Source organism: Carcharhinus amblyrhynchos, chromosome 9, assembly GCF_965287045.1.
Source record: "Carcharhinus amblyrhynchos chromosome 9, sCarAmb.v2.hapA, whole genome shotgun sequence".
NCBI classification, from domain to species: Eukaryota; Metazoa; Chordata; class Chondrichthyes; order Carcharhiniformes; family Carcharhinidae; genus Carcharhinus; species Carcharhinus amblyrhynchos.
The window spans coordinates 63,804,377-64,092,734 of NC_137332.1; the positions used below are offsets into that span (position 1 = coordinate 63,804,377).

Here is a 288,358-nt window from a genome sequence, read left to right on the forward strand (position 1 = left end):
AAGAAACCCACACAGACATGGGGAGAATGTGCAAATTCCACACAGACAGTGACCAAAGCTGGGAATTGAACTGCGGCCTCTGGCGCTGTGAGGCAGCAGTGCTAACCACTATACCACCATGCTGCCCCATTTGTTGCCCATCCCTAGTTGCTCTTGAATTGAAAATTGCTAGGCCAATGCAGAGGGCAGGTAAGAGTAATCCACATTGCTAAGGATCTGGAATCACTTGCAAGTCAGACCAGGTAAGGATAACCGATTTCCTTCCCTGAAGGACATTAGTGAACCAGATGGGTCTTTACAACAATTGAAGATGGTTTTCATGGCCACGATTACTGAGACTGAGACAATGTTATGTATCAAATTATTATAATCAAATTACTATATACCAAATTTATTCATTGATTTTAAATTCCACCTGCTGCCTTGGGGTTTGAACCAATTTCTCTTGGCCATTAACCTGGGCCTCTGGATTACTAGTCCAGTGAATACATCCCTGAATATGATGAAGTTAAGTAAAATGAAGCATAATTAACACCATTTACTCAAGTTCCCAGAAAAGATCAATTTCCCCAGGTTACGTAAAGATTGGATTTGCGTGTTTAGAAAGAAAATACATCTTCTTGTATTAGAAAAATACAAATTAACTTTGTAGAACAGTCCATGACTGAAAAAAAATCAGAGAAAAATATAGTAATCTCCCTTTCCAACATATCATGCAATGGTCAAGCAAAGCACAACTTAACCAGTTGAAAGTCACATCATGGAAAACAATTTTTAAAAGGTACTATTATGTTATTGATTCTTATTATACTTACATACAAACTTATTTACACTTCCTTTAATAACTCTGGCTTGGTTACATTAATGGTGCAATTAATATGAGCGTTCATTTCCAATTGAAGTAACGGACATTTATACAACGTAAGCATCGCACAAAGCTTGTTGAGGTATCGAACTTGAGTCTGTGCTGTTTTATTCAAGTAATACATTTTCCTTGCCAGTTTATAGACCCACATCTCCTCCCTTTAACATATTTTCTAGCTGGGTTAGAGGCCAGTTGCTATCCAGCAGCTCATTCTCCTGGCTATTAATCATGAAAGGGTCCTCACGGACAAGTGCTGACAAGCTGGTTGGCAGTGAGGCACCACTGGAGCTAATCCTATACTTAAATGCCGGTATGTGATCACTGGATAGCAGTCAGGAGCAAGAACCCTCTCTGATTTTCCCCTTGTTAACTGAGATATTGAAGCCAACATACAAACACCCATCTATCAGCTATGACTCAGTGTTGGGTCAGGATGGTATGGATTCAGGTCCCAGTTCAGAGGTTCAAATGCAAAAATCAATACTGATACATCAGTGCAGTACTGAGAGAGTGCTACACTGTCAACATTGTCTATCAGACGAGATGTTAAAGTGAAGCCTCAGCTGCCCTCTCAAGTGGACTGAAAAGATTCCCACAGAACTATTCACAGAGTAAGGGAGTTCTCCTATGCCCTGTCCAACAGTTATCTCTCAGCCAGATAAATTATCTGGTCATTACCACCTTGGTGTTTTAGGACTTTGCTGTGTTGTTTACATTACCCAAGTGACAACACTTAGACATTGGGACATTATGAAACTGAATGACACTATGGAATAACAAGTCATTTTTGCTCTGCTCCTCTCTCCACCCTGCCTTAAATCAGTTAGCGGAACTCAGCACAGATCTTGAAGCTTTCTTAAAACTTCTGGTGTGCATGGATCAGCTGGATAAAAACTCCTTCTGGCAGGCATCAAATCAATTCTGAGGCGAGTTTAACTTCCTTTCCCTCAAACAAGTGCAAGAAACTTTGACTTTTATCACATGATGAATTGTATTGTAAATACACATTGCCTGTTCTTGATTTGATTTATTGTCACATGTATTAACATACAGTGAGAAGTATTGTTTCTTGTGCACTATACAAACAAAGCATTCTGTTCATGGAGAAGGAAAGAGATTGCAGAATGTAGTGTTGCAGTCATAGCTAGGGTGTAGAGAAAGGTCAACTTAATGCAAGGTAGGCCCATTCAAAAGTCTGATGGCAGCAGGAAAGAAGCTGTTCTTGAGTCAATTGGTACGTAATCTCAGACTTTTGTATCTTCTTCCCAATGGAAGAAGATGGAAGAGTGCACGTCCTGGATGCATGGGGTCTTTGATTATGCTGACTGCTTTCCGCAGCAGAGGGAAGTGTAGACAGTGTCAATGGATGGGAGGCTGGTTTGAGAGATGGACTGGGCTTCCTTCATGACCCTTTGTAGTTTATTGCAGATTTGGACAGGAGTCATACCAAGCTGTGATACAATCAGAAAGAATGCTTTCTATGGTGCATCTGTAAAGATTGGTGAGAGTCGTAGCAAACATGGCAAATTTCCTTAGTCTTCTGAGAAAGTAATGTTGGTGGGCTTTCTTAACAATAGTGTTGCATGGGGGGGGCCAGGACAGATTGTTGGTGATCTGGACACCCAAAAATTTTAAGCTCTTGACCATTTCTACTTCATCCCCTTTGATGTAGACAGGGGCATGTCCTCCGCTATGCTTCCTGAAGTCAATAGCTATCTCTTTCATTTTGTTGACATTGAGGGAGAGATTATTGTTGCTGCACCAATTCACCAGATTCTGTATCTCTTTCCTATACTCCATCTCATCATTATTTAGATCTGACCCAATGTGGTGATGTCATCAGCAAACTTGAAAATCGAGTTGGAGGGGAATTTGGCTGCACAGTCATTGGAGTAAGGGGCTGAGGACACAACCTTGTGGGGCACTGGTGTTGAGGATGACCATGGAGAAGGCATTATTGCCTATCCTTACTGACTGCAATCTGTGGGTTAGGAAGCTCAGAATCCAATCGCAGAGGGAGGAGTCGAGCCCCGGGTCACGAAGTTTAAAGATGAACTTTGTAGGAATAATGGTGTTGAAGGCTGAGCTGTAGTTTGTAAATAGGAGTCTGGCAGAGGTGTCTTTGTTATTTAGGCGTTCCAGGGTTGAGTGTAGGGCTAGGGAGATGATGTCTGCACTGGACCTTTTGCGGCGGGAGACAAACTGTAGTGGATCCAGGCCATCTGGGAATATCAGTATGTGAAAAAATTGTTCATTACATAACAGAATAAAACTTGATTGTTCATTGCATGGGTAACTATTTCTTCTGCTGCATTTTCACCAACGTATTCTTCTGTTCAGTAAAATTATCAGTAAACATAGATTTTTAACCGAGTGAAAACTCAATATTTAGACATGTGACAATTGCTTCATTTATAGGCATATCCTACCCAAAAAATTCAATATTAACAACACTGACTTTCTATAAAATTCAAGACAGCATGAGGTAAGCAAGATGATTCAGTCAATTAAACCCATTCCTTCCACATCATATTTCCAATCTATCATATGGTGGAGGCCACCCCGCCTTATTTGTGTTCATCTCCTTTGGTCTGTTGAGTGTAAATACTCCATGCAGTGAACTTTACAGCACCAATTTGAGATGAGGTCTAACAGCAAGTCGGAATTTGTTTTTTTTAAATTTGCTCCCAGCAATTATAAAGCCAACGGTTTCTGGGCCACTTTGTGAGGAGCCTCCAAAGGTCCCATTTAGGACGTCTGGTTATTCTGCTCAAAGCCTGGTACACAACCATCCCATTTGAAACTGGTAATTGCAATCCAAAGCTTACAGTGTCGGACCCTTGTCTGCACATCACAAGGGGACCACACCTATTTCAGGCCTGCCTTGAAACTGCATTAGGCTTTAAGGCCAAAATGGGCCCCAGACCTTTCCCCAACCTGGTTTTTAATTGTCAGCTATCTGTTTTTCCAAGTGACAATTGGGCAAAGTGCGATTGAAAAACACCACTGCCACGTCATGGAATGAAATAAAAAATATTAATATTCCTGCTCAGTTGGCTTTTTACTTCCATGTTATTTCACCCCATCTTGACATTTGACCTCAAGTGTGCACCCCTCAGAGAGTTCCATGTGCTCCCAGTGTCAGTGCCCGGAATGCATACAATTCCTTCTGGTGGGGCTTTTAAGCGATTTTCACAACTAATTTAGCACCAGGCAATCTGAGGCATTCCGTTTTTCGCATAAATACATTTAATCTTTGCTTTAATTGGTTGTTGGCCTAGCATTTTAACAGACGTTCCAGCTCTAAAATTAATATTTCCAATAACTTATTCTGCATGATAACAAATTTTCATTCTAAACACAAACATACTCACAACGATAAAGGAAAATCTGTCATTTTTCTAAGGAGGAAGCAGTTGAAATAAATACTGTCTTGTTCTGGCATTATATAAGGAATGTAAGAGAGGGGGAATCATTACTATGCAAATGTACGATGCTGAAAAGAAAGAGAGACTAAAAGGTCATCGGAACTGCAGTGCAATGACAGACAAGAAGAGCTGAGGCTGTTGGAAAAATATGAAAACAGAATAAATGAAAACTCAGCAAAACTGGATTAAAGCGAAGGGAAAAGGGTAAAGCCACGTTTCATTTCTATCGATAGTAATTCTTGTTTGGTTTGTTATGTCAAAATTGTAAGTGCTATCATCCTTCTGAAACAGATTGACAAATGGGATTTTTCTCAATCCTCTGGAACAAAAAAAGCTTTCTTTCTCCCAATTGAAAAAGTAAGGATTGTTGAACAACAAATTTGCCTTCATTTCCTATGCCTACGTCTGTAGTAATCTGCACTTTAAAGACAAATTTATACATAATGCTGATAATATTGATGATGTTAAGACTGCAGTTATTGTTTAAAGCTAAAGCTATCATGTACAGTGCTAACTCATGTTCCTTTATAGCTGAGGATTATATTCAACTGCTCATTGCAGTGAATGCAAAGAAAAGGTTATCTGCAGAAAGCATCAACCTCATTGCCCAATTGCAAGGAGTACTGAACGACTGATAAATCAGTGGCCTGCAGGTTCAGAAAGGTGTAAAGATACAGGACTAGGCAAGATGCTGTACAAATTCATTGTACCCTTGAGGGAGTTTAAACTGCAAAGAAATGGAGATGCGGTCATCAAGAATGATATTTATGAACCCGTAACAACAGCAGCCACCAAGGGTAAAAATCAGAAAAATACTGCAGATGTTGGAATCTGAAACAAGAACAGAGATGCTGGAAAAACTCAGCAGGTCTGTCAGCATCTGTAGGGAGAGAAAGCAGAGTTAACGATTCAAGCCCATATGGCTCTTCATCAGAACTAAAAAGAGAGGGAGGAATGTGTTAGATATTAAACTGTAGCTGTAAGAGATTGCAACAAGACGTAGCAACCTTCAGAACAAAAGATAAATGGCCTGGTATTGGAAGGGGCAGGGCAACAGAGGGTTTTTGCATTGAGGCAGTAACAATTTAGCACATTTTACAAATCAATGCTAATACTTTCTAAACCTATCTAATAACCTCCACACTTGTCTATAAGAACTATGGTGATCTGGTGACCGAGCCAATGGGCATCACAAGTCAGTGTCCGGAACATGACATTTGACTCACTGATTCCCAACTCTTCTTGATGGCGGGTTAGATCCATTATTCCTGGCCAAATATTCTATTTGATGCATATCAGCGAGTCAGCATCTGGTGATAAGCACCGACTCTCAGCGGCTATCCTTTCCCCGGTTCTTTTTGTGTTGAAAATGCAGCAAACAGATAACCTAGCTGAAATCGCGGAGCCAGGCAGCCTGATAGGATGCCTCCTTGTGAAGACAAAATGTTTCACCTCAGAGGAAATCTAACTTTGACCCCCTTCTCCTACAGAAAACGCATTGCTTGTCAGCTGAACAACGCGGAATGATGTTGATATTAGTGGTCACGTGGGAGTTCACAACCCCTTCACCTCGAGTCCCAGTTGATGGAGAATGTGTCATGGAATGCAACTTCTTGAGTAAAGGGAAAGAAGCAAGGCAGCTCTGCAAAAAAAAACACCCATTCTTTTACTGCAATGCTTGTGCATAATACTTTCTGGATGATGCTAAGAATATCAACACTATGGCACAACTGGAAAGTTGATTTCTCATCTTCCTCTTAACTTATCTATACAGTATTGTTCGAGCGTTTTAAGGCTCACTATATTTTAAATTATGCTTACAGTTACAATAGAAGACTCATTGGAGATGGCATTAATAATTTAGGATGCCAGTTACGCTGACTTAATTTTAATACTGAATACTGGGATGGTAAACTCAGTGAGAATAGGAGGAAGGATTGATTATTTAGTTAAGCAAAATGTCCATGGACTATGATCTTTAACTATGTCATGTTGCATGGCTAACAGGACAAACTGCCATAAGAAAAATGATTGCCACCAATTTTGCTTGGAGAAAATATAGATTTAAACATGCTATGTAGTTAATAGATTACATTTAAATTGTTGATTGCTCTGAAAGAGAAATAATCTAAGATTTGAAAGGTAGAATCAGATAACGCAGTGTTCCGACCATTGTTCTCATCAGTTGCTGTGTTACAGCTGCAATGTGAGCTTACAGGTCAAGGCAGTGACCCAAAAACTGCTGCTGCTTGTAGACTTGGGCGCTGCTTGCTGAACCAAATGATGCCTGAAGTGTACTGAGGGCTTCTTATACCCAACAGGCGGATGCAAACATTGACACAACTGATCAATCACAAGACACTACTGATCACTGAAGCCGCAGAGAACATTTCTGGCTCACTACATCAAGTAGTGAGCTGGTTATATCAGAACGGCTAAATTCTCACAAGGTTTCTCACAAAGTTGTCGACAATGCATGTGCACATCGTCAGAGCACAGGATGCAAGGAAACAGCAGACAACATGTCAGATTGCTAAACTGCTGCCATATTGGTGGTGTCAGTTCAATACAGTCAGAAAAATGAGACAACTTGCCACAGTCTGAACATCAAAGCTTTTGCAAAAAGTTTGCACTTTTGAAACTTTCCAGAAAAATCTATTTGGTTTCAGCAGAGGCATAACTTTTTATTTTATTTTGAAACCAGCAATCAGAACAATGCTGACAAACAGTTACACCATTCTAAGTTCTCTTTTCCAGCAGGGTTATTGCAAAGATGCAAATTTCCAAGAATGGTTCAAAAATCTTAATCCGTGCTTGGAATTAGATAATGAACTAGAAGAATAACATGTGAGAAGCTCATTATTGTCCTGTGATGTACCAAGATTAATTTACAGCCTGGAAACCGTCTCTGAGTGAAAATTCTTCATATATATCACGTGAGTGGTGCTATTTGTCTCATCAATGTTTCAACCCAACAATGAAATTGTGCATCGACCATTCTTACCCTTACCGTTTTCCATTAGAGATTGAAATTTTATTTCCAAAGAAGACTTTCAAATCAACACAAAAGCTGCAAATGTTAAAAAATCTAAAATACAAGAAGTCTGGGGGAATCAGCCAGTATCTGTATGGAGAAATACAAGTCATGACATTTTAGGCGAATATTTTTCAGTATCCTGAATTTGATGCCTAATTTTTTTAATGGATCATAGCAGTAATATCATATTTTAGTGGATTATAGGAGTAATCTGATAACCCTGCAAATGTTATTTGAAAGAGGACTAGATATAATCATAGAACCATTGAACCCTACAGTGCAGAAAGAGGCCCTTCAGCCCATCGAGTCTGCAGCGAACACAATCCCACCCAGGCCCTACCCCCATGTCCCACTAATCCCTCTAACCTATGCACCCCTAGACACTAAGGGGCAATTTCTTAGCGTGGCCAATCAACCTAACCCGCACATCTTTGGACTGTGGAAGGAAACCAGAGTTCCTGGAGGAAACCCACACAGACATGAGGAGAATGTGCAAACTCCACACAGACAGTGCCCCGAGCTGGGAATCGGACTCAAGACCCTGGAGCTGTGAAGCAGCAGTGCTAACCACTGTGCTAAAGTGCAGTGGAATGGAAATATACGTGGAATGGAAAATATTTCAGGGCTATTGTGAAGAAAACAATAAATATGTCAAATTTGATAGCATGCTCAAAGAGCCAAGCCAGACAAAATAGGCTGAATGGCCTCCTGTTTCATTAAGAATTTGGTTTGTGCTTTTTCCATTCTCTAAAAATAGCACAGATCTGGGGGGAAAAAACATGAATTTATTCAAGGTTGTGTGCCTCAGTTTCCCAGGTAAACAAGGAATCACAGTACATTTGTAACATCTGATGTGAGTGGAGATTTATTTTCACCAAGTGGGGTTAACCCCAGGAGTTAAAAAAACTTGAACTAAATAATTTAGCTTTGGAGTTAAGATCCTGAAAGCACATAGTTTGCTGCTTGCTCCAAGAGCATGTGTTGCCACTTTCCGAATAAAGCATTGCAAGGTGATCCGAATATTACAGATACATTCCTCGTATTGTGTTTAAGTTTATTTATTAGTCATCAGTAGGCTTACATCAACATTGCAATGAAGTTACTGTGCCCCAGTCACCACACTTGTTTGTGGTGTGAGAGGTTGGAAATTCATACTGACAACAAATTATAAAAGCTCAGGGAGCATAAGGGCTGTGAAGTTGGGGGGGGGTGGGCGCGTTGGTGGAGACGGGGGTTGGGCAGTGGTAATGCAGAGATGAAAGGAAGAGGACATTCAGCAGTGCTAAGGAAGCAGATGAGATCCCGAGGCTGTGTGAAATGTGCAATATTATTGGTCCATACTGTGCTACCTTGGGAAGAGTGGCGGTAAACAGCAAATATTCTCCAAACGTCAAAAGTCGGAATGTTGAAAGTCACTCCAGCCAATGGTACAATCTCATTAGCACAGAGCATGTGTTTAACACACAATGCAAAAAGCATCCCTTGGCACCATTTTAAAACACATATAATGCCTTAATGTGTTACCCAGCTGCTCCAGCTGAATCTTCATCTTGTAAACATGGTGGGAAAAAATGTGCTCAAAATTTGAAAGCAAATAAATAACAGGAGATAGAAATCAGAAAAACACCCATCTGCACTATGTTGCCGAGCGCAACTGTTTATTAAACAAAGAATAAGGTGCCTGGTTCTAATTAGCAGGAGGGTGTGAAAGCATTCCTCTTGTTCTCAGCAAATACTGCACCCAAACGTCCCTTGCCTCAACACAAACCTACAGCTGGATTCCTTTACATCTGAAATGCACCTTCCTCTGAGTTTCAAGACATGCCGGATAATGTATTTCATTTCAAGCTCTTTGCTGCAGCTGTTTAGATGGCGGGGGACGGGGTGGGGGGGGCAGGGGTCATCGTGTCATCACTGACCACCAGTCTATCTTAAACCGCACATTAAAGCATTTACACAAGATGTGATACATCTGTTTCCATTGCAATCCCCTCCCCAAGACCCTCTCTCTCTTCCATTCAGACACTCCCATAAACCTATTTTTTGATCAAGCTTTCAGTCACTTGTCCTCAAACCTCCTTTTGTTGCTTGGTGCACAACATGTGGCTAACTCTAATGTCCTCTGAACAAGTGATTAGCTAAAAAAAATACTGCCTTGCCAGAGCTGCCAAGCACCCTCCACTCTGGATCCAAGGAACAAAACTAGTAGGAATCAAAGCAGGAGCTAATTAATTGAGTAAACTTCCTGTTTTTTTTAATACAAATAACTAAACATAATGCCTGTTGTTTTGCACAGCATATGCACAGAGAAATCTAAAGTGTAATGTTTATGCATAGTCTGCTGTCAATTTACTGGAATGACCCTCTTTTCATCCTGTGCTGTGTGGACTGAAACTAATTGTTTAGTTAAAAGGTTCTTTTTGAAGTATTAACTATCTGCTGTACTCTGGGAATTTGTATGTCAAAAGAAAAATTGGCATCCAGTAAAACAGACCAAAAGACAAAGTATAGGAAAGGATGCATTGATCATGAAAACCAAAGTGCCCTTTATACATGTCAAAAACGACTGGCATTATATTGTGCCTTTAATCCAAAGCCCTTCACAGGTTACCAAAGAAAATTGAATGAAAATCATCCATGAGCTTGACTGCTCATTTTCTCATGTTAGCCCATAAATGACAAGATTTAATGAACTCATGTGTCACAATTTGCCACACGAGGATCTGAACTTATGACACCTACAGTGCTGAGTGCAGTACCATAATCATCCATACGATCCATTTCAGAACTGAGGTGCAGCCTGCCTCACATTCAACTTTTAGTAGAAAGTCTTCATGTATAACAAAAGTAAGCCCCAGTAACTAAAGCAGAGATCTCTCAAACACCAATGAAGTTGTTCATAAAAATTGCAAAGGGTATGTGTCCACCAGGAACTTTGGGAAATCATGGTCTCTCAAACCAAAAAGAACCAATTTGACTATATTTCCTTACATGGATTTTACTTGCACGTGACCTTCAGCAGGTTCAATATGACAACATTGTCATTCTTCCTTTGGTTTGCGCTTTATCCCCATCCAAGCTGCAACCTTTGTTTTATCCTGGTCTGTTATGAATATTACCTTAGTCACATACCTGACGAAGAAGAAGTCCAGTATCTGCAGAGAAACTGGTGGCGTGTGAACAATTGACAACATTATTGTGAAAATCGGCCACGGATACCAGGGATTTAAGATACAAATTTGCAAAATTTAGCAGTCAGTGACAACATCTTGCCATTCACCTCCTGTTATTTTTAAAGACCTTTCAGGATTGGCATATTCATTGTTCAATAAGCTCGCCACAGAAAGCTCATGGTAAGTACGAAGAAAATGCACCTTTAGCAATGTGATCATTGTCAATCGCTACTAATCAACTCCTGGGCCCAGAAAGGGAATAATTTAAACTTTGTTGTCATATTCCTTCAGGTGGTGAAATGTTGTTGGAGAATTGGAAACTGCCTAGTTTTTTTTCCTTACGTTAAACCATCTGTCTCTTTCATCCCCTCTCTTAATCCAATCTTTTTCTCTTTCTTTATTTCTTTTTTTCTAAGAATTACCTCTGGTTCACCTTCCTCTCACACATTCCTCGGTTTATTTTGCAACAGGACAGAATCTAACATTGTATATTTTTGTAAGATACATCCTCATGGCTGTTTCACAATTTTAAAACTTGCAGCTGGTAAAGACCATGAAGATGGCTGACCTTAGGTCTGATTGTTACTGTTGGTGACTCACCAGAACAAAAGAAACCATGTCACAGTGTCGGAATTGTCACACCTCATTATTTCTGTGGAACTACTAAAGGACCATCTGGGACCGCTCACACCAACCTAAAAGAGAAAGCCATTTGTAGAATAGAATCATTGGATTCTACTGACCACAATCCCACCCAGGCCCTATCCCCATAACCCCATGCATTTACCCTAGATAGTCCTTCTAACACTAAGCTGCAATTTAGCATGGCCAATCCATCTAACTCACACATCTTTGGACCGTGGGAGGAAGCCAGAGCACCCGGAGGAAACACAAGCAGATAAGGGGAAAATGTGCCAACTCCACACAGACCTGAGGCCCTGAATCGAACCCAGGTCCGTGACGGTGTGAGGTAGCAGTGCTAACCACCCTATGATAACAAATAGTGAACACTTGGATTTGATTTATTTTTGTCACATGTATTAACATACAGTGAAAAGTATTGTTTCTTGCATGCTATGCAGACAAAACATACCGTTCATAGAGAAGGGAACAAGAGAGTGTAGAATATATAGTGTTACAGTCATAGCTAGGGTGAAAAGTAATATCTACTTAATGCAAGGTAAGAGAGCCTCCTAAAACAACAGCCATGCAAACATTTCATAATAGCAAGTTTGTTAATGGTCTTAAAGACCAAGCTGAATTTCCGACGCTGGATAAACATCCTTTGTTCAGGACTTTGTGGGGAGGGAAGGTCACACGACCTAAGACTCTGGCTTGTTGAACATGTTAATATTGTCTTCCTGAGCTGCAAGCAGTCTGCTGAATTGGCAGGCCCCACAGGAACAGCTCTGGGCAGGCTGAACAACTGGCCCCATCTACCTTAGCTCTGCTGAAAGTTCCATATTATCATCCATAAACTCATTTATCTCAGCAATCCTATTTCATCTTGTGATGTCAACATCCCTGGAAAAACAAATTTTACACTGCCTGTTTTTAGCCCACTGACCTCTGTGAAACAATTTCTCATAGGACAGTGCTCCTGGGCTCAGGAACTCACGTAAACCAATATTCACTTTCCCTGTGGTTTTATATTATAAACATTCTTTTCTTTAATCCTCTTCTTATTGTGGATGGATGGTCTGTTCTCCAGTTGGTTCTTCAGTGTATTGGTCCAGAAAACCATCTCTTATATACTCTAGGAATTCCTAGAGATTGGCCCAGTCTATATGCAGATTACAGTCACCCTCAATTACAGATATTCCTTTCTTGCACGCACCTCCAATTTCATGTTTAATGTCATTCCTAACATCAACTTTAAAAGTGGCAAGCAGGGCCCGGATGCAGAAGTCTCACCCCCATTTCCAATGGATCTAATTTTGCTAGCAGAGGAAAATATTTGTGACTGAGTGGGAAACCCAAACTCAGCAGCACCTTTCAAGCACAATACTGAGTTCAAACAGGCCCCATTTCATCTGGTCTAAGAATTTTAACCTGAAATATAGGAGTTATGAATTGTTGGAATTGACATAAATATTCTTGAAGGCTGGATAAGGTCTATTTAGATGTCATATTCTGAAGTTTTTGTTAAAATCTCCTACTCTTCAAACATGAAAAGAGCCGGCTGAATCTGTCAGAGTTAAAAGAAAAATCATCAGCTAGACCACTTTGATTAACAGGCCATCTGGAATACATTAAGAAAGCATTACCAGTGGTCCATGCAGTTTTAATCATCTTTGTTAAACAATCCCAATAGATGTTATTATGTCATTGTAAATGTTTGGCTGAGCCTCAAATGCTCCAATTATCCCAGCAAGTAGTTTGCAGTTTGATTAGCAGTTTAAAGAGGGTATCAGAGGATTAGTCACCTTTACTGTGGGAATTCAATGGAAATTAGTTTTTTTGTAATCATAGATTATCTACTTCAGAAGATTTAAAAGTTTTGACTGAGTTTCATAAATGGGAACAGTTTTCATTATCAATTGTGTATGAGTGAGAGCTGTATCAGATTGTTAGAAATGTATTTTTGTTCTCATGTCCTTGTGACTTCTGAGGTCTACCCATACTATGTGATTGACTATGGAGCTAGCATGGGACTATGAGGCATGCATGGGGAGAGGATGGGTGATATGGTTTGGCACGCGGGATATGAGCAGTTATTGGGGATTAGTAGGAGTGAGGCGTCATCAGTTAAAGTGCCTAATTGGTTCTAAAAGAATTGGGACAAAGGCTCAGAGAATCGAGACGGGCCTTCTAACTAATCTGCGTTGTTACTCACTCACCCCTTTGGCAGTCTAGGATCTGCTTCCAAGGTCAACAGGCTCAACTCTATCCCACTCCAGTCTCCCAGAGTGAAAATTGGTTTTAACGGGGTCCTTTTAAAGTGAGACAGGTCTGCCAAGTTGGGAAATTTTCCGACTCAAGTTTTCTGTCTTGGTACTAAAAATCTGACCCAGGACATCTCAGCACCATCTGCGACACATTCGTTGGGCTACAGATATTGGACTAATCAGACCCATGGAAAGCCTGGAATAAGGAGGCAAAACATCTCTCTGCTCAATAATTTATGTATTAAATATCATTTAGTGCAGGTAAGTGAAGCACATTTTAAAAGGTTACATTTACATTTTTATTCAGCATTTAATACCGCAAATGCATTTTTGAAATGTTAAGAAGGATCATTTGTTTTCCAAAGGGTTTTCCATTCTATTCTCTTTAACAGTGCCGTCGCTTAACAAGTTTCTAAAATAAGGGTGGTACAGCCCTACTTTACATTTAAAAATCTGTCCATTATCATTACTCATTTTAAATTATAATTGTGCCATTTTATGGTCCCACAAACACCTATTATCATCAATTAAAATGTAAATAAATACAGACTGAGAGTCTAAAATAGGCTCCTAAAGCTCTTTGAACACTTTACTCAATTCAGATGTTCAGGCCTAAAAGCTGAGGTTTGAAATCCCTAGTGAATGTCTTACTTTGGAACAGTAACTTTAAAAAATTGCATGAAACAACATGTGGTTAGTAAATGATTGAGCTCAGCACCAGTCCTGCTGAATAGAATAGTTTCTGAAATATTAGGACTGGCCCAGGGGAATAGATACAAACAGGCTCATACGCTTAAAATCAACAAAACAGCTCATGGTTTTTTCCAACAGAGAAATTACATTGTGACAGCATCTGTGAAAACCATTCACAATCAACAGCTCTTTTAAAGTGACGGCTATATGAAATCTAGAAGGAACTGTCAATGCAAATTTTTGTGGAAAAGTCTTAGCAGTCAGTGAGTTAAGGGAAGGATACAAGTTTGCCTCTCAGCCTCAAGAAATTTTAACAAACTGCATGTAAGAACAGAGCCTCGCAACATAATGCATGATATGCTAATACACCTCTCCAAATAGCGGCAGGAGTCGTGTTCTGTTAATAATTTTTCAAAAATCATTTCATAAAGTTCCTTGCACAGTTGAGTGTGTAAGATGCGCATTGATGAAGGATGATGTTTCTCTTCCCACATCTCTTGTTGCACAAGGCAGACTTCCATTTGCCTCCATAGCCAGTTTTTCCCGGAACAGTTCACTGGCTTAAAGTTTGAGGGACGCAACGCCACATCAAGCGTGGGTGACCAGGAGTCTCCCCTGCTCTTACTGCCCGCCGTCAACATGGTGGAAGGGTTTGCAGGTTAATATTCAAGCTGTTGGCTATGTTACTAACACACTTTCTTTGGCCACCAAGTCATGGGGTAGGAATCGAACCTGGAGATTTGGCTCAGCAGCAGGGATATTACCCACTGTGCTACAAGAGCTCCAAATTGATTAAGGTACTAACCCATAAACATTCAAATAATGCTGATTCAATGGATGATTGGTTTATTGATTAAAGCAACAGTGATGATAAAGTTGCCCTCAGAACGTCTAAACTATAGAGAGGCAAACAAAAAGGTCTTTGCCCTTCCATTAAATACAACTTTTGCTGGAACATGTACACCAATCAGGCTCAACAATGATGCCCTCCATGGTTGATGGGCTTAGAAACATGCACCACTTAATCCCACAGAAAACAAATAACTACTTAGACTAGGGGGTACCTGGTATCCTTGAGATAAGTAACGACACCTTCAGGAGAGGAAATTGAGGGAGAACGGAAGAGATTCCACACTTCATTTGTTACCCCAGCAAGCTTTTGCTGCCGTTTCGCTCTCGAACAATGCAGTTTAGTACACTTAAGAATTAAAAAAGACAAAATCATTCAAACATCATTTTCAATGCTTCACAGCTGAAAAAAAGGTCACTGTTAGAGCTGTGTTGCGTATGTGAGTAGGCCACAAAGGAAAACACACTTATGATATCAAGATCAGTCCTCATCCTCAAAACATGGTCGATTAAAGTCTGGAAACGCAGGAGTTCTTGGAGTATTTTTAAATAATTCAATGGCATTCAGAATCCATTCTTGCCAGCGAGAGAAGGTCGAGCCAAGCAGTCCAAATACACCTGCAACTCCTACTCTCAACCACTTTAGTCAAGAGCGGCTGAACACTGGTGGATGGCATGGTTAACTATTACAGATGCTACCCTGAATAGTAATTGTGGAGACTTCTTTTTCTTGTATTTTTCAACATTTTTAGAATTGGGGAACAATGATTTCTCAGAATATTTTTCAAAACAAATGCACTGAGCTGGATCAACCTCCACAATGTAAAAAGACACACATGATCCTTCATTAGCTGTACCCTGCAGGAAAGAGTCTTGAGATGATGCCCTCGGAATTGGGCGAATGTCTCTGTATATTATGAAGAAATGTCAGATGTTGACATGGTTTATCTCCTGCTTTTAATACCATGTTAAATATGTCATCGTAGTGCAGTGTGTCACTGGAAGTCATTGTAGGGTGACCTACAGGAACTGTCACTGGTGCTGCAGGAGATACTTTCACATAGCAAGGATCTGACATTCCCAAGTAACACACAGGAAGAGTGACATTTGATGATGAACATTTTAGTACAACTCAGCTTTTGATAACCATAAAGACCTGGTATGATTCAAATAACATATAGTATATAACTTTGTTAAAAAAAGACAATATGACTGTAAGGATAACCTTAGACATAAATCACTTGCTATAAATTACTGTAGCTTTACAGTGATTATTATTAGACCACTTCAACGCCTGACTTTTCCCAAAGCAGTCCAGCATTCCCATTATTTGCAATTCCTATCAGCCCACTGTGCCGACTATTTACCTGACTCTAAATTCCACCGGAATATGCTCATATAATGAAGATCACATTTACATCGAAGAGTCTGGGACACCAGCAGTCCCCTGGGGCGATTCATTAATACATTCTCCATGGGTTTTTTTTTCAACAGTTAATCCAAAGCCAAATTTGAACATTTGGCACGTAGAAACAGAAATTGCTTTGGCTGCTTGGACTAGTAAGGGTATTTTTTAAAAAATGTTAGGAGGAGTTTTGAAGAAAATTATTCTCCAAAATTCACTCTGTGTTTGCATAGGAACATGCCCCAAATAAAATTTCTTTTCAGGAAATAATAGGACTCTAAGGGCATTTACATATATGGATTAAATGTCAAGAGTAAAATGCAGCATCTTAATTCATGGTGAGACATCACAACAGAACGGATGAAATCATGCCCTCACTGTTCTTGTTTGCTGAGTATTAACATTTGAGCAAGAGAAATTAATGATTCCAAAAATATCATATCGGCTTTCCGGAAGTGAGAACTAAATGCAAACAACGAATCCTTGCTGTATGGCTAAAACAGATTAAAAACAGATACAATTGGGTAACCATTTTAATCCTCAGAAAACTGCACTGATGTTACAGCATCAAACCAGACATTTGCCGTTTATCCCACAATGGGAGTAAAATTCAATTTGTGCAGGGGCATTTACTTAGGAGTACCGGACATTTTGTCCATTACATACCCCATTCGATCTTCCTTTCTACTCAAGTACCACTGCCTTGGAAAAGCAGCCAGCATAATCAAGGACCCCATGCACCCCAGACATACTCTCTTCCACCTTCTTCCGTCAGGAAAAAGATACAAAATTCTGAGATCACATACCAGCCGACTCAAAAACAGCTTCTTCCCTGCTGCTATCAGGCTTTTGAATGGACCTCCTAAAGGGGATCTTTCTCTACACCTTAGCTATGACTGCAATACCATACTCTGTACCCTCTCCTTTCCTTCTCCCCTATGTACTCTTTGAACAGTATGCTTTGTTTAGCACACAAGAAACAATGCTTTTCACTGTGTCCCAACGCATGTGACAAAAGTAAATCAAATCGAGTTGATAGTTCTAGCTTCACAACTCTTGCTACAGTGTAATTGAAAGTCAATCTACCGATGTAACCCTTCATTTTTGTACCCCAAAATCTTATTCCCTCAAATCCATGTGGTAGAATATGAATGGCCTTTTGGTTTGAATTTTGTTACCAGGTCATTTTAAATGGACTGTAGAACGTTCACACAAATATTTCCTGATTGCAGTGGAAATCTGAAGCCAATATGGAATTATATTGATCTTTAACATGTAGCAGTTAAACCCATTTGCACTTCATTATCACTGCAAGTTTCCAGTAATAAGCACAAGCGTCGGTACAGAATGTTCTACTTTGTCAAAAGCCATTACCTTATTGAAGTGCCAGCATACTTCACAAAGATTATGCCTTCTCTTCCAAAGTGCCATATGTTTGCATATTATTAAACTAGAATTTTTTTGCAAGAATTTTCTTTCAGCGTTTAAGGTGCATTTACTTGTTGGTAAATACTTGCACTTGACATTACAAAGACATGCCAGGTGTTGTATTGTTTCAGATTTCTTCCAAAGAAATTAAAGATGTTCTTTATTTATAGGGAATGCACAATTATCCAAAGCCAAGCAATTTATCAACTGAATAGTTCTACTTTTTAGGCACTAATTATTGCATCCTTGCATTTACCATTCAAAGCAAATACACTTATCATACTTAAATATCGCCTAGATGTTTCTTTGTAAGGAAGCAATGGAGAAGGAGGTCTGGCCAGATTTATAAGAACATAAGAACATAAGAAATAGGAGCAGGAGTAGGCCATCTAGCCCTTCGAGCCTGCCCCGCCATTCAATAAGATCATGGCTGATCTGTCGTGGCTCAGTTCCACTTTCCCGCCCTCTCCCCATAACCCTTAATCCCCTCTCTTATCAAGAACCCATCAACCTGCTTCTTAAAAATATTTAGCGAGGCAGCCTCCACCACTTCAACGGGCAGAGAATTCCAGAGATTCACCACCCTTTGAGTGAAGAAGTTCCTCCTCAACTCCGTTCTAAACCGCCTCCCCTTTATCTTGAGGCTGTGCCCCCTAGTCCTACTGTCTTTTTTGAGCGGGAAGAGTCTCTCCACCTCTATCCTATCCATCCCATTCATCATCTTATACGTCTCAATGAGATCTCCCCTCATTCTTCTAAACTCTAACGAGTACAAGCCTAGTTTATTCAGCCTCTCCTCATAGCTCAATCCCCTCAACTCCGGTATCAGCCTAGTAAACCTCCTCTGCACTCCCTCCAGGGCCAAAATATCCTTGCGCAGGTGCGGCGCCCAAAACTGCACACAGTACTCCAGCTGCGGCCTCACCAATGCCCTATACAGCTGCAGCAAGACCTCCCTACTTTTATATTCAATCCCCCTCGCTATGAAGGCCAGCATCCCATTCGCCTTCCTGACCACCTGCTGCACCTGCAAGCTGGGTTTTTGCGACTCATGCACAAGGACCCCGAGGTCCCTCTGCACTGTCGCCTGCTGCAGTTTTTCGCCACGTAAGTAATAGTCCTTCCTACCATTCTTCCTACCAAAGTGGACCACCTCACACTTGCCAACATTAAATTCCATTTGCCATTTCCTGGCCCATTCGCCCAGCCTATCTAGATCCTTCTGCAGACTCTCCACACCCTCCGCACAATTTGCCTTTCCCCCAATCTTGGTGTCATCAGCAAATTTCGACACCCTGCACTCGGTTCCCTCCTCCAGATCATCTATATAAATGGTAAATAGCTGAGGCCCCAGCACCGACCCCTGGGGCACCCCACTAGTCACCAACCGCCAATCCGAATAGCACCCATTGACCCCCACTCTCTGCCTCCTATTTGACAACCAATCCTCTATCCACGCTAACACCCTACTCCCAACTCCATGTCCCCTGACCTTCTGCAATAACCTCTTGTGAGGTACCTTGTCAAACGCCTTCTGAAAATCCAGAAAGACCACATCCACCGGCTCTCCTCTATCCACTGCCCTAGACACATCCTCATAGAACTCCAGTAAATTTGTCAGACACGACTTCCCTTTAATGAAACCGTGTTGCGTCTGCCCTATCAAGCAATTCCCTTCAAGATGCCTCGCAATTTCCTCCTTAATGACGGATTCCAACATTTTACCTACCACAGACGTTAAACTAACCGGCCTTTAATTCCCCGCCTTTTGCTTTATCATGGGGATGTCCGATATTGATTGGGTTTATAACAAGCTGAATATTTATTGCCACCCATTTCTCACCAAAATTTCAATCCCTGCCTGACTGATGGGCTATGCACATCAGTAAGTTTATTTATTAGTGTCATAAGTAAGTTAATATTATCACTGCAACGAAATAACAATCTGCTAGTCACCACATTCTGGTGTCTGTTTGGGTTCACTGAGGGAGAGTTCATAATGGTCAATGCACTTAATCAGCACGTCTTTCGGAATGTGGGAGGAAACCAGAGCACCCGGAGGTAACCAACGCAGACACAGGGTGAATGTGCAGGCTCTGCACAGACAGTGACACAAGCCGGGAACCGAAACTGGATCCCTGTGAGGTAGCAATATTAATCACTGTGCCACCGTGCCGTGCCAATAAAGGGGAAAACAAAATTTTCTGGACTCAACATGTTTTCCTCAAAACAATCTGTAGGCAATGTTTTGCCAGCGTAATAGTATTTCTGGGAATACCAAAAGGAAAGTGCAGAACAAGAAGGCAAGAGGATCGTGGAGATTGAAGCATGACTGAGGCATTATTATGTCTGAAACCAAAGTAAACTGGAGTGAGAAAGTCAATTCTAGATAGTGAATGAATGTAAAAGGAAAGTTGTTTCCATTGAAAATCTCCTCAAAGTACTTTGAATTATTCAAAATATTATAATCCATAATATTAAACAAAAACTTCCACTTTCTACAGATTGGAAATCTGTCTTTAGGATATATACCAGATCTTGAAAGAAAAGTGGGTTTAGACTCCTAGTCGGGTTGTCTGGTGATAGAAGTGGCCCGCCATTTCCAGTCCCACAAAGTCAATGGCCATATTGGCTTGCTTGCACACCACACCGCTATGGGGCAGGGGTGATAGGGTCACCTTCAGCGGGACCAGAAAATCCAGCCAGCAGGATAGGCTGGAAATCCCGGCCTCTGGGAAGTCTTCATCTACCTGTTTGACTGTCCATAAAAGATTGTATCACATTTTCAAAATGAGTGTGTGGATTTCCCTGCATCTCCATTTACACTTCAACCAATACCAACGTAACTCGTCTTCATCTCATGGCTGTAAGTTTGAACTTTTGGATGCCTGGACATATAAAAGGTGCTGCATAATTCTGAGTTATAAAATATAAAGCACAAAAATTAGCTTGTCTGATAAGCCAAATGGTCAGCCTGCTTACTGGAAATAATGAACTTAGTTATATGTTTAGATTAACAACAGGCTTCTTTCTCTTGCAAACCCTGAAATGGTCACTCCTCCAATAAACTGGAAAGCTCCATTGCCAAGTAGGCACCTGTTTCCACACTCTGCTAGGTTTCTTGTCTCCTACAAAGACAAATAAATTCCTTATATTCCTTTAGGGATTTGGCTGATACTCTAGATGTAGCTCTGATCTACAAAAAAGAAACCAAACAAGATATGTCAGAGATGTATGAGCAAGTGTTTTACTGATACATTTTTTAAAAATCCAGTAAAAGGCTTGAGGCAATGGAGGTCTAAAGGAACAGAAAAGTATGCATGATTGGAAAAGAGAACTGTGATTTCTCTCACCAGTCCCAGCCTCTAAGAAGTATCATGTTCTTTTACATGTAATACCTTATTTCTCAGGAGGTTTGCAGCTTTGGATGCTGAGTTTCACTCTGGTCCCCTAAGAGCTGTCCGCACAATGTTTCTTCACTTTCTGTGGACAAGGATAGTTTCAAGGTTGCTTCTTGGATAATGTTTACTGACATATATGATGATGTTTCCCCTTTCACTCAAGGGAACTTTGACTTTCAAGAAAACTCTTGACTCTGTCCATTTGATCTTTCCTTTCCAACAGTGAAAATTCTGACAGTGTCAGACCTTGCAGACACAAGATTAGTCACATGGTGTTGTACGTGCATACCACAAAGTGTCTGATATGACAGAGGACTGGTGGCTGGGGAGGATTGACATGAGACACTTGTGGCCCGATAACTTCAGTCTCCACAGGACAGAGCTTCCCTGCAATCGGAGTTATTTCATTTACATTGTTTGTTTTGACACTTCTCTACTGGGAATGTAAACTTTTCAGAAACTCTATTGCTTTCTTCACTTTTTTCCTGTGTTCTGCTCATCATTAACAATATAATTTTCCTCTTTGGTGGTGACTGTGTATTTGGTAAAACTGATTTTCCAAGTGCCCGATTTCCCAGGAAGTCTCTCCAGATTGATTCCAGAAGAAGGTTCATTCTTTTACTACTGGTTCCATTTATGGTAACAAATTACTCTTTGATAATAAACAATTCTCTGACTGTTGCACTTGTCATATGATGGAACCCAATTTCTCTTCCCTGAGCTGCTTAACATTTGCTCAGAAGCTCTTCCTTAGCTGCACAGTTTCTCACTTACAAATGATTTGTTCTTCAGCTTTATCTAAACCTTTCTCTCAAATATAGCTTTATGAAAATTGTACTCTTCCTTTCATGCAGCTGGTATGTAAAACTCAAGGAATGTTTGATGGACTTATAACTCCAATTCCTTTTATACTTCACCTTGTTTATCCATTATCTAACCTCATTTCTTCTATTCTGAATATTTCTGATATTCTGAGCCTGCACAGTCTGTCCTTACCAAAAGATATTAGCCACAATGCTCATATTGTCAATTGACAAGGTTCAGCTCCTCTTCTCCCACCTCTGTCTGCATGCCTCATTCCTGACTTCTCTGCTGCTGCTTCCAAATTTGACCCCCTCTGCTGTCCAGAGCATTTGTGAACTCTTCCTTTCAGTCTCTTCCCACACTTGGACTTCTAAAAAAAAAACTGCCCGATGTTTGGCTGCCTCAATCCTGTGCTCATATTATTCTTCTTTCTGAACTTGCAGCTCTCTTCTTTACTGTTGCCAGCTCAGCTGCCAAAGGGGATGCTGTTGTTGGGTAAGGAACACAGCTTCACTTGGTTGAGGTCAATCATCTGAATTTCCAACTCCAATCTCCTCTTAAATCGGAACTTTACAACTGAGTACCAATCCATCACTTCCCAGATGGTTACACTTCTTCTCGAATTTCCCTGCAATGTTTTCAGCCTCACATTTCCCTGCCCGAGATAAAACATTTCTTTGTCGTTCCGAAGATAAAAAAAAGTTGATGTCCAATTTGGCCAAATGTCTTTGGGAAGCACTCGTTTCACAACAGACTCCCCAGTGAAACAACTCATGAATGGACAAGGTTCTTGTCAGTAAATGAAACGATGAGCTCTTTACAAAAGAATATGGCCACGATTTTGTATCTGCATTCACCCCAAACATAAATGGCAATGCGGACGCAATGTATCAAAAAAGTCTGAAAAAAAGATAATTTTGCTGGCGAGCCCTCGGTTTCTGACTTTTCCCACTCCTCGCCAGTGATAAGAACAAGGTTCCCATCCAAAAAAGTCAGGAACCTCATTTCAATAAGTTAACATCTCATTAAAAGGACTTCCTTCTCGTCCCCCCACATTAGGAATTCCACCCCCCCCTCCCAACCCCCTTGTGGGGGTGACGTCATGTTAACAAGGTTTTTTTTATTCATTTGTGAGACATGGGCATCACTGGCTGGCCAGCATTTATTGCCTATCCCCAGTGCCCTTAAAAAGGTGGTGGTGAGCTGTCTTCTTGAATAGCTCCAGTCCTTGTCCCGTGGGTTGACCCATAATGCCATTAGGGAGGGAATTCCAGGATTTTGACCCAGCGACTGTGAAGGAACAGCAATGTATTTCCAAGTCAGGATGGTGAGTGACCTGGAGAGGAACTTACAGGTGGTGGCATTTCCATGGATCTGCTGCTCTTGTCCTTCGAAATAGAAGTGGTGGTGGGTTTGGAAGGTGCTGTCTAAGGACGCTTGGTGAATTGCTGCAGTGCATCTTGTAGATAGCACGCACTGCTGCTACCAAGCATTGATGGTGGAGGGAGTGGATGTTTGTGAATTTGGTGCCAATCAAGTGGAATGCTTTGTCCTGGATGGTGTCAAGCTTCTTGAGTGTTGTTGGAGCTGCACCCATCCAGGCAAGTGGGGAGTATTCCATCACACTCCTGACTTGTGCCTTGTAGGTGGTGGATAGGCTTTGGGGAGTCAGGAGGTGAGTTACTCGAGGCAGTATTCCTAGCCTATTTGAAATAGATTTTGTAAAACGTGAACCAGGTGAAGGGAACCTGCTGAGATGCACAGATAGGTATGGATTTCCCATTTCAAAATGAATCAGAGAGATAGTGCAGGAATGATTGAATTGCAGGTTTGTGTTTAGCGTATCTGATAAACATACGATCCAGTGTGATGCAAAGTTACACAAATTTATGGTTGTGGCAAGTTGAAATTAATCAACTGCAGAAGCGGACAGATAAACTTGCTGCTCTTGGCCTTTGACATTCACTTGATTAATATGAAGACTGCCTCAAATTGTTAGGGTTAGAGCTTCCATAACTGAGGAATTGCACATCTGATCCCTTCTCTTATTTGTAACGTAGTTTAGTATAGATCGTTATAATGGTGGGTGGACATCTGACTGATCAGCCTCTTCTGTAAAATTAAGTTGTGCCTTCACACGAAAAGCTAATCCCAAAAATCCAAAAAAAGGCTAAATCTCACTGTTAATTTTTGTATCGTTGGCTGTCAGTGATTACCACTCTAATTTGTAGTGATTAAGCCTTTGCTGTGAATGTTACCATTCTATTCACCACACACTTCCCAAATCTTCCAACATATTTTTTCTCCTTCCAGCAACAACTAAGTGGAATGAAATAAAGTACCCCATATAGATAACAAATACAGTAACTGGAAGCCTTTGTAAACCTCAAGATACTGTCTCATAATTGCACCCAGATTTCCACGATTATCCATTTTTGTTGAACATGTCACATTTCAGTGCTTGGCTCTGACTCACTCCAAAGCAACCCCTCAAGTGCCAAAACGCTTTCTTCCTAAATTGTTACTGCCTAATCCCATCAAAGCCAGATTAAAGGTGACACTAAGAAGAGCAGGCCCAGTGTTATAAAAGCACCAGTTTATGTGCTTAAATTATCACAGCAGTGACTATCATTGTCTAGTTAAATATTCAAGCTGGTGCTGCGATGAAAAGTCATTTCTGTCATCAGCTGTCCATGAAAGAAACTGCACGCCTTAAATTAACTGTCCCCCTGTGTTGTAGACACAATCTATTCAATACAGCACAGCACAATATTTGCATGCAGTAAGGCAGCATAAGCTACAAGACTGATGATGACAACAAAAGTCATATGTTTGGGCACAATGAACTCTCGTTAGACAATATCAAACATATGAACCTAATCATTAACAAAGAATCTATCAGCAGTAATGAACCAAAAGGCAGGCATATTTCAATGATTCTACTGGGTTATATGTAATCCGCCTTACCCTGTGCCAAATTTATCAATGTAGTAATGCTCAGTATATCATCTTCTGGATCATTGTAAGCTAATTGATTGCAGACTGTTAGAGAATAGATTTTTACAGTGGAAATTTCATTGCAATATTTCTAATAAAAAGTAAACACAACATTTGATACTTCCCACTAGATTTTAATAGTATGTACACAGCCATTTACCATGAAGAAAAACATATCATGCACTTCTAAAGTGTTTGCAAAGCAATAAGCTTCAAATGAATCAGTGATGAAATACTATACTTTCTGAGTATCATTTGGAACAAATGAGTATCAGAAGAAGAAAAAAAACTGAATGTACTTAACAATCAATATCATTTTCAGATTAAGGTGGGCTCAGTTCCAACTATACTAATTTCAGAAAAGGTTGCAAATAGATTAAATAGATGAGGGTTATATATATATGTGTGTGTGATCTATGTATAAATATGTATTTGTATATTTTTTGTATCAAAGCTATCTTCAAAATGCTTTTCTGTGCACTCATTCAATAATCTGATAAAAGCATCTCCTACCATTGGTTTAAATTCACCCAAGTCTATGACACTATGATTGTTCTATGGCAAACCCAGTTCATGGTCTGTCTATTAATATTCATGTTAAATAGTTAGACTAGAGGAACAATTTGGACAAGGCTAATTGCATTTTGAATGCACTTTAAGGTTGGTGGATACAAGTGGACTCGTGCTCAGGCTTACCTGCAAACATTTGCAGAGAAATTGTCATTTTTGAAACGTTGACAAAGGTCCCTTCACTCACCCCATGGGTAAGAGTTTAATTCCTTCAAAACCCATCCACATGTACAGCATTATCAGATCCCATACATTTGGCTTTTGTTCTAGCTCTTGTGAAAGAGGGCTACTGAATAGCTTTCCTTGAAGAAATATTGGCCAGGATACGGGCCTGCTCATACAGAATTGTACGCAGGTTCTTCCACGCTGTGCTTGAACTCTCAGCCTTTAGCGGTTAAAGATGAGTGTAAACCCCACTAAGCCAACAAACTTTCTGTACCTCATTTTCACACCTTCTTTCTGCAAGGTATGTTTATCACATCTTGATCTCTCTAGTACACATTATGCTGAATAAAAATATATACAACATGCATTTGCATCATCAAAACTTGTAAGCTATGTTAGATAAAGAATTGCCAGCTGTTTTTCTCCTATGGATCATGAAATATTAAATGTGCTATATTAATTGCTGACACTGCCTTGACAGAGCAAGCAACAGCATATTTCTGTCTGATTAAACTTGTTCAAGTGAATTAAGAGATCTTTCTGCCTCTCAAAACAAGATTACCAATTTCATCACAAGTCTGGGGGAAAATGAGCATCTGTGTATTTTCTGAAACAGATAGGCCAAATTTTAAAATATTCACAGGGTACTTACTCATTTGCAACATGCTACTTATTTTTAACCTTGGTTTTATTATTTGTTGGTGCAAACTTCACCTCTGACAGTTTTACGAGCAAAGCACAAATTTGAATAGTTGGGGGAGACATTTTGAAATGTGGTCCCATGAAATAAAATGCAACATGTTGGCATGCTAGGGAGACCAGCAATTGCATCCAAATAAGGAGAGAGAGTCTGATATCATGGGTGTACAGGATTAAAAATGTCAAGACTGAATCGCAAAGTTTAATCAAAAAGTGAGATAAACAGTTTTACATAATGTTATATTTGGACTGCAACCTTTTAAAAACTGAAGGTGCCAGGGTGTTTTAAGAGAGTACATTATACATGCTTCAGGTCTAATACATGATTTTTGCTGGCACTTCAAAGACACTTGATTGATGGCTACTTTAGTTACAATTTTAGCACATCTCAGGAACAATGCTTTTAATATTTTGTTACCAAAGATAGCAAATTTTGATACCAAAGAAAGCAACATTGAAGTTAGGTAGGGCAACTCCAACTTTATTTCGAAAAAAGGTTTTAGGGAAGAATCAATACTATCTTCGATTATAGAAGAGTGATTTTTCTGCACAACTGCTGCGATAGATTCATTCCAAAAATCACTCGGTACTTCAGGCAAAGTCCCTGGCTAAGTATTTAGTGCTTTATACAGCCTGGGCTGCAAACTAGAATCATCGAATCATAGAATCCTACAGTGCAGAAGGAGGCCATTCAGCCCATGAAGTCTGCACTGACCACAATCCCACCAGGATTACCCCAGCTAGTTCCCATGACACTAGGGGGCAATTTAGCATGGCCAATCCACCTTTGGACTAATGACAAATATTCAGCCACATATCCATATCATGTCAACTAATGTAACAAATCACGTCACCTCATCATACATGTCAATTGCACGCTCATGGGTCACTAATGTCTCAGATCTCAGCGTACACAGAATTTTCCCAATTTTATCCAGGATCATAAGACACTATTTCCAATCCTGAATGCAGTATTTTAATAACTCAGATTGTACCATTTTTCTCAGATTTCAAAACGGCCCCGTCATGCTCCAACTCAAACACAAAATCCACAAAAAGTGGGGATGAAGGGGAAGAAAACGGGAACACTGCTTACATCTCACCCACTCCACCCCAATATCTGTACCTAACTTAAATAATAAACATTCTTTTAACCTATAACTGATTTAAAACTACAATCAAATGGCAAACACCCATAACAATATTAGAGGCGGCACGGTGGCACAACGATTAGCGCTGCTGCCTCACAATGCCGGGAACCTGGGTTCAATTTCGGCCTCAGTTGATTGTCTGTGTGGAGTTTGCACACTCTCCCCATGTCTGCTTGGGTTTCCTCCAGGTGCTTCGGTTTCCTCCCATACTCCAAAGATGAGGTAGAATTAGGTAGTGCAGTTTAGGTAGAATTGTTTGCCAATACAATGAAAAAGAATCGCGTGATCTTTGAAATGTCTGCAAGAGAAGAGTGACTGAAGGATTTTACAATGGTTGCATGTGTGAAAAATAAAATGGAGAAGGCCTAGGTGTTGACTGATGCTGTTACAGTGAACCGGCACAGTCCTGTGCTAACAATGATAACAAAAGTGTTAATGGAAATCTGACTTTAGCAGTTTAGATTAGGTCATTGAAATTCTTTCTGCACTTCTTCTGGGTTAAATAGATTGAACTGCAGAAAGTTACAAGTTCAGCCACAATGGACCATTCTTAAAGTTTATTTATTAGTGTCACATGCAGGCTTACGTTAATGCTGCAATGAAGTCACTGTGAAAATTCCCTAGTTGCCACATGTTGGCGCCTGTTTGGGTACACTGAGGGGGAATTTAGCATGGCCAATGCACATAGCCAGCACATCTTTCAGGTCTGTGGGAGGAAACCGGAACACCACGAGGAATACACGCACACATGAGGAGAACGTGCAGACTCCGCATGGTGACTCAAGCCAGGAAACAAACCTAGTCCCTGGCATTGTGAGTGAGCAGTGCTAACCGCTGTGCAACACCACACAGCCCCATGTAACCGTTTAACCTGATGAAGACAGGAGAATCTTTCTTCTCAAAATATTGGCAGTTTCCCAGTTGACGTATTTTTTCCATTGCAGCCCAGAAGCCGTCTTTTTAACTGAGCTTTACAAAGAGTACTGCACCTCCCCTTTGATAAAAATAATGGTATTTCATTCAATTTTGCTGCCCAAATTATAGTGAGGTTCACACCAACAAATTCATTAAAGGTGCAGGCAACAGCAAAAAACCATCTGTGGGCGAGCTGATAAGACACTTCACAAGATTCCCTTCAATATCTTGCCAGTCAAATTCACAAACCATGGAATCTAAAAAGGGTTTGTACACCATGCCAGTGACATTTGGTGAATGACAGCCATTTTATGGAAGTTTGGGAGCAGATTACAATGATACAGCATGGTGGCACAGTGGTTAGCACTGTTGCCTCACAGATCCAGAAACCCAGGTTCAATTCCAGCCTTGGTCACTGTCTGCATAGAGTTTGCACATTCTCCCCATGTCTGCATGGGTTTTCTCCCATAGTCCAGAGACGTGCAGGTTATAAGAACATAAGAACATAAGAAATAGAAGCAGGAGTAGGCCATCTAGCCCCTCAAGCCTGCCCCGCCATTCAAAAGATCATGGCTAATCTGTCGTGTCTCAGTTCCACATTCCTGCCCTCTCCCCATAACCCTTAATCCCCTCGCTTATCAAAAACCCATCAACCGGCGTCTTAAAAATATTTAGCGAGGTAGCCTCCACCACCTCAATGGGCAGAGAATTCCAGAGATTCACCACCCTTTGAGTGAAGAAGTTCCTCCTCAACTCCGTTGTAAACCGCCCCCCCTTTATCTTGAGGCTGTGCCCTCTAGTCCTACTGTCCTTTCTGAGCGGGAAGAGCTTCTCCACCTCCATCCTATCCATCCCATTCATCATCTTATATGTCTCAATGAGATCTCCTCTCATTCTTCTAAACTCCAACGAGTACAAGCCTAGTTTATTCAGCCTCTCCTCATAGTTCAACCCCCTCAACTCCGGCATCAGCCTAGTAAACCTCCTCTGCACTCCCTCCAAGGCCAAAATATCCTTGCGTAAGTGCGGCGACCAAAACTGCACACAGTACATGAGGGCATGATTTAAGGGTGAGGGGGGAGAGGTATAATTTGGAAGTGAGAGGAAGGTTCTTTACGCAGAGAGTTGTGGGGGCATGGAACGCGCTACCGATTAGGGTGGTGGAGGCAGGAACGTTGGACTCATTTAAGGTTCAGTTAGATAGACACATGAGTGAAACGAGGATGGAGGGTTACGGTAGGGGCTATTAAATAAGGTTAGAACCTCAGGAGACACCGGAAAAGCAGGCATGTAAGATTAACGTTTTTGTCTTTTTATTCCGCAGGTGTTGGTCCACCTCATGTCAAACGAGGGGCATGCACACGGTGGGTCGTGTGTGGGCTGCTGTTGGAAGTTCCGGGAGTGGCCTAGCACTTCGAGTCGGTGTGTGTGTTTGATCCTGGACCGGTAGACGGGTGCCACAACAGCTCGGTGACTAGCACTGCTAGCTGTGCAGATACATGGATTTGGGCCTGTGTCTGTGGGAGTTTGCGCATTGTCCCTGTGGTTGCGTGGGTTTCCTCCCACACCCCGAAGATGTGCTCTTAGGTTGATTGGTTTTACCAAATTGACACTATTCTCCCCTGAATCTGGCTAAGTCAGGGGTTCTATTTGTAGATACGCAGGGTAGAATAGGTGTAGGGTGATGCGGCGGTGCGGGCTCGTTGGGCCGAAGGGCCTGTTTCCCGTGCTGGGTTGTTCTTTGTTCTTTGTTCTTTGTACTCCTGCTGCGGCCTCACCAATGCTCTATACAGCTGCAGCAAGACCTCCCTACTTTTATATTCAATCCCCCTCGCTATGAAGGCCAGCATCCCATTCGCCTTCCTGACCACCTGCTGCACCTGCAGGCTGGGTTTTTGCAACTCATGCACAAGGACCCCGAGGTCCCTCTGCACCGTCGCATGCTGCAGTTTTTCGCCATGTAAGTAATAGTCCTTCCTACCATTATTCCTACCAAAGTGGACCACCTCGCACTTGCCAACATTAAATTCCATTTGCCAGTTCCTGGCCCATTCGCCCAGCCTATCTAGATCCTTCTGCAGACTCTCCACACCCTCCGCACAATTTGCCATTCCACCAATCTTGGTATCATCAGCAAATTTCAACACCATACATTCAGTTCCCTCCTCCAGATCATCTATATAAATGGTAAATAGCTGAGGCCCAGCACCGACCCCTGGGGCACTCCACTAGTCACCAACCGCCAATCCGAATAGCATCCATTGACCCCCACTCTCTGCCTCCTATTTGACAGCCAATCCTCTATCCACACTAACACCCTACCCCCAACTCCATGCCCCCTGACCTTCTGTAATAACCTCTTGTGCGGCACCTTATCAAATGCCTTCTGAAAATCAAGAAACACCACATCCACCGGCTCTCCTCTATCCACCGCCCTAGACACATCCTCATAGAACTCCAATAAATTTGTCAGACACAACTTCCCCTTAACGAAACCGTGCTGCGTCTGCTCTATCAAACAATTCTCCTCAAGATGCCTTGCTATTTTCTCCTTGATCACGGATTCTAACATTTTACCTACAACAGACGTTAAACTAACCGGCCTATAATTCCCTGCCTTTTGCCTGCCACCCTTCTTAAACAACGGCGTAACATTAGCCATTTTCCAATCTTCCGGCACTTCCCCGGAATCCAGCGAGGTTTGGAAAATAACCACCAAGGCATCCACTATCACCTCCGCCATTTCTTTCAGAACCCTTGGATGCATTCCATCCGGTCCTGGGGACTTGTCCACAATCAGTCCCTCCAGTCTGTCGAGCACTGCCTCTCTAGTAACAATAATGTCATTCAGGCCCTCCACTCCTACCATCTTTCCATCGCTAACACCCGGCAAATTATCCACGTCCTCCTCCGTGAAGACCGAAACAAAAAAGTTATTCAAGACCTCAGCCATTTCCCCATCCCCTACCACTAAGTCCCCCCTCTCATCCTGTAAGGGACCAACGTTCACCCTAGCCAGCCTCTTCCTTTTTATATATTTATAAAAACTCTTGCTATCCTTTTTTATATTAAGCGCTAGCCCAGCTTCATAGTTTGTCCTACCCTTCTTTATCATCTTCTTTGTCATTCTTTGTTGACATTTAAACCTCTCCCAATCCTCTTCTCACCCACTACTCTTAGCTACTCTAAACACATCCGCTTTTAATTTAACACTTTCCCTTACCTCCTTCGTTATCCATGGCTGAGTATCTCTCCTCCTACGATCCTTTTTAACCATCGGAATAAATTTCTGCTGAGCACCAAGAAAGATCTCCTTAAAGATCCTCCACTGTTCCTCAGCAGACCTACCTTCCAACGCGCTCCCCCAATCAACATTCGCCAATTCCTCTCTCATTCTACCGTACTCCCCTCTGTTCAAACAAAGGACACATGTCCGGGAACCCACTTTCTCCTCCTAAATTGACCCTAATGCTTGGAGGATTAGCAGGGTAAACGTGTGTTGTTACAGGAATAGGGCCTGGGTAGGATTGTGGTCGGTACAGGCTCAGAGGACAGAACAGCTTCCTTCTGCACTGCAGAATTCTCTGAACATATCTCATAAGATGACATTGCTCTACATGTTAAGAGTAGCAATAATTATTGTAGATGATCTGACCTCAGATTGCCCATGAGCAATTATTCAGGAGGTCAGCTATTTAGCATTGCACACATTTCTGGACTTACTGACAAACAAACTTGAGGATTCCTCCAATTGGCTGGGCTTGTAAGGAAAATCTTTAAGGATCTGCTTCTCTGGGCATGTGAATAATGTGCTATTGAAATTCCTGATGAGACTTCTAATCAGGAAAATACATTTTGATTCATTTCTTCTGAAACCTTTCTTTGTTTTATAGGCTTGGATGCCCAGATGCACGAAATATCCCAGCTTGCCTTGAGAAAAATGGTGAGATCTTCATTTTGGGAGAAAGGGCTGGTGTAGGATTGACTGGGTCTCTCCAGCCCCAGGCACAGACTGGAGCTGAATGCTGAGACAAATTGGTTCAAAAACATGGGTTCCCTAGGGCTTTGTTCCAACTGCGTTGTTAAATATTAGGCCCTCCGGCTCTTAGCCTTTGCACCTTCTCACCCCATTCGTGCCATCTCATGTTAACTCTTATCCCCCACCCAGCTCCAATGGCCCATCATTTTCTCCATGCCAAGTGCCCCCCCAACTCTCGCACCCCCATCCTTTGCTTTTGTATCCTCCATGCCAACTCACCCAGTGTCCACCATGAGCACCATTCAGGAGCCATGCTGAAGTTTAAAAAATTAAAGTTCTCTAATACAGACCTCTCAATGTAAAAAGAACACATCCAAAAAGACCCGTTCAATATATTGAAATCCCTTCAAGTGCTTGATCCTTTATAAAACCAAATATTTGTATTCTTAACTCCACACCCAAAGATAATTAATCTTATAATCACCTCTCGGAGGTGCAATCAAACTGTGAACCTGCTGTCTCTCCACCACCACATTGTGAAAAGGTCAGGTTGTGGAAGTAGAGATGTAGTAATAAAGTGGTAATGATAGCATATAAAGTATGCAATTGAAACACTGATTGAAACTGCAAGTACAGATTATTTTCAACTCATGGACAGGTTTTTTTTAAATTCAAAGAGCATGGGGTTTACATGGCTTGACTGTTTCACAGACCTTATGCTCCCTCTTTGAGCATTTACAGCTACTCTAGAAAATTATAACTCAGACATCACAGAATAAGCCCTTGCTTCAGCAAACATGGGGTCTGTTTGAACTCAGCACTGCCATAGTGCCAGGTGGGCACTGCCGGTGAGCCAGGGGCACTGCATGAAAGCTGCCTTGATGGGGCATGTCAGGGGACAGGCAGATGGATTAATTGGAAGGGCCCCAAAGCTGGAAACCCATGTCGGGGAATGACTGAGGGAACATGTCACCGATGGGGGAGGGTGGTTGGGGTCTCTCCCAGTGTATTCTGAGATTGAGGCCGCTTGCGAAACAGCACCCGTGCGCTCAGAAGCCAGGTTCACTGACATGTTTAGGCCTTGCCCCCACCCCTCCCCTCCCAGCACCGGCACAAAACTCCCAACTTTCCAAAAAGTGACTGAATGTGGGAGGATCGTGGTCCAGGGTGTGCATAAGACACTGGCACAAATTACTCCATTATTCTCACCATTATGACTTCTTGAGAGAATTCCATCCATGACTGCCCTTGGAACTCAGCCAAATTGAACACACTTCCAATATCCTGACCACTTTACTGTCTTCAGCTTGGCCTCTTCCTGTGTAAGTCCAGAGGATGGAAATCTGTCCACTCACATCCTCCAACATTATTGTTGAGAGCCCTGAACACCTTTTCACAAAAGACAGCATTTTATATGTACTTCTTTCAACTTACTGGGTGCCATCAACTGCTCATGATGTAGCCTCCTCTTAATGAAGAAAGCATCCGTGAACACCCAAAGTAAGTGCTGCGCACCTTCAGTGTTTTGTATTACTGAGCCATCTCATTATAATTTTGGTACTGGGCTTCTTGTCCATTTGTCAGCTTCAACTTCAGTATTTGAAGGGACATTGCAAACCTCCAAGCTGAGGGTTCAGGACAGAATAGAGAAAAACTGTTCCCATTGATGGAAGGATCAAAAAACCAGAGGACACAGATTTAAGGGGATTGGTAAAAGACGCAACAGCAACATGATAAAAAAAATGATTGAGTACTGTGTAGGTAAGAATGCTCAAAATTATTATAGAATCATAGAATCCCTACAGTGCAGAAGGAGGCCATTTGGCCCATCAAGTCTGCACTGACAACAATCCCCCCACCAGGCCCAATTCCTGTAATTCCATGTATTGACCCTGCTCATCCCCTGTTTCAAAGGGTCAATTTAGCATGGCCAACTTAAGCCGCACATCTTTAGACTGTGGGAGGAAGCCAGAGCTCCCAGGGGAAACCCACGCAGACACAGTGAGGATGTGCAAACTCCATACAGACAGTCATCCAAGGCCAGAATTGAACCCAGGTCCCTGGCATTGTGAGGCAGTAGTGTTAACCATTGTGCCACTGTGCTGCCCATAAAAATCAATGTCAGGAGAGGAATACTTATGCAAGTAATCATATTTCATGAGTTAAATTAATGTAAGTGAGTGGTGTGCACCGTGTGGCTCCTTGATATTTAATTCCATCACCAGGTATGTCTTGGTGAAAGCTGCAAATGTTGGCCACCATCTGATGGAAGATCCTAAGCATCACATCATGCTGGAGTTCCTTCTTGCCAAAGAAGTTACTCTCTACCTGTAGATTCTGTAAGCCAGGTATAGCTTCATGCAAGCTGAACATCCTTGCTCATTCTCTTTGACCTGTGGAGCTGAAGATTGTTGCTGCTCATCTTTGCTGTTGACTACTGCGGTCATCAACAGAGGTCCGAAGTGACACAGTAAAGACCACCCAGACATCTCAGATCTAAAGTCCGATTGCCCTTCAAACTTGTGTGCAAAATAACCTTGCAAGTCACGAAATCATGCAATGGTCAGAGCAGAGGTGGCGGCTATTTGGCACACTACAGCCATTCTAACTCCCTGCCAGACTCACTCTCAGCACTTTCCTTGCAGCCATCCAATTCTTCCCTCTTCAGACATTTATCCAGTTCCCTTCTGAAAGGAATGTTTGAATTTGCCTTCATCATGATCTCAAGCAGTGCCACTAAACCAGTCGCATTAATAGGCAGCGCGGGACCTGGATTTGATTCCTGACTTGGGTCATTTCTCGTGTGGAGTTTGCACATTCTCCCGTGGGTTTCTAGTGGGTGCTCCGGTTTCCTCTCAGAATCCAAAGATGCGCAGGTTAGGTGGATTGGCTATGCGAAATTGCCCCTTAGTGTCAGGAGGACGAGCGAGGGTTAATACATGGGTTTATGGGAATAGAGCCTGGGTGATATAGTGGTTGGTACAAACTCAATGGGCCAGATGACCGCCTATGATAGGTCTATGATCCTATGAAGTTACCCTCGTGGTATTTTATCATCACCCTTGAAGGAACAGAAGCAGCTATTTGAGTGGGCAGGGTTGTGGGGAGCAGGTGGTTCGGTAATGAAATGTCCTGGAATACACAACCAGAGCTGGAAAACCTTGCACCAATCAGCTTTTCTTTGCCTCAAGCTGTTGGATTCTGATCCATGTTGCCAACTATTCTGGTTTCTATTGAAGACCCAACTTATCTCTTGCCACATCAGTTGTTATTCATGCATTCCCCGAGTCTCTTGTACATCTTCAGTCTCTTACACTAAGTTTCTTGCTTTTGTCTGTTTCAGCTATTTAACCAGATCCTACTATCAATTTAAGCACTTTACCACTCAGTCAACCTAGAACTTGTGTATTTACTTTTCCCTATTTTTATTCAATGCTGGAAATGTGAATTTGTGCAATGCATCATGTAGATTGTACACATTGCTGGAACTGTTTGTCAATGGTGGTGGGGACAGCAATCAAGCAGACTTTGTCCTGGATGGTGTCAAGATATGCAATGGTCACTCCTCCCACTATTGTCAAGGACAGATCTGTGACAGGTAGATTAGTGAGGATGACATCAAGTTCGTTTGTCTCTCCTGTTGATTCCCTCATTGACTATCTAAGACTTGGTCTAGCACTTTGTGCTTTTTAGCTCTTAGGCTCGGTCTGCAACAGTGCGACCAAGCTACTCTTGGTGCTTGACATTGAAGTCCCCCACCCAAAGTATATTCTGTGCCTATGCCACCTCAGTGCTTCCTCCAAATAGTGTTCAACATGGAGAAGTACTGTTTCACCAATTGGTGAGGGGAGGGGGGGGTGGCAGGGTTGGCAGGCAGGGGTACAGTAGTTGGTACCTAGCAAGAGGTTGCCATTTGACCTAATGCTATCAGACTTCACGGAACCCAGATGTTGATGACTCGCAGGGCAATTCCTTCCCATGTGCATACCACTACGTCGCCATCTCTGGTGGGTCTGTCCTGTCAGTGTGGATGGTGATGATCTGGACATTGTCTATGAAGTGCGATTCTGAGAATATTGGTATCGTTACAATTCTAGCTTGTTATTATTGCTCAATATGGGGGCAGAGTTGAAGAGGTAAGGCCCAAGAACTACCTCAGGCGGTACCGGGATGGAACACACGTTTTTCAGAATCATATTCTAGCTATCTAATCTAATCAATGTCCAATGATTGTCGCTGATATGAAATGCACAGGTGATGTTCATCTCCTAAGACGAGGACAAATAGATGCTACACACTCTGGACCCTCAACATCACCGTGAGTTCTCAACATCAGCCTCATCAATATAAAGAAGAACAGAGTTGAAAATGGAAGAACTAAAAACTCGGGTGGGAGAGTTAAGTGTGGGTAGGAAATACCTGATGGTCACTTTATAGTAGCTTTAATGGGAGCAAGTGATTTTGCCATTTGCACTCCAGAGTATATGATACAAGCATGTAAAGGAAAAAACAGAATATCTCTGACAATCATCTATTGCAATGACTTGCTGCTTCCAAACCTTTACTTTCTGCAGTTATATTTTAACAATCATGGAATCATAGACACTTAGAACACAGAAAGCCAACCTGCCATTACACTTGTGTTGGCTCTTTCAAACAGCAGTCATGCTTAATCCCACATCCTTGCCTCGTTTGTAAAATTCCTCATTCTCACTTTCAAAATTATTTGAGAGATCAGCTTGCAGTAACTTTTCAGGTACAGCATTCCAAGGACTCCCAGTTGAAAAAAAACTCATCATCCCCCTGCCTCCCGCTCTTTTGCTAATGATTTCATTGACAACCTCCAGTTATTGACACAGTCACCAGGGAGGATAATTTTCCTCTTTACCCCATAAGATCAAATCATTTTGGAAACCTCTACTGGGCTGCCTTTTAACCATATTGGCTCCCAGGAGGACAGTCAGAACTTCTCCAAACTCTTGCCATAACTGAAATTCAGCCCCTGTAACATTCTGGTAAACCTCCCCACACTTCTGAATACCACTACCTCTTTGCTAAAGTATGATTCCTACGACTGCTAACAATATGCTAGCTGAGAGCTAAACAGTGACTTCTACAGGTTCTAGTATGACCTTGTTTCTTTTTTATTCCTCTATTTCTCATCCCAAGTGATCCATATGCGTTTTTATGCATAAGAATTTGCCCTGCCACCTTCAAAGATTTGTTGAATGAACATCAAGACATCCCTGTTCCTGTACACTTTTCTAAATGGTACTTTTGGTGTACTGTCCTTCCATGCTAGTCCTCTCCAAGTTCATTACTTTACATTTCTCCATATTTCCAAGCTTCATCCCAATTCGCTATCCTGGAGCCTATAATTTTGTTCATCATTATCAATTACTTTGATAAGTTTTGTATCATCTGCAAATTTTATATTGCTCCCCCACCAAAGTTTAGGTCATGTGCAATTTTTACGTGTAGTACGAGATCCAAAACTGAGCCTTGGTGAATGTCAAATCACCTCCCAGTCTGAAAAACATCCAACACCAATCTCTGTATCATGTCACAGAACGCATTTTGTACCCATACTGTAGCACTATTTGCCCTTAATTCCACTGACTTCTACCTTAAGGGCTTGTGTGGCACATGGTCAGATGCTTTCTGAAAAATCTTGTTTAAATCTTCTGCACTACTTTGAGCATCATCTCTATAAACTCGTCTTGATATTTTTAATAAAGGAAACTGCCTCTGCAGTCTTGCTGTAATTACACACTCCTGCCAACAAAGACACCATTGTGATTCAGTCCAGTTCCCCAATTCCTCAGACTGTGCCACAAGAAAACTATGATGCACAAATCAACTTGCCTCCTTTCATTCTATACTTGCGATTTAATTGTAAATAAAGTATTATGCAAAAACAAAGGCAGGAGTTTTAAACTGCAGCCTGAGGTACATCTCTTGTTCAATGGTCTTGAGCTCCATTTCATTTGAAAATGCCACATCATTTTCCAGTATGAGAGCTATGTGTTTACCTCGATTAACAATCTATAGCACCTGTTCAGTATCATCTTCTGGGAATTGGTTGGCCTATTGGCACAGACTAATCCCCACTCCCTACAGATTTCGAGTTCTATTTTGCCTAGCTGCAGGTGTGCACAAGATTGCTCAGATTCATTAGTTCAATGTTGCCTGGCTTCAAGATTTACGCAAGCCGAACTTACAGCCATTTGATCCCAACATCCTCAACACTGAGTACAAATAAATTCACTTCCATTGGATTTCTTTCATTCCGGTTCACATGAATGCAGGATAACTGCCTCCAAACAGCAGCCCCCAAAATTGCTCTTCATTTTACAGAAAAGCTATCCGTGATAGTGGCCAACAAGAGATTCAAAACTGTCTTTAAACAGAGGTTTCAAATCCTGTGCAGGGGTCCATTGCATGATTATTGTTATTCAGGAATCCTGAAAGCTGGTTGGCATATGTGAAAGACTGATGCATTTGTAGAAAATGGGGAACCACGGAGTTAAGTATTCAATGAGAGAGAGAGAGAGAGAGAAGATAGAATTAATTTTGTAATGGACAGGAGAGGACACAAATTTATGTATTTGTTACAGGTTAATTTATGCACGCAGAGCAGGTATGAGCACAGATTATATATTTTAAAAATTCACATGATATTAGCATTGCCCATCCCTAATTGCCCTTGAGGTAGTGATGCTGAACTATCTTCATGAACTGCTGTTCCCCAGTACTGCTGGGTCAGGAGTACTAGGATTTTGATAATTGTATAGGGTTACTGGGGTAGACGCAATAAGAAGTCTCTCAACACCAGGTTTAAGTCCAACCAATTTATTTGATAGTAATCTCAAGCTTTCGGAAACAGTGTTCCTTCATCAGGTGTGTGAAAGGTTCTGATCAGAGAAAGGCATATAAAGACACACACAGTTTACAGAATACCGATTAGAATGCAAGCCTTTGAAGCTAACCTGCTGTTCAGGTCTTAAAGATGCAAACAATGTGAGTGGAGATAGCATTAGCACAGGTTAGAGAGATGTGTATTGTCTCCAGACAGGACAGTGAGTGAGATTTTACAAGCCCAGGCAAGTCATGGGGATTACAGATAGTGCAACATGAACCCAAGATCCTGGTTGAGGTTCATGTGTGCAGAACTTGGCTATCAGTTTCTGCTCAGCGACTCTGCACTGTCGTGTGTCGTGAAGGCCACCTTGGAGAATGCTTGACTGAAGATCAGAGACCGAATGCCGGTGACTGTTGAAGTGTTCACCAACAGGGAGGAAACAGTCTTGCCACACAACCCTGCCACAGCAACCTCTGCAAGACATGCCGGATCATCGACATGAAATCATCATTTCACGTGAGAATACCATCCACCAGGTACACAGTTCATACTCTTGCAACTCAGCCAATGTTGTCTACCTAATACGCTGCAGGAAAGGATGTCCCAAAGCATGGTACATTGGGGGGACCATGCAGACACTACGACAATGGATGAATGAACATCACTTGACAATCACCAGGCAAGACTGTTCCCCCCTGTTGGCGAACACTTCAGCGGTCACGGGCATTCGGTCTCTGATCTTCGGGTAAGCGTTCTCCAAGGCGGCTTTCAGGACACTTAACAGTGCCGAGACACTGAGTAGAGACTGATAGCCAAGCTCTACACACGAATACAGCCTCAACTGGAATGTGGGGTTCACGTCGCACTATCTGTAACCCCCAGGTTATTCTGTAACTTGAATAGCAGGTTAGCTGCAAAGACTTGCATTCTATTCAGTATTCTGTAAACTGTGTGAGACTTTATACGCCTTTCTCTGATCAGAACCTTCCATACACATGATGAAGGAGCACTGTTTCCAAAAGCTTATGGGATTACTATCAAATAAACTGGTTGGACTTAAACCTGGTGTTGCGAGACTTCTTACTGTATTTACCCCAGTCCAATGCCAGCATCTCTACATTGTTACAGAGGGTCATCCTGGTCAGACTTTTGAAGAGTCTATGCAGAGTCAATGGGCTGAATGGCCTCTTTCTGTGACAAAGGAACAACAATCTATTTCCAAGGTAAGATGGTGTGCCTTAAGAGAAACTTGCAGGTGTCGGTGTTTCCATGCATCTGCTGCCATGGTTCTTCTAGGCAGTGATACTACAGGTTTGTATGTAACTAGGGCAGAGACATTGACCACAATGAGCTGTTGTGAAGTAGAAAAGTGGACATACAAGATGGCAGTGGCATGAGCAGAGAGGTTCCACAGCATAACTACATTACTACAGACAACTGATTTCAGAGCTTTTCCATTTTCAATGTTTATACATGCAATGTTAGGTGTAGTTTTATTTATCCAAAACTGGGGCAGGAGGGGGAGCATGTTTCATGTTGTTTCCTTAAGTATCATTGATTTTTATTGACAGCACAGAAAGCCGTAGATAATGTAGTTCCAGGTATAAGTGGAAGAGATAGATCTCACCTTGTGTACTATCACACTCTGGCCAATGCAAAGATGCATTTTATTGTATTCATCTACAACAATGGCAGTTGTAAGCAATGAAGTAAAAACTGGATCTTTTTGGGAGGTAGAACACGAACAGAATGAAAAAAGGTAAATGGAAATGAGAAAGTTTCAGTTAAGACAATTTGGGATTATTTGCATTCTTAATGCTAGAAGAAAAATGTCTAAACTAGGTATGAAAAAAATCTAACTGATTAGTAACTTGAGCTTACTTGTGGACAGATAAGGAATTCTTACACAAGTAAATATGATTTTGTAACTATATAAATTATAGGCATGGTTTATACGATGAAAGCCTCTTCCTGAGTTCTGAAGAATATCAGACTCCAAACACTCATCTGTTAAAGTTAAACATAGTTAAAGAAAATTGGAGTCGCTTGATTTTACATTGCAGCTTCTCATCTCAAGTCATTTGAATGACCTAAAGGCTGAAAGTCCTCAGGTCCCAATTATTTAAATATTTAAATTATAGGCAAACACTGGGTCTTTTGGGAGGTAAAAATGAACACAAAGATGAATGCAATATAAAACAAGAGACTGCAGAGATTGCTTAGATTTTGCAATGGCCCCAGTAGATTGTTCAATTCAGTATTTTCCATTCTTATTCCAGAAAGGAGTGAGCCAGAAAGCTGAAAATTATTGGCTAGTTAGCCTAACATGTGTCAGAGGGAAATGGCTACAATCCATGATGAAGGCCATTACAGCAAGATACTTCCAAAACAATAAAATCAGGCAGAGTCAAGTTGGTTTAGGGAAGGGGAAATTTGTTTAACTAATTTGTTAACAGTTCTTTGACGAATTAAATAACAAGGTGTATAAAAGGGAACCTGTAGATGTGGTTTACTTGGATTGCAAAAAGGCCATAGAACCGCAGAATTGTTGCAGTTCAGAAAGAGGCCAATTAGCCCATTGAGTCTGAGGCTCTTCAAAAGAGCATCTCACCCAGGCCCGACCCTCTGCCCTACCCCTGTAACCCCACACAATTATCATGGCCAACCCACCTAACCTATACATCTTTGGACTGTGGGCGGAAACCAGAGCACCCAGAGGAAAACCACACTGACATGGGGAGAATGTGCAAATTTAATGCAGTTACCAGAGGCCAGAATTGAAAACTGGGTGCCTGGCGCTGAGAGGCAGCAGTGCTAACCACTCTGGCACCATGCTGCTCCACACCAGTTTTCTCCAGATTTGCAGCCCCACCAGTGATCTCATGCATGGAGACTGCAGGCTAAGATCCCACCACAGGAAAGCATATGGAAGGCATTTGATAAGGTGCCACATCAAGGTTACTTCACAAGAGCTCATGCTGTAGGGGCTACCATAGATAAAGGACTGGTTAGCTGACAGGAAGGGCTAAATGGGTCCTTCTTCGGGTTGGCAAATTGTAACTGGTGGACTGTCATAGGAATCAGTGCTGGGGCCTCAACTATTTACTATCTACATCAATGGCGGATTGAATGTATGGTAGCTAAATTTGCTGATGACATCAAGATAGGCAGAAGATAAGAGGAGGTAAAGAGTCTGCAAAAGGATGTAGATAGGCTGTGAATGGGCAAAAATTTGGCAGATGGAGCATGATGTGGGAAAATGTGAACTTGGGCAGGAAAATATTCTATTTAGATGGAGGGGGATTGCAAAACTCAGTGGCACAGGGGATCTGGGTGTCCTTGTATCTGCGTATTAAACTTATGTGATTCATCGACAACAAATGATTGGGGGGGCGGGGGGGGGGGGGGGGGGGAGGCAATTATACCAGATTGCCAAGTGTCAGTTCTTGCTCTCCAGGTCCATTGACCACTTTTCCCTCCAGATTTTGAGGCACAGTCTGAAAACAAAAGGAGTGGGTGTGCTATACTGTCGCTCTGGTGGGTTGAGGACTCAGTTGGCTGCACTGTGGATTTGCCATCTTTAAAGGGTGCCCTTATCAGAACAAAGCTTCCCCATGCCCAAATCACCAGCAGCATCCCACCCCCACCATGATCATCACTAGCATTCACATCCTCAGTCATCCCCACAGCCTACCCATGTCCCTCATCCCCATGGGTTATACTGACCAATGAGCCCCAGACGGATCCCCTCGACAAACCTATTGAAAACTTAGCTGACATGACATGACATCATATTGGTGAGGTATCAATATTGTGCATGGGGCAGGGAATTTGGCAAGGGGATTGGATAATATTTCAATTGATTTAAAATGAGATTCATACTTAATATGGCATGAACCTGATCACTTTGCAGGCGAGATACAGGGAAAACCAAAAATTGTGATCTCATTGATGAGATCCGCAATTTCTGGTTTCCTCCAGACTGTGTCTCTGCCAACAATCCTGCACACAGAGCTCAAAATCCCATCGTAGGAAAGCAAATAGGATTTTTATACTTATTGCAAAGGGAATTGAATATAAAAAATAAGGAAGTTTTACAAGCTGTACAGGGCTTTGGTGAAATCATATCTGGAGTAGTGTATACAGTTTTGGTCTCCTTATTTGAGCAGCAACATAATTCCAATTGAAGCAGTTCAAAGGAGGTTTACAAGATTAGTTCCTGGGACAAAGAGCTTATTTGGTGAAGAAAATTGAACAAGTTGGTACTATACCTAGGAGTATACTGGGGAGTTTAGAATGAGGCGCAATTTTACTGAAACATGCAAGATCCTGAGAGGACATGTTAGGATGGACACCAGGAACCTCCTGTGAGGGAAATGAAAACTGGGGGCACAGTTCAACAGTAAGATGGGCCTCCCTTTTAAGGCAGAAAAAAAAATCAATTTTCCTCATCTCTAAAAGTCATTAGTTTGTGGAATTCTCTAACCCAGAAGACAGTGGAGATTGATTCATTGAAATAATTTAAGGATGCATTATAGATTTTTGATAGGCAAGCAAATCATGGGTTGTGTGTGTGTGTTGGGGTGTGTGTTGGGGGAGCAGACAGAATGCAGCTGAGACCACCATCAGTTCAACCTTCATCTTATTGGATGGTGGAGCAGGTCTGAAAGGTGAACTGACCAACTCCGGCTCCTATCCAATACCCCTACAATTGGGCACTGAGTCAAGAAAAAGATCTGAAAATTTCTAGAAAGGATTTTACATGAGAGGTGAAGACAGAAGGAATTCCGGAGTGTGTGTGACCAAGATGACGACTGTGAAGGGAGATAGACTGCACAGGACACGAGAGTCAGAGGAAATGAGGATTCTCAGAGGTATTTGTGGGACTGCACCAATTTGCAGATATTAGGAGATGCAAGATTAGCAAGCATTTTGTATTTGGGGATGGAAATATAAATGAGAGGCATTGATGAACTGACAGCAAATGTAGGTGTGCAAGGACAGAGATGGTAAGTGATCAGGAATTGATGCTGAATAACCAAAGGGCAGAATAAATTGAAGTTTATGAACTTTAGAGAATGGAAGATTAGCTAGAACAGCATTAAAAGGATCACATCTGCAGATAACAAAGGCATGGATGGTGAGGATGGGGTGTGACCAAACATTGTAAAGCAGTGATAGCTACTTACCATGACAAACTTGTTAGTAATGGACTCGTGGACCAGAAAAGGACCAGGCAGGCAGTGTTTTTTTTGCTGTTGAGGAATGTCAACCACCTCCAAACACCAACCTTATCTCAGAGCCAACATAAAATTCACCAATCAAGTTCTTGCTCCCAACTACCATGAGGTAGCACACATGGTCAGGTTCATACAGTAGCCAATGTAAACTCGCCCAATTATGTGCTGAACTTCTATGTAGTGGCACAATCAGATAGCCACTCTGTTGGTAGTTTTCATACCTCAAAATCCTTTCAAAGGCCAGCATCTTTCTGAGGCCTTCTGTCAAGGTTTGCAGAGTCAGATGCAAAGAGGCCCCTCCCCCTTTATGTCACTAGCTGTAATAAACAAAGTTTAAAGGTTCAGCTATTTTCAAACCAGACAGAAATTAGGTTCTTAAGGTAAGAGGGCTGTGGCAAGGGGTGGGAGTCAGTTGGGTACCCTGACGTGTTGAAGGTGGCCAATTGGAGTGATCAAGGCAGCACAGTGGTTAGCACTGCTGCCTCAGTGCCAGAGACCTGGGCTCGACTCTGGCCTTGGATGACTGTGTGGAGTTTGTATGTTCTCCGTGGGTCTGTGGGGTTTCCACACACAGTCCAAAGATGTTGCAAGTTAGGTGGACTGGCTGTGCTAAATTGCCCCTTCATGGCGGGGGGAATTAGCACTAACTATGTGGGGTTATGGAACAGGGCCTGAGTAGGATTGTCGTCAGTGCAGGCTCAATGGGCCAAATGGCCTTCTTTTGCATTGTAGGTATTCTATGATTGATTCAATAGCCACCCAAATGCTATTAGTGGTTTCAATTTTTGGGGGCAACTATGGCTGTTTAATGGTTGGAATCATCACGTCTTCAATTTCAATTGCATTTTCAGATCATTTCCAGTGCAGGACGATTGCCCATTGGACTTAACCAGGAGGGAAAAAAACAGTACAATGGAGCAATAGGGACACTGATCCACAATGGGGTTCGTGCACACTGCATCCACCCCTACTATATTGATAAGAAGCCTAAAGGTACAATGCAACAGGCTTTAACCATGAGAGGTTTTGTTTTAAAAAGCATTAAATTTGCCTTAAAACATGCAGCCCAGAATTTGTACAAATCCAAGCCTTTTTTTTGCAATACACACCCATCTCCTGAACTGCCAGAAAAATTGAATGTGAAACTGTTAATGCAAAATATTCTCAAATATCTTGCTCTACATTGAAATTAATTTAATCTACACGCTAAAGCAAAGGATTTCCACTTACCAAGCAGAAGGCATTAACTGCTTGAGGGATCACAGACAACATTTTCACAAGGTAATTACAAAGATTGGATTCGGCCCATCTTAATTCATCCAACCTGAAGCACCAACGATTCCATATTGCACATCTGAATGCTTCATTAATTCCAGGGATTCCTCACCATCGCCATTCTACGAGTTCCCATTTCATGCACTGATCATTTTTTGTGTGAAGCATTTCTTAACATCAGTTTTAAAATTATACTAATTTGAATTTTTATCCCTCGTTCTACATCAAAGTGAGTGTTCCACATTTACCTTTTCTATACCCTTCCCATCAAATATATAGTGGTTACTTGTTGCAGGAAATTGGGGACATTCTAATCAATGCTGAGCACTCTATGCATAAGCAGCATCCCTCCATCTGGAAGGTAAATAAAGAATCTGCATTCAATATTGCACTTTCCACAATTTAAAGGATGTCCCAAAGAGTTTTAAAGCCAATGAACTTTTTTTTTAAAAAAAAGTGTCATTACCATTTTAATGTAGGAAGCATGGTAGTCAATTTGCACACAGCAAAATTCCACAATGTTATAGAGACTTCTTCAAAAAATTGGTTTTGATCAAAGGGTGAACATTGGTCAGGAGAATTTCTTGCTTTGCGTTGAAATAAGCCATGGGATCTTCAATGGCTGTAAAAAGTCTGACAACACCAGGTTTTAGTCCAACCGATTTATTTGATATTAGTCACAAGCTTTCAAGGTTTCCCTCTTTGTCAGGTGAATGGCTACAGAGGGTAGACAGGACCCAGGCTCAATATTTCATCTAAAAGACAGCATCTTCAACAGTGCAACAACCCTCAGTAATGCACTGGAGTGCCAGCCGAGATTTTGAGCTCAAATCCGTATTCTAACTTGTATTAAGGCACATGACTCTTAATTTCATGCCTTGCACCAGTAACAAATCGTCATATCATGTGATACTTGGGGAACTATTACTAGCTGTTAAAATGGGACAGTCAGTGTTTTGGGGTTACAATGCCAAGCAGCTATACTGAATTCTCATTACTGACATCATCCACAAGTGACACTCTTCTGTTCTCAGAGGACAGAGATGTTTTCCTCCCTGCAAATTAGATCATGGTGTTCTGCTGCAAAATCAAAATAAGAATTTGCAAAACCCTTCTCATGGTGATGAAACTTCCCAACCCTTGGAAAAATTAACAGTAGGCAGAAAACTCTCAATTTCCAACTTTTTTTTATTGAGTGGGTGAAATGACAAAACCGCAAGGCTAAGTGCTTTTCTTGTGGCTAAAATGTGCATTTTGGAATTCGATGATTCAGTTGCGTCATTTGCAAAAATAATCAGCCTGGCGAAATAATGCCCAAATGTAGACTATAAATTGCAATTTTAAAAATGAAGCATTGACACATTGAAACAAAAAAAATCAAATATTGAACAAAGTGATAAATATATTTTAGGATGCATGTGCATGGGTTGTATATGTGCAGCCAGAAACAAAAAAAATCATTTTTAGCCTGACATTTCTTTGAATATTGTTTAAGTGTAATTAAACTATGCAACCACAAGGTGGCATAATGATAGTAGAATAACTACAGGAAGCATTGGGAACTCTTGAAGAACTGTTTGGATTTAACAAAGCAAAAATAAAATTCTTATAATTAACGTTTCCAGCATTCAGACTGTAAAATTGCTGAAACTTCGAACGCTTTCTGTGAACCCTCGATTTTAGGCCATATCATCTGACATGGAAATTTGACAAAATAATCAAATGCATTTAATAAGTGTGTGCAGGAATATTATACAAGTGTTGTTTCTGAAGAATTGTATAAAATTTGTTAGTCTATCCAAAAAAATCATTAACAAAGGCATTGCTGAAAAAGTCTTACTACTTTTGAGAACAACGTCCACTGAGGTGCAAATTCACAATCTGTATGACACAAACTAATAAGCTCATATGAAAAACGTTTGTGTGTTTATTACACCTCAGCCAACAGTGGACTGTGCTCGCCAGATGCAAGAAAGCACAACTTTATAGTTAGTACACTGAAAAGGAGGGGAACTGTTCGCATGTTGACAGGTGACTCTTCAACACACAGACACACTGTCTCCTCACTAAGGTTTATTACCATGTACCCACTGTCAAACTGTGCTTTTCTGCTTGCAGAGCTCATTATTTTAATCAGCATTTCTGAAGTAATAAAATACAAGATCAAGCAGCTTTAACAAAACTCTTAAGGTGCATCACTTTGTACTTACACATTTCTCACAAAAAGTTTTGCTCATATGCAAGAACAATCTTGAAATAGTATACTTATGCAAATATGAAAATGCAAAGTAGTCATTTTAATAATATGTATGTATTTACATTTTACATCACAGCAAACCACATATCATGTTGAAATTTAAGTCCTAAATAATATGAACAATTCTACAGATTTTCATCATTAGGGAAGTTTTTGAAAAGAAAACTCAAAGTTTATGGATCACTATCTTGCACATATTGATTTGCAAAGGGATGAATTCTGCTCCCCGCAGACACAAATAAAGAGGCCAACACAGAACATGTCAGAAATGGAGGACAGATATCTATTCATGTTTTGAATGCAAATAATCACAAAGCAAGTATTACAATTTAAAACCTAGATTCACGTAACTATAATACAAATCTGGAAGCTAGCTTTTTAGACATCAATTCAATTCCATTATAAACATTTGAAATATTATGGAGATGGGTTTTTGTGCTAATAAATTTGAAGCAATTCAGAAGCTAACTCGAACATAATCATCATGGTAACAGAATAACTGCGTATTTAAAAGCAAAATCAGTTTGGTAACATGGCAGCACGTACATTAAAAAGTATATTGTGACAATAAAAACGTGAAATTAAGAAATGGCAATTTTTAAAAAACTACAAGTCTTTATAAAATGACCAATAGCTATTTCATAGTTTGAGAAATTATCCATCAGCAATTCAAGAATAAGTACAACACTCAAGTTTGATAGCCATGTCATCTGCCCCAGCCATTTAATACACTTTATTAACCTGATCAACAATTATAATCAGAAATTTGACTTAGCAGACATTTGTTGTAAAAGATGCATTAAGGCAGATTTCAGAATAGCATGTAAATATTCACTCCAAATATAAAATTTTAAACAAAACATGTTATTAACAGAAACATCAGGTTTTTATGTCATTGCATTTACAAATATGTGCATGTGTGCGTCTGTGGGGGAAAAAAATCGTAACATATCTACTGCATTTTTGTTCAATTATATCAAAGAAATGGTTACATTCAAGAGTGCTCATGTCAGAAATACAAAAGCAGATTGATTTTCTGGAAATAAACTATTTGTAAATTTATTAGCATGTAGCATTTGTCATATTTTGTGTTGAATTAGGATAAATTAAAACAAAAATTTATCTTCAGATCTATCCCATAGTTTTGCAATAAAGTGGCTTTGTCATCAGCGAACTCATTACACAAAACATTTAATTAAAAAAAAATTTTTGAAGAATGAATGTGCTAGGGAAGCTGTGGGGATTTGTGCAGTGGCATCCTTAGTGCATATTCTTTATCAATATACAGTTAATTACAATTAAGTAGAAACATTTTAGCATTTCTGTAAAATATAAAAGCACATTTTTATAGTACTTTGACTTTCTCCACAAAACAGATGCACAAGGATTTACAAATCTAAACACAATTTAATTCCTGGCTGTATTTACAACACAATCCAGGCTGAAAATTAGGACAGACTTGTTTTAAAAACAGCTTTTCTTTTTTAAACAAGTTAATTTGCAATAGTGAAAATTATAAATGTTAATGATAATTCATAAGAATGGTCAGTAATAATTTAAAGATACAGAGATTCTATGACCAAATAAGCAACAATTAAATTAATGCCACAAATGTACAGAGACAATCGGGCAAATGTAACTAACGCATTTTCAATTTTTTAATGATACAGTAACAGATTATACTGTTAATTAGTGTGATATCACTTTATTCTACCCAACACAGCATTGTTTTTGGCTGACATCTTAAAATCCCTTCATGGGAATAAGGAATAAAATTCAAATCTCCTTTTGCTCAAAACGTGGAATAGCCATCTCTGAAGCCTGGGAAGAGGATGTGGTATCAGTTATGACTCCGTATAAAATTTCTTTACAAAGCGAAAAAATGAGAAGAAATTAAAATATGCAGTTGCTAGATACACGTTCTACTCATCTTGTATTTCAAATTCACATTGGATCATTTATAAATAAAGGTATTTTTTTCCATGTTAAGAAAAGGGAATTCCATCCTGGACAAGACACCAAAATCAACTTACTCTTGTGCTTCCTCACCACCACGTAGTTTTTCAGGATGACAAATGCTCTATTTTAGAGTGCAGCTAAAAACAATTTAAATTGCTGAAAAACCACCCACTTCACTTAGAAACACCTTTCTAAATCAATTGTAAAATAGTCAAGAATCTGTGTAATAGAAAATTTCACAAATAATTTTCTTTGCCCTATCCGCTTTTTTTTTGTCTCATGTACATAGATATGCGAGTACGGTTCCACAAGCTCTGGCAACTTTCCAGTATCTGACTTAAGCAACCACTCTTCACGTATGCACCCGGACAGTATCTTCAGCTGGGATCACTGCAATCCTCGATCTGGAACAGGAACAGGAACCTCAACTAACATTTCCTCTTTAATTCAAAGACGTCCAGGTCCGTTATAAAACCTCCCAAAAGCTATCTGAGTCAAGATCAGATAATTCAGCACAGCCCCTTGAATCTGAGATCTTATCAGCCTGCAATGATTATCACACCTGGTATCACAATTTAGGGAATAGCTTTTTTAACTGACAACTGTCACTCTTCAGCTGTCGCATGTTTGTACTCTCAACATATCCTGCATTCCCAATTCCCTTTCCGTATTCTATTCAATAAAAATGTGGACATTTACTTGACATATTATCAATAAATCACATTTACTAATTGTCTAACACTGTAGAACTAATCTAAATGCTTTGTGAAAATAGCCTTGTGAGGTTTGTAGAAATAGTTCTTTAAACTTTAATGTGTTTTAGGTGCACTAAAGCCACTAGAAATAACTTAGTTTAATAAACTGAGAACAGCCTTGGGAAATGTGGTGGTACTGCATGTTGGAACATCACAAAACTAGAAATAGGCAAGTTATTTCCCCCTTCTCTGCTGAGTTACAAATTTCAACTATGCTGCTTTGGGGATAAAGAAAATCAGAGACAGACCTGGGTGTGATTGTCCAGTCCCGTCATGAGTGAGGCAGAAAATTTGATGGAGCAGCCCAAGATCTATTGACATTGAACTGGAATTTCCGTCATTCCCAAGCCACTCTAGCACATCTATGGGCAAGCCGACACAGAATTGCAATAGTCAAGGATCTTATCTATAGTTTCTGGTGAATTAGGGCTGGGGAAAAATGAGGAAACTCATAATCAAAGCTTAAACAAAAAAAATGGCCAAACTTCATGGTAACAAAGCATTATTCTGGTTTTCTATGCATCTTTAATTCACCAGGCAAAGAGAGAGATGGTTGAACAGTAATTGTTCATAATAGTAATATAACATCAATGGGTAGCTAAAATTACAATATTAAATCTTTTTTTGTCACAAAAACAACAAAGGCACCTTTTAAAAGCCATAAATGTCACTGAACATTTAATAATATTTTGGTTAGCATTGTTGTGACTTACAAGGAACATTCAAGCAATTTAGAATTTGGTCCAAACAAACCAAATGTTGATTTGCATAACATACCAATACTTGGTGCAAATTCATACAATGTCACCAAGCAGTTATGGGGTCAACAGAAAATATCACAAAGCCACAAGATAGATGTAATAAATGCTATAAATAAGAGCATGACTTATGTAACAAGGCACAGTAATGTCTGGTCCAATAGGCCTACAGGAAACAGATTTGCATATGATTGTAAAAAACTGCAGGCATGCCAATTTTATTTTTAAAATATCAAGTGTAAGGACAGAAATGGAAACAATTTATGAAGTAAAACACAGAAGGCCATTGAGACGATGTAATTACTAAAACAAATGCAGTTCAGCATACAGAACCATGTCATTAAGAACTCATTTCTTTCGGGTATGTGTAACTTTCCTTCCAATTATGCCACTGAATTCTGTACAACTATCCTTCGACACAGAATAACAAAGAGTAATGATAGAATATAGAAACACTGAATTATGTTCATATCTTCTGGTTTTTCTTCTTCCTGATGCATGATTTGCTTTAGCTTGCTGAAGAAAGTGCATGCATGCGCTTAGCTACTTCATACACATAGGCAATATCTGGTCTCTTCTCTGGATCTGGGTTGATGCAGATATTTACTAGTTGTCGAAGCTAGAAAACAAAGCAGTTTGTTCAGTCTAGAGGAAAAGAACCATTGTCAAGAACAAGGAGGTGATGGAATTGGCTTAGCAATGTAGTACATACTGATAGGACTGCATGTCATTTCCTCAGTCTGAAAGTAGTACAACTAGCATAACTCACAAAATACAATGCAAAATACATAACTCACAAAATACTGTTTCCAATCAACCACTATCCACATACATGAATGGTAATGGTCATCAGATCCAGATGGAAATGGTAAACAACTAGGTCACTGGTAAACAATGAACAAGCTTTTTGCTGCTTAATTAGACGTCAAGTTTAAATAAGTTGGATATAATAGAACCTTTGACTGTGATGTGCATAATTCTGACTTAAACACCCATTTCCATTGTGTTTAATTGCAAATGTATTACACAGTGACAAAAATGGCCTGTTCACCTCAATACTTCACTAAAACAAAGCAATTTTTGAAGTCTGCACATGTGCAGTTAAATGCAGGAATCCAGAAGTTTCTGTTTTTAATTCTATGTTTTCCCACTGTGCACTGGTCAAATCCAAATAGCAATCAGGTAGAAATCACCAAACAGATAAAAATTTGTAATCTGCACTATTTGTTTCTCTGTAAGGACCTCTGAAGTTGCATCATTTTGAATGAGGTGTACTGGCGTTTCAGCAGTGTGCCAGGAACTAATTACTGCTGAACTGTCTTACCTTCCCTGAAAAACTGTATACTTGTAGAATGCCTTTTTTAAAAAACTGATAATTCAGCTACCTTAATTCCATGCTTATGTTCCAAACCATTTATTTTGCTCTGACATCTTTTAAAAATTAGAAGTGAAAAATTCAGTGCATTTCATTTCCCAGTTTACAGCCTGAGAATACTTCAATGTGACCTTGTGGTGAAGGATCCTCTTGGGGAGAGTGATCATTGTATGGTGGAGTTTCTGGTGCAGATGGAGGAGGAGAAAGTGGGTTCCCGGACACGCGTCCTTTGTTTGAATAGAGGGGAGTACGGTAGGATGAGAGAAGAATTGGCGAATGTGGACTGGGGGAGCGCGTTGGAAGGTAGGTCTGCTGAGGAGCAGTGGAGGATCTTTAAGGAGATCTTTCTTGGTGCTCAGCGGAAATTTATTCCGATGGTCAAAAAGGACTGTAGGAGGAGAGGTAATAAGCCGTGGATAACGAAGGAGGTGAAGGAAAGTGTTAAATTAAAAGCGGAGGCGTTTAGAGTAGCTAAGAGTAGTGGGCGAGAAGAAGATTGGGAGAGGTTTAAATGTCAACAAAGATTGACAAAGAAGTTGATAAAGAAGGGTAGGAGAAACTATGAAGCTGGGCTAGCGCTTAATATAAAAAAGGATAGCAAGAGTTTTTATAAATATATAAAAAGGAAGAGGCTGGCTAGGGTGAATGTTGGTCCTTTAGAGGATGAGAAAGGGGACCTAGTGGTAGGGGATGGGGATATGGCTAAGGTATTGAATAACTTTTTTGTTTCTGTCTTCACGGAGGAGGACGTGAATAATTTGCCGGGTGTTAGCGATGGAAAGGTGGTAGGACTGGAGGGTCTTAATGACATTACTGTTACTAGAGAGGCGGTGATCGACAGGCTGGAGGGGCTGATTGTGGACAAGTCCCCAGAACCGGATGGAATGCATCCGAGGGTTCTGAAAGAAATGGCAGAGGTGATAGTGGATGCCTTGGTGGTTATTTTCCAGACGTCGCTGGATTCCGGGGAAGTGCCGGATGATTGGAAAACGGCTAATGTTACGCCGTTGTTTAAGAAGGGTGCCAGGCAAAAGGCGGGGAATTATAGGCCGGTTAGTTTAACGTCTGTGGTAGGTAAAATGTTAGAATCTGTCATTAAGGAGGAAATTGCGAGGCATCTTGAAGGGAATTGCTTGATAGAGCAGACGCAGCACGGTTTCATTAAAGGGAAGTCGTGTCTGACAAATTTACTGGAGTTCTATGAGGATGTGTCTAGGGCGGTGGATAGAGGAGAGCCGGTGGATGTGGTCTTTCTAGATTTTCAGAAGGCGTTTGACAAAGTGCCTCACAAGAGGTTATTGCAGAAGGTCGAGGGACATGGAGTTGGGGGTAGGGTGTTAGCGTGGATAGAGGATTGGTTGTCAAATAGGAGGCAGAGAGTGGGGGTCAACGGGTGCTATTCGGATTGGCGGATGGTGACTAGTGGAGTGCCCCAGGGGTCGGTGCTGGGGCCTCAGCTATTTACCATTTATATAGATGATCTGGAGGAGGGAACCGAGTGTAGGGTGTCGAAATTTGCTGATGACACCAAGATTGGGGGAACGGCAAATTGTGCAGAGGGTGTGGAGAGTCTGCAGAAGGATCTAGATAGGCTGGGCGAATAGGCCAGGAAATGGCAAATGGAATTTAATGTTGGCAAGTGTGAGGTGGTCCACTTTGGTAGGAAGAATGGTAGGAAGGACTATTACTTACGGGGTGAAAAACTGCAGCAGGCGACGGTGCAGAGGGACCTCGGGGTCCTTGTGCATGAGTCGCAAAAACCCAGCTTGCAGGTGCAGCAGGTGGTCAGGAAGGCGAATGGGATGCTGGCCTTCATAGCGAGGGGGATTGAATATAAAAGTAGGGAGGTCTTGCTGCGGCTATACAGGGCATTGGTGAGGCCGCAGCTGGAGTACTGTGTGCAGTTTTGGGCGCCGCACCTGCGCAAAGATATTTTGGCCTTGGAGGGAGTGCAGAGGAGGTTTACTAGGCTGATACCGGAGTTGAGGGGGTTGAGCTATGAGGAGAGGCTGAATAAACTGGGCTTGTACTCAGAGTTTAGAAGAATGAGGGGAGATCTCATTGAGACGTATAAGATGATGAATGGGATGGATAAGATAGAGGTGGAAAGACTCTTCCCGCTCAAAAAAGACAGTAAGACTAGGGGGCACAGCCTCAAGATAAAAGGGGGGCGGTTTAGAACGGAGTTGAGGAGGAACTTCTTCACTCAAAGGGTGGTGAATCTCTGGAATTCTCTGCCCGTTGAAGTGGTGGAGGCTGCCTCGCTAAATATTTTTAAGACACGGGTTGATGGGTTTTTGATAGGAGAGGGAATTAAGGGTTATGGGGAGAGGGTGGCAAAGTGGAACTGAGCAGCGACAGATCAGCCATGATCTTATTGAATGGCGGGGCAGGCTCGAAGGGCTGGATGGCCTACTCCTGCTCCTATTTCTTATGTTCTTATTTCTTGCTTACCCTGCTTGATGACATCACTGTTGTTGGATGCCTGGCAATCCCCTGGACTTAGTGCTGGATGCAACTGACATCAAGAAGGGGAAATCCACACCAGAGATCACTTTTTTTTGGGCAGTTTTTTTCAGGGTCAGTGGTGAGTGTTATTGCTTGACCACCAACCGCGAAATCGAGACCATTAGTCACTGGCAGGAAAAGTTTCAAATCTAAGCCATCCATTAGATATCATATGCTCAGCACACCCTGTATCCAATGTCGTCTACCTTCTTCTTGGACTACGTGAGCAATTTGTTCAAACATTTTTTGTGTACAATCCTATTCCAATTCTTTTTATGCAATCATTCTTGGAGGAGTCTGAATCTCTGGTGTAATTTACTCTGGCATCAAGCTCATACAAAAAAAGAGGTGAGCTGGGAATTAACACAAGGGACCAAGTCAATCCTCCAAAACATGTTATATCTAGCTTGTTGATATACATGAAACAAAAAAAAGCATAATTTCATCTGAAATGAAATTGTCGCAATGTTAGTGAATCACAGCTACTATTACAGTGATCACTGGAGCTCTGCATCACCAGCAATATAGTAACTACACTTCACTGCCATTTAGCTCCTGAAAGAGTGTTGCATGTTTTGAAAAGAACTCATGATGACAAGGAATTAATACTGACCATAACATTATAAATGCCATCTTCTAGGTCTGGATAACACTGCACATAAACTAGGATTTTCATGACTACAAGTTGTTTCAATGCCATCAAAGGTTCATTTGAATCTTAAACATTTCTCTTATTCTATTGTAGTATAATCACCCTAAGGAATTTCCTGAATTTTGTTTCACAGATATTGGAATTTAAAATGTGCATTTCCAAAAGTTGCACGCAGTGTTTGGTATTCATGCCACCATGGGAACTACACAGCAAATAAAGTTGATGGAAATGGTACTACAATCCATACTGCTGGCATTTAAAAAAAATGTCAAGTGTCAAACTAAGAAATAAAATGTTGAGAGAAATGATCAAATTCAACATTTTCTATAAACTAAAACATCTAGTTAGAATTCATCATAGACTGAACTGAAACTCTATAGAGGGGTAAATGCTTGTTGCATTATACAAGTTTTATTTCTCATTCAGAGAGAACCATTCTCTACACTGTTATAGAAAACGGTTTCATAACGCAAAGCATGAATGCCTCCCCGCGAAATAGTTCGTGTTTCTATAAGCAAGTTAGAGTCAAAGTCACAATTCAAAATGTGAATTCTTTTTAGGGACGTCGGCATTTGTTGTCCATTCTCAGTGGTCCTTGAACTGAGTTAGACCATTTCAGAGAGCAGTTAAGAGTCAAGCACATTGCTGTGGCTATGGAGTCACATGTAAGCCAGGTCAGATTAGCATGGTAGATTGCCTCCCCTAAAGGACATCAGCAAGCTAGTTGAATTTTTTTTTACAACAATGTCAGTTACCATCGTCACTATGTTGAGACTAACTTTGTATTTCAAATTTATTAATTGAATTTAAATTTCACCAGCTGCCATGGTGTCCGCAAAGCATTAGCCTAGGCCTCTGGATCCACTGACATTGCCACTCCACCATCATCACTCCCATCTTTTTATAATAAATATATTTCACTGGAAGGCATTCTGTGTTCTATTTATAATTGCTGTGGCTTTTGAAAAAATGTGCACTTTATGTATAAACATTTGGCCATGTCATTCTAGTTCAAATGTATTTTTTTCCACTTTCCAAAGGGCGCTAGTGACAAAATAATACCCAAGAAGTCAGCAGCTTAATTATTCTAAGCAGCATCAGATGGCTCACAGAAATGCACTCAACATTTAGATTTGATTCCAAAGGTTCAGTATGCATGGATAATGGACAATGCCAAAAAAATTACTGCAGGTGCATTTAATAGAAGAATTGTTTGCATTTAAGCCTTTAGTAACATTTCATGGCAGACCCAGTTTGCTAAGTGCAGGACAGAGAAACAAATGTTATCAAATGTAAAATGTTGTACACATTATATGTCAAGAAATAGCACAACTTAATACAAAAGATCCTTCCACTATTTTGTACATTTATGGATCAACTAGATAGCTTGAAAGAGTCACAAATACACTATTTCTTTGACCATTTTTTTGCCTATGTAAAATGTGGCATATTGAAATGAAAAATGTACTATCCAACAAAACACTACAGTTATTCATGTATTTTAAGGATGTATATATTTTTAGTCTACATTTTTCATAAAATAACGAGTGAACATGAATGGCAGTAACTATACACAGTAACTCCCTGTTTGGAACCCAAATAGAGTAAATCTATCTCCCATGCCTCTAGGAAAGAAGCAAATGCCAAGAATACTAACAAAAACAAAGCCAATCTATTACCATACACATTCACATTGTGTCAGGCTGGAAGGAAAGATATGCTCCTGTTTTGTGCTAATTATCTTTCCACACTGGCATAGCTGAAGGTAGGGGAGGAATGGATTGGATTCAGCCTTTGCCAGCTCTGGGACCTTCCATCTGGGCCGGTCCCTGATAATTGCCCCTTGGCTGCAAATACACAACCCCCACTTCACACTTAACCACAATAAGAGGCTGAGCAGAGTAGCCCTGCAGGCAGGCCGACTTCAACCAACCACTAGTGGCATCATCATTAAATCCTGCCGAAGGTCGCCATAGCAACCGCCTGCTGAGGCTCCTCTACCACGCTCAACATCTCCTAATCAGCTACCATGTGAAATGCAAATTCAGACAGTCTGAAAATTAGTCAAGAAGAATGGGGATGAAGAAGCAGATACGTGAAATATTCATGTGCATCACAGCAAAAGCAGACAGTCTGAATGACACAATAAAGAACAACCTATGACATTTTTGCCATCTTTTCACATTATTGTTTACACCTAACTGTACCATCTAGCCCCACAGATTCTAAGTCAGCTAAACTGAAACAGTCTATGTACATTGCTGGAAATATCACTGATCAAGAATTAGATGGGATATGTATGAACAATTAGAAAATAAAATAAAAGCTAACAAGGTGCTATCATCAAATAACACAGTTAGTGCTCCAAGTAGATTACAATTAAAAGAGAACACTGAAAAAACAAACTGAAATTTTGCATCAAGGATTTCCCTCTGCCCCCTTCCAAATATGGTTCTATACTGACGTAAACCAATAGCTTTATTATTAACCTTATTTAAGCTTGTAAATGAACACTGTAAACACAATTCTAGTAAAATCATCTTGCACTTACTACTAAATATAAATCTGTTCTTTTACAAAGTCTAGATTTATTGGTATATTGCATGCAACTTTAAGATAAGAAAAGGAGTAATGGCAACACAGATTAATGTTATTCTGCATCACATTTTGCTCATGCATTTTCCTTTCTCATAATTGCCTGAAGAGCAAACCAATTCCATTGCTCCTGAACTGAGCATTACAATGGCACTCTTCATTTTTTTCTTGCCTCACAAACTTCCCAGATGGTTGGGTTGAGATCAGAAACTCACCAGATGGGGATAAACACATTTTTACCAACCAGAATGAAGTATGTCAAAGTTGTTTTAGAAGGCTGCCTGACATGAAGCAAACTCAAGGTAAATATTGTATGAAAAACATTTAAAATATTTTGTTAACTATTAATATTTTACATTACAAACCTGAATAGCAGAAAATACTGACTCTAGCTCTTTTGGACTCATGGTGATTAACATTACGTCATTTGAAATCATAAAAAAACTTCAATCACACAAAAACAGAAGGTTTCCAATCGTGGATGGAGTACTCCAGGATCATTTTCTTGCACTCATTTGCATTATAATTCTTTGCTTAAAGTTGAAGGACTACCAATAATGCAAAACAAAATTGCACCCACCTCTTCTGAATAATGGTCAGAAGGAAGGGGAGGATAATCACATTGTTCGATCTTTTTACAGAGAGAATATAGGTTCATCTTATCACCGTAGAATGGACTTTGGAGTGCAGCCATCTGAATGAAATTGAGAGAGAAAAATCATGGACAGATGAGTATTGAAGAAATTAAAATGCATCAACATGGGGTTTATAAATGGGGCCAGTTTCAGTATTGTTCATATAGAAAGTACATTTTAATTTCTCAATCTTCAATTAAATTCCAACATTTTCTTTTCATTATCACTTCCAAATAATCCTAACCAATTGACCAGAATAGTTTCCACTAAAGCAAGATGAATTTCGTTCAGAACCCATAAATTATTCAAAATTTCCACCATTTAAGCACCTTTGCTTGAATAAGTTGCCATTGATAAGCATTGAATACAACAAAAAAATACAGGGAATCGTCTAAACCGTTTCTTATTCATTTTGATAATTGAACCTTTGATAAGAATGTCCCATTTTGCATGGTGTCGCATGATTTTCTTTGACTGTTTAACACGTGCAGAACATGATCAGTTAAACTGTTAAAATAACCAAAGTACAAACTTATTTCACTCTGAATTTCCTGTGTTACTTTCAAGGTACAAAAGGGGGTTTGTTACCTTTAGATATGATACAAAGTGACTTTTTTTGCAAATGATTGTGTGAAAAAGATTCTAACATTGACATTCATGGAAAAGCAGTCCAGATTAGTAATACAAAAAAGTAGAATACTGCAGATGCTGCAAATCTAAAACAAAAAAAAGCAAATGCTAGAAATACCTGCCTTTTTACCTCCTCTTTCCTTACTGCCCAAGGCTCCCAAACACTCCTTTTAGTGGAAGCAGCAATTTATGTGCACTTCTTTTAAGTGCAAACCAAACAGAAATTGGGTGACTGCTTTGCAGAACATTTCGCTCAATGCACAAGCATCACCCTGAGCTTCTGGTGGCCCATTATGTTTAATTCTCCACCTTGCTCTCACTCTGTTATCTCTGTCTTTAGCTTGGTTCACTGTTCCAGTGAAGCTTGAGGAATAGCATCAGACCTTTCGATTGGGCTCTTTACAAACTTCAGGACTTAACAGAGTTCAATCATTTCAGAACTTAAACTGTTTGCCCAATATTGTTTCCCCATCATTACATGCATTGGTTTTCTCTGATTTTTGCTTTCAGAAAACAGCATGTTCAAGGGACAATACTTCCTTTGCTCCTGGAAGAATAAATTTTGTCATCCAATCTCTCCGGTTTTCCACCCTATCAGAGACCTTCCTTTGCCCTTGTTCCACCCACTCCTTTGCTCAAATCCTACTGCATTTCCAACTTTTCCCAGTTACAATGAAAAGTGATCGATCTGAAAACATCAACTGTTTGTTTCCACAAATGCTGCCTGACCTGCTGAGTATTTCCAGGATTTTCTGCTTTTATTTCAGATTAATAATAGCGAGTCAAGTTGGAAACAATTTGACTTTCTGAATCCATGCACATTTTCAGTAGTCATCACAAATGCCGCATAGGGTGCAAACACTGCTGCCTCAACGCCAGGAGCTTGGATTCGATTCCCAGCTTGGGTCACTGTGCTGCGTCTATCCAGTCTCTCTATGTCTGCATGGGTGTTCTCTGCATGCTCCAGTTTCCTCCCATAGTCTGAAAGACATGCTGGTTAGCTGCACTGGCTGTGCTAAATTCTCCCTCAGTGCACCTGAACAGGCACGGGAATGTGGTGACTGGAGGATTTTCACAGTAACTTCATTATAGTGTTAACGTAAGCCTACTTGTGACACAAATAAGCTTAAAAACGTACTACTTTACCAAACAGCAGAATGCAAGTTTCTGTCCGTGGTTCCCCACCTGGTCAGTTGTCTTGACATCAGCAATTTTTAAAAATGATTTCTGTGTGGCATTTGTAGTATTTGTCGTTAATTATTTAATGTATTAAGACTTCTAACTTTGATCAACCAACTAGACTGTGAACCAGTGAGGGCCGGGTATCCCCAAACCCTGCAATAATTCAGGATCTCATCTACTAATCTGCATTTGAGTGTGTTCATGTGCCCCAGATATAGAATCACGCTTTTCTCTATACTTGTTTTTTTTTAAAAAAAACAAGTCTCAATGTCTGGTTGAAGAGTGCAACTGACTCCCAGATTCCTGCTGACCATACTTTGAGCTTTGCTAGGATTTATTCTTTCCTCTCTCTTTTAATCGAAAGCAGATTGTGGAGAGAAACAGCAAACTTCTATTTCAATTTTAAGCAAATTAGAGAAAAAGGAAGAGATTGAAGAAGATGTGGAATGGCCAACTTAATGAAAAAAAAATGCAGCAAGACTCATATTTATAACCATGTGAAAAGCAAAAAAGGGCAAAAGGGCAGGTTTGACAGGAAAATGCACTGGAAGTACAACAGCCCAATTTTAACCAAGGATAATTTGTACATCCAAACTTTTAAATAACCTAAACTTCAGCCATTTCTTTCAAGAAACTTCCTTTTTAACCAGTCGCCTGTCTTTCAAACATGTTCAAAAGATGCTGCATTGTTACCACTGCTCTTTACCAATGCTTCAAATATCACAATTCAGAGTAAATAGAAACAAGACAAATCTTTGTTAAAAGTGCATAAATGTTGCTTACAGAGACTGGCAAAGTAGACCTCACTTTTATTTTTGCTGAATGCTACTGTTTTGGGGCTATTCTCATTTCCTTAATGAATATATAATGCACTGTAACCTACTGAAATGCGCAGCACTACACATTTACACCACCTATTAAATGAGTCATAAATTCAGGAATTCTAACCAGAGTCGTCCTCCAATAAAACTTGTGCAAGATCATTTTAGAATTCAGAATAGCCCAATAAATGGTGCAGGGACTTGGGCTTAACTTGCTTCATTATTAGTGTTTAATTTCTGGGGTTTGGCTAGTTGTATTCAGCAGTCATCATGAGACTGTAATACTGTTGCAGGAGGATGAGTCCAGGACCAACTTGAAAGTATCGTAAGAGATGTAGCAGTGATCATCGCTAGCTACTGTGAAGACATCAATGTCATGAATAAAATTCAACTTTTCTATAAAAGTGCAATATGTTTTGCGATGTGATTAATTGTAGAATGAAACAGGCTGATAAAGATTAGAGTTTTAAGTAAAAGGTAATGCAGTTTAGAGTGAACTGTTTTGAAACTAGCTCCTTTGTATCATTAAAAGAAAGTAAACTTAACAGCAAGATGTTTATCAAATTTATGACAAAGGAGACATAATGAGGAAGTGTCATGCAGAGTTCAGTTTGCAGCCTGAAAAACAAAAATACAGAAAATGCTGGAAAATTTCAGTCATCTAGATTTGAAATGTTAGCTCTGTTCTCTCTCCACCGATGCTGTCAGACCTGCTGAGATTTTCCAGCATTTTGGTGATTTTGTTTACAATTCTGGCATCTGCAGTAAAAAAACGTTTTAAGCATTACCAACTGTGGCAGCAGTTTTCTCTTAAAGCTCAGTGCAATTTGTTTATGCATGAAGTGTGAAGAAAAGTCTTAAAAATTAATGCAACTCAACTTATTTAGCTGTATTCATTTGGAGAATAGTTTAAAAACAGTTTATAGGCCAGACTTTGCTGTTACAGTAATGCTAAGACTAATGGTGCTTGTTGCTATTTATTCACAAATGTTATAGCAACTGCACGGAAATCCAAAAGATCACGTCCATTAACTTTGCAAAGACTGCATTGTGCTGATTCCCTCAACAGTAAAATTCACCAAAACTGCTGTATTCACATGATAGCCACTAAACGAATTTTACCACAGAATGGTGGTCTTCTCCATATTAGTCTGCGTGCTCTTTTAATTACACGATAAGTGTAAATTACAGTCAAATCAACCCTCTGGCACTGAAAATTAACTACAAGTGTTAAGTCATTTTGCTTTAGGGTTTAATTGTTTGAGATTTTAAAAAGTAACATTTTAAACTCACTTTTATTTCATTTTACTTCTGTCTCTTTTGTTAATGTCTCCCTAATTCAATTTTTTCCTATTTCTCTTTCTGTACCAGATTGACATTAAATTCACTCAATATAATTTACGATTCTTCCTCAGTCCTTGTAATATTAATTTCATGATCCTTCAATCTCATTAATTAAGGAGATACACTGTTACTTTAATTCTGGTCCCAGATGCTTGGTTCCCTCCCTGCAACGATGTTAACTCTCACATTTTAGCAACTTGCCAAACAAAAAAAATTAACTGCCAAAGTTTAACTAAAATAAGGCATCATTAATTGTCCTACCATAGCAAACAAATCCATTCTCACAAACACCAAGCATGCATTAGTGCTTGAAATTATGTCACCTGGACAAGTCTCTCTTTAGAAAACGCCATCATCCTGTTTAGCTGCAATTTGTATGAACTTCATCATGCTATTTAAGACCTCATTACTATTTTTTGCAAGTGAATCTTATTGCTCGTATAAATGGATAGTTCTGCAACACAAAGCAAAATAAAAAAAGCTTGGCAGGGATACAACAGCTGATCAAAGTACGAGACGAAATACAACTTTTCCTGCTTTGGTTCCATTTTGCTACAAGGATAATACTAATGCATAAACTGTTATGAATGAGGAAGACAAAGTAGTTTTGAACATGGCAAAATAATTTGACTGAGGTCACTGAGCGAAATAGGTGTTCAGAAATTAAAATTAATGACCTCCAAAGAAGGTGCATGCATGAAAAGGTGATGAAAATGTTAGAATCATTCTGTTAGCATTAACTTCACGGTAATCATTTTAGTCTCCATGTCAGAACACTGCAGATTTAAGCCTTATTTCAGAAAGTCAGCACATAATCTTGGCTGATATTTGGTTGAAAGAATGTTGCACTGCCACAGGACTACCTTTCAAAAGATATGTTGAATTGAATCTTCGACTACCCCACCTCCCCAAAATAGATATAAATTAAACAGTGGCGTTATTAAAAAAGGAACGTTCTTCTGGTCAAGATCTCCTGCTGAGATTTTCCAGCATTTTCTGTTTTTGTTCTGTTTTGCTGGTCAACATTTATTTCACAACAAAGTTAAAATTGTAATTGATTCCATTGCAATTTATGGAACATTGCCTTGCAACCCCACATTTCCAAGAGTGACTAAACAGTAAAAAAAAGTTAGTTGTGAAATGCACTGAATGCCCTGAGGTTGTGAAAGGGGCTATATGAATGCAATTCAATACTTTGTGATCATATCCATCCAATTTTCCTGGAACAATATACAATAGAGAAATAAAGAACATCTTACCTAATGAGTTTCACCTACTTAACTGTTGTAAAATAAGTAAATTCTATCAGCTGGTAACTGTGGATTTACATATATAAAGATATAGTATATCTAAGTAAATATATGTCACAATGCCAAATTATAGTAAAGAACAGTAAAGAACAGCATTTCTACTTTCACGGAGAAGACTCATTTATGCAACATTCACATCTCTCAGAAATGTTGCCAACTGCTGAAATACCCCAAAACAGTGACTAAAGATCCTACAATTTAATAAGCAGCTTGGAATTGTTGGCCAGTACACGGAGGAAAAGTTCCTTCCCTTCTTACAATAGCACGATAGAATCTGTAAAGGCCCTTCTGTATTGCAGGGTTTCGGTCTCAAACCTTAGCAGCGATTGTCAATGTAGGACACTTTCAACACTGCACTGGAATGTCAGCAATAATTACCTGAATTCCTGGAATGTTTAGATAATTAGTGACTAACCAAGTCAATCGTGATCAGTGTGTTTTACTTATGGGAATAGAAATAGGTTTTCACTGGGAGAAGTGAGAATCCTGGATTCTTTAGAAATTCATACTTCAAGTCCTTATAAAGTCGTGTATGTGGTTTCAGAATTGTGAATGAAAGCTTTGGGTATTTAATTTCTGTTTCCTCCTGTTTAAGTTCCCTCCTCTAGTTTCTTGACTGATTTAACAAATGGGACCAGAATCTTTGTTGTTTGATGAAACAATTACTTCCGTCAACAGAATTCAATAAAAATAAACTAAGTGTATGATGAACCACCATGGCAACAATACAGAATTGAAGTAGTAATTTCAATGTGCATTCAAATTTGTACTCATAGCCATATAGAAGCAAAAAATTAAAGTACCTTTGTTGGATGCAAGGCTTGGGAGGCTGCTTTGTCTAGAGAAACGGGAATTGGAATTTCTCTGATATGGTGGAAACCACTGAAGTACCCTCGGCATCCACAATTATTTCAATCAAGTATGTAAAACCTACATTAAAATGGCTCTCTTGTTAAGGAAGCATTTAAAAGTTTTTTTATATATAAATAGCAGCCTGAACAGTTAATATAGAGCTGAAATATTAGTCAGATAAAATCTGACCAATTTGTTAAATGGCATCTGTCTTAATGGAACTACACAACCAGCTATTCATAATTCACAATTTCGGTACTTGGGGCTTTTCGATTTCTACATGTGCAATGAGCACAGCATTTATCATCCAGCTTAATTCTGTCCGCCCCCATTATCAGGACAGGCCCACAGATAGTCACAAGGATTTAAGAACTATTCTAATGGAATATCTAAATCACTGAAATGTATGTGTCAATGTATGTAAACATTATTAAGAATATTGTGAATTATTCTGTCCCAATTGTTACATGCTGAACCAGCAAAATATTTATGTTGGATAGCTAATGCAAAACTACCATTCGGAAAGAAAAATATGCTCCTGCTATAATTAAATTTTCATTTCCGTCCTGAAACACTTCTGCCAAATAGCAACCTGAATAGTGCACTATTAATCGCCTAAATTTTAGTATTTAAAAATAAATCATTCACTCTGAACATTCAATTTTTTAAGAATGAAGTGTCATAAGAACAGGTACATCATTTCTGAAATACGTATGCACTTCATACATAGAAGTTCAGAAAATAAAAAAAGCAATAATCAATGTCCAATATCTGTCCTGCCTGAAAGGATTGCATGGACTATTACATACACGTATCTTCAAATAGCAGACTTTAGAATCCTCCACACACTTTCTTTTCCACTGATAGTGTCCTTGGGATTCAGTATTAGTACCTTTTAAATCTCTTAACATGGACAGCATCAACGCTGCAGTGAGCAGAGTGGTGCCCTAAAGTCAGTCACCCTTTTCTGCATGTGCTAATAAGTTTGATTTTCAAAGGACAATGTGTACATTCCCCAGACACACAGACCTTCTGCAAAACACGCAGACCATCCTATGGTACTCAGTGAGCTTTAGCAGGGACAGGACAAGCTGAAAATGGCTCTCATCTGTCGGCTGCTCTTTGAAACGTATCCTTAACTGTTTGATTCCCAGAACTGGTATTTAGATATCTGAAGTTCTGAATCAACATAGTAGAGTAATTTAGTGATGGATGCGCTAACAATGTTCAAATATCACAAGCACTTTGTGGCTACTAGAAACAGTTAAAATGTAAGCAATATTATGTTACTAAACACAAGTCAATAAAACATTTCAGAATATTACTGACAGGAAGCAAATTCAGTAAAGAGTTAAACTGGGCATATTTTCATGCATCTTCTGCTTTGACAGATGAAAAATGTCAACTGTCCTGTTTTTATTTTCTAGCTTTTGCACTATTCATCTGGTTCATTAGTGCATATCGCTGCTGCCCCTGACAGCTGCTTGCCCTCTCTTCCCAGCAGCTGAATTTTTCAGGCTAATTTGATTCTCCTCACTGAGACGATCACTGAAATGATTGACTTGCTCCCTGACCTCAAGGGTCCGACTTTCCTTATTAGTATTCCTCGTGTGTTCAAGGTAAGGGAGCGCAGTGTCTGTCTTCAGGGCTGGTGGCTGCACTCTCTCTTTTACTGTAAGCCACCAACCTACAACCTTCTAAGGAGGCAACTGCTGCTCTGTACAATGAAGGAAACATGTAAAACCTCATCTTCAGATGTCAAGGTCCGTGTAGATGAGTAACTGATTTATATTATCAATTTATGCAAATAATTTGTGACACTGAACAACAAGGCATTAATTAATACCAGGAAATTATCCTATTGCATTATGCTCTCCAACTAGACACATATGCATTTTTACACCTTAATGGCCCTCAGTTTAAAAATTGGTACTGCTCGTTCTAGAAGAAGTCAGGTTTAACTATCTTGTTTAAAAGATTATTCAACAATGTAAATTGTGCATCAACAAAACATAATTTTTTTTCCTGAACAGCAAAATAACATGACGTGCTCTAAATGCATTGTAAGTATGAAATGCTTTTTTTAAAAAAGGGAAATCATGATCCAATGAGTGCAAAATGAATGAAACCATTTCCATTTTGACTCCCTTTTTCCCACAATCAGGAACCATTTGTAGGAGCCCACAGTACTTGATATGCAAGTACTTCACATGAGATACAATGAATATCCCATAGTTGACTACAATCGCACCTATATAATGGCCTGGACTTTGGAGTCAGCAGCAAGGCAATGGCACTCATTGCTGACCTTGAAGATGACTTTCCACAAAGATCTAGTGATACCTGTCACATAGATTTTGTCTAATTTGAATCTGGTCCCAGGTTAAATGGATCTCCCAATATCCAGCAACAGTAATTAATGTTGTCAGACAGGGTGAGCTGATTACCCTTCACTTTTTCAAATTTTAGAGAGTGAAATAGAGATTTGGATCTGCACAATAAAAGTTGAAATGAATAAACAAAATTTGTAAAATGTTTAAGAAAACAAGATGTCATCATAATCAAATGAATTCATATAACAAAAAATAATAAATTTCTGGGGCAATGCTGTTCTGCAATTGTTATGGCCTATGCAAAATTAAAAATCCAATTACATCTCATTAAAAGGATTTTAACTATATTACAGCATAAAAGGGAAATCTCTCTTCATTTCAGTAATTTCTGAAGATTGCCATCTGCAGGGACTTCAACAGTACACACTGTGGAGGAGCAGGGAATCACCTGCAGCAACTGCTGGACATCCACGTTTAATTACTCATATGCAGACTCCAGAAATTGCCATCAGCTTCACAGGTTAATGAGAGCGAACACTCTGGGCGGAATTTAATCTGAGCGACAGGGGAATTGTCTGCCAGCTAGAGAGCCAGCGAGAGCCCCATGTTGCTTCCTTTGGGAAAGGCCCGCTATGATATTAAGTGCCAGTCAAGATACTGAAGTGACCGACAGCAGGCCTTCACTGGAATCAAGGACCTCAGGAAAAATCCCCGCCCCTGTGGCTGGCAACTCCATTACAGGCAGTGCCACCAGGGGAACGGTGGTGGCTGCCAACAAAGCACTCACTAGGGGCCCCAGATCAATGAGAGATACAAAGCAAGAGGCAAGTGAGGGCAAGATAAGAAGAGGTCTTGGGGCAAGGTCACATGGAATTGGAGGGAAGGCTGATGGGGGATAGTTTATAGTGGGCTCTCAGCTTCCCGATACCAGCCCCTTCAATTTGGGGCTCACTATTGAACTATGGACGACCACCTTCTCCCAGGAGCCCATAAGCAAATCTGTCAAGGTTTGTCCTCATGTAGCCCACCTGACGACTGCGCTACCCACATGGCAACCTCACCACTGGTTGAATTCCAGTGACAGCAGGATGAGGCCTTTAAGTGGGCATTAATTTCCTAATTTACAGCCACAATTGGCAGTGTGAGAGAAGGCCTTTCCATGTTGGACATAATTGACACAGAAATACAGCAGGACTCCCACCTGACCTTCTCCCAGCTTCAAACTCATCCCAGAGGAGGGCATTAAATTATGTCCTTTCAGTTTTGCTCTTGTGACAGCAAAATCTGGGTCATTATTTTGTCAGGTATTTAAAATATGCATAAATAGAAAGCTGCATTCCAACTACCTGAACATTTGACATTTTGCCAAAATTTTAAACCCGAATATCCTGTGATCAGATGTACATTTTTTGATTTCCAAATTGGAAAAATATCATGTCTGTTCACTTCCAGTGAAACGTATGCCACTTGTGTTGTGATCAATTAACTAAGGAGAAAAACTGGAATCAAACCTTGGAGCATCATACGAACACATGACAAGGAGTAGGCTCAGCCTCTTGAGCCTGCTTTACCGCTTAATAAGATCAAGGAGGAACTGAAAATCATTTCAAATCTGCATCCTGCCTACCCGAATAACACATCATCCCTCTTGCTTACCAAGAATCTATCCACCTCTGCCTTAAAAATATTCAAAGACTCCGCCATCTTTTAAGGCAGCGAACTCCAAATACTCATGACCTTCTGACTTAAATCATTTTACCTCATCTCCGTTTCAAATAGATGACCCCTTATTTTTAAACAGTGACTCCGAGTTCTAGAGTCTCCTGTGAGAGGAAACATCCTCCCTCCATCCACCCTGTCAAAATCTTATGATTTTCTTTGTTCTTTATCCCGCAGGATCATATACATCCTACTCAAGTCACCTCAATCTTAGAGACTTCAGCAGATACAAGCATAGCCTGTCCAAATTTTCCTTATAAGGCAACCCACATATTCCAGGTATTAATCTGATAAACCTTCTCTAAACTGATTCCAACACATTTATATCCTTTCTTAAGCAAGGAAACCAATGTTGTACACAGTACTCCAGTTATGATCTCACCAGTGTCTTGTGCAACGGAAGCATGAACTCTCTACTTACATAATCAATTCCTCCCCACCATAAACAATCACATTCTATTAGGTTTCCTAATTATTTGCTGTACTTGCGTACCAGTCTCCTGTGGTACATGCACTAGGACACCCAGATCCCTCTGCATCCTTTCACTATTTAGTGAATGTTTCTTTATTATCCTTCCTACTAAATGAAGCATTTTACATTTTCCCACGTTATACTCAATTTGCCAGTTCTTTGTCCACTCACCCATACGTTTTTGTAGATGATATAGTTCTATGTTGGCCTGCCATAACTGGTACCCATACCTTAACAATATCTCTTCCACACTGACTGCTGAATTAGTCAGCTGAATTTTATTTTTAAAATCTGATTAGGGTAAAGGGAATTGAAATATGCATCTCTTCATTTGAGATCGAGCTGCCAATCCAATGTATACTGAAATTTTTGGCATCTTCTCTCACATACCTTGTGCCGACATCTGTTCTGAAGCAACTGTGCCAGATTTATGCGGGGACACTTTCTGTTTATGAACCTGGCTAAGTGCTATCAGAAAAAATAAGCCAATGGTTTAACACACAAGACAAAAGAAAAAGTTTTAATTTTGTTCCCGTCATGTCAGGATGGAATATCATAGCTCCAAGATATAATAGCCAGTACGTGCATGCAAGGAAGAGGACCCTCAAGTTTGAGTGCTGCTGTAAGTTGAGGCAGTACTTGCACAAGTCCAACTGCAACATAAAAAAAATGCCTAAAAGATGCTCAGTTACACATTAACTTAGGTAGCTTAGCCAAAGAGGGACTTCAAAATCATCTCCTGTTCCCTCTATTTATGATAGTTTTAACTATATCAGACAGCACACCTGATGAGCCAAAGTAATTGAATGGTTATCTATTTCCTGGAATTATAATTCAGATTATTTTCCACACCAGCAATGCAAAGTGATAACATTTATAAAAGTATTAATTATTAAATTATAAAATTGATTCATACATTTATTCATTAATAATAATAATAAATGATTTTATAAATGTTATATCAAGCTTCTGGAATAAATTTGAACTGCAATTTTAAACTTTTTTAAACTATTTACATTATTGTTATTAAGCTCATTTTTTGCCTATAGTGGCCTCTCTCACTGTGAGTAAAGCTATAAAATTCCTCCAGGACTGGTCAGCCAATAACATCATTCTACTTGAATTGTTTGTTTAAAAACAAAAGGATGTCTTGGAACATCCAATACCAAACTACAAACTAAGAGCGAATGAAAGATAATGAGCAAGCGACACGTCTCCTATTCCAAATGTTTTTCATAATAATCTTAATCATATAATCCCACAAAAATTACTGATATTTCCTTCACCAGCACGATTTGAAGTGACTAAAGTGCAGACCAGTTTTTTGGAACTATCATTTTTTTAAAAAACTCTTGATAATTCAGATGTGTTTTTCTGAAAGCAAAATCTTATTTTCTAACACAATTTCAATTAAGTTGAAATGCACTTAGCTATCCACGCTCAAAAATAAATTTAGTTTAAAGACTATGCACATCTGGTCACCCCAATGATCATAAAGTTGGCGTCCCAACTATACATTTTCTCCTAATACACTTAGTAAACCTGTAGCCCTCTGCAGCCAATGAGCAAGGAGATCTTTGCTATGAATTTTTAAAAACAGCAATTTTAGCACCTCTTATCCCCCTTTACACTTCTGGAGCACAATAACCAACCTCTGAAAACCAGCATCCATTCCTCACAGTGCTGAGGCTGTTTTGGTTACTTTAGATTCTACTATGGAGAAGCCTTGCCTACAGTAGAGAACACTTGTCATTCTAGATAACTGATCCAGGACTATAGTCATAAATCTCATTTAGAATCATTGTATGAAGGGTGGTTTTTAAAATACACAAATTGCAGTATCCTTGAAACAACATATTTGTAACACTGTTCCTAATGAAGTTTTATTAGATGGCTATATTTTGGCACTGTGTCACTAATTTAGAGTAAAATGAAGGTTACTGATCTGTTCCGAAGTCTTTTTGACTATAGGACAGGGTAACGCAGCTGTTAAAAATTAAAAGGAAGCTTGGGTTGTTGCTGGAAAGAAGATACAACATGTTCATACTTGGAGACAATGGGAGTAGAATCTGTGTTTACAGTGGTTTGACCGCGAGTCTCCAAAGTTCCAGGAAGATGCTAAGAACGTCATGAGAAACAGTTATGCTTTAAATGGTCCACTTACTTCCAAGATAAAAGACGGTTCAGGTCTCAAGCATTGCTAATCAGCATTTTTACCTGTAAACAAGGCCCGTGTGATCCACACTGCAATAAAGCTAGGCTGACAGAGAAGTGTTTCTAAGATATCCCTGAAACTCATGTCATTGGCAGTCCATCAGGATCCAGGAGAGATGGAGCAGCTCGAGGTCAAACGTTTCTACGGTTCTCCACACAAAAATGGGAACTTGGATTGGAAAAGTCAAATTAGTGAGGATTTGAAATTAGGCTGCAAGATTACCTAGCACACACAAGAGGGGTTGTCTCCAGGAAAAGCCCTCACCATGAAAGGCGATTCCAGGGTTAAAGGTTACGAGATTGGGAAAGGAAAGGATCAGGAGCAAAGGTTCACTTTGGACTGGGTCCAGGAAAATCAAATTATTGATAACGCAAAATAGGTTGTCTTAAAAGCAAAAAAGGGAAAAAAGGAATAAGGTTTAAAGTATAAGTGGCCGACAGCAATGATATTTAGGCAACAATGCTTTTAGTCTGTTGCCATGGAAGTCTTAAAACATGAAATCTTGTAATGTCTTAATTTCATCTATTAACTGGAAGCTTAAATTGCTTTTTAAAAGTTATTGATTTTCATGGGGATCTTAATAGCAAAACACAGCTTGAAACATCACAGGCCTTTTGAGCATATCACAGGTTTATCTGCAAATGTAGCACTTAGCAAAAGGCTGAATTACAAAACCTACCCAGAGACAACAATGTAATGAATTGTTGACAACATTAACTTTAATGCAACTTTAATGAAATGACATGGCTAATCTTGTACTTTAAATGTGTATTGTGTAACTTCACTTAAAAAAAACATTATCAATACATCACCAAAATAAATAATTCTTGTAAAATCAACTTCGTACTGAATGCCACGTTTGACGATTACAATCTTCCTCAAAGATTATAAAACCAATACTAAAACCTGATATGAAAAAGTTCTTTTGCATGAGCTGACAAGAGCTATCCCCTTACCTAATTAAACAGCCTTTTTAATAGGATACTCCCCACACAAAAAAGTTCTGCTCTCTAAAACTTTACTATAGTAGTCATTCTGATAACGTTTTCTCCTTCCTTAGGAGATGCAATATAAAAACTTATTTTCACAATCTAGCCCAGGTGAAAATCAAACACCAAAATGCCATATTTCAATAAATGATATAATTGATATAAATCTTCCATTATAGCAGAATCATACTTATATGGAAGGTCTAACTTTCTCAACATACAGTTCAGAATGATGCCAAAGTAGAGACAATATTGTTGAAATAAGGGAACTGTGCCGTTGGCAAAAATCCAGTTTATCATGAAATGTTGCCACCAGAAGATATTAATTTTGGCAAAAACACAGTTGTCTTCATTTTATTTTCTACTTATATTTAAGGGATGTGGCCAATTCGCATTTCGGAGGTTTTTACTCCACACCAGTGCTTTAAAAAATCTTTACACTGAAAAGAATGAACCCAATATAAAATTAGCCTAAGAAAACTCTTTTATATAATAGATTATGGTTAAGAAGTTAGAGCATGTCAACAGATGCAAAAGAGACAGCAACACAGATGGTTACAGTAAGCATCCTACAAAATAAGATTGGAAAGGCAATGTTTTGGCTGTTGATTTAACTTCCCAACATTATCACTGCAATTACCCCTACTTTGGATTCTAGTAAATGACTAAGTGAAAGATTAGCACACTCAAACAGGAGATCCATGGTGATTGCTACACAATGTGTGTATGTTAAATATACTTCTCAGAAATGACTAGAAAAGGGGTGGTAAGAAAGCATTTATCAAGCAAATCTCTGAATTCTCTTGCCATAGTTTGGCTGAGTTTTAACACAATTTGGCCAGCAGCCAAACACAGAGCACATCAGGATAGCAGCAAGCTCAGTCTGAGATTGAGAAAGAGGAAGAGAAAGACATAAGACAAAACAAGTACTACTGTGTAAGCCTGTAATTAACACAGCATTAGCTAATTAGAGAGCACAGTGGTGGCAATTGTGCTTTGGACAGACTAGTCTTCCTGCCTGATGTCAGCTATTATAACACAAGCTGAAAAAAAAACCCAAGGGAAAAGCAAACCATTAGAAAAAGTTATTTCATTAGGAACTTTGATCAAGCATATTTTAGTTGAAATGTGGACATCACTGGCAAAACATCCCAGTTGCCCCAAGGTGGTCGTTTTCTTGAACCATTGCAACCTGCATGGTATTCTTCTGTGGATTGACAAAACTGAGTGGTTTGATAGGCCACTTCAGAGGGTAATTAAAAGTCACATACATGCCAGGCTGGGTAAAAACAGCAGTTTTCAGGTTTACATGCCTAAATTATACCAGCAACCTTGTTTCTAACAACACTTTTCACCTCATTTCAGTTTTTTAAAATCTGAAAATATTTTAAAAACTGAATCAAAATTTTCCAAGAGCCAAGAATTTATCTCAGGCTATCAATCATGGCTTCTGGATGACTGATCCATTAACATAACAACAGTACCATACACAGAAATTGTCCCATTAGGAAGACAGCATGGGTTCGTGAAAGGCAGGTCATTTTAACTAAATTATTGGAATTCTTTGAGGACATTACAAGCACAATGGGGAACCTGTGGATGTGGTGCATCTGGATTTCCAGAAGACATTTGGTAAGGTGCCGAGCCAAGGACTGCTGCTTAAGATAAAGGTGCATGGTGTTATGGGTAATTTATTAGCATGGATAGAGGATTGGTTAACTAACAGAAAGCAAAGAGTAGGGGGGATAAATAGGTGTTTTTCCAGTTGGCAATCAGTAACTCATGGTGTGCCTCAAGGATCAGTGTTGGGACCGCAATGTTTACAATTTACATATATGATTTGGAGTTGGGGACCAAGTGTATTGCGTCAAAATTCACAGATGACACAAAGATGAGCCGTAGAACAAAGTGTGCAGAGGACACAAAGTCTGCAAAGGAATATAGATAATTTAAATGAGTGGGCAAGGGTCTGGCAAATGGAGTACAAAGTTAGTAAATGTGAGTTCATCCATTTTGGTATAACAGCAAAATGGACTATTATTTAAATGGTAAAAAAATTGCAGCATGCTGTTGTGCAGAGGTACCTGGGTGTCTTTCTGCATGAATCACAAAAAGTTGGTTTTGTGTAGCAGGTAGTTAAGAAGGCAAATGGAATTTTATTCTTCTTTGCTAGTGGGAGTTTAAAAACAGGGAGATAATGGTGCAGCTGCATAAGGTGCTGGTGAGGCCAAACCTGGTGTACAGCTTTGGTCTCCTTACCTGAGAAAGGCTATCATGCTACTGGAGGGGATGCAGGGGAGATTCACTAGCTTGAATGCAGACTTGAAAGGGTTGGCTAATGAAGACAGACAGTAGACTGGGACTATACGCATTGGAATTCAAAAGAATGAGGGTAGGTTTTATAGAAACATACAAAATTATGAAGGGAATACACAAGATAGAAGCAGGGAGGTTGTTTCCACTGGTGGGTTAAACTAAAAATGGGGGGGGGGGGGGGGGGGAATCACCTCAAACTAAGGAGGAGCAGGTTTAGAACTGAGTTGAGGAAGAACTTCTTCACCCAAAGGTTTGGGAATGTATCGAATTCCCCACCAGTGAAGCAGTTCAGGCTCTCTCATTTGAATGTTTTTAAGGCAAAGAGAATTTTGAACAGTATAGGAATTAAGGGTTACGGTGAACGGGCAGGTAGGTGGCGCTGAGTCTACAAAAAGATCAGCGATGATCTTATCAAATGGCAGAACTGGCTTGAAAGGCCACAAAGCTCCTCCTGCTCCTAGTTCTTATATCCATGTCATAGATAGAAAATATGCATTTGTATATTGATTGGAAAGTCATTTCTCTCCCATTAATTTTAATACAAACCAACATCCCCCACTGTATACTGCCCCACACACGTTTTCCTAAATTCAGGGATAATAAAGGGAAAGGATGGCAAAGTATACATTTAGATATGAAGAGATATATCAGTACTTGTTTTATAACTAAATGGGGTTCTGAAAACTCTAAACAGAAATCTTCTAAATGGACAGGCTTCAGTTCACTCAGGTCCTTGGCACATTTTTGGAAAATATTCTGATGTGTGTCATCAGAATAACTGAAGTCAATTGCATTTCTTTCCTCCAAGCTGTTCAAAACAATAAAATCTTCTGAACAACACGCAAGGGACCACTTTATGTCCATGAGGGCTCCAGGTTTGTCAGATTTATTACTGAACAGGTCATGTTCTTCAGGCAGAAAAAGACATTTCCTTGGGTGGGATGCTTGGAAAATTCTTTGTACTGTTAGACTATATGTCAAACCAACAGCTGAGTTTGTTTTTTCACTTGCTACTACATTCCAAGATTCTTGGTGTACCAGCCATGTCCATCAGACTGTCACTTAGTTTCAGACAATTAAAGCTGTCAATTTGCTTAGGAAAGAAAACAATTTCACTCAGCTTCTGCTTCCAATCAACTGCCATATCCAATCAACTCCCAGTCACATGAAAATATATCCTCCAAGTTCATCATGTTATCTTTCATCCTTGCTGTACATTGCTTGAGTATTCCACCTCCTGCCCTCTCTGCAGGTCTTAATCAATTTCTTTCCACCATTCAAGTCCAATCCTAACATTCACCTACACAACTTTTCCTCAAATTTGCTGCCCAGTCATCCTTGCACTCTGATTTTTAAAACTAAGAAGTAAATATACTAGTTACTGCTCAATTTACTTACCTTTGTAACCAAGACAATTGGATAAAATCACAATAAGTATCAAGGAACATAAATAGGCTTTCAAATTACAAATGTAGCTAGGTAACCCACCATATTCCAAATCATAACAAAAGCAACTTAATATCTATTTGTGAATCACTCTGAATACCTCAAATTGATTTCATAGTTGGCTGCATTTTCCACGGTCGGAATAAAATCTAATTTTTGCATGAGGTGGATGAGCTGATCAGAGATGTCTTATCTTTGCGTGAATATTTAGATTGAAAATCAGAAACCATAAATGTGATCTTTATGCTTTGTCCTGAAAGCAATTAATTGTGGGACAGGGCTTGATACCCTGGACTACTGGACAACTATGGCACAGACAAGCAAGCAGCTCTTCGTTGAGTTGAATTTGGACTGGAAGTCAGGTGCTTGTATCTATACCAGCTATAACAGAGTTTCTGGACTGATGGACTTTTCCAGACCCACAAAGTTCTGCAGTTCTCAGATCACAAACAGACAGATCCGTGGTGGTGAAATGAAACCTCATGTGCAAGCTCTGTTATAGGTTCTAGTCCAGGTTTCACATTATTAGTTCACTTAGAGATGTGTCAATTATATTTTTGAACACCCAAGTGTTAAATAATTAAAGCAGTCTCCTGCATTTATTTCTTTTGCCCAGGTTTGCTTTCTTCTTATAAGTTGGCTTGTAGTTTAAAAGCCCATGTCACTAGATCCAGTCCAGCAGTTATTATCTATAATTCAATTAGCAGAACACAATAGGACTTGTAGCAGATCTGCACGCTAATTACAATTAAAAAAACTTTCATTCAATATGGGTGACAATGCAACACACTTGTAAAGATAAAGTCACATTTCATATAGAGCATGGATGTTATCTTTGACAAGATCTTGGCAGAAATATATAGTGAATTCTGACTAATGTAATCCTTTAATTGTTTTGCCACACGATTCCTGTTGCACATTGTACTTTTAACTTGGCTTGGATCAGCTTATTTTTACTTGGTATATTTGTTTCACTGCAGTAAATTGCATCACTGCAGTATATTTACAGAGCGGATTATTTAAGGGAACTTCATTTACCTTCTATTAATTAGAAAAGAGGCAATTGCATGTGATTCTGTCATCTTTGAACTTATAGAAATTATAGCCAGGCTAAAGTGCTTAGTGTTTATTCTTGCTCCAAGTGCCTTGCCATCACCCAACCCAATTTTGAGGAACCAAGTGTCTAAAACCAATTGCTGACCACAAACCGGTAGAAATTGACAAACAGCTCATAGATGGCCCTTGAGGATGATTGTTGCAAGCACTAAAAATTGAGAAAAATAATTCAAATGCATTGTTAGAACAAATAGAGCACCAAATGTGAACAAGAAGAACAAATTACAGGAAAGCATAGATTTCTTCCACCTTGAAAAGCACAATAAATTTATGAGTTTTACACACAGTACCAATTTAGATATCTTATTCATCATTATTCTGATCAGCATTATGGAGAGAGAAAAATGGCAGCAATTATTTTCTGGTCCAAAGCATGACACCTTCAGGACATTTATTTGCAGAGCATTTCATAAGAACAGAAAGTTATCAGTAACATTAAAAAAGATACCAGTTATTTTCTTATATAATCCAAGTTACTGTTCAATCTCACTACAAGTGCTGTCAACATGTTAAGATGCCCATAGTTTATCGGTTTACCTCATATAGCAGACAACCTAGTGACCAGATGTCAGATTTGAAGTTGTAACCATTTTCATGTATTCTCTCCGGGGACATGTAATACGGAGTGCCCACTTTAAAAAAAAGAAAAAAAGTTATAACTTGTGCACAAAGATAAATTTTTTTTTACAAGATCACTTAAAGCTTGGTGTTTCATTCATACACGTTTAAGTAAAGAATCTATATTACTTACAAGATGCATATACATACTCCACTGCAGGTGAAATGTAGTTTAATTCAACATTTCCATCATCTGTCAAACTGATCAGACAGGCTTTCAACAAAACACTTTTGGTTATCACGCTAAACATGATGCTCAAGTAGAATAGAACCATCGTAGTTGCAGTCTGGTAAGTTGCAACTTTTAAGTGAAAAAGCTTCAAGCAAATCAGATTTTCCCATTATAACCAACATAAAAGCTGTAGGTAGGGTCTGTGGTCCTTTCCTAATAGAAGTTAAATATTAAAATGCTATACCCTCTAAACTGAAATTTCTTAAATTCCTATATACACAAATGAAATTAACAGTCAAGATGCAATAAATTAAAAGCTATGTGCTAGATTAGAAGAAACGTGCTAATTCTTTGTACTTGATTCCTGTTGGTCACCCCTCTCGCTTGGAGTGCCTCTCTCCATCTGACTGCTTTTCTTCAACGAACCATCAGTAGGAACACGGGCGAGAAGCGAGCAGGGGGCCTGCACTGGGCGAGAAGCGAGCGGTGGGCCTGCGCCGGGCGAGAAGCGAGCGGTGGGGCCTGCGCGAATCTGCAAGCAAGGGAGTAGTGGAGTGAAGTGGTGAGTAGGAGGCAGCAGCAGCAGATGGGGGCAAGGTGGCAGTGGACTGGAGCAAGGCGGCAGCAGACAGGGGTGCTTTTCCTTTTTTAGATTTCAATGGTTTAAAGCTTTTTCTCCCATACACAACACAACTGCTTCAAAAGATTTTGCACCTTAAAGAAAGATTTCCAAGCTTGTTGTGATTTGAACCAGTGTAGTCAGAGCCTGGGCTTAATCATAGAATCACAGAACTCTACAGCGCACAAACAGGCCCTTCGGTCCATCGAGTCTGCACGGACCACAATCCCACCCAGGCCCTACCCCCATATCCCTACATATTTACCTACCAATCCCTCTAACCTATGCATCTCAATACACTAAGGGGCAACTTTAGCATGGTCAATCAATCTAACCTGCACATCTTTGGACTATGGGAGGAAACTGGAGCACCTGGAAGACACCCACGCAGACACGAGGAGAATGTGCAAACTCCACACAGGCAGTGACCTGAGCCAGGAATCGAATCCAGGTCCCTGGCCCTGAAGCAGCAATGCTAACCACTGTGCTACCACGCCGCCGGCTTCTGGATTATGAATTCAATGACTTTACCACTATGTCCACACCTCATCCTCAAACAAGTACTCAGTGCTTGTTGTCACAAGTGAAAAAGACAATACTATGCAAATTACCAAATTAATCCCAGTAAACAAGTTCTCTTCACTGGTATTGCTTTCGGAGTTGCATTAAAATTGTAAATGGAAATCACCTGTGCTGATTTATCTCCCATTTAGAAATCACTGGCAGCTTTAACTAATACAACTATATATTTATTTTTGCACAGAGCAAAAACCAAACCCTACCTCGTTGCACTATTCTTAAGAAAGGGCCTTGATAAGTCTATTGCTACAGCTTTATACAGAACAAATCAACTTCAGTAAAGCAAATGAACAGTCTCTGACAGTAATGCAGTTCTGGCTTGATTTAAAAGTTATGGACTTCCAGTTTTAAATCAATCATTTGGAGGCACCAACAACAGTAAAATTTAAGTCAAGGATAAATGTACAAAGCCACATTTAAGCAATTATTACGTATAAAGATGCATTTAGCCCATTTGAGCTGCAAGGGGTCAACAGTAATCACCTCTTGTTACCATAAAATATGATACTAATAATTGGCAGTGAACAACATGCAAGCTTGTGGATGTGGAGAATCCACAGGAAAATCTGCAGGGGGCAGGGAAAATATTTCAGCATGCACATAAGTAGCTTCAGAAAGGTACTGACAGTCAAGCTGATCAGAAAAATGAATCACAAGAAGCATCAAACATTTGCCAGCAATTCTAGGATTGAAGTTAATTTTAGTACCCAAGCAAATTTCGATGTTAGATTCTGTCCATAAGAGTTATACCAGTAACAAAGATCATTATCTAAACATTATTTCTTTATTCAGAAATAAAATGATCTCTTGCTCCGAGTCGCAGGTATAATTAAATAGTTATGTCAGATTCATCTGATAAATTTGCACATAGAATACAACTGAAAAACTTGATACCTAAAAAATGGAATTGTGAAAGACTTCAGGACAAGTAAATAACAAACTCTAGAAAATAACAGCTGTCAAATAAAATTAACTATGAAGAGTGACTTTTCAGACTGTGAACTTTTAGGTCACAAGTATTAACTGTAGGGTATGAAGTCCCTGCATTTTCAAGGCAAGTTTTAGTTCTGAAATTTAGAAGGGCTGTTCCAGGCGATACAAACTAGAAATCAAATGCTGAACTTACAGCACTGACAAATTGCTTCTTTAGCTGCAGAATCAGGGCACATAGGTGGTGTTCAAAGATGGGACAAATTTAATGATTTGGGAGAAAATAACAAAATAATTAGGGAAATCAGGAAACCTAACCAAGTACATAAACATTGCTCAGATAATTTAACACATCTTCTACAAAGGTAAATTAAGTTGAGTGCATGACTGTTGGTGACAGCAAATGATCTAGGCCAAGACGACCACTGAAATGAAATGGAAGTGCAAAGTCACAACAGAAATGCACCCTTTTAAATCTCAAAATAATGGATAACAATGTAAAATGTTTGGCACCTTAGCAGGAACCTATAATAAATAAGATGTCTAACCTGCTACAATTTCTAAACTAAGAGAAAAATGATAAGCGCTTTGCATGTCTGAGGATCTATCACTGTTTTATTTTACTCCCAAGATAGTTTATTGTTAATAAAATCAGAAAATGCTGGTAAAATTCAGCAGATCTGACAGCTTCTGTGAAGAGAAAATCAGAGCTCACTTTTTGAGTCCATTATGACACCCCTTCAAAGAGGACTCACAATGGACTCAAAACATGAACTCTGCTTTCTTCTAAACAGATGCTACTAGAGCTGCTGAGCTTCTCCAGCCTTTTCTGTTTTATTTCAGATCCCCAGAACGTGTAGTCTTTTAATTCATTTCTTACCTACAAATTTAGTGCTCTATATCAAGCTTGGCTTATTTCCCCACTGATGTCACAATAGTGGGCTGCAATGTACCATCATGTTTTACAAGATGAAGAAAAATATTCCACAGTGGCTTTTGTCTCTAATGCTGCACAAGAATCGTTTGAGTGAATTAATATTTTATTGATTTGTCAAGTTAAAAGATATTAATGTGCAAGAGTCCAGAATAATCACAAAGTTATTGTCCAATTCTGGTTTTTGAAACTGCAGAGACTTTACTGATGATTTCAAATGATGCTTCAAGTCTTCAGTATATTGTGCCCCAAACAATTTGGACTCATGACACACTCTCAAATAAACTGGTAGAAGCAGGTCGTTTTGAGGATGACAAAACGTTACAGAAGGCAACTGGTTTCTGTGGAATGTCTGACAACTGACCTGCTTCTACTTTTTGATGAAGGAAACTGGTGTAGGAATCAGGACATTGTTATTAACTACTGTTGTGTCCCAATTTGTGCTTCCTTCTGGAAGCTACCTGATCTGATTTCCCTAGAGTTGCTCACACACCTCATGAGGCAAAGTTGTTATGGAGGAAAAGATTACATTTCCTGCTGGAGACAGAGAATAGCCTCCTGCAAAAGGATGAAAACCTGATCATGACAAACACAAAATCCTAGGAATCTCAGAAACTTGTACACAGAAGCTGAAGATAGAGGCAGAATTCTCACACAGTGAAGAATGGCTTCTGTTATACAGAATCCAAAAAGCACCAAGTCATGTAGGTTCAGACAAAACAACTCTCAAACGGGCTTTGTTCCAATGTTCCCAATAGAGCAGACAATAGACATTTATTACTAAAACAATAAAGCAACACATGAATACTATGCCATACCAAAACTACAAATGTAAACAAAAGGCCCTTTTTTAACAACACTGTTCTAGCTGCACATAATACAACCTTTTGATCTGCTCTCAAAAACAGGCCTCCAAAACTGATTGCTGTTGAATTGTTTGAGCTTTGCTTTGCAGGCAAGTTCAGCGTTGACTCTCCACATGCTCAAATACAAAGCATATTTATCATTCATAAACTAAAATCTGCTAACATTTTATAATCAAACCATGCAATTCTATGTTAGTTCCAGTGTCTGTGCTAAGGATAACAAAATTTCAAACTGGGAAAAGATCACCTTAGCACCATGAATTTGATTGGCATTAAGACTGTGGATTTCACTTTCATTATTTCAGGATGAGATTGAGAAATTATTAATTTCCACAGCGTTTTGGCCATCTTGCCATTATTTTCCAGTGCTACAATGTTATAGCATGACGTCTAGTGCCAGACACAAAGTCTAGTGCTCCTCAAAATATGTGCTGAAACAGTGGTTTGATTTTAGCAATCTAATGCCCTCCCTGTGTGCAGCACTTTTAGACCTATCATCTCATGAAAAGTCTGAAGTCCTGCTCAGTGAGAAGCATTATGACACTGTAATAAATGGGATCATGACTCAGCACCCAGTTATGTGCGGAACTCGAGAGCGCTAATTCAGCAACTAGCATTAACTGCTGATACTGGCAGTCAAATTGGACAGTAGTTGAAAACATCTCAGATGTCGGAACAGCCACTTCATTAAAGAAAGCTGAAACATTAGTGCAAGGCAAGATGAGGTTGTGTACAAATGCATAAATATGATCTCCAAGAAATGAAGGCACTGTAGTTGGGGCAGCACAGTAGCAAGCACTGCTGCTTCACAGTGCCAGGGACCCTGGTTCAATTCCAGCCTGAGGTTGCTGTCTGTGTAGAGTTTGCACTTTATTCCTGTCTCTACGCGGGTTTCCTCCAGATTCTTCGGTTTCTTCCTACAGTCCAAAGATGTGCGGGTTACGTTGATTGGCCATGGTAAATTGACCCAAGTGTCAGGGAGATTAGCAGGGTAAATGTGTTATGGGAATAAGACCTGGGTGGGATTGTTGTCAGTATAGATTCAATGGCTGAATAGCCTCTTTTATACTGCAGGGATTCTATGATTCTGTGAAAACTCTTCTGGTCCATTGAATACTGACTCCATAAGAGACATTCTATTTTATGAGCAAATTTTTTTATGGCTCAGTTGAAATCCTGTCCAACATGAGCAGCTAGTGGCTATTCAAGCCAGAGAGAAGGCAACACCACAAAATCCAAAGCAGCAGTCTCAAATCTAATGGTTAGCTTGAGTCTATTTCCGACAACCCACTGCAGGTGCCAGTACTTCAAGGGAACAGATCTTACCTTCTTTCTGCCTTGTTCTATTTCTGGTTTCACATGTTCTGCATCCAAGACTTCTTACCTTTTATCATCATTCATGGATGTAGGAATAATGATAAAAGATAGCTACATTTGTGGTAACATAATTTTAAGTCAGATTCCAGAGACGGTGTACCTGAACCTGCTCCTGAGATTATTGACTCTGGGTCTCAATTTTTCAAGGTTGTGTATACATTACTGGGCTGAGGGACCTGGAAATAGCAGTATGTAGGCCTTAAGGAAGATCAAAGATGCTGATCTGGCAAAATCTAAAACAATAGTAAAGCTGCACTGCATCCTGCCCTTTTCCTGAACAGGTGCTCTTATAGTGGGTGATAAGAAATAAGGACACAGAAGTCCTTAGTCTGCACGAAGCGTTGCAGAATCCAGAAGAACAAGGCAGAAGCCAGGCACAATTATGTCTCTTGGCTCAACCTCACCTTCAAGCTCAAAGTCAAACGTTTAACAGGGCTCAGAGACAGAAAGGGAAAAAGACATATCTTGACTTAGAATTTTACAAGCTCACTGGAGATCTCAATACTTGACAGTGAATGAAACACTGTTGATATATAGCCACTGTTGCAACGTAGGAAATGTGGGTAATTGTATAGAGCATGGGTGAGGCCATGCCTGGAACAGTGTGTGCAGTTTTGGTCTCCATTTTTAAGAACGGACATACTTGCTTTGAACGGGGAAGAATAAAGATTGATGCAATTGTTTCACATGATGAGAAGCCCAGTAAATTGGGTCTATACTCCCTGTAAATTAGAAGAATGAGGTGTGTTCTCATCGAAACAAAGATTCTCAAGTGGCATGATGGGATTGACATTGAGAGGATGTTTCCTAAGAACACAGTCTCAGGATTCAAGTCATTGATCACATAGGACTGAGATGAGGAGAAATTTCTTCACTCAGAGGGTTGTTAATCTTTGGAATTCTCCATCCCAGCGGATTGGTTTTTTTTTTGTGGGTGCTGTATCGTTGAATATATTCAAAGGCTAACATGGATTGTCTTTTATTCATGTGTGTGATACGAGCAATCCAGGTGACTAGGCACAAGGTAAGTCATTGTTGTATTCAGTAACAATGCAGGCTCGAGGGGCTGCACTATTTCTTTTGTAAAACCTATTTATGTAGCAAGTGATGATGATTTGAAATGCATCCCCTAAAAGAATCGCTGAGGCAGATTCTAGCCTGTCTCTCCATTAGATGGGTACCTGAAGGGAAAAGATTTGCAAGGCTCTGTGTAAAGGACAGCACTAGCTATATCGGTCTTGCTGACAGCCAGCACTGACTCAATGGTGCAAATGGCCTCTTTGTATGCTGCAGCTACTATATAAACCTATTCTATGAAATAGCCAATGAATTCCATTGTCTGGAAAATACTGGCTTGAGATAGAATGGCAATTTGAGAAACAGTTTCTCCAAAATTGTAGGTAGGAGTTTCCAATCTTGTCTGTTCCTACCCCATTGCAATCAAAAACGGAGATTTTGGTGTTCTAGTCAAAACCCCATTCACTTGAGTGGCATCAGAGAATCCCAGCCATGAACAAGGATGGAGTTTTTCGGTGTATATTTGTGTCCCCAACTGTTCTAAGTAAATGAATGTCATGCCCACTGAAATCCTATTTCAATTAAGGCTGCTGAAAGGTAACAGTTTTTTTTAATCTGCAGTCAACTCTTTGGATAAAATATTAGCTTAGAAAAAGATTAAAATGATCAGTTGAGCTATGCCTTAACCAACACAAACTACAAAATAAGGTAGCAATGTAATAAAGAAAAATAGCTGTCTGATTGTTCAAAGTTTTCTGCATTATAAACCCTTGAAAGGATCAATGGGTCAGCTCAGCATGTCGCCTTGAAGCAGTCTATTCATCATAAACTCTTTGGTCTTTATTACACTGTTGCGTAATCAGAGTTCTGTATCAGTAGCAAAATTGGACTTGTTACTTCCAGACATACCCTGTGTTATGGCAAAGGTCAAAGAAACAGGAAACCCCCCCTAACTGCACAAGGAAATAGATACACCCAATTTTGGTTAGGGAGCATGCCTTTGCTGCTTGCATGTTTACAACAGACATATGGTTTTGGTCACACTCTTAATGAAATGCATCCCGCTTCTGTAATTAGATGGTTTCATGTTGTGCAGGATTGCTCACCTAAAGAATGTGCTGCTGTAGTTTTCGAACTAAAGAATCTACCTAATCCAAGGTCTCCCAGCTTTACTACCCCTGTTGCTGTAATGAACACATTCGCGGGTTTGATATCTGCAAGGGAACAAAACATATGTAAATAAATGTTAAGTATTTACACTTTATGACAAATTGAAATATTTTCTAAACAACTTAATATGGTCTTAAAACTCAGTCATTCAAATGAAATAAAAAATACTTTTGCTTCCCAATATTAGCAAAATGGAAAATCAAATTCTCTATTAATTCTGAATTAAACAGAATCAAATACGTTTCTATCTCACTTTCTAATTTAACAGATGAGACAGTAGTTTAGCAGTTTTTGAAGAAATAAAATTGGTCTCAAAATCCCTCAAAATTATTTGCCTCTTATTCTTACATGTTCTTGCCTTATCTCTGGAGGACAAGGCATTTATGGTGCTAAGTATACTTCCACAGACATCCAAGGGTGCCTTGTTTCTTTTTCTTCTCCCAACTGCTGCTTAAACTGAGATCCAGCAATTGAGTTCAAGACAGGGATATAATCCAAGTCTTTCCCAAACACCATGTAAAACCAAAAAACAGGCCAACAATGGTTAACTCACGAGACAATAAAATTGTGGAAACCATGGATTCTCTCAATGTTCTGTCAAATCATTCTCCACCACGTTAGTAACAATGCAATTCCCAAACTTCTGACCTTGTGGTTCTATAAATAGTTGCTAGAGTTTACATGAGTGCAAAAACGTTTATTCATTCTTCACGTTTCCTTCCCACCTTGGAAAAGCACAAGATTTTGCCAGGTATTGAATTATATAGTCATTTGTAAACAAATGCATATGGCATCACTGAAATACCAAAACTGGCATCTATAGAACAGGTTGAGGTACTTCTGATTGTACTTATATGTAGAGTAAATACTGTTTCATTTATTTGATCTCAAGTTGATAGTTGTACATCGTGGTTGCAGTTAGAATAGATTTGACAATGGATGGAAAAAAAATCAACTTTATAGGTCAAATCTTCTGATTTCTGACCAGATTGTCAGAAACTGGGTATATGACTGAAGCTACATGTTGGGACCCAGTGGTCCACGTGTCAGGACTTCCAATGTGGGAATTACTGGAAAGTTTCAGCTTCTGGTAGGCAATTCCCCAACTCCTCAGCACCTCCCTGAGTTGGAAACTTCAGACAGTTGCAGGGTACTTAACTGGATAGTTACCTTTAGACAGATGAAAGTATAGTTTAATACCTGGGTAACTAAGCTACTGATTCCTAATCACTGCCCTTGTTCATCCAACCCAACTACTGCTCCAAGTCGATCAGACTATCCATTGATGCTTCAGCTGGGGCGGGAGGGGCAGGAGAGGGATGCTGCACATTTCCATGAAAGCCAAAGAAATGTACAGTAGCATCAAGTATAGGAGAGTTATAGGCACAGCAGAAATCTGACAATCATTATTGTTGCTAAGACAACCCTGGCCTGACATGTTTTACCAACTGTCTTCCATACTCCTTATAAATAAAATGAGGGTTTGAAGAGAGTCTTATTGGACTCTGAACTCTGTTTCTCTCACCACAAATGCTGCCAGATGGGCTGATTTTTTCCCCAGCATTTTCTGTTTTCATTCATATTTCCAGAGTCTGCAGGTTTTTGCTTTTATTTCAAGGTTTAATTTAAATTGTCAATGATAAACAAGAAAGAACTAAAACAAATAAGCACAGCTGAAGAACAAATTAGCTTCAATCTGAGCAGTAAAATTGGGACATATCAAAGAAGCAATTGCAAAGGAGCTTTAGACCATCAGACCATAACTTACATTTGTGGGCTCTTTCACAGAAGGATTGACCTCAGTAACACAATCCATTAATTATCCACTATTTTCAACTTGTAACAGTACAGCCAATGATCTCAGAACTAATTAGGACAAATACTTAAGTGCTTGGCATTCTGAAGAGATGATTTATTTCCACCCTCTTACACAAGAATTTTAACTTTGATAAGGTGCACATCATTTAAGTAGGAAAGGAAGTTGAGGAGGAGCTTAGGAAGGAATGAAGGAGACAGAACAAAAACTAGGGTTAAAGAATTAGGGAAATGAGTACCAGACACAAGGGAACAGTGAAGAGGAACTTGGGATGAGGGATCAGGGAATTTGGCCGGATCACCAAGGAATGCAGATTAGGTGAAACCGACAGAGCAATGTCAAGCCATGTAGGAAGAAAATGGGGAAGAGGGTTGAGAGAATGAGGAATGGCAGTGTGGAGGAGTGATGAATGAATATGCATTAATACAACATATCTCATGAGCTCAGGATGTCTCAAAGTTCTTCACACAGTGTTGTTTCTGCTGCAATTTAGGAAACACGACTGTCCACGTGTGCATAGTGAGCTCCCATTAATAGCAACACGAGAATGACCAGATAATTTGTTTTAGTAACGCTGGCCGGAAGATTAAAATTAGCCAGGACTTCAGGTAGCAGTCCATCTTCTACTTTGAACAGGGCTAGGGTGATTTATATGTCCAACTTAGAGAAACGATGCAGCTGATTTAAAATCTCAAAAAAACAGCATCTTATAGAGTGCAGCATTCCCTCAGTACTGTACAGTAGATCAGCCCACCAAAAGCATGAGACAGAGTTGCAAAGGAGAAATAGGAAGCAGCAATAGAAGAGGTAATCTTGTGATTCTTCTGACTAACAGCAGTCCCAAAATCCAACATACAGCTGCAGCAGCAAGCATCATGCAGCACCTCCTATTGCTTTCTCTCAATCTGAGCCACAACAGATCACAGGTCAGATGCCTTCCACACAAAACCAATGTCACTCACCATATCCCTCCAAAATGGAAAAGACACACAAGAACAACAGAACGAGGTGAGGAACTTATCAAAAAAGAGTTTCACACGTCTACAACATGTGCTGTGATTCTAGTTTCAAGAGACCATGGTGTCAGTGACCAAAAAACGATGACCCATAGGCCAGGAGGAGCACAGTTTTTAAGGTGTTTCACTTCCCTGGCTTTGGCAATCTTGTGGAGCTCACACATGCCACTTCTGAATGCTTGCCTATCCATCCAAATTAGCATATGATCAACATCAGGAAAACAATCACGAGAAATCCAGACCTTTGAATCAATGGAAAGCTACTGACTGGGAAGTAGTGTAATTTTTTTGTAATATGTGCATATTGCATGACCTCATGAATTCAAGAGGAACCCTATTCACAAACATTTTTAACCTAGTCGTCACTTAAAGCCCCCCCTTAAAGAGATCAGCCACATGACAACACAAGCATCCAAAATTTATTGTCGTATGTCCAGTGAAAAATATTGTTTCTTGCGTGCTACACAGACAAAACATACCGTACATAAAGGGCAGGAGGGCAGAATGGAGCATTAGTCATAGCTAGGGTGCAGAGAAAGATCAACTTAATATGAGATAGATCCATTCAAAAGTCTGACAGCAGCAAGGAAGAAGCTTTTTGAGCCAGTTGGTTTGTGACCTCAGACTTTTGTATCTTTTTCCTGACGGAAGATGGTGGAAAAGAATATGTCCAGGGTGCATGGGGTCCTTGATTATGCTGGCTGCTTTGCCAAGGCAGCAGGAAGTGTAGACAGTGTCAATGGATGGGAGACTGGTTTGAGTGATGCACGGGGCTTCGTTCATGACCCTCTGGTTTACTGAGGAGGGTCCATATCAAGATGTGAAATGACAAGAAAGAACGCTTTCTATGGTGCATCTGTAAGAATTTCTTTAGCCTCCTAAGTAGATGTGTTGGTGGGCTTTCTTAACTACAGTATCGGCATGGGGGGACCAAAACAGGTTGTTGATGATCTGAACACCTAAAAATTTGATACTTTCAACTATTTCTACTTTGTCTCCACTGATGTAGGCAGGAGCATGTCCTTTACTATGCTTCATGAAGTCGATGCTATCATCTTCATTTTTTTGACACTGAGGGAGAGATTGTCATTGTCATACCAATTCACCAGATTCTCTATCTTTTTCCTGTACTCCATCTCGTCATTATTTGAGATCCGACACACTATGGTGGTGTCATCAGCAAACTTGAAAATCGAATTGGAAGGGAATTTGGCCATACAGTCATCGGTGTATAAGGAGTATAGTAAGGGGCTGAGGAGACAGCCTTGTGAGGCAACAGTGTTGAGAATGATTATGGAGAAGGTGCTGTTGCCTATCATTACTGATTATGGTCTGTGGATTAGGAAGTCTCAGATCAAATCGCAGAGGGAGGAGCCAAGCCCAAGGCCACAAAGTTTGGAAATAATGGTGTTGAAGGCTGAGCTGTAGTCTATAAAGAGGAGTCTGACATTGTTGTCTTTGTAACTTATGTGTTACAGGGTTGAGTGTAGGGCCAAGTAGATGGTGTTTCCTGTGGACCTGTTGCAGCGATATGGGGAACTGTCGTGATTCCAGGCAGTCTGGGAGGCCAGAATTGATTTGTGCCATGTCTAATCTTTTGAAGCACTTCACCATGATGAATGTCAAATGATGGATAAAAATTAAAGTTGATGCAATTTTCCTGAGAGTTTTATAAATCTCATAAATAACTTTGATCTTGGTGGTGTGGATCCAATTTCAAGAAAGCACCACTAACAGATGTAATATCTAAATCAATAGATAGAAAAACCTCAAATTTTCTACCTAAAATGTGATCCACAGCTAAATGTCAGCGGTATATTTTTAAATTACTATTGTTGACTACGAGGCTTGAACAAAATTAGCAGTAATTATCAGCCTTTTTAACTAAATAATCCTTATGATCAATGGCATATTAACTTTGCATGCAACAATGCCTGTGGAGAAAGCAGCTAGAAATAAGACAGCTTGACAACCCTTTAACAACTTTACATCAATCTTAAAGCTGTGCAACTGTATGAGTTGAGCAACTTTTTTAGTTCACTTAGCTACCACCAAATGATAGCTTCCACTGAACAAACTGATAGAACAATGTTCCAAAGATCAATCCTCTGACTATGCCCGCACATTTCAAAACCAATTCAGGAAACAATGCCTTTTGTTTGGTAATTTTATATTGTACTTTGAAAAAGAGGCTTTTTTGTTGCATGACAAGATAAATTGCATTCTTTGAGGATCAATACATTGATCAATTCATGCTAGTTAAGTGTTACTTAACAAAATCGCCATGAGAGAATTCTAGGCTCATATTCTGACTTAACATGAACAACACAATGGCACCCAAATGTTCTGTAAATAAGTGGATGATTTCGAAATTCATTAATTCATTCAAAAACTCCCTCTTTATCCTCAAGTTCTTTAATTTCTACTCAACTGGACTTAATTCTTAACTCTGCCTATACTGTATGACTCATGGTAGTTGACTGAACATATTGGTATCTTCTTACTATCCTGAGTCGCTTACTTACAGAGAACTGATTCTAATATATGTTCAAAACAAATCCATTCAGAAAATAAGGCAAATGGAAAGTTTCGTTTCTGAATCGGTGATGGCGATCGATGTTACCTCTGTGCATGACTCGTCGAGAATGCATGTGTTCCAAGGCACTGCAGAGTTGAACAAAATACTTCCATATTGTTCTTTCTGGAATCAGCCGCTTCTGTTTTTTAAAATGCTGTGAAAATATGGATATCACTATGAATCCAAATTAGTACTAGTTTATAGTATTAAAATCTATAATATCCTTAATTATAAACCAAACTTGAATTCTCAAGTCAAAAAAACAAATATACATACAACACATTAGGATTGCAATTCTCATGCTGAATAATTTTCATATTGTATAAAGATACAACTAAATAAATAAATGGACAACAGTTGAAATACTTGCATCAAAATACAACAAACTCTCTTTTTGGGAATACAGTCTCAGTTGAAGGCAAAAAGGCAACTACCGTCACTAGGTATACATCTGGTTTATTTTCACTCTCCATATTGGTTTAAAATGACAAACCGAAAACATGCATAACCAAGCATGGAGTACAAAAAGTTGATGTGTCTCATTAAGCTCATTTCTCCCACAGGCCATGCACTATGTACCCAGCATGGATTAATAACCACCAATGAAATCTCTTGATAATAAACTATTCAATAAATAAAGTTTTAATGTTTATTTATTTGTATCACAAGTAGGTTTACATTAACGCTGCAATTAAGTTATTGTGAATATCCCCGAGTCGCTACACTCCAGTGCCTGTTCAGGTACACTGAGGGAAAATTTAGCATAGCCAATGCATTGAACTAGCATGTCTTTTGGACTGTGGGAGAAAAGCAGTGCACTCAGAGGAAACTCACGCAGACACAGAGAACGTGTACACTCCGCTCAGGCAGTGACCCAAGCTGGGAATTGAGCCCAGATCCCTGGCATTATGAGGCAGTAATGTGCCACTATGCCGCCCTAAAATAAGTAAAACCAAAGAAAATCAAGCAGGACCCCATGATGATGTCATTATCATTCAAAAATTTGAAAAGTACTGTCATCAGATGAATATTATTACAACCTAAATGAGGCTGGCCCAATTATGCTCTACATTCAAATTCGATCAACTGGTATTTCTATTTCTTGTTACCTTCATTTCACATTTAATCCATTGCAATCAATATCTTGTCAGTCCAACTTCATAAACCATTCAAATCCCTCTGAATTTGTGCCGTTATTTGCTCATTCAACTTTGACAGGGATAAATTTCAATCAATTTTGTTTGTCTCAATTTCAAAATAGCTTGTCTACACATAACAGTGGGGGGGGGGGAAGGGGGGGTGCAGGGGAGAAGAAGTGTGGAGAATGGGGGGTGGGGGCATTAACAGTGAGGAAGCATCCCTCAGGGAAGTGGGGGGGGGGGGGGAGCAAAAGGAGAAAAATCCCATGGGTGGGGATGGTTGAGCTGTTCTGGGTCTGTACATTAGTTGAAAGGTGAGAAATGGTTTTAAGCTGTATAATTTTTCTCTGTGTAACTCCTGATGTCACACAGTCAGTAGGAAACATGCAAAGTTAGCAATTTAATTCATATTTTCAGATGTTTCACAGTGTAGGGCAATTGCCCAAGGCTAGTTTACCATGCAATTATTAAGAAAACCTACTTGGGAACTTCCCAGCATATCTCTGGGTTATCCGACTGTTACCCTGCCCTGAAGCTCATAAGTTACAGCCCATTATGTTCTAGCTTTCAGGACGGTTTTTTTTAAAGGAGATGATTTCTGGTAAAGCACTTGTTTTCCAGTATATGGTCATGTGACCATGTTACCTAGGAAAAAACGACAGAAATGAGACCGACACAAAGTTAATTATAGAGATGACTAGATTGAGTGATGGGGCTTTGGTCTTGAGCAGGGTTTTCGTTTAGAACAATTTGGCTGCTGAGCCAAGAACGCTTAATTCAGCAGAATTCAGTTGAAATTCTGGTTATTGGCTCAAAGGATTTTCAAAACTCTGGTTATCCGAAGGACTATACAAACTGTGAATTAGACTTCTAGGATAGCCAAGCTGAGAAAAGAGAGCGAGAGTGAGTCTGTGTGCAAGGATGTAATACCCCAGAGTTAAAGAACACGAGAATCAGGAGAGTCCTGACCCCAGGTGGCTACACTTAAGATGCTAGCAATATCTTTGTTGAATGGGTAAATCAACAATCTTCCTATGGTTCAGCAAGATTTGAAGGGAAACCTTGCAAGGAGTGGAAAGCCCAACAAATTTCAGCCCTTGTACAAATCTTCAAAATGTTACTCAAAATAAATGGCTAATTTCGCAATTTCTGTTAAGCATCTGACTTCATTTTTTGGGGGTGTAAACCAAATAGGTACAGCAAAAAAAGAGTTAGGAAGTTTGGTTTAGAGAGTAAGTGACTGCATTCACTGTACTGTTAATATCTTTAACATGATCAGCTTGGTATTCATGTTCTTTGATTTTTGAATGGTAAAATTCTTTTGTTTTAAACCACGAACATTGTGGCTTCAGTGCATCTGTTTTAATGCGGAGTGTGATGGCTAAGATGGATGAACTTAAGGCCTTAATGTTTGCGAGGAATTTAGACGTGGCGGCAGTGACAGAGACGTGGTTAAAGGAAGGGCAGGACTGGCAACTAAATATTCCTGGGTATAAGTGTTTTAGGCATGACAGGGGAGGGTCGAAAAAAGGAGGGGGAGTGGTGCTGTTAGTTAGGGAGCACATCACAGCGGTGCAGAGGGAGGATAATATAGAGGGGTGAGGAATTGAGACTCTGTGGGTGGAGTTGAGGAATAGGAAGGGAGCGATTCTATGCTAGGGGTGTACTACAGGCCGCCCGAAAGCCCGAGGGCAGTGGAAGAGGGTATGTGTAGAGACATTTCGGATAAGTGTAGGAAGAACAGGGTGGTTGTAGTGGGAGATTTTAATCTCTCTGGGGTGGATTGGAAGGTGCCTAGAGCCAGGGGTTCGGACAGGGAGGAATTTGTAAGATGGGTATTGGAAGGGTCCTTGGAGCAGTATGTAGATAGCCCAACTAGAGAGGGGGCTATACTGGATTTAGTTCTGGGCAATGAGCCGGGTCAGGTGTTGAGGTTGCAGTAGGTGAACATGTGGCTAATAGTGACCACAACTCTGTCTACTTTAGGATACGAATGGAAAAAGATGAGTGCTGTCCCAAGGGGAGGGTGCTAAATTGAGGGAAGGCTAGATACAGCCAGATTAGGCAGGAGCTTAGGAATACAGACTGGGAAAGGCTGTTGGAGGGCAAGTCCACGTTCGGCACGTGGGAGTCTTTCAAGGGAAAACTGAAATGGGTGCAGGAAAGGCATGTGCCGGTTAGGAGGAAGGATGGGAAAGGCAGGATTAGAGAGCCGTGGACTACTAGAGATATTGAGGATCTGGTCAGGAAGAAACGAGAGGTGTATGTCAGGTCTAAGCAACTGGGAACGGAGAGAGCGTTGGAGGAGTACAGAGAGAGTAGGAGGGATCTCAAAAGGGGAGTTAGGAGGGCAAAAAGGGGGCATGAAATGGCTTTGGCAGGTAGGATTAAGGAAAATCCAAAGGCGTTTTACTCCTATGTCAGGAACCAAAGGGTGGCTAGGGGAAAAAAAAAATCGGTCCCCTCAGGGACAGAGGAGGGGAATTGTGCTTGGAGTCCGAGGGAATGGGGGAGATCCTGAATGAATACTTTGCGTCGGTATTCACGGAGGAGAGGGGCTTGATGTCTGGTACGGTCTTCGAGGGAGCTTTAGACCAATTGAAGGAACTATCGATTACAAGGGAAGAAATGTTAGGGCTTTTAGGTAGCATTAAAACTGATAAATCTCCAGGGCCTGATGGCATTTATCCTAGGCTGCTTAGGGAGGTGAGAGATGAGATTGCAGGGCCTCTGACGCGAATCTTTGTCTCTTCTTTGGACACAGGTGAGGTCCCAGAGGACTGGAGGACAGCGAACGTGGTACCGTTGTTTAAAAAGGGTAGGCGGGATAACCCGGGTAACTATAGGCTGGTGAGTTTGACGTCAGTGATAGGCAAGTTGATGGAGACTATTCTTAGGGATAGGATGTATGACCGCTTAGAGCGTTGCGATCTGATTAAGGATACGCAGCATGGCTTTGTAAAGGGGAAGTCTTGCCTTACGAATCTAGTAGAATTTTTTGAGGAGGTGACAAAAACGGTCGATGAAGGACGAGCCATTGATGTCGTCTATATGGATTTCAGTAAGGCGTTTGACAAAGTCCCTCATGGTAGGTTGGTAGAAAAGATTAAGGCTCATGGGATACAAGGCCAGGTATCTAGATGGGTTGAGAACTGGCTTGCTAAGAGGAGACAGAGAGTAGTAGCGGAGGGGTCCTTTTCTAGCTGGAGATCTGTCACTAGTGGTGTGCCGCAGGGCTCAGTACTGGGACCTCTTCTCTTTGTAGTATACATAAATGACTTGGAAGAGGGAGTAAGTGGTTGGTGTGATCAGCAAATTTGCAGATGACACCAAGATGGCTGGATTGGCAGGCAGTGAGGAGCAGTGTCTGGCAAATACAACGGGATATTGATAGGCTGGTATATTTGGCAGATATATGGCAAATGGAATTTAATCCGGATAAATGTGAGGTGATGCATTTTGGCCGGAATAAGGTAGGGGGGAGTTATATGATAAAGGGTAAGCCTATAAAGAGTACAGAAACGCAGTGAGACCTGGGGGTGCAACTGCACAAGTGGAGTACAAGTGGAGAAGGTTGTGAAGAAAGCCTTTATAGGAAGGGGTATAGAATATAAGAGCTGGAGTCTAATGTTGCAGTTGTATAGAATGTTGGTTAGGCCGCATTTAGGGTACTGCGTCCAGTTCTGGTCGCCTTACTACCAGAAGGACGTGGAGACTCTGGAAAGAGTGCAGAGGAGGTTTACCAGGATGTTGTCTGGTATGGAAGGACTGGGTTTGAGGAAAGATTGAGCAAATTGTGGCTGTTTTCCCTTGAAACACGTCGACTGAGGGGGGATCTAATAGAGGTATATAAGATTATGTAAGGTATGGATAGAGTAAACAGAGGTAAGCTATTTCCTATGTTAGAGACACACAGTACAAGGGGCCATGGGCTTAAGGTGAGGGGGGAGAGGTACAACACATATTAGAGGGAGGTTTCTCACACAGTGGGTAGTGGGGGTATGGAATGCTCTGCCAAGTAAGGTGGTGGAGGCAGGCATGCTGGAGTTGTTTAAGAGTAACTTAGACAAGCACGAATGGGTTGGGGATGGGAGGATATAGGAGATTGTTTTAAATAAGGTTAGCATTGGGATGTCCCTGGTAATGTAAAAGGATGTGGTATGATAATAATGTTTTTCTCTTTTAATTCACAGGTTTTAAGTCGGTCCGCCTTGTTGTCCAATGAGGGGCATACATGCAATGATTGTACTTGGGCTGCTCTCGAATGTTCGAGAGTAGCCTAGTGCTTCATGTCATTAGTGTGTGCTTAAACTGGACCAGATGCTGGGCAACACAACAGCTCAGTAACTATCACTGTTTGCAGACACATGGATTTGGGCCAGTGTCTGTGGGAGTATGCGCATTCTCCCCATGCTTGCATGGGTTTTCTCTGGGAGCTCCGGTTTCTTGCCACACCCCAAAGATGTGCTATTAGGCTGATTGAAAGTAATAAATTGTCCCTAAATTAGCTTCCCTCAATGTGGAATGCCATAAAACAATAGATAAGGGTCATGGGTGGAGTGTGGGGGGGGGGGGGGGGGGGAGACTGGTAATGTTAAAATAGTGGCACGGGCTCGCTGGGCTGAAGGGCCTGTTTTTGTTCTTTGTTCATTCTTTTAGTAAACACTTGGGCTTTACAAACCAAAACAGAATGAAAACATTTTCAGTCTGTACCAAAATCATAGCAATGTCCTTTAAGAAAGTATATTAGGAAATACTTCATGACAAGTGATATAAAAGTTCAGAACTCTTCTGCAAATAGCAACCGATGCTTGAATTGTGAATTTTAAAAATCAGATTTTTGTTAGCCAACGCTACCAGGGAATTTGGGGCAAATCTGGGTATGTGGAATGATGTCACAGATCGGTTATGATCTAACCATATGGTGGAACTGGCTCGAGGGAGTAAATGACCTGCTCTGATATTGTTAATACAATAATATAGTAACAAAACCACAATTCATCCTTATCCTTAAAACATACATGGCATCCTTCATTAATATCCCCAAGTGAAGTTACTACCATTTTAGTAGACGTTCAATTCAAGCAAAGAAACTACTCTTCAGGAGCCGTGGACAGGTAGAGCTACAGAAAGACAACTCATCAACACAACTGCAGTAAGCCATGCAGAGGAATCAGCCAATCACAGGTCAATATCTGAAACCGGAGACAAAATAAAAGCCTATCCCAGCAAGTATTTCACGTGTAAAGATGGCACACAACAGTTCAGAAAGCACGATGGATGGAAGCTAAAAGTTCCTTGCATTGCTAGAGGGAAAAAAGATCATGTTTAAGCTTTCTTTCTCCTTCAGTTTTTCTTCCCATTTTTGCTTTGTTTCCTCGTTCCTTCCTGTAAGTATACTTTTGCTTTTGCTTACCTCTACCATATCTTTACACGCACAGGCAATAATAAGGCAAGCGGTCATGTTCTGTCACTAAATGGTGCAAATTATTTCTTTACTTCCATTCTGCAAGATAAACCCTCACATAGGGGGTACCATCCAACAGGCACTTTGCCATTAGGCATATATGAATCTGAACAGCAAGTCTGAACATTTTATTCAATTTCTGGGTTTCATTCTTTGAGTCTTCTATTGTTCCAAGTGAGATGTTAGGGACATTTTCCAACTTACATTAATATAGATTAGAAACAGCAGTGATTTCAACACCAATGCCGTGTAGCTCTGCCCGCACCCCCAGCATAGTACCATCCAGCACCAATGCCTGCCTGCCTGGGGCCACGCATACACAAAAGCATCCCCTTTCAAAGCCAATGTTCAAAGTGCAACTCCCACCCCACGGTTCCCCCATCACCAATGATTGGGGCACCTTATTCAGAATCCCTATCCATATCCTGAAGATTTACATTTGTTTTGGAAACCTCATTTGCACACTGCAATGTTACAAGGACCAAAACTTGTCAGATATTGTGTGAGCCAATCTGCCAGCAGAGTCCTGCATCTTAAAGCAGATTATACTGGGGTATTAAAAAAACATTACATTGCGGAGACAACAATAAATCACGTAATAATGATCCATTGTCAACAATGCAAAAACCTGTTTTGTTTTCATTTTGAGATAATTTTTTTTCTGAAGCAAAAACCACAATCTCTATGGGAAATGTAGAGCCACCTGGTTTTATTTAAAGGAATATGGCACTTCATTTCACAAAAAAAGTGATAAATCTCAATGATGAGCGAGAAAACCTTAAGAATTAGACATCTGGTCTTCTACTAAAGTGTAATAAATGTCAATAAGAGTTAAACAGTGTTTACTTATGCTGTAAACTCAGAGGGAGCCACAGTGGCACTGTCTAAATATTACTTTAACACAACAAATGGTTCATCTGTGATTAATATATTTAAACATTAGTATCTGTAGAATGCTGAAAACTTTCCAAATTTCATTTCTCTTTTCTTTCAAAAGAGATATACCAGACCATTGCAGTCAAGACTTTCCTTCCAGATGTTTTCAACTTGTCCACATGCAAATTACTGGTCAGCTGCTCTGCTCATGTTTCAAATATAATTCCAAGTAACAAAGTTTTGGCATTCATCCAAAATGAGGCTTTGCATCTATTCTTCCCAAGGCTGCATTTACATATCAGAGGTTTGTTTGATGTCAGGAGGGTAAGGATATGAAACAGCCTTCCTTTCAGAAACATGTTGTATTCTATACAATACACACAGCAAAATGAAAAGATTTTTAATATATAAAATGGACATTGCTGTTGCAGCTAGAATAGATTTCAGATAAAAATGACACAGGACAATGATTCAGAGAAATGTGAAAATAAAGTGAATAGCAATATTTAATATAATCATATACAAAAGAGGGGCAACATGATTAATAGTTTATGGGTTAAAATTAACAGCTGCAAGATACACTAAATATCACAAGGTGGCTATAGAGCACTGTACCCAAAAGATACAAATGATAGGTGGTTAAATATTTTCATTTACCATAATTATAAAACATATGCAAAAACAGTTAGAGTACTTTTCTGAAGTTTTATTTGAGACGTTTTATAAATATAGCCATAGCTTTAGGAATTTAATGCACCACTAAAAAAAAAATCTAGATGTATAACACCCATCTTCATATTTAAGTAACTATTATTAGTTAATTGAAAATCTTTCACTTTGCCAAGACCCGAATATTGATGAACTAAAACTCCAATTAAACAAATCTGGCTTTTTTCAAGTGCTTTTTTTTTAAAATGATGCTGATTCCTGTAATTGAGATTGAATTTGAATGCAAGTTGTATCTTAGAGTGTTGGCCTAGAATTAATTTCACTATTGATTCTATGCATTAAACCCTGATTTTAAGTTCCTACAAAAAAACTTGTGGACTTGCACTCCTGCTGATTGTTCTGATGGACCATAATATTTTTAATTGTGTGATGTCTGCCAATTTCAGAAATTGAGAAGTTAGAATAGCAAAAAGACCTCCCCTGTGTGATCATAAAATTTAAGTTTATTTATTAGTGTCACAAGTCGGCTTACATTAACACTGCAATTAAGTTACTGTGAAAATCTCCCAGTCGCTACACTCCAGCATCTGTTCAGGTACATTGAGGGACAATTTAGCATGGCCAAAGCACCAAATCAGCACATCTTTCAGACTGTGGGAGGAAACCAGAGCACCCAGGGGAAACCCACACAGATACAGGGAGAATATGCAGATTCTGCACTTAATGACCCAATTAGGAGTCGAACCCAGGCTTTATATCACACAAAGACACATGAATACAAGAAGCATTCTGACTGGCTTTACTCCACAAATGTAATCCGAAAAGAATGGCCAGCTAGAATACTTTGTGTTTCACCTATACTGGAAATTGGTGTGTTGGGCTCCTCTAGAAGCATGGTGGCACAGTGGTTAGCACTGCTGCCTCACAGCACCATGGACCTGGGTTCGATTCCCAGTTGGGACACAGTCCGTACGGAGATTGCACATTCTCCTTGTGTTTCCTCCGGGTGCTCCAGTTTCCTCCAACAGTCTGAAAGACGTGCTAATTAGGTGCATTAACCTGAACAGAGCATGGCTACTAGGTAACAGTAACTTCATTGCAGTATTAACACAATTCTTATTTGTGACAAATAAATAAACTTAACATTAAAAAGTATACACACTAAAACATAATAGTTTGGAGTTTTGTGAGCCAAATAGTCAGCCTGTCTCATGAAACAAAATAACATGGGCAATTCTACAACCCTCATCATTAATTGTTTTCATACAAGTAAGGTAACAAAATTCAAATAAGTTATCCTGATTTCTACTCACGGCTACTAAACAACCAAATAGTTGAAGCCCAATTTAAAACAGTGATTTGATTTTTAAAAGGACACTGCAGTAATAGAAACTACACAGCCCAGTACAGTCTTTTACTCAAAAATGTGAGATCTGACTAGGATGAATCAATGCATGTGGGGGGGGGACACTTTTGAAAATGATGGGAATTCTGAAAAATGGGCAATTTCCATTGTAGGCACCTCACCGTAATGTATACAACATCCTTACTGACTAAGACAGAACTTTAAACTGACTGACAAACCACAGGTCATCTTTATGAAAAAAAGATGCTAACCCAAAGGATCTTTAAAAACACCGGTTGATGTTCAAGAAGAAGTGCCATCAAGTCACAATGTTTAAATGGTTAATTTCCAATTCTAGGTGTTCAAATAAAGCTGAATCAAGCAATATCAAAAGGACAGTTTTCCTCACAAGGATTGTAAATTCCTAAGAATGCAACAGATTGAAAGAAAGGACATACAATTTTAAATCGTCCCAAATCTGAATCTCAAAATGGTTTACAGTGGGGGGAGATTTCTTAGCTAGTTTCATTGAATAGGATACAGAGGGTTATTTACCAAGAGATCCTTCCTTTCCAAGAAAGGAAATTGCAGAAAGTAGCAAGAAGTGTAATTTGAGTTTTCACTAAATGCTAAAGATACAGTGCTCCAAAATGAACGCAGTCACAACATGGCCAAAGTTTCGAGAATGACAATGTTGATACATTACCTTTTTGACAATGAACCACATGAAATTCTAATTAAGTCATTTAATTCTGGAGAACTGTATTCAAGAAAACAGCTGCATCTCTTAGGTGCTGATCTACAAATTCTTCTTGTGGGACAAGGAGACAAGACCTTTTCTGCCCAATGCTAGCACAACTAACATGATCTAAAAGGCTAATTTTGTTCCATGTAAATCAATGTTTTTCCATCTCATGTGTGTTTATACATATTGGGAATTAGGAAAAAGATACATGAACTCCCTCGTGTTAAAAAAGGTAGTATAACGTCTCACAGCACCAGGTTAAAGTCCAACAGGTTGATTTAAGAACATAAGAACATAAGAAATAGGAGCAAGAGTAGGCCATGTGGCCCTTCGAGCCTGCCCCGCCATTCAATAAGATCATGGCTGATCTGTCGTGGCTCAGTTCCACATTCCCGCCCTCTCCCCATAACCCCTAATCCCCTCTCTTATCAAAAACCCATCAACCCGCGTCTTAAAAATATTTAGCGAGGTAGCCTCCACCACTTCAACGGGCAGAGAATTCCAGAGATTCATCACCCTTTGAGTGAAGAAGTTCCTCCTCAACTCCGTTCTAAACCGCACCCCCCTTTATTTTGAGGCTGTGCCCCCTAGTCCTACTGTCTTTTCTGAGCGGGAAGAGTCTCTCCACCTCTATCCTATCCATCCCATTCATCATCTTATACGTCTCAATGAGATCTCCCCTCATTCTTCTAAACTCTAACGAGTACAAGCCCAGTTTATTCAGCCTCTCCTCATAGCTCAACCCCCTCAACTCCGGCATCAGCCTAGTAAACCTCCTCTGCACTCCCTCCAAGGCCAAAATATCCTTGCGTAAGTACAGCGCCCAAAACTGCACACAGTACTCCAGCTGCGGCCTCACCAATGCCCTATATAGCCTCAGCAAGACCTCCCTACTTTTATATTCAATCCCCCTCGCTATGAAGGCCAGCATCCCATTCGCCTTCCTGACCACCTGCTGCACCTGCAAGCTGGGTTTTTGCGACTCATGCACAAGGACCCCGAGGTCCCTCTGCACCGTCGCCTGCTGCAGTTTTTCGCCACCTAAGTAATAATCCTTCCTACCATTATTCCTACCAAAGTGGACCACCTCGCACTTGCCAACATTAAATTCCATTTGCCAGTTCCTGGCCCATTCGCCCAGCCTATTTGGTATTGCATGTACCTTTAAGACTTGATTTAGCTGTAAAGAGTCGCATTCCAATCATTATTCTGCAAATTGAGTTTGTCTCTTTATGTGCCCTGTTTGTGAATGGAACTTCCACTCACCTAATGAAGCAGCAGCGCTTCGAAAGCTAGTGGCTTTTGCTACCAAATAAACCTGTTGGACTTTAACCTGGTGTTGTGAGGCTTCTTACTGTGTTTACCCCAGTCCAACGCTGGCATCTCCACATCTTTAAAAAAGGCACAGTGCTTGAGATCAATGATGGATAACATAAATAGGTTTAATTCTTTTTTTTCAGTCTGGTTTTATTTGACTAATTAGTCAATATATTAACTTATCTCATGCATTGAAAAGCAATGATGTGCAACTATTTCATCTTTAGACTGGGAATGTCAAACTGGTTTAGAATCAACTATTACATTGTACACACACAAAGAGGGTGATAAACCTTGTAATGTCCCATTACAAGGTTCAAGAATCATGTTAATAAAAAGCTCAGTGCTACAACAGCCACGTAAGCAAAATGAAATTTGAGCCTGACCATGTGCCTCTTGAAAAGACTCTGAAACTTGCCATGGACAAAGGTGACACTGTAACGTGAATCCTGAAAGAATATCTGTTTCCTTGGTTTCCAGTTCAGTGCCAGATTATATATCTGGTCTGTCATTACCACTGTAAACCACTGGATGGCAATGGTGAACAGTTTGGGGAACAATAATTGCATCAACGTCTGAAAAATTTCTGCATCCAGCATCACAACAATAGTGACCAAACAGCCAAGTTCCAATCCTTTATACAACATTCGTTACCACAAAGAGGCCTATTTGTAAGATGATAATTCCCAGAGATATTTGACATGTGTCAAGAGTAAGATTGTTTACTGGCTTCAATTGAGGCTTATCATTCAAGAGCAAATACATCCTTGATAAATAAGGAGGATTTGCAATATCTCATCAAGATGCTCACTTGAGCCAACTCCCCAATTAAGTGCAGAGAAGCAATCGCTGCAGCCACAAATAGGCACCAGTAACAAATGTAATTTTTAAATCCCCTTGGAGCAGATGCGAGCTCAAAAGGGAATAAATTATCCTGGTATTTCCTTCGCAAGGTGTGAAACATCTGGAACTTATTGTGTGGTGGTCAAATCAGTAGAGCATCTGTGCATTTGAGGTTTATTGTGGCCAGCCAATTTAACAGAGCACACAACAACAAAAGTTCCAAATTTTTCTTTTTGGTCAAATTTTATTTATTGGTTCCAGCTTCAAGAAAGTATTATCCTCACTTTTTGACAGGAAATGTGAGAGAAAGAATAGAAAAACACTAATTATCAGGAGTAAAACATTCTTTTCTGGTCTGCTGGAAGCTCTTGCATGACAACAGTGTTGAGTGCTCACTTCAGCTGTGGGAACATTAGGATAATTGCACAATAACAATTTTAAAGAACTTGAAGAATCCTGACTCCAAATACAAATCCTGAAAACTGTCTCTCTCAGCTATTGTTTTATATGAACCATTAAGGGAGGCACTGAACCCACAAAGCACTTTCCTACATGAGAACACAATTCTTGCACAACAGTACCTTAGGAATGATGGGCCTGCAATGCAAACTTAGCAGATGTTGACTCCTATCCTGGAGGTTTTAATGCTAGCGCCTACCTCCATAATCTTTGTTAAAGACTCTCAGGCAGATTGCTAACCATACTATCCTTCAATAATAAGCACCTGAAGCAGCAGACATGACTGTCAGCAATGAAAGCTGAGAACATAAAGCAAAGGTTTCAACATTATCTCCAAAAATGACAGGTGCTGTGAAATATCAAGACATCTTGACTAAAAAGGATTATATATCTAATCCCCTCTATACTACACGATCCAAAGCATTTCCATATTTCTTCTTCTCCCTCCACTTGACTGGCCTCCTTAACAACTGTGACGTGGGTCAGTTTGTTCATCCATCCTCCAGACTTTGCCTTCATCTAAATAGGCATAAAAACTCATAATTGATGGATATAGACAACAGCAGAGTCTCTTCCAGGACTGCATCTGTAGTCCCTTATTCTGTGACCTGCAGTAACATCCTGCTGCACCTGACCATTAGCCAAACTGGTATCACTTCTGAATAAGAGGGATGGGATTGGTTCCTGGATCAACTTGTCCAAATGACTCCCACCCTCCCAATACCCAATGATATTGTTGAACTCCAGCTCCACAACTTCAAGCTGAAGTTCCTCAAGATGCTAAAGGTGTAGTTATCAGGGATAATATCTCAAGATACTCTGGCACGTTGCAGTTTGGCAGACCATATGTACTTCCATCCTTGTTTTAAATTAAAGACAGACTGAATAAAATACCTTCACATAACACAAAACACATGTATTGGTAGCAAAAAGCAGCATCCTCTGCACTGAAGTTCCACTTACGCCAAATTCTCTCTTTTGCACTCTCTTTGCAATGCACCCTGCAACCGCTGTGGTTAAATATATAATTTCGAGCAAAATATTCTATGAAAACTCTATTACATTTGATTCAACATGGATCAAGAACAAAAGTAATCAATCACAAGTGCATACCAGAGCACTATACTGAGAATGATATATTCACTCAGCCCTTGCCTTAATTGCTAAACTCAGAACTCTTATAATTAACTCAAACCTTCCATTTCTAAAAGAAACTAACCAATTTTAAATCCAAGCAGTTGTCAATATTACATCTAATTGCAACAGTTTGTTATAACTAGGGTATCATTCTTAAAGGAACTGTCCCATATTTAAGCCCTATTGCAGGTGTCACAAGTTTTTCTTTAAAATTGTCCTGAATTTTCTGCCTCCTCCGATCTATTGCATTTCATAACACATGCTTTTCCACCACAGCTTCTGTTAAACAAGTGTTTTTCCAGTCATAAAGGCAGTTTGGTCATCTGAAAAAAATCACACCACTATTTTTTGGCCATGAAGACTACTTTCTCGCACATGTGATTTCTGACCAGGGATATATTGTATTCTACTACAAGTGGACCTTTTGAAAAATTGCTTCAAGTCAGAAATACTGTCCACAAGAAACACTGCACTGAGGAGGACAGCAAGCTGAGGACAGGCCAGATACTTATAAAGAATAATACAATTTCATAAGTATATAAGTACATTTTTTAAATCAATGTTACAATAATGGAGTACTTTTTAATGGGGGCTCAGTGAACTTATTCATAATTTCAACTTTTGTGCAGCAGATTGATTGTCTTTGAACTCACTTGAATGAGTAATTTTACTACATGTCTTATATTCAGCACATGGAAATATGGTCACCAGCTTTACAATGCAGATGCCAATATATTAACTTCTGATCATTAATGCTCAGCACATCCCTATAATTCTTGACATTATTGCACTTGAACATGTCAAAATGGTGCTTTTCTCATCTTGTCAGAGGAATAAAACACAGCTACAAATCACAGATTTCTGAATGAAATTATTCCATAACAGTTGTGAATGGGCCAGGAAATGGCAAATGGAATTTAATGTTGGCAAGTGTGAGGTGGTCCACTTTGGTAGGAAGAATGGTAGGAAGGACTATTACTTACGGGGCGAAAAACTGCAGCAGGCGACGGTGCAGAGGGACCTCGGGGTCCTTGTGCATGAGTCGCAAAAACCCAGCTTGCAGGTGCAGCAGGTGGTCAGGAAGGCGAATGGGATGCTGGCCTTCATAGCGAGGGGGATTGAATATAAAAGTAGGGAGGTCTTGCTGCAGCTGTATAGGGCATTGGTGAGGCCACAGCTGGAGTACTGTGTGCAGTTTTGGGCGCCGCACCTGCGCAAAGATATTTTGGCCTTGGAGGGAGTGCAGAGGAGGTTTACTAGGCTGATGCCGGAGTTGAGGGGGTTGAGCTATGAGGAGAGGCTGAATAAACTGGGCTTGTACTCGTTAGAGTTTAGAAGAATGAGGGGAGATCTCATTGAGACGTATAAGATGATGAATGGGATGGATAGGATAGAGGTGGAGAGACTCTTCCCGCTCAAAAAAGACAGTAGGACTAGGGGGCACAGCCTCAAGATAAAAGGGGAGACAGTTTAGAACGGAGTTGAGGAGGAACTTCTTCACTCAAAGGGTGGTGAATCTCTGGAATTCTCTGCCCGTTGAAGTGGTGGAGGCTGCCTCGCTAAATATTTTTAAGACGCGGGTTGATGGGTTTTTGATAAGAGAGGGGATTAAAGGTTATGGGGAGAGGGCGGGAAAGTGGAACTGAGCAGCGACAGATCAGCCGTGATCTTATTGAATGGCGGGGCAGGCTCGAAGGGCTAGATGGCCTACTCCTGCTCCTATTTCTTATGTTCTTAAATTTAAACACACAATGAACAACAAAGCAGAGTTAACCCAATATTTATACTCAAGGAAATTGGCTGGGTACAAAATATATACATTTACATTACAACTAGAAGGAGATCTTTGTGAAATTAATTCATCAGGCATAAATATGAACTTCAAAGAAAAACTATGTTGCAGTTCTTGACCAGGGATTGTTTCCAGAATATATATACTTTTAATATCATCTATACTGGTGTCTACTAAGTGAAAGAATATTAACATACAAAGCAATATCCACTTACGAAGTCACATTAAATACATTTTAAAAATGCATGGACAAGTTAAACATGGAAAATATATGCCTGTCGAATTTAAGCGCAACTGGGCCAGAAATCCTTTATTTAATCATTAATTCTGTTTAAAATATATTTTGACACTTTTTGCTCAGCAAATCAAGTTAATTTGCTGATGGTCTTTGTGGAATAGCACATTAAGTTGTATTAAACTTATTCCATTAAATTTAAATAAACATTTCATTACTTGAAAACTTGTATTCTTGCTTGGGGATTAAAATAAATATCACCAACACTGAAGACTCGGGAGTGTGAGCGCAAAAATGAGTAGGAAATGTAAATTACCAATAAACAGATCCTTCTGAGATGCACATCACTGAAGCATACTTGCTTTCTCCCCTGGCAAAAAGTGCAGTGACTTTGTTCATGAAAAAGTGGTTTATTTAGCTGTAATTCATTTATGTACAACCAATTATTGCTGTTTATGTAAAATACAATTTCTATCGGTTACAATTTTAATGGTGTTATTTCATATTAGAAAACGAGTAATATAATGAAGTGCCTGCCAATGTTTACACCAGTTAAAAGGGACCATGACATATTTATACAACATTGGTTTCGTTTCTTTAAACATCAATAACTGAACTTTAGAATGGTGCAAGCCTTATAGAAATGAAAGCTGTTATACATAACTGAAATCAATTAAAATGAATGATTTCCACAAATATAAAGTAAAATTTAAAGTTTATTTTATAAAGTTGATTTATTAGTCACAAGTAAGGCTTACATCAACACTGCAAAGAAGTTATTGTGAAATTCCCCCAGTCATCACAGTCCGGCATTTGTTCGGGTCAATGCACTAACCAGCACGTCTCTCAGAACGTGGATGGAAACTGAAGCACCCAGAGGAAACCTATGCAGACACAGGGAGAACATGCAAACTCCACACAGACAGTGACTGAAGCCAGGAGTCGAATTCAGGTCCCTGGCGCTGTGAAGTAGTAGTGCTAACCACGGAGCCATCTTGCTCTATGGTCTATAATGACGCATCAGAATTTACTGATTCCTTTGGTGCCCAAAAACTTAATTGATCTCTGTCCTGAATAGCCAATAGCTCATATCCATAAGTTTTTAGGATACAGGATTCCAAAGATAAATGATCCTTTGAATAAAGTTTCTCCTCATCTCAATCCTAAATTGCCATAGTTTCATCCTGGGACAATGACCCCTAGTGCTCCAAGCAGGGGAAAATAGCCTCGTAGCACCGTCAGTCAAGTCCGCGAAGAATCAAACATTTCAATGAATTACTGCTCATTCTTCAGAACTCCAGAGAATAAAAGCCAGAACGACTCAACATTTCCTCATGGGACAGCCCTTTCATCACAGGAAGCAATCTTGTGAACCTTTATGCACCCACTAAGCAAAGTACATCTGTCCTTAAGCAAGGAGAAAGTGCACATGTACTCCAAGTGTGACCTCAGTAAAGTCCAACATAATTGCAGTAAGACTTCCTTATGATACTCCAACTCCCTTGCAGACAAGGCTAGGGAATGATTTGTCTTCCCAATTACTTGCTGCAATGGCATGTTAACTTTCTGTGATTCATACGTGTGAACTTCTAAACCCTTCCAAATGCCAACACGTACGAGTTTCTTATCTTTCAAATATTTTTTGTTTTCTCTTTCTTCCTACCAAAATCGATAATTTCACAAGTCCCCATAACATACATCATCCGTGATTTTCTGATCCAATGGATTGTCTTTTGCAAACTTTGTTTTCCTCACAAATTGGTATTCCATCTATCTTTAGAATGTCAGCAAATATAGAACATACTGCCCTCAGTCCCCCTAAAGTCACTGGCATACATGAGACCCAATATGTTAGACTGCAAGATGGATTCTTGTAGCACTGGGCTAGTTACACTCTACCTTCCTGAAAATTACTCGTTTCTTCCTGCTCTTGGTTTTGCATCTGCTCACCCAACCATGTATATAGATGCTGCCCTGTCTTGAATCAGAGCAATACGCAACAACTTCTTGTGTGGCAACTCTTCGAAACCTCCCAAAGTTTTCAACGCACTACCCCGTCACCTGCCCAGTGAATGGCTGAACGTGCAGGTGGTACGAGAGGAGGGTAGGTGAGGTACGTGGGTAAGGTGCACAAGGTGCCACATGGACAGTGTTGACTTCAATTCAGGAGAGCGGGAAGTAGGGTTGGGCCAGGTCAGATCAGGGTGGAGGATGAGGTTCCAGGGGTTAGATTAGGATTTTTCTGACTTAATTCCTGGACAATTATTCAGGTTATTAAGATGTAACCATCCAAACTCTCCAACTCCAACTCAGAGTTAGACATTTTTAGAGGAGCCTGGGGAGTAGGAGTTGCCCATCAAAAGTTCAAAAATCTGGAAAGCTGTGTGAATAGCTTGGTTTTGTTCGAAGCAGCCACGGTGTTATTGGTTCGTCAACTGTAAAGGAACTCTGAAAAGCTCCGTCATCAGGATATTCATGACTTGAAGGAGAGAAGATTCATAGAAATGTGGCTTGCTACAATAGTGTACCTGTGAAAGTCAGGATGAAGACTCAGATAGTAATCCTGACCTTTTCCTGGGTGAATAAAGAACAATTTGAAAGTGTGCAACAATGTAATGCCATACATGCAGAATACTTGTGGTTATCCAAGATATATATTTGTTGCATCGATGATTTAAAAGTGAAATTTATCTTTTTATTCATAGTACCATTTGTCTGTTGATCCAGGCTTATTTTATTTTGATTCTAATTTGTGTTAAAACAAAAGTTACAAAATATGAAATTTTATTTATAACTTTTCATTTGGGGTGATTCAGTAACTGTGGAACAAAATCTGCCCTCCCTCTTTTAGTAATTGGATATGCCAAATCTCAAACTTGAGAAAATAAAGTACACCATCTTTATGCAGTTGGGCAACCTTTCCTAGATTTGAGGAACTACCGCTCAGCTTTCTATTTTAATATAACCTACGCTAATTAGGTTGTGTACATCATATCATGTGAAACTATACTCATCCAATAATAGTTGATTTTCTTGGTTCTTTGAGGCAGGGAGGATTTTTTTCATCTTTTTTCCCCTTCAGTTCGCTTCTTCCTCCTATTTCTTCTTTACTTTCTCTTCCAAATGAGAAGTTATTAAATTATTACTGACTGTAAGCTATTTCTGTACTGTTACTCATTAAGCTTGTTAAAGCTTATAAGCAGAAATGAGAGAAAAAGGAAAAATCTTAGTTACTCCCAAACAGCCTCTCCAGCAGTGAAAATAAACTTACTAGTGTTGTTTGTACGTCCTTGAAATTTTAATTGCTGCAGACATTATTTACAACTTTCTGTCTCTTTTCCACTCTTAATCAATTATCATTTACTCACTTATACAATTCATGACACTAAATTATACTTCCTGGTTCAGACCCTATGTTGTCTATTAACAATACTGTAATATGATTGCTTAAGGGGACATACAATTGCATGCCTTGTTCACACAGGTCCCTGATGCCCTGCAGAGGGTGTTGCACCATATGGGAGACTAATTTACAGGAACTTCCTTTACAAAAGATCATACAAATGATATATGCAAAGGCAAGTCCTTTTGCCAGTTCCAACAAATGCAGGCCCAATGACCTGAGCTTTTCTTGTAATAAATTTCTTTGCAAGAATTAAATATCCTTTCAAATGCGGAATATTTTTAAAGGACTTCTACTCAGACAAAATGCTGGATAAGTTAAATTTAAACACTATTGACTGTAATCAGTAGTGTAATGTATTATTGGAAGTTTTATTTCTACTTAGTTTCCAGGTTCATCAAAAAGGTCGACTGAAGTGAAGCCTCCGCAATGGCCTTAAGCTTATAATACCAATGTAAGATACTTGGGTCTGATGTTACCAAGCCAAATAGCAAGATGGCCACTAATGTACTGATTCTATTTTTTTTAACTGATATAAAAAGGGGGCCGTTTTGTTTTTGGAAATGGAGGAAATGGCAAGGGAGGAAATTGCTGGAGCCTTCAGAGAAATCTTTGTATCCTCACTGGCTACAGGGGAGGGCATGATGTGGAGATGCCGGCTTTGGACAGAGGTAAACACAGTAAGAAGTCTCACAACACCAGGTTAAAGTCCAACAGGTTTATTTGGTAGCAAAAGCCTGGTGTTGAGAGACTTCTTACAGGGGAGGTCCCAGAGGATTAGAGAATAGACAATGTTGTTCCTTTGTTTAAGAAAGATAGCAAGGGTAATCCAGGTACTTACAGGCTAGTGAGCCTTATGTCAGTGGTCAGAAAATTATTGGAGAGGATTCTTTGAGATAGGATTTACTGCCACTTAAAAATAAGTGGACGTATTAGCGAGAGGCAACATGGATTTGTGAAGGGGCAGTTGTGTCTCACTGACTTGATCGAGTAAGTGACAATGATGACTGACGAGGGTAGGGTAATGGATGTTGTCCACATGGACTTCAGTAAGGTCTTCGACAAGATCCCTCATGGCAGACTGGTACAGAAAGTCAAATTGCATGGGATCAGAGGTTAGCTGGCAAAATGGGTATAGAACTGGTTCAGTCATAGAAGTGGAGATGCTGGCGTTGCACTGGGGTAAACATACTAAGAAGTCTCATAACACCAGGTTAAAGTCCAACAGGTTTATTTGGGAGCACAAGCCACTAGCTTTCAGAGTGCTGCTCCTTCATCAGGTAAGCGGGAGTTCTATTCACAAAAGGGCACATAAAGACACAAACTCAATTTACAAAATAATGATTGGAATGCACGTCTTTAAGGTATAGAAAATGTGAGTAGAGAGAGGGTTAAGCACAGGTTAAACAGATGTATATTGTCTCCAACGAGGACTGAGATTTTGCAAGCCAAGCCTAGTCAAGGTGTTTTTTTTTTACAGATAGTGAGACATGAACCCAAGATCCCGGTTGAGGCTGTCCTCATGTGTGCAAAACTTGGCTATAAGTCTCTGCTCAGCGACTCTCCATTGTTGTGTGTTACGATGACCGCCTTGGAGAATGCTTACCTGAAGATCAGAGGCTGAATGCCTATGACCGCTGAAGTGTTCCCAGGCAAAACTGTTCTCTTCCTGTTGGGGAACACTTCAGTGGTCACAGACAACGCAAAGATAGGTACATTTGCAGGTACTGATGAGGACCGTCAAAGGATACAGCAGGATAGGGATCAGTTGGAGACTTGAGTGGAGAGATGGCAGCTGGAGTTCAATCTGAACAAATATGACGTAATGCATTTTGGAAGGTCTAATACAGATAGGAAATATACAGTAAATGGCAGAACCCTTAAGAGTACTGATAGGCAGAGGGATCTGAGTGGACAGATACACAAATCACTGAAAGTGGCAAAGCAGATGGAGAAGGTAGTCAAGAAGGCATGCCTGTCTACATCGACTGGGACACTGTTTAAAAATTGGCAAGTCATGTTACAGCTTTTTCAAACCTTAGTTAGGCCGCACTTGGAATATATTGTTCAATTCTGGTTGCCACACTACCAGAAGGATGTGGAGACTTGAGAGGATACAGAAAAGATTTACCAGGATGTTGCCTGGTATGGAGGGCATTAGCTATGCGAACGTTTGGAGAAACTTGGTTTGTTCTCACTGGAATGACAGAGGTTGAGGGGCAACCTGATAGAAGTCTACAAGATTATGTGGGGGGCATAAATGGATAGTCAGAAGCTTTTACCCAGGATGGAAGTCAATTAATAGGAGGCATACATTGAAGGTGCGAGGGGCAGGGTTTAAAGGAGATGTACAAGACAAGCTTTTTTTTTTAACCAGAGGGTGATGAGTGCCTAGAACTCTCAGCCAGGGGACGTAATGGAAGCAGATACGACAGTGACCACTAAGGGGCTTCTGGACAAATAGAGGGATATAATCCCCGGAAGGGTAGGGGGTTTTAGTTCAGTCGGGCAGCATGGTTGTTGCAGGTTTGGAGGGCTGTAGGGCCTGTACCTGTGCTCTAATTTTCCTTGTTCTTTGTATTTAAGCGTACTAACTGGTGCACCATAGTAACATGACTCTGCCATGAGACAACCTGATTGTGTGCTGCCATTTCTCATCAGTTCAATAAAGCGTCTCACTGACAACACACTGAAGTACAACTGTCCTTAAACATGAAATATGGTGTCAGAAAGTGAAAAATAAATTGAATCCTGGAAATGCTACAGAGAAGACAGCTCATACACACATGAAAATGTTCAAAACTGGAAAGAAATCAACTCCTACACGAAGAGTTCAGAAAAAACTCAGCTGCAGAACAATGACAAAAGAAACGGAGACAAAGACTGCAGGTAAATCATTGGATGACCAATACAGCTGCGGTAAATTTCCCACTCCTATCTCCAGTCAAACTGGAAGGCATTGTGGAACAAAAACAAAACAAAGAACAACCCAGCACGGGAAACAGGCCCTTCGGCCCAACGAGCCCGCACTGCCGCATCCTCCTACACCTACCCTGCCCTGTGGGTATGTGGGTGGAACCCCTAACTTAGCCAGATTCAGGGGAGAATAGTGTCAATTTGGTATACCAATCAGCCTAAGAGCACATCTTTGGGATGTGGGAGGAAACCGGAGCGCCTGGAGGAAACCCACGCAACCACAGGGAGTATGCGCAAACTCCCACAGACACAGGCCCAAATCCATCTATCTGCACAGCTAGCAGTGCTAGTCACTGAGCTGTTGCGGCGCCCGTCTACTGGTCCAGGATTAAGCACACACACCGACACGAAGTACTAGGCCACTCCCGGAACCTCCAAGAGCAGCCCACGCACGACCCACCGTGTGCATGCCCCTCGTTTGACAACAAGGTGGACCGACACCTGCGGAATAAAAAGACAAAAACGTCAACATGTAATTCTACATTTCCGGTGTCGTCCCGAGGCTCTGACTCTATTTAATACCCTCTACTATAACCCTCCATCCTTGTTTCGCTCATGTGTCTATCTAAGTAAACCTTAAACAAGTCCAACGTGCCTGCCTCCACCACCCTACTCGGTAGCGCGTTCCATACCCCCACGACCCTCTGCGTGAAGAACCTTCCTCTCATATCCAAATTATACTTCTCCCCCCCTCACCCTTAGGTCGTGACCTCTCGTAATTGTCCCCAATCTAGGGAACAGCCTACCACTATTGACTCTATCTATTCCCTTCAGTATTTTATATACCTCTATCATGTCCCCCCTTAATCTCCGTCTTTCCAAGGAGAAGAGTCCCAGTTTCTCCAACCTTTCCTCGTAACTCAGTCCTTCCATGCCAGGCAACATCCTGGTAAACCTCCTCTGCACTCTCTCCAGAGTCTCCACGTCCTTCCGGTAGTAAGAACATAACATAAGAACATAAGAAATAGGAGCAGGAGTAGGCCATCTAGCCCTTCGAGCCTGCCCTGCCATTCAATAAGATCATGGCTGATCTGTCATGTCTCAGTTCCACATTCCCGCCCTCTCCCCATAACCCTTAATCCCCTCGCTTATCAAAAACCTATCAACCCGCGTCTTAAAAATATTTAGCGAGGCAGCCTCCACCACTTCAACGGACAGAGAATTCCAGAGATTCACCACCCTTTGAGTGAAGAAGTTCCTCCTCAACTCCGTTCTAAACCACCCCCCCTTTATCTTGAGGCTGTGCCCCCTAGTCCTACTGTCCTTTCTGAGCAGGAAGAGTCTCTCCACCTCTATCCTATCCATCCCATTCATCATCTTATATGTCTCAATGAGATCTCCCCTCATTCTTCTAAACTCTAACGAGTACAAGCCTAGTTTATTCAGCCCCTCCTCATAGCTCAACCCCCTCAACTCCGGTATCAGCCTAGTAAACCTCCTCTGCACTCCCTCCAAGGCCAAAATATCCTTGCATAAGTGCGGCGACCAAAAGTGCACACAGTACTTCAGCTGCGGCCTCACCAATGCCCTATACAGCTGCAGCAAGACCTCCCTACTTTTATATTCAATCCCCCTCACTATGAAGGCCAGCATCCCATTAGCCTTCCTGGCCACCTGCTGCACCTGCAGGCTGGGTTTTTGCGACTCATGCACAAGGACCCCGAGGTCCCTCTGCACCGTCGCTTGCTGCAGTTTTTCGCCACGTAAGTAATAGTCCTTCCTATCATTATTCCTACCAAAGTGGACCGCCTCGCACTTGCCAACATTAAATTCCATTTGCCAGTTCCTGGCCCATTCGCCCAGCCTATCTAGGTCCTTCTGCAGACTCTCCACACCCTCCGCACAATTTGCCTTTCCACCAATCTTGGTGTCATCAGCAAATTTCGACACCATACACTCGGTTCCCTCCTCCAGATCATCTATATAAATGGTAAATAGCTGAGGCCCCAGCACCGACCCCTGGGGCACTCCACTAGTCACCAACCGCCAATCCGAATAGCACCCATTAACCCCCACTCTCTGCCTCCTATTTGACAACCAATCCTCTATCCACGCTAACACCCTACCCCCAACTCCATGCCCCCTTACCTTCTGCAATAACCTCTTGTGAGGCACCTTGTCAAACGCCTTCTGAAAATCAAGACCGACCACATCCACCGGCTCTCCTCTATCCACCGCCCTAGGCACATCCTCATAGAACTCCAATAAATTTGTCAGACACGACTTCCCCTTAACGAAACCGTGCTGCGTCTGCTCTATCAAGCAATTCCCCTCAAGATGCCTCGCTATTTCCTCCTTGACGATGGATTCTAACATTTTACCTACAACAGACGTTAAACTAGCTGGCCTATAATTCCCTGCCTTTTGCCTGCCACCCTTCTTAAACTATGGCTAACATTAGCCATTTTCCAATCTTCCGGCACTTCCCCGGAATCCAGCGACGTTTGGTAAATAACCACCAAGGCATCCACTATCACCTCTGCCATTTCTTTCAGAACTCTCGGATGCATTCCATCCGGTCCTGGGGACTTGTCCACAAAGGTGACCAGAACTGGACACAGTACTCCAAATACGGTCTAACCAACGTTCTGTACAACTGAAGCATTAGACGGCAGCTCCTATACTCTATACCCCTTCCTATAAAGGCTAGCATTCCATAAGCTTTCCTCACAACTTTCTCTACTTGTGTCGCCACCTTCATAGACTTGAGAACCTGCACTCCCAGGTCCCTCTGTATTTCTATACTCCTAATCGGTCTACCTTTTATCACGTAGCTCCTCTCTGCATTATTCCTTCCAAAATGCATCACCTCGCATTTGTCAGGATTGTGTGGCAAAACTAGCAGTTATTTCACTTAATTTATTCATGGGATGTGGGTCAGCATTTATTGTTCATCTCTGAGGGCAAGTAAGAGTCAACCACATTGCTGTGGACCTGGAATCTGTAGGCCACGTCAGGAAAGGATGGCAGATTTCCTTCCCTAAACAACATTAGTCAATCAGTTGGGTTTTTATGACAATCAACAGTGGTTTCAGAATCAACATTAGACTTTTAATTCCAGGTTTTTATTGAATTCAAATCTCACCATGGTGGTGGTGAGATTCGAACCCTGGTCCCCAAAGCATTGCCCTGGATCTCTGGATTCCGAGTCCAGCAACAATATAACTACGTTCCTGCCTCCTTTCAATGACAAAAAACTATGAGATTGCAATACACTTAATTAACAAGCTTGAATCAATAAGGATAGCCACACTTCTAACATGGCAGTGGAGGGACTGCTAAAAAGTGTATAACCAAAAGAAAACAGATGGTAGAGATTTTGAATGCATGTTCTGAACCTCGAGTGAATGTTACACATGAATGATATGTATTCAACATTAGAGTACAAAGTTCACAAGAAACCATCAAACAATATATGATGGCTGTAACGCTGCTGACAGGATCATATATGAATTTGGACAGGAAAACATTAACCCGATTAGTGTTTGCCATGCAAGACCCTTCCGCAAAAGCAAGTCTACTGAAAGATAAGAAACTGATTTTCAAGAAAGAGAGGTGTGTGTTGAAATACAGCAGTTGCAGAGCAGACCAAGAGATGCATTTTGTTGAAACAAATTGTCTGCAATTGGTGCTTTTGGCATGCAATGGGCAAGATGCAAATACTGCAGAGGACTGCAGACAAAGGAAAATAAGGATTTTTCAGCATGGGGAAAGCAGCTTTTAACGGCAAAAAGCAGAATTATTTTGCACACAAGTGTATGGCAAGAAAAAAATTAAAACAAGCCTTTACAAATGTTGGCAGGAGAACGATCAGAAGAATCTAATGAAGACTCTAATGCGTAGCATGGTGGCACAGTGATTAGCATTGCTGCCTCACATCATCAGGGTCCCAGGTTCAATTCTGGCCTTGGGTCACTATCTGCGTGGAGCTTGCATATTCTCCCCATGTCTGTGGTTTCCTCCGGTTGCTTCAAACGTGGGTAGGCTAGGTGGATTGGCCATGCTAAATTGACCCTACTGTCAGAGGGATTAGTAGGATAAATGTGCGCGGTTTGGGAACAGGGCCAGGGTGTGATTATGATTGGCGCAAACTCGATGGGCAGAATGGCTATGATTCTAAGAACTATATACCATAGAGTTGGCTCAGTAAAATCTTTGAGACAAATGATTTGTGACCATTATAATGATGACTGCAGAAGGGCAGTATCAAGCAAACAAAAAGTGTCAGATAGACACAGTGCATCATTCAACATCATGACCTTCACAGATCTGTGTGAAGTGGCTCAACATGATGATCTGAAAATGGAGCCTTCAAAAGTAAGATTGAGGCTATACGATGCTCATAATGAGTGCCCAAATTCGCATGACATTCCACACAATGTCAAAATAGACAGACGGATCAGGGACTGCCTCATGTTGTCTGTGTGCTATCTTCTGGAGCCACAGAAATGCCGAATGGCACGTGCAGCCATCTGTATCTCCCGAATAGCATCCATTAGGTTATTAGAATTCTGCTGTTTTCATCCAGCTGGGACAGGCCACACATTTCAGCTGAAGTAAGTCTAAAGCTTGGACTAGTAACCCTAAATGTGCAGAGATTTGCAGATGTCACAACAGACAAAATGACTGACAATAGAAGAGATCCCTGAGGTCAACAAAATGTGACTACAGGGTTGGGACATCTACCAGGAGAATATAATCAGGAAACAGGTGAGATGCCAATACTGAAGTACAATGATGAAGTCACCTTGCACTGTGACAGCAGCGAGATGGATCTGGGAGCAACTCAGATACAACCAGGACAACTGGACTCACTTGCATGCAGGACATAAGCACAAGCTCAGCAATGCAATTTTCAGATTGAGAAAGAATGTGAGCATTTTCAACTGTACCTGCTTGAAAGAGACACAGCAATTCCAACTGCAAGTCCTTTAAGAGCACTTTTTGCAAAAAGGTACTCTGTTCAAAAATATCTGCAAAGATTATTACTTTATTTACAAATCTATCATCTGGATATGACATACAAGCAAGGGAAACAGATGTACATTGCAGACATGCTGTTCAGAGCAGTGCTTCCCACAAAGATTGCTGAAGATGCTGCAAAATGTTCCAGATTCAATGAGAAGCAGCAGCCAGACATGATCTGGAAGCCATCAATCCAACAAAGATACTAAATGTGATGGACAAGAGCCTTGTCAAATCAAGCGAATTATCCAATATGCAACTCTATGAGCACTGCAGGAGGTAGTGATGAAAGGATGGCCCAAGAACATCAAGAACACACCTGTGATCACAACAGCCTATTGGGTAAACTTGAGATGAAGAGACAGCCCAGAATGGCATCTTGAACAAAGAAAATGGAGTCATCAACCAACAGGAGATGGGAGAAGAGATGCTGAAACACACTGACTATCTTGTCACTGCAGACCACTAGGAATTCAACCAGCTAACTTCAATGACAAAGGGAGAAATAGCAGGATGCTTCAAAGCCCACTTCAGTCCGTACAGCATTCAAGACATTGTGAGGAGTGACAATGGTTCTCAGTTCACAGTGAAGAATTCAGCCAATTCACAGTGCATTGGGAAATTCAGCATTTCATCGTCAATGTACTGTCTCATTCAAAAGGAAAGGCTCTGGCAGCAATGAAAATTGCCAAAGGGCTCATCAAAAAATCAAGCAAAACTAGCAGACATACGCAAGGCAATCCTTGAATGGAGAAACACACTAACTGAAGGCATGGAAAGAAGGCCTGAACAGAGAGTCATGTCATGCCACATGGAAACTACTCTGCTCATAACAAAGGAGCGACTGAAGCCAAAAGCAGTGACAGATGGGAATGAAAAGATCAAGGTGAAACACCAGGATTCCAAATTTCAGTTTGACAAAACTGCCAAACCATTATCAGAGCTGAGACCCAAAGAGGAAATCTTTAACAGGAGATAGGCCAAGTGGAAACTTGGCATGTGCAGAGAAATTGTCACCTTGGAAGTGAATGACCAAATGTCCCAACAACCACAGGCACATCCAAACAACCAGTGAAGATGTTCCTTCACAGCAATCAGCAGGTCAGAGAGAAGGATTTGCATCAGCTGCACTGAGTCCGGAATTATCATCAATCTCAGAGGTCCACAAGCCCCAACAACTGCAATGAAACAGCACCCACCTAGGCAACAAGGGCCACAGGAACAGTACTCTCCAGACAAGGAACATCACACAAATGAACAGCCAATATCAATGCATACATGTTCCATTAAGCCATCTGCAGTTTAAGACAGTGTGTGCAATGCGTGTGCAGAGACTGGCAAGGAATACAAACAGTTGCTAAGACATGAGAACAGCAGATAATTCACAGACACACAGGATCATGCATGCAACTGTGTCTTTTAATCAATAGGCACAAAGGATGTTTGTATCTTTTGCCCAATATGAAAAGGGTTTTGGAAATGTAATCTTACCAAGTGTACTGATGTGCCATTGTCATGTGACTCACCATGCTGCAAGCTGATTGTAAACTGATATTTGTCTTCAGTTCAACAAAGCTTCTCACTGAGAACACACTGCCTTTAAGCATGAAACATGTATGAAGACTAAACAATTGCACAATTGAGTCCGTTGTTACATTCAACAGATCATTGTCTGCCATCTGTTACTTTGAGTGATGCCACTATTTTATTCAAGCAAATATTTTCTCCATGATGCCCTGCCACTCCTCAGTTATCCCAAAATTCCACACCTCTTTCCACAGCACCTTCTCATGCACATATAGGAAATGCTACATTTGCCTTTTCACTTCTTTTCCCCAGCCCATTGTCCTACCTCCACGTGAAATAGTCATTTTATGGTGCTCCTTTCCATTTCAATATTGTATGTATTCCTAGAATCCCCAGTGCAGAATGAGGCTATTCAGCCCATCAAGTCTGCACCAAGTCTCCGACAACCAATGCCATGCCCTATCCCCCAACCCCACACATTTACTCTGCAAATCCCCCTAACCTGCACATCTGTGGACTCAGCTCACAGTCTGCACGAGGCGACAAAATAGATGACAAGAGCATATTTGATTGTCTTCAATCCCAGTTTCCAACTTTGCTCTACTGAAACACAAGCTTGATGAACAACATTTATTCTTTCAAATCAGCACTTTGCAGCCTTCCAGACTCAATATTTTTGTATCTTTCATATAATAGTCACACCCCTCCTTTTTCCTGACAGAAAATGTTGACAATAAATCTACTATTCCATCTTGCATTTTCACTGGACCCATTTTTGTCTTACCCCATTACTATCCCTCTTTGCCTTGCATCATCAATCCTTTTATCATTCATCTCCTGCCTTTTACTCTTAAAGACCTGCCCTTTTTTCTTTCCTCCACTCCTCTTTTTCCTTGCCTCTTGCTTAATGTTACATTTTTAAAGTTTTCCTGTTCTGACACAAGGTCATCAACCTGAAATATTAACTTTGCCCGACCAATGTTATCAATGTTTTCTGTTTATAGTCCCTGATACATCCTTGAAGATCTTTATCAAAATTCAAACTTGCATTTAACACATTTAAATGATTATCTGTTAATCCAGAACGTAAATTCAGGGTACATTTGGTCCAAAATACTATAAAACTGAGATCATTACAATATTAGAATTAGAATTAAATGTTGGTCAATAAAAATAAAACCGTTCAGAAGCAACCAAACTATCCGAGCTTTGCTACTGTTAATGAATTAACTACTGAATCTCTATCCTTTCCCATTTGGAACTCGCATCAGAACTAACTCCAAGAATTGTCTTAATTAAAAGCTCCATCATGGATTTCATCTCTGTATGGAAGGGGGAAAAATGGTGGGGAGGAAAATTTTCCTTTCAAATTAATCCGTAGGACACACTGGAATGCTACCACTTCATTGCAATTATGTTAAATTCTGGGAGCTCACAAGTATGGAAAGCTGTTTTAAGAACAGTGTTACAATAAATCTGACACAAACACTTGCAACACTTTCTCTCTAGCCAATTAATGTAATTTTTAGTTAAGGCTATGTTTCTACACTTGTTACAAGAGTCCTCAAATTGTAGCTAGCTCTTAGTTTATCAGCATTCCTTTATATGCATGAAACAGTTGGTGCCAGCATCTTGTCTATAGTTTGTGACTGTTCAAAAATGAAAAAACTCGAGAACCAGAAAAATGAAGTTTGGCAGTTTACAACAAAATAGTTTTCATACTCCGAGCCAGCATTACTGCAAATGCATATTGCATTTCAACTCATTTGTAGTCTGTTTTCATTGACTATGTTTAAAAGACGAATGCCTAGCCAAGAAAAGGTTCTACAATGCATGATATACCGTATAAAATTTCTAAAGACATCATAACAGTTGCCATTTCGATTTCAAAGTACTGAGACAATTCAGTAAAAGAACGTGTGTACTATCGAAAAGTTATTTTTTGCGGGAGAGGTCAGGAAAAGTTCAGTAATGGCAGATACTTCAATCCATCTTTATAACAAAGGTAACAGCTCATGATGCGGCAATCTGTTAGGGACAGAAACTATTCAAGGGTCTCCAAACTGGCAATAAAATTTACATTTTTACGAGAGAACGTCAAAGAAACGTATTTGCATCTTCAAACAAAGTAGGGTGCACTTTGAAAGTGAAGTATTCTCCAAAGAGATACCTTCCATTTAATATGTTGTCTGCTGTACATTATACCATCATTCAACTTTTACAATACCTTAGAGGATAGGGATTTTACAATGATACAATATTACATCAAAACTTATTGCTACTGCATTAGTGAGAGAGAATTATATGAAGTTAACAGTACTTACCTTAATCATTCTAGAAAGATCTCCAGCATCTGCCAATTCCAATACAATGTTTAGCTCATTGTCTTCAATGAACGATGCAAGATATTTTATTACATTTGCATGGTTCAGTTGCTGTGAAATAGGGAGACAAACTATTTAATCAGTTATTTGCCGTTGTGGATTTTTGCAGTGTCCGCAATTCCCAGAAGTTACAACTTAATCAATTGCAATTTTAATCTCATTCGACTAATGTGATGAAATCACATTACCAGTCACAAAAATAATTTTCTAATAACCTGTTTTAGACATTCCACACAATCCAGATTCTTTTGTCAGCAATGATGTTTAAGCTCAACTTAAATTCTGCCACATTCCTTGCACTAATTGTGCTGTGGCTGTGACAGGACTTAATTTAGTCCTGCACTTAATTCACAGAATCCCTATAGAACAGGAGGAAGCCATTCAGCCCATTGAATCTGCACCGACCACAAACCCACCCAGGTCCTACTCCTGCAACCCATGCATTTTACCCCTGCTAATCCACCTGATGCTGACAGACAATTTAGTATGGCCACTCAACCTAACCTGCACATCTCTGGACTGTGGGAGGAAAGTGGAGCATCCAGAGGAAACCCACACAAACACAGGGAGAATGTTCAAACCACAGAGTGACTCGAGACCGAATTGAACCTGGGACCCTGATATTGTGAGACAGCAGTGCTAACCACTGTGCTGTCCCTTGACAGCATTCACTTTGTTGTCAAGAGTAACCAGAGATCCATTAAGTACCTTTGGGGAAAGAAAAGCCATAAAATAGCATCAATATTGGATTGGACCACTTTTCAGCAGTTCACGAATGGTAGCCTGTGTTACATGAGTAATTAGTAACATAGACCATCACCATGGGCAGGATTCTCAGATGATGGGGTTTCCTTCTCATCACCTGAAAGTTGGCAGAGAATGAATCCCCATCAATCACTGCAGTCATATAATGCTCCAAGCAGTGTTAATTAGGTGGAGATGGGACTTCTGCTTGACTGAGGGGCAGTTCAGCTGAATGGCAGATACTTTGTGGTCCTTGCAGTGTCAACAGCAGCAGTAGCCTGGACATTGGAACTACAAGCAATTCACAGATTTCAAGTCCTGAAGTCCAGGAGCAGCTAAGTTCAGGGGAGCTCACAACAGGAAGGGGACATCAAGCCTGAATGGGGTTGGGTGGGTCTTGATAGAAAGGCTGGGGGTGGGGGGAAAGAGGGGCAGATCTTACAAGTAAGGCTACTCTTGAGGGAAGCCTCCCTCTCTTCACACCCTCTGCCCAAGCATGTGACCTGCTGGATTTCCCATGCTGCCTTTGAACTCCTACTATTAACCTCAAAATTGAGGTTGGATAGGAAATAGTCCAGAAATGGCAAACAACTGATCAAGAAAGGATCTTGGAGGGTGGCAAGGAGGACCATCCAGGAAATTTTAGTCTCCCACTACCACCCTGCAAATCCACCAGGGGAGATTTAAACATCTGGCCCATGTTTGAGACATTGGTTATAATTTTAAAAATCCTTTTATCATTGCTGTTCTGAAGGTTAATTTATATTTGAAATCTACACAGTTCTTGTGTAGAATCATATGATTTGCTTTACATGTTGGATTTTGAATGTTGATTGATAAGCTCACACTCAACTGAATTTATTTTGATAAACTATCTGGAACACACATCCAATTAAAAGGCAAAAATAAAGTTAAGTTAGCTGGTGCCATGTCTATATTATGTAATTAACCTACTAAACCAATTAAGCATTAAGCACTGACAGAGGAGAAAAAAATAAATTGGCAATGAAAGATTGCACCTATATCTAAAATTAATTTGTTACCCTTTATGGCTTGTATTCTGCCTCCAACAGGTAGCCCATACAACATTAGTGTTCCATTGAAAGAATCCTATTGAAAGAGTGTGTTGTACATACCATATTCATAGAGCAAATCCAAATATTCCTGTTCACTTTAATTTTTTTTTAAACACTTTAAAAACCTTGTGGTCACAGATTTATTCGGAAAGTGGTCACTGGTGTGTAATTTGTTTAGCCTGCATCCGACTGACTAACTGGATGTATAAGGTCACAACGAATGTTGCCACAAGCATTAAAGCCTTACACTGTCAGCAGCGTAACAATTGCTGTAGGCATAAATCTCCCAAAATTGTAATTGCCAAACGATTTGTTGAAGCCTGCAATGCAATTACTTTACTTGAAAAGTAATGTACAAATATTTTCTGTAGTTGTGTTGGTTATTTCAAGAATTTAGTCAATATCTACCAGACAACTAACTCCAACAACATAATTATTAAAAACAAGTATTGAGAGTTAGCTTGCTTCAGTTTGTAATCTGGTTCTCACACTCCCATTCTCACCTTTAAGAGATCTATTTCTTTGATGCAATCTTGGCGGGCTTTGGCATCCATCATTTCAAATATCTGGGAAAAATAGTAATTTAAGCGTTCCATTACATAACTAATAAAACAAAACTATAACAAACAAAAATAATAGATTGATTCTCCTTTCTCAACATCATGAAGACCTGTATTTTCCTTTGCACTAAAACACGTTCAAAATGAAGAATGATGATTCTTATAGAAGGACACACTGTAAAATACATCTCAAAAGCAGCAAAAAGCAGATTTAATCGAATAAAATTATGCGCTTTGTACCTTTCAACATGGAGAAAATCTTGTGCATCATTTGGAGATGGATTTCAAAGCAACGTTCAGGTGAAGTTCTTATAGTATCTAATATTGAAAGTCACAGATGCGTTGTGGTGCTGGCAGGGAAGCAAGGCCATGGCCAGGGTAATGTCCTATGTTAACCTCTAACATAGTTAGGACACTACAAAAAGAAAATTGGCAACGAGAATGGGATTGTGTTTCAAAACATTGTAGGTTCTCACACTGAGTAATTATTAGAAGGTTGGGGACAAGCAACAACAGGATTGAAGTGCAAGTGCAGGAGGATCAATGAAGGAAAAAGCTCTTGTGTGGTTTCACACCTCAATTATGTTCTCCCTCAGTGTTCTCTACTCTAAAAGAAAACAATCCAAACCTATCTAGTCTCTCTCTATAGCTCAAATGCTCCATCCCAGACAACATCACAGTCAACCACCTCTACGTCCCTTCTCATGTGGTCGCATCCTTCCTATAGTGAGGTGACCAAAACTGCACACACTACTCCAGCTGTGGCCTCAACAACATTCTGTACAACTCCTACATGATCTCCTTGCTCTTATAGTCTATGCCACAACTGATAAAATCAAGTATCCCATATGCCTTTCTAACTTTTCCTGTCTTCTTAGCCTTCTCACTTTGGATTCTGGATGTAGCAGATCTGGATAAGACTTTGCCTTCCTACCCATCAGTAATTCAGCTGGTGAGAATCCTGTTGTTGTCATGGCATAATACGATACTGGATTAAGAACTCTAAGAGCATGGTTGTCAAAATATCATCTGCTATTCTCCTGAATGCTTCTTTTAGTGTCTGAACAGCTCACTCCGCTAAACTATTTAAACCTGAATGAAAAGGCATAGTACACCTGGCGTTTTCCATGTTGGACTGTTGTCAGAGAATCCGGTAAACCATGAGTTGCAAAATGGGTACTTAAATGTTGATCATGATGTGTACTTCACCCACTTAGAATGCACATCCACGAGAAACATATGACCCATGAAGGGCCCTGCAAAGTCCACATGAAGTCCAGACTGCAGGTGATCAGGCCAGTCTCACAGATGTAGTTGTGGCGGTTCATATTAGGCCACCAAACTTATGACTTGGTTAAACTCCCATTCGGAAGGCATCTGGGTGAGCCTCATGAACTTCATTGTAAAAGACCAGGATGGAATACCCTTAAAAATTACAGCCATCCTGCACACTCAGCTCATTTCTCCACTTTGCATGTGGTCTCAATTCATCATTCCCTACAAAAGTAAGCCAACGCTGCAGAAGGCATCCATTGACCCGGGTAAAACAGATTGCAGCTCCTCCACTGCTTCGTCTGTTTAGCATTCACTGGAGAATGTGAAAGTCTCTCAAGCAAGAAAATTGTGTCTGGAGGAAACAGTACTTTGGTGAGCATGTCTGGTAAACGAAGATGATTCAAAATGTCTGCACTTATATTGTCCTTCCCTGCCCTGTGCACAAGGTTATACTGACAGGCTGACAACCCAACTCTGTATTCTCACTGACACCATCGAAGAATGAACTTGATTCACGGAAAAGGCTCAAAGACTAGTGGTTGGTACATAATGAATGAATGACCATAAAGGTACTGATGAAAACATTTCATAGCAAACTCAGCGGTGAGATGTTCCGTGTCGAACTGCCGATATCCCTACTCAACTGCTGTAAATGTATATGATGCAAAGCCATTTTTTTTCTGAACTTTGCTCCATCAGATGAGAGGGTACTGCCCCAACAGTGTGGGATAAGGTATCATGTTACAGAATGAATCCTCTATCTTAATCAAAGTGAACCAACAGATAAGCTCATTGTAGCAATGCTGTCATATCCTTGAAAGTTTTTTATGCTAGCCCCTACTTCTATTATTTCTTTGTGAAGTAGATATATTGGCACCAACACAATTGAAAGATCTGAAAAAAACTTCTCGTAGTAATTCACCACACCCAGAAACGACCTGAGCTCTGACACTTTGACTTTCAACAGAGACAGACCATGCACTGTGATTTTTTGACCCAAATATTTTACACTCTACACATGGAAGATGCACTTGCTACGCTTCAGGCATAGCCCTGCCTCTGTAAGTCTCGAACACTTGATCCAGGTTGCTGAGGTCCTCCTCCTTAGTTTTCCCTGTGATCAGGAAAATGCACCAGGCAGCTCATATGCTGAGAATGCAGGCTAATAATTTATCTGTGTTAATGGGGTGTTTTATTTTAATCTGGACAAATGTATTTTTGTTTACTTTTGGTTTTCCCCTGGGGTTTCAGAGTATGGTTTGAGTAGGTGGATTCACCAGAGACGGAGTCATGTGCTAATGAGAGGAGCTAAGTTTACAGAGGAAGACAAAAAAGTTTCTGCATGGTCCTGAAAGTGGTGTCTGTCTCTCTCTGTTGGCTGCTAAAGAATTGGAAGACAGGTGCCCTTCTGTCTCTTCATAAGTTTTCAAAGGCTCTAGGACTGTTAATTAGTAAAAATGCATAATCCAGTGTTGTTTGCTAACTGATCTTGAAGAGGAGTTTTAAGTCTACAGGAGCAATATTTCTTGAATCGGAACGAATAGAGATAGGTTTAAAATTGTATCAGGTCATGTTCAAGTCTTTCAATTGGTATTCTTTAAACTACTTCATTTGTTATAGTTAAACTGTACTGTTCAAGTGAAGTTTGTTTTGATAAAAGCTTCAAGTATTAATATTATCCTCACACTTAGGCCAAAACAAAAATTAGTTGGGGTCTAGTCTAACTTCATAACAATTTTGTGGTTTCTGTTTGGTCCTTAACACTTAGCAATCTGAAACTCAAATGATATTTGCACATAAATTACATGGCTCACAAGAAAATGAGAATTTAAAACATGGCTTGTTGAGGATGCTCCACCATTTAATACAATCATGATTCACCTTGGGCTTCAACTCCATTTTCCTACATGTTCACCATATCTCTCAATTCCAAAACACCAAATAATTGTTTATCCCAGTCTTAAATGTATTCAACAGTAGAGGATGGAGCAACCACAACTCTCTGGGGAGTAGAGAATTCCAAAGATTTACAATCTTTTGAGTGAAGAAATTTCTCTCAGTCCTACACAACTGCCCCATTATCCTGACATTGCGTCTGTTTTGTAGATTTGTTAAACAATTGCTCAGCATCTACTTTATTAAGCCATTTCAAAAATCTTTGTTTTAATATTATCTCTTGTTCTAAACTCCAGTTAAAACTTAAAAGAATTAAGTGAATTCCTGTTGCGGCCACTGAGCATCATATCACAGTTTGACATTGCCATAAAATAAATTTAAATAACCAACACTAAAGTTCATAGCTAATTTCCATGTAGGAACATTTATGGCTTTTCCTTCTGATCCCTGTATTTAAAGTTTAATTATCCCAAGTAGGCTTACATTAAAACTGCAATAACATTTCTGTGAAAATCCCCGTGTTGCCACACTCCAGCCCCTGTTCAGGTACATAGTGGGAGAACTTAGCATGGCCTTTGCTCCTAAGCAGGATGTCTTTCAGACCGTGGGAAGAAACAGGGAGTATGCACAAACTCCACACAATGACCCAAATCGGGGAACGAATCCGGGCCCCGGTGCTGTGAGATAGCTGTGCTAACAACCGTGCCACCATGAATCTATGGCTTTCGACTATACTTGTGCTAAGTACCATTAAATTTCTTACAAAGGTACTTACCTGCACCTTCTTCAAAGCTACAGGCATTCCATCTAGGAGACATGCTGCTCGATACACTTCGCTAAATTGTCCACGGCCAATTTTCTTCTCTATTTGGAAGTTTCCCAGTGTACCAAGACCCAAATCAGGGCGCAGGGGCTTCTGTAAATTTGAAGCATGCTTAAAATCAAATAGAGCACCAAGGACAGAAAAGAACACACCAACATGAAAATTTTAAAAAGCCATTCAGCTCCATCCATTTTTGTCATCTTGATACAATGATTTTGGGTGTCAATTCTTAGTTGAAATCTGTCAAACTAATAATTCACAAAAAAATTACACAATTTAAAGCTTTTGGAAAACCGAGAAAAATAATTTGCTTCTTCAGTTTCGAAAATTAAAAATAATGAAAAATAAATACGCAGCAAATCTTACTTGTCAGTAGCCCTAAATACAACCATATTACCATTCTTCAATCTTTCTTTCTTCCAATTTTTTTTTAAGCACCTTGTGTCATATGCATCATCCTCACCCATGATAGCAGACAGACTACCATGCAATTGGCAACCAACCTTGCAGGAAGTTGCAAGCTTTATTAGAGACAGATAATTATTTTTTGAATTTGAATGGGGATAACAAATTACTGAGGTCTTTGTTTGACACCTCTTGCTCAAAATATGCTTGTCACTTTAAGCAATCACAACTATAACTTAAAGTCTCATTCTGTAGTGTAGCGTATGAAAGCACTAGTACTGAGTCAATTATCATTTTTAAACATTTCCAAAAAATAAATTTATTTTAATTACCTCAAGAATGTTTGCTTTGCATCTCGGACCCACTTGTGAAATGATCACTTCATTTGAGATAATGATTAAAATTACTGATTTAAAAGGCTCAAATATCTTCCATCAATTTAGTTCAAATCTACTGGTGGTATCCAACATAAGGTACAAACATTTGGACTGTTTAGAGGCAAAACATGGATCATTCATGCAGGTTTACTCAACCACCATTTCATATTGCATTGGCGTGTTCCCATCCATAGGTCTTGTATAGATAGAGGAGCCTCAGAAGTAGAGAGGGCCATCAGCATATTTTGAAAAATAGTAGTTCACAGAACGATGGAATGCATAAATCACGTAAGTGGGCCATTCAGCCTCTCAAACCCATGCTGGTTCACTGCAGAGCCATCTAATCAATCCTTCAGACCCGCTCTTTCCTTATGGCACTTTTTCCCCTCTTTCAAGTACTTCCCTTTTGAAAACACGATTGAAACTTCGCTCACCTACTTCAAAACATTATATTTCGGATCACACCATGTCCCAAACAGTTTCCATGAGCTATGCAAGGTCATCCTACGCAGAGCTGATGGTTTTAGTATCCAAATAAGCACAAAACAAAATGGAAGGAACAGCAGCTAGGAAAATGCCATTGAGACCTTACTATTGATGGACATGAAGTTAACTTTCTAAATTATGTGTGGTATGTTTGCTGCTGCTATCCTGGTGCGGCAGGAAACCTTGCTGGTACACAATTTTGTTTCAAAACATTGTTTTAAATACAAAGTTATACTCTACATTTTAAGTTGTTCTTCTCCTGCACCACTTGCCTAACCAAGAAGAGTTTTAACAGGATACTGTTACTCATCTACATAGAATTTCAAAATCATGATATACTTGACACTTTCAACTCCTGTTTCAGCCTCCCCAAAATCTGCCTGCTTTGCTTCCTGCCGTCAATGCCAATCTCATACTATTTCTCTTCGCTAGCATGCCTTGGATCCAGTCATCATTTCTTAGCCGATTTTGGATACTGGATCTCTGCCTTCTCATCCGCTCTCCCACTCCTGTCCTTGAATTCTTCAACTCTTTCACTCCCTGAACTTATAAAAGAATCTGATAGTTTAATATTTATTTTGAAAGCTACCTACTGTATTCAAGCCCTAGTTAATTCAATGCTAAAAGCACAAAATTCAAATGTACAGAAGATAATCTAAAATAAAACAATAGTTTATGGTTAACATTTCTTGGAAACAGGGTTTTGTAAAAGGGTCCGTGCCAAAAGCATTAACCAGTCTTTTCTTACTTAGTCTCATTCCTCCCCATCTTTTCACGCTCTTCCAGTTCCATAACCTTCTGAGATGTCTGCACTTAATTCTGGCGTCTTATGCATCCTAATTTTAGTTGCTCCACCAGTGGTGGCCAAGCCTTTTGGTGCCTCAGCCCCAAGCTCATGAATACCTTACTGCACCTCGCCACCTCTTTAGCCATTCTTCCTCCTTTAAGGCCACCTCTTTTCCCAAGCTTTGGTCTTCTGACCGAATATCACCTTATGTGATTCATTGTCAGTTTGTTCTATAATGCTCCTGTGAAGTGCCTTGGGTCGTTTCATTACATTAAAGGTGCTATATAAATACAAGCTGTTATTCTTGTTACTGGCACTTCAGATGCTGACAGAGTCGCTCTTGTATTTCCAGCTACTACTCTTCATTTAGCTATTTAAATTTGCTTTGTTTCCAGCACACCTTAATTAACACACCCAAAAAGCTGTGGGGAAATGGTTCTCCATTAATTTAACATAACGACCTTTACTGCAAACGAAGGAATGCACGGTTGCCAAGACCAACAGTCTGCAACAAAAATTTACAGAATGAGTTTTGGAAATGCCACATGACAGACAACATATGCCACAAAGGAAATTCAGTAAAGATTAATGTTCTTTGACAGATGCAGTATTCTTGCATTTAACACAACTGCTTTATCCAGAATTTTATTTTTAAAAATCATGCCATGAACTTTGCTGCCATTCACTACAAAGCAAAAAGTCTAATCCAATAAGCGAATCCACCAAACTGTAGAAAATTCACCTTTTGAATGTTTGTTTATAATTTTGCTATTCAACACTACATTCGACCAATATAGACCATTTGTGCACCAATACTCATTTAGATTTGAAACATTCCAGATTATGATCTGGATTTGGCAGTTGTGGTAGCACCTCCAGCAGCTGCCCTCGTTACTCCATGAAACTGATTAAAGTTCTGGTACCCGCATGTGTGTAGTTATACACGGAAAATGAGAAATTGCAGTTAGTGATTCCTTCCTCCTCCACAAACTGTGCTACTTCAACTCTGAAGGGATGCAAATCGGCTAGAAATTACTCAGTGATCTGACTTGCATTTTTTTTAAAAACGATATTATTCTTGCTGCAAAACCCTTTGAAAAAGTTATGCCTTGTTTAATGAGGTCTAAATGCATTTTTGGCAACTTAGTGCTGAACTTTTTCGGCCCTGAAAAACTAATTTTAAGGAATTTCTACAATGTCAAATTTCTCCAATCCACAACAACTACTGCCTTGACTTTTCAAGTAATACTTATTAAAAATGATATTTCAGCTTCTACCTGAATCCTACATGTCCCAATTATTTTGCTTTTGACAAAAATGTAACGTGAATAATAAAATCTGCGTGTTACTTCCTGGTTTCAATCTGCAGGAATTCTTCAGTGCGATTGGCTGGTTAGCCTGCTTAAGGACATCACTACTGCTGGACCGCACTGATCCCTAAAGCTGGCATCAGAATAAAATTGAGAGAAGAGGTGAAATTCAGGTCACAGAGCTCACCTGATTTTTGTGGACAGTTTCAAAATCCATGACAAGCACCATCAGGCCTTCATGCTTTTGCATTCTTTAATTTACGACAAACCTGTCTAGAACTTCTCCAACTTTATATTCTCCGAAGGCATAAGCACCAATTGATCCAAGTCTGCAGATGGCAATCTACTTCCAGGTCATTATTTGGCATACATTGGAAACAAAAACCAATTCCATTCCTCAGTGACATAACACACTGGAATCGCAAAAAAAAAATCTCTCTCCATGAACAAAAGTTTAAGCTTCTTTAAAGAAATTGTTGCATTTCTGCCAGAGTTCAGGTTCTCTCCTCTTAAACTCAGTGGTTGGAAATCTGTGCATGGCCAGAAAATACAGTTTTCCCTCATACTTCCTTCCATTAGATCCCTAAGAACTGGAAAGAATAAAAAACTGTGCATTTAAAAGATAACATTGCAATAAGGGAAAGTCAATCTTGATTGCTGAGTGTCCAATCACAGACCTCACTTCACTAGATTGTTAGGATACATAGAGACAACAATATCAACATGAAAAATGATAGAATCATAAAATCCCAACAACGCAGGACACTTGGCCCATCAAGCCTGCACTAACAATAATCCCACCCAGACACTATCCCCATTACCCCACATATTTAGCCTACTAATCCCCTGACACCCCTCCTAACATTAAGCAGCAATTTAGCATAGCCAATCAACCTAACCCACACATTTCTGGACTGTAGGGTCTCCGATCCCTTTGTACTTTTTAATGAGGAAAAAGTGCCATTAAGTTCAAAATGGTTAATACCTGAATTAAAAAGAGTTTGTAGCAACATACAAAAGTGAAAGCAGTCTTTAGGCATTTTTTTATATTGACAACAGGTCTATAACAAATAATAACTCTGAATACTGCTATCAGATATCAGTGTATAGATCATATTCAAATGAAGAGCAAACTAAATCAAAATTTTTAAATGTTTGAGCTGCAAATGCTGCCTATCAATTAAAATTATGTATTTGATAAGAGAGCACATACAAAGCTAACATGAATTGAAAGTGTTTAAAAACAGCAAGATGAATATTTTCAAATACTTTAGAATTTGTGAATTACAGATTCATTAAGTAGACCACATTTACAGCACTATTTTTTTGTCTTTTTGGCGTATGTGATAACTTGACAAATGTTAGCATCAGCTTTTGAGGAACTATGACAACCACATGCTGAGAGCAAAGTCTCACTAATGTGTTCTGGCATGCAAGTCTGTAATCACACATTTACATATGCAATGACCTACATTTGCATGTCAGATCACACACTGTCTTGGTTTATTAAAGCCAGGCACCTCCCAGTGCACTGTGAAGACATTGGTGATATAAGGCCAGAGGGTGGTGTTTCTTGGCAGCTGAGGGACAAACTGCCACCTAGGATTAGGCTGATGCAGGCTGAGCATTAGACACTTCATTAGAGGTAATCTGTTTAACAGTGGGCAGTGTATGTAAACTTCACAGCCTATTTGCAGCACCTTTTCCTCCCATGGCCTCTCTTCAAAAGGCCAGAGTAGCTGAGCGACAGCTTGTCTCATCTGCTGCCTTGTCCTGTCATACAATTTAGACATGGAGAGCTGATGTGAGGAACAACATAACTGTACATTCCTAACCACCACTGGGTCACTTTTATTCGCAATACAGTTGTTTGCTTTTGTTATTCCACTAACTTAATTTTATCTGAAATGTGCTTTAACTCGGCTCAATGAAATGTGTCTCAGAAAACCAATTCTTGCATCTTGTGAAGTGAAATGAAGTTCTGTTACTCATTTAACAGAGCAGAATTTGAGCTTCATTGAGCAATTCACATTTGGAGACAGAATTATGCATCCATCAAAAGTCCATTTAAAGGCATCATGTTTACCCCCACAATCATATTACATTTTAGAGCAAATTGTTTTAGGATAGAAGGTTTTATGTAACAGCTAATAAAACAGGAAAAAAATTCAATATTTAAAAAACTATTTTATGAATTAACTAATTCCTGTTGAGGCTTACTTCATAATATAAAGAGCAGCAAAATAATAAATACATTGGAATATAATCAGTTTTCGAAAGTTGAATTCACTAAATGAGTGTAGTTATAATGCATGTTTCCTTCTATCTTGCAGCATTACAACAACTTCTTGGTTAATGATGTTTATCTCCTACAGTTCCTAATGCATCAACAAGATTAGGTGGCTGGCTTCACTAAAAGCAATAAAATGAGCTGCACCTTCAAGTATTTATTTTGTGAACAGGATTTTGCGATTTTAACTCAGCACATCCCAACTGGACAAGCCAAAAGTGTATTTTTCCCCTCAAGTGTGACACCTAGAGAATAAATTACACTCCAAGGAGGAGACATGGGGTAAAATCTTACTAAAAACAGTAGAATTTTTTTTCCCCAGTGAGAAAACCAGCATGTTTCTCACTAGGGAAAAGAGTTGGTATTCTCTCCAGATGTTATAACACTCTGCCAAACAAAACAGTGGTGTTTTACACCACCATGTGGGGTGGTGCAAGTGGTGGTCACAGCAACAATACATCAGCAAAATTCCACTGCTCAGAGATCAGGTGCCCTTTAAAGGACCAGTACCTGAGGAAACCCAAAGTCAGCACTTTCTATCATCACTCCACCCCCCCACCCCCAAGCCCCTCTCTCTCCATGCAGTCATAGCAGGTAGTGCCCCCCAGTCCCGACCAGTCCCTGCAACCACATCTAAATGAATTCCTTCTCCAAATGAGGCGCCCACTGGCATGGTGCCGACCTGTGCTGGAACATTGATAAATCACTGCCTGGCCATGTCCCTCTCCCCTGGTCGCCATACTTGCCTCTACAACCCTGGGGAAACTCTTACAACAAGTTCACATTTAGATGGACCTGTTGCAAATGAATATCTGCTAAATATCCTGTATGTGGAGAACACGAATCACACACTCTGGCTTTTGAGTACACACAGCCATTCCTGCAGAGTGCGCAGGCTCAAAATTACATCAAGTCAAGTATCTGAGGACACACTTGAAATGCAGAATATTAAAATAGTAACGAAATAGCAAATTAGGCAATAAACCCTATCTATAGCATACTGCTTCAATTGACAAACCTGTAATGAAAGCAGAACATATTACACGCATCATTTTCCTCTAACTAGTAGTGCATTTCCCAGTAAAATGCAATTCTTGAATCCACTGCCAAAACAACTTGCCAGGCTATTATACAGCATTTCTCCTTTCTATTATTTAGTACATCAACAAATAAAGGAAACGCCTTGTGACCCCATAAAAAATTTCAACAGTGGATACTATAAAATACAATATGTTGGGCCAGTGTTGTAGGCTATAATGCATCATAGGGTGATGTAATTCTAAACTGGTAAGCCCTACCCTCAGTTCAAGAAATTATCAGAATGTCTGGAGTGTGTTACAAAAGCTTGTAATGCATCCTGACTATGACAATTTGGAAATCCTCTCAGAAATGCAAGTATATTCCTCATACACAGTTCACAATTTTCCATAGTCTTCTGCAACAGATTGCTGTTATCTTACTTTTGCATCTGTTGAGCCTTGCAGAACTGTAAACAGTTTATTGGGAATGTCTGAAAACACAGTATAGTGTAGTCTTGTAGAACAAAAGATTCCACACACTCTGATGCATGACTGGAAAGTACTGGGATGAAATTTCATGATGAATTCCAAATCATCATTGTGCCATCAATGGTGGTACAGAAAAGAAGCCAGGTGCATGCATCAAAAAGAGAGAAAGGATTTATTTTATTAAAACAAAATCATTCCATTAAATTGTCAGGTGCATAGATCAGATGCATGAAGATGAAGTTATACTGGCTCAAACTGTTGGCATCTGTTTTGCTATAAAGTCATCGAACCACCGAATGTACAGATTTGCACGTTCTATGAGGATTTTACAGATCAGAAGACTGATGTGCACCCTACATTTAAAACTGTTGCTCAGTATTATGACCACATGCCTTCGCTAAGTTTCTGATGAAGCTTGGCTGTTTGATTTTATGCAGCAATGCCAAATGTCCATTAAAATGCTGACTCAATAATTAAATCTCAAAGTATAATGTGGCACAAGTTAGCTGATTGTAAATATCAAAATGCTGTTGATGCTGAAAATCTGATCCAAAAGGTAAAAAAAAAATGCTGTAACACTCAGCACATCATGCAGCATCTATGGAGGGAGAAAGAGAGTTATTGGCCCAGGTCTTCTAGTCTCATTAGTGACAATTCTGTGACATTTGCTGTTATTGACATGCAATGCAATTGCAAGTTCAAGGGAGCTAACTAACACTGGAACCCAAACCTTCCAGTTTGCCAGAAAAAGCTCCACGGGAACTCACACTATTAGCCCTGCCAGGACCTAACATGTAATCTTGGGCTGTTTGCCTGATACTTACTTTCTTGCAGTACAGTATGAGCACTATTCCTAAAAGGCATAAAAGCACAGCCCCTTCAAATCATAATGGTCTTTGCACTTCTGTTAATCCAGTGCTAGTGCTGTTGAACACTTATACCGCCAGTTCACCACTCCTCCTCCCCCATAACTGTCACCACACCCTGTCCAGGAAACCCCGATCTGCACCACTGACTCATGTGTACCCCCTCCCCACCCCCCAAGGATCTCACCCAACCCCATTGTTTTGTCAGCAGGGGTTCTAACAATGGGCCAGATAGCCAGGGATGGTCTTGTCATGGCCGCCTGTAGTGCCTGCACCACATTTTATGTGGGCTGGCAAATTAAATAAATTGAGATTAGTTTCTGGTCAAGGAATATATATTTGGGTGAAATACAGATGAAGTTACAATCTTGAAATTACTCATTTACAATATGTGCCAGCAATATAAAAGTTAATCAATCTTCCTTATTTCAGTTACTGGTCCCCTGTCTGGAGCAACGTGATACGAAGAATCTAAGGACGTGTCGCAGGTCAGCAGTTTTATTTTAGCATGTTGTTGCTGCTCTCATGTTAGTGACTAAAAATAGCCCTCTCCTCTTCAGCGAAGGCAATTAAAACATAGGATTGACAGAACATAGGTAACTTAAGGAAAGTTTGTTTAGCAAGCTACCTTTGCAACAGTACAAGCCTCAAATCCCCAGAGCTAAATCCAGTGAAAACACAGATATGGTGTAAAATTAACTGAACATACTGAACTTGTCTGTGACATTTAATCAATGCAAGTTTATGAAAAGAAAGTCAGAGTTAGTTAGCATCAAAACACAGTCAGTGCCAAGTGTGACATAATTGTGGTACTTAAGGATGAGAGATAAAACAGTAGAAGATTTTAAAACTCGCTTTATTAACAATAGTTAAAGTATCTCATTGATTTTGAGAGCTCCAACCCACTTAAAAGGCAAATCATTTTTTACAAACATATCCAGCATTAGATGTACACTTGCATCATAATTTGCTGTTCTGCATCCATACTAATCAAGCAAATGTCAATAATTTGCATCTTCATGTCCATAAGCGAAGATGTGGCTTATGCTGTCGACTACATGTTAGAAAATAGTTATCTGCCACATTCTGTCTCGTCTGCAGCGAGGGTCCAATGCAAGATAAATAGGACCAGTGGTGAGGTGCAATTCCAGCCAAGTCATGTCCCCTCTGACATCCTGAGATGAAGACACACTCCTTGAGGTCTGCCTTCAGTTTGAGGACAAGTGTTTTTGGGTTTTTTCCAGTTATTTATACTCAGCCTTGTGAGCAACGTCTCAGCATTTGAAGCTATTGGGAATGCACGAACCAACCCTTTATCCTAAAAAAGGATCGACACCACAAGTATAGGCGCACTTTCTTCCCAAAGCTTGTTCAACTAAAACATTTTGGGTTTTTTTAATCCTCTCTCAATATCGACTTAATCTATGATCTCCCACTTTCTTTATCATGGAAGGCAGTCTACATTTTCAACCTTCCTTTTCAATCATTCGCCTAACAAAATAATGTACATCAATTATTCATGTTGGCTATAAATAACTAACTAAATTCCATTTAAAATGTGTTGTTCCCACAAAGCACATTTTATGAAGTAGCAGTCCAGGTTAAATAAAGGGTGTTCCATAGGTGTGCTGAAATACTGGACAGTACAAAGTGCAAATTACTGTTAAGTGGAAAATGTGTTAAACAGATTTTGAGAAGCTTGGCAAAATAAATTCTATCCAAACATTTTAAAAGTGGCAGGAAGCATTTGACACCTGCAAATTGGCAAACTGTTGACTTGGCTGTATGTGAATACACCAGCGAAGCAACATCCTGTAATAGTTGCAGCAAGTCAAGGAAGACAACTAAAGCACCATGTTTGTCAAAAACACAATGTTATGAATACCTTTTGAAAGCTACTTGTGGGGAGATAAGGCCATTGAATAATCTTTATTTCATTAGTTAACTTAATCAACAGAAACAACTTTATTGAAAGAAATCCCGTAAATTATACTTGATTAAAAATATGATATTTCAAATTATACAAATCACAGTGCCTTTGGTTTAGTACGCCATCACTCTGTCAGAAAAATATTTTAACTCAAGTTGTGGCAACCATAGAATCCCTACGTTACAGGAGGCAGTCTTTTGGCCCATTAAATCTGCACTGTCTCCCAAAACAGTAAGTTATCCATCCCTCCCTCCTCACAACTCTGCACATTTACACAACTAATCCACCTAACCTGCACATTTTTGGACTGGGAATATATATTTTTTAAAAAACAAGTGCCACAACAAGACAAAGAACAATTATTCTTCCAACACAGAAATGTGTGGATTGAGAAGTGATATGAAAATCAAAAATACCTCATGTGCTGTGCTTTATCTGTTACTTAATGCCACATTTTATTAACTTAATGAAAGCCTTCACATAATCTCACATTGACATGTGTCCACCATAATGTGAGCTGCAGCATGACGGATACAGCAACCAGGAGAGGACCCAGCAAATCTACAAGTTGTTCAAAATGTTTTTAAATTTACATGTTTCTGGAATAAAATAAAGAGCCCAAATGTTGCACTCAAAATAATGGTGAAGCTTATGGTGCTTGCTGCACTTGCACATAGCCAACTTTATAGGTGTGGGATGTTGCACAGTTAAATGCAAATATCCAGAAGTGTTAATTTAGCAAAACATCAGTCTCACAATTGACACACATTGGAAGTTGTGAAACTGCTGTAATTGTGCCATGGACAGAAACTAAACTCGCTACAGAAGACTAGATCTCATTATGTTAAATGAAAGTAACCTTTTACTGTGATAATTGTGCAGCACTTCCTCAATAGCAGTGGAAATGAAATATTACAAATGTTAAGTCTCATTCCTTCAGGTATTCATTGTTGTTGATATTTAAAATGTCAAATTTTAAATATTTACATCTTTAAAAAACTCTTCCTTTCTCTGAATCCAACCTTTCTTTCCCTTTATTTCTCACCTGTACCTGGTTTGATACTGAGTTCATTAACTATAATTAACACTTCATTTTCAATATTTCAACTGTTAATTTATTTTAATGAAATCATGGGATGTGAGCATTGCTGGCTTGGCTGCATTTTTTTTGTTCATCCCTAACAGCCGTTTCGAAGATAGTAGTGGGTGACTTCCTTGATCTGCCAATGTGTGTGATGTAGGTACTCCCGCAGTGCTATTAGGAACGAGTTCCAGAATTTTGACCCAGCAACAGTGAAGGAACGGAAACATAAACCACGGTTCTCCCATTGCGATCTGCAACTTTTCTGTTGGGTCGTGGCGAGAGACACGCGTCTCTGGCCTTGAACAGGGAATTGCGTATGCGCCGGAAATGCATGGGCATCTCCCAGAGCCAACCAACAGTCACCGGTCAGACCATACTGAAAACCAGCAGGAAGGCAGTTAAGTAATTTACATCATTTCTGCATGTATGTGTTCATTATCAGGCCATTTCAGGTCCCGATTGCATCTCCCACCCCGCCAGGAGTACTTCATTCCAGCGAGGTTCAGACTAGCTCCCCACGTCTGGGAACTAGCAGGAGACCCTGCCAGAATTGAAGGGAGGGATCAGGGCCCTCAGGGAGTCAGGTAGCAGGGGTGCACCTGGGCATGGGCACCCTGGCAGTGCCAGTCTGTGCCCCAGCACTGCCCAAGGGGCAAAGTGGCCATGCCCAGGGGCACTTTGGCACTGCCCATCAGGCATAGGGCAGTGCCAAGGAGGCTAGGCCTATGGTGGGCAGGGTCAAGGTTCCCATTGCCACTTTGTAGACAGGATCGGTCTGGGATGGAGGGAGAGCAGTGAAGGGGTGGGGGTTGGGGTACTGTCCATAGGGTGGCTCCAGAGGAGGGGGAGGGGCTGGCCTGGAAATTGCTCTGGGGGCCACGATTGGGTTGTTTGGAGGGGAGGGGTGCAAGCTTTGAGGAGTTGAGAGTGGGGGTTACTCTCCCTGGAATTCCCAACTTCCAACCTGCTCCTGTAGCCACAGTATTTCTATGGCTGGTCCAGTTCAGTTTCTAGTCAATGGTAACCTCCTCCCCCCCCCGAATCAGTGACGGTAACACCAATGAATATCATGGAGAATGACTGAATTGTCTCTTGTTGGAGATGATCATTGCCTGGCACTTGTGTGGCGAGAATGTTATTTGCCATTTATCAGCCCAAGCCTGAATGTTATCCAGGCTTTACTGTATATGGACACAGACTGCTTCAGGATCACAGTAGTCAAGAATGGAGCTGAAAACTCTGCAATCATCAGCAAGCATCCATCCATCCCTCCCTTCCTCTCCCAACCCTGGATTCCAATGACTCCAGTTTTGCTAAGGATCCTTGTGTTACACTTAGTCAAATGCCACATTGATGGTAAGGGTTGTCACAGTCAACTCACTGAGTTCAGCTCTTTTATCCAGGAAGGTTATAATGAGATCAAGGGCTGAATGGCCCAAGAGGAACCAAAACTGAGCATCAGTGAGCAGGTTATTGCTGACTAAGTGTTACTGACAGAGTGCTGGCGAATAGAGTAACGAGGACTGTAGACAGGGCTTTAAACTAATTTGGGGGGGGGGGTGCGAGGGTAGGTGACATTACGGGGTCTAGAGTTGAGGAGAGGGTACAGGTAAGGGAAAAGGCCGAGGATGTCCCAATAATAGAGGGAGTAGGGGGTGTGAGTATGGTTGGTGGCATTATGGCAAATAGGGTCCAGGTGAAGGTTGGGATGAAGGCACTTATTCTGAATGCACAAAGCATTTGGAATAAAGTGGATGAGCTGGTGGCGCAGATCAGCACAAATGGATATGATCTGGTGGCCATTACACAGACGTGGCTGCAAGGTGACAGGGACTGGGAGCTGAATATCCAGGGGTATCAAGTGTTTAGGAAGGATAGGCGGGAGGGAAAGGGGGGGGTGTAGCTCTGCTGATTAAGGATAGCATCAGGGTGGTAGCAAGGGATGATATTGGAGCCAAGGAGCAGAAAGCGGAATCGTTGTGGGTAGAAATTAGGAACAGCAAAGGGAGGAAGACGCTGGTGGGTGTCGTCTATAGGCCCCCGAATAACGATCTGGAGGTGGGGCGGGCTGTTAACGTGCAAATAAGTGCGGCGTGCAGGAATGGGACGGCCGTAGTTATGGGGGATTTCAATCTACATATTGATTGGTCAACCCATGTTGGATGCAGTGGGCTCGAGGAGGAGTTCTTGGAACGCTGCCAGGATAGTTTCCTGAAACAGTGTGTGCTGGAGCCGACGAGGGAGCGACCTATCTTGGATCTGGTGTTATGTAATGAGGCGGGTAGAATTAGGGACCTTGCGGTGAAGGATCCTCTTGGGGAGAGTGATCATTGTATGGTGGAGTTTCTGGTGCAGATGGAGGAGGAGAAAGTGGGTTCCCGGACGTGCGTCCTTTGTTTGAACAGAGGGGAGTACGGTAGGATGAGAGAAGAATTGGCGAATGCTGACTGGGGGAGCGTGTTGGAAGGTAGGTCTGCTGAGGAGCAGTGGAGAATCTTTAAGGAGATCTTTCTTGGTGCTCAGTGGAAATTTATTCCAATGGTCAAAAAGGACCGTAGGAGGAGAGGTAATACGCTGTGGATAACGAAGGAGGTGAAGGAAAGTGTTAAATTAAAAGCGGAGGTGTTTAGAGTAGCTAAGAGTAGTGGGCGAGAAGAGGATTGGGAGAGGTTTAAAAGTCAACAAAGATTGACAAAGAAGTTGATAAAGAAGGGTAGGAGAAACTATGAAGCTGGGCTAGCGCTTAACATAAAAAAGGATAGCAAGAGTTTTTATAAATATATAAAAAGGAAGAGGCTGACTAGGGTGAACGTTGGTCCCTTAGAGGATGAGAAGGGGGACTTAGTGGTAGGGGATGGGGATATGGCTGAGGTCCTGAATAACTTTTTTGTTTCTGTCTTCACGAAGGAGGACGTGAATAATTTGCCGGGTGTTAGAGATGGAAAGGTGGTAGGACTGGAGGGTCTTAATGACATTACTGTTACGAGAGAGGCGGTGCTCGACAGACTGGAGGGGCTGATTGTGGACAAGTCGCCAGGACCGGATGGAATGCATCCGAGGGTTCTGAAAGAAATGGCGGAGGTGATAGTGGATGCCTTGGTGGTTATTTTCCAGACGTCGCTGGATTCCGGGGAAGTGCCGGAAGATTGGAAAACGGCTAATGTTACGCCATTGTTTAAGAAGGGTGCCAGGCAAAAGGCAGGGAATTATAGGCCGGTTAGTTTAACGTCTGTTGTAGGTAAAATGTTACAATCCGTCATCAAGGAGGAAACAGCGAGGCATCTTGAGAGGAATTGCTTGATAGAGCAGACGCAGCACGGTTTCATTAAAGGGAAGTCATGTCTGACAAATTTACTGGAGTTCTATGAGGATGTGTCTAGGGCGGTGGATAGAGGAGAGCCAGTGGATGTGGTCTTTCTTGATTTTCAGAAGGCGTTTGACAAGGTACCTCACAAGAGGTTATTACAGAAGGTCAAGGGACATGGAGTTGGGGGTAGGGTGTTAGCGTGGATAGAGGATTGGTTGTCAAATAGGAGGCAGAGAGTGGGGGGTCAATGGGTGCTATTCGGATTGGCGGATGGTGACTAGTGGAGTGCCCCAGGGGTCGGTGCTGGGGACTCAGCTATTTACCATTTATATAGATGATCTGGAGGAGGGAACCGAGTGTAGGGTGTCGAAATTTGCTGATGACACCAAGATTGGTGGAACGGCAAATTGTGCGGAGGGTGTGGAGAGTCTACAGAAGGATCTAGATAGGCTGGGCGAATGGGCCAGGAAATGGCAAATGGAATTTAATGTTGGCAAGTGCGAGGTGGTCCACTTTGGTAGGAAGAATGGTAGGAAGGATTATTACTTATGTGGCGAAAAACTGCAGCAGGCGACGGTGCAGAGGGACCTCGGGGTCCTTGTGCATGAGTCGCAAAAACCCAGCTTGCAGGTGCAGCAGGTGGTCAGGAAGGCGAATGGGATGCTGGCCTTCATAGCGAGGGGGATTGAATATAAAAGTAGGGAGGTCTTGCTGAGGCTGTATAGGGCATTGGTGAGGCCGCAGCTGGAGTACTGTGTGCAGTTTTGGGCGCCGTACTTACGCAAGGATATTTTGGCCTTGGAGGGAGTGCAGAGGAGGTTTACTAGGCTGATACCGGAGTTGAGGGGGTTGAGCTATGAGGAGAGGTTGAATAAACTAGGCTTGTACTCGTTAGAGTTTAGAAGAATGAGGGGAGATCTCATGAGACGTATAAGATGATGAATGGGATGGATAGGATAGAGGTGGAGAGACTCTTCCCGCTCAGAAAGGATAGTAGGACGAGGGGGCACAGCCTCAAGATAAAGGGGGGGCGGTTTAGAACGGAGTTGAGGAGGAACTTCTTCGCTCAAAGGGTGGTGAATCTCTGGAATTCTCTGCCCGTTGAAGTGGTGGAGGCTACCTCGCTAAATATTTTTAAGACGCGGGTTGATGGGTTTTTGATAAGAGAGGGGATTAAGGGTTATGGGGAGAGGGTGGGAATGTGGAACTGAGCCACGACAGATCAGCCACGATCTTATTGAATGGCGGGGCAGGCTCGAAGGGCTAGATGGCCTACTCCTGCTCCTGTTTCTTATGTTCTTATGTACCGGATAGCACTAACAACAACACTTTCTACCATTTTGCTGATAAGGGTTAGACCAATGGGGTGGTAATTGGCTAATTCACCAAGATCTCAGATGACTTGTTTCTCTCACTGCTGCATTAGCAGCTCGCACTTTCAGGAACTTAGTGGGCAAATATGTTTTGAGCTGAAGGAGAAGAGCAAGATTAATGAATGACAGAAACTATTAGATGTGCTGTTACATCAAAATTTGGTTCAATATTACAGCAGGAAGAAATTCTATACACTTCTGGTCATACAACAGAACAAAGGCAGTCATTTTACAACAGAGACTGGTGTCTGAAATTGAATCAGGATTAAGTGTCAAGAGCCATTTGCCAAAGAACTACAATGCTGATACATAAATATATGCACATCTGAAAATTTGAGACCCAGTTTCACTGTTATGAAAAAATACAGTAAAATATTAAAGGCCAAAGTATCTTTTTGTGACCAGTGGTTATCCTTATTATTATGAGCGAGAAAAGTTTCAGAAATCTCCCACATGTAAATTACAAGCATGACATCCTATTCCATGACCCCTGATGAAAAGGGAATTCGGGTCATGTGTAAAGTAGTTAGAGTATAGTCTGTGGTTGAAACATGATGGCATAACTGAGTACATGAATTATCATTTTAATTTTGAAGCAGTGAATTATCCTATTGGGAGCAGTTAAATTATGATTAACAGCCACATAATTTATAACCTTTCACACATAGTAAATTAGAAGCAAGCTTCGCCTCTGTTTAAAATGCCAGTTTCCAATTCCATATGAATACATCAATTAAAACTTTTTTCTCCTCACAATAAAGTGCAATTTTATTACAAATGACTATTGGATAATTGAATAGCACAAGGATAATTTAAAACGAAGTTGAACAAGAGAGAATTGTATTGTGAATTTCAAAGTCAGCTTCCATATTTCAAACAGCTCTCTATACGATACTTCAAGTGGTTGTACAGTGATATTTCTAAAGTCCAAAATATTCTTTAAATTCTTATTGAACCTCCTGAATGACATATTACAACAGTTTAACCCAACAACTAACTTCTCTCTCAAAAGAAAATCCAGGAATAGACTTGGTCTATTCAAACCAAGTCTAAATAAAACTCTAATATTAAAAATACTTTTAACCATGCATTACAGTAATCAGGCTGGATGCATACAACATTCATTGTGGCTGCATTCAAAAGAAGTCATTTTAAATGAAATCATCTTCTGCATAATTTAATTAGCTGTCAATCAGAAATAACAAAATTAAACAACACTTCTGCACATATAGGTTCTGTATTTGTACTGCATTACTTGTATTACTTTAACAAATAGTATACATCTCCTTGCCTGATTTTCATTCAAAGCAGATTGTTCCCATTTACTGTGCAAAAATGAAACCAAATCTACTGCAGCTGCAAGTATGAAAATACAAATTAGGAATAGGCCTCGGTCCTTCAACTCTACTGTGCATTTAATAAGATCATGGTTGATCTGACTTGAATCTCCCTTTCACCCCCTTGTTTGTCACAAATTCACTGATCTCTGGCTTGAAAACAAAGACACTGTTTCCATTGCCTTTTGAGAAAGAACTCCAAAGACTCGCTACCTTCAAAGAAAAAAATTCTCATCTGTGTTAAATGGATGACTCATTTTTAAACAATGACCCTGGGCTCGAGCCTCCCCTACAAGAGGAAACACATCCTCTCCACATCCACCCTGACAAGCTCCCTTAGCGTGTTTCAATCCAATCACATCTTACTCTTCTGAAATCCAGCAGATAAAAGCCAAACCTGATTAATCTCTTGCAAGACAATTCGCCCATTCCTGGTATTAGTTTAATAAACCTTTGTTGAACTGCTTCTAATGCATTTACATCCTTCCTTAATACTGTACACAGTACATCATTTGTGGTCTCACCAGAGTCTTGTATAACTGAATCATAACCGCCCTACTTGCATATTCAATACCCCTCAACAAGCAATAACATTATGAACTTTCCTATTTACTTGCTGTACCTGTATATCAGCCTTTTGTGATCCATGCACCAGATCCCTCAGAATCACAGAGCTCTACAATTTCTGATCTAAATAATATGCTTTATTATTCATGCCAAATTGGATAATTTCACATTTTTCCACAATATAATCCATTTGCCAGATCTTTACCCAACCACTTAACTCATTTGTCCCCTTGTCGACTCCTTATGTCATCTTTACACATTACTTTCCTACCTCTTTGCATTATCAAATTTAGCAACCATACCTTTGGTTGTTTCATCCAAATACAACATTGATCCTTGTGGCACACCATTTGTTACATCCCACCAACCAGAAAAAGACATTCATACTGACTCTTTATTTCTTATTAGCGAGCCAATCTTCTATCCATGTTACTCCTCACACCACGAGCTTCTAATTTCTGCCATTATTTTTGATGTGGCACGCTCTCAAATGCTCATGGGAAATCCAAGTACAGCACGTACAAGATCTGCTTCATCCAAAGTACATGTGACCCCTTCAAAGAACTCCAATATATTGGTAAAACATGATTTCCTTTCTCACAGTCATGTTGACTCTGCCTGATAGCCTTTAAGTGCCCTGCCATGACATCAAACACCTACCATCATTTCCCCTTTGACAGGTGTTAAGCTAATTGGCCAGTAGTTTCCTGCTTTGTTTTCCTCCCCACCCCCCTCCACACTTTTTGAGCATTTGCTATTACCTAACCTAAAGGCATCTTCCCCAAATCCACAGAATTTTGAAAAATTACAACGAACACTATCTCACCAGCCAGTTTTTAAAACTCTAGATCCCATCAGGATCCAAAAATCCAAATACAATTTGCTAAGTGCCACATAGAACAAGCAGAAGAAAATGATTAATTCAAACTAATCCTGCTCCTGGAACAAATATACAACTTGTTCTTGATTTTATTTCACACTCAACAATGAGTCAAATGGTTAATTTCTTCATAGAATTTTGGAGCTGAAAATTGAAACATTTGTTTATTTTGAAATTAGCTATCATCACAGTTCTTCAATTACTTTCAATGACAATTCCCACAAGCTTCAGTACAATTAAAGACCTTTAACATGTGCACCTATTGCATTCTCCAGGTGTTCTTACTTTATTTTCAGCATCAAGACAAATGATGAAATTCAATGAAAGTAATCAGAGTGCATCCAATCCCCAGTCACACGACCACCCAACTTCATGTCTCCAAAAGAGTGGATCGTAAATTCAGAGGCAAAAATTCCTTTTTTTTAAAAAGGTAAGTCTCAAAATAAATGACAAAAGATCAACAACGCACAGCCCATAATTATTTCCAGCATCCAAAGAAGTCACATTTCAATGTTAACAGCAGTTCCAAAAGCAACCTAATTCCATGGTTACAAAATAGTTAAGATATTTTACAACATGCATTTATAATATTTATAAATGAATTCTGCCAAACAATGTTAATGACTGAAATTATGTTTTAGCAGATATCAATCTGAGGAATAAATATTTTGAAACCTGACTGATAAATGAAATTGTTTATGCTAATATGTTTGTGAACAATTAGTACATTTTAAGAACATAAGAAATAGGAGCCGGAGTAGGCCATCTAGCCCTTCGAGCCTGCCCCACCATTCAACAAGATCATGGCTGACCTGAAGTGGATCAGTTCCACTTACCCGCCTGCTCCCCATAACCCTTAATTCCCTTATCAGAAATCTATCTACCCGTGACTTAAACATATTCAACAAGGTAGCCTCCACCACTTCAATGGGCAGAGAATTCCAGAGATTCACCACCCTCAGAGAAGAAGTTCCTCCTCAACTCTGTTCTAAACTGCACCCTCCCCTCCCTTATTTTGAGGCTGTGCCCTCTAGTCCTGGTTTCCTTTCTAAGTGGAAAGAATCTCTCTACCTCTACCCTATCTAGCCCCTTCATTATCTATAAAAAAACTGGTTCTCAAAATTATGAATTAAAAATTGGACTGACTGTTTTGGAGCTGTGCCCCAATCTCCAATTCCACTATGTTTAAGCACAACGTGGTGCTTGTTTCACATCTTGTGAGTGTAATCTTTCAAATTAAAAACAAAACATACATTGAATGATGCAAAAACTACTTGATTAGCCATGATTCCAGGTTATGCATTTTTTTAATTTAAAAATTGCATTATCTTTATTATTGTGCTTTTTGATTTGCATCCAAGTTTGTAAGCATTTTTATTACTATTTGCAAGCCAAAGTGAAAACTGATAGATGAGAATATATACCAATGTTTCACAGTAAATGCCAAATCATGCAATGTTAAAATTCTTACTTCTGTGCATCACTTCGTATGAAACACTATTACCATTGCCATACTCTCAATATATTTGGCTGCAAATTTTTAATGCTATTTCTCGTGGTTACATTAATGGAAATGCGATACATTGTCATTATACCCTCCCACCAGTGGTGTTGTAGGACTTCAGCTGTGTTGCCCAGCTTCTCCTGCTGGACTGCAGGGAAAGTTCTCCACTCCATTGAGCTTAACATCCTTGTTTCTGGAACTAGGCTAAAATTTTCCATTGAAATTGTGGCAGTATATGAAACTAGAAACAAAATGCTTAACTTTAAAATGGAGGCTCAACTTCACCCATGCCCTGGTCCAATTTTTAAAAGAATCATTCACAGGAGATGGCCAGGCCAGCATTTATCATCCATGCATAATTTCCCTAGTCTAGGGCATGGACTGACATGCCTTAATTACAAGTGAATGGCATGCTAGGCCATTTTAGAGTGCAGTTAAAAGTCACCATGCTACTGTGGTCTGAAGTCTGATCAATTGACAGCAGATTTCCTTCCCTAAAGGATGCAAATGAACTGGAAGACAATAATGAGTGTTTTACAGTCATTACCGATAATAAATTTATTAATTTAACTTAACAGGAAGGATTTGAACTCCTGTTTCGAGAACACTTCTGCAGGCCTCTGATTAACAGTTCAGTCCCATAACCCAGAGCTACCATACTCATAGATATTGTTCAATTTTCCCAACAATCCATCCTTGTTTCACCCGCTTGACCCAGATTCCCGTTATATAACACACAGATAGATCAATGAGTACATTAAAATTTTTCAAGGCATCTTATTTGTATTAACTATTGAAATCAAGCAAGCCAAACAGTGGTGATGCATTCTTTCACTATAAGCATTGCCAATCCACTCCAATTATTTCTAGTTTAAACCTTGAAATTCTGACCCATATTAATCCAACTCAAAATCACTCCTGTTCACTTAGAATCTCTCCCTTTTTAAACTTAAATGGTTAATATAGTTAAATTGACTTCCCTCATGTCCAAAACTCCCTCTCAGGTTTCAATAATAAATAAATGTGAACCTCTCATTTTCTGTGATGTTGAACAAAATCCTGACCTTCCAAAGCCAAAGAGTGCTAAATCACTGTTTGGCTTCTTTATTGTGCGTGTTTTTAACAGATTTAGGAATGTTTATTTTTCCTGTGCTTGCAGGTTTCATCTATGCTGCAAGAATGAATAAGTGAACCATGTACTTTCCATAATATGACCAAAAAGGAAAGTTACTAGTCTTTTAAGGGCCCTCTAATGCACAATGTCACTGCATTGGGTTCTCTCTCATTCTGCCTGTGTCCACACAATAAAAAAAATCTACTGCCCCTGTGTGGGAGCTTTCCCAGATTTTAAAATCAGTATTTTGGCTCTGCTTTTGAGAATATTTTTCTCCATTAGGTTACCATTACGCTAAGAATTTGTATCTTCTACCCAGCTGACACAAGGGCTGCTGGTTGCTCGGGGCAGTGCAAATACTTGTTCTGTTTTTGCAATTAATGTGCCTTCATCATCACTTAAAACAAATGGCCCAGATCCGAACAAAAAGATATTAGTACCTGAACAACATAAGCTGTTACAAATGCAGCCACTTACAGCAAGGAAGAAATGAGCCAAGAAATGTGAATCATAAGTTGCAAGGCACCTCCAAAGGATCTGATCTACTCTGTCATTAGCTTTGCGAAAATAGCATCTTGCACTTAATCTCCAGGTGTTTTTCACCAACTTGCACATTACTTTTCTACTAAATACAACAGAAAAGATTTGATGCCTCATTCCTGTATGCTGTGAACCATTTTGGCAAATTTTAAAATGACCAAATCTTATATTTTTATTCTCACTTTTTTCTTGCTGTCTACATCTTTCTCCCCTTATGTTTCTCTTCACTCACTCGAGTATATATTTCCTTCTCAGTCCTTCCTCTACTTTGATTTCAATCCTTGAATCTTACTGGTTAAGGGGATAAACGATCTGAAAAATCCTTCACTTGGATCCTGGATTCTGTGTTGCCTTGTCAAATGATGATGACACAATAATGTTGTTATCAGCTCACACTTCTAACAACTTTGTGGGCATAAATGATGAACCCTAAACATGCATCAAATCTAACAAATGACCTTCTGGGAATTGCCCGACTCGGACAAAATCTTGGTCTGTGTGCATTTTCATATTGGCTTGAAGCATAATACCCAAGGGCGTAAATACCTTTCTGAACTCCGCATTTTGCAGTCCTTTGCTGTGTCTCTAGTTTTTTCAAACCTGTTGGTTACTTGCTGTTTAACTGTATCTATTGTGACTGTTTCTAACCCATACCAAACCCTTAAGTACTTTCTACTGTCCATGGAACATAAGAACATAAGAAACATAAGAAATAGGAGCAGGAGTAGGCCATTTAGCCCTTCAAGCCTGCCCCGCCATTCAATAAGATCATGGCTGATCTGTCGTGGCTCAGTTCCACTTTCCCGCTCTCTCCCCATAACCCTTAATTCCCTCTCTTATCAAAAACCCATCAACCCACGTCTTAAAAATATTTAGCGAGGCAGCCTCCACCACTTCAACGGGCAGAGAATTCCAGAGATTCACCACCCTTTGAGTGAAGAAGTTCCTCCTCAACTCCGTTCTAAACCGCACCCCCCTTTATCTTGAGGCTGTGCCCCCTAGTCCTACTGTCTTTTTTGAGCGGGAAGAGTCTCTCCACCTCTATCCTATCCATCCCATTCATCATCTTATACATCTCAATGAGATCTCCCCTCATTCTTCTCAACTCTAACGAGTACAAGCCTAGTTTATTCAGCCTCTCCTCATAGCTCAACCCCCTCAACTCTGGTATCAGCCTAGTAAACCTCCTCTGCACTCCCTCCTGCTGCAAACTTTCCACTCACTGGCATTACGACTCTGCCTGCTTCTGATTGTCAATTCATGGAAATCATGCTATATACGTCATTTCTTTTAAATGTAGTGGCAATAAATTTGCAGTGTTCTTGTTCTCTTAATTCCTTTTTAAAATCAGTGCCCCCATTTGCTTAATTCTTACTATGTAGACATATTTGACTATAATTCTGTGTTATGTGGTTGAAAAGGTTTTAAAAATTATGTCATCTGCAAGTACTTTTGTGTTTATTTCTAGACATATGAGAGAACTTGCTCCCATTCTGCAGGAATATTTAATAGTGACATTGTGGCTAAGTGAATGGAATACTTATTTCACAGTATTTGAAGTTCAACAGCTTGGTTCCTATTTAAAAAGTGGGATCTTCTTGCATCTAGTACTTTCAAGAATTATTTGTCACATTCTTCAGGAATGTGAAATCTCAATCAAATAACCTTTAACCCTTGCGCACATCAACTCAGGGAATTTCCCACACAGATTAATTAACACATGTACAGTGAAACGCCTCATGCCAATTTACATGATTTTATTGACATTATGCCAAATGATGAACAGGGTATTTTTCCACCGCTAAATTGTGATTCTGTACTGTTAATCCACAAATTCCCCACTTCCACACCCCTTATCACTAAAGCTACAGTTCAACAAACAATAGCACTCCTCCCTAACTTTATGTTTTAGGTGGCCCTACTGCATTAACAATATGCTTCCATCACCACCTACAGATGCAACATCTTAAGAACTTTGCTACCACAGATTTTAAAATTCCCTTTCCCAGTAGCTACAAAAACACACTGCTGTATGATTATCCGCCTTGTACTCAGTGTCCAAAGCAATATTTATTACAGCCTTTTAACCTATGAAATGGTGGTGCTGTGGTTATGCTACTGTATTATAATCCAAAGAACAGATGCTGAAATTGCACAATAGTTTAAATCTTGAATTTAAGAAAAAGTTATCTAGATTGTTCCAAGTACCCAGCTGTTTCACTAATGGTCTTGATTGAAGAAAACTGAATGTGACTTTCAGTCCCACATGACCATGATTGACTCTCAACTCTCAGTGCCTTGCAAGCTACTGCAGTTGTATGAAATTGCTAAAATGAATATATCTTCTTCACACATAGCACAGCGGATGGCATTCCTTTGATATGCTTACACATCCCAACTTTGTTTCAGATGCCCATTACGGCCACTATGTAATAATATGCTCCCATCACCAACTACAGATGAAATATCTCAGTAATAAATGCAGGACTTGTAAACAACATCCTGATCCAAAGAATTATTATTTTTGAACTGATTTTTAAGATGGTCAATCCTTGCTCAATATCGACTCTCACGTTCTCCATTTACCTGGTTTTCTTTTTGACTTCACTGATGTCCCAAGTGTTCCCTTTTGAAAGAAAATGATCTTACGAGTATGACACTACCCAATGGATAAAGTTATTAGACAAAGAAAAAGAAGATCACGCAGAATTTTGGGTTGCTTACGTTTAGTTTCAGAATTTTAGAGCAAGTGGAAAGCAACGATTAGAATTCCAGAAGTATGTACTTGCATCTGGAAACTGTCTCACAGAACGGTGCCAAACGTGAAAGATATTGTTACCACATACAATTAAGCCAGGTTTAATTTGAAATAAAAAAAATAAATTAAATCGCAGACCGGCTTCCAAAAACACTGACCTCCAAACCACTCAGTAAGCAGATCCTCAGATACTCCTTGATTAATATGACTAAAGGCTAATGATAAATAAGCAATGTATTAGGGTGCATGATAGCTCAGCAATGTCAGCTGCAACAGAATAAAAATCCTCAAAATCAGTTCTCTTGATCAATGTCCTATGGCTAACACACGGAAAATAACTTATTTTGAAGTTCTACAGGCTTAAAATAGATTTGTGGATTGATGTGTTTTTTCATTATATTCCATAACCATATAAAAGTGTCCGTTTTGTCTGAGATGCATAATTTTGCATATACTGTTACCCTTACAATGGTTTAACTTATCTGAAACTCAAGTAGCCACATCCATCAAAAATGCGCGTTGAGGCAAAAGCAATAGTTGAAGAGTGATAATTAGGGTGGAATGTGTATTTGAATTTTTCAAAATTTGGACTTGTTTATAACTGCACCAGCCTCATTCTGGAATTAGATCCACTACAAATTTACTGAAATATTGCTTGTTGTTCACTCCTGAACACAATTCATGTGCCACTACTCTTCTCCAAAAGTATTTTGTCACCAAGATAAACAATTATCCAGCACACTTGCAAACTTGTTTGGCCAAAAATACACTTTTAATGAAAAACTTTGTATATTCTTGTTAGAGATTATGTAGCCAAATGTATTCGTAAAAACATGTTGAAATCTTGTCAGGCATGGCTCAACGACAGTTCTCTCACCTCAACCAAATACATTCATTCACAGGTTCATGCTCCATTCCAGAGACACTGGCACATAATCAATACTATCTCTTCAGTGCTATACAAAGGAAGAGCTACATTATTTCAGATGGGACACAAAACTGGTTCCCATCAGCCCACTCAAGTGGGCATAAAAGATAGCAGGGCACTTAAAGACAAGCACATTGTTCTCAGCAGTTCTTGGTCAATATTTCTCTCTTAACCAATCTCGCTAAACAGGTTATCTGATCACTATTGCACTATATACATGTACATTATAGTCACAGAAAGCATTTAATACTTGGAAGTTTTGTTTTCTTTTTACAAACCATTTTGGCATTAAATTCAACACCGAAGCTTTTAAAACTTACGAAAATAGTACCTGTGACTGAAATGCAGAAACTGCAACATGACCAGCGAATTGCTGTGGAGACTGCTCATCCATAATGCAGTGGGAATAGGATTCTTTTACCTAAGATATTAAATATAACAAGCATTGTCATTTACATAAGCTTTGATTTTTCTCAGTGCATCCATTAAGCTTATTTACACTATTCACATCCAGAGGTGTTTGGGATGAGTAAGCTTTCTGCTGAAATTACAAATAAACTTTTCAGCTTTGTAACTCAGGTAATGAATGCCACTGAACCATCTCTGTTCGAGAACAAAAGTAGCAGTTATTTAAGTGTTCATATTTCCAGTAGATTGACATACACCAACTTTCAATTTAGCTCACTTGATATGAGATTCAGGTGGTTTTGGATTCAAGCTGCAATGCAGAAAGGATATAATCTTGGCTAAAATTTCAGTGCAGTACTGAAGGAGTGTCACTTTGCTGAAGGTGCAACTTTTCAAAAGACAGTCTAAACCAAGGTCCCGCCTACTTATTCACCCAGACTGATGTAAAGATCCCCATAATATGATACAAATTCAGATAGTTTTGGCCAACATTCTGTTCAAGGCCTCGACAAAAAGCCTCTGATCTTTGCTGTGTAGGAATTGATCAGCCTGTTGGTCGTACAATAGTGCCAACACTGATCAGAAACAAGAATTTGCATTTTTTCAAGGCCATAGTGTGCCCTAAAACAGTTGACAGCCAATACGTACTTAGAATCAGAGGTTTACAGCATGGAGGCAGGCCCTTCGGCTGAACTTGTCCATGTAATTTTTTTAAAAAATGACTAAGCTCGTCCCAATTGCCCACGTTTGGCCCATATCCCTCAATAGCCATCTTACCCATCTAAATAACTTTTAAAAGGCAAATTGTACCCACCTCTACTACCACCTCCGGCAGCTTGTTCCAAACACTCACCACCCTCTGGAAAAATTGGCCCTCTGGACCCCTGTGCATCTCTCCCCTTTCATCTTAAACCTATGCCCTCTAGTTTTAGACTTCCTTATCTTTGGGAAAAGATATTGACTATCCAGCTAATCTATGCTCCTCATTACTTTATGGGCCTCTATAAGATCACCCCTCAGCCTCCTACGCGCCAGAGAAAAAAGTCCTAGGTTATCCAGCCTCTCCTTATAACTCAAACCATCAAGTCCTGTAGCATCCTAGAAAATCTTTTCAGCACTTTTTCTAGTTTAATAGTATCCTTTATACAATAGGGTGACCAGAACTGTACACAGTATTCCAAGTGTGGCCTTACCAATATCTTGTACAATTTCAACAAGACATCCCAACTCCTGGATTCGATGTTCTGACCAATGGAACCAAGCATGCTAAATGCCTTCTTCATCACTCTGCCCATCTGTGACTCCATGAGCTTTCGAGGAGCTATGAACATGTATCCCTAGATCTCTATTCTATAACTGTCCCCAACGCCCTACCATTAACTAAGTCCTGCCCTGGTTCAATCTACCGAAATGCATAACCTCGCATTTATCTAAATTAAATTCCATTTGCCATTTGTCAGCCCACTGGCCCAACTGATCAAGATCGCACTGCAATCCAAGATAACCTTCTTCACTAAACATCTGCAAACTTACTAACCATGCCTCGTAAATTCTCATCCAAATCATTAATAATAACAAATAACAGTGGACCCAACACCATTGCCTGATACACATTGCTGGTCACAGGCCTCCAGTTTGAAAAACAATCCTCTACAGCCACCCTCTGTCTTCTGTCATCAAGCTAATTTTGTATCCATTTTGCTACTTCACCCTGAATCCCATGAGATTTAACCTTATGCAACAACATACCATGGGGTATCTTGTCAAAGGCCTTTCTAAAGTCCATGTAGACAACATCAACTGTACTGCTCTCATCTACCTTCTTGGTTACTCCTTCAAAAAACTCAATTAAACTTGAGACACAAGATTTTTCACTCACAAAACCATGCTGACTCTCTTTAACGAGTCCTTGCCTCTTTAAATGCCTGTAGATCCTGTACTTTTGCGGTGTTCGCTGTTGTAATCTAGGAAGCATGACACCCAACCTGTGCATAGCAAGCTCCCACAAACACCTGTTCGTGTTCCCTTAATACCTTGGAAAACAAAAGTTTAAATCAAGAGTGATAAGAGTTCATTGATCTGGCATATAATGTTGCTTGCGGAAGCGAGTCAAAAAGGCAAATGGTATGCTGGCCTTTACATCTCATCGTGTGCTGTGCCAGTCTTTTGTATCAGCTACTCTGAAAATGTTTTATTTTTCATAATTATCCACACATGGTAACAGGAGCAAAAATGCTTTTCTGGATCAGCATGTCTTAACTGGGCAGCATCATTCATCTTTGACCTATAGCCCACAGATTTATCAAAGCAGGTATCTTTAATAATGTTTTTGTTGAAATAAACATACTTTTTAAATTTAAGCTTACATCTTTTTTTCATGACTATTTCCAGTGTTGCAAACGTTCTGCTGGATGGTACACTCTGCCTCTGAACTTCTGATCTCAATAGATCGATATCAAGAGATATCCCGGGAAATACGCCCAGGAAGTTTGAACATCTAATTCCCCTACACTGGTAATCACCCAAAACACTGATTTAAATCAGAGACTTGGGATGGTTTAGACACTCTTAGCAGAACAGTTACCCTGGAAAAACTAGAAGGGTTAAAATCACTTAGAATTCCCAGTTAACTATGATACTGTAACTCCCCTCTCCACCCACCCACTTACCATCTTCCTGACTTCTGAAAGTTAATTTAAACACATGGGCCCTTAAACTTAAATAAAAATAGAAAATGCTGGAAAACTCAGTAGGTCTGGCAGCATCTGTGGAGCGAGAAACACAGTTAACATTGAGAGGTCATGACACTTCTCCAGAGTCTTAAGGACCAAGCATACTGCACATTTCTCATCAGGCCCAGGTTGGAAGAATGGTGAGAAACATGCATCTCTCAAACTGGCAAAGTAGCTAGGAGGAGGAGTTTGGCAATCCAACTACAACTGTCACTTTTTGGAAGTTTTGGCTCTTTTTTAATCAGAAGATTGAGTAAAACTAGAATTCTGAATGCTTACCTCTGCTGGATCCTGTTCTAGATGATCCAAAGATGGTGCAGGTCCACTGCTGTTGCAATGCTTCAGTAATCACCTCTGCGATTTTGTCTCTTTACATGACGTCCTGATTGAAGACCAGCATTCTGCTGTGAAAATTCAGATTATAATAGAGATTTTAGTTAAGCTCTGCTCAAAATTTTTTAAGTTAAAAGAAAAATGCTTTGAATAATTGGGATACTTTCATTCAAAATTTGACATTGTAGCACCTGGTGTTCAAAATGGCACTTGCAACAGGTGAGCACACTTCTGCTACTAACGGTGCCAAATGCTATTTTGAGGATCTTAACACACTACTTGTAGTCAATGACTGCCAGAAGAATACAGAGTGACATCACGTTCAGCATAATCAGCTAGCCATGCTGATTTGACACCAGCTCAGCCATTCTTAAGTCCAATATGCCAGCTGAAGCCATCTCTTAGTCTTACAAACAGCTGAGTATACATTCAGCAGACACCCCTATCACTGTCATTCAAAGGGATCATCAATTTCATTCAGGTTAATTATCCTTCATTTCTGGCCCTTCTCTGTGATTGTTCAAGTATTTTATGGTTTCCAGAACAGTCTACAAGGAGTGGTGCAACACATGCTAAAAAATTGAATTCTGGCTTCAGGAATTCTGCACAATCCATGCTCCCAGACATTAGCGGGGGCACCTGTTGTAGCCACAACTGCAGCCTCAAAGTAAGACAAGGATGGCACTGTTAATGGCTGTGAAGGTGACCACAGCTCCAAGCTTCTATACATCCCATTCATTTCAGGCTAAAACATCTCCTGATTTGCCACTGTTGCATTAAGGACATCACTAATGTTTCAGCAAATCACTAATTTGCTTTAGACCACAACCTCGCCAGCATCACTGCACAAACGTTATCGCCAACTATACGGCAACCAGCCAAGAAAGCAACCAATCTACCCCCTTCTAGCTGGAATGCCCATGATGGACGCATTATACTACGACACTACTGAGCACAACCCCAATGCCCCATTTACCACTGAACTGCCAACGCTGCCTTTCCTATTACTGACCATCATAGCATCCACTTAGCCACAAAGCTAAACAAAAAGCTCACCACAACATAAACATTACAAATTAAATTTGAAAATCTAACCATGCTGTACTGCAATTAATCATTCTTGCGCAGTCTTTAGTGCCCATCTTCCAGCGACCAGTGACTTCACCTGTCTAAGTGCTCCCCAGGGCTTCAGCATGACTGATGGAAAGAAGGCTGCTGACTTTTAATGGAGGAGTCTAAAAGGCAACCTTGCAGGACAATCTTAAGTAGCTCTGGGCCCAAAAGGCCTAGCTTCTGACTGTACCATCCAGGCGTGAGCAGCAATAGTCTGGGCTGGATATATGACAGGCAACAGAAGTGAACTGGAGGAGTGGAAGGGCAAATGCTTATTTTCTGTCAGCGATCAGCAGGTTCTTTGTTCCTGGTGCCACTGTTACTCCACTGCGGTACACCTCAACAATCCTAGCAATGTGCAAGAGGACTGCTGGTCTACTATGACGTACTGAACGCCCCTTTAAACATTAATTTCCAGTTATAATAGCAGCAGATTAAGTATATGCGACACCAAGTTTAACTTGTATGATTAAAATAAATACATTTATAACATAATAAACTATAATTTCCATCCACACAATGCTCCAAGTCTTTACCTCTCCAGATTGTTGGAGACTGAATGCACAACAATCGCGCACCCTTATGTTTTTAAATTTTTTTAAAAAGAGTTTATCATTAGTCACAAGTAGGCTTACATTAACACTGCAATGAAGTTACGGTCAAAATCCCCTTGAATAACTCCACTGGCTTCAATATCAACCACTGTACAAGATGGAACCTCTGAACTTGCAGCTAGTTGTTTTTTTTCCCCCACCCAATTTGGTAGCAATTAGTATTTGCTGGCATGTCAAGTTCAGTGTTTTATACATATTTCCAATGCATGCTAATCGATAAGCATTCTTCTCTATGTCAGGTGACATGATGATGGAATTTGATGATTTTAACATTGACTTCAGGTGGCAGATGCTACACAATTTCAATTTTCTGATGGAATACTAAATTGTGTGCACCACCTGGCATTGGCCTTGAATCGTTAAATACTTTCTAGTAGGATGACTCCATGGGGAATGTAACCATCTTGCTAATGCTCATGAACCCATTTGATCACGCGACATGGTGGCACAGTGATTAGCATGCTGCCTCACAGCACCAGGAACCTGCGTTTGATTCCAGGCTTGGGTTACTGTTTGTCAATTTTGCACATTCTCCCCGTGTCGGCATGGATTTCCTCCATGGCTCCGGGTTCCTCCCGTTGTCTGTGCATTGACCTGAACAGGGACCAGAGTGTGGCGACTAGGGGAATTTCACAGTAACTTCATTGCAGTGTTAACGTAAGCCTTGTGACTAATAAATAAACTTCAACCTTTCCCCAGTTTCAACTGAGCTGCATACTTTTTTTTTGCAAAAGCATCACAATAGAATATATGATACACATTGGCTGGAAGACTATCCCTAGAATTGGAGGGGCAGGGGGAATCTAAAGATTTCCATGCATACCTCTAAAATTAACAAAATGTGGTAATTGTTCATAATTATCGCAATGCTGTTTGGGCCTTGAAAAACTAGGGTCAACTTTTACCTATCTGAAAAATAACACCTTCATTAGGCCAAAAAATCATGGACTTAAATTTTACAAACTTTTAAAGTATTCATGAGTTTCATGCAAAAAAAGACAATTTGTCACATTAAGAATTTATTGATAGGTGATTGAAATAATGAAAATGTCAAAGGCACATGGAAAGACTACGAAAATGGAGAGAACGTTGCTTTCAACCAGGCCATCACGACGACATAAGATTTTTGCAAAACATTAACTGGCACAGGCAGATATATTCCCGATACCTTAGATGAAGGTCAAAAACATGTGTTTGTCATTACCCTTTCAAGAATGTTGACTTGGTACCAGATCATTCATGCAGAGAGTAACATCTGCAATAATCTGCTTGGAACTGCCGTTGCTCTCATGGCCATTTAAGTAAAACAGTTCTTCACATAATTACCAAATTATACACCAATTGTTTATGTTCAAAATTAAAGTGATAGAAAAAGGTTAATTAACCAAAAATAGTTCAAATCTCATCTATGAACAACAAAATAAAACATCTTATTCAGATTTACTTTTATATTTAAAGTCAAAGGAGACTGTCTGTCTCCAAAGTGATGCTGAGACACTAAAGATGCTGGCCGAGCAGACTTCCGTCAGAACATATTTTTGGCATGACAAGTAATGTCTTCCCACCTCGCAGGTTAACAATACAACCAACGTGTTCAGTAATCAGGGTGTTTTGAAGAAATGCCATTGATCCAATGAAGAGACCATGGCCACTGTATAGAATCTCAGTAGTTTACCAAACTTCATCTGTAACTACCAGTTTAATAAGCACCCAGTCTGGACAGCTGTTAATTTTAACTTCAGTTCACTGTTCTGACAAGCAAACACAGTATACTAGGGCAGAGGGCATGCAAAATAAATTGGCATGTTGCAATACAAAAAAAACTACTTTTGTTTAGCAGTTAAGTGGCAAACCTGATCTCAGAAAATCAATACTCAGCCAAAAAACTCCTAACTTCAATGTAAAGAGGGACAACAATTGGAAAGACCTCTCCAAAAGATTGGTTTGAACTGCAACATGTAGCATCAGTGATGTACCTGGAGCCTGCTTGGACACTTTCTAAACATTAATTTGGTGATTTCAAGTAATAAATAGTTTGATGGAGTCAAACTGCACTATTATTTGGATTCAATACTTGTGCATTAGGAATGAACTGCATGCCACTCACCTTGTCAAGATTCATTTTCTGCATCATTACAGCACAGCAAGCCTTCTGTACTTTTCATTTTAATCTGCTCCCAGAACATTCAACTGTTAGCAAAAAATACTGCTACTGACACTGGAAAAGTTTAATTTTTTTTGCATATATTTTGTATATGCTTTTGGTATTTTCACAGTGGATTCAACAATTCCACACATTTTCTAGAAAAGGATAAACCAGTGACATTCCTCCAAAACACAGTGGCACAGTGCTTAGCACTGCTGCCTCACAGTGCCAGAGACCCAGGTTTGATTCCCAGCTTGGATCACTGTCTGTGCCGAGTCCGCACAATCTCCGTGCCTGTGTGGGCTTTCTCTGGGTGCTCCTGCTTCCTCCCACAGTTGGAAAGATGTGCTGGTTAAGTGCATTGGCCATGCTAATTTCTATGTATCTGAACAGGTGGTGATTAGGGGATTTTCACAGTAACTTCATTGCAGTGTTAATGTAAGCTTACTTGTGACAAAAATAAATGAAATTAAACTTAAAACATCTTCCCCACACAAGTGGCTAAACAGAATATACAGCAAGCTGTAAGTGGATGCCTGCATTCAGCAAATGTAACTTATCTAGCTCTTTGCATTAACACTCCCATAACTTTTTGCATTATTAAGTGACATGACAGCTGCTACTATGAGCAGTCAAGAGTCTCTGTAGTCCAGTAATAGTTATCTTTCCTTGATTTTGATTCTACCCATTTTGGGTGGAATTTACTGCCCAGCTCTTGGGTAAGTTCAGAGCTGAAAGCAACTGGCAAAGGGGAATGCAGGGTGGAGATCCCACCATTTTCCTGTCCAGACATCAACATTAAAGGTCCTAAGTGGGTAATTAATATCCACTTAAGGGCCTCACCCCACCATTATGGCCATGAAGGGACATCACTTCGCAAATACCATCAGGTTTGCCTGCAGCTTGCTTTTGGATTGTGAGGGGCAGGCGTGGGGGTGGGGGGCGTGGTTCTGTTTCAGCAATACATGCACTTGTTCAGGGCAGCTTTATGCATGTTCTTGAGAACCTGTTGGTCTAATGTTTCTATAATGTATACAGTAGGTTTAAACCTCCTATTGATAGCTGCTTACAAAAACAGACATCCCCCCCCACCAACTCATCCTTCATCACCTATTCAAATTCATCCTGCATGTTAATATTGCTTTCTCCGTGGAAGTGAACATCCTCATAACTCTCCCTCCTGTGCTGTTCTCTTATTCATTCTGAATTCAATGCAGTCTTAATTCCAGGGCATATGTGTAATAAAAGGCAGGAATAAAACTGTGTCCTTAACACTATTAGCAAGTCTATATAGGGATTTGAAAAGTTTGGAAACACAAAATGAGCTAAAAAAGACTCAGTATAACCCCAACACTGAAATGGATTGGGGGAGGAGGAGGAGAGGGGACGACAGTGTGGTAGGGATTAAGAAAGCAGATAAAACTGCATTGTTGAAATATATGTTTCTTCCCCCCTTTAAGTAATTTGAATGCATGCGATGACTTTAGCTGAGGAATCTTCCCAAAGACCTAGAGATGGTCTTCATTTCTATTCTTCCCAGAGGGCAAACCTTTTCCTCACCAAAAAACAAAAAACACATGTTGGTAAATTTGAACTGCATAAATCAGAGGTTTGCTGAGTTTATGTGCGGTCCAAATAAAATTACTCAACCCGATTTATAGGCACACAATATTTCACCCATGACTCTCCACATGGAGCAGTTGCTTGCTTTCAGAGACTATGGAGTCAATCAAATATTTGCATAGTTGAAATTATTTGCATTACTACCTTTTCATGACCTCATCAGAAAGGGTTCACAGGTAAATGGATATGATCCACCAGTTCAACCTTGCTCTGAGGTGTGGTGATTGTCCGGTTGAATCACCACCAGTCAGCTCTCTCGCTCTCTCTCAGGGCAAAGCAGCCTATGGTCCTCTGAGATGTTTGTGATATTTCATTTCATTGTATTCACAAGTGGCATTCCAGTATACAGAATAAAGTCTGTAACATGGGAGCAGAATTTAAAAAAGAATATGTTTGAGCTCAAAAAGGAAATTTTGAACCGGGTGCCATGTTCTGTTGTTTGATTGTTGCACTTCACTAAGCAAGACTTTACTTCATCATTAAAATTTATTTCCCCCATTCCCCTCCCCCCCCACCACAAAGTTTTCACATTAAAAAAGTGAGAAACAACCATAATTTTTCTCAGTACATTTTGTCACATTCTGATTTTCAGCTGAATTACAATAATAGCGAATGTCAACAATCTACTTGGAGGAATGGGCAGCATGACAGCAGAACCAAGACATTTCCTCACACAAATCCATGAAAGTTCTCTTCCAGCAGCATCAGCAGATCCTATTAATTCTGAACCCACATAGTTGAGGCCAATTTTACTGCAGCAGCCGAGCGCAGGATCAAACCTATGTGTACATCTCAGTCATTCATTGGCAAAATTTGACAATCATGAGATCTGTTCTTAATTTTGTTATTTTAAAGCTATTACAGGCAACATAACCATGAGGGTATCTTAATGGCAAATTTATTCACTGTCAGCTATTTACCCCTTATACATGGCGCATTCTCAAATATCTAAGTCAGTAGTTCAGAAATAGCATCAACCCCTATGGTGGTGCAAACTGCTACAACAAAACTTGAAACTTTGTTAGCCTCGTTTCTCAATCTGACCCCTCACTTCCTCCCAGGATGCCACTCTTCTCTGCTATTAACGTGTCAAAGTAACCTTTCCAATTTATTTTCATATTCAATATCTTTTTTCCAGTTTTCATGTTCCATGCTCAGTTGTTTTAGAGCTGGTCTGTACATGTACACAGTATCTAAAATGACTCTGCAAACCAAACTGAATTATTTTTGCAGTGAACTCGATGCTTTCTTTTACCTTCTTATTTAAATACTTTAATTGAAGTTATGAAATTTTTTCTACTTTCCATTCCATATCTCACAATGGATACATCTGTTTCACCATCAAAAGAGTTTGCTTTTCTCCAACGCCAACTGTTCTCCCTAATTTATTCTCCCAACACAATAAATGTAGTCAAAATGTTATCCTGCTTGAAAAAGCAACTGGTAATATCACGTTTAACATATCAACTTAATAAATTTATATCTAAGATAGGTGTACAACATTGGCTACGCATTGGGCAATTAATTAATTTTCCTCAAAAATGTTTGCTAATAATACAGGGTATTTTCTGTGAAATAAATATAAATGCAGAAATGTTCAACAGTTTAAGAATAATTTGAATTGTTTATTATGGAAATACTAGTTTGAAACACAGTATGACAAAACATTGTGCCACAAGTCATTCATTTCTAAATGCAGGAAGAAATATGCCCTGCAATATGTAATAATCAAATTATTCAAGTTTTCAGGATTAAAAAGTTGTGTCCCTATTAAGACTGAGCTTACCACTACAAGCTAAACATTACTGCATAAGCTGTTTCCATCTGAAGACTGGAACTCAACTTTTCAGTCCACCGTCCAAATCTGTTCTTCTAATCAGTTTCCATCATTTCACAAGTAATAAACCAATAGCACATTTTTAAATCAGTTATAATTGTGCTTATGTTTGAAATTTTATACAATTTGATATGGAACATCAAAATCACAAACTATTCATATCAAACTTGTTACTCATGCACTCCATTTAATAGGTATTTTCCTTCTGCTTTGCTGAAACAAAGTGATCACAATTCTGAAGAAAATGAATTGATTTTTTAAACAAGTTGTACACAAAATACTGTATTTCAATTAGTGACAGAGAAAGGAACTAGGAAAAAAAAATCCAAATCCTATGGTTGTTTTAATATTAATAGGCAAAATGTTCCAGTATCACAGATCAAAATTTGAGGGAACTCTAGAACATGGATTACTTGCTGCAGTAACATCCGCGTACATTGCATCTTCTCCAGAGTGCAGCATCGGTTCAATTAATAGTGGACACAGGTCCATACATTTCACTTCTTTCAATAATTATGCAATAAAAACTCAATGTTCATGTGTCAACTCATTTTTGAGACCTTTTTATACAAATGATGTTATCTATTTGCATCTTTTCCAAGAAAGATAGCAGCACCCAACCTTGTCAAAAATGTGTCCATTGAAATACCTCACAGAAATCCAATTCATACTTTACTAATCAAAAATCAAAATGAATTTTGCTCAAATTTGTTTAAAAAAAAGGATGCCAGTTGGCATCTCCACTTCTACTTACTCAAGTTCCCAAAAAAAACTCATCGTTTAAGAAAAACTCGACAAGGACTGTGCAGCCTGTTGAAATGTGTCTTGATAGACTTAAGAAAAAAAATGTAAGCATGACATGTCTGGGTCACAACTGCATGCAAAAGAATCCTTTCCATCCTCTACAGAAGATGTTTTCAATAAATCATGCTGATGGAACCATTACGCAGTCAAGCCTGTGTTGATTCTTGGTCAGCACTAACCAATTATTTTTCTGCTCTTTATTTATTGCTCTCATTTTTTTTTCAAATAGATATCTGACTTTCCTTTGAAAGGAACGATCGAATCTACATCCTCCACTCTTTCAGATACTGCACCACAGATAATTCACCGTGCAAAAAAAGTCCAATCATCCCTCTGGTCCTTATGCTAATTACATTAGATCTGTGTTCCCTAGTTACTCAGCCTTCGAACAGTGGAAGCAGATTCTCTCCTTCATAATTTGAAACATCTCTATTAGATCTCCCTTTTGTGTGCCAGTTCTGGCTCATTTGGTAGATTCTAACCTTGAGTCAAAAGATTATGAACTCAAACCCTATCCCATCAAGTCTATTCAGAATCTTCTATGTTAAGTAAGTTCACTTCTCATTCTTCTGAACTCCAATGAGTTTAGATCAAACCTGTTCAACCTTAAGGTAAGGCATGAATCTCATTAACCTTCTCTGAACTACTTGAGGTAATTAGACCCTTTTTTCATAAGAAGTGACCAAAAGTGTTGGCAGTAGTCCAGTTTCACCAAAACTCTGCTACTACGGCTGCAGTAAAACTTCCTGCTTTTGTGTTCCATCTCCCTTGCAAGAAATACCAATGTTCTATTTCCTTTCCAAAACACTTGCTGTACCTGCATGCTCACTCTTTTTGAGATTCATTTACCAGGATATCCAGATCCTTTTGGACTACCAAGGTGTAGAAACAAAGCATCGTGTTTGCTGGAAATTAAGATAAGAACAGAGGAAATACTCAGAAGGTCTGGAGAGAGAAACAGAATTAATGTCTCAGGTCTGTGATGTTTCATCAGAACTAAGAAAAATTAAGGATGCTGACAAAACGTCAACAGTAGATACAGCAAGTACAATCATTGGGATGAAAACTGTTAGGGAGGATATACTGAAACAGATGGCTACGTTTGAAGTGGATAATTCACCTGGTCCAGAAGGCTTGTGCTCCAGATTGCCAAAGGAAGTGGGGTTGGAGACAGCAAATCTGATATTTGTTCAAGAACAAGGGCACTCCTTAGAATTACAGGCCAGTCAGTTTGTCATCAGCGATGGATAGGGTTTTAGAAATATCAGGTAAAAAGATAATAGGTAGTTGGAGAAGTTAAAGTTAATTCCAGTGAGCCAGCATGAATTTGTAAATGCAGATCATGTTTTACTAATCCAAGTGAATTCTTCCCCACCCCCCCGCCAGGTTTCATGAAGGGAACGCAATGTTTAATTTCTCTCTGGATATCATCGAAACCCTAGAGTGCATAAAGATGCCATTTGGCCCGTTGAGTCCGCAGCAAACTCAATCCTACCCAGGCCCTACCCCCATAGCCCTACAAATGTACCCACCAATCCCTCTCATCTACACACCTCAGGACACTAAGGGGCAATTTTAGTGTGGCCAATCAACCTAACCCACACGTCTTTGGACTGTGGGAGGAAACTGGAGCATCAGGAGGAAACCCATGCATACACGAGAAGGATGTGCAAACTCTACAGAGACGGTGACCCAAGCCGGAAACTGAACCCGGGTCCCTGGAGCTCTGAAGCAGCAGTGCTAACCACTGTGCTACCCATATGTTCTATATGGATTCTAAGAAACCACTTGACAGAGTACCACATAAATGGCTGGTCAATAAAATTGAGACATGCAACAGGAACATTTTTTTTTAAACTCTGGATGATGGTAACCACTGGTGTTGCCAGAGGTCCAGTGCTAGGTGTATTGTTTTCCTTCCACACATGGAAAATCCCACACTCTCATTTAAGGCCGTGTTAAGACTTTTTTTCATCTTCGTCTTTTGGTGATCATCTTACATGTGTGTTCTTGTCATAATGCTTCCTGTTTTTCTTCACTTTCTTCATTCATTGTCTTGAAGGCATTTATTTATGAATCTTAACTCCAGTGAAAGGAGCCCTTTGAAAACTGTAACTGTAATCCTTCATTATTGATAAAATTCTGAAGTCTAGGAGTTACAACAGAATAGATAAGGGTTTCAAGATAAGCAGAAAAAAGGATGGAATTGGCCACTATTAGTTGTTGTTCCTGGTGATGGAATGGATATGTGGTCAGAATCTCAGCATAACATCAAATACATCGTTAAGATAGAAAACTGTCTGCATCAGTCTCAGACTGTGCCCAGTGAGAAGAGAATCAGTGGCAAGGCAACTAACTTGTAAGCAGGGTCCAAAGGCAATGGCTTCACTCATTCTGAAGTCAGACAACAGTATACCAAATCAAAGACTGTGGGAAGAATCAAGAGAGGTAGCACTGGGTATCATCAGGGTTTATGTGGAACTTGACATGTTTTCCAATCATTTCACCAATCAGCAACTTGTAATGAGAAATAAGATGGGACCAAGGATAGATTCTTGAAAGGTTTCAGAGGTTATGATACCAGAATCAAAAACATAAGTCACTGCCAGGTGATTCTCTGGCTACGACTGGATAGATAGGAATGCAAGCAGGTGAACTCCATCCCACCCAGCAGAATTAAAGAGCAAAGAAGTCGGAGAAGCACGGTGGAATTAACTGTGCAAAAGGTTGAGGACAAGTCGGGACAGTTTGAGACTATGATGATGGTCAATAATGTAGGAGAAGCACAAGTTTGATTGAAGTGAATGGAGGGACTGCGGGAGGGGGAGTCCACACACATTTATTGACTTGAAGGGAAAGGGAGGGGTGGGAGATGAGCAACACATTTATTGACTTGAAGGGAAAGGGAGGTAGGAGATGTGGGTGATCAGTTTTCAAAAATAGGGGGACACTGGCTTTTTTTTTGAGGAGTTGAGTTCTGATAGCAGATTTGAAGGGGTGGGAAACAGCACCTGGACAGAGAGAAAATCTTTACATCCAACATGATGATCAGCAATTTGGTAGAAATCGGGGCACCAAGGTAGCCAAGTCCCATGGTTTAGTTGGACCAAAGTACAAGTCAAAATGCACAGAAAAAAAAATCCAGCATTCATATAAAAAACTAAAAATATTTTGATGCAAATCATTACATGATTTCAGTCTTAAATGCAAATGTGAATACAATTTAAATTATGACTAATTATTTGCATCAAATGATTAACTTAATAATTGTAACATTTTTAGCTGCTCTTCTTCGATGCAACATTACCAGCTACCTAACTTGAACAATTTTTAGAACAAATATTGATGATATCCAGTTAGCAATCAGTAGCATTTAGTACATTTTGCTGGTTAAACATTTGAACACACAAATGAAAACATACCTAATAATATTACATGACAGATTGATTGTAAAGCAGTTTGTTAATATATTAATTTTAATGTCGTGTGTTTTGGGGCACCCCTTAAATCTTTTGTTAATTAAATAACTTTAAATAATCAAAGCGAGATGAACACAATTTTTGCAATAAATTATCTATGTGGTCAAGTAATTTAAGCTCATGTGAAGCTGTTTTATTCCAGTGTACCTTTCTATTTGAGCATTGCATACAAAAAGCAATCAACAATTCAAGCATGCCATTCTATTTTCTAATTTCAAAGATCAGTTTATTCAATACAACATGGCAAGTAGAGGTCAAGTTATTTTAAGTATCAGTGCTGCAAGCAATTTAATGCCTAGTGCCAGCAGATCATTGTACTTTTATATTGAGCACTATTGCTCAGTTTAACTGTATTATTAGCTTCAAGTACAGCATGTCCCTTCAATTATCAGTTGCTTGATCTTAATTAACCAAGATACAAATCCAGTAACTAGTGAAAAGCACAAGCTGCAAAACCAGACCACATTTGGAAAAATTGTATTAAGCCCACTTTACTATGATAAAATTAACCAGTAAAGCAAGGAATAACTGTGATCTGTATAAATCAGGGGCCAACTAGCTTAGTTGACCTAATTTCCCTCAATTTAAGCACTAATACACACTTGGAGATACCACTACTTCCAAAGACGACAAAATTGTGACAACCAACAATTTTACCTGGAACTACAAGCTGACCAGAAGCACCCCCAAAACCGAAAGCTATGACATCTTTCCACTTGTCTCATTAATTGCTCTCAAATCCACCATCATCCAACACATTTCACCTCCACCACACCTCCCCATCCCCAAATAGGACATTAACACTCCAGATATCTAGCAATATGATTTCCCATCAAATTATTAAAACAGTTCAAAAGGAAATCCACGTCGTATGAACCATTAATTTTGCTTTCCAATGACAATCTAATTTTACTATGTATTCATTAGGAACTAATGAATCATTAGATTCACACTAACATGATAGGCATAGAAATATTAAATCGCAGCTTTGACACTGTTTCGCAATCTGTTCACTCTTAATCAGATTGATTAGTATAATAAACACTATGATTTCTAAAGCAATGACTTGAATTCTTTGCAGCTACAGGCCATATTATTCATTAGATGTTCATGCCCAAAACTGAACCAAGTACATGATACTGTACCTTCGACAAGTACAGCAGAAAGTAGTTTAAACATGTGATTAGAATATCCTGCCATACGAGCAGTTGAAACATGCAACTATTTACTGCTTACCACCTCTTAGTGCTAATCTAATGATCCTGCAGACAAAAACACAAATATTTTATGTAGATTAAAAGATGAAAACATTGTACATATTGCTCACCTTTCATACAGTGCAGTCAGCATTAGAATCCTCATTACTGAACAGTAACTGGCTGTTTGGACGAATTAAAATTCTTAGCTTGCAGACCGCAAGCATATGGTACTTATTATCTTTAATTAAGTGATACTGTTCATTTCGAACATGGACAAGACAATAATCACCAGGGCTTCAGACCACAATGTATACATTGTAGTTAACAAGACTTTATATCCAGCATACTGAATCTAGTTCCCCACTGCTTTCGCCATAGCAACATCTCAGCCAGAGTCAACTTACCAACCAACTAGTCCCTTTTCTTCCGTGGTATAAATTGCTATGATCATTCCAAATAGGGCATTCTTGCCCTATTTGTCTTGGTGAGTGCAAGACAAAAGAGCTTCAGCAAAATATCTCTCCTCTCAGATACACCCATTAAACAGTACAGTTACACTGAATTTCAACAACACAAACACACCTCATAATTCATTCCATTTTAAACTCTATCCCTAAAGGATTCTTCAAATTGAACTTGTTACTGCAAATAAAGATCAATGCAATATTGGAGGTAATTTCATTTGGAAAATACCAAGAAAGTATTAGATTTACGATCCTGAACAGGAAATGCAGAGAGTCCCATCACTCCTGTAAAATCAGCAGTGTATATTCTATGAAAAGTAGACTGTTAATTCAATAATACAAAATCAATTGTATATCATTTTTGCAGACTATATGCATGCAGTTGCACACATGTAACATTACCAGCAAGAAAGGAGAAAGACAAAGCAGAAATTAGAATTGGAAAGCTATTTAGTCTATCATCTGCCACTGGGAAAATGCTGGAATGCATTATTAAGGAGGTAGTAGCAGGACATTCAGGAAATAATAATAGATAGTAAGAGCCAACATGGTTATGGGACAAGGAAACATAGAAAACATGCAAAACAGAAGTAGATGTAGGCCATTCAGCCCTTTGAGTCTGCTCCACCATTCATTCTGATCACGGCTAATCATCAAATTCAATATCCTGATCCTGCCTTCCCCTCCATATCCCTCGATCCCTTCAGCTCCAAAAGCTATACCTAATTTTTTCCTGAAATCTGTGTTAGGGCTTCCACTACTTTCGATGGCAGTGAATTCCATAGACTCACCACTCCTTGAAGAAATTTTTCCTCACCTCAGTCCTAAAAGTACTCACCCTCAAACTATGACCCCTAGTTCTGGACTCCCCCACCATTGGGAACATTCTTTCTGAATCTATCCTGTCGAATCCTGATACAAATTTTATAAGTTTATGAGATTCCTCTCACATTTCTTGATAATCTATTAGACCTCTTCAAAGATGTAACAGGCAACACAGATAAGGGGAACTAGATGATGTGGTGTATTTGGCATTTCAAAGGCCTTCCACAAGATTCCACATAAAAGAATACAACACAAGATAACAACTCAAAATGTTGGGGACGATATACTAGTATGAATGAAGGATTGGCTTACTAACAGGAAACAAAGTTAGGATACGGTTTCAGGTTGTAAAGTACACCACGGATTAGTGCTCAGCCTGAACTAGTTATTACCTACATTAATGATTTCTAACCAAAATTGCTAATTATGGAAAGTTAAGTGGGAAAGCAAGCTGAGGTGGATGCAAAGATCTACAAAAGGATCTGGATAGGTTAAGTGAGCAGGCAACAAACTGGCAGATGTAATGTCATATGGGAAAATGTGAAGTTGTCCACTTTGGCAGGAAGAATACAAAGCAGATTATTTAAGAGCAATTGTAGAGTACTGCAGTGCAGAAGAGTATGAGTATTCTTGTACATGAATCACAAACAGTGGTTTTCTGATACAGCTAGTATTTAGGAAGGCAAATTGAATGTAATTTGTTTATGGCAAGATGGTGAACTATAAAGAAAATGCAAGGCTTGCTACAATTGTACAGGGTATTATTGAGACTGCACCTGGGGTACTTTGCACAGTTTTGTTCTCCTTACTTGAGGGATATGCGCCTCTTTAGTGAATGAGGGTGTTTTGCATTTATCTTTTGGGCATTAAGAAAATAAACATTTATTCTGCCTTTTAAGTTAAACCTACGAAAAAGCAGTCTGGTCTCTGTTCTTGAAAGTCATAGCACCCAAGGGGTTAAAGCATCTCTTCTCTTAAATACGTACTGTTGCAGTCCATTGAGAGGTAGAAAGGATACAAATAATCCCACATCGGTTTGTAACAGATACAACACAGGCAGCTATTCAGTCCATCCTGCGTGTACCGACTTTTTGGTAGAACTTTCTAACTGGTCCCAATCTCAAGTTCTTTCTGCTTAATCCTGTAAATTCAGAGCAAGGCAACCCAGATCTTCATTGATGCAGAGAATAAGAACATACTTTAATAACTGAGTTACATTATTTTTTCACAAATTTTATTTCAAAGTACTAGCTCTTTGAATGCACAAAACATTACATAAAATACTAACTGTGATTCACAAATCTGAAGCAATATGGACAGGGTTTTTCAGCCTGTCTTGCCCTGAAACTAGAAAATCCCATCTGAGGTCAAAGGACCTTCCCATAATCCGCTCCTTGCTCGTTCAGATTCCTGTGGTGGGTCGGACAGTAAAATTCGCTCCTAAATCTATTTCTTTCTCTACTGATGGTACCTGATCTGAGTTGTTTCAGCATTTACTGTTTTTAATCTCAAGTAATTCACATTGCACAGCTGAAAGTTTTGATGCAGTGCAATGTGAACCACTGCTCAAACATTCTGACACCATTTCAGGATTGGCTTTCTCATTAGCCCCAACCTTCCCCTATTACATCACACTAAAACATGACTTTCCTTAAACAAACAATTCCCAATTTGATCAAGTTACTGTTGGACATTTATTCCATCTTTTACTCTCATCAATCTTACAGATGCACCACAGAATGCATCCTTTCCATATGTATCACAGCTTGGTATAGCTCTTGCTCTGACCAAGACCGCAAGAACCTACAAAAGGTTGTGAACATAGTGCAGTCTATCACACAAACCAGCCTCCCATCCACTGACTCCGTTTACCATTTCTTGCTGCCTCAAAAAAGCAACCAGCATAATCAAGGACCCCACTCTCCCCAGATGTACTATTTTTCACTTCTTCTGTTAGGAAAATAATACAAAAACCTGGGAACACATACCAACTGACACAAGAACAGCTTCTTCTCTGCTGCCATCAGACTTTTGAATGGACCTACCATATATTAAGCTGCTCTTTCTCTATAACCTATCTGTAACTGGACATCGAGAAATACAGTGGAAAAATTGTTTCCTGCATGCTATACAGACAAAACATACCGTTCATAACAGGGGAAAAAGGTTGGGCAACTTAAGCCAAAACTTCCTGGATAATGAGAGAGAAAGGTTAAGATAAAGCAGAGGAAGTGCATGTATGATAGATGTCTGGTTGATAACACATGAGAAGCAGGCTGACTAACAGAAGTTCAACTGAGAAGTGAAAGGAAAAGTGATAAAGAAAGATACTTTAGATACTGGCAGCTAACATTAAAGGGAATCGAAAGTTTTGTATAAGTATATAAATAGCAACGGTATGGTAAGCAGACTGTGGGACTAATTCTGGAGCACAAAGGGAACCTACACATGAAAGCAAAAGGTATAGTTGAGGTATTAAATCAGTATTAGCCACTTGCCTTTACAAAGGAAGGTGCTGCCAAAATCAGTTGTGTGTGTGTGTGTGTGTGTGTGTGTGTGTGTGTGTGTGTGTGTGGGGGGGGGGGGGGGGGGGCGGTAGTTGAGACCCTGGTTGGGCTTACAATTGATTAGGAGATATTGGAAAAGCTTGGCTGTGCTTCGTGTCAAGTCTTCAGGATTGGATGAGATGCATCTGAGTTTGCTAAGGGAAGGAGGGGTGGAAAAGTGCATAGGTGGCGGCCATAGTCTTCCAATGCTTTTTTGATCCAAAGGACTAGAGAATTGTAGATGCTACATCCTTGTTCCAAAATTGATACAAGATTAATCCAGGAACCACACAGCAGTCAATTTAACCTCAATGGTGGGAAAGCTTTTGGAAATGTTAATCAGGCAAAATTAACTGATTTGATTTATTGTCACGTTTTGGAATAAAGTGCAAAGTACTGTTTCTTGCACACTACACAGACAATACATACAAAGGGAAGGAGGAAAGGAGAGGGTGCAGAATATAGTAGCAATGTACCCTGAATGTGACCAAACCATCTCCTCTTTAAAGGCATCCCATGCATGATAGATATCTGGTTGATAACACATGAGAAACAGGCTGACTAACAGAAGTTCAACTGAGAAGTGAAAAGGAAAAGGAGGTAAAGAAAGATACATTAGATACTGGCAACGAACAAAAAGGGAATTGAAAGTTTTGTATAAGTATATAAATAGCAACGGTATGGTAAGCAGACTGTGGGGCTAATTCTGGAGCACAAAGGGAACCTACACATGAAAGCAAAAGGTATGGCTGAGGTATTAAAATCAGTTTTGTCTGTCTATCTTTCATTCCAATTTCCCTGGGACAGACCATTTCCACTTGATAAAGTCAAGCATCCCAAATTTAGTATTTTTAGATTGTTTCTGTTCTTCTCCAAATATAACCAAAATTTTAAAGACTATTATTCCCCGATAGTTATCGTTATTCCCCAACGAACACTTCATTTAACTCATTCCACAGAACCAGATGGGTTGCAAAATACTGATCAAAAGAATTTTCTGCAACAGACTTCACCTCGCTACCTACTGTTGCTGTCTTTATTTGGATAAGCGAAGTCCCCATTAGCACTATTCTATAGCTTTTGCGCCTCTCAAATTTGCTCTTTCATTTGTGACTTCCGATTACACAGTAGTGTAATGGCATCTGTATTGTTTCTCAGCTCAAACGAAATAGATTTTTAACTTGACACCTCTAGGATATTTTCCTTCTCTCTCCAGCACTTCCAATGACCTTAATCATTTTAGTGTCATCTTTCTTCCCATTCCTCTTTATTTCCTGAATACTTTGTATCCAGGAATATAGAATATACATAGCCAATGTGGTAGCACGATGGCACTGTAGCTAGCACTGCTGCCTTACAGCACCAGGGACATTGGTTTGATTCCCGGCTTGGGTCACTATCTGTGCGGAGTTTGCACATTCTCCACATTGGCATTTCCTCCAGATACTCCAGTTTCCTCCTATAGCCCAAAGAGGGAGTAGGGGGCGTGAGTATGGTTGGTGGCGTTACAGCAAATAGGGTCCAGGTGAAGGCTGGGATGAAAGCACTTTATCTGAATGCACGAAGCATTCGGAATAAAGTGGATGAGCTGGTGGCGCAGATCGACACAAATGGATACGATCTGGTGGCCATTACAGAGACGTGGCTGCAAGGTGACAGGGACTGGGAGCTGAATGTACAGGGCTATCAAGTGTTTAGGAAGGATAGGCAGGAGGGAAAAGGGGGGGGGGCTTGGCTCTGCTGATTAAGAATAGCATCAAGGTGGTAGCAAGGGGTGATATTGGCGCCAAGGAGCAGAATGTGGAATCGTTGTGGGTGGAGATTAGGAACAGCAAAGGGAGGAAGATGCTGGTGGGTGTCATCAATAGGCCCCCGAATAATGATCTGGAGGTGGGGCGGGCTGTTAACGCGCAAATAAGTGCGGCGTGCAGGAATGGGACGGCCGTAGTTATGGGGGATTTCAATCTGCATATTGATTGGTCGACCCATGTTGGACGCGGTGGGCTCGAGGAGGAGTTCTTGGAATGCTGCCGGGATAGTTTCCTGGAACAGTGCGTGTTGGAGCCGACGAGGGAGAGAGCTATCTTGGATCTCGTGCTATGTAATGAGGCGGGTAGAATTAGGGACCTTGCGGTGAAGGATCCTCTTGGGGAGAGTGATCGTTGTATGGTGGAGTTTCTGGTGCAGATGGAGGAGGAGAAACTGGGTTCCCAGACACGCGTACTTTGTTTGAATAGAGGGGAGTACGGTAGGATGAGAGAAGAATTGGCGAATGTTGACTGGGGGAGCGCGTTGGAGGGAGGGTCTGCTGAGGAGCAGTGGAGGATCTTTAAGGAGATCTTTCTCGGTGCTCAGCGGAAATTTATTCCGATGGTCAAAAAGGACCGTAGGAGGAGAGGTAATAAGCCGTGGATAACGAAGGAGGTGAAGGAAAGTGTTAAATTAAAAGCGGAGGAATTTAGAGTAGCTAAGAGTAGTGGGCGAGAAGAGGATTGGGAGAGGTTTAAATGTCAACAAAGATTGACAAAGAAGTTGATAAAGAAGGGTAGGAGAAACTATGAAGCTGGGCTAGCGCTTAATATAAAAAAGGATAGCAAGAGTTTTTATAAATATATAAAAAGGAAGAGGCTGGCTAGGGTGAACGTTGGTCCTTTAGAGGATGAGAAAGGGGACCTAGTGGTAGGGGATGGGGATATGGCTAAGGTATTGAATAACTTTTTTGTTTCTGTCTTCACGGAGGAGGACGTGAATAATTTGCTGGGTGTTAGCGATGGAAAGGTGGTAGGACTGGAGGGTCTTAATGACATTACTGTTACTAGAGAGGCGGTGCTCGACAGACTGGAGGGGCTGATTGTGGACAAGTCGCCAGGACCGGATGGAATGCATCCGAGGATTCTGAAAGAAATGGCGGAGGTGATAGTGGATGCCTTGGTGGTTATTTTCCAAACGTCGCTGGATTCTGGGGAAGTGCCGGAGGATTGGAAAACGGCTAATGTTACGCCGTTGTTTAAGAAGGGTGCCAGGCAAAAGGCGGGGAACTATAGGCCGGTTAGTTTAACGTCTGTGGTAGGTAAAATGTTAGAATCCGTCATTAAGGAGGAAATTGCGAGGCATCTTGAAGGGAATTGCTTGATAGAGCAGACGCAGCACAGTTTCATTAAAGGGAAGTCGTGTCTGACAAATTTACTGGAGTTCTATGAGGATGTGTCTAGGGCGGTGGATAGAGGAGAGCTGGTGGATGTGGTCTTTCTGGATTTTCAGAAGGCGTTTGACAAAGTACCTCACAAGAGGTTATTGCAGAAGGTCGAGGGACATGGAGTTGGGGGTAGGGTGTTAGCGTGGATAGAGGATTGGTTGTCAAATAGGAGGCAGAGAGTGGGGGTCAACGGGTGCTATTCGGATTGGCGGATGGTGACTAGTGGAGTGCCCCAGGGGTTGGTGCTGGGGACTCAGCTATTTACCATTTATATAGATGATCTGGAAGAGGGAACCGAGTGTAGGGTGTCGAAATTTGCTGATGTCACCAAGATTGGGGGAACGGCAAATTGTGCGGAGGGTGTGGAGAGTCTGCAGAAGGATCTAGATAGGCTGGGCGAATGGGCCAGGAAATGGCAAATGGAATTTAATGTTGGCAAGTGTGAGGTGGTCCACTTTGGTAGGAAGAATGGTAGGAAGGACTATTACTTACGGGGCGAAAAACTGCAGCAGGCGACAGTGCAGAGGGACCTCGGGGTCCTTGTGCATGAGTCGCAAAAACCCAGCTTGCAGGTGCAGCAGGTGGTCAGGAAGACGAATGGGATGCTGGCCTTCATAGCGAGGGGGATTGAATATAAAAGTAGGGAGGTCTTGCTGCAGCTGTATAGGGCATTGGTGAGGCCGCAGCTGGAGTACTGTGTGCAGTTTTGGGCGCCGCACCTGCGCAAAGATATTTTGGCCTTGGAGGGAGTGCAGAGGAGGTTTACTAGGCTGATACCAGAGTTGAGGGGGTTGAGCTATGAGGAGAGGATGAATAAACTAGGCTTGTACTCGTTAGAGTTTAGAAGAATGAGGGGAGATCTCATTGAGACGTATAAGATGATGAATGGGATGGATAGGATAGAGGTGGAGAGACTCTTCCCGCTCAAAAAAGACAGTAGGACTAGGGGGCACAGCCTCAAGATAAAGGGGGGGCGGTTTAGAACGGAGTTGAGGAGGAACTTCTTCACTCAAAGGGTGGTGAATCTCTGGAATTCTCTGCCCGTTGAAGTGGTGGAGGCTGCCTCGCTAAATATTTTTAAGACGCGGGTTGATGGGTTTTTGATAAGAGAGGGGATTAAGGGTTATGGGGAGAGGGTGGGAAAGTGGAACTGAGCCACGACAGATCAGCCATGATCTTATTGAATGGCGGGGCAGGCTCGAAGGGCTAGATGGCCTACTCCTGCTCCTATTTTATTTCTTATGTGCAGGTTAGGATACTGGCCATGCTGAATTCTCCCTCAATATACCTAAATAGGTGCCGGAGTGCGGCAACTCGGGGATTTTCACACTAACTTCATTGCAGTGTTGTGAGCCTACTTGTGACTAATAAATAAACTTTAACTTTACAAAGCATTGGATTCAATTCTCCAATATCACTATTGTATATCTGCACCTTTAGCTCACTAGCATTTTTAACCATGTCGCACATTTGTGCAGCAAACCTAATCTGGATTGTCAACCTCTCAAATCTGACCCCACTTAACACCTTGCTATCACTTCTTACAATCCTTTCAGCAACTACTTCATCTTTCCTATTATTATATCATGGTTCCCAATTCCCTGGCAAATTAGTTTAAACCCTCCCAAACAGCACTTGCCCTGAGGAATTTCCCAGCTCTGCACAAGTACAACCTGCTAAGCCTCCAAATTTTACTCCATTAACCTAGCCCAAGGAACCTAAAGCCTTCCCTCTTGCCGTGTCTCTCCAGCCACACAACCATTTCTTTCATTATCGTTTCTATAATCACTATTGCATGGCACTGACTGTATTCTGGTTCCTAGCCTGTCTCTTAGCTCCATATCATCTGCGTGTAGGATTTCATCACCATTGCTACCCATGGCAGAAACACCCATCTAACACCTCACTGCTGAATTTCCCCATCTTTCTCCTGATCCTCAGCCACATGATGCCATAAACTTGGCTCTAGCCACACTCCCCAGATTAATCAACACCCACAAGATAATTTTTGAGGAAAAACTGACCATTTAATTTCCACATGAGCTACTTCTTGATTTTCAGGGGCTTCCTTCTTGGTTTGCGAAGGGTCCTCTTGCATTTTCATTGACCCCTTTATTGGGTGATTGAGTCACATAGTAACATTACCTTTTGTATTTGTGCTGATTTAAGATAGCACAAATATCAAACGATTACATACATACTGTATATAGCATACATGTATATCTTTTAATCCTCATGAAAAATTCAAATTGTTCACATTAATAATAAGATGCTAGACATTAAGATTTATATGCACTCGTATAATTACACACCAAGTTACAGTAGCTAGCAAGACCCTTCCAGATCTCAAATTATAAACCATTGAGCAATCAGGCCCATCACAAGTTTAGCATTAATATCACATGCACCCTGTGTTGAACAGTGAAAATTTAAATATGACATTTGCAAAAGTGAAAAAAGGTTTGCTGACATTTTCATGTCCAACACTATCAGTGTCAAATTAGTTAATTTTGCTCGATTTCAATGTCTTATTCAAAATCATGTTCGTTTTCCTCTTCTTCATGCTCATCTGCAGGATGTGCAATCTGGGAAGGTGATGCAAATTCAGATTTGATAGCTGATGATCACCAGCACCTTCTATGCAGCTCAATGTGGTCTTGTCACTTATTTAGTTGTTTTATATCACCTGGTTCCAACTGATTCTCCACTGAAGTCATTCTCCAAGGGACACTCGAGCGAATCATCATGAAGTTGTCGATGATTTGCATCTTGAGACTGACTCATCAGTCACTCTTGATTGTGTCCCTGAGGAAGAAAGCCCTCCCCACTTTAACTGTGATCAATAGTACTTCCTGTGTCATGCCACTCGGGGATATAAAAAAAAGAGAACTTTTCTTGCCTCTCTTTGAAGAGCTTACTCCATAAAGTGCGCAATGGAATTGGTCTATTTTCATTCTTCAGATCCACTCAAACTCCATCAACTTTGAAGGCATGGGATGCAGGGAAATTGTTCAAGTGTTCTAGATGTATTTTCATATTGACATCTCTACCTTTCAGCTCTGGTGGCCAGATTTTCAGATCAACTTTTGTCACTCCTTGCTGGTTCACAATGAGTCAAATCGCTTTTGTAGACAGTGAATCACTGGCTCACTACGATTTCTGTATGATTGGGAGAAGCCAGCTGCACTTTCTGCAAGCTCTTACAATTCCTCTATAGGTCCCCTCAAGGCAGTCTTCTTTGATGGATTGCAGCTTGCGACTATCACTGTCCTGTGTCAGGTCATGCAGAACCTCAGATAGACTTGCACTGTGTCTGGAAAAAAGGTCAGAAGGCTCCTCCATAGCATCCAACACAGTGCTACATGGACAAGTGCCAGCACGAGCCTCTTAACCACTCCTCTCGCTTCTGAGGCATTTTTTTCCTTGACTTCAGCTACCGTTCATTTTCTACGTCCCTTAAATGAGCAACAACTGTGGAGCTTTGCTCCATGCACGTCCTATGATCAACTGAATCAAGACCCTCCAACGATGTTCGTTTAAGGATGATTTCTTCCAAGCAAGTTTAGATAAAATTAAGGTTTATTTATGAGTCATAAGTAGGCTTACATTAACACTGCAACGAAGTTACTGTGAAAATCTCCTACTTACCACATTCCGGCACCTGTTCGGAGACACTAATGCAGAATTTAGCATGGTCAATCCACCTGACCAGCACATTTTTCAGATTGTAGGAGGAAACCAGAGCACTCAGAAGAACCCCACACAGACACGGGGAGAATGTGCAAACTCCACACAGACAATGACCCAAGCCAGGAATCGAACCCAGGTCCCTGGCGTTATGAGGCAGCAATGCTACCCACCATGCCATTTCATTGTGCTCCCAAAGACACTTGAGTATAGGATAACGTCAGTCAAGTTAAGAAGCCATCCATCTCTCTGGTAAAGTAACATTCTCTGCATGCAGTTTTGGCCGCACACTGGATTCCAATTAGTCACGTCATCTTGGCAGCCAGCTTTGCAAAGATCCCATCCTCCTGCCAATGATGCTCGCCCCAGTTACACCAAAGCCATCAGTTTTCTTGCATTCTGGGACATCCTTATCCATGAACCAATGAATTGATATGGTCCAGCATCATATCTGCATCCATGAACAAATGAATTGATATGGTCCAGCATCCTATTTGCATTCTCTCAACATTTTAGATCCAAAATACTTCGTTTGGCATACCATTACTCGAGTATTTAACATAAACAGGCTCTTTCTCCTTTCTACTCCTGTCAGTGCTACCATCCGTCAGAATGCACAAAGCTTGCAGTTTACACCCAAGTATTGCAGCTCTAACAAACATTCTTAGCCAAGGAATGAAGGTATGTCCTTGTGTTGTGTTCTCATATGCATTTCCAAGATCTACATATTTTCGTCTTGCCACACATACGAGGAAAGCAGCAGAATTGGGCCTCATTATTTGCCAGATGGTAGATGACTTGACTATCTTCCCATAGGCTTATGCAGTAATTTTCACAATGTCTGGATTATTTGATTTTTCCATGAACTATAAGCTGCCTTCTAACTTGGGTTCTGGCTGCTATATCATGATGTCCACGGGTACTTTGAGTCAGTTTACCTTATGCCAAGGCAGACTTTGCAGAATACTACTGATTCATTCCATGCCAATCCAGTTTTCAGGGCTATTGCGGAGCTTTGAAGAGCAAAGTTCCCCGCTGGCCTGGTGTATTTTAAGCCCTGCCCTCACCAGTATTCAAAACTGAATGCTGGCTGGGAACAAAGATGAACTCCAATGACCTTTACGCTACATGCCTAGTCCTCCTACAGCCTAATGGTCACCCATTTCCCCCTCTGTCCACACACCCTTAAACTATGGTTGGACCACATCCAGAAACTTGCTAACCATGTAACTCTTGACCTGGTGGATGTACTGCAGTGCAATCAGCTATTAAAGTTCAAGCTGCTCCAACTAATAACACCTACTGCCATGGGGTTGCCCACAACACAAAAGCATCCTGGATTTCTCAACTGTAACAGGACATTCATCCCACAGGACTGAGGTACACGGTCACGTTTCTACTTATTAGACTGACTAAACTTAAAAAATCCTCCCCAGCTACCCACTAATCAACACCTTCCATTGTGCTGATGTCATCTAGTTTTATTAACATCGTACCCTGATGCTTATGCTCACTCTGCTCTGCAATTTCATCCCCAAACACCTTTAGATACACACTTCTTACCTCCAAGTTCGTCAAACAACAATTTCAAAAAACCTGGTTTTTATTTGGCAATTTGTTCTCGCAGTGTTCTCTCTCACTCCTGCTGACTTCCCACAGTTGCTTTTAGCTGTTGCTCTGTGACACTGCTTTCTCTCAGGCTTAGTCTCTCTGGCTTGTGCAAATTCCCCATCTCCACTTATACCTGTTGTGCTTCAGTACTGTATTACCTCCAGCTTGCTGTCTCCAACATGTCCGTTGCTCTCTAGCACTATTTCCCAACAGCACAAGGGAAAGCTGTTCCTTGGTTATTTGATGGGTAAATGTAAAGCAGAATCACAATTTCACTCCATGCCAATGCCTAGCTTCAATCAATTTCACCATATAAATGTTCTATGACAGTCACAGCAAAATCATGTGAACAATTAAAAATGATATACCAAAAAAATGCAGAGTTGGTCACACCATTACATTAAGTCTCTGTCCATCAATTCCTGTCATAGCATTACAGCATAGCAAAACTCAGCAGCAACATAAAACCTTCTAACAATGTCAGTATTTGGATTAAAACAGACTGGCAAACAACACCACATCATACACTTGTAGTTGAACTTGTTGCCAAGAGACTTCAGCTACAATAACACCATCACATGTCCAAGCATACAATAAAAATTAAGTTCAATTAACTGCTTAACACAGACATTGAATGGTATTCATCCGATACCTTGTGTCCATTGTGATGGATATTTCCATAGTAGACCTAAGAATTATTATATTAGAATGTCTTAGTAATAAATCTCCATTCAGAAAGGTAGGTGCAACAAAAAAAAACATTATAATGTGTTGTCACAGCTATACAGGGCCTTGGTGAGGCCACACCTAGAGTATTGTGTGCATTTCTGGTCTCCTTTTTCAGAGGAACGATGTTCCTGCTCGCAAGGGAATGCAGCAAAGGTTTACCAGGCTGATTCTGGGGATGGCAGGACTGATATATAAGGAGAGATTGACTATGTTAGGATTGTTTTAGGCAAGGAGATGTTTCTTCACCCAAAGAGTTGTGAGCCTGTGGAATTCATTGCCACAGCAAGTAGTTGATGCCAAAACTGAATGCATTCAAAAGACAGCTGAATATAGCACCTGGGGCAAATGGGATCAAAAGTTATGGGGAAAAAGCAGAATTAGGTTATTGAAGTGGGTGATCAGCCATGATCATAATGAATGGTGGAGCAGGCTCAAAGGGCCAAATAGACCCTTCCTGCTCCTATGTTTCTGTGTAATGTACAATAGGATATTTGTCAACTTCTCATCCCAACTATAAAAAGAAAATGGAAAACACGATGAAATTTCCTTCTAGACCACTCCAAAATTCTAGTGTAGTCACTATCACAATGGCCCTAACATCTACGAAGCTGACCAGCTCCAAAACCTAAAGCATTTCACATGCATTAGTTCATACAGTCCAAAAGGTTTCAAATTCTGTCAGTTACTGCTTTCGTTGCCAAAACACAGCTCAAATGCAATCTGCAAATATAAACATTTATTTGTTCAGTATGAAACATCATGCAGTATTCTATATACCTATCTACAACACTCCTTTTCAATACAATTGTCATTATGAATCTTTCATGTACAAGGAAGAGACACAGTCTCCCCAGCGCAATTTCCAGTTTAGTGGGAATGGTGGCTGGGGTGCCAAGTACTAAGACAACAGGCATTTTGGATAATTCATTCTTTGACAGGCTGAGGATATTCAATGACAGCAATACTGGTATTTGAATTAATACAAGCTGGCAAGCACCAACATAGCCTAACTTCTAGTGAAACCCACTGCCAAGAGACTTCAGCTCAAACGGACTTCATCCGTAGATAGTTGCAGATAAGGCAAGCAAAAATCAATCATACCCTCATTGCTATGAAAAACACTAGGGGCAAAGATCAGAAAACAGATGGCTTAACAACTATTAATCAGTTAAGGAACAACCCAGGAAACAACACACTTGCGAACCTAACAACTGTTCTGAGTTGAAATAACTAATGTTCAATAGGGACTGATCAAAAAAAAAGACTCAAAAAGGTAGAGTTGAGAAGGTATTTCTCAGGGGGAATCGGCAGGAAAGTACGGTGAAGGCCACAATCAGAACAGCCATCATCTTTGAAAAGCAGACAAAGCTCAATGCATTGAATGACCTACTCCTGCCCCTTATGATCCTCTTCCCAAACACACAAACCTTATCAGCTCTGGTTTTGACGCAATTTCTAATCTTCTTTGCCCACCATCCCATTTGTATTCCTATCCGTACATCATCACTAACTCGATCAAAGTTCACGGCCAACGTACAAGCTTTAACCAGGCTGACTGCAAGTCGCAACTTCTGTTTGACCCCAACATCAGGCCTCTCATCCTCCCCATTACCTAGGTCCACATCGAATTCCAACTCAATGTGGATCCTCAGCCCTTTGTCTCTTAAATCTTTATGTATACATTAATAGCTTCACTGTTCCAACACTGACATCCAAAACTCTGTTTCTCAAAACCTGCTCCGAATCCCACTTACATATTCTTTGTGACATACATTCACTTCTAATTCAACAATACCTCAAATTTAAAATCCTTTTCCTCATCTTAAAACCTAATGTCCTATCCTACCTACAATCCATCTTGAACTCCTTTATTCCCCCATCTACCTTGCTCCACTACTAGCAGAAACCTAATGTCCTATCCTACCTACAATCCATCTTGAACTCCTTTATTCCCTCATCTACCTTGCTCCACTACTAGCAGTTGTGCCTTTTGTCTTGGTCTTACAAAATGGATTTCTAACCCTCCATCTGTTTTAGCTTCTTTCAGCACCCTTTAAAACTCAGCTGTTACTCCAACTTGAAACTATTCCTCACTGACTTAGCTTCTGTTTGTCAAAGCACTTCAATACAATTTCAATCATTTGTACTTACGCAAATGCAAATTACTGTTGCATATCCTTGCTCTTTTATAATATTTATTAAATGGGAAAAAAATGAACTTCAAAGCACTCAGCCATGTTGCAGGTTAACTGGATGCTGATTGGATCAGACAGTGATGATGCCAAGGCTACAATTCACCATATCTTTTCAATTACCTAAAATAGCAGGATTCAGATGATTGATATTGATTTGGTTTGTAAAGAGATCTGACCTGGTGGCAGAATCCAACTAAAACCAAGAAAGGGAAAATCCAAGCCTCTGAGATCACTAGATTTTTGTGGGCAACTTTCTTCAAGTTCAGTTTCAAGCACCATCATTTTACTGCTAATCACAATCTGGGGTGTGTCCAGAAAATGTTATCCTTCGGAAGGCAACCAAGGGCTGTTTTGTAATCCAAAAAAGTACATAATGTGTAAAAGAAACAAGTATACAGTACAAATGCATGGTTTGAAATCTGATGTTTAAAAAGCACTTTCTTATTGTGAACACGGTGACCAAACTGATCAGCATGTCAATATTTTCAGTTGTACTCAATAATCTAAAAAAATGCCCATGAGATTTAAAGTGTACCCTTGCGTAGAACATGACATAGTTACATAGATCTGAGTGAAAAGGAGGGTCATGTCTCCTGTACACCAAATTAGATCGTTGCCATGCAGTTGAAAGGGCAGATCAAAATGAAAAGGAAATATAGTGACAGTAGATAATATATACTTGAACATGTAAAAATTGCTTTTGCATTTCTAAATAAATTAAAATGTTGGAAATCGAATAAAAACAAAAATGCTAGAAGTCTCATGTTATATTGTAAACATTTCAGGAGATACAGCAAGATAGAACAAAAATCTTAACTCCATGATCATGGAGGAATTCCTATTCAAGAGCGATCAAGTCACGAGCAAGTTATAAAACTGTCTCTCGACCCAATTTACAAGCTATTTTAAAAACATTCTTACATGTCTATTCCTAACAATTTAAATGCTGGAAGTGCTTGTCAACTAGATGTCAGTTTCTTACTAGGGGGCAGCTGTTGACTTTTAGAGTAAACACACAGTATTGACTATGTAACAAGCATTTATGGTATTTGAATGATAAGATCAAAGTCTATTTATAATCATAATCTGCAAATATAAATGAAGCTTAATTAAAATACTGCAGAACACATACATCTACCATTTAGCACAACAAATGTACCCTTTAAATTTCAAGATCGGAATTAATGTGTTAATAATGGGTAATATTTTCAAATTAAACAAAGATGTAAATACTAACAACTTCTAACGAGAATGCTAATTTTGCCCTGATGGCCCTCCACATGCTATTATATTCCAGTCATGGATTTGGAAATCTTGAAAATGTGGAAACATTAGTGTCACTCATGTTTCATCTCTTCAGTAGTTCACTTAATTACAAAAACAACAAAAAAGGAAGCTGACAATGCACAACATCCATCAGCATCAAAGGGACATCAGTCACTTTCAAAACCTATGGCTGAAGTTTTATTCTCTGAATATGAACAATTACTTCTTTCTTAATATTTGTCAAGAAGCTGAGTGTAAAATTTCCAAAGTGCTTTCTTGTTGTTATTTGAACGTACGATTTTATTTATTTATTTATAGGAACCTCAGTTTACATGTAAATTGTTTCAAAATATGACAATTGGTTTCTTTAAAATTTGTACCTTCCATGTCAGGAAGTCACAGAAATCTTTTGGATGGGGCCTCTGCACTACTCAATATTACTTGCCTCCAATACTTGGATAATAAATTTGTTTCAATTAAAAGTGTATGAACTGAACAACAGTTTTGCACAATAAAAATATTCTTAAATCAGGAACGGTGCTGCAAGGACACATTCATTGAAACCTGATAGCAACTATTTGTTACGCAATGTCATTCTAAGCACATTTGCCAAGAACTAGGTGCAAGTCACTGATAGATCCAAGGGAAAATTTTAAAAGGCAACAAGAAATAACCTAAGCTACTGTCTCAAATTCTGACTTATTTGACACTGTGTCACTTGTGTTCAGGCAATAAGTGTATAATCATTACTCAAACTCAATTCCACTTAGGACCTTAGTCATGTTTTCCCTTTCTCAGGGTCACAAAGCCAATGAGCAGTGTAGACAGGACAAGGCCTTCACTCATCTCCTTGCTTGCTCAAAAAACCAACTGAAAGTCCTTACAAAAGAGATATACTAGATCCAAGCTGATAATTAGCATTACACTTGATCTCAGCCAAAGTTTAAGGCTAAGACCAGATTTTACACTTGGCAATTTTCCATATGGTCCAAGATAGATCACTATCATCTGCGGTTAATTGTCTAACATTAATACATTTATTTCAACCAACTGCTTCATCTTCCTATCACAGTTCAATCCACCACTACCCTGAGTGTCTTTCACATTACTTCCCATCCTGCTCCCTTGCTGACAATGCTACTTGGTTTTGACAGTAAGAAAATGTCTTAATCACCTTTCAGACTGCAGCATCATTGCACAGGTAACAGGTATCCTTCCTCTGCACAAGATTAAAACATAGATTCATTTTGCCACTTATTACCTCCAGTTATTTGAATACAGCAAACAAAGAGTCAACTGAATAAATTGACCACTTTTGAAGGAATCAACCTAATTTTCAAAGTACCATTCCCAAGCCTAATACATGCTAAGTTTAAAGAATCACCCGTCACATTTATCATCCAGACATTAATTCCACTTGTTACACTCACTGCAGTTGTGTGCCCTGGCTCCCCTCTCATCACCTCAGGCCTAAACTGCCACAGAAAAATCATGGCTCAATTTAAGGTCTCACCTTGGCCTCACTCCTGTTCCTCTGGCACTCTCACTTCTACTATTCAACTCATTTAAAATTATTACATTTCTAACATCTGCAAATATTTTGTGTATGTTGTTCAATTTGTATCAAAATCGGTGTAAATAATGCACTGGCAGGGATTGAACCTGCAATGTGTCAAAAATTGAAACATAACTTTCAATTAGAAACAAATTGAACTAAAATAAGAAATTGAACATACTAAATTTCAAGTAAAATCAGTAATACATGTTCAAATGACATTATCTGGTTTTGGAAACAGGAACTTTATGTTGACAGTATTAATATTGTGCACAGCAATTAAACATTTTTTGAAACTTCCGAAGTTTTACTGCTTAGTTTTGGAAGATTTCTAAATGCCTATGCTACAACGCAACTCCATGGTTCAAACTTACTGGAGTAATAATCTAACAGAAACAAAATCTGTGCATGGGAGCCTCTATGAAACATCCATTTCCACAAGTGTTCTACTTTAGTGTTCTGCCCAGAATGCTGAACACTGCATTTCTGACAAATGACCTGAGTCACGCCTTGATAGTTAATCTGTTAACTCTCAGAATTGAATTGAAACAGATCGAGTTACATTGTGTTCCATCAACAGTATTAGCACACACCCCCACAACAGGTACTGTACAGCCAAACTGGGCAAGACTGATGACATTTTCACGAAACAAAGATTGTTTTGAAAGAACTTCAGATTGCAATGTGCATCAAACATTTACTGTTACAGCGTAGCAATTGCAGACTTTATCTGCCCAAAGGTCAATATTCCTCCTCCATCAAAATCAGACTTTGCAACACAAATTCCATCCAATATTTTGCAGTCTGCAATGCAGCATTGCTGGGTCCAGGCCTGACAAGCTATTGTTCATTTCCCTCCATCGCGTCTGTATGATAAACTGAGCCCATTCCATGCACGAAAGGATAATTAATGGACCATTATTACTTTGTCAATCTCATCAAAGGTTATATTTGTCTCCTCAAACAAAACAAAATTCCAAGTCAAATGGTATAATTAAATACAGAGAATGGCAAGATAAAACAATTCCAGAAACATTTGATATGACCTGTGTTACTAGACTGAGAAAGTGGGTGGAAGAAAGCAGCAGTTAATTGCCATTTTTTGCGCAATTTTAAACTTAAATTGGGATGTAATGAATCTTTCCAAACTCTCCTAAAAAAATAACCAACTCATGTTACTGCAAACATGATTGAGGAACACTTTCAGCTGTTTCATTTCAGCATGTTTCTCATGCCAAATACAAATCCTTGGTGAGAGATGTCCTTTAAAGGGACATTCTCAGCAAGCATGCCTGATTCACATGGTAAAAATTCTTGCATATAAACAGAGGCCACTTTCAGTGCATCTAAACAGTGGCACCATGCAAACTTGTCTTCACTCATAATTGATGTGCTTTAAGGATTTTTCAAATTGTTCAGAATAGTTACTGTCAAAATTTTGGCACATTCATTTTTACATCATTGATAACAATAATTGGCTTGTTAATTTACAGGCAATTTCTGTCTATCACAACAGAAATGGATAACAATTCAGAATGCATCTTTCATCACATCATTACAAAGAGTTTTGAACTGCAGCTGTCACACTCACAGCAGGCCTAGGATCTCAGGCTCGGACAAGGTATGCATAGTGTAAGGCTGACTGCAATACTGCAGTGATAACACTGAACAAAAGTTTCTGTTTGCATGAGGCAGGACGTTGAAAGTATGCATGAGAAATTCAAAGTCAGTTTAGTTTTGCAGCATGTTTGGCAAAAACCATAAAACAGAAAAACTAAAGCTCAACTAGCAGGACTTGATAACTAAATCACTTCGGCCTGGTAAAATGCATTCTCTTCACATGAGCTACAAATTAAAGCCTAAGAAATAGGAACGGGAGCAGGCAATTCAGCACTTTGAGCTTCTCCACCATTTAATAAGATCATAGCTGATCAAACAGTCTCAAAGTCCACTTTCTTGCCTTATCTGCATACAACCCTTAATTCCCCTACTGATTACAAACTAATCAATCTCAGTCTAGAAAATATTCAAAGACTCAACCTCCATAGCTTCCTGGGGTAAAGAGTGCCAAAAATTCACCACTAAGAAACTCTTCCTCAAATCTGTCTTAAAAAGACAACCCCCTTATTCTGAGACTATGCCATCTGGCCTACACTCTCTAATGATTGGAAACATTATCAAAACATTTACTCTGTCTACCCCCCAGGAATCTTGCGTTTCAACCAAATCACTTTTCATTCTCCTGAACGCCAAGAAGTACAGACCCAAACTGTTTAATCTTTCAGTATTGCGGCAGTCCGTCTACATCCGGGGACATCCTAATAAACCTCTTGCATACTACCTTCATCAATAACATATCTTCCTTAAGTAAGCGAGGCCATTCTAAATGTGGCTCACCAGTCCAGTGTACAGCTGCAGCAACAGTTCTTTACTCCTATACTCCAATCCTCTTTAAATAAAAGCCAACATTCCATCTGCCTTCCCTATTACCTTCTGCAACTTTACGCGAGCTATCTGGGTTTCATAAACAAGGACCCCAAAGTTCCCTTGTGCTACAACTTTCTGCAGTCTCTCTCTATTTCAATAATAATCCTTCTCATTCTTTGTTCCAACATGAACAATCTCATTTCCCCACATTGAATTCTGTGCATCTATTTTCTGCCCATTCGCTTGTTAATATCTCTCTGCAAACTGTTTATATTCTTCTTACAACCTACCCTTCCAGCTTTCTTTCATCCACAAATTTGGCCACAGTGCACTCTGTTCCATCCTACAAATCTTTAATATATAATGAAGATCTTTTTATCACAAGCACAAAAATGCAATAAAATTTTAAAGAACATGTAATTATTAATGATGCATTACCACAAGTTGCAAGAACACAGCTTTATTTTTTTGGAAACTACTCCTCCAAACACATGGCCGTATCAAATGCATAAGGCTACACATACTATGGGGCACAATTTCTGGTTTCTAAAATTTTCAGATTGTTTGGGTGCAACTTCTAGAGTAAAATCAACAATAACTTACATTTATGGAGCATCTTTATTGTGGAAAACCATCCAAAACCACTTGGGAGGCTTGATCAGATAAAAGTGGCTGACCCAAAGTGAAGACACTACCAAAGGGTAAGAAAAATGTTGTTAAATAGATGAGTCTTGTGGAAGGTCTTGAAGGAAAGAGATGATCAAGCCAAATGAGTTTATGAAGGACTTTCCAATTGTGTTCTAAGTAACTGAAGACCTGGCCAACATAGATGGGGCTAAGGGAGAGATGAGACACAAACAGGAGTTTCAGGGGTTTGGTTCAGCTGGAGAAGGTTACAGAAATAAGCAGGAGTTAAGACAAAAAGTTGAAATATTCTTGTCTTTATTCATAAATCTTGGGACAGTTACATCTCCCAAAGGCCATCACATCTCAAGTTATTGGAAAGCAATGATACCAAACCACTTAAGACATCTATGTTTGTTTCCGAGTTGTGCATTTCCATGTCACTTATGCAAGCACTCCTTCAACTGCCAAGGCTATTGTGATGTTGGTATCAGTTTGCGCCTCAAGTGAAGACTAACAGAATGGAGAAAAGCCCCCTAATTGAACTAAGTTCATGAAAAAACATCCTCAGACATGAACAGTTCATATGGCAGGCTACATGAATCAAATGGCAGGGAGGTGAAGGCATGAGTTAAAAGAAGAACCAAGTTTAGAGCATTACGTAAGCTGGAGTATTAAGCCAGTGCTTGCTTCATTTAACTTCTCTTTACATACACAATTTTTGTTTTTGCTTTAGAAAGTTGAAACTTTTAAATGTAGTTCGGCAAGTTAAAATTGCTAAGTGTTTGAATATCTTCACATGTTAATGGCCCCCAACAGGATAATAACTGTAAACTGAGTACTTTTGATGAGTCATGAACGGACAGAGATTGTTCCCAATTCCAAAAGGATCAAAAAATCAGAGGATAAGGATTTAAGATTCTTAAGAATCAAAGGATGAAAATATTTTTTAGGGTTCGGATCAGAAATGCACTGCCTGAGAGGACAGTGGATGCAAATTCAATTGTGGCTTTCAAAACAAAATTTGATAAGCATCTGAAGAAAAAAATGATGGGGCTACAGGGAGGGAGCAGTTAAGTGGAACTAGCTAAACAGCTCTTGTACAGAAACAGCTTATTGGACTGAGTGGCCAACTGCTGTGTTGATCATTCTGGGATTCATGACTGAAAAAAAATCAATTCTTGGATGGGTAACTATCAAACTACACAGAGCAGCATCATAAGATGCAGAGTGAGCAAAGAAAAACAGGAACAGTGTTGGAAAACTCAGCAGGTCTGGCAGCATCTGTAAGGAGAGGAAGCAGAGTTAACACTAAGTCTTTGGCTCTTGGTTGGAGTTGAAGGGAGGAAGAAAGTATTAGAGCTGAAAGAGATTGCAACAAAAAGTTTCAAATTTAAAAGACAGATAGTTTCTGTGCATGTGTGGGGTGGCAGTGTGCTGTGCAGTGAAGCAATCAAGCCATGGGATATTTTTAAAAAGGGGTTTTAGAGGTAGGAGAAAGATCATAATCTAAAGCTGCTGAACTCCACTTTCAACCCTGAGGGCTGCAATGTGCCCAACCAAAAGATGAGATGCTGTGCCATGAACTTGTGCCAGGCTTCACTGCAGGATTGCAACAAGCCAAGGGCAGACGTGTTGTGAGAGCAAGGTGCTGAGTTAAAATGGCAAGTACAAAAAGGTTAGTGTCATGCTTGCAGACTGAGCCAAAGTATTCCAAAGAATGGGAGACAAGGCATGCTGCACTGTCCAGCAGCTAACAGGTAATGTGTGATCCACTCGGAACTGCAAATTACAGCCAAGACATTAATGTGTTGATCTCTTCAGCGTGCCAATAAAAGCTTTGCTGCAACCAATTGGTATCAAGCTTGAATCCGTTGCAATTCTGACATTAGAAACATCAGGCTTCCTTACTAGATGTGGACCATTCTGCATTGGAAGATGTTCAACCATTCAACAAGATCATGGCTGATGTGAATCTTCACATCAGCCACATGCTTTGGCTCTATGAACTTTTACGTTTAGCTAGCAAAAAGCTATGCATGGCAGGTTTAAAATTATTTCAGCTAGCATCTACTGATTTGTGGTTGGGTTCTACTCTTCTACTACACTGAGTCTTGGGGCATTTCCCAGCTTCTCTCCTGAATGGCCTGGGTTGGATTGGAAGTTGTCAAGACACTCCACCAGCAATAAAAACGTTCCTCTGTCAAATCTATCGATTTCAATCAAACTTATAAAAGCTTGAATTAAGCCACCCCTTGATGTTCTGTATTTCAGCAAACACATAACTAACTTATGTCATCTCTCCTCAGAAACTAACCCTTACAGCCCTAGTAACTTTCTGGTAAATATATACTGCATTGTTTCCAAGGCCAATATATCCAATGCCTAGTGCCCTGAACTGTACACACATGTATTTTTAACATATGTAGGCTTTGCAAAGTTGCAAGCATGACTTCCTTATGTAGACATTCTAATACTCTACTTAAAAAAGCTAACATTCCATCAGCCTTTTTTGATTTATTTTGTACCTGACTACAACAATTTAGCAAACCAGTGTACAGGGATCCCAGAATTCTTCAAATGTCTATTATTCCAAACTTTTCACTATTTATATAATAAATATTTGGGTTTATTCTTTCTGATGCACAGTAGATGATGTCACAATTAAGAGAGCTGAATTCCATCCGGTTTTGCCCATTTACCAAATGCATCAACGCCTTTTTGTAAATTTATGGTCCCGATTGCTGGATTGCCAATCATTGTATAAACATCAAACTTGAAAATGTAGCTATCCATCATGTTAAGTGAATAGTTTAGGTCCTGGCACAGACACTTGTACAACATTACAATTGTGTGCATATTCTGCAACCCAATCAATCGCCTAATCGGGTTGTTAATCTTCTTTTAAATTCCATGAGTTTTAATTTTATCTAAAAATCCTTTATAAGAAAAGAAATGAGAAGTAAGCCAACTTGCCCTTCAGGTGTGCTCTACCATTCAATAAGATCATGTTTGATCTCCTTCAACACTATTTTCCCACACTATCCCTCATCCCTTGATTTTTTTTTTAATATGCAGAAATCTAACAATCTCGGCCTTGGACACACTGAATGACAGAACCTCTGCAGCTCTCGGAGGCAGAAAATGTCAAAGATTCACCAACCTCAGAAATTCCTCCTCATCTCAGTCCTAAATGGCCTGCCTTTGCTTGGAGAATGTGCCCACTGGTTAACAGACACACCAGTCAGTGGAAAATAACCTTTCTGCGTTACCCTGTTGTGCTGACCTCTTGCACTTCTAAGCTCCAGGGAATAAAGGCCTAGTCTTTTCAATGTTTTCTCACAGGAAGAAACATGTTATATTTATTATAATAGGTGGAACCTTACTGAATAACTGCTGGAAGTCTACATAAACTATATCTGTAGATATCCCCCTGTCAACATTCTCAAAAAGATTCATTAGGGTCAGGGGACATGGGTTACATTCAGAAGAAATACTGCAGAATGAAAATTTTCACTTCAGACATTCATTATCAGCTAGCACTCACAAATCAGTTGTTATGTAAGAAATGTGAACTTTTTCCATTTTATCCTCTACTGTTTTTTTTGACTTCATTTACAGGATTGGGCATCGCTGAATAAGTCAGCATTTATTGCCCATGCCCAATTTCCTTTGCGCAGGTGATGCCGAGCTGCTTTCTTTATCTGTTGCATCCCTGTGGGGCAGGTACACCCACAATGCTGTTCGGAAGGGATTTTCAGGATTTTGAGCCAGTGACAGTGAAAGAACTGTGATATAGTTCTAAGTCAGGATGGCGAGTAGCTTCTAGGGAAACTTCCTGCCAGTGGCATTCCATGCATCTGCTATCTTGTCCTTCTAGAAGTCAGTGGTCCTGGGTTTGGAAGGTGTCACTTAGGCAGCCTTGGGGGGTTCCTACAGTGCATCTTGCAGATAGCAGACATTGTTGAAACAATCTGTTGATATTGGAAGGAATGAATGTTTATGGATGGGTACCAATCAAGTGGCTTGTCCCCCATGGTGTTGAGCTTCTTGAATGTTGTTGGAATGACACTCATCCAAGCAAATGAGAAGTATTCCATCACACTCCTGACTTGTGCTTTGTAGAAGATGGACAGGCTTTGGGGAGTCAGAAGGTGAGTTACCCGCCAGAGAATTCCCAGCCTCTGACCTGCTTTTGTAGTCAGTATATATATATATATATGGCTCGTCCAATTCAGTTACTGGTCAATGGTAATCTTCAGGATGTTGATCGTGATGTTTCAGTGATGGTAATGCCACTGAATGTTATGGGGCGATGGCGAGATTCTCTCTTGTTGAAGGTGAATGTTACCTGCCACTTGTCAACCCCAGTCTAGATATTGTCCCGGCCACGATGGGGCAAAAAACAACGCTAGTCAAAATGAGCCATCGGTAACCAATAAGTCAGTGGGAAGCAAAAACTACCTGATCTAGGATTGACTGCCTTCATTTGCTAAGCAAGACTTGTATTACTTAAGAATTTATCCTGACACTACTGTATCCAATGCCTCCTTGTCCAAATGTTATTGTAGGTCTGTGAATCCTACACAAGTCTACTTCACCTCAAAATGTGCCTTAACCCGGAATGCAAGAGCCTCGAACGGCGTTTTTTTAAAAAACTGATGGTTTGCTGAACACAAATGAAAACCATCCATAAATGAAAGTAGATGTACGCATGACTACTTTCTCTATATTGATGTGGTTGGCAGATGCTTACCAGGGCTGCTTCCTATATTTTTTTCCCCCCAACAAAACATGAGGTGTATTATTGTTGTTGGCACTCAGCACTCTTCCAATGGAATGGTTTTGTTTCCCTCACATATCTGTTAACTTGCTGTCAAAATACTGGAAATTGGATGTTGCTGACAATATTTATTTACTTTCTTAAAGCTATAAAATGCATTTCAATCATTTTACATCATAGAATTAATGTTTGGATTTTAAAAATATTGTTGTCTAAACACTGAAAGGGGGAAGTCTGACCATTCCTGAACTCTAGACGGAGGAAGGATCAGTCAGGCTTCCCTCTCCTAAATCAAATTCATCTACTCTTGCTAGAAAACATACTTTTTTGACACGAATTGAGGAAAATATCAGGCTCAAATGTTTTATTGCCATGGTTTAATAGCTTGCTGTCACTCAGTGATAAATGGACATTTAGGTTTGATGTCACAATACAGTAAGCACCTCAGTGCGCTATATGTGGGATCATTACCTTCAAGAGAATGTTAAGTAAAGCGATAATAATTCAACAATAGTATATTAAACTAGGCAATGAGTTTTAACTCCACAAAATAGACAATATTGCATTCACAAGCACAACAAAATCCCACATGGAGCAAAGGCTTGTGAAAGACAGGCACACTGAATCACTGGTTATCACAGTTTGTAAAGGAAAGAAATAAAAATTGAGTACTTATGGTCAGCTACAATAACTGTTGACCGATGCTACTTCCTAACTTTTTAAAATCAGCTCAAGATTAGGAAATTCAAGAATCTGAATTTTATCATATCGTATTAAAACAATCACTTTAGACACTAGTCATTGAAACAAAACTTTATGAACAATTTAACCAAGGAACCAGAGTTCGATTCCAACCTTGGGTGACTGTGGAGTTTGCACGTTGTCTCCGTGGGTTTCTTCTGAGCGCTCCAGTTTCCTCCCACACTCCAAAGATGTGCAGGTTAGGTGGATCGGCCATGCTAAATTGCCCCTTAGCATCCAAAAGATATGAAGGCTATGTGGCTTAGCCATGATAAATGTGTGAGATTATGAGAGTAGGGTGGAGGGGAGAGCCTAAGTAAGATGCATTTTCAGAGAGTCGGGGTAGACTCAAAAGGCCGAACAGTCTCTTTATGCACTATGTGGATTCTACGATTCTGTGCGTCAATTTAGAAAAGACCACTTCCTCCATATGTGGAGACCCCCAAATGAATATATTTTCTGACGTATGAATGCAAGTCAAATAATTCACAGGAGTCTTCACATTTTCTATTCATGGTAACATTTTGGTAACATTTTGTTAACATTAGTCACTCTAGGAAAATATAAATTTATTTTCTTTGAGTCTGGAAAGCTTGAAGTCCCTGCCAACAACTGGTGTAGACATTTCCTGGAAACATGTAACGTCAATTCTAGAACATAATATGAAAATCTATTTTAAAAATTTGTACACTTTCATAACTGAGCAGATCTGTCAGAGAAAACAGCTTTATATACAAGTGTTAAGTCATATAATGCACAAAGTATTAAAAGGCCACGAATTTACAGTGACTAAGTAAAATTATGATTTTTTTTAAAAGATAGCGCTATTTAAAATTTGCACATTGTGTGTTGAATTCCATGATGTAATGGAATAACAATGGTTTTTAATTACTCTTCATTTACCTAATCTGTTAACTGTTAACTCTCAGCTATCTTAAGGTCAGGATACACAGCAACATGTATCTGTCATTCCATGGGTCTAGGGAAATAGTAGTATTTCAGGTCATGAATCTACAGTTTAACAAAACCAGCAGGGCACAGAGTGGAGCAGATAGAAAGAGGTTGTTTGGCTCACTTGCAACATAGACCTCGAGAGTCTTGCAGCAACTGTGGGAGAAAGTGGCAGATGACTGGAGGTGAGTGGGTGCAATAAGGAAGAAAGTAGAATGAAACTTCAGTAATTGAAATTTTGGTTGGTCATATACTGCACAAAGTTTTAAAATTTGAAAGGATGCATTGTTCTTGTTTTGCTTAAAAAGCTAAAACTTTGCTTTACATTTTTCCATACTTTAATAAATAAACTGTTCAATGTCTCAAAGATGCTTTTCTCAAGCAATAATTATTGCATTATTTGCAAGTGGAATGGGAAATGGACTGCAAACCACAAACATGCAATCATACTATTAATCCCAGAAAATTGGCCTGGATTATGTATTCAAGTACAAAATGACACTCGTAGGAACATAGGAATTAGGAGAGGCGGCGGCAAATTCAGCCCTTCAAACTTGTTCTGCCACTCAATCAGAATGGCTGATCCCTTGGTCTTAGATCCACCTCCCCACCTGTCCCCCGTAGCCCCTTAACCTTTTTTTTTAAAATTAGAAATATATCTTTAATAGGGAATTCTGAATAACCTGGGACTGAAAGACTAATTATAACAGTGTAGATTAATGTAGAGTGAAGTCACAAAGCACCTGAAATATATTTTACAAAGGTATTGCTTGCATAGAGACACATGTAAGCATTGTTTGAGAATTTAAATAAACATATTACATTCTGTATTAAAAATGTACACCTTGGCTAATGACATACTGCTCAAAGGCATGATGGGATGCAGTCAATTATAAAGTACCACATTCCTTGGAACAACGCAACTGTTGAGCAAGGGGGGGGAAACTCTCATTAGCATGAGCTCCAGGCAGTTCTAGTATTCCCAGGCAGTTTAACGAATTGGATATTGATTACACAAGGTAAGAGTGTCAGGAGATGTGAGAAACTCAAAGTCCACGTACTCATGTAGTCCTATGCTGTCAGAGAGTAAATGTTATTGGCCAAGGTAACTAACTTATACTAAAAATGATTGCTCACACCTGCCAGGTATGAGCCAAAGGGGTGGACAAATGACTTGAGTATTATACAATTGTAATGCTGAGTATGATACAATTTTAGAGTTGATTTGGACTACCCAAAATCTCTCCCACATGTGTGGACCGAGCTTAGGGAATAAAAGATTAAAAGATCAGTGTAGCTTAATTTAATCTGGGAAATAAGCAACATCTCTAACCACAGTATGGTCTCCTCAAGTCTGTGTTAGCTAAGAAAGCAAGCATAATAGATGGTTTCTGAAAAAAGCTCCAGCAATATCCATCTCCTTCTTGAAACCATTCAATGATTCAGACTCCACCGTGCAATGGGGCAGCAAGTTCCACAAATTATTCACCCTCTGTAGTGTTTTTCTCATCAGTTTCAAAATATCACCTCTTAACCTATACCCGAGACTCTTGTTTTAGTCTCCCCCTTAACAGGAAACATTTGGTCTACGTTTACTTATCAATCCCTTTAAAATTTTATATACCTCAATCAGACCCCCTCTCATCCTTCTAAACTTCACCGAGTATAAGCCTAAACTTTTTAATCTCTCCCCTTATTAACTCTTTAATCCCCAAAATCAGTCTAGTGAACCTCCTCTGAACTGCCTCCAATGCCACCATATCCTTCCTCAAATAAGGAAGCCAAAACTGGACACTATACTCGAGATGTGGTCTCACCAACACTGTACAGCATTGCAGCAACACCTCTCCTTTTAGACTCCAGTTCCCTTGCAATAAATGCCAATATCCCATTGTCTTTTTATTACATGCTGCATCTGCATATTGGCTTTTTGTGATTCATGATCAGACACCCAGAACCCTATGTCCAAACACATTTTGAATCAGCTTTCCATATAGATAATAATTTGCCTTTTTTTTCCGCACTCACCACTCATTTCACTCCCAACTGCCCACAGACTTGATGTGTGCTTTTTGCACCTCAATTTGCAGTAATTACAAATCCATTTCAGCATAGTGCTCTCTTCAAGGGATCGGAGACCAATGTTAGCAAGATAAGCAACATCATGAATGTTGAACGAACCAGACTGAAGAATTCTCACTGAGACATGCAGAGACTAACCAGAAAACGTCAACTAGAATAGCTGCTAAAATTAAAATCACAAAAAGCATAAATGAGTAAAACTAAGATACGAAGAAGAGATATAAATTTATTTAATATCTCAAGGAATGAAGTTCCACACACAGAAAAACAAATTTTCTGAGCCAGAATATTTGTTTGTCAGTAATTAAGGTTTCGTTTGTTGTAAAGAAAAGGCATATACAAGAACAGGACTATAAACGATTAAGACAGTTACGTATTAGAAATTACTAAACAGACCACACACAGTTCATGTAGAAGTTATCCTCTCTGATTCTTAGTATATTTACAAGATCTGAACTCTTTCATGACGTTCCTTTTCAATACAATCCTGTTGCTTTTTTAAAAAATACCCGTGCCACAGGCACCATTAACCCACAAATAAAAAGGATAATACTTCCACTCATCTCAATCTGCAACAGTTGTCAAATGTATACTTTTGAGATGAGTTAACATGTAGCATGTGCTACGAGTTAATGTAAGGTGCAGAAATCAACAAATGCTGGCCAGTCTGATGCTCAACAATAAAAATGCAGGACTTCAGTCTAATTTCAATCAATGTAGTTACTTAAATGGGATTTGAAGACTGAAAGGAAGTGACTCCTTTTAATTTAATCTCAACCCACAATACCTAGTTGTTCTTAAATTTGAAGCTGCAACTTCACAGCCAACACCAAAAAGAAACAAAATCTAGTGAACTGGTTTAATTTTACTACCGACTCTTGCTTCTCTCAATTAAAAACTATGATAAATTCATATTTTTGTATTCTGACTAGAAAAACTTGATGCTGACTTGGCCAACTGGATTGCAGACACATTTTTCTAATTTCAGTGATGTAATTGAAACCTCCTAGCACTTATGTAAAGCTCTGCCTCAACCGCAACATAAGAGAAATCACTTAGAGAAGAATGTCATCACAGAATCAGGAGTATAAAGATACATCAAATCAAATTAGAAGTGTGATTGCAGAGGCCCTGGAAATTCTAATGATTTGAAGCAACCAAGGAGAATAAAAATAATTCAGACCAAATGCAAAGTAAAGCAACACATGAAATCAGGACAATGCCAACAAAAACACTATTCTGACAATGCATGATACTAAGTAAGTTTGCAATTTCTTCAGACATAATACCAAAAAAAATCTTGAAATGTTGTACACATAGAAGCTTCTATGTATGTCCCACACATTTACATAAGCAGTTCTAAACTTACATCATGTTTTAACATGCTCAGCAGCAAGTGGCACATCAAACAAGATGTTGCAGCTTTTTCAGTGATTTCCACCCTCAACCCTGCCCTCCGTTCACCCAGTTAAATAGAAGTGTCAGTTAGAAAAATCAGTTTACTAAAATTCCAACACTTGGTATTTTTGCAAATATAACAATATTTCTCTTTTGTTCTGGAAATAAAACAACAGAATTTGAATAAAAGTATCATTCGTGGAAGGCCCCTCCTTTTTCACATATTTCCAAGCGTTAAGTCATGAGAAAATAATGAAATCACTTAAGAGTCCTATGCAAAATTGGCATGGATGTCCACTGAGCTGACACTGCATGTTGATGCTCTAGGTACTTCAGCAGACACACTCTCTGGCCTTCCTCGGGGCTTCTCAGACGTTGCGAGTTTGGCAATAGGTGGGCCTTGAAGCATGCCGACCTAGGTTTCAGTGTCTGCTTCCACATGAGTCAGTTGGCTGCAATGCTTTCCTGTGAGGAAGTGGCCTACAATGCAGAGATGTGTATGGTTCTTCTTTACAGTGCTTTTGCATCATGATGTCACTTGCCCTCAAAGTTCCACAGAGAAAGTTGCTTACAGTAGAGCCATTCCTATAACAGAGTGGCAAGAACATTCAGCTAGCATTGTGCAGAGAAGCACTAGTTGCCCACAAATAAGATATCCAGACTATGGCAAACAAATTCTCAAGTGCTGCCAAAAGTTTGGTCTCCAAATCAGTGTCTCCAAGGCCAAGGGGCAGCACAGTGGTTAGCACTACTGCCCTACAGCTCCAAGGACCTGGGTTCAGTTCCCAGTTTGAGTCATTGTCTGTGCGGAACCTGTCTGTTGCATGGGTTTCCTCAGTCTGAAAAATGTGCTGATTCAGTGAATTGGCCATGCTAAAGTCTTCCTCAGTGCACCTGAACAGGCGTTGGAGTGTGGCAACTAGGGGATTCTCACTGTCACTTCATTGCAGTGTTAGCGTAAGCCTACTTGTGGCAATAAATAAACTTAAACTCAAATTATTTGCTGGATGCGTACAGGGATATTTTCAATAATTTAATCCCTACAGAATACATAAGCAAGGTACAAGGTTTTTATGACCTTGAGACTGATTTCAGCAAGTTATGTCTGCTGGTTCATAATGTGCATCTGTTGCTGGTTTAAACTTATTAACTTTATTTATTAGTGTCACAAGTAACCTTACATGAACACTGCAACTAGGTTACTGTGAAAATCCCCCAGTCGCCATACATCTGCTGAGGGAGAATTTAGCATGGCCACTGTTTCTAACCAGCACATCTTTTGGAGTGTGGGAAGAAACTGGAGCACCCAAAGGAAACCCATGCAGACACAGGGAGAACATGCAAACTCCACACGGACAGTGACCCAAGTCCGGAATCAAACCTGGGCCCCTGGTTCTTTGTGGCAGCAGTGCGAACAACTGTGCCATTGTGCCACTCTTGTGCCTTTGATTGACTCCATTACCCTGTCTGAAAGTAGTATAGCATTAAAGTGAAGACTCAAATTGAAAGCGTTCACTGGTCCTCATTCCAATTAAGTCGAAAAGATATCCTGTGATTTCTTGGTTGCATTCAAACACAGGATTTCTTTGGAAAACTGACCTTTAAAAGTGTGACAGAAACAAATTTCACACATGTAGCTGCATATTTACTTAGACACCCAACATAAATGTTAACAACTGAAGATAGATACCTCAAATTTTTTTTCTGCATCTCAATCAGCACTCACCACTGGTCTTTTAACTGCAAACAGGTAACTTTGAAAAACAGATCAAAAGTGGCACCTAATAATCCAGAATTTTCCAGGCAAAATGCAGACTTAGAGGGGAGCCATGCCATTACAATTCCAGCTTTCCATAAGAGTACATAACCTATGTGCTCTTGAGCAGTTAAGCAAAGGATGTAGTCTTCAATACATTATCTCAAGTGTTGCCAACTACATTTATATCTACAAAGCATAAGGGCTAGGTTTAAAGATTTAAAGTACCAAAGATAAACATGGTTTTAAGAAGCAATACCCACTTTTTAATTAATTCATTTGTGATGTGGGCATCACTGGCTAGACCAGCACTTATTGCCCTTCAGAAGGTGGTGGTGAGCTTCCTTTTTGAACCGCTGCAGTCCTCGAGGTGTAGGTACTCAGTGCTGTTAGGGAGGGAGCTCTACAATTTTAATCCAGCGCCAGTGAAAGAAAGTTAGGGATGAGTAACTTGGATGGGAACCTCCAGGTGATTGTGTTCCTAGGGTTCTGTTCTTGGTAATGGTCACAGGTTTGGAAGGTGCTTCCTTAGAAACATTGCTGAGTTTCTGCAGTGCATCTTGTACATGGTATACACGGCTGCCACTGTTCATTGACAGTGGAAGAGTTAAATGTTTATGGAAGGAGTAGAAATCAGGAAGCTGCTTTGTCCTGGATGGCATCAAGCTTCTCAAGTATTACTGGAACTGCATTCATCCAGGGAAGTTGAGTATTCCATTACACTTCTGACTTGTGGATGGTGAACAGGCTTTGTGGAGTCAGGAGGCTAGTTATTCATCACTGTTAACCTCCTCTGGTAGGCACCTTATTTATCTAGCTAGTCCAGTTAAGCTTCTGATCAATGGTAACTCCCATTGATGTCGATATACATCTTACTGGTTTTCATTTATAACACAACTTTTCTCAATTGTTGCATCTGTTGACATTCTTGCAAACATTTGGAGGAAACATTTATCTGATAATACTAATGGAAATTGCAAATACAGCACAGTCTCCCAATGATAGTATATTTGTTGCAGGAAGATGCAGAGAGAACTATTCCTGCAGTAGTCAGAGATGTTTTTGGAGAAAAGACTATGCCTTGCAATCAGTTATTCATTGCATCCACATAGGCTTTGAAAGGACGTCACAGATGGACAAAATTGTGCAGCGCACAGTTCATACGTTCCTCAATACACTATTGCAGGAGATCAAACCATGCACCTGAACCACACCTTTGGTGCATTAAATTAGTCAAATAGGTTAATTTATATAGATGATCTGGAGGAGGGAACCGAGTGTAGGGTGTCGAAATTTGCTGATGACACCAAGATTGGGGGAAAGGCAAATTGTGCGGAGGGTGTGGAGAGTCTGCAGAAGGATCTAGATAGGCTGGGCGAATGGGCCAGGAAATGGCAAATGGAATTTAATGTTGGCAAGTGTGAGGTGGTCCACTTTGGTAGGAAGAATGGTAGGAAGGACTATTACTTACGTGGCGAAAAACTGCAGCAGGCAACAGTGCAGAGGGACCTCGGGGTCCTTGTGCATGAGTCGCAAAAACCCAGCTTGCAGGTGCAGCAGGTGGTCAGGAAGGCGAATGGGATGCTGGCCTTCATAGCGAGGGGGATTGAATATAAAAGTAGGGAGGTCTTGCTGCAGCTGTATAGGGCATTGGTGAGGCCGCAGCTGGAGTACTGTGTGCAGTTTTGGGCGCCGCACCTGCGCAAGGATATTTTGGCCTTGGAGGGAGTGCAGAGGAGGTTTACTAGGCTGATACCGGAGTTGAGGGGGTTGAGCTATGAGGAGAGGATGAATAAACTAGGCTTGTACTCGTTAGAGTTTAGAAGAATGAGGGGAGATCTCATTGAGACGTATAAGATGATGAATGGGATGGATAGGATAGAGGTGGAGAGACTCTTCCCGCTCAAAAAAGACAGTAGGACTAGGGGGCACAGCCTCAAGATAAAGGGGAGGCGGTTTAGAACGGAGTTGAGGAGAAACTTCTTCACTCAAAGGGTGGTGAATCTCTGGAATTCTCTGCCCGTTGAAGTGGTGGAGGCTGCCTCGCTAAATATTTTTAAGAAGCTGGTTGATGGGTTCTTGATAAGAGAGGGGATTAAGGGTTATGGGGAGAGGGCGGGAAAGTGGAACTGAGCCACGACAGATAGCCATGATCTTATTGAATGGCGGGGCAGGCTCGAAGGGCTAGATGGCCTACTCCTGCTCCTATTTCTTATGTTCTTATGTTCTTAACTGAACAGGCCAAATTGTATTTCCTTTGGCTTATGCTCATTGAAACCACATGGATGCAACAGCTGTGGCTGCAGCACATAGCCCTGGTCTCCAAAATGCTACTCAGATTTGTCCTCATCAGTTGAAAGTTGCAAGAAAAATAAGCTAGCTTGGAACCAAAGAAAATAAGTCCTCCTTGTCCATGGTATCATGTCAGGTTTGACACAACAGTAACATTTGCACTGCCGAGTCAGAAATTCATGTATTCAAGATCAACCTCAAAATTAGAGCATATAATCTAGCCATATAATCAGTTTTGCATTAAGGGACTGCTAGACTCAGGGGTGCCATCCTCCAGATAAGACATTACACCAGGGTCCTATTCAATCTCACAGGTGGAGATTAAAGATTGCCCCCTGCATGACCCCAATTAGAACAAGCAAGTTCTTATATGTAGCCAATATTTATTCCACACGAAACACGTCCAAAAAGTCTTAAGAATTCTTTCACTGCTGTTTGTGAGACTTCTCTGTGCATGAATAGGAGGTCACTTTAACTTTGGTAGATGATGCTTTGGTAGTATAGTGGGGATGGAAATCTGACTGGAGGGATTAAAGTATGTTGCTGAGAGAACAACAGATTGCAGTGACCTCCGAAGAAACAAAAACGCAGAATTAAATAGACATTTTTAAATAAGTAGGTAACTCTATACTGTTTGGATATATAAAACAGTTATGTTATGCTTGCACTCAACTTTTAAAAAAGTTTAGTCAGTACTTGGAGTTCCGTAAATATTTATCATATTTCCCTTTAAAATCATGTGCCTGGATTTAAAAAGCTATGCTGTTGAATTGGAATTGCAAAACGGCATCCTAAGCTGTCCACATATTAAATCTGAAGCTTTGTGCACACTTCGTTGCTGTTACATTGAAATTTGTGTGGTGCGAAGGGAAACTATATTCACAATGCATCCCCCAAGCTGTAAAAGTTTAAAACAAACATAAATCTGTTCCCTGTATGTACGTGAAGAAAACCAAACTATTTGGCATTTAATATTCAACCTGCCTTAATTCCTTGAAGTCTACATTTTAATACATGATTTTTCTTCTTTTGAGCATTTTTTGTGCTTCCATCCAAAATTCCTAGGTTTGTTCCAGGCCATTTAGATTTTTTAATGCACTGGGGCACAGAATCGTGACAGTGCAAAACTAGGTCATTCAGCCCATCATGTTTGCACAGGCTCTCCAAAGGAGCCATTTCCATGGTAACATTCTTCCACCCTGTAACCCTGCACATTCTTCCTTTTCAGATAGCAGTCTAATTCCCTTTTGAATGCTTCAATTGAAGCTCCATCCAACACATACTCAGACAGTGCAGCTTTTACAAACATGAAACTAAATGATTAAATTACACACAAAAATACTGTCAGACAGCAAAACTGGATAACTAATCAATAATGCAGCTGTAATGTTGAACAAAAAAAGCAGTGTGAAAGACCATTCTGTAGCTGATCAAGCGTGTGAAAACCGAAACTCCCAACAACAATACTTTGCATGGTAAAAGAAATTCAAATTCCTGCCTGTAAACTATAGGTCACCTCTATCCTTCATCAAGTTTCCTCTAGTTATAATTCACTTGCTGTTTCTCTGCCATTACACCACTCATTTCAGCCAGCTCACATCTCAAAGCCCCACTGCAATTTTTTCAATGTTACTGCAAAGCACTCGCTCTTTCAAGGCCCCTCAGTATAATTCTTATATTACTCAGCAGCCCAGCCAAGTACAGTAAAAATTCACATAAAACTATCAATTTGAGTTTCACTCAAACACAATGACCAACACAACAATTGCACTAGTCATGACACAAATCTGACTGGTATCGCTATCTATAGATTTGCAAGCTGTTCTCCTGAACACCACCTGATGGGTTACGGCTTCCAAACAGTAACCTTTTCAAAAATACTTGATCATAATTCAATTCTAGAATGATTGCAAAGAAAATTGCCCTTGAAAACAATGCTTTCAGTACATCCCTTACCCTTTCTTTTGGAATATTGACTCTGCACTGCCACTGCTAAATAACAATGCAGTCAATTTCCTAAAGTTTGCAGCAATCACGTTCAATAAAAAGACACTCACATCTGACTCAGTAAACTGCAATGAATGTGGCCAGTAACCAAACAGAAAAGCATAACAAAAAATGAAACAATGATCCTAATCCATCCTACCAAACAAACTTGCATAAAATGTATACGCCACTGGTTGTGAAATCTGTAATTCTCAAACTAGAAACATGAAATAAGGTTCTCCAAATATTTTTACCCTTAATTTTGCAATGAATTAAATAATGCAAATGAAAATAATGCATACCTATGCACGATAAAAAGCAATGAACTAATCATGAAAATTAATCAGGGTTTTAACAAGAACTGATGGTTCAAGAAAAACTGACTTAGTCATGGGAATAGAGTGGGAGAATTAACAGATAGGCTGCATCAAGAAAACGTGGGAAGGGAAGAACTAAATTTTATCTCTGATTCAGAATCTGTGGTCCTCACGAGCGTAATCTAAAGTCTGGAACAGTGTAGTGACAACTATTCAGTGAATTGTTTTTAACATTCACAACAACATTACATCACCATAGAGTCAAATATGCTATAAACATTATTGTCCCAAGTACTATTTATTGATGTGCATTATTTCACGTTACTACTCCAGTGGCATTGCTTAAGATTACCAAATTTACTCGACTGATGTCAGGGATTTGTGGGATGGGGTCATCTTATGAACTGGTCAGGCCTGTATCCATTAGAGTTTAAATTGGAAGTTTAAAGGGAGTTTATTGGGAGTTTAAAGTGGAACTGAGCTACCACAGATCAGCCATGATCTTATTGAATGGCGGGGCAGGCTCGAAGGGCTAGATGGCCTACTCCTGCTCCTATTTCTTATGTTCTTATGTTCTTAAATTATTGAGGTGTGATCTTACTGATACATACAAGAGCTGGAGGGAATTAGACAAGGAGAATGGTGAAGGGATATTTCCTCTCACAGGAGGGACTGGAACTAGGGAAACAGTTACAAATAAGCAGTCATAATTCTTTTGAATTCTCTTGCTTGTAGAATGGTGAATACTTTTAATTCAGAGGTCGATAAATTCTTGACTGACAAGGGTTAACAAAGGTTATCAGGAATAAGGAGATATGTGAATTTGAGACCACAATCAGATAGTCCATGATCTTATTGAAAGCAGAGCAAACCTGAAGATCCAAATGACCTAAGCCTCCTAACTCCTATGGTCATACATTTGTTTTTTTTGTAGATCTTTCACAATCTCAGGATATGCCAAAGCATTTCAGTCTCGGGTACTTTGGAAGGTCAGCCACTCTTGTAATGTAGGATAATATAGCAATTAGACAAACAACCAGAACACCACATTTAATGAAGTAAATGTACAAAATGCTGGAAATACTCAAGGCTGTGATGTAAAGTCACAAACGTCAAACAATAATTCCATTTCTTTCTCCACGTATTGTGTCAGGGCTGTCGAGTATTTTTAGCAAATTTTATTTACTTCAAATATATGGCAACCAGTGTTTTTCTTTTGAACTTCTTTTAGTGATTCCGGTCAAGACATAATTACCCACCACTACACAAGTCAAACTCTCCTGATATCCCTGAAGATTGTTACAACCACCTGCAAGGGTTGATCAGGTCTCATTTCTAAAATACTCCCTGCATACAATGTAACCAGTTTGGCGTACATATTCATGGCTCCAAAAGTGACACTTGGACCCGAGACTTGCTGACTTAGAGGCAGCAGTGCTCCGGTGGATTTCAGCATTCCATCTATTATGTTCTACAGGCACAGGAATATTTCTATGATATAAAACATAATGAATTATTCTTGCTCTCTCTGTTCCTTGAAGTTTAATTAAGGGGCAGCACGGTAACACAGTGGTTAGCACTGCTGCCTCACAGCGCTGGGGACACGGGTTCAATTCCCGGCTTGGGTCACTGTCTGTGTGGAGATGGCACATTCTCCCTGACTGCCTACATTTCCTCCGGGTGCTCCAGTTTCCTCCCACAGTCCAAAAATGTGCAGGTTAGATGAACTGCTCACGCAAAATTCTCCCTCAATGCACCCGAACAGGTGCCAGAGTGTGGCGACTGGGGGATTGTCACAGTAACTTTATTGCAGCGCGTATGTAAGCCTAATTGTGACTAATAAATAAACTAAATAAGATTGAAACATTTAAGTTCATTGTGATATCTGTCATACAGTTGCACTTATTGTGCCTCAGGTTATTTTGTTTTGCTGACATTTGAACATTCCTAATTGCAAAATTTTTGCAATGAGAAGGAAGTCTTTCAGCATATCACTTCAGCACTGGCATATCAATCACAACCTTTGTTTCTTGACCCCCCCCACAATTTGCACAAGGCACAAATGGGCAGGAAGAGCACATGTGCAAAGAACATAAGAACATAACATCATAAGAAATAGGAGCAGGAGTAGGCCATCTAGCCTTTCGAGCCTGCCCCGCCATTCAATAAGATCATGGCTGATCTGTCGTGGCTCAGTTCCACATTCCCGCCCTCTCCCCATAATCCTTAATCCCTTCTCTTATCAAAAGCCCATCAACCCGCGTCTTAAAAATATTTAGCGAGGTAGCCTCCACCACTTCAACGGGCAGAGAATTCCAGAGATTCACCACCCTTTGAGTGAAGAAGTTTCTCCTCAACTCCGTTCTAAACCGCCCCCCCTTTTATCTTGAGGCTGTGCCCCCTAGTCCTACTATCCTTTCTGAGCGGGGAGAGTCTCTCCACCTCTATCCTATCCATCCCGTTCATCATCTTATACGTCTCAATGAGATCTCCCCTCATTCTTCTAAACTCTAACGAGTACAAGCCTAATTTATTCAGCCTCTCCTCATAGCTCAACTCCGGCATCAGCCTAGTAAACCTCCTCTGCACTCCTTCCAAGGCCAAAATATCCTTGCGTAAGTACGGCGCCCAAAACTGCACACAGTATTCCAGCTGCGGCCTCACCAATGCCCTATACAGCCGCAGCAAGACCTCCCTACTTTTATAATCTCGAATCTTCGTTATTAAGAACATAAGAACATAATAGGAGCAGGAGTAGGCCATCTAGCCCTTCGAGCCTGCCCCGCCATTCAATAAGATCATGGCCGATCTGTCGTGGCTCAGTTCCACTTTCCCGCCCTCTCCCCATAACCTTTAATCCCCTCTCTTATCAAAAACCCATCAACCCGCGTCTTAAAAATATTTAGCGAGGCAACCTCCACCACTTCAACAGGCAGAGAATTCCAGAGATTCACCACCCTTTGAGTGAAGAAGTTCCTCCTCAACTCCGTTCTAAACCGCCCTCCTTTTATCTTGAGGCTGTGCCCCCTAGTCCTACTGTCTTTTTTGAGCGGGAAGAGTCTCTCCACCTCTATCCTATCCATCCCATTCATCATCTTATACGTCTCAATGAGATCTCCCCTCATTCTTCTAAACTCTAACGAGTGCAAGCCCAGTTTATTCAGCCTCTCCTCATAGCTCAACCCCCTCAACTCTGGTATCAGCCTAGTAAACCTCCTCTGCACTCCCTCCAAGGCCAAAATATCCTTGCGCAGGTGCGGTGCCCAAAACTGCACACAGTACTCCAGCTGCGGCCTCACCAATGCTCTATACAGCTGCAGCAAGACCTCCCTACTTTTATATTCAATCCCCCTCGCTATGAAGGCCAGCATCCCATTCGCCTTCCTGACCACCTGCTGCACCTGCAAGCTGGGTTTTTGCGACTCATGCACAAGGACCCCGAGGTCCCTCTGCACCGTCGCCTGCTGCAGTTTTTCGCCCCGTAAGTAATAGTCCTTCCTACCATTCTTCCTACCAAAGTGGACCACCTCACACTTGCCAACATTAAATTCCATTTGCCATTTCCTGGCCCATTCGCCCAGCCTATCTAGATCCTTCTGCAGACTCTCCACACCCTCCGCACAATTTGCCGTTCCCCCAATCTTGGTGTCATCAGCAAATTTCGACACCCTACACTCGGTTCCCTCCTCCAGATCATCTATATAAATGGTAAAAAGCTGAGGCCCCAGCACCGACCCCTGGGGCACTCCACTAGTCACCATCCGCCAATCCGAATAGCACCCGTTGACCCCCACTCTCTGCCTCCTATTTGACAACCAATCCTCTATCCACGCTAACACCCTACCCCCAACTCCATGTCCCTCGACCTTCTGCAATAACCTCTTGTGAGGTACTTTGTCAAACGCCTTCTGAAAATCTAGAAAGACCACATCCACCGGCTCTTCTCTATCCACCGCCCTAGACACATCCTCATAGAACTCCAGTGAATTTGTCAGACACAACTTCCCTTTAATGAAACCGTGCTGCGTCTGCTCTATCAAGCAATTCCCTTCAAGATGCCTCGCAATTTCCTCCTTAATGACAGATTCTAACATTTTACCTACCACAGACGTTAAACTAACCGGCCTATAATTCCCCGCCTTTTGCCCGGCACCCTTCTTAAACAACGGCGTAACATTAGCTGTTTTCCAATCATCCGGCACTTCCCTGGAATCCAGCGACGTCTGGAAAATAACCACCAAGGCATCCACTATCACCTCCGCCATTTCTTTCAGAACCCTTGGGTGCATTCCATCCGGTCCTGGGGACTTGTCTACAATCAGCCCCTCCAGTCTGTCGAGCACCGCCTCTCTAGTAACAGTAATGTCATTAAGACCCTCCAGTCCTACCACCTTTCCATCGCTAACACCCGGCAAATTATTCACGTCCTCCTCCGTGAAGACAGAAACAAAAAAGTTATTCAATACCTTAGCCATATCCTCATCCCCTACCACTAGGTCCCCTTTCTCATCCTCTAAAGGACCAACATTCACCCTAGCCAGCCTCTTCCTTTTTATATATTTATAAAAACTCTTGCTATCCTTTTTTATATTAAGCGCTAGCCCAGCTTCATAGTTTCTCCTACCCTTCTTTATCAACTTCTTTGTCAATCTTTGAATGGCGGGGCAGGCTCGAAGGGCTGGATGGCCTACTCCTGCTCCTATTTCTTATGTTCTTATGTTCATTCAGCTCCCAGTCCCTGTCACCCTGCAGCATGTGTACAAGAATATTTTAATGCAAGTTTTTACACAATGACTTGAGCAAAATAATGATGTGGACAGCATTTGTTTCCCCCCCCCCATGTACATTTAGAATATTAAACACAAAAACCAGCAAATTCTTATTTTTAAACTCGATAACACAACTTGTGATCCAACACTGAAATTGACATCCCTAAGTAAACACATTTTTTAACATTTGTTCAACTATAATAATAAATAGTTTTGAGACTACAACTCACAATGGGCAATGCAACTGCTCCTAACACTCCAAATTTCAATACCACTGAGGGAAATTCATATTTAATACAAAGTGATAAGACCTGGAAATATGCACCAGTAATACACTAATAGATTGCCTCCAACTTTGCCCATGACAAGTCACTGTTCAAAGGAAGAGGTATTCAAAGGGCAGGAGAACTGCACATCCCAAGTGAACAAATACGAAAAGAGGTTTCTCAGATATTTACCCAAGACAGCCATGCAAATTCTACTTCTTGGAAGCCAACTAACAACAATTCCCTTTGCAGCTATATCAATTATTAATGTAGCTGCTTTAAAAAATATTGCGCACAACAGAATTCTCATCATAACAATAAGAAAAAAATCTAAAGCATCTTTCTATTATCCACTCCATTGCTCAAAAATAGTAATTGTAAATGCTCGCTCACCAGGAATTGACTGGTTTCCTCAGAAAGGTTTAAATTTTTTTTTAAAAAAGTCAGTAAGTAAATGCAAATATTATTTCTGTTTGAGCAAGGCACTTAGACATTTGCACAAGTAAATGAAGTTCTGTAAACAACTGTCTGAATCTGAAACATACAAATCGAGAACAGATATGCGCATAATCCAATTTGTCCCCCACTTTAAAAAAACAAATTTGAAATAACTGAGAATTGTGTGTTATACTTTGATTTTTAATGCAATATTTTGTTCATTCTTCTCTAGTGACCCTCCAAAACCTTCACTATATTTCATAGTTGTGCGCATTAAGTACACAAAAAATTTTTAACTTGTCACTTCCAACTCCAAGTGGCAGCAAGTTCTAGATCCTCACCACACCTCTTGTTTGCCTGTTTTCCAAACGCAACAAAATTGACAATGTTTGCCAAATCTTTCCTGACTCTAAGTGGATTTTGGGTGTTTCCCATCTAATCTACGTGATAGTTTATCAAGTTATTGTTTTCCCTGACCATCAGCTGGAGGTGCAAAGTTTGTTCATCAGACTCCCAGCAAATACACATTATGCTTGAGAATTATTTACAAATAAACAGATTTTCTTGGAATTTCAGACAGAGAGATAGGAAAAGCTGTGTATACAATTTAAGGAAGTTACAGCAAGCAAAGTATGACATATTATTAATTCCACTGCTGTATGGTGACTAAATAACTTTGAATTAAATATTCTGCCATCTCTCAGTTTTGGATATCAAATGCTGCAAGTTTTGACCACGGATGTTACAAGCTTTAGTTCTAGGTCTACATAGCAATTTATTCATTTTGTTTTTAAGTGATCCCAGGTAATAGCAAGGCAGTAGAGAACATGTGCCAGATTGAGGTAAATACTAGATATTTAACAACATTCACAAGGCAAAGAGATCTTGAGGAGTTTTGCATCAATGGGGGAAGAGAGAATTTTGGCAGCAGTAGCAATGGAATGAGGTAGACTAGGTTTTAACAGCATGCAGGTTTTTCTTGAATTAGCAGTGTTAAAAGGTAGAATCTCTTAAGTCACGTGGAGATTTCTGGAGATTGTCAGCACTGAGGAAGAAGTGGACCATCACACATATGGTCACAAGATGAGAATTTTAAACACAATGTGCTGCTTCACCAAGAGCCAGCATTCACAGAGAACATAAGCGAGCAGAGTTTTGAATGAATTTGGTTTATACAAGTTGGAAAATAGGAGACTGACCAGGAATGGATTGACTCTAAGTCTAGATAAAACAAAGGCAAGGTTGCAAGTTTCAACAGCAGTTGGGATTTTCAAAGTGTAGGAGCAAGTGAAACAGGAGACAGAGTTCTTTTCAGGGGCCAAAAAAGTGGAGATATAGTGTTTCCCTGCGCTGCCAAGTTGAACAATGTAAAAACCTCCACATAAAATACAGTTATATTGTGACATGAAAACAAAAGTTCACACAATTGCGTCAGGAATATGACAATAGGGACTAAGAGGCTGATATGACCCCAAGATGAGCTGCTGATCATATCTCTGCCCCATCACGAAAACCACCACATTCACTCCCTTAACATTGCTCACTTATGCCCCTGCTTCAGCTGAAATCCCCACGCTGAACCTTTGTTACCTCTAGGTTTGAATATTTTAGCAAATCATTCTATTGCCTCCTATCTTCCAATAAATACTAACTCATCCAAATTCTGCTGCCCATTTTCCAAATAATGCCGATTGTTTCCCCTGTATTGGCCTACAATGGCTTCCAGATTACCAAATTTTAAAAACTATCCATACTTTCAAACTTCCAAAGTCCCCACCTCTCTCTACCTCTGAACTCCTTTAGTCATACAACCAAACAACTCTACGCTGTTACACATCTGGCTGCCTATAAATCCCTGATTTTTAATCAGTCTGCCGCTTGCAACCATACTTTGAGCTACTAAGTCCTTAGCTCTCAACCTTAACCCTCTCCGTTTCTCTACCCCTTTCTCATACTTTCAGCTTGGTTTAAAACTTACCTCACTGATCAAGATTTTGATCATCTACCCAATACCTTCTTTTGTGGTTCAGCGTCAAAATTTGTTTAGTATTGTTCCAAATGCCTCAGGACAATTTATTACTTAAAAGACTTGATTTAAATCTAAGGTGTTGTTATTGTTGCTTATGAGCATGGAGTGCAAACAGGTGCAAGATTTCTAATACAAGTTAATATAGCTAGTTCCCCAAATGCCATGTACACTTCCATTCCTCACATACTACGTCACTGTAAAATACTGTTGTGAAGAGCTCTAGTTGGATCTATAAAAATCCACAGGGTGCAGCGTTGCATTTTTCCCTACAGAATTATACCCTATGAGAAATCCACACAACTTAAATTATGAATTGAGAGCGCAGCATCAGCTCAGACTCTAAACAAAACTAATTTACAAAACACTTAATACATTAATCCCCAGTTGAAATCATCAGTATTGCAGTCTAGATCATATGTGAGCAAAAGATCTTCCAGAACAGCAGACATGAAGGCTGCTGGTGTTGGAAATATGAATGTGTCACTCATATCAAGGAGTCTTCTCTAATTTAAATTAGTGTGCAAGATTTGGACTGTGGAGAGAGAGACCTTTAGCACAATATATGCCTGTAACATACCTGACAACAGTCTTGCTTGATGCTAGCACAGCGTGCCAAAAGTAGAATGTGTTCTATTCTGCAGCATGAACATACCTTACCTTATTGAGTTGTTGCACTGAGGGAGTTGAACGTTGAAAATATTTGCATGTGCATTGTGTAGTGGTAGAAAACAGCAGGATTTATGGCAAACATTACAAAGTTTCCAACCACTTTGACTGCAATATATTGGATGCACCATGCCAAACAAAGAAACAGACTTAGTTCCACGAGTTGACACTCCACTTCATAAGTGAAGTGATTTATTAAATCACACTGATAAATCAAACATCCCCCATTACCGCCACTCCCTGCCCCCACCCCAGAGCTACAAGGCAAATATACAATTTGAAGATCACAGACAACATATACTCAAGAAGAACGATTTGCATGAATAAGTGAATCCCTCTTCTGGCATCACTTCATATTAAAGATTTCTTGGCATGTATATGTTGTGCATCATAGGCCACAGCTACTACTGATTGCTTCAAAAAAAAGTATAGTGAATTGATGTTGCACAATATACAATAATTTTTGCCTTATGAAAATGTGACAGCATGCATGTTTACTTGCACTGATACTAAAGTCACAACTGTTCTTCCAAAACACAACAGCCCAAATATTGTTTATATGGTACAATGTTTAGGCAAACTAGTTAAAATTGAAAGTCCTTAGACTGGCTGAAACTGGTTTCCCCTCACAGAGAATATAAAGATATAAGAGCTAATTCAGATACAATAAACAAAACAGGTTTAAAATAAAATCTCAATATCCTAAACACTTGATAAGAAACATCATTCTGCTTATTTGAACATTTTTCAAGAAGTTGGATGTATTTTTAAACTGCAAATGCCCAAAATAGTAACACATGTGGTGTGTAGACAAGCTAGAACAGAGAGTGAATTTCAACCCAAATCGAAGTGTTGATGAATATGCTGATGTCTCAAAAGATGGTGGTAAATCCAGAGGTTGACTTTTTTTTTACCTTTTTGATATCAACTGCATGCAAAGGAAACTGAAATTGCAAGGCTTTGGAAAATATAAGAATACACTGAATCTGCAATGGGCATGAAGGAATGTACTGGAAAAAGCAAGTATAGTCTGATCCAGATCAGGCGTTTTATTCATTACTGGTTGCTGTATAAAATTCTCATTATGATACAGCAATAACACTGATCCAAAACAGTTAAAATGTTTTACAAGTGAATGAAACAGAGCATAATGGAGTTTTTAATGAAGATGAATAATAACCCACCTCATCCTGGAATATAATGTTGAACAACATTCAACAACAATAATAAAAATTTGAGTTGCCGTGTGTTAAAATTTGCAAAATCACATTTCTCAAACATTTGTATTACTACTTTACACACATGGAAGTTAACAAGTCCACGCAATGCAAACATTAATAAATGAATGAACTAGAAGGCTTAAACTGATTTGTTACAATTAAAATAGTTTGATATTCATTATAACCACATATTAATCTGTTAAAGAACTCAGATCACGACAATATTATCAAAAACAGGTAACTCATTCAATAGACCCACTGGTTTTAAAGGAATGGTTCAATGCTAGAACAAACGTCCTAAAGCTATTTCAAGAACAAAACTACAACTTTTTTCTTTATGTATCTTTGGTTCACTGTGCAGGATGTCACATTAGCCAGAATCACTGACTTACATTGGCTGAAAAAGTCAAATTCCATTCCTATCATGTGGATTTCTCAAAATTGTTTGGAAAACTATACACCTTCAGTGTATTTTCCGACACAAAACAGAATCCACTGACAGTAACTTTCAGCGCACACAACAATAGTAATCTCTGCCTGAAACATTAACTCTCTCTCTCTCTCTCCAGAGATGCTGTCCAGCCTGCTTTTTTGTTTGTTTTATTTCAGATATGTAGCACCTGCATATTTCACTTTTGGAATGTTACAGGGCTTTTTTAGTATATTAAGTTATGGTTACAGACTGTTAGCCCAGGCAGAATGGGGAGGATAATAAGCACTTACTTCATATGATGCTTCTATTGTAAAGATTTGTTTGTATTTTATACTTTATTCAAAAGTGAAAATTGGAGTAATTAAGATGGCAACCAAAGGCACCAGCAAAATGCCAATTTACCCAAAACAGCAACTAAACACCATATATCATACAAAATAAATGCAAGAAACCAGAGACTGCACTTATTTTCATAAACCTGGAACACTACAAAATTATATCAATCTAGGTATGCCACCTTAGTATCATCTGCAAGATTTGTTCTGACCTAATTATTGAAGGCAAAGAGCAAAGTCACCTCAAACACTAAGCAGATCTGAATTAGATCACTTAATTTTTCCTAATTTACCTCATTTGCATTAATTCAGATGGCAAATGAGGATGGGGAGAGATACAGCTGCTCATACACAGTTACATTTTAATCTTTACCATTCAGTCGCCAAGTCACATCTCAGCAATACAGGGTAAAATCTGGCAGACTGCATTGGAAGGCCTTCACAGAAACTACGCCATTTCCTTTCTATTAATTGCAATGGGAGGAAAAGCAATTGATCCATCAACCAATTTCTGATTCAGGCAGTCAAGGTGAGAATCTAATCCCACAAAGCTGCACTATTTTAGAAAGAGATTCACTGATATTCAATCTAGAGATTAAAAAAAGTCCGAAACAAAGTTGAATTCCATGAACATGTTCAAGCTTAAAAGAGAAAGGTTCAGTTGTATGCAAAATTCTGAGAACATAAGATCAAGTTGATAACTAAACAAAACGAACACCTTATCACAAGGTATTCAACAATGTGCAAAGTTGGGAAAGTTCAGGTACAACATTATGGAGGAAATATAATAGCATGGATTGAAGTTGTACCCCAAGGGATCAGAGCCTTGACAACTTGTACAAACATATGACTTGTCTTTGGTTGTAGGAAATACGGTCTTCAGATTTGCCAACAGCATAAACCTAGGAGGTTTCCCAAGTCAAGAAGATGACCATAAAAGACTCCAGGAGGATGTAGAGAGATTAGCAGAGAAGGCAGACAGAAGTCAGATGCAATTTAACATGCATAAGTGTGAAGTAATACATTTTGGAAGGAAAATATCTTAAATGTGACTACAGGGCAGGACATTCCAAAGCAATTCACCAAATGAATTTTTTTTTTAAACTTTATTCCAATCCAATCAAGTCAAATTAAACCCAATTCAGAGTCCCAACAAGTTGGGACATTCCCGATCCAAGCTGACAAGACAGGGCTCTCACCTCCTGTCTTGGGCTTGATCTACATGATCCAAGCTGACTGGAGCAGGTGTAGCTCCTCCTCCAGGGCTTGATCTTATTTGCATCTTAGCCAAATGGCCGAGATGCCGCTTTAAAAAATTGCTTCAAATGAAGCTGAAATGTAACCTAATGACTTCAACCAAGTGCAGCATGTCGATACTACACTTGATCTTAGCCAAAAGGCCGAGTCATAGATACTCACACTTAATTTTACTTTATCTCAACACTGCTCTCACCAAATGAATTACTTTTGAAATATAGTCACCACTGTAATGCAGGAAAAACAAGGATTGGGTGCATACATTTAACAGAAAGACACCAGAGGCATCCATATTCAAGTACATATTTCCCTAAAAACCAGTAGTAGATTCAGCAATACAGGTCAAAGGAATTTGGGATTTTATAGAGAGTGGGCAACAAATAATGAAGAACTTGTACAAAGCATTGCTTAGACCACAGTTAAGAGTTTTTTTCTAAAATGCAAATTTGTTCTATTGCAAAACTGAGCGCATGCCGCAACATTTGCATATCAACTTTTTGAGTGATATTTGGAAAAACTAAAATAGTAGAATATAAAAACATAATTTAAACACAAGGGTGGCACAGTGGTTAGCACTGTTGCCTCAGTGTCAGGAACCCGAGTTCGATTCTCAGCTTGGGTCACCGTCTGCGTGGAGTTTGCATGTTCCCCCCATCTGTGTGGGTTTCCTCCAGGTGCTCCTGTTTTCTTCCACAGTCCAAAGATATGCGGGTTAGGTGCATTGGCCCTGGATGCGTAGGTTAGAGGTATTAGCAGGTTAAATGTGGGGTTGTGGAGAAATAGCCTGGGTGGAATTGTTGTCAGTACATGCTTGATGGGCCGAATGGCCTCCTTCTCCACAGTAGGGTTTCTATGTTTCAGATGATAAATCATAACTATTCCTTTAAAATTAATGATTTAGGGTAAAAATATCTGCCAAGGTTTATCTCGACATAGGCCTGTCCTTGTCCCTGGGACCTGTGGCTGGAGTTCTGCTTCCAATTGAGAACTAATCACTTTCCTTTAAGCCTTTGGTAAGTAGGATTTCCTATGCCTGTGGCAAATTGACTTTCAAATCAATTGTTCACTGTCAGGCTCAATAATGAGATTTCCCTTGCATACTGATGTGGCAACAACAACTTGAATAACAAAAAGGAGGTTGGAAGGGGAATGGGAGGTCAAACGTAGCAGTCAGCATGTATGCAGCAAGCAATTGCCAATAACAAATAAACAAAGGATCAAAACAACTGTTTCACACAAAGAAAAATGCTGGTCGACAAACTATAAAAGGCCTCCTGTCCTTTGAATAGCACTTAATAACCTCACCCATCCACATAGATAGGTAATTGGCTTATTCAAAAATCACTCTGGCAGGCAGTTGCCAAATTGTAATGACAATCCAAATAAAATAACGTTAGGGTACCAGAGTATGTTATGAAGCCCAGCTAGGCCCCATTAGTTCTTTTAATTTTGGCATTAGCGTGAGGATAAGATGTTTCAGTCCAGTGTGATTCTATCAACACACTATAAAGCTTTTATCGAAACAAACAACTTAACAATACAGTTTACCTATCACAAATGAATAAGCTTAACTTTTACCAATTGAAATACTCAAACATAAGATTCATTCCTTTCAAGCAATCAAAATCTGAAACCCAGAAAAACCAAAATAAACAAAAATGCATGAATTCAGATAACAAACACATCCCCAGCTAAAATCAATTAGCCTGCATTCTTAGCATGCGAGCTGCCTAGTGCAGATAATTCAGCAATTAAAACAGAGCTGAATTTTAAGCATAGCCCTGACAAGAAATATGAACGGAATACATTTCTTAAAGGCACAGTATCATAAGTAATCATAATTCATAACTATAGACATGTATAATAAAAAGGGTGCACAATTAACATTTCAGTAATTATAACACTGCAAAATGCAGGTCTCCTTAACTGACAATAAAAATGCAAGGTGAACAGAACTCTGAATTTTGTATAAAAGTCCATACATAAGAACATAAGAAATAGGAGCAGGAGTAGGCCATCTAGCCCTTCGAGCCTGCCCCGCCACTCAATAAGATCATGGCTGATCTGTCGTGGCTCAGTTCCACATTCCCGCCCTCTCCCCATAACCCTTAATCCCCTCGCTTATCAAAAACCCATCAACCCGCGTCTTAAAAATATTTAGCGAGGCAGCCTCCACCACTTCAACGGGCAGAGAATTCCAGAGATTCACCACCCTTTGAGTGAAGAAGTTCCCCCTCAACTCTGTTCTAAACCGCTCCCCCCTTTATCTTGAGGCCGTGCCCTCTAGTCCTACTGTCCTTTCTGAGCGGGAAGAGTCTCTCCACCTCTATCCTATCCATCCCATTCATCATCTTATACGTCTCAGTGAGATCTCCCCTCATTCTTCTAAACTCTAACGAGTACAAGCCTAGTTTATTCAGCCTCTCCTCATAGCTCAACCCCCATCAACTCCGGCATCAGCTTAGTAAACCTCCTCTGCACTCCCTCCAAGGCCAAAATATCCTTGCCTAAGTGCGGCGACCAAAACTGCACACAGCACTCCAGCTGCGGCCTCACCAGTGCCCTATACAGCTGCAGCAAGACCTCCCTACTTTTATATTCAATCCCTCACGCTATGAAGGCCAGCATCCCATTAGCCTTCTTGACCACCTGCTGCACCTGCAGGCTGGGTTTTTGCGACTCATGCACCCTTTGTTGTTGGGCTGACTTAATTAATTTCTCTATCATTCACATGCTATGTCTACGCCATCCACATCACAGCCTTGGTTTAATATTAGTCAAAAAGTGGCAACTTCAACAATTCAACACTTCATTGGTATAATACTGAAATGACAACCTTAATTATATTTCCAAGTCATTAAGGCAGCCTGACACAAAGGCAGGAGTGAAAGCAATTGCGTCAACCATAAACTTACTGAGGTAACAAGCAGAGAAAAAGAACAAAGCTTCGGAAAGGTGCTCAGTAAAATAAAACAAATCTTGAGTAATTACTGAAAATCCAGAGGTGGTAGAGGAATGGCAAGGCATTTTAACATTGGTATGTTGCAGGTTTGGGGAGTTACTTACACAGCAAGTTTTACGAAGTGGGAGATAAATACAACTAGATATTGTATTACTGTGCAATTTAGACAGTAAAAAGTGTGAAATCTTTATCTCCCCTCATCATACATCAAGGCATTTACCATATTACAATAGTGGAAAACATCTGTGCTGCAGAAGTACATTGAACATTGATGAGCACAGGCATTAGCATACGTTGTACATGTTTGTAATCCTAGTCTATGATTTAGATGCAATTGCAATGAATTTCTGAAAAGGTGTCTGTGTTGAAAATGTTAATATACACCTGTTCACAGCATCTGTTACAAATGTTCATTTGTAACTCTGGGGTAACAAACTTTCAAGTAAATCTGACTGACAAATGCTGCACTTTTGCTTTGCTAAAGATTTCAATTTCACAAACGTTAAACCAACTATGAAATGATGTCTGAAATTCGGCCCCCATGTTTCTCATTAAATTACCAACTTAGGTTCAGAAACACATGAACAGTCATCAAGTTTGCAGGCAACAAATTGTCAGAGGTAGCAAACAGTATTATCCATTGAAGCTGACAAAAAATCTAGTGGAGGACTGAGATGATGTTTGCAAGAGGGAAAACAGTGGCAGATTAAATGAATGCAAATAAGTGCAAAGTATCACACACAAAGCAAAATGAAATATACAACAATTGAAATAGCTAACAACCATAAGCCATAGGAGCAGAATTAGGCCACTCAGCCCATCGAGTCTGTTCCATCATTTAATCATAGCTGATATCTTTCTCATCCCCATTCTCCTGCCTTTTCGCCATAACCCCTGATCCCCTTATTAATCAAGAACTTATCTATCTCTGTCTTAAAGACACTGAAATGACATGGCCTCCACAGCCTTCTGCGGCAAAGTGTTCCAGATTCACCACTCCCTGGCTGAAGAAATTCCTCCTCATCTGTTTTAACGGATCATCCCTTCAATTGAAGGTTGTGCCCTGTACTTCTAGCTTTTTCTACTACTGGAAACATCCTCTTCATGTCCACTCTATCCAGGCCTTGCAGTATCCTGCAAATTTCAATAAGATCGTCCCTCATCCTTCTAAACTCCAACAAGTACAGATCCAGAGTCCTCAAACTGTTCCTCATATGACAAGCTCTTCAGTCCAGGGGTCATTCTTGTGAACCTCCTCTGGAACCTTTCCAAGACCAGCACATCCTTCCTTAGATACAGGGCCCAAAATTGCCCACAATACTCCAAATGAGGTCTGATCAGAGCGTTATAGAGCCTCGCAAGTACGTCCCTGCTCTTGTATTCTAGACTTCTCAACATGAATGCTAACATTGCATCTGTCTTCCTAACTGCCAACTGAACCTGCTTGTTAACCTGAAGAGAATCTTGAACAATGACTTCCAAGTCCCTTTGTGTTTCTGATTTCCTAAGCATTTCCCCGTTTAGAAAATAGCCCATGCATCCACTCCTCCTTTCAAAGTGCATAACCTCACTCTTTTACACACTGTATTCCATCTGCCACTTCTTTGCCCATTTTCCTAACAAAGGAAAATGATCCCACTCATTCTGCAGGCCCCCCTGCTTTCTCAAGATGACCTGTTTTAATTTGATTTATTGTCACATGCATTAACATAGGGAAAAGTACAGTTTCTTGTACACTATACAGACATAGCATATCATTCATAGAGAAGGAAACGAGAGAGTGCAGAATGTGGTGTTACAGTCATAGCTAGGGTGTAGACAAAGATCAACTTAATGCAAGGTAGTAGATCCATTCAAAAGTCTGGCAGCTGCAGGGAAGAAGCTGTTCTTGAGTCGGTTGGTATGTGACCTCAATCTGTCCCTCTACATCTTTTTTTATCATCTGCGAACTTTGCAACTTAGAGGATAGGCTGAAAGATTTCAGAGAATGATGATAGAGACGAGAAACGGACAAGTGTGAATGAAACAAAAAAGATGGTGATAGAGTGGAAGACAGGATGGCTTTCTCACATCCTTTCTTGCTTACATTTCTAACATTTTCTAGTTCCAATTATAGTAATTGAATTGATTTGGATTTAGGAATTCATGGTGGAGTCTCAGCACCACACCTACTGAATCTGTCAGAAAGCAATTTTTGCAGCATATTTGCACATATCACTTGTTAGCAAACAGAATGTTTATAAATCTGCATAGCATCAGGTTAACAAAAAAAAAATCAATCATTCTGACAGTTGAAGTTATCCTCTGGTCCCAATGTCCTTAGTAGCTATTCACAAACAGGAAATTTTCCACCTGGAAAAATGAGCACTATTAGTGGTAGTGAGGAAATTTCTCAACACTACTATATTTTTCCTTTTAATGTCAGAGTTCAAGAGCAAGCTCTCTAGAGCAGCGTTATAGTGCACTTAGTCCTGAAACTGCTGGCATTTCACTGTTAGGCTGATAGCAAACACCGACAGCTTCACTATCATCACAGTAAAATCAGGCTGCCAACTCTGTTCATCTCTCCAGTCACTACTCATTTGCTGAGTATTTCCAACATTTTCTGTTTGGAGTACAAATATCTAACATCTACAATATTTTCCTTTGTATAAGAATACGGAGTGATGTTAATAAATGAGGAGCACACAGGTCTGAAGCCTTTACAAAGCTATTGGTTGGCAATTCAAACACTATTTGATCCCGTCACTAAAGAAATTCAAGCGCTGAATTAGGTTGTAACAGAGTCAAAAGACTAAACCCTTGCATCTTAAAATCAAAGTCATTCCAACACAGCATGAAGCTATTTGGCCCATCTGGTCCATGTCATCTCCTGTAGAGCATTCCACTCAGCCCCATTCCACCACTATCACCATTGCCCCACTAGTTTATTTTTCTGAAGTGCCAATCCAATTTCCTTTTCAAATACTGATCACTGTGTAAATTTCAGCTGAGTGGGGGTAAAAACCATCAGGAAACAATAGATATCAGAGAGCTGGCACAGACACAATGGACTGAGGATGGCCACCTCCTGTGTTGCAACAATCCTGTGCCTTGGAATCTTCTGTGACCTCTGCTGCCAGTCTTGCAGGCAACGAGTCCCAGAAGAATAATGGCACATATCCGAGTATTGAATTACATGGGAAGCTTAGAACAAAATCTCTTCAACCATGACATCAGGCTATTAAAAAGATAATAGATAAGCTTATAAAGACAAAGGAAAATTGAAAAATGTATCTTAAGCTCCATTCCAAATTAAAAAATAACTTCAGGTCAAGTCACAAAGCAATAAAAGGTAACAAGATTGTTCAAAGCATTTCTTCATGCAAAGAATGACTGATATCTACAATGATATTTGCAAGAACAATGTACAGTACTCAAGTTAATACAATGACTTCCACGTTTACAAATAGGTCACTGAACGAATGGTTTGCAAGGTAAACTCAAACAACCTAATTCTGGCAGACGTAATTCAAATTGCTTTACTAGTTCAATTCATAATAAATTGACTTAACAACATGGGACTGCACGGTAGCACAGTCGTTGGCACTGCTGCTTCGTAGCTCCAGGGACCTGGGTTCAATTCCCAGCTTGGGTCACTATCTGTGTGGAGTTTGCACATTCTCCTCGTGTCTGCATGGGTTTCCTCCAAGTGTTCCGGTTTCCTCCCACAGTACAAAGATGTGCGGGTTAGGTTGATTGGCCATGCTGAAATTGTCTCTTAGTGTCTTGAGATGCGTGGGTGAGAAGGATGAGTGGGTAAAATATGAGGGGGGGGTGTGGTCAGTACAGGCTTGATGGGCTGAAAGGCCTCTTTCTATACTGTAGGGTTTCTATGACGATAAATTTCCCATTAAGGCATTCAATTACGACCTGGAAAATCTAACACTACAACTAGAAAATTGCACACATTTTTAGCGTGGATGAGTGCACATAGCAAAATAGTTCAATAATGGCATCAAGGATGTAATTAAAAATTAAACAGGGTTCACAAAGCTTAAAGATGAAGACCAAGTCTTAAGTAAAGTTTTAAAAAATAACTAACAATCAAAAGGGATTAAAACATAGTTTGATAATATCTGAAGAGGTAGCCTAAAAACAAACTTCTCAGAACAAATTATGGGATATCATTATTGCGCATGCCGAGACTGACAAATTATTGGCTGTTTCAGCCAGTTGAGGTACATCAGCTGCCACCTCCACCCCCAGTCCTCATACAAATAGGAGGGGCAAGCTCATACTTAACTAGAGTAACTATAATCTACAGTATTACTCAAATGCTTTTTGGAAATTGGAAATTAATGTCAAGATTTTTAATGTTCTATAAGAAGCAGACAGATTTTTTCAATAAAGGACAATAAGTTTTCTTAAATTTTTGTGCCATGCCTTGAACATATTGTTGATATGCTCAGAATGTGAGAGTGATGGATGAATACACATTTAAATTAAGAAACAGCACAAATAAACAGAGAGAGGCTATTCAGCCCCTTGGGCTCTGTGCCACAAGGTCATGGCTGACCTGTCTATCCACTCCAGTTTTACAATCAACATCTGATCTAGCATTTATAGAAAAGTTCCAAACTTTACAGAATTGTTACAGTGAAGGAGGTCATTTGACCCACTGTGCCCACACCAGCTCTTCAAACAAGCATTATGGCTGAATTCCATTTCCCATCTTTGCTTCCATACCCCTGCACATTGTTTCAGGTAGTCATTTAATGTCTACTTGCATATCTCAATTGAATTTGCTTCCAACACTTCCAGACAATGCATTCCAGACCCAAGCCACCCTACGTGTGAAGTGTTTTTTGAAAGGAATGGTTCAGTGCGCATTTGGACCAATTATTCATGAAGTTCCCATCACTTAATCAAAAGTGGAAAGGCCACATGGTGAGAGTGGTTAGTTTACTGCCTCACAGCACCAAGGATCTGGGTTCAATTCAAGCCTTGGGTCACCAGCTGGGGTTCGCCCTGTGTCTGCATGGATTTCCTCCGGGTGATGCGGTTTCCTCCCGTAGTCCAAAGATGTGCAGGTTAGGTGGATTGCCTATGCTAACTTCCCCTTAGTATCCCAAGTCCTGATGAAGGAGCAGTGCTCTGAAAGCTCGTGCTACGAGATAAATCTGTTGAACTTCAAGCTGTTGACAGACTACCTACTGTGCCTACCCGGTCCAATGCCGACAACTCCACAAGATGTTTAAATCAGATGGATTAGCTATGGAAAATGTTACGGGGATAGGGCCTGGGTAGGATGCTCTGTGACAGAATCGGTGCAGGGGTCGAATGGTCTCCTTCTGCACTGTCGGGATTCCACGACTCTCGCACACGCTTGAAATACAACAAGCACCTGTCTGTACTTGAAAGTTACATTTTCACAAATGTGATAAGCTTACTCGTCAAGAAGACCCACAGAGCACAACAACCACCACCTTTAAGCTGAAAGAAGCGACGAACGACAAAACAAAGCAGAAATACTGAGAATTTTCTTTCAATTACATTCTGAGAACCTGCTCATCGCACAACCCCGGTGACAACAACTTTTATCTTTCGAATCAGAGCAACTTGCTGCTGTAAGACAGCAGCCCATCCAACAAGTGACAGGCCAGCCAGCCAATCCCCAGGGCGAGTCCACTTGGCAGAGCTGGCAGGCGGCCAGTCGCAGGGAGAGAGGGGCGGGAGCTGCGCCGCCAGCGGGTTTGGTTGCTTCTCGGACTGGCGGCGCTGACTCTCCGCCGCCGCAGCAGCAGCGGTTTGGTTACGGTGCACCCACTGAGAGGCAGAGACCGTGACCGGAGAGGCTGCAGCCGGCCGGGGCCGACAGCGAGTTCCATGTCGAGAGTGCGGAACCGACTCGGCCCTGAATCAGAAGGGGAAAAACTCACTCCCTCCCAATAGCCGGGCTTTGGAGGACAGGACGCGGGACGGTCATTTCAAACTTAGGCCGGAGGAACATGATCGGGCGATGGGAAAGAAGCTCCGCGACCATGAGACGACGCCATCCGCCCGCCCTCATCTCCCGCTCCCTCCCCATCTCTGATTGCCTCCCAGCTCCATGTCCTTACCGGGAAATGGCAGCTGCCGCTGTGCGGGTTGTGGCGATGGCGCCGCTTTTACTTCTCCTCCAGCTGCGGCCTGCGAAGCGCGTGCGGCGGCTCGAGCTCAGGCTCAGGCTCGCGCGCTGATGTCAATACGGAGACTGCGCCGCTGCCGCCATTGGTTGCAACCTCCCAGCATTCCCCGGGACACACACACACACTCAGCCCACGGGCGGGGGGGTTCTCGGGCAGGAGGCGTGGCGTGACTGCAGCGCAGGGGAAGGAGGGGGCGTGGCGTGATTGCTGTGGGATGGGGCGCGTGGACTCCAACGCGAGGATAGGAGAGGGCGGGGCACGACAAGAGCGTACGGGGGAGGGTGCATGGATGCAGCGCGTGTGAAAGGAGGGGGCGTGGCGTGATTGTAGCGCGTCAGAGAGGGAGGTGTGGCGTGTTTGCAGAGCCTGCGGGAAAGTGGGGGTAGGGGCGAGAGATGGAATGTTTTAACCCCGCGTGTGTCAGTGGATCTGCTGAACGTGCTCAGCCCCTGAACAGTTGTTCAATCTGTGGAGGTGCTGCTTAACTAAACTCATTGCATTGCTTTGCCCTTTTTTTGGACTGCTGATGCTCCCAGTCCTCTCTTTGGTTTGATTTATTATTGTCATCTATTAGTGAAAAGTATTGATAGTTGCGCGTTATATGTCGAGCCTTGCTCACGTCCACAGCCGTGCTAATATTTCTCCACAGCTCCAATCTCATAGAGAACATAACATTGTCCAGACAGAATAGTTGATCCTTTGTGGCAATCAACTAATTTAACCGATTACAGAAACACCAACGAGGCTTGGCACTTCGAAGCAATTTTGCAGAGAGCAGCTGTCAAAGTAGAGACAGCCAAGACTGCAATAAAACACACAATTCATCCAAAAAAGCTATGAATAAAAAGGGATAAAGTTTATATCACTTCTATTTGCATGGTACCTTGAAGGCAATAAGCATTCCAGGGAACTTCACTGGAACAGTGACAAATAAAATACAACATCCGGCCACATTCAAAAATGAAAAAAACAAAATGCTGAAAGAAGTCAATGAATTTTACAGCCTCACTTGTTCCGAAACCCTAAGATCCTGCCCAAAGTCAGTGGACCTTTCTATGTTGTACGCCTTGCCCGCTCCTTTTCCCTTGGTGGGCAGAACAGTAAAATTCCAGCCACTAAATCTGCATTTGTGATGAGAGAATCAGTTAAATTTTAAGTCTGTAAGACTTCTTCATACAGAGATTTTTAAGTCAAAGGGCTTGGGCAAAGACGTAGGTTTTAAGTAAGACCTCTCCCCTCATGGGAGAGTCCAGGACCAGGGTTTTTAAAGTTTATTTGTTAGGGTCACAAGTCAGCTTACATTAACACTGCAACAAAGTTACTGTGAAAATCCCCTAGTTGCCACACTCCAGTGCCTGTTCGGGTACACTGAGGGAGAATTTAGCATGGCCAATGCTCCAAATCAGCAGGTCTTTTAGACCGATGGAGGAAACCAGTGCATTTGATTAAGGGTTATGGGGAGAGGGCGGGAAAGTGGAACTGAGCAGCGACAGATCAGCCATGATCTTATTGAATGGCGGGGCAGGCTCGAAGGGCTAGATGGCCTACTCCTGCTCCTATTTCTTATGTTCTTATAAAACCCACAGAGACACAGGGTAAACGTGCAGACTTCACGCAGACAGCGACCCAAGCTGGGAATCAAACTCAGGTCGCTGGCGCTGTGAGGCAGCAGTGCTAACCACTGTGCCACCTTTAGCGGTCATAGTCTGAGAATAAAGGAGTGCCAATTTAAGAGGAATTTCTTGTTTCAGACGGCTGTGAGTCTTTAGAATTCCTTGCCACTGAGGGCTGTGGAGGCAGAGTCCTTGTGTATGTGTAAGGCTGTGATAGATTCTTGATCAGTAAGGGAATCAAGGGTTACGGGTAAAGGGCAGGAAATTGGGCAAGAAGGATGTCAGATCAGCCGTGATCCTATTGAACGACAGAGCAGGCTTAAAGAGCTGAATGGCCGACTCCCATTCTTATTTCTTATGGTCTTATTGCTTTGCTGCCCAATATAACAGTGAATCAGCATATCGTTTCAAGCAAACCTAAAGTAAGATGGCACATTATAGTAAGAATGTATTCAAAAAAGGTATTGCAATCTTGAGCGAGGGTAAACTTAATTATGCGCACCCTGTCTGGTTACAACACCATACCAGCCAGGGCTCAGTGAGTAGAACTCTCAATTCCAGACTATAAGGTCACAAATTCAATTCCCACGGCACAGATTTGAGCACAAAATCTAGACAACTGTTCCTGTGCTGAGGGATTGAAGCAATTTAGATGCGATCAAAAGGCGAGTTTACTTTCACTTGAGCACAGAAGAACCCATGGCACTATTTCAATGAGAACGAGGGGAGTTAACTATGTCTCACCCAAAATGCAAAAATAATTCTGGACATTATCACGTTGCTGTTTGTGGAAGTTTCCTTTGTCTAAAATGGCAGCCATGTTTACTGCAGAACAGAGGCTGCACTTCTAAAACATTCATAATCTTGAAAGTGTGATGGGACATCCTAAGGTTATGCAAATATTATAATCATGTAAGGATGGGGGAGAGAGGGAAGAAATTGACTCTAACCCTTCCAAGTCTGACCGTAACAGGTTTTCATTGTGAATTTTAAAAGGATAAAGGTATTTAACCTCTGCCTGTGCTTAACCATTTACATGCCAATTGCATAGAAACTACTCAGGCTACAGTAGTGACGCGGGCCATCTTCAAGTTTATCTGGAGATCAAAGATGGAACGCGTCCGGAGGGAAGCGATGCACAAATCTCCAGAGAACAGAGGGAAAAATGTTCCCAACACTGCCCTCATCCTGATGACCATCTTTGTGTGCGGCTGCATCAAGCTGTGTGTAGATCCTCGGTACACCAACAGCAAGTGCCACTATTTTTTGAAGTTCTACCTGTCCCGAGTGTTGCAGAGGACGGGTCTGGCCACACTGCTGCGGAACGCTCAGAGTAGTTGGACTGTACCGCAGCACCTGTCCTTTGTGGAGAAATTCTTCTGCAAACACACCTTTGACCACATGGCGATTAAACAGTGGTCAGCGCGTAATGTCCTTGAGGCCCTGAGAGTAAAGGAGATGGCAGATCCTGTCGGATGGTTCCCTGAGCAGACTGTCAGTGTCATCTGGCAGAATGCTCATCACCAGAACTTACAAACAAGCACCAAGATCTGGCTTGGCTGGTGGTGAGAAGGGCACTCCCCGTCAGATCCTTCATGCACGCTCGAGGTCTCAACATCACCGCACACTGCCCTCGAAGTGGCTGCGGGGCTGATGAGACAGTCGCACACCTCATGTGGAATGTGCCTTTGCAAAGAAGGTCTGGAGTGAGATGCAGTGGTATTTGTCGAGGTTCGTCCCAAGCAGCTCGGTGATGCAGGACTCTGTGCTCTACGGGCTGTTTCTGGGGACGCACACCGAGACAAATATCAACTGCTGCTGGAAGGTCATCAACTCGGTGAAGGACGCACTTTGGTCCACCCGATACTTGCTGATCTTCCAGTTGAAAGAACTATCCTCGACTGAGTGTTGCAGACTGGCACATTCCAAGGTCCAGGACTACATGCTGAGGGACGCACTGAAGCTTGGAGCAGCCGCCGCAAAGGCACAAGGGGGAAAGGCCACACTATAAGGCCTTTTAATGGAGGCAGACTGAGGGCCCGAGAACTGCAGAATACCCTCGATCTGCGTACTTGTGTGCCAATCTGAGCAATAACGGCACACAGTAATTTTTTGAGGCATGTATATAGCTTTAAGTTTTGAAATGTTATGACTGTAATTTGTATAGAACTGTAAAAAGTTTTAATCCTGCACTGTTTGCAATTCAAAGACATATAGATTTGCAATGGTTTATTTAAGATTTTTATGAATAAAGTATATTTTTGGAAAAAAGGTGGTTCGGAAAAGACCACACTATAAGTCCTTTTAACGGAGGCAGACCGAGGGCCTGAGAAGTGCAGAACACCCTCGACCTGCGCAACTGTGTGCCAATCTGAGAAATAACGGCACACAGTAATTTTTGAGGCATGTATATAGTTTTAAGGTTTGAAATGTTATGACTGTAATTTGTATAGAACTGTAAAAAGGTTTAACTCTGCACTGTTTGCAATTCAAAGACATGTAGATTTGCAATGGTTTATTTGAGACTTTTATGAATGAAGTATATTTTTGGGAAAAAAAACTACTCAGGATTTCCTGCATTTAAAACAAAAAGGGTTTTTTTAGTTATAAACACACCCAGGTAAGATATAAAAATATTCCAAAGGATAGTCGTGCATGTATCGACCTTTGCAACACACACACACACACACACACAGAAGTATGCAGAATTACAAGCTATACAGTAGGCAATTACTTTTTTAGCCCAAATTAAAGTTCAAAGCTGAAAGGCATAAACATTGAGAGTTTACTATTTGAGTCCTTAGTTACAAAAAATTTTTCTCCAGAGTGGTCTTGACATTTCAGAGTTGAAGCCCCTGTAAACTGCAATTGTGGAGATAATTTATTTTTTAAAACATAATCACTCCTTTCCAGAAGTAGATGATTTTTGCACCTGGGGTTCTTTTCATAAAAAAATTTCTATCTCAGTGCTGGATTTTAAACTGGAATAGAGATAGCATTTTGGAAGAGAATGGAGCTTGTATTACTTGATTATCAGCTTTTCCAGTCTAGTGTTGTAGCAACCTATGTGCTGTGTTAAGAGATTCCAAAAATGGTTATCCTGGTCACATGATCAATCTTCCCAGAATTACACCGGAACTTGTTTGTATTAAGATAGACAGTGGATTTTCTTTCATTGTCCAAGTGAGTAGATTCTGTAATGTCCCAACCATTAGCTCCTGAATATTTATTATCCATCTTGAGCTGGGAAGAACACCTCATCATGTAGCTATTGTCCCAGTAGACTTTCTGTCACTGCTTGCAAGGTAGCCTGATAGAAATGCAAATGTCAGTCTTGTGCAATTTTCAGAAAATTATTTTGAAGTAGTTCTTGATGTCAGCAGGTGTGAAATACTGTGAGTTTATCATGGCATGTCTGAATTGTGATTCTCATTGAAACTTCCCAGAAACTTTCCATAGGGGAGCACGGTGGTTAGCACTGCTGCTTCACAGCTCCAGGGATCTGGGTTCGATTCCTGGCTTGGGTTACTGTCTGTGTGGTGTTTGCACGTTCTCCTCGTGTATGTGTGGGTTTCCTCTGGGTGCTCAGGTTTCCTCCCACAATCCAAAGATGTGCAGGTTAGGTTCATTGGCCACCATGCAAAAAAAAGAATTGCCATTAGTGTCCTGAGATGTGTAGGTCAGAGGGATTAGTGGGTAAATGGGTTGGGATATGGAGGTGGAGCCTGGGTGGGATTGTGGTTGGTGCAGACTTGATGGGCCGAATGGCCTCTTTCTGTGCTGTAGAGTTTCTATGAAACTGGTCAACTTGCAATACCAGAATCAGGTGACTTGTCATAGCCATCTGAATCTGTGACTTCTTACTTTTAAAAAGTTATGTTTAAACAGTTCAATGTATATTTAATTAGCCAATGAAATAATTTTTTTCTTTATTCATTTTATGGAGTGTGGGCATTGCTGGGTGGACCTGTATTTATTGCCCATCCATAGTTGCCCTTGAGAAGGTGGTGGCCAACTGCCTTCTTGAACTGCTGCAGTCCCTGCAATGTAGGTACACCCGCTCATGCATATGTCACATCATTGTGACTCTTCCATCTCTTGAGGAATAAACTGCAAATTTCAATGAGCATTTTATTACATTCAAATATTTAGAAGATTAAAATAACACATGCACACCCATTCACATTTTTAATCTTATTGCACCCATTCTGTGCTGCTGTGATATTGTGTGTCAGAGGGTGTGGGGATTGGCGCTCAGAGAGCATAGGAAGGTTGGCGGAGGGTGTTGGGGAGCAGTAGAGGTGTCGGGGGGGTGTTGGGTATGTTGGAGGGATGGGGGGATGTGAGGGAGAGAGATGGGAGGTTGAAGCTGTGTGAAAAGTGGGGAGTGGTGAGGCAGTTGGTGGTGGGGGGCGTCAGAGGAATTGGGAGTGGCCTGGGAAGTTGGGATTGTGGGACAATCGGGAAGGAGGGGAGGGTGGTCAAAGGACAGTGGGCGTCAGGGTCGAGGATGGTCGAATTGCGTTGGGGATTTATTGTGAAGCCTGGGTGGTGGAGGAAGGCGGGGTGGGTGTGTGAAAGCAGATGAGGGGTGAGGGGGAGGGTGGATGGGTGTGTGGTAGCACGTGAAGGTTGAGGACCATTCAGGGGGGTGGGTGCTTGTTGTGGGGGTGAGGGGAGGGGTTGTCAGGAGTGTGGAGGCAATTCCTCGGAGGGAATAGATGTGGGTCTTTATAATACTTACCCAGAAGTTAGAAGAGATTACAATCCTTCTAACTTTTTCAGAGTAACTATTACAGTAACCATGGCATAACGATCCACATTATTTAAATCACATTTTTGGATGGTTCCCAATTTAAGGCAACTGCCCAGAAGAAATTAGTATTTCTGGGCATTGCTGTGCAAATGTTTACCTGTGAAGTTCTGAGAGAAATTCCCCAGTGCATCTTTCGTGTCCTCCCCCACAATCTGATGCTAAGGAGTTTGGAAGCTAAGGTTCTAGGAGATTAGTGGGTTATCAGTTGAATTTTGACTTCTGGTGAATTTCTGGACTGGCATTCAGGACTTCATTTTTAGTAAATTTTTCATCAACACAGCATCCCTGTTGAGGTTTTCAATTTGCTGCATGAGTTTCGCTGTTGTTCCCCATGATCTCCACAAGTGTTGGCTGCTTTGGAGTAGGTTCCCTTCTCTTCCTCTTGTGTTTTGGGAATGGGCATTCTGCTAAACTGTCCCATGGTCCCTGCAATACTACTGCCCCCAAATGTGTGGATGTTCAGCTCCTGCCGTACTCACTTATGGCTCTCCAGCTGAGTGCAGCATCACCCTCACACCTTCTTGGTCTATATGGAAACTTCTCCAGTCCACATTTAAATCTGTCATGAAAGTGTCTGCTAAACAGATCTCTGGTTCTCTTCATCCTTTTTAACTTTTATAGGCCTCCTCATGGATCTCTTTTCCTTCTGTTAGTCTAGCTTCAGCTCTTTTAAGTTCAGGTGGCTCTTGCCTAGCTATTGCAGTGGTGCCTCTCTAGTTGATTCAACCCTCATGAGTTCTATCTCCCACCTGCAGGGTCTCTGAACCTCTGTTGGTTGCATGATCTTCAGGAGAACCTTGCTCTATCACCCTCTGAAGAGCTTCTGAACCTCTCTCTCGATTCTCTGCACTTTCCTACTGGCTCATTACCATCTTTTCAGCTTCTCTGGACTGTCCATGAATTTTCAGGAATGTTATTCAGCAACTTGCCCTAGCTACCTCTAACTTGTCTTGCTGTTCAGATAGTCTGATCTCTCTTTCATGCTGTCTTCTTTGGAAAGATTCCTCTTTTTCTTGCTGTTTGTTTTTAAAAACCTCCTGCTTCTCTCTTTCCCTTTCTTCCTTTCCAAATGTCGGAGTTCGAGCCCTGTTCACCTCTGTTCCGGCTATATTTCTGTAAAAGCCATTTTTTCCTTTTTCACAATTCTTAGGTTGCAATCCAGTTCTTTTACCACCAGATTTAAGAGTTCAAATCTTCTGGTTTTTGGGTGAAACTAACTCCAACGCTTTAGCTACACTTTTTAACTCCTCGGCAGACAGAAACTTTAAATCCTCAAAAGTATTTTCCATCTGTTCTAGAAAAGCACTCTCTTCAAACGTAAATGTTTTTGGTAGCACTGTTTCTCTGTAAGAAAGCCAGGACTTGACTTCTTAAATTTTGTGTGCAATTCTGATTACCATACTACAGGAAGGATGTAATTGCTCTGGAGAACAAGTGCAGAGAAGATTTACTGGAGTGTTGCCAGGTCAAGAGAATTGTAGCTATGAGGAGAGATTGGAGATGTTAGGGTTGTTTTCCTTGGAACAGAGAAACTGAGACATGTGAGGTGTGCAAAATTGTGAGGGGTAAGGAGAAATAGACAGGAGGAAGCTGTTTCCCCTGGCAAAGTTCAAAAACCGAGCTCATTGATTCAAGCTAAGTGGCAGAAGGATTAGAGGAGACGTAAAGAAAAATTTTATGCAGAGGGTGTTAGTTATCTGGAATTCGCTGCCTGAGTTGGTGGTGGAGGCAGAGACCCTAAATCCACGTAAAAAAACCTTGATCTGCACTTCAAGTGCTACAACTGATGGCCCTTCATGCTCATAATCACTTGCCTCCCTCTAAAACAGAGAGATGTCTATGTTTCCTAAACGATGGGTGACTGTTGCATGTGAGAGGGGAATGCAGGCAACCATCCTGTTCCAATGAGTATGGTTGGTCATTTAATTATTGTTATGAGGTTCCTACTTCAGATTTAAATAATCATTTATGTTTAACCTAAGGGCAGCAAAGTGGCGCAGTGGTTAGCATTGCTGCCTCACAGTGTCAGGGACATGGGTTCGATTCCTAGCTTGGGTCATTATCTGTGTGGAGCTTGCACATTCTCCTCATGTCTGTGTGGGTTTCCTTCAAATGCTCCACCTTCCTCCCACACTCCAAAGATGTGCAGGCTAGGAGGATTCGCCGTGCTAAATTGCCCCTTGGTGTCAGGGGGACTAGCTAGGGTAAATGCGTGGGGTTATAGGGCTAGGGCCTGGATGGGATTGTGGTCATTACAGATTTGATGGGCCAAATGGTCTTCTTCTGCACTGTAAGATTCTCTGGATTCTATAGACAGTTTTCCTGGATCTCAGGATATCTTGCATCTGAAGGAAGACTTGCTTCATTAAAGAAGTAAGTGCATTCTCACCACTGCTTGTGAATCAAGATGAGCAGGAATGCTTCCTCCCAACCCACTAAGCTTATCTGCTTTTCTATCTCCACCTCTGCCCCTAACCACGGCACCAGTGGGATTGTAGATTAAACTCAACCCCATGACCAGTAGCCACCAATCCCTTAAATTCAGCCCCTCTTCCCATTCACATTGCAACCACCAAAGCTGCAAGCCCCATACTAGCTCCTGGACTACAGCTACCTTTTGGAACATTCCTTAACTAACAAGGACTCTCAATTCTCTCAATCTTGCTGGCTTCTGGATGGGAAAGCTGCTGCAAAAAAGACAGACATTGTAATGTTAGAACTGGAAAGCATGTGGAGAAATCTGACTCTGGGTGTTTACCCAACTGTCTTTTGCAATCTGACAAAGACTACCTTAGTCAATACCAGATCCATGTGTCCTGGGCAGCATAAACCTTTGCTTTTGACAAGTGACCTTATAAGAATGTTTGGGCGACTGCCATGATTCATGGTGACGTAGAATCCATTTCACACACTGAAAGCAAGCATTGCCATAATGAATAATGGGAACCTTCGAGTCTTTGTCTTGATGACTAAGGAAACACAAACAAAAATGTGTTTCAAGCACACAAATTCAGAATTCAAATGACTTGTCAACTGTTTGTTCTTTATTTTCGGAATCTGTAACTACATCTCAACACTTGGACGTCCAAAGTAACTCATTTAACCAACAAAAATGGAATATTCTTATTGTCCATGATTAACAACTGGCTAAATCCTTACTCAAAACTATAGATTCCAATTATCCTGCAATTTTTAAGCAGTTCAATCCTTCTAGGAAAAAAATTGTTTCTCCAATATTTATCTAAAAAGTATTTTCAGCCTCTTGTTACAAGATCATGCTAAGAATGAAAATATAATAGTAAGAGTAAATTAAATTAAAAATGGCAGTGCAATACAGGATATATTTGACTTTTTTATATAAACATGCTTAAAGAAGATAGTATTCGACTCTGAATTAAAAATTCTATGCTAAATGGAAAATCTTTGATTTTACTTTATTTCATAACACTGATTATTAAATTACTCATTCAGAACTCATGAGACAGCATGGGCAGTCCCATCTTATACTTCTTTCCAACTTCACAAGGATTCGGAAGAAGTGTGACATCTTGATGATGGCTAGGTGCCATCACAGGTTGATGAAACTGCAAGCTGATACTCATTGCACAGGAAGAAATATTGTGGACATATATAAACATCACTATGCTGTGTAGTTAATGGGAAAAACCATATGTCTTAACTGTTAATTTAAGAATTTTGTCGATTCAATGGATAAAGCCATATGTCTTAAGTATTAATATAAAAGGTTTATTAATATAAGAGGTTTATAGTTCCTGTTAACTCTTAAAGCACAATGCCTAATCATTGCATGCAAGCACAAAAAGGAGCGATTATAGTCACAAAAACAACCCTGCAAGGTCACTTCTGTAGAAGGGATGCATTTTGGTGATAAGGGGCAGTTATGGTTAGGATAAAGAGAGTGTATATGCACTTAATATGGGTTGTATTACTGTAGAGTGTTTCTATTAAAAATAAAGTTTGACCTCAGGTGGACAATGGTTAGGTGCTTTATTGTAGCCCACAAATTAAACCAGGAATAAGGTCTGGTGTAATACCCTGATGTGGTACTTCACTGTTGGCATTATCCCATATATGCTTATTATCCTACATATTCCCAGTGGCTAAGTAACCATTCTCTCCAATATTCATATGAAAAGCAACAATGTTTTGATCTTAATCATCTTATACAGGGGCTTTCAAAAAGCCTTCAATATGGCACTGCACAGCAGACTCAGGAGTAAAGCTTGGAGTTGACAAGTAGTAGAATGGGTAGCAAACTGAAAACAGAACAGAAAACAGACAGTAGGTACATAAGATAGTTACTAAGATTGGTGAAAGGTGTTCCCACAGGATCTGTGCTGAGACCATTGTTGTCACTATATAAATTTAGATTTGGAAATCAAAAGTAGAATATCAAAATCTGCGAACAGTCCCAAATGGGTGTAGTGGTGAGGGTGGGTGGGGTGAGTGTTGCAGGGGTAGTATAACTAATACTGTGGAAGATTATGACAAAATGCAAGAAGATATTAACAAGTGGATGGGTAATTGGCAAAATAATTTCAGTGCATATCATTATGAGATGATGCAGTTGATAAGGAAAATAGGGAAGCCACCTCTTCCTTGGGAAATAATCTAAATGGGATGGAGCTGTAAAGAGAGCTGAGATGTTCACAATCATTAAAAGTTGCAATGTCAATTTACAAAACAATGAAAAATCTCTGGAGTTCAGTTCTAAGGGAATAGAATTCAAAATACAAAAGAACTTGGAGCAGGAGTGGGTGATTCATTCCCTCGAGCCTGCTCCACCATTCAATACAATCATGGCTCATCCTGTCTTGGCCTCAATTCCATTTTCCTACCATTCTCCATAACCCTTCAATCCATCACTGATTAAAAATCTCGCTATCTCCTCCTTAGATTTACTCAATGTCCTGGCATCCACTGCACACTGGGGCAGTGAATTCCACAGATCCACAACCATTTGAGAGAAGTAATTTCTCCTCATTTCTGTTTTGAATCTGCTACCCCTTATCCTAAAACTATGACCACTCATTCTAAATTGCCTCACAGGAGGAAACATTGCTCTACATCTGCTCTGTCAAACTCCTTTATTATCACATACTTCAATTAGAACTCCTCTTATACTTCTAAACTCTAAAGAAAATAAGCCTAAACTGCTCAATATCCCTTCATAAGACAATTCTCTCATCCCTGGAGTTAATCTAATGAGCCTCCTCTGACCTGCCTCCAATGCAACTACATCTTTCTTCAAGTAAAGGGTCCAAAACTCTGCACAATACTCCAGGTGCACTCTCACCATTGCCTTGCACAGTTGCAGTAACACTTACCTACATTTTATTATATTTCTTTCTCATTAGATGTCAAAATCCCATTTGCCTACCTCATAACCTGCTCTGCCTGCAGACTAGCTTTCTGCGATTCATGCACGATGACACCAGATCCCTCTGCACCGAAGCATTCTGAAACAGAACTTTGTTTGGAACACACTTAGTGTTCTGTGCAAGTTAATTGTCTGAATGTTACAAAAATGATGTAAAAAGCACTCGAGAACATGTAAATAACATTTACATGGATGATGCTGGAATGAAGAGCAACTAATTTGGAAGAGTGAACCATCTGGGATCCTTCTAAAGAACAGAAGGCTGAGAGGTGACTTGATAGAGGACTTCAAAATTATGAAGGTGTTCAATACTGGGATAGATATGGGGAAGGTATGGGGGAGTCCAAAATTTGATTTGATTCGATTTATTATCAAACTAAAACTAGGGGCCATAAATGTAAAAGTCATTAATTAATTGATTTAAAAATTGATGAGAAACCTCTGTACTTAGAAAGTAGTGACTATGTGAAATTCATTACCAAATAAGGTAGCTGAAGAAAATAGCCAGGTGTATTTAAAGAACAGCAAAGCAAGTGCACAATTATAGTATGAATGCAATAAAGAAGAGGCCATTTGATCAATTGACTCTGCACCAACTCTCCATAAGACCACCCTACCTATGCCCAATTCCTTGACCTAACCCCATAACCCCACACATTGATCATAGCCAATCCACCTAACCTGCACGACTTTGGACTGTGGGAGGAAACTGGAGTACTGGAGGAAACCCATGCAGACACGGGAAAATGTGCAAACTCTACACGGACAAACACCCAAGGCTAGAATCAAATCAGTGTCTATGGCATTGTGAGACAGCAGTGCTAACCATGGTGCCACCATGCCACTCACAAGGGAGAAGAGAGAAAGATTTGTAGACAGGGTGAAATGAACTTAGTTGGGAGGAGGATCACGTAAAGCATCTACACTGACATAACCCAAATGGGCTAAATGCTCTATTTCTGTGCTGTGAAATCAAGTAATTTTGAATATTCAGTCAGCCAAAGGTTTCAAGATTGTAACAATGTTTATGTTGTATTGCAGCTGCATTTTTTTTAAAAAAAACAATAGAAATTCGTCATTCAAGCTGCAAATAATTTGGTGAACGTGCTGTTCTCTTTGGGACACCTTTTTTTTAATCTCTTTCTCTCTAAGACTCTCATTAAATTGCATCTGCCTCATGTTTAAGGTTTTTGATGTCTTTTGCAGTTGTCCTCATGGCTTGACCAACTCCCCACTTTAAAATAATTGATCTTGCACTCCCTCCCAAGTTTAACTCATGCCTCAGGACTAACTTTTCTGTAACACCCATTAACCTAACTAGATTGATTGCATGGCATGGTGGCACAGTGGACAGCACTGCTGCCTCAAAGTGCCAGGGACCTGGCAGATTCCTGGATTGGGTCACTGTCTGTGCTGCTACCTGCTCATAAAGTAACAAGGCAATGAATAAATGCAAAGCCATCCTTTCCCACAAATTAGTTTTTTTAAAAACAGTAATGGTTTCGATTTAAGAAAAAACATGAAAGCATGATTATATTGCAGCACATTTTTAACCTTGACGAGTGTTTCATGCCCTTGTTGCACTTTCGTAAGGTTAAAATTGAATGCATTTTGTGCCTGGGGATACCTTTCATAAGTCATTTTGAAATGAGAATAGTGCTTGCAGACTTTTTTGACTCTTTGAAATGTGTTCATCTGACTAGTGTGCTAAAGGTTTGAGACAACTCAGTAGCTATGTTTTCGAGTTCGATCATTAGAATTTCATACAAGTACCTCATGATAAATGCTCCATAATTTTTTGATATCTAGATGGATACGTACCTCTCTTTCAATGTATACACTCAAGATGATCCATTGATATTCCTTGTTGATGTATTAATCATGTGTGTTAATAGGGGCTGCACAATGGTTGTCACAGCTGCTTTACAGCGCCAGGGTCCCGGTTCGATTCCTGGCATGGGTCACTGTCTGTGCGTTGTCTGCATGTTCTCCCCTTGTCTGCATGGGTTTCCTCTGGGTGCCCCAGTTTCCTCCCACAGTGCAAAATACGTGCTGGTTATGTGCATTGGCCATGCTAAAATCCTCCCTCAGTGTAGAGTCATAGAGGTTTACAGCATGGAAACAGGCCTTTCAACCCAACTTGTCCATGCCGCCCTTTGTGTTAAAACCCCTAAGCTAATCCCAATTGCCTGCATTTGGCCCATATCCCTCTATACCTGAACAGGTGCTTCAGTGTGGTAACTAGGGGATTTTCACAATAAATTCATTGCAATGTTAATGTAAACCTACTTGTGACACAAATAAATAAACTTAAACTAATTCTATGTTGCCACTTCTACTCTTGTCCAATGTCCTTAAATTTCTGTAATGTGCCTTCTGTGAGGGATCTTAGCGAACACTTTCTTGAAAATCAGACGAACTACTTATTCCTTATACAACCAGTCACTTCTTCAAAGAATAACCTCTTATTAAATATGCCAAACACAAAATGCCTTTAACAAATTGCATGTATAAGTTGCATAATTTGATTTAGTCAAGGGGTGTTATTAACGTTCAGAGAGCAATTGAGATTCAGCATAGTAATTTATGATGTCATTGGAACAGTCAATTGAATAATACATTTGCAATTCACTCTTATGAGCATTCTGTGTGCTCACTGATAATACTTTGGTGTAGCTCAGTGCTTTGAATTATAGTCTACTATGCTTTCTTAACTAATTGTCCTAATTTGCCATGCAAATTAACTACAATTAACATAACTAATTTATTATACCTAATTTCCTAATGATTACACAGTCCTAATTTCACAAAGGTAGGTCTAGGGTTGGTCCAGTTGTAGGGGTGGTGGGGCAGTGGGGGGGAGCGGGTGGTTGGGTGGGGGGGAGGGGGCGGTAGTCATTGGCCTGGTTTTGTTTACAGTTCTCCAAATGGGAAATTCTTGATTTTAGGGCTAGCTGGACAAACTAGGACAGGAATCAAACAGTGGTAAAACATTTCTTTTTCTCTTGTTGTTCCAGTCTTGGTACCTTTAGCATAATAGGCTCGGCACTAGATTGGTAGCAATTGGCCCATTCTCTGAGCTGGCAAATCATGCGTGTCGATAAGACCTCCATAAAAAAAGCGAGAAAATTATGAAAAGTCATCGACCTGAAAGGCTAATCATTTTTCTCTTTGCACTTGAGTATTGCCTGTCCAGTGTTTTCCAGCATTTTATGTTATAATTTGATAAAATATGTTCTCAGGGTAGTTTTGTGTTCATCCATGCATTATGCAAAGTACCTTACAAGAGTAGCTAATTCTATCAAGAGGTAGATAATTGATCTGCTGCCTGATTCCTGCCAATAACATGTTCTCACCAACAGCCTGGACAAACATGAAAGCTTACAAGTTGAATTTGTTAAAAAATAATTCTCCCCAATTATATGGAAGTGTTTTGTTAACACTTTGTGCCTCCACTAACTATCCAGTTGAGTTTTCACTATCGCTGTGTGGAATATGAATTTGTGCCCTTAATCTCCTATTCAATAATGAATCAAAGTCATAACCTTTGACCTATTATCAGGGGAATTCAGAAATACAACTTAACCTACTCCTTGTATAGTAATAATTTGCTCTCCACAATGCTTTTTCATGTGTATAATTTTTTATATGTATTATTTAATATTTTTCTTATTATTAATGAAAATGTTACTTGATTGTAGGCTCATCACTTCCATTAATTCTACAGTGTTAGCTTGACACAGTTGGTAGTACTCTTGCTTCTGGGTGAAAAGTTCAGTTGCCAATTCAATGCTATAAAGTAATCTGACTATAATACCAAGGACATCCTGAGTTGCCAGATCATGTGCTTTGGGTATGATATTACAGCAGCATGGTGACACAGTGGTTAACACTGCTACCTCATAGCACCAGGGATCAAGGCTTGATTCCCGTCGTGGGTCACTGTCTGTGCAGAGTCTGCACATACTCCCCGTGTCTGCATGGTTTCTTCCAGGCATGCCTGTTTCCTCCAACACAATGACATGCTGGTTAGGCGCATTGGCCTGCTAAATTCTCGCTCAGTGTACCTGAATAGTTGCCAGAGTGTGGCAACTGGGGGATTTTCACAGTAACTGCATTGCAGTGTTGATGTAAGCCTACCTGTGACACTAATAAATAAACTAATCAACAATTGAGGTCCTCTCTGCTTTTTCTGTTGGACATTGATGGCCTCATTCAATGAAAAGCATGGATGCTTCTATTTGACGCCAGGTTGTTTCCAGAAGGGAAAGCAGCTTCATATTGATGGTCTGGTACTTACCTTTCTACGTGATTGAATTGAGTTGTTCTACCTGGAGTGACAAACATACCAATACCAAAATTTCATTGTCATAGGATCTTCCCATCACATCAAGGTGGCAAAATGTAAGTGTTGTCACACTTCCCCCATTCAGATATGTGGTTCTCTGACCCACCCATTGGACAGTGCTACCTGTTTCATAAGTCTAATAATATCCTCACTGGATAATCAATAGCTTTTTGTTGTGAGTCCAATCCTATTGTTTGTCAAAATGACAGGATGAACAGAAGAATGACATGACTCCCTGAAGGCTCTTGGCAGCAAACTGACTTTGATATAGTGAAGGGAAAAGCTGGGAAATAATCAGGAGAAAGCATCTCGCTAAATTACTCAGGAAACACTTTGAACGTGAAATGATTTGTATTTCATAACCATCCTGAAACATATGGCAACTTTTGAATATTAGTAAGTAAAAGCTTAAAAGGGATTGAGAGAGCAAACAGTGAAAGATTATTTCCGATAGTCAGCGAATCAATAGCAAACGGATATATAGATTAAAGATAACAAAAAGCACAATGGAAGTATTTCAGAAGGATTGTTTCCACGCAAAGGGTTACCACGATACAGAATTCATTATCACAATAGGCTTTTGAAGCAGAATTACTAACATTGAAGAGGAAACTGAATAAACACTTGAACAAGAAAAATATGAAAAGCTTTGGTGAATAAGCAGGGATGTGAGATTGGAATAGATCATTCAGGAAGAAAAGAGTAAGTAAACTGAACATTGGCCCTCTGCAGAATGAGTCTGGGGAATTAATAATGGAAGAACAGGAAATGGCTGATGAATTGAACAGATATTTCACATCTGTCTTTACCCCAGAGAATACAGATAACATCCCAGGAATAAGCTTGCATCAAGAGGCAAAAGGGAGGGAGGAACTTAACACAATCATCAGAGAAAGAGTAGAGAGAATTATTAGAACTAAAAACTGAAAAGTTCTAAGGTCCTGATGGACTTCACTCTAGAGTTTTAAAAGAAGTGGCTGCTGAGCTAGCAGATGCACTGATTTTAATTTTCCAAAATTCCCTCGATTCTGGAAAGGAATTCAGATTGGAAAATAGCAAGTGTAACCCTTCTGTTGAAGATAGGAGTGAAACAGAAAGGAGGAAACAACAGGAAAATTTGCTCGGATTTTCCAGCCCTTCCCACCAGCAGGATTTTTCAGTTTCTCTATGGCAAATAAATCCTTTCTTCGATAAGGAGACAAAACTGAACAGCATACTCCAGGTGTGGTATCACCAAGGCCCGATACAGCTTCGGTATGGCATCCATGTTCCTGTACTCAAGTCCTCTTGCAATGAAGGCCAAGATACCATTCGCCTTCTGTACTTGTATGTTTGCTTTCAGTGACTGGTGTACAAGGAGAGCCAGGCCCCTTTGTACATCAGCATTTCCAAATCTATCACTATTCAAATAATACTCTGTTGTTCTGTTTTACCTACCAAGGTGGTTAACTTCACACTTACCTGTGTCATTGAGGGTGGCATGGTGGAACAACAGTTAACATTACCGCCTCACAGCTCCAGGGACATGGGTTCGATTCCCGACTTAGGTCAAAGTCTGTGTAAAGTTTGCACATTCTCCCCATGTCTGCAAAGATTTCCTCTGGGTGCTCTGGTTTCCTCCCACAGTCCAAACATATGTGGGTTAGGTGTTTTGGCCATCCTCAATTGCCCCTTAGTGTCCTGGGCTGCATAGGCTAGAGGGATTAGCAGGATAAATATGCAGGGTTACAGGGATAGGGCCTAGGTGAAATTGTTGTTAGTGCAGACTTGAATGGCCTCCATCTGCACTGTAGGGTCTCTAATGTACTGCATCTGCCATGTTTTGCTCACTCACTCAACTTGTTTAAATCAGCTTAAAACCTCTTAACATTCAGCTCACCACTCACATTCCCACCAGGGTTTGTGTTGTCAGCAAATTTGGACATATTACATTTAGTTCCCATTTTCAAAACATTGATGTATAATGCGAACAGCTGGGGTCCAACCATTGACCCTACTAATAATCATCACCTATTACTTGAAAAAATAACTATTTCTTCTATTAATTGGCATGGTTAGTAAGTTTGCAGATGACACCAAGATTGGTGGCATAGTGGACAGTGAAGAATTATCTCGGATTGCAATGGGATCCTGATCAACTGGGCCAGTGGGCTGATGGATGGCAGATGGAGTTTAATTTAGATAAATGCGTGCTGATGCATTTTGGGAGATCAAATTGAAGCAGAATCTACTCAGTTAATGGTAGGGCACCGGGGAGAGTTAGAGAACAAAGAGATCTAGGAGTACAGGATATTGGCTCCTGGGAATTGGAGTCACAGGTGGACAGGGTAGTGAAGAAGGCATTTGACATGCTTGGTTTCATTTGTCAGAACATTGAATAAAGGAGTTGGGACATCTTGTTGAAGTTATAAGTACATTGGTAAGGTTACAACTGGAATATTGTGCACAGTTCTGGTCACCCTATTATAGAAAGGATATTATTAAACTAGAAAGAATGCAGAAAAGATTTACTACAATTCTACCAGGATTTGATGGTTTGAGTTGTAAGGAGAAGCTGGATAAGCTGCAATTTTTTTCCTTGGAGTGTAGGAGGCTTGGGGTGATCATATAGAGGTCTCTAAAATAATGAGAGGCATAGATAAGGTCTCTCATAAGGCCTCAGGTAAATAATCATCATATTTTCCCAAAGGTAGAGGAATCTAAAATTTAAAGTGAGAGGGGAGAAATACAAAAGATTCCAGAGGGGCAATTGTTTCAGAGGGTGGTGAAGTAGTGAGTATCTGGAACAAGCTGCCAGAAGCAGTAGTAGAGTATACAATTTTGTCTTTTTAAAAGCATTTAAACAGTTACATGGGTAAGATGGGTATCAAGGGGTATGGGCCAAATACAGGCAATTGGGACTTACTTTGGTGGTTAAAAACTGGGCAGCATGGACAAGTTGGGCCGAAGGGCCTGTTTCCACGCTATAAACCTCTACGACGCTATCTATCCCTATGTTTTGTTACTTGTCTGCTAAGTAATTCTCAATCCATGCCAATACATGTGCTTTAATTTTGCATACAAACCTCTTAGGATTTTATCAAATGATTTCCGAAAATCCAACTGCACCACATCCACCAGTTCTCCGCTTTCTACTCTGTTAGTTATGTCCTCAAAAACTGTGGTAGGTTTGTCAAACATGATTCCTATTTCATAAATCCATGTTATCTTTGGTATTGATTTTACCATTTTGATTCTAAGTGCTGAATCTAGGTGCAATTCAGATCCGACTTGGAAAACGCACTCAGCCTGAAAAAAAAATCTCAAATCTGAATCGCGCTGTGGGTGGGGCTTATCACACCTGAAATGCTCGGAACTTTGAATTGTGCATGCACGGTGAGAAAAAAAATTGAAAAACACGCTGCTGTCACATTGCTCCTGGGCCACAAAAAGCAGCCCGGGAGTGAAAAGCGGGACCGATGGCCCCCACAGACATTGCTCCACCCCCACAACATAATTGTCCCCCTTATCCACCCACCCCCCCCCCACTACCATGACCAATCATGACCTCCTGACCCCCCTTCCCTCCTACTGATTGCCCGCAGAGTGGCAGTGGACTTCCTCCTGCACCGCCCACCCCACCCCCACCCACCAGAGGTCCATCAAGCCTCCCTCCCCGCCCCACCAGAGATCCATCGGGCCACCCCCCCCAACCGGAGATACTTCTTAACTGCCTCCCCCCCACCAGAGAATGACCGCATCCCCCCTTTCCTCCCACCCAGATAATGATTGGGCCTCCCTCCGCCCTGCCCACGCCCCCCCAGAGAATGATTGGGACTCCCCCCCACCCCCCCCACCGCTCCGCCCACATCTCCGCCCACCCCACCCCCTCAAACCTTCCACCAGAGAATGATCTGGCCTGCTTCTCTCCATCCCTACCACTCATCTGAGTCAGAGAGCCATTGGAAGTTCTGAACTTATCTCTTCAGAAGCTGGAGCGCCCGAAACAGACCTTTGCCAAGCATGTCTGTTTCACGCCAAATCTGGACGGATGAACATAATGGTAAAGGGGGAAATGCTGGTAAAGTTGGGCAGTCAGGCAATTAATTCAATTTAAATGCATGCAAATGCATTTAAGTCACTGTTGCAGCTGTTTCAGGCGCAGATTGTGTTAATGGCTTCACCTCTGACTTTACAAGGTTTTCATATCCATTTCATGTCCATTTCAGGCTCTTTGTCTAATTCCATTGATGTTTTCTAAGTATCCTGTTATCACATTCTTTATGAGAGCCTCTAGTGTTTTTCCTCCTAGTGATGCAAAGCCAACCAGTCTGTAATTCTCCCTCCCTCCTTTCTTAAGTTGCAGGTTTAATTTTGCCTTTATCCAATCTGCCAGGGCTGTTCCAGCATCTACAGAATTGTGTTGGTTGAGGACCAACACATCCAGTATTTCCATGGCCACTCCCACTTGAACCCTGGAATACAGATTCAGGCCCTGGAGATCTATTAGCTTTCAGTCTCATTAATACCTCCAGCACCGTTTTTTAGTAATACGAATTTCCTTCAATTATTATACTCTTGGTTTCCTAATGTTTCAGGGAAGTTACTTGTATCTTCCTCTATGAAGACAGAATTAAGATAGTTGTTTAACTGCACTGCCATTTCTTCGTTCTCTATTATAAATTCTCACTTTTTGGACTGTAACGGACCTACATTTGCCTTTACTAATCTTTTTCTTTTTACATACTTATGGAAGCTTTTACAGACCACAAAACTACACTCATACTCTATTATTTTTCCCCTCTTAATTCTCTTGAGAAGGTGGTGATGAGTCATCGTTTTGAACTGCTGCAGTGCGTGCAGTGTCGGTACACCCAAAGTGATGTTGGGAAGGGAGTTCCACTATTTTGATCTGCCAACAGTGAAGGAAAGGCGATAGAGGACAGAATTTTACCACAGAACAAAATCCTTTTTAGCCTCGGGCAGGTTTTATGATCTTGCGTGAATGAGGTCAAAAAACCCTGCCCAAAATTCCAAGTCAGAATATTGAGTGAATTTGACGGGAAATTGCAACTGGTGGTATTAATGCATCTGTTGCTTTGTCCTTCTAGGTGGTAGAGGTCATGGTTTTGAGCAGTGTTGTTGAAAGAATCTTGGTAAGTTGCTGCAATGGATCTTGTAATTGGTATACATTGGTGCTACTGGTGCTGCTATGCATCGGTGGTTGAGGTACAGCGTATATAAGGTAGTGGATGGGGTGTCAATCAAGTAGGCTGCTTTCTCCTGGATGCTGTCAAGCTTCTTGATTGTTGTTGGAGCTGCTGTCATCAAGGCAAGTGGAGTGTCTTCCAACACATTCCTGATTTGTTTCTTCTACATGGTGGACAGACTATAGGGAGTCAGGAGGTGAGTGACCTGTCACAGAAATCTGCTTTATAGTCACAACATATGTATTGTTGCTCCAATTCAGTTTCTGATCAATGGTAACCCCAAAGATATTGTTAGAGATGGTCATAGCCTGGCACTTATGTGGCATGAATTTTACTTGCCACTTGTCAGCCCAAGCTTGAATGCTATCCATGTTGTGTTGCATATGAACACAGACTGCTTTAGTATCTGAGGAGTTGTTAATGGTGCTGAACACAGTGCAATCTTTGTAAAGTATCTCCACTTCTGCCCTTAAAGTAAATGGAAGGTCATTGATGAAACAGCTAAAGATGGTTGGGCCGAGGACATGACCCTGAGCAATTCCTGCAGTGATAGCCCAGGGCTGAGATCAATGACTTAAAAAGCACAGCTATCTTCTTTGTGCCAGGTATGACTCCCAACCAGTAGGCATTCTCACCTCACTTCTAAGTCTTGTGTCCATGTTTGAACCAAGGTTGTAGTGAGGTTAGGAGGTGAGCCTCCCTGGCAGAATCCAAGCTAAGCATCAGTGAGCAGGTTATTGCTAAGCAAGTGCTGCTTAATAGCACAATTGACCCCTTCCATCACTCTGCTGATGATCAAGGTAAACCAATGGGGAAGCACTCGGTCAGGTTGGATTTGTCCTGCTTATAGTGTACAGGCCATACCCGGGCAATTTTACATACTGTTAGGTACATGATTGTTTTGTAGCTGTACTGGAACCGCTTGGCTTGGGATTCAGCTAGTTTTGGAGCCTAAGTCTTCTGTACTATTTCTGGAATTATGTCAGGGCCTGTTGCTTTTGCCCTATCCAATGCCTTCAGCTGTTTCTTGATACCACATTGTTAATTGAAACGCTTGCTTCAGTTAATTGATAGATGAAAAACTTTAAATTAAACCACATCTTTATTCAGAAAATATAACAAAACATTAAATAGTTATGACTGCTACTAGACTGATCCTCTTACATTCTATCACAATCCAATACTTTTCTTCCCCTATAAATCTACATAATTTTACAAACCCAGATTTTAATTACTCATACTTATCTAATAGACCTGTTGGGTTGTGCTGGCCAGGTACGCAGAAAGCTCAAACTTCATCAAGCTTACAGCTTGAGGTTCCTTTCCTCTTGCTTATGTTCTTCTCTTCGCTGATTGTGTTCTTCAAAACTTCAATATTTATTCTTTTGAGACTGGCTGAAACACATGCTTTTCTGCACATAGGCACTGACCAGAGGCATATCATTTAAACTGATTTATTACAGGCTGCCTGGCCTTTGGACAATTGTCCTCAGCCTTTAACACTTAAAATCAATCTCCTGGCTCCATTCTTATCTGCTTCCTGCCCATTTGATTGATTACTCATCATAAAATTAAAGATACTTGTCGCAAGTAAACAGAACAATCCATATATCCAGCTTGGAGTTGAAACCTTCTGTCCTGAAGTTAACCACAGGCTATAGTAGTGTCCTTTTTTTGCTTGGCCTACAATGTGGAGTGAATTGAATTGGCTGAAAACTGGCAACAATAATGCCGTAGACCTTGGGAAGAGGCCAAGAAGGATCTCCCAATTGGCACTTCTGGCTGAAGGTTGCAAATGTTTCATCTTTGTCTTTTGCACTGATGTGCTGGGTCCCTTATCATTGAGGATGGGGATATTTGTGGAGCCTCCTTCTTCAGTTTGTTGTTTAATTGTCCACCAGCATTCGCAACTGGATGTGGTAGGACTGCAGAGCTTAGATCTGATCCATTGGTTGTGTGATCACTTAGCTTTGTTTACTGCATGCTGCTTCTGCTGTCCTGCATGCAACTAGTCCTGTTTTATAGCTTCATCAGGTTGACACCTCAGTTTTAGATGTGCCATGTGCTGTTCCTGGCATGCCCTCTTGCACTCCTCATTGAACCAGGGTTGATCCCCCAGTTTGATTGTGATGGTAGAGGGTCGGGGGGAGGGTGAATAAAATTCTGCTGCTGGTAATGGCCCGCAACATCTACGGATGCCCAGTTTTGACTTGCTAGAGTTGTTCGAAATCTGTTTCATTTTGTGAGGTAGTGCCACACAACATGATGAAAGGTATCCTTAGTGTGAAGAGGGGGCTTTGTCCCCACAACAACTTTGTGGTAGTCACGCCCACCTTTAATGTTATGGAGAAATGAATATGTGACAGGTAGATTGGTGAGGATTTGGCCAAGTAGGGTTTTTTTCCTCTTATTTGCTCCCTCACCACCAGTCTAGCATCTATATCCTTGAAGACGATTGATCGAATCTTGCTGGATCACCAATAATCACAGCTTGTGATCGTTTCTAGGTCCCAACCTCACAGGGATCAGAGGTGTACTGAAGTGGGGGAGGTATTGGTCTGACATTGGTAAAATACCTTGAGCATCTGAAACCTTATGGAAAGCCATAATTGGCCTTAGTTGAGCAGCTGCTGCCACTGTCAGCCCACCTCTGACAAAAGCACACAGAGATGGGAACAGCAACAGCTCGTACAGCCAAGTGAAAATTGCAATTTTCCAAATAACCTCACCCCTTGCCATCACAGCCACCTCTGTTGCAAAGATCCTGCCCAAAATTTCTGAAATTCAATGATTTAATTGAAGGAAAATTTACAATGAATGTTACATGAACGGTTCATTAGTTAGATTTTAGTGAGTTTCCTTGTGAGTATGCATTTCTGTAAACTCTAGTTCAGATTTCTTTTGAAACAGGCATAGGCCATTCGGCTCCTCAAGCCTGTCCAACCATTCAATAAGATTATGGCTGATCTGATCGTAACCCCATCCCTGTCTACGCTGACAACCTTTCACCCTCTTGTTAATCAAAAATCTATCTTGTTCTGCCTTAAAAATATTCGAAGACTCTGCTGCCACTGCCTTCTGAGGAAGAGAGTTCCAGAGGCTCACGGCCCTCTAAAAGGAAAAAATTCTCCTGATCTCCATCTTAATGAGTGACCCCTTATTTTTAAAAAGTGACCTCTGGTTCTAGATTCTCCGACAAGAGGAAACATCCTCTCCACATGTATCTTAGGATATTAAATTTAATCCTATTGTCAGCATTTGCACATAAGAAATAGGAGTAGGAGTATTCCATTCAGCTCCTTAAGCCTGTTCCACCCTTCAACAAGATTGTGGCTTACACAATATGGCTGAACTTCTCTTTCCTACCTGGGCCCCATAACCCTTGTCAATCAAGAGTGTTGGAATTAATATTAGCAATATCTTCGATGGGGCATTTCCCTCATGTTTCAGTTTACTATGAATCATGAAGCTCACGGTAGCGACTGGATAGCCTCTTAACAGAGGTCAGGATTTACTGGTGTCGTACACAAAACTTTGATATGGAAGTTGAAGGTTGCTCACCTCAGCAGTAACTGAAATTTCACGGAGGTGATAAGGATTTGTCGATCTGTAGGTTTATCCAACATTCTCTCTCACTATTATTTTTAAACAAATGTTATTTTTTCAAACTATTTAATAGATGTGCAGTGGAAAGGCGCTGAAGGGTAATAATGATCCAAAAAACACATCTTGCTCAGCTTTGACCAGAAAGGATTTGCTCTGGAGTTTCTTGCAAAATATGTGTTACTTATTAGTATTGTAACTTCCTTTTTAATATTTGATTCATGGTTGCAGTTCTGTTTCCACCCATCACCATTTATCTTCGAGCCTGTTTCTCATTTTCTCACTTCCGACTTTCACCTTCCATTTATTCTTTATTTAGCTTGACAGCATTTTGTTTCCCTTTCTCTCATTATTCTGTGTTGATTTATTTTTTATTGTTGACTTTTTTTCAAGATCCTTTCCTTACTTACCTTTTCACCCTATCTTCCATACCAGTCATACCTTCCCACACTCACATCTCCCAGCCATCGCATCGCCCCCCACCCCCCGCCACCCCCCCCCCCCCCCGACCCCCGTAACTCCCCCTGCCCAACCCACCCCTCGCCTATTTGTCACAGTGAAATCCCAGGCTGTGGAGAAAATTGATATTTTAGGGGAGAATAAAAGGATGCGTGCAACAAACTGGATCTGTTGGCTGAGTGCAGCTGAGTTTTCCTCTGAGACTTGTCTGTGAAAAGCTTAAGTTGATGTGGGATCTGTCAGATAATTTCCAGACATCCTGAGAAACACGTCTGCCTCAGGAGTTGGAATGCTGGGTTAAAGAGAAACGAACTCATAATATCTTATGTGGCCAAAAGAAATGTTGATAATGTCTTAAAAATGGAAAGATTTGGAATTATTCATTGGCTGTCTAATGTGGAATGCTAGTAGCAGCTGGACCTCAACTGACATCCACAATGCAGCATAGAGAATTCAAAATTTCAGCCAAACTCTTGGCTCAGGCAGCTGCTTGAGCAGAGGCAAGCAGAATTAGAAAACTCAACAGCAAATTAACTTAAGTCATTCTTGATCTTCCGATGTCCTGGGGCAAATTGTTAGTTATTCTTAGCAGTTAAACAATATTACTGTGATGACTTCAGCCAGGCTAATGAGGTAAGCTTGTTAGAGTATGAACTACTGATGAGCCTTGGGTGGAGCGCAGGGTAGAGCAGGTGAAGCCAGTGGCAGGAACACAGCACTAAACAAAGTTGATGGTTCAGTGCAGCCCAGAGGGCTTGTCTTGTGTGTGAGACCAGCTGCAATTCTCCAATGTTAGTGCATGTTGGCAGTATTTATTAAAGTTAATTTGAGTCAGTTTATTTGGTTGGTGTCAAAAAGAGATACCTAATGAGTGTTATATGCAAAAGAGATACCCGATGAGTCTCATGGGTATCAGGATGGCCGAGTAATCTAAGGCGCTAGACTCAAGGAGTGAAGTTTTTCCAACATAAGCTGTGTGTCCTGGTCCTAAATATTTTGACAACTATTTGAGGATGACCTCCTTGTGAACCTGCTCCTGGGCCTGGTGAGATGAGCCATCAATAGATCCAGGCAGTGGGCAATCGGCTGGGTTGTCCATCCTGACTGTCTGCCCCTCTACTGCAGCTACATACGTGGCCAGGTGTCCCTGGAGAGGGAGCATGCGGTGTCCACAGGCGCAGTTGACACCTTCTGAGCCCGCTGGGCACCGCAGGGGCTGGGGTATATTAAAAACCCCGATAATCACATTATGATTTGATATTTTAAGTTTCCTTTTAAGTGTCTGATTAAGGTTAACAGATCCCTGACGGCACCCCTTTGCTTTGGGAGTGGAGTGTGTCAGGGCTGCTCCTTGTCCGGCCACCTGTATTCTATATGCGTGGAGCCATTCCTGCGCCTCTTGCGGAGGATGCAGTCGGGTTTGACTCTGCGCGGCCTGGATGTAGGGGTGGCCCTATTGGCTAACATCGATGACGTGCTCCTCATGTTCATGGAGTTGGCTGACCTGCAGAGGATGTGAGAATGCCAGGCGGTGTACTCTGTGGCGTCCTCCGCCAGGATCAACTGGGCCAAGTGCTCTGGACCTCCTTCTGAAGGAGCTCAGGCTTTTCACCTGGAGCAGGATCAACCTCCTCTATTTGGGGGTCCATCTCTGTCCAGCCAAGGAATCTTAGCTGGTGAACTGGCAGGAGTTGGAGGCCAAAATCTCCGCTCGCCTGAGTCGCTGAACAGAACTGCTCCGAGTGCTGTCCTACAGGGCGTGGGTTCTCACCATAAACCAGCTGCTCGCCTCCATGTTGTGGTACCGGCTGGTCACTGTGACCCCTCCCCCTGGCTTTGTCACCAATATCCAGAAAAACCCTCGTGTGATTCTTCTGGGACAACCAACTGCACTGGGTCCCTGCTGGGGTTTTGCGTCTCTCACTTAGGGAGGGTGGCCAAGGTCTGGTGTGCCTCCGCACACAGGTAGTGACCTTCCACATCCAGACCCTGCAGACATACCTTTACGTCGAGCCTCCTCCACAATGGTGTGCCCTGGTGATGTATTTCTTCTGCCAGTAGCACGGGTTGAATTATAAAGTGCAGCCCCTGCATATAAATCTGGGCATGTTCCAATCTCCTTGCAGGCATGCCCACCTTTTACCAGGACCTTCTCAAACCCTGGAACACAGTTGCCTCGCAACGCAGTTCTCCCCCATCAGGAGTAGCACTTCTCCTGCGAGAGTCACTGCGCAGGAATCCACTCCTCCAGCTGTATAACTTCAGGTGGCTGGTGGACAGGAGCTCTGTGGACACTGGGGTGACCAGGTTAAGGGACGTGCTGGGTGGCGGAGGAGCGGGCTGGATGAGCCTCCATGTGCTGGTTGAGTGTGTGAGGGTCGCTGTCTGGCATGCAACAAAAGCCATCCTAGACCTTAGGACAGTCGTACTTGGTCTCGAGTGCACACTCGGTCTCGAGGCGGCACAGGCATGCGGTGGGATCCTGCCCAAGCATTCCCCCGCTCGGTCGGAATTTCACATTGTCGCCAAGCCTAGACAACCACCCCGTTCCGTGTCAGGTGCCCCACAGCATGTGCTGTCACATGGAAATGTCCTACGTGCCTTTTGCCTCCGGGTGGAGGTATTTCCTGTACGGGCTGCTGCAGCACACCTTCCACTACCACGTCCTCGCCTGTCGCCTGGATACACCTTGGTGGGCCTTGTTGCTGCCAGGCTGTGGAGGTCACAGTGGAGGTCCCTCTATGGAGGGATTTCCCCCAGTTATTTTGGGGACCTGGGATGGAGGGTGCTGCATGCAGCAGTACAGTACAATCGTAGGTTCTTTCAGTTCACGGGCTCCCAAGCTTGCCCCTTCTGTGGTCTTGTGGAGTCTGTGGACCATGTCTACATTACATGTTTTAGGTTGCACAACCTTCCCTAAAAAACCTTTTATTAATGTTTTGTTTGCACTTCAGTCCCATGCTCCTAGCCTATGGGCGTAGAGGGGGCAGGTCAGGAGGATGATCTCCTTGTGAAGCTCCTCCTGGGCCTGGCGAGGTGTGCCATCAATAGGTCCAGGCAGTGAGCAATCGACAGGGTTGTCCATCCTGACTGTCTGCCCCTCTACCACGTCTATATTCATGGACAGGTGTCCCTGGAGAAGGAGCATGCAGTGTCCACGGGTGTAGTTGATGCCTTCCATGCCCGCTGGGCACTGCAGGAGCTGGGGTATATTATTGACCCCGATATTCACCTTTTGATTTAATGTTTTAAGTTTCCTTTGTTCTTTGATTTTTTTGTTTGGGCTATTCCCCCTCCTTTCGGGAGCTGCCCCTCTTAATTTGTCACTCAGTTAATTTGATTTAGTTTATTTGGTTGATACAGAAAAGAGATACCTGATGGTTAAATCAGGGAGCCTCATGCTCCCAATTTAAAGCAGGAGTGTCAGACTCTCGACCTGCATTCAGCCAGGATCAACTGGAGAGCTGGCTGCGTACAGATGTATGGTGTAAATAAAGTAATTTGGTGAAGGGACCTTCGCCTCTGTGGAGTTATTACAGTTACCCAGAAGAGAATTAGAGAAGACACAATGAGATTGTGTCTTTGATTATCCCTGCACTCTTCCACTGAAGCCCAGTGTCAGCTTGAGCTATATCTTTTGATTTGCACTGGATTCAGCACTGAGTTCAACAGTTTCAGACCATGATATCTGCCTCCATTTTGTTTCCTTTGCCTTTGCACGCTTTCTTCACATTTTTACTTTTAGACATTTGGGCAGCATGGTGTCACGATGGTTAAGGCTGCTGCCTCACAGTGCCTGGGACCTGGGTTCAATTCTGGCCTTGGATGGCTGTGTGGAATTTGCACATTTCCCTGCATGGGATTCCTCCGGGTGCTCTAGTTTCCCCCACAGTACACAGGAGTGCTGGTTAGGTGAATTGACCATGTTAAATTGCCCTTTTAGTGTCTAAAGATGTGTAGGTTAGATGGTTTGGCCATGGTAAATGCGGAAGATATGGTGATAATGGGGGGGAATTATGGACCTGGGTAAGATGCTCTTTCAGAGACTTGGTGCAGATTCAACGGACCAAATGGCCTTCTTCCAAGCTGTAGCGATTCTATGATTTTATGCTGTTCATCATTCTGCCATGATGCCTTCAGTAGAATATTCTTTTGTTTCTTTACTTGTCCCATTGCAATTCCCCTTGGCCTTGCACCACCAACTTCCACCCCATTACAGATCTTCCCTTTCGTTCCTATTTCACCCTCTGCCTTAACCAGCCCTTTCACTCACTTAAAACTCACTACATGATTAAAACATTTTCCCAGCTCCGATGCGAGGCCATTGATCAGAAGTATTTTCTGTTTCTATCTGCAGATTTCCAGCATCCGTGGCAGTTTGCAGTTGTATTTGATATGCAAGTCAGGTATTGAAGCGAATGAAACTCATGACAATGCCTGAATGTCTGCTCTTCACGCATCGACCTTAATGGGAGAATTGATTAATAACATAATTACCAATCAAGTGGGAATATCTCTTCTGATCTTCTGAGTTGCCTTCAGAAAAATGGGTTGCTCGGTTTGTGAGGATGGGGTGGGTGGCGGGAGGGGGGGGTGGGGGGGGGGTGGGGGGGGGCGGGGGGGTTGCGGGAGTGGTCAGGAGGTGGGGGATGGGGCAGGGGGTAATGCAGGACTGGCTGGTTTTCATAGGAAACTGAGCACAACATTTGTTTGCAGTAATGGGGATTTCAGTTGCAGTTCCTCCTGGGCCAGAGCATCACTTAGAGAAAACAAGCCGCTCATAGAAGGAGGAGAGGGTCTCTCAGCAAAGGAAAGACACATGTAATGTATTCAGAGAACATTCCTATCTTTGCCTTAGCAAGGAGAGTTACGTGGCAGGCACTTAATTATGTCAGATGTCAGTGGCAAGGCCAGCATTTACGCCCATCCCCAATAGCCCTTGAAAAGATGGTGGTGACCATCTTCTTGAACCACTGCAGGCCATGTGTACTGCAGGGAGGGAGTATGGTAGGGAGGGAGGTGTACTGCAGGTGTATTGTAAGGGAGGGAGTTTGAGGATTTTGACTCAGAGACCATGAAGGAACTGAGATATGGTCCCAAGTCAGGATGGAGTGTAACTAGGAGAGGAGCTGGCAAGTGGTGGTGTTCCCATGCATATGCTGCCTTTGTCCTCTTAGGTGATAGTGGTCATCTGTTTGGAGGAAGGTGAGAACCTTGTTAAGTTACTGCTGCGCATCTTGGAGATCGTACACACTTTTGCCCCCTTTGTGTTGGTGATGGAGGTGTGAATATTAAAGATGGTGGATAGGGTGGTGAAAAAGTGAGCTGTTCTCCCCCAGTCAAATCAAGTGAACAGCTATAACCTGTTCTGCTCACTTAGTGAAATATGGCGACCAAAATATATAAATATGTTGCACAATATTTGTATTAGAGAAGCAGGTTGCATCTCTCAAGCATGCTCGTGAATAAAAGTCTCTGGGAGTGAAATTACCTTACATACAGTCTGAGGTCTTAGTCCCCTCACACAGGAGCTACATCTCAATGTGGAAATATAACATAACCACAAGAGGCAGCATTCATTGTGCAGTTGATGCATAACTACACCCAAATCACCAAATCCGTTGATGAATGCCCATAATGCTGCTTCATTGCATCACTCTGGTTTGCTCTGCTTCAAATGGGAGGAGTTTTAACATCTTTAAAGATACTTGCAGGTCAGAATCATTTCTGGATCCCGAATCTGTATTTGCTGGCAGCATGACTACTGGTGCAATCCTCCAGAAGGCAGCCTCCTAACTGGGGTAAGTGTTGACAGGCAGTAGTTTCTGAGCCTGCAGACTCAATCAGTGGGCCAGCAGCCTCAACAGCAGAAATGAGCCCTATAGCTGTCGGAGCGGTCCATGAGGGTGCTTCCATCTTGAGGTGTCTCAGTTTTGTTCAAATAAACTCATCCAAAATATTCATCTAATACCCTACCCAATGTCCTCTGTCTCCACCCACAGATTTCCCCTTTGGTCCTTAATGGGCCCAACTCTTTCCTTGGTTATCCTCCTCCCTTTGGTATAGAATATCTTAGGATTTTCCCGACTTTTACCGTTATGAAATGAACTGTCACATAAATGTGTCATCTGCTAAAATAATAAACGATAAGTTTGGGTCTTTTTTTCAACTCGCTTTGTTTATGTTTGTACCAAAGTGTATCATGTCTTCTTTGATCGTGAACCAATCTCTGTGCCTGTCATGAATGGGAGTACGCTACAGGATGAGTCGTCATCATAATGGCTGCTGAGTAGTTGCATATTCAGCATGGTGTCTCTGTTCATATGAGGCCAGTGTCAATTAAAGATAGTCTGTACTTCTTAAAGCTGACCTGAAACTTTGAAAAGCAAGGTACATTCTCACTCCAGCAGCTCATTCAACTGATTGGGAAGCATATTGGGCAGGAAATGGCTGGTCCTCTGGAGGCAAGCCTGAAGGTGGTATAGGAAAGAAGTTAGGATGAGACAACATTGAATGGATGGGCTGACAAGTTCCAACCTCCAATAGATCTTGCCAGTTATGGGGTGGAGGCAGTAAGGGCTACTTGCCAGGCAGTAATAGGTATTCATATTCAAGTGCCCAATTGTGGGCACAACTGCCCTGTCGTCTTGCCCACAATCATTATCATTATCGTAAAATGCCTCATCGGATCCTGACCGCCACCATTATCCATTGTCTGGAGATGAATAATGGTGGTGGTCAGTATCCGATGAGGCATTTTACACAATTTTAGATGAGTTATGTCCCAGGTTGTTGTGGGAAGCAAGGGAAGAAATTGCGGGGGCTCTGACCCAAATTTCTAATTCCTCCCTGGCCATCAGGGAGGTGCCAGGTGACTGGAGAACAGCTAAGGATGTAATAATATGAAAGAGTGCAGAGAAGGTTCACAAGGATGTTGCCGGGACTTGAGAAGCTGAGTTACAGAGAGAGATTGAATAGGTTAAGACTTTATTCCCTGGAGTGTAGAAGAATGAAGGGAAATTTGATCGAGGGTATAAGATTTTGATGGGTATAGATAGAGTGACTGCAAGCAGGCTTTTTCCACTGAGGCTAGGGGAGAAAAAAAACAGAGGGCATGGGCTAAGGGTGAAGGGGGGAAAGTTTAAAGGGAATATTAGTGGGGGCTTCTTCACACAGAGAGTGGTGGGAGTGTGGAATGAGCTGTCGGATAAGGTGGTAAATGTGGGGTCACTTCTAACATTTAAGAAAAACTTAGATGGGTACGTGGATGAGAGGGGTGTGGAGGGATATGGTCCAAATGCAGGTCGGTGGGACTAGGCAAAAAAAGTTCGGCACAGACAAGAAGGGCCAAAAGGCCTGTTTCTGAGCTGTAAATTTTCCATGGTTTCTCATGTGATCCCACCATTTCAGAAAGATTATAGAGGCAAGAGAGGGAACTACAGACCAATGAGTATCAAGTCTGTAGTTGGGAAATTACTGGAGAAGATTCTGAAGGAGAAAATCTTTCTCCACTTGGAGAGGCAGAGATAATCAACAGGCCGGTGAAAAAGGCATATGGCACACTCGCCTTTATCAAACAGGGTATAGATTACAAGAGCAGAGAGGTCATGATGGAACTGTATAGAACTTTGGTGTACTGTGTGCAGTTCTGGTTGTCACACTATAGGAAGGATGTGAAGGCAGTGGAACGGGTGCAGGGGAGATTTACCAGGATGCTGCCTATGATGGAGCAATTAAGTTATAAAGAGAGGTTGGATAGGCTTGGATTGTTTACGTTGGAGCAGAAAAGACTGAGGGGCAACCTGATTGAGGTGTTCAAGGTTATGAGGGACATGGTCAGGGTGGAAAGGGAGCAGCTGTTCCCCTTAGCTGAAGGGTCAGTTATGGAGGACGCAAGTTAAAAGTGAAGGGTGGGAAGTTTAGGAGGATTTGAGGAAAATCTTTTTACCCAGAGTGTGGTGATGGTCTGGAATGCACTGGCTGGGAGGGTGGTGGAGGCAAGATGTCTCACATCCTTTAAAAAGTACCTGGATGAGTACTTGGCACACCATAACTTTCAAGACTATGGGCCAAGTGCTGGCAAGTGGGATTAGATGGGCAGGTTAGGATTTTTCATGCATTGGTGCAGACTTGATGGGCCAAAGGGTCTCTTCTACACTGTAGTATTCTGTGATTCTATGATCAGAATCATACCATACAAATAGGGCATCCATGATTTAAAAATGGAACTGATGATTCTACGTTTATTATATAAAAGCAAATTATTGCGGATGCTGGAAAATCTCAGCAGGTCTGACAGTATCTGTGGAGAGTGAACACAGCCAATGTTTCAAATCAGAGCTCTAACAAAGAATCATCCAGACTTAAAATGTTAGCCCTGTTGTCTCTCCATAGAAACTGTCAGATCTGCTGAAGTCATTGTGAGACATTGTTGCACAGGGTTTTGGTTCAAATAAAACCAGATGAGATCAATTTTAACAGCTCTCATCTGGTGTAAACTGGATGAGGTGGCACTTACAATGGCACAGAGTATTTACTAACTCCTTTATCACCCTGATCTGATTGACAGCAATTTTAAATCACAGATGGCAAGGACAATATTGTCCAGTTTGTGGGTCATTTTTAAATATGCAGACCATGCTCTAATTACATCCTCAGGCTCCAATCTGCTATTTTAACCATGTGTGAGACATGAGTAGAAGGTCAATGGTGGCTTGACTGCCAGGAGTAACCGCCAAGGGTAGAAGAGGCCAAATAGGTGTCTTTAAAAAGTTTTGGCAGGTTTCCTTATGGGCCAGAACCTAAGGAGTGTTGCCAAGAACCCCGCAAGGATGCCTTGGACCTCCCATAACTCAGTACTCCCACCCTCCCCTAACTGGGATTCTCCCATTCAAACACTTACCTTGTTCCGAGACCATTCCCCAAGGTCACCTATCACCCCATTTGAATAGTCCAACATATGCTTCCTGCTGACATTTGACCATGAAGTTGACAAATGATTTGTTGGTGAGGGACAAGTGTTGAAATCAGGCAAAACTTTCTCACTGTTCTTTGCTGTGTTCCTAATCAATTGAATCCCAAAGTTAAAGTTGTGGAAACGTGTCTATGAAAACTACATTGTAACTCTACCTTGCACACACACAACCTCACAACCTATCCAATTAGAATAACTTTGACAGCTTTGGTCTGGTTCCAAATTAAATTTGCTTTAGAAGAACTCATGACTACATCATAATTCTGACACTATAAAAGCCCGTACAAACAGCCCTTTTAGGTTAAAAGTCCTTTTTAATTATTCCTCTAATTATTTTGTCAAACGAATGAAATGCTGAAGTGCTTCTATGGTTCTTCCACGATAATTAGAAAATAGAGAGTTTCTCTCTCAATTAACTCAATATAATGACTGAATCAGTTATTTCCTTTCATGGGTGTGAACCATAGTGAAACCATTTCTGTAAAGCTGGATAATTCCACAATGTATCTGTTCATTACAGAGCGGTTAATAAAAATAATGAGCTCTCAAACGCGGTATCCATTTTGTGCTTTAAAGTTAATAACCTCTGATTGTGTTTTATGGCTTTGAAGTCATTATTTTCAAAAGGAGAGATCTGAACTATCTTTTTCCACAATCATAAAATTTAAAGAAAGATATTTGTGAGGCCCTGCACCTCCAATATTTAAGATAAATACATCTCAGCTTTCATGAAAAAAAGAACAAGTTTCAATTGAATTTAATGGCCGGAATTCCCCAGCCTCCTACTGTTGCCAACAAGAATGGAGAATTTGGTGCCCAGCCAAATCTCCGTTCACTACAGCAGGACTGGAGAATCCCAGCTGCAGGCAATGTTGAAGAATGCGGCCCAATTTCTTTTCAAACAATAAATCTCACAATGAGGGAAAGGGTAAAACACAGTATATTTATGTTTGTTTCATGAAGAATATTTCTAACAAAAAGGGAGGTTAGGTTTTATCCAAATTATCTTTCTTGATTTAATATTAAAAAGTAATCACAATCCAATGTTAGGAATGGGTTAACTGCAATCTTCCACTTTGAACCTAATTTGTATGTTAATTGTTTAGTAGTTCTCACTGGGATATATAAAGGAGTTACAGGTGGTATTGGGCATTGGATATGTGTATGTGGAGTTTGTGAAGAAGCTGGACTTGCATTATCTTTTATTGCTGGACTGCAACTGAGAGGCTTAACATCCAAGTGGCATTTCATTTGAGTGTTGATGATTGCTAATCTGTTTTGAGAATTGGGAACAGTGTTAAATTTAGTCATGTCTTCATCAGAAAGCTGTCATCCCAACATAAAAAGCAACAAACAGTGGGATTTTTAAAAGTAAAGGTTACCATGATATTAATAGCCTATTTATAGATGTTGCTGGTATATCTTGTAAATACCATGAGCTGTGATGGAGGACATCCTTGGAAAAAGTACACGAAAATGTTATTTTGAAGAAAACTTTTTAAATAAAACACAACAGGGCTTCATTATTTCAGAAGCAAAGTTTTGCTAATAAGAGCACAATCTGCTCAGTGCTTCATGAAAGTGCTACAGTCTGGAAGGCCCCAGGTTTGATCTTTGGTTCATCTTAAGTAGATTGATCTCAGCCAGGTTCTATAGCTGGCTTCAAAGCTCCTGAACTATGAAAGACACAGAAAAAAAAGTCAGCCAGTGTTCCTGTTTCTTGCTTCTGATGGCTGCTCAATGCTTCCTGCTGGAAAATGCATGTGTTCAGACAGTGGGTAATAGCAGGGTCATGTCTGAATATGTTAACACACCCCATGCTGCCACCATCCCCAGTCAGCTGCCTCCTTCCTCCCTCCCCGCCTTGCGCACCCCAGCCCCTGCCGTTTCGATCAGTCAGCTCCTGCTGCTTGCTGTCCAGGCTCACAAACCAGGAAGAGTCACTTGAACTATTGGCTTCTGTGTAATGCTGCCCACCCACAAGTGCAGGCTTCAATACGGGCTGAATTCAAGTTTTTTTATGGGAGCTCTTTCTATTGATAAATAAATCTGAAATACATAGGATATTGTGGAGGGGGAGGAAAATATTACGGGGAGGCGATGGCCTTATGGTATTATCACTGGATGATTAATCCAGAAACTCAGCTAATGTTCTGGGGACCTGGGTTCGAATCCCACCACGGCAGATGGCAGAATTTGAATTCAATTAAAAAATCTGGATTTAAGAAACTATTGATGACCGTGAAACCATTGTCGATTGTCAGAAAAACCCACCTGGTTGACTAATGTCCTTTAGGGAGGGAAATCTGCCGTCCTTACCCAGTGTGGCCTACATGTGACTCCAGAGCCACAGCAATGCGGTTGACTCTCAACTGCCTTCCAAGGGTAACTCGGGATGGGCAATAAATGCTGGCCAGCCAGTGATACCCTTAGAATCATAGAATCCCTACAGTGCAGAAGGAGGCCATTCAGCCCATCAAGTCTGCACTGACCACAATCCCAACCAGGCACTATTCCTGTAACCCCACACATTTACCCTGCTAATCCCTTGACACCAGAGTCAATTTAGCACAGCCAATCAAGCTAACCTGCACATCTCTGGACTGGAGTATGTCTCACAAATGAATTTGAACAAAATGAAAAAAGAAAATAGCATTGAATCGACCAGAGAAACAGGATCTAGACACAGGAGTAGGTCATTTGGACCTTCAAGCCTGGTCCACCATTCAGTATGATCATGACTGATCATCAAATTCAATGTCCTGATCCCCCTTCCTTTCTCTCAAAATTCTGTAACACACACTGCACTCTCCCTCCTCCTTACCCTTATTAATGGGGGCTGCAGATCGTCAGTCTTGCCGATCTCGGGGGTTCCTTAGTCCCTCCAATTCTGCTGTGGACTTGGATCAGTGTTGGAATTTCCCATGTTTGTCCCAACATGTTGCTTCTGTGTGCCCATTTTTAATTGCAATGTCTCCCACTGTTTCCAGATTTATTTCCTTTCCGTGGGACCCGACACTCTTTTGCAAAATGTCCTTGTTGGCCACAATTGTGGCAAGTCAGTTTGGGCTTAGTTCTGCCCCTGCTTTTATAGGCACCTACTCTCTCCTCTTTTATTGTCTCGTAAGGGGGCAAAGGGACAGTTTCCCCTCCCCATTGATTGTCTTCTAATAATTGATACCTTTTTTCTAATTCCCTTGCCCTACATTCTAATTTCTTAATTTTGTCCTTGTCTTCTTTTTAGTGGAAGTGGCTACTTGTCCGAATAGTCCAGCTAATTGATGTACTAATAATACCCGTGCCTCTTTTGTTTTGTCTTTCTTTTCCCCATCTATCCACTTTCTCTGTTGTTCTAAGGTCTGAGAAACATCCCAGCCATCCTTGTGCATCTCCCTAATCAATGAGTGTCTGTCTGTCATACACTTATCAACAAGAGAACCTGCAGATCCCCAACTTAATTTCTTTACCTGCCACCAAACAGGCTTCTACACCCCTTCATTGGGTTTCTGTTTATACTCACGGCCACGATTACTTAGCAACATGTTTCCTCCGCTGGAGTCCGACTCTAGGTCGGGTGATCAGCTCCTTACCGCACCACTTTACAACTTAACTGACAGTCTACCACAATTACACAACTTTATGCAAGCAGATGGCCAACTCTGCGTTTGCTTGCCACAGTAAGAAGTCTCACAACACCAGGTTAAAGTCCAACAGGTTTATTTGACAGTAAACACCACAAGCTTTTGGAATGCTGTTCCTTCGTCAAGTGAGTGGAGAGTTCTGATCAGAAACATGGCATATAAAGGCACACAGTTTACAGAATACTGATTAGGATGCGAGTCTTTACAGCTAACCTGCTATTCAAGTCTTAAAGGTGCAGACAATGTGAGTGGAGATAGCATTAAGTATAGGTTAAAGAGATGTGTATTGTCTCCAGACAGGACAGTAAGTGAGATGTTGTAAGCCCAGGCAAGTCATGGGGGTTACATATAGTGTGGCATGAACCCAAGATCCCAATTGAGGCCGTCCTCATGTGTGCAGAACTTGGCTATCATTCCCGCTCAGCGATTCTGCACTGTTGTATATCGTGAAGGCCACCTTGGAGAACGTTTACCCAAAGATCAGAAGCCGAATGCCCATGGCCGCTGAAGTGTTCGCCAACAGGAAGAGAACAGTCTGAGTTTGCTCGCCACCAAAGAGTTTGATACTAAAGGACCTCTACTGTTTGTGTTTAAAGATGCTAAGTGCCTTGGTGCTTCTACGCCCACTTCAGAGTCCTGAGCTTCACATGGGACATTTCCCTTCTTAACAACCGGTCTAAGGCTGCGCATTTGAGACGGGCAGTTCCTTGTCCTTAGTTGATTGAAACAAGCAGTCAATTCCTGTTCCTATCTGACAATCCTGTAAATTCCTCTTAATTTTACCCCTTTGTAACTGCACTGTTGAGTCAGTGTGACTCCCACAGTTCAGTGATCTCTAGCCCAGTTTGCCGATCGAGGCCAACCAATTGACTACTGGTAGTGAGATCTTGCCGACTATGCCAGTTTGTTGTGGGAAATCACCACTCAGAGTCAGACTTAAAGATTCAACATGCAGTTTATTGAACAAAGCCTTGGGAGAAGCACTGGGCACTCCTCAGTGCTCGCAGTCAACTTCTTGATTTGGCTTGGCGGCTAGCTTTTTTTAATATATTTTGATCATATAGACACCAGCAGTTATTGCGTCAGCAGCTTTGGGTGGTTACATATATTAACCAATTGGGCTTCCCCAGCTACAGTTAGCTTCTAATCACATTCCTTCAAAAACAACCATTGACAAAAGGACAACTCATTGTTTCAGTTCAGCTTTTTCTAAGCTAAGCTGACCACATGGACCTCAAAGCTTGGTCTTTTGGCCTAACATGCAGTTTATTTATATGCTAACAGGATGTAGCACAGAGGTTAGTTCATTGTGCAATGTCTATGCCTAAATCAATACATTTTAATGTCTTTCCACAGAGTCCAGGTAGCCATCTTGTATCTTCTAATTTCGGGATTCCATCTGGCAGCGTCTCACTCTTACTCCAACAGTGGTGGAGGGAATGAACGTTTGTGGGAGGAGTGCCAAACAATGGGACTGCTCTGTCCTGGATGATCTCAAGCTTCTTAAGTGTTGTTGGAGCTGCACTCATACAGGCAAGTGGAGAGGATTCGACTGCTTTCCTGCATGTGCCTTGTAGATTTTGGACAGACTATGGGGAGTCAGGAGGTGAGTTCCTTGCTGCAGGATTCCTAACATTTGACCTGATGTTTTTCCCATGGTATTTATATGACTAGCCCAACAAACATTTTCATCAATGGTAATCCCAGGCTATTGGTAGTTGAGGTTGAAGTATGGTTACATTCTCTCTTGTTGGAAATGGACATTGCCTGGCATTTGTGTGGTCTGAATGTTACTTGCCACTTGTCTGGATATTGTCCAAGTCTTGCAGCATTTGTACATAGACTTCTTTAGCATCTGGAGAATTGCAAATGGTGCTGAACGTCATGCAATCATCAGCAAACATCCTCACTTTGATCTAATGATGGAAGGAAGGTCATTGATGAAGCAGCCGAAGATGGTTGGGCCTAGGACACTCAGGTGTGCGATCAGTTCCCAGACAGTTGTCATGATTCCTTCACCCGGCAGGTGAACATCTATACTTCATGGGTGACTGCTGGGGGATAAGAGTTATTCTCTGAGAAAGTGGTTCTGCCTACTCCTCTGGTATCCAGACACAGGTGTGTCATCATATGGTCCAATACATAGAGACTTAATGTGGGATTGAGTACAGTACTGACCATGCAGTGATGTAAGAAGACACATGACCCAGAACCAGGTTCAATCTAGAGATGGACAGAGATATGTAAAAATCTACAATAGAGCGAGGTCCATACATTTACCTTATGTACATATAGAGTTATGAGTTGTTAAGACCTGCTGCTGATATACTGAAGACTACAAAGCCTACTTCATGTTGTCTGAAGCTCTTCAAGATGCAGTGAAACCAGAACTATCTCCATCTGCTAACACAATACCTGCATTGAGCAAGCCATTGGCATTTAAATGTCTGCCTTTATGCCTTAATAAGTCAGATAGTGCCCTCCAGTGTCAGCCAACCAGGTTGTCTTATATTGTGGTCATTTGTTGTATGCTGCACACCATGCCTACACAAAGGGGGCTGAACTGGATGAAAAGGAGTATCTGGAATATTAACCTTCCTCAGAGGAGGATGAGGAGGAAGAAGAGGATGGAATGGCACTGCAGAGGAGTTCAGTATCCAGCCTTTGAGGAAGTATGCAAAGGCTGTGCCATGCCTTAATGTAATCAATAGGCTAGCACGGTTGCCAGGGCTATACTGATTCAGAAACGCTTCCCATGAGCACCTTTCAGCCCTGACAGATGATTCTGCTTCTCACCTCCCAAAAAAAGGGAAGCCCTCCAGCGAGCACACACAGATTGGAACAATCCCCATTGACACACAAAGATATTGAGAATGGGATCTCCACAACCACCATTGTCCAACATCAGAGATCATACAACTGCACCAAGCCCAGGCACCCCCCCACCCCGTAAGCTTAACTTCACTTTTCTCAACAAATGTTAAAAACACAGTTTGACCAATATCATCATTAATTATTATAACAGGATAAATCGGTGACAAAACAAACTGAAAACTTCACCCAGGTAGCTCATCAAATTCAACCAATGCTGTGGCACCTTGTGCTCATGCCCACTCCTACAAGGTGCTTCACTGTAACTGATGATGAGATGAAGGCAGCGTGTTCCATTGTAACTGCATCCGGTAAGTGGCTTCCGCTGTGGCCCCATGTCGTTGCAGAGGTAATCTCTCTCACAGGACCTTGTGGTGAAGGTCAGCCACACCACCACCCATTGGAGCCACTGCACACGTGTGTGTGCTGCTTTTCCTGCAGGATGGGGTGACGATGGGCCGCCCTCTCTCACCTATTCTAGCATTACATTGAAATGAGCTATTGCAGTTGCACTACATATGTGAGGTGACTGACATCTCAGTGAGGCACTGGCACTTGCTCAGGTAGTGTTAGGGAGAACTATGAGCACTCAACCTGCTCAGTGTACTGCTGCAAACAGAGTTAGAGGCTGGTTAACAGGGTGGTGTTTGCTATTCACTTCCCAGAACTTAACAGTTCATTGAACCTCTTGTGACACTGGGATCACATTCTTCATGTGACACATTTACTGCTGACCTCTATGACCACCTCCATCCAAGTTCTTTTAGACTCTTGGGGCAGCTTTATTTTGTTTGATGCCAGGAAGGGAATTTTGTTGCCTCTTGGCAACTGCCTCTGCCCACACCTTAAAAGAGGCACCCTTAGGGCTGCTTTGGACGCAGGCCCATGCCAGTGTCAGGTTGATCAGCACCCTCCTGTGATATGTGCTCAATGAACAGCAAGCCCAGTCATGGCTGCCATTTCAAAAGGCCCTTCGGATCAATGCCTGATCTCCAGACCAGCCCCCTGTGCTGTTAATTGAACACGGGACTCATCCTGGGCCAGTTAAGCGCTTTGCACTTGAAAACCTTGTCACATTACTGAGACAGACGCGACATGAGTTTCAGACACGGAAATATTCCAGGCAGCGGCTACCCAACTCCGAAATAAAAACCCAGGCCTTGGAACTGGATGTTGTAGTCCAAACGAATTCTACATTTTGAAATCCTGGATGTCAAAGTGGATGTTGGGGTGGGGAATGGTTCAAATTTAAATTTAATTCTAAATAATTGATAGTGTGTTTTTGTGGACCCATTTACTTGGCAGCACTACAAAATTCAATGAAATATTAGGCAAAAAAAATTTGAAATTTGATCATTTCCATTATTTTCAGGAAGATTAATTGCAATGCTTGTGTATGTTTCTGGGAGTGTCCATCATTCTTCTGCGATTTTATATTGTTCCCAAAAGATTATTGCAATGTTGCAACTTCAATTTCACTCCTTCCATTTCTCATATATTAGCAGTTTATACCTTTGCTTGAAAAAAAGAACGTTCTTCAAGGTGAATTGCAGTGGTCCATAAGTTTGTCAGTTTTGTGATTCCATATGAATGTATATCTTTGGCAGATTTTGCATTCAACCTCTTAAATTAGTTCAGAAATGAGCTCCAACTAGCTTTTGTTCTTCAATGACATTGTGAAGTTTGAAGTCAGGGAGATCTGAAGCTTCTCTTAGTCTTTCTCTAACCAACTGTCATAGAACATAAAATACAAAAATGAAGGACAATGCAGCCTTAAAACAGAAACAACTTCAATCTAAATTGCAGCTCTAACCTATAGAAATGCCTGAAGGTACTTCACAGAAGAAAAATATATTGTAGTTTTTCCTCAGTGTAGAAGACATGTTTTCAGTAAATTTAGAAAAGCAAGACTGATAATAAAGTTGTAATGACTCTGAAATAAGTCATTACTTAAAATACATTTTTATTGAAAAGTAAATCCAGACTGTAGCCTTCCTCTTTCCCCTTCCCAACACAGTGAAAAACACAAGTAGGTTGAGGTATTTCAAAGCAACGCTTATAAAACTTGAGCAATTTTTGCTGTTAAGCCCAGAAACTGTCGTGTTGTGTGCAGGAATGTTTGCATGCTACACTGGATTTCTTGAAGGAACAGTTTGTTCATAACTACTTGATCTTTTTTGTTTTTGCTGACACTTTGGGAGATTTGAGTCTTTCTGAGCAGGTTCATGATTTCAGATTGGTTTTCGTGGAAACAGCATTTTACATAAAAACAGAGAACAAGTAAAGCCAGCATAGCAGAGCTGGGCAGTTCCACATTCACCGCCGCATTTGGAATATATTCTTGACACTTGAGAGCCCTTTAATTCTCTAAAGCAACCATGCACTGTTTTAAGGCAAGATCAAAGAAACCTTCAGGGTCTTCATCGATGCAGGGTAAGACTAGCGATTTGGGGATGTCCTCAATCACTTCAAGGAAAACACAGTTCCCAAGGTTTTCATTCCCTTCTCGAAAATATGACAGCTTAGCAGAAAAAAAAGCTGAAACTCTGCAGTGAGTTAGCTTCTTGACCTCAGACTCTTCATCACTTTAGGCGTACTAGGCCCAGCAGTCTTTACAGGACTCGGCACAGTTACGTCAGCTTTTCTTCTTTCTGTTGACTTCTAATGAAGCTCCTTTTATTCTATCTTCGAAGTAAGGTCTCTCTGATCACAGTCACTTGAGGGAGGAATGTCTAAAAGCCAATTCATACCATTCATGCAGAGTTTTCCACATAAATTGTCTTCCACATTTTTTTACCTCAGGTATAAATCTATTTAATATTTTGGATGCATTTCAAGTTATTCATTGGTTGTCATCTGGAAAACCTGCTCATAAATTAACAAGGCAATAAATAAATTCAAAACGTTCCTTTCCCACAAATTAGTTTTTTTAAGAAAAGTGTAATGATTTTGATTTAAGAAACAAGATGAAAACATGATTATATTGCAACATGTTTTTAACCTGGATTAGTGTTTCATGCCCTTCGTATGGTTAAAAACAAATTTCATGCTTGGGGATACTTTTCACAAGTCATTTTGAATTGAGAATAGTACTTGCCGACTGTTTTAACTCTTTGAAATGTGTTCATCCGACTAGTGTGCTGAAGGTTTGAGACAAACTATATTATAGCTATGTTTTCTAGTTCTATCATTAGAATTTCATACAAGCACCTCATGATAAATGCTCCATATATTGGTAATTTTTAGATATCCAGACGGAAACATGCCTCTTTCAAGGCACTCAAGATAATCCATTGATTTTTATGGTTGTGTTCATGTATTTGTTCAAAATGAATTTCTATCTGAAGCAATGCCATTGTAGTGATATTTCCTTATTGATCAGTTTAAACAACAAAATAATCATATATTTATTTATTTGTTAATTATTTAAACCCAATCACAGCCAAAGGATGGCATTACAAAGCAGTTCCACGATTGGCAATGGTTTGATACTTTTGTAAAATTTAAGATGAAAATACAAATTGTTATTAATTAAATCCTCAAAGGATTGTTGATCAAGGCTAATATTTCTGACTATCTACACACACTACTTGCAATTTCTTTCACTTTGGAAAGATGCAACTTAAAATCTGTTCATACAGCAATTATGAAAAGAAATGATTTCATCCTCGATTTATGCAAATGGTTAGGCAGATATTTTTAATACATTTATGTGTACCTTTTATTTAGATTGTCATGGATAGGTGATCGATAGTGTGAATTTGCTGTCTCCATAATTATTACTTTCATAAAATTTAATTCTAGAGTCTGTGGCTTCAAATGTGTCTTTAATCATTGTCCTTGCATAGATATTGAAGAGGACTGGTGAGAAACTGGCACTTAAAAATCACACAATCAGGTGATAAGATTGGGGGACAAATGACAACACAAGTTAAATTTACAGATGACAAAATACCTGTAGCAAGCATTGAAGAAGGATTACAAGTACTAGTAGATAGATAAATGACAACAGGCAGGAACTTTGTGGAGTAAAAGTGAATATTGGCAAAACCAATGATTCATATCTCAAAATCACCAAGAAATATTCACATTTTCAGAGGAGGGAAAAAACTAGAACAGATGCAACAATTCAAATATTTCAGAAGTGTGATATCCGCAGGTGAAAGTTGCAACAAGAAGATTAAGAACAAGAAGAGCAATGGGAAAGGTTGTATTTAGTAAGAGGGGAAAGTTGATAATTGGAAAGCTGAATAAACAATTCAAGTAGTGACTTGTAAAGAACTTAATTTAAAGTGCTGTTTTGAATGGATGTGAGGCTTTGTCCTTATGGAAGGAAGAAGCCACCTTATAAAATAGCTTTGCATTTGGAGGAGAACAGAAAGAATCAGTTGGTCAGACGAAAATAAACAAAAAGCAAATGATGAAATGATATTGAGAACAATTAGATTTGCTGAATGTAATGAGGAAAAGGCAGCGAACCTGGTTGAGGCACAACATGAGAGGAAGTGTTGAAACATTCAAGAATATGAAGGAGCTTGATTGGGTTGATTCTGAGAAGATACTTCATTGGCTGGCGAATTTAAACAAGGGAGTATAATTTCAAGGTAAGGGGCTGGTAGGAAAATAGATCACTAAAAAGCATCTTAGAGCCAAGATTTCAAAGAAAAAAGAGGAAGAGGAAGGGAGACGATATTACTGGTGAGTGGCTTGAAAATTGAGAAAAGTTACTGGAAAACAAAAAGACTACCAAATAGTAGAGAGATGTGGAGAAGGCCATTAGCCAAGGTTCTGCCTTCAGGCAGAGAACACATGATAACCATGAACAATTTCACACTCACTTACAAGAAATTCACCTGGAAAAGTGAGTTTGAATTCGAGGATTGGTTGTCAAATAGGAGGCAGAGAGTGGGGGTCAATGGGTGCTATTCGGATTGGCGGTTGGTGACTAGTGGGGTGCCCCAGGGGTCGGTGCTGGGGCCTCAGCTATTTACCATTTATATAGATGATCTGGAGGAGGGAACCGAGTGCAGGGTGTCGAAATTTGCTGATGACACCAAGATTGGGGGAAAGGCAAATTGTGCGGAGGGTGTGGAGAGTCTGCAGAAGGATCTAGATAGGCTGGGCGAATGGGCCAGGAAATGGCAAATGGAATTTAATGTTGGCAAGTGTGAGGTGGTCCACTTTGGTAGGAAGAATGGTAGGAAGGACTATTACTTACGGGGTGAAAAACTGCAGCAGGCGACGGTGCAGAGGGACCTCGGGGTCCTTGTGCATGAGTCGCAAAAACCCAGCTTGCAGGTGCAGCAGGTGGTCAGGAAGGCGAATGGGATGCTGGCCTTCATAGCGAGGGGGATTGAATATAAAAGTAGGGAGGTCTTGCTGCAGCTGTATAGGGCATTGGTGAGGCCGCAGCTGGAGTACTGTGTGCAGTTTTGGGCGCCGCACCTGCGCAAGGATATTTTGGCCCTGGAGGGAGTGCAGAGGAGGTTTACTAGGCTGATACCGGAGTTGAGGGGATTGAGCTATGAGGAGAGGCTGAATAAACTAGGCTTGTACTCGTTAGAGTTTAGAAGAATGAGGGGAGATCTCATTGAGACGTATAAGATGATGAATGGGATGGATAGGATAGAGGTGGAGAGACTCTTCCCGCTCAAAAAAGACAGTAGGACTAGGGGGCACAGCCTCAAGATAAAGGGGAGGCGGTTTAGAACGGAGTTGAGGAGGAACTTCTTCACTCAAAGGGTGGTGAATCTCTGGAATTCTCTGCCCGTTGAAGTGGTGGAGGCTGCCTCGCTAAATATTTTTAAGAAGCGGGTTGATGGGTTCTTGATAAGAGAGGGGATTAAGGGTTATGGGGAGAGGGCGGGAAAGTGGAACTGAGCCACAACAGATCAGCCATGATCTTATTGAATGGCGGGGCAGGCTCGAAGGGCTAGATGGCCTACTCCTGCTCCTATTTCTTATGTTCTTATGTTCTTATGAATTGGCATTATGGCAATATTTCTATTTTGGTAATGAAGTTCAGAAAGGTATAGTTTGTTATTGTATGCCACTGACCTCTTTTTCAGGAACAGCTTCCCATCAGTCATAGACCCAATCAGCAGGAATAATTCAGCGTCATGTCAGTAAAGGAACGTGGCTGCAAAAGGTTGAAATTCTTTGACTACAAATTACATTGGAAAGGTAAGATCCTAACAGCTTATGATGTTGACCTGTTTCCAATGTGTCAGAAAAAAACAGTTTTGACCACTACTTTGTAGCCACATCACTTTATTACCCATGAACAGGACCTCAGATACATAATGAAAAGCCAAAAAGAAAAAAATGTGGGCAATCAGATCATTTGTAATTTATAGTTATAATGTTACTTGAAATTTTTATTCTGAATATTTGGCTTATAGCTAGATTACTGTATCATTCCAATATAACCCTCTGTTAACATAAGAACATAACTCGCAGGAGCAAGAGAAGACCACACGGCCCGTTGAGCCTGCTACACCATTCAATATCATCTTGGGCTTCAACTCCACTTTTTCGCTCACATCCATATTTCTTGAATCCCTGAGACAGCAAAACTTTGTCTATCTCAGCTATAAACATATTCAATGATGGTAACCACAATCACCTGGGGTAGAGAATTCCAAAGATTCACATCCCTTTGATTGAAGGAAATTCTCCTCATCTCAGTCCTAAATGATCAGCCCCTTATCCTGAAATGTTGCCCCCTTACTGCAGATTCCCTGGCAAAGGGAAACAACCTAATGGTATCAACCTGATCAAGTTCCTTCATCATCTTGAATGTTCCAATGAAATCACCTCTCATTCTTTTTAAATCCAGAGAACGTAGACACAATTTACTCAGCTTCTCATTTTAGAACAACACTCTTATCCCAGAGACAAATATAGTGAACCTTCATTGTACTGCCTCCATGGCCAGTACATCCTTCTTTTGATATGGAGATGAAAACTGCACACAGTATTCCATAAGTGGTCTCACCAAAGCCTGGTATAATTGTAGCAAGCTATTTTTATTCTTGTACTCCAATCCCTTGACCATAAAGAAAAACAGAAAAAGTTGAAAAATCTCAGCAGGTCTGATAGCATCAGTGGAGAGAGAATGGAGTCAGCGTTTCGACTCTGCATGATCGAGGGTTTCAGATTCCAGCACCTGCAATATTTTGCTTTTACCCGTAGCAATAACGATCAACATAGTATTTGCTTTCCTAATTGTTTGCTGTACCTGCACTAACTTTTGTGTTCTTTGTACGATCACTTCCAAATCACTTGGAACATCAACTTTTACAATTTCACGCCTTTGAAAACGATTCTGCGTTTCTATTATTACAACCAAAATGTATAAGGCCACAGTTCCCAACATTGTACTCCATCTGTCCCCTTGTTGTCCACTCACCAACACCATATTCATCTCTTTATAGGCTCTTTGTGTCATCATTGCTTGCATTTCCACCGAGCTTTGTAGCTTCATCAAACTTAGGTACATTACACACTGTATCGTTGTCTAAGTCATCAATACAGATTGTTAAAAGCTAAGGCCTCAACACAGATCCTTGCAGCACTCCACTTATCATAGTTTGCAAACTTGAAAATGCCCAAGCTTCCTGTCCTTTACCAATGTTAATAAATCACCCTAACTCCATGAAACTTTATTGTGTATATCAACACTTTGTGCGGCAACTTATTGAATGTCTTTTGGAAATCCAGGTATACAGCATCTATTTGTTATCTACCCTACTAGCTACATCTTCATTCCCCATGATAATTACTCCTGTCTCTGCTTTGAAAAGACCAAAATTTACTTTAGCTACTCTCATTTCTTTTATATATTTGTAAAAATTTTTATAATTTGTTTTTATATTCCTGACTAGTGTAATCATATTCTATTTCTTCTGCTTTTTTTTACAACTTTTTGGTTGCTCTGAGTCATTTCCAAAACATTCCCAATCTTCAGACTTACTCATATTCATTGCAACATTTTAACCTCTTTTTTAAGTTTAATACAATCCTTAAACTTCTTAGTAAGCCATGATGGGTCTTTCTTGCTGAGGTTTTCTTTTTGAATTGAATGCATTTTTGTTGAGCATGGTGAATTGTTTCTTTAAGTGCTTCCTAGTGTTTATTTAGTCCCATGGCTTTTACTCTGTTTAATCAATCAACCCTAGCCAGCTCTCTCCTCATACTTACATAATTGGCTTTGCTTGTGTTTAAGATTCTTGTTTGTGATTGGAATATGTTGTTTTCAAAATTAATTTGTCATTCAACTGAACTATGATCACTATTTCCCAATAGATCTTTTACCATGATGTTATCAATTCACCCTATCTCATTTCATAATACAGCATCTAAGATAGATTTATTCCCGGTTTGTTGCTCCAGGAAACTGTCACACACAAAAGCATTCTTCAAACCAATCTTTCAGATAACCTTTGCCAATTTGATTAGTTCTGCCTATGGGGAGATTAAAGTCCTCCACAAATATTACATTACCTTTGTTACAAGCTCCAATTATTTCTTGTTCAACGATCTGTCCAATGATATAGCCATTGCTTGGGGGTCCATTAACTATCCCAGTGTTTTCTGAGCCTTGCTATTCCTAAACACTGTCTATACTGATTCTACTGCCTGACTTTCTAAGCCAAGTTCCTTTTTCACTCATGTCCTTATGTCATTCTTTACTATCAGAGCTACCCCTTCTCATTTTCCATTTTGCCTTTGTCTTTGAAATGTTGTGAATCCTGGAATATTTATGTTGGTGCAGACTCCAAGGGCTGAATGGCCTCTTCTGCATTGTAGGCATTCTATGATTTATTTCCCAATCTTAGTCACCTCGTTAGCATGTTAGGGATTTATTACTCTCTAAACATCTCTATTACTAATTCATCTATTTATTGCCTTGCACTTTCCATTTAATTTCCCAATCCCCCCCACGCCCTCCCCTCCCCCCCCGCCACCCATCCCCGTCCCCACCTCCAATATTTAGAATAAAACTCTCTCTACAGTCCTAGTTACATGATTCAACAATACACTGGCCCCACACTTGTTCAGGTGAAGACCACCCCAACAGTACCCACTTCACCCAGTCCACATGCCAGTATGCCCTGAATTAAGACCTATTTCTCCCATACCCAGACCCAGGTCCATTTGAACCATGCATTCAACGCTACAGTACTATTTGCTCTACACCAGTTTGCCTGTGGCTCAGTCAATCTGCCAAAGATGGTTATCTTAGTGGTTCTGCTTCCTAATTTCATCCCATGTTGTTCACACTCCCTTTGCAGAAACTTTTTCCGAGACTTACCTATGTCTTTGGTACCTACATGGATCAGGATAACTGGATCCTTCACCTCCCATTGCAAGTCCTTCTCCAGTTCTGAGGAGATGTTCTTGCCCTGGCACAGGGAAAGCAACATAGTCTTCAAGACTCATGTTCTCAGCTGCAAAGGATGATATCCCTCCTCAAACTATATTGTCCACTATGACAGCAACATTCCTGTTTACAATGCTGTGGTCAGTTTGTACAACTTGCCTGCAATCTCGGCTTTCATCACATAAGTTGCAAGAATCTTGAACCTATTGGACAATTCAAGGGCTGACCCTCCTCCACTGTTTCCTCTGTAACCCCAGGCTTACCTCACCCATAGTCACACCTGTTGTGCCTGATCATGAACCAAATCTAAAGTTCCCAGCACAAGGAGTGTAAACTACCTTCTGGAACAAAGTGTCCAGATAATTCTCCTCCTCCCTGAAACATTGTAATGCCGAAAACTCAGATTCCAGTTCATCAACTCTGAGTCGAATTTCCTCAAGCTACAGACATTGCAGGGGTGGTTGTCATGGATCACACTAGTGTCCACCAGCTCCAGTACTTTACCTACCCTGCCCTCATTTATTGTGTTTCATTAGTTAATTAGATTTTAAGCTTAGAACTATCACTAAACTGTTATCTGTGGTTATATTTAGTTTAACAGTTAAGCTATAAATTTAATGCGATACTTATATTTCCACAATGTGGAGATGCTGGCGTTGGACTGGGGTAAACGCAGTAAGAAGTCTCACAACACAAGGCTAAAGTCCAACAGGTTTATCTGGTAGCACGAGCTTTTGAAGCACTGCCCCTTCATCGGGGGAGTAGAGAGTTGGGTTCACAAACAGGGCATATATAGACACAGAATTGCAAGAAAATGGTTGGAATGCGAGTCTTAACAGGTAATCAAGTCTTTATAGGTACAGACAATGCGAGTGGAGGGAGGGTTAAGTACAAAGAACAAAGAACAAAGAACAAAAACAGCCCGGGAAACAGGCCCTTCGGCCCAACGAGCCCGCGCCGCCATCTTAACACCACCAGTCCCCCCCTCCACCCATGACCGTTGTCTAATGTTTTATGGCCATCCGCATTGAGGGATACTAATTTAGGGACAATTTATTACTGCCAGTCAGCCTAATAGCACATCTTTGGGGTGTGGGAGAAAACCGGAACACCCGGAGAAAACCCACGCAAGCGCGGGGAGAATGCGCAAACTCCCACAGACACCGGCCCAAATCCATGTGTCTGCACAGCAATCAGTGATAGTCACTGAGCTGTTGTCTTGCCCAGTATCTGGTCCAGTTTAAGCACACACTAACGACATGAAGCACTAGGCCAATCTCGAACAATCAAGAGCAGCCCAAGTACGACCCATCGCGTGTATGCCTCTCGTTGGATACAAGGCGAACCGACTTAAAACCTGTGAATGAAAAGAGGAAAAAAAAACATTATTGTTGTACCATATGCATTTACCTTACCAGGGACGCCCCAATGCTAATGACCCTTATTTAAAACAATCTCCTATATCCACCCATCTCCAACACACTCATGTGCCTGTCTAAGTTACTCCTAAACAACTCCAGCAATCCTGCCTCCACCACCTTATTTGGCAGAGCATTCCATACCCCCACTACCCTCTGTGTGAAAAACCTCCCTCTAATATCTGTGTTATACCTCTCCCCCCTCACCTTAAGCCCATGGCCCCTTGTCCTAAGTACAGGTTAAAGAGGTGTGAATAGTCTCAAGCCAGGACAGTCAGTAAGATTTTACAAATCCAGTCAAATTGTGGGGGTTATAGGTAGTGTGACTTGAACCCAAGATCCCGGTTGAGGCCATCCTCATGTTTACAAAACTTGGCTATCAGTTTTTGCTGGGTGATTGTGCGTTGTCATGTGCCTTGAAGGCCACCTTGGAGAATGCTTACCTGAAGATCGGAGGCCAAATGCCCGTGACTGCTGAAGTGTTCCCTGACAGGAAGGGAGCACTCCTGCCTGGTGATTGTCAAGTGGTGTCCATTCATCCATTGTCGATCAGAGATTTGTGTGGAAGTGAGTTGTAAGTTCAACTGAAATACACTCAAGTCTCCTCAGTTGTTAAGCATTCAGTCATCAAAACCTTCTGCCTAAACAAATCTCGGCTCCATGCCCCTTCTCTAACTTCTCTAACAGGAGGGAGGGGGACAGAGGGGGTGGTCATGAAACAAAATCAGTTTTCTGGTGTTTAAATGCAAATTTTTGAGCATTTTAAAGAAAAATGATCCTTACTGAGATCTGCTTTCATAGAATAGAATCCCTACAGTGCAAAAGGAGGCCATTCGGCCTATTGAGTCTACACCAACCAAAATCCCACCCAGTCCCTATCCCCGTAGCCCTTCATATTTACCCTGCTAATCACCCTGACACTAGGTTGACTTTAGCATAGCCAATCAACCTAACCTGCACATCTTTGGACTTCGGGAGGAAACCAGAGTACCCAGAGGAAACCCACACAATGTTGAGACTCCATACAGACAGTGACCCGAGGCCAGAATTGAACTCCGATCCCTAGTGCTGTGAAGCAGCAGTGCTAACCACTGTGCCACCATGCTGACTGCTTTGACTTCTGCTTTTTGAATGTGTTTTAATTGTTATTATGTAACTCACACTAAAAATTGGAAATTTTCCCTGATTGCAGGTACTTGCAGGAAGAAGTCTCCCAACACCGGGATTAAGTCCAAGCAGTTTATTTGATAGTAATCCCACAAGCTTCCAGAAACAGTGCTCCTTCGTCAGGTGTGTGCAAGCTTCTGATCAGAGAAAGGCATATAAAGACACGCAGTTTACAGAATACTGAATAGAGTGCAAGTAATTCCATTCATTCTAATCAGTATTCTAATCAGTATCTTGCATTCTAATCAGTATCCTGTAAACTGTGTGTCTTTATATGCCTTTCTCTGATCAGAACCTTGCACACATCTGATGAAGGAACAGCGTTTCCAAAAACTTGCGAGATTACTATCAAATAAACTGCTTGGACTCTAACCTGGTGTTGTGAGACTTCTTATTGTGTCTACCCCAGTCCATCGCCGGCATCTCTACATCATGCAGGTATTTGCATGTGCTATACCTGATGCACCTGAATGATGGAGAATTCCATTGAAACTTCAACTCTTAAGCATTTTCTTGGTCCTTGTTTGTTTACACTGATTTACAGCATCTACTCTCACTTTAAATGCAGATATGTTCTAATGGGTTTGAGAGTATCCTTTGTGCTTTTCTTTGAAATTGAAAAAAATGGGTGTGGCATTGGCTACATTTCAGATCTAAGTCTGGTATTGTGCCCTTGGATGAAACTTCAAACCGATATATTTTGCACCTTACGCCAAACTCAATTACTGCAAACAATAATTGTTAAATCAACCTTGTTAATACGAGCACAATCGTAATTCTTCCTGTCAGCAATCCTCCAATTTGTTTCACAGATAATAGCACAACCACTGGTGTCAATAAGCTTTGCTGAATCCCCCGCACTGGCTAAATTGAATTAAACATAAAAACCTGTTTTTTTAGTGGCCTTTGATATTCAAGAGGCCATTAGTATGAAGCATTAAGGCAGATTGTTTTATCTAGAAACTTGCAAATAATAAGAGTTTAGCAAAACTGGCATTTTAACATAAAATGCTGGAGTGGTTTATGGAAATACATGCCATTGACACCGAACATGTCCTCAATTTTCTAATCCGCTTGTATGATTGAATTTTTACCTTTTATGGGCCCCATCCCGCTGTTCAAGTGACTTAGTAAATTACCCACAGTACTTAAAAACGCAGCAGGTCTGATGTAGGTGAATAGCACAATATCTCTATAAGTACACAACAAATTGAGAGAACATAATTGCGCGCACGAAGTAAGAGCTTTGTGCCTTGTGTGAACCTTTGGAAGCTGTGTTTCAATTAGTGTACTAACAGGATGTCAGTAACAGAAACATCTCATTTCTCTGTAAAAACAGATCTTACAAATGGGATATGCTTCTTACTGTTCTTTTAAAATCACCTCACAGATACAACACATGTTAAACTAAGCATGGTTCGGAATAATAAAATGCTTTATTTAACAAAGAAGATTTTAAAACTTCATAAAATCCTACAGTGCAGAAGGAGGCCATTTGGCCCATTGAGTCTGCACTAACCACACAATCCCACCCAGGCCCTATCCCCATAACCCCATGCATTTACCCTAGCTAGTCCCCTGACACCAAAAGGCAATTTAGCATGGTCAATCCACCTAACCTGCACAACTTTAGACTGTGGGAGAAAACCAGAGTACTCAGAGGAAACCCACGCAGACACAGGGAGAACATGCAAATTCCACACAGACAGTGACCCAAGCTGGGAATTGAACCCAGGTCCCTGGCGCTGATGAGGCAACAGTGCTAATCACTGTGCCAACACGCCACCCCAGTATGAAAATATTTACTAATCTTATTCATGCAATACGACAAGGTGGCACAGTGGTTTGCATTACTATCTCACAGTGCCAGGGACCCAGGTTCAATACTGGCCTCAGGTCACTGTTTGTATGGAGTTTGCACTTCCCTGTCTGCGTGGGTTTCCTCCGGGCTCTGGTTTCCTCCCACAGCCCAAAGATACATGGGTTAGGTTGATTGGTCATGCTAAATTGTCCCTTAGTGTCAGGGGGATTAGCAAGGTAAATGGGTGGGGTTAGGCGACTAAGGCTGGGTGGGATGTGGTTGGTACAGACTCAATGGGCTGAATGGCCTTCTTCTGTGCTGTATAGATTCTTCTGTTCTATAACTACATGGAGTGCTCAGTGAAAGAAATCATAAACTTCTTAATTTTTTAAGAAGCGAACCTGAAGCATATTGATTCATTGAATGCAAACTAAATGAGGTGTGTTTGGAAAGAATGCTAATTTAAGATATGAACTTATGGATTGTGTTTTGAAGCCTATTAATATCACTTTCTGACGTTGGTTTGACGGACATAACATCTGATATTTACATTAACGTCCATCATCGTGTTTTCAATACTGTTCTGCAGCAGTGTGTTATTATAAACAGCTAAATTAACACAGAGACTAAAAGGGAAAATGGGACCTTTACAAAATATTCTTGGAAATTGAGCATTCTTACAAAATGGCCACTACTTAGTACCTTCTGTCCCTACTTTCTCCTTTCATTTTATCCAAATATCTGTGCCACGCATCAATTTGCCTTTTGTGTTGGAGTAGAATGAACTTGTTTCCTGTTGACTACAGTTGTCATCCATGGTGTGCTTCTTTTGGGAGCAAGTTTTTTTTTTCACAATTTGTCTTACACTGACATGTTTCCATGATGTATTTCATCTAATGGCTCAACTGAGAAATAGCGGAGTTTCCCTCTGGAGAGAAGGTAAGTTAACCAAGCGTCGTGACTGGGATTACAATTTGTATCTGTTCTCTGGAGAGGAGTCCAACTTTTGACTTGCAGGGCTGCTGAATCATTTTCAAGGCATTCTATTAACAGGAAATTATCATTCCCAAGCCAAAAATTCTTGGGAAGTCAATGAATTAGGACTTGTGAAAATAGTGGAAATGTAAACATGCATATGGCATGATATTGGGGTAATTTGTACCCATTTTTAGGGTGCTGTATGTGCTCTGAGAGCTTCAAAATGGTATCTGGAAAATGTTCTATAAACATAAGAAGTTTATGTTTCCCTCACTGAACACTCCATGTATTCATAGAATAGAAGAATCTATACAGCACAGAAGGAGGCCATTCAGCCCACTGAGTCTGTACCAACCACATAGATACTATGTTGGCGCAGGCATTCTACAGAGAACATCTGCTGGAAATATGCAGAGCTGGATTGCAATGGTATTCATCAGTGTACAAAACCAATGTGATACCAATAATGCCGTTTTGGAACTTAACATTCCAGCTAACATCATCATGCTTGCAGCAGCAAAAGATATTTAAAGGTTCAAAGATTTACAAGGAGTGGTATGGACAGTGCTGATGGATTTATTGCTTTTGAACAAACCAGTTTGTCCCAAATGAAAGCTGGGGAAAGGGCTTTCAGCTGGAAGCTATTTTTACCCTGCTGTTCAGGGAACAATTCTCACACCTAAGCTAGGAATCATGTGTGCAGTATCTATAACTGAGGATATTTGCAACATCTTACAGTTTGCCATCCATTATGAGGTAACCAGGGTCATTGAGTTCACAATTCAGTGAGAATTAACTACTGGGTGATTCTCTGACCTCTTTGCACCTAGTGCAGGCCCTACCAATCCAGGAGAGTAGCATGTGGGCCTAAAAATGTTTGTGATCCTCCCAGCCCCTTTCAAATGGCCCAAAAAGAATTGCACCCAGAAAGGGTGTGATTAACATATTTAAAACAGCGTTCAAGTCTGCCTAGCCTGTTCGACTCCCTGCACATGGGATTCTCTGGCCTTTGGCGAGAACGGTGACAATCACTAATGGTCTCCACTCACAGAAACCTGGCATGACGGCTTTGCCAGGGGGCTGAAGACCATAGAAGCCCTTGGGGACATGACTGGACAGTGCCTATTGGGCAATGTCCACCTGGCATCCTGGCACTCAGCAGTCTGGCACTGGCCACCAGGCACCCTGGCAGTGCCAATTAGGCACCCTGGTAGTGCAATTCTGCTGATAAGTGGGGGAGTCCCAATATACGTTAGGGGAGAGGAGGGTCTCCCAGTACATTGTGAGATAGGGGTGCCCTTGTGAAACATGCCTGAGCTGGGCTCACCATGGTGCTGGAACCATCCATGTTGCTTGACGTTGACTGCAGGATTTTTGATATATTTCCCGATGCACTAAGCATTCTGTTGGCTGCTCCAGCGAAATATTCATCTGAATCTTCAGAATTCATGAGCAATCCCATCCTCTAGTGAGATAAGACCTGCTCCATTCTGATCACCTGCCATGGCTGCAGGTCACTGGTGCCCAGTGTCTCATCAGATGCAGGTTGTGTCTCCATGTCATCATGTGTGCCAGTGTCTGAGCTGGCAGTCGTGAGTGTAAAATCAAGTGGTGGTGCTGTATCTTCATCATTGCTCCTTTCTTAGTGTTAATCCACTATCTGACCAAGTTGCACCTCTTGAGTGCCTGCAAGGAAAAAGACACAAGGGTAAAGTTGTGGTGCCAACCCCTTGCAGATACAGACACCTCTTCTACTTTCTACCTCTTCCACCAATCAAAAACTTTGGCATCTGCTTATTCCCCTGTTGTTCCATTCCTCACTCTTTTCCTGTTGTGGAGATGCCGGCGTTGGACTGGGGTGGGCATAGTAAGAAGTCTCACTACACCAGGTTAAAGTCCAACAGGTTTATTTGCGATCACAAGCTTTCAGAGGACAGCTCCTTTATCAGGTGAGGATTCCAAATAAACCTGTTGGACCTTAATCTAGTGTTGTGAGACTTTTATTCTCTCCCTGGTCAGATTTTCTTCGACTACAGCTCCCAGCACCTCATCTAGCTACAGTGCAGCTCCCCTTTAAGAAGTGCAAGCTACTTTTAAGTGATGCTAGCTGCTCCCAACATTGCCCCCCCCCTTTTGATGCATCCAGCTAATGAACAGTTGATGCAACTAAGAATGTGGAAATGAACAGGCAGCACCAAGTTGGCATGCTGCCTGTATTGTAACTAACGTTATGGGTTAATTATACATTTGTGATCGCCGCACCTGTTTTTGGAGGCTATCCAATTTAGCCCCAGTTACTTTATACTTCAGAATTGTGTTTGCAAAGAACCAATGATGTAATCTTCCAATTAACATTTTAATCTCTCAATTAACAATGAGTTAGTATGAAGATCTCATTTTCAAACCTCACCAAAATATTTTTATTGCACCACTAGCTTTGGCATCACCGGAGCTTTGGTAACTTAAATTGCTCTCAATGATTATTCAATATTTTCCTCTCACTTTTACTTCAGTATAATAATGAAACCCTCTGCTGAGAATATTCTGACAGAAATCTGTTCCATTATTGTTGTTTCCCACATATTCTGAGATTGCAAGTATGATTTATATATTTACAGAATAGTGGATTGGATATCGCTTTTGATCTGTAAGACTCAATTAATGTCCTCTGGCAAATTTTAAAAGCCAAGGGTTAAATTAAAAACTAAAAGCAGAAGGTATTTTTGATAGTGGTAAATGGAGGTCACATATCGGTTTTACGAATCATCAGCTGTAATTTACTTTTGCTTATTAATGTTGTTAAATTGATTAGGACGTTAACTTGCTTTCATGTTAATTATAACAAAATTAGCATTTGAGCTCAAATGGGTTGGAAAGTGTTGGACCCTTTTCCACATAACAGTTCTACTGCGGTTTGAAATGTTAATTACGCCATCATATGGGACATGTTGTTATAATTAAGACATCATTAAACTTACAAAAGTAAATTCATAAACTCTGTGTCACATCAAGGAGACAGCCAAAAACCAAAGATGATTAAGTTCCATCTTTAACATTGCAGTTGATCCTCCCTACAATATGGTGAATAGTATTTGCATTATACGTTATTCAATGACTAATAGGTTATGCTAAAAGACAACCTGTAAAAAAAAGCATTCTGAACTATTTAGCTGATTGTTTGATCACTGGTGTTGAGGTCACTTTCCGCTTAAACTTAATTTAGTCAATAAAAAAAGAAAGAAAAATCTCTGTTGATTTGCTATCACCCATTTACTGTCCTCCACAAAGTCATGGTACTTGTAATCAAGAGGTAATATTGCACGACACGGAAAAGGATGATCTGTTTGCACCTGTTTGCCTACATCATGTATATTCGAATCAGTCATTTAGCCTATTTTGTGAACTGGTCTAATGGCTGTAGTGTCTGTATTAACATGACTGAAGTAATCATTTGATTATTTTTGAAAAATCAATGCACGTTGCTCTCTTTTGGCTTTTGTTATATCCATTATTCAAGGCTCAAATTTAACATTCAGCCATGCTGACTGCACATTTTAAATGACTGTGTTTTCTTTGTGTACACTTTAAAAAAATGATTTATACCCAGTTTTAATTTGGCATGCTTTTTCAAAGAGTTCAGTATAAATAATTACTACGAAAATGCTGAAGCA

General features: G+C 40.6%; 1 protein-coding gene across 5 annotated transcripts; it reads right to left on the bottom strand.

Moving 5' to 3' along the window:
• Positions 1-48,350: 48,350 nt before the first annotated feature.
• On the bottom strand, positions 48,351-229,143 carry nek7 (NIMA-related kinase 7). Of its 5 annotated transcripts, none has more exons than XM_080195839.1 (11): positions 228,955-229,143; positions 158,179-158,300; positions 155,091-155,180; positions 129,361-129,501; positions 125,358-125,420; positions 122,975-123,085; positions 91,801-91,909; positions 86,282-86,389; positions 78,601-78,695; positions 59,264-59,377; positions 48,351-52,172 (listed from the first exon to the last, which is right to left on the bottom strand). In XM_080195839.1, exons 3-11 carry the CDS (start codon positions 155,151-155,153, stop codon positions 52,062-52,064), a joined length of 915 nt encoding a protein of 304 aa, XP_080051965.1. In that variant the 5' UTR covers positions 155,154-155,180; positions 158,179-158,300; positions 228,955-229,143; the 3' UTR covers positions 48,351-52,061. The 5 variants fall into 5 exon arrangements, with proteins under 5 accessions (XP_080051965.1, XP_080051964.1, XP_080051966.1 ...); XM_080195838.1 differs by having other exon boundaries at positions 158,179-158,303; XM_080195840.1 differs by lacking the exon at positions 228,955-229,143 and adding an exon at positions 228,286-228,305 and having other exon boundaries at positions 158,179-158,303.
• Positions 229,144-288,358: the final 59,215 nt, after the last annotated feature.

What these genes read in the sequence shown, in the direction of transcription:
- nek7 (XM_080195839.1), bottom strand. Translation starts at nt 155,153, where the DNA reads ATGGATGAGCAGTCTCCACAGCAATTCGCTGGTCATGTTGCAGTTTCT. An exon ending in TAGCTTTGAAGAAGGTGCAG is followed by an intron (nt 125,421 to 129,360) that starts GTAAGTACCTTT and finishes TATTTTTCCCAG; the next exon opens with ATATTTGAAATGATGGATGC. An exon ending in TCGACGAGTCATGCACAGAG is followed by an intron (nt 86,390 to 91,800) that starts GTAACATCGATC and finishes GTTCCCTTGCAG; the next exon opens with ATATCAAACCCGCGAATGTG.